General features: G+C 37.2%; 8 protein-coding genes across 21 annotated transcripts in view; 5 read left to right on the forward strand and 3 right to left on the reverse strand.

Annotated features, from left to right (window-relative positions):
* The first annotated feature begins 2,391 nt into the window (after positions 1 to 2,391).
* LOC117411706 (phosphatidylinositol 4-phosphate 5-kinase type-1 beta-like) lies at positions 2,392 to 57,953 on the forward strand. Of its 2 annotated transcripts, none has more exons than XM_058993311.1 (15): positions 2,392 to 2,557; positions 23,183 to 23,445; positions 24,141 to 24,210; positions 25,735 to 25,865; positions 27,934 to 28,051; positions 30,758 to 30,910; positions 31,698 to 31,997; positions 43,462 to 43,667; positions 44,217 to 44,300; positions 44,535 to 44,583; positions 44,861 to 44,945; positions 45,819 to 45,974; positions 47,771 to 47,918; positions 51,822 to 51,939; positions 56,900 to 57,953. In XM_058993311.1, the coding sequence occupies exons 3-15, from the start codon at positions 24,142 to 24,144 to the stop codon at positions 56,900 to 56,902; spliced, it is 1,620 nt and encodes a 539-aa protein (XP_058849294.1). In that variant the 5' UTR covers positions 2,392 to 2,557; positions 23,183 to 23,445; position 24,141; the 3' UTR covers positions 56,903 to 57,953. The 2 variants fall into 2 exon arrangements, with proteins under 2 accessions (XP_058849294.1, XP_058849289.1); XM_058993306.1 differs by having other exon boundaries at positions 23,368 to 23,445.
* Positions 57,954 to 61,705: 3,752 nt separating this feature from the next.
* LOC117408732 (frataxin, mitochondrial-like) lies at positions 61,706 to 68,433 on the forward strand. Its single transcript, XM_034013993.3, has 6 exons — positions 61,706 to 61,905; positions 62,674 to 62,775; positions 63,326 to 63,411; positions 63,525 to 63,645; positions 66,825 to 66,922; positions 67,740 to 68,433. Exons 1-6 carry the CDS (start codon positions 61,771 to 61,773, stop codon positions 67,894 to 67,896), a joined length of 699 nt encoding a protein of 232 aa, XP_033869884.3. The 5' UTR covers positions 61,706 to 61,770; the 3' UTR covers positions 67,897 to 68,433.
* Positions 68,434 to 69,716: 1,283 nt separating this feature from the next.
* Positions 69,717 to 115,309, forward strand: LOC131698846 (tight junction protein ZO-2-like). 11 transcript variants are annotated; one of them, XM_058993361.1, is made up of 24 exons: positions 69,718 to 69,960; positions 78,494 to 78,614; positions 93,736 to 93,789; positions 95,311 to 95,435; positions 96,737 to 96,839; positions 97,005 to 97,641; positions 98,083 to 98,186; positions 98,610 to 98,763; positions 100,843 to 100,954; positions 101,515 to 101,657; positions 102,580 to 102,643; positions 103,364 to 103,514; positions 104,018 to 104,126; positions 106,143 to 106,362; positions 106,772 to 106,956; positions 107,381 to 107,476; positions 107,567 to 107,646; positions 107,961 to 108,171; positions 108,525 to 108,625; positions 109,127 to 109,348; positions 112,842 to 112,952; positions 113,295 to 113,618; positions 114,054 to 114,139; positions 114,469 to 115,309. In XM_058993361.1, the coding sequence occupies exons 3-24, from the start codon at positions 93,745 to 93,747 to the stop codon at positions 114,632 to 114,634; spliced, it is 3,549 nt and encodes a 1,182-aa protein (XP_058849344.1). In that variant the 5' UTR covers positions 69,718 to 69,960; positions 78,494 to 78,614; positions 93,736 to 93,744; the 3' UTR covers positions 114,635 to 115,309. The 11 variants fall into 11 exon arrangements, with proteins under 11 accessions (XP_058849377.1, XP_058849344.1, XP_058849356.1 ...); XM_058993373.1 differs by having other exon boundaries at positions 78,494 to 78,559; XM_058993328.1 differs by lacking the exons at positions 69,718 to 69,960; positions 78,494 to 78,614 and adding an exon at positions 91,070 to 91,090 and having other exon boundaries at positions 97,005 to 97,175; positions 97,233 to 97,641.
* A 5,610-nt stretch (positions 115,310 to 120,919) lies between these two features.
* Positions 120,920 to 155,200, reverse strand: LOC117409355 (endoplasmic reticulum metallopeptidase 1-like). The gene is made up of 15 exons (XM_058993424.1): positions 154,640 to 155,200; positions 145,058 to 145,359; positions 143,834 to 143,961; positions 140,567 to 140,672; positions 139,094 to 139,240; positions 137,090 to 137,182; positions 134,792 to 135,004; positions 133,942 to 134,162; positions 132,393 to 132,567; positions 130,666 to 130,856; positions 129,890 to 130,042; positions 128,802 to 129,004; positions 128,374 to 128,489; positions 127,744 to 127,907; positions 120,920 to 125,554 (listed from the first exon to the last, which is right to left on the reverse strand). Exons 1-15 carry the CDS (start codon positions 154,927 to 154,929, stop codon positions 125,387 to 125,389), a joined length of 2,670 nt encoding a protein of 889 aa, XP_058849407.1. The 5' UTR covers positions 154,930 to 155,200; the 3' UTR covers positions 120,920 to 125,386.
* Positions 155,201 to 159,440: 4,240 nt separating this feature from the next.
* On the forward strand, positions 159,441 to 162,899 carry LOC117411676 (melanoma antigen recognized by T-cells 1-like). Of its 2 annotated transcripts, none has more exons than XM_034019337.3 (5): positions 159,441 to 159,649; positions 160,392 to 160,490; positions 160,928 to 161,024; positions 161,617 to 161,736; positions 162,685 to 162,899. In XM_034019337.3, the coding sequence occupies exons 2-5, from the start codon at positions 160,417 to 160,419 to the stop codon at positions 162,751 to 162,753; spliced, it is 360 nt and encodes a 119-aa protein (XP_033875228.3). In that variant the 5' UTR covers positions 159,441 to 159,649; positions 160,392 to 160,416; the 3' UTR covers positions 162,754 to 162,899. The 2 variants fall into 2 exon arrangements, with proteins under 2 accessions (XP_033875228.3, XP_058849428.1); XM_058993445.1 differs by lacking the exon at positions 159,441 to 159,649 and adding an exon at positions 160,025 to 160,112.
* A 3,326-nt stretch (positions 162,900 to 166,225) lies between these two features.
* LOC131698857 (uncharacterized protein KIAA2026-like) lies at positions 166,226 to 187,114 on the reverse strand. The gene is made up of 8 exons (XM_058993437.1): positions 184,841 to 187,114; positions 183,691 to 183,891; positions 179,284 to 180,971; positions 178,814 to 178,893; positions 177,525 to 177,614; positions 176,576 to 176,691; positions 172,874 to 173,061; positions 166,226 to 171,565 (listed from the first exon to the last, which is right to left on the reverse strand). Exons 1-8 carry the CDS (start codon positions 186,274 to 186,276, stop codon positions 167,880 to 167,882), a joined length of 7,485 nt encoding a protein of 2,494 aa, XP_058849420.1. The 5' UTR covers positions 186,277 to 187,114; the 3' UTR covers positions 166,226 to 167,879.
* A 9,661-nt stretch (positions 187,115 to 196,775) lies between these two features.
* LOC131698861 (E3 ubiquitin-protein ligase UHRF2-like) lies at positions 196,776 to 272,656 on the forward strand. Of its 2 annotated transcripts, none has more exons than XM_058993461.1 (16): positions 196,776 to 197,127; positions 219,492 to 219,728; positions 231,091 to 231,371; positions 241,638 to 241,856; positions 253,623 to 253,732; positions 255,258 to 255,444; positions 258,469 to 258,592; positions 260,418 to 260,525; positions 260,908 to 261,012; positions 261,539 to 261,645; positions 262,113 to 262,275; positions 263,954 to 264,091; positions 264,699 to 264,969; positions 266,041 to 266,195; positions 267,023 to 267,121; positions 268,058 to 272,656. In XM_058993461.1, exons 1-16 carry the CDS (start codon positions 196,975 to 196,977, stop codon positions 268,202 to 268,204), a joined length of 2,604 nt encoding a protein of 867 aa, XP_058849444.1. In that variant the 5' UTR covers positions 196,776 to 196,974; the 3' UTR covers positions 268,205 to 272,656. The 2 variants fall into 2 exon arrangements, with proteins under 2 accessions (XP_058849444.1, XP_058849449.1); XM_058993466.1 differs by lacking the exon at positions 196,776 to 197,127 and adding an exon at positions 197,290 to 197,526.
* Positions 272,657 to 273,146: 490 nt separating this feature from the next.
* Positions 273,147 to 288,358, reverse strand: part of LOC131698860 (glycine dehydrogenase (decarboxylating), mitochondrial-like) — a 34,017-nt gene continuing 18,805 nt past the window's right edge. The window contains exons 8-25 of the mRNA XM_058993456.1: positions 288,225 to 288,321; positions 287,923 to 288,028; positions 287,375 to 287,514; positions 286,806 to 286,886; positions 286,038 to 286,135; positions 285,238 to 285,322; positions 285,094 to 285,135; positions 284,616 to 284,758; positions 281,223 to 281,298; positions 280,588 to 280,713; positions 280,188 to 280,337; positions 279,215 to 279,327; positions 277,899 to 278,040; positions 277,688 to 277,799; positions 276,923 to 277,018; positions 275,432 to 275,604; positions 273,948 to 274,028; positions 273,147 to 273,778 (exon numbers count right to left, since the gene is read on the reverse strand). Coding sequence (XP_058849439.1) covers positions 273,641 to 273,778; positions 273,948 to 274,028; positions 275,432 to 275,604; positions 276,923 to 277,018; positions 277,688 to 277,799; positions 277,899 to 278,040; positions 279,215 to 279,327; positions 280,188 to 280,337; positions 280,588 to 280,713; positions 281,223 to 281,298; positions 284,616 to 284,758; positions 285,094 to 285,135; positions 285,238 to 285,322; positions 286,038 to 286,135; positions 286,806 to 286,886; positions 287,375 to 287,514; positions 287,923 to 288,028; positions 288,225 to 288,321 — 1,999 coding nt within the window. The 3' untranslated portion in view covers positions 273,147 to 273,640. The remainder of the gene's footprint in view (positions 273,779 to 273,947; positions 274,029 to 275,431; positions 275,605 to 276,922; positions 277,019 to 277,687; positions 277,800 to 277,898; positions 278,041 to 279,214; positions 279,328 to 280,187; positions 280,338 to 280,587; positions 280,714 to 281,222; positions 281,299 to 284,615; positions 284,759 to 285,093; positions 285,136 to 285,237; positions 285,323 to 286,037; positions 286,136 to 286,805; positions 286,887 to 287,374; positions 287,515 to 287,922; positions 288,029 to 288,224; positions 288,322 to 288,358) is intronic.

Consider the following 288,358-nt stretch of genomic DNA (forward strand, 5'->3'; position numbering starts at 1 on the left):
AACTGACACAAACATTCATTAAGCACTGCAGATGTTGCATGCAGTTTAAACAAAGTTCCAGTAGATGGAGACATAGCTGAATTACTTAATCAAACCCTTAATTGAACTAATAATGTGCTTAATTAGACCTTTTTAATCGTTCTCAGCTCCTAAAAAGTTGCCGATTTCAAGTTACGTATAAAATTGTATAGTTAACGTGAAATCTCCATCTATTTAAAAGCTGAAAACAATTAAAAAGGTATAATTAAGCTAATGAATAGTTCAACTGAGGGTTTGATTAAGTAATTGAGAAGTCAGTTGGAATGAAAACTAGCAGACACGGGGGTCCCCCAGCACCAGGATTGGGAAACCCTGCCTTAAGAGGTGTTCCTATACGCGGAGACTACTGTAATACTAATTATTCTTATTCATATTATTATTATTATACAATCAGAATTGTAGAATTCCATTTTAAAGGTATTCAATATCCATATGTTGAAGTCCCCTCAGAGCAGAGGGTCCTCTGTTTACAATGCACTTATTAAATTAGAAGCATAATGGTCCAATTAAGTAATTTACAAAAACCTGAAGGAACACCAGCCCTCCAGGACCAGAGTTGGGAGCCGCTGCTTTAGTATTTCCAAAGATTAACAAAAACACTGTTTAATACAGTATAAATCACATCAGGAGGTTCCGTAAAGGCTCCGTTTAAATGCATTTTAGGTTCCAGCACCTAAAAACCTACAGTTTATGATTAATACTGAAAATCCAAACATCCTTTAAAATGGATACAGGGACTGAGGAGGATAATGTTAAATGTTGAAATGTGTCTTGAATAGGTATAAATTAATTCAATTGAAATTAATGTGTTAGTTTCTACATGATTTGAATTAGAATTGTTGAATTTCACTTGAAAAGGTTTCCATTTTCTCCCTTGGAGTATAACATGTTTAAAACGGTGGAATATCACGCCATGCTTTAGGTACACCTTTTTTCTAGTGACCCTAAATCCCTGGGATTTCAATTAACCAGACAGAAGGTTACCTAATTCATCCTTCTCAAAGCCAGGCTTTTACTTTCGTTTAGCTTCTTTCTATTAATGCAGCAAGAGCAGCTGGAAGGCTAGAGTAGTGTAGACAGGCTGATTTAGCAACTGCAATGAGTGTCTCACAAAGCGTCAACAGGATGCTTTAGGACAGGTGCTGTCTTACCGTTGTAGAAGGATATTGTGCTGACTAGCCAATATCACATCTCATAATGTTAGATACCATACTGAACGCTGATCTTGTTTCAAGATGGCGCTCACATTAAAAAGAGCAAAATTCAACACATGTCAAAATACGAATGTGACAATAGACAAAGTAGTTGCTATGTGCGGATTTGTTTTTCCACAGCAGCAACGCAAAGTGTTCAAGTGACTATAAATACACATTGAAATCAGTTCATACAACTAACTGCGTCCAAGTGTTGAATAGAAGCCGGAGAGGAAGCCTGACAGGGATTTAATCCCTGAAACACCAGGCCATACACACCAGGGTTATTTACATTACAGCAGCACCCATAAGGATCCAATCATACTGGCTGTTCTCATTGTACTGTTTCCCATTGGACTCATTATCACCTGAGCAAGGGGAGCGCTGCAGAATGTCACAGTAGGGCTCCTACAACAGCTCCCCAAAGGAGCTGTTCTGACTGGCTGCGTGAGGTGATGTACTGTAGAGTACATCACAAAGAATGAAGAGAAATAAAGTGTCAGTTAAAAAAGTTATACTAACTCATGTTTAAAGCGACTCATTACGGCATACCTTTCTTTTTCATGAAGAAAACAATAATGTATAACCAGAGAAGTGATTTAGGCTGCCAGTGGTAACCTGTGTGGGGTTATTCTAAAAACCCATTACAACCTAAAGGGAACTATAAATATCTGGTTGTACAATAATGTAGCTTATTAATTTATATGGGATGTACTTTCTATAATAATAATAATAATAATAATAATAATAATAATAATAATAATAATATTATTATTATTATTATTATTATTATTATTATTATTATTATACTAAACATAGTTAACTAGCTTAATATTCTACTGCTTTATTGCACAGTATATACCACATATAGGCTAAGTCTTTACCTAGCATATATCCACATTTATAGTGTAGCTACAGTGCAACAAATAGGCTACAAAAACAAACACAAAAGGCTGACAAAGCAATATAATGCGCGGTGTCCATCATTACTGTAGATTAAACCCGTGTTTGTCAGCAGGTTTCACGCACATCCTTTTACTAGCTAAACCACCAGCAGCCTGCAGATGGCCTTCACGAAGCAGGTAAAGCGAACGCTTGAAATCTCCAGTACGCGCAGAGAGGGCGGAGTCCGACTCGCTCCTGAGAGTGTGCGATTGTCAAACGAATAGTGACTCAGTGAACTGAATGGGATGCGGACTGTGTGGTGGAGTCTTTCGACTTGCATATGTCATATATGCAACCGTTGTGGGATAATATTAACCGATTTTATTGGAAGTGACGGCACCTACTGAAAATAAGCATTGGTTTTAGAACTACCACATCAGGTAAACTTATCTGTATGTTTTCCTTTAATCATTGTAAACGTTGCCGACTGAAAATATTACAATACTTCCTCACCTACCTTCATAGATCAAGAAGTATTGAACAGACCTGTCATTACTGCCAATGCAATTGTACAAGTGAAATACAGTACGTTGCTAGTGTGACGGGTTGCTTTGAAGACAGAAGGATATAGGGATTAGCCTTGGTCTGTTGTGTGGTTTTACTCCCAGAATATTTAACATAATCACGGGACATACTTCATACTGTATTTGTGAGATGCTTAGTTACTGTCAACATTAGGAAGAAACAAATGGGGGGAAAAATTGTTTGGAGTAGGTAAGCTATCTAGTATCTGCTGCTGCTGTACCAATCTGTTTTGTCGCACATTGGCTCGCACATATTTATGTTTACGCTCAATCGTTCTTAAAGATTGAACTTTTTTGTGTTTTGTTTTGGGTTTTTTTTCTGTACAATGTATGCATCAGACTACCGTAAATTAAATAATAAAAAATACTATTTGTTGGTGTAGAATGACGTAGCACTGCGGGGTAGTGATGCCTTGAGGAGCTCTTCAATTATCCGTAGAAAACTCAAATTTGTAGTAATTTCAGGTTGTACGGTGTTATGATTTAAACATTGTATGAGTTACTTGTTGTTGTATTGGACATGTATTTGCTATGTACGTACCTATTAATAGCTATTGGGTGGTCATAATAACATGTTATTAATGATTCATACGCAGATTCAAGTGCTAGGTATTTTACCGAGGTATGGGATTTTGCCAGCCTCTGAAATTCCTCGTTGTAATATTGATTCTGGTAAATTGAACCAGGATTCACGACTACCTGTCTCCTGGGCGACAGAAAGGCGTTCTGTTGTGCAGCTGCAGTGTTATTGTTTTGTCTAAAGGTTATATATATATATATATATATATATATATATATATATATATATATATATATATATATATATACCTGTATTTATGTGGCAACAGAGGTTAAGCTGCAGGTGTACTGCGTGGTAACATAGTCATTGGGTCTTGTGGTCGGCTAAGCTTGGTTAAGTTTTAAGTGCTGTGAACTATAAACAAAAAAACAACGTTTAACCCTTAAAACGCTCACTGTAATGTGTTGTAATGTGTTTTTACGTAGCTGATTTTTATAAAAATTAGAATAACCCGTTTGTCCGGACATGCAGACAAATGTTTTACATTTTTTTTATTTTTTCTTTTGTCGCTGAAAAGAATGCACTGTGAAAATAACAGATGTCCAAACGACTTCATACAGTCCGAGTATGTTCAGCGAGTGTGGGGGAAGCATGATTTCCATTACACGAGAGTAGATGTTAAAACTTCATGCTGATTTGAACTCGGCTCTCGCCAAGATAAGCACCAACTAAGACGTAGCTTTACAGTAAACTAATGTGATCCATATGCGTCTCCATCCATTTACGTTTCCTTCCATATGATGATGTAGATATCCTTCTGTCTGGTGTTAATGGCTGAAGTGTAATGCTGGCTCCAGGGATCAGCTTATTTTGCCTCCCTGGCGCATCAGCACACACAACGGCTGCGATGCTGGCTCCAGGGATCAACCAAAGTGCGGCCTCCCCAGCGCATCAGCATGACAACCGTCTGGATTGAGCTAAGTAGGGTACATCTCTGGGGTTTTCAAGTGGGCACCTTCCATCCTCAGTGTTTCGTCGACTAGCCCACGACACCTCAAGAGGGCTCGACGGTGATTCTGGCGTCCCAGCATCACCCCCCTCCGTCCCCCACTCAACTCAGCCCAGCTTACTTACCTGTCCCCAGCCAGAATCTTTCCGTCTCAACCACAGCCAGTTGCTGCTCCTCTCTGCTGCTTCAGATAAGTTCTTCACTGTGCGACGCAACTCTTGGCCACTGAATCCGACGTCTCTGAGAAACCGGGTTGTAGAATGTGCCACAAATCCTCGACAACCCACTTCCACTGGGTAAACCCGAACTCTCCATCCTCGCTGTTCCGCTTCAGTGGCTAGTTGAGCATACCGCAGTTTCTTCCTCTCATACGCCTCATCTACAGCGTCCTCCCATGGCACTGTTAACTCTACCAGGTGAACAAGGCGTGCTGATCCAGACCACAAGACAATATCTGGTCGAAGGTTAGTGGTGGCAATCTCAGGTGGAAAAATAAGCCGTTGACCAACATCTGCCAGCATATTCCAGTCTCTAGCAGCTTCCAGTTGTCCTGGGCGAGGATTGGTTTTAACACCTTTTCTTGGTGGTTGCTCTCCTGGGCGGAGGAATGTTGTCTTTTGTGTGTAATGTTTTGATGGAACAGGTGGCAACTTATTGGTCATGTTACGCTTGTCTTCCAATGCTAAGGCCAAACATCGCAGCACCTGGTCATGGCGCCAATGTACTCTTCTAATATATTATCACCTAGTATGAGGCACATATACGGAAATGTACTTTTTAAAACATCAGCTAGCAGTAAGATGTGATGAGGAAAACACCTAGAATGATTGTATTCTTTAATACAAATGTGTATAGCATACTGGACTGAATGATTTTCCATGTAGACAGATTTTCTCGTATTGTATGCTTCCTGGGGATTAAAGTACGTTAAGCAAGCATGTTCGTGACATTTTCTGAAACATGAAAATCACCAGATCACCACGACTTATATCCTGCATATAATTACACGTCCACGTGCTGAAGAAGGTCCAAAGGGAGTTTCATCACATGTGGACACATGGTTTATATATAACTGCAGAGTACAAAATTGAAAAAAATTAAATTAAAAAATGTGTTTGGATGTACACTAAAGGTTCAAATGTTTAAAAAAGCATTTATTTTGGGACCATTGGGACAAAAGCCCTTCTTCAGCTGTGTAGAAAGAAAAGTAACACAGTGCAGTATTTTTCAAGAATTCTGTGGATTGGTTCCAAAGTTCCTAGTTTGAAGATGAATTCATGTCCCTTTGTTTCCAAGCAGCATTTGTTCCATAGCACAGACAGCTCCCACAGATGGTAATGTCTTCACTTGTGTGATTATAATTGGTAAAATGTCAAGCTACTGGAAATGTAGTGGTGTTGATTTGAATGCATCATAAATTGTTCACAAAGCGGTCTGCTAAACGTTTTTTTAGTTTCCCCAATGTTTTAGACAGCCTTTATATACCCTGATTTTATGATCAATAACTTGTGCTAAAAAAGGTCACTAAGACGTTTCAATACAATAGGACAAATGGTTCTTTAGGTATATGCAAAGTGTCACATATAATCCCCCACTAGGGGTACATATACATAATAAAGAAAGCACAGGCTTTATGAATAGACAGATACTAGTTAGAAATGTCAGCTTCACAAACGGATATAAGTCTAACTGTCAGGCAATAGTGTCTAGAAACCCTACCAAACTCACCTTAGTTTACTGTGTAAAATGAATCAATTGGCTTGACGGTAAGGTCACAGGTTGCAGAAGTGAGGGGACATTAGAATTGAGTATTTCAAATTAGATAGAAAATTGCGGCAAAATTAATGTCAAATTGTTGAACAAAAAAAGAATGTTTTAATTTGTATGCAAGTATTTGTTTTGTTCTATGCCCTATATTATAGTCTATTTCCTATTTTACATAGGAAAAGGGTTTTAAATATGTAAATAATGTGGCTTGTTTGGATTTTTTAAACCTGCATCCTGAAAACCGTGTAGTTTTATCCAAATTTATACAAACCTGGTTATTATCTTTCCTGACAAAATATAATCTATAAACAGGTTTTATGAGGCCGGAACAAGGCTAGCATACAGCTAAACAATAATAACCAAGCTGTTCAGTTGCGCTGCTCCCAAGCCAAGGCTGAATTTACCAGGAAACAGCTATACATGCAAGGGCAGAAGGATTTCATTTTGTCTCCAGGAAAGGGGAAGCAGAATGTTCCGCAGATGCTAGAACTGTTACTGTGCAAAGAGTATTTTTATCTTAACTTTCCCTTATGGCTGTGAATTAAAATAGACTAATAGCTGTAGGCCCAGTATATGTAGGTTGTCCTTCTACTGCTGTGTCTGTCCCCGACTCTTATGTTAAAGCATGACAGAATATCCAGTGAATTTTATAACTTCCTCACAACTTAAAGTTATTGATTGAATTTGTTAACCAGGACAGGAATCAGATTTATAAAGTTGTTTCGATTGTTGCCGCCCCTTGCGTACCACTGACCCTGTGACTCGGGTCATTATTCTTAATTAAGAAATGTGCATACTCATGGGAGTTCTAGTTTATATTATAATTAATATAGTATTATACTGTTAAAAACATCAGTAAAATAGTTTACTATTAACTTTATGTAAATGTGTCAGTGTACATATTATTTTCCATATATTAACAGTCTGCCACATTTTTCTCTAATTTGGATTTTCTTTAACATTGTAGTTTTCTATTAAACTGTAATATTTTGTCCCCATACTACATCATAATATTGTATTTCTTATATGGGAACCACCCTTCATGCTTCATACTTCCATTACATATCCAGTAACAATGAAGTGGGCTGTAATTTAAACATAAAACTAATATTTGGCTTCTGACTGGGATTCCATGACGTGACTACTGTAGTTCCTTTGTGAAAATGAGGCTTAATCTATGCAGATTAAACAATTGCTTATAATTGCTTATCATAGACTTGGTGTTTGTTTTAAAGTTCTTTAAATAGCAGTAGTGTTGTTCTTCTCAAAAAAAGTACAAGAAGGGTGGCTTCAAGTGTCCTCAGATATTTTGCTGAAGACACTTTTTAATGGTCTCTCTCTGGTCTACCAGGTGCACTTAGGGAAAAGACATGTTTAAGAGCTCTTGGGGAGTTTTAAACTTCTGAATTTTTCAAAGTCACCAGGATGTGATGACAACAAGAATGCATTAATTAACATACTGTAACGGGGATATTTCATTACCGTACCAAGTTTCTCTTTAGTAATTAAAAGAAAACGATAGTCACTTTTCAGGAAACAACACAACATGCAAAAACAAAGCCACCTGTGCATGAAAAAAATACACTGATAAGAGAGATACGGTATGGTGCCACAAAACTGTATTAAAATGTTATACAAGAAAAATAGTTTTGAGTGCTTCATGGCTGTCATATACAGTAAAAGATTTGGTTTGTTCTTGTCTGCATAATTGACCCACAAAAAGCATGCACTATTCCAAGAACATGACTGATTTTGGCTTCCTCAACTGTAAGGAATTGCTAGTAATAATTTTCCACATTTTATATGACACCTAGTATGTTTTGAATGCAAAAGATGAATTCCACAAAGCTTGACTTAATTTATTAATGTTTATCCCAAGGGATGAAGTCCTTTGTCAAATGAGCTCTTATCAGACTTATTAACTTGTTCAAAGATGGTGACACAGCTGGTCCTGTACTTGGTTTTCTTTACAAAAAACACCATTTTTGTTTACTGCTAAATATAGGTGAAGGTAGAAGTGTTTTGCCCATGACAGTGTGGCTTATCCTTCTTGTGACTGGTTGTAGAATTGGGTGCCACACAGACCAACAATCCTGGAATCTAAGGCACAGAGCTTTTTTTTTTTTTTCAGATGTAACATTTGAGAAACTTTATGGCAAGTTTCACATGCTGGTAATTAGCTTATTGGTCACAGTTAGAAGCTTCCTTAAAATAATATAATGCCACTATTATCGGATTTTAAATAATGTTCCCATGTAATTTGACAGTACCAAGTGTGAGCAGAAGTGGAGTATCTCGTGTTGGTGTAAACCCTTCGATTTCATTGTGTTACAGTCTGCTTGCTTCTTTGTTTGCAGAGGCACCCTTTGATTTTGTCTTCGTTGAGATGAGCTACTACCCTGGTCTTTAGAGTCCCCCTTCACTAAAACAAGCCTGCTGTTATCCAGAATGTTGGTTTCACTGTAAAGAATGTCTGAAAAACTATAACATCAGATAAATCCAAGAGAAGTACAAAGGTGGTAGGAATGCCAGACTATCTATTGGAATTTGAACACCCATTTAGTAGTTTCTTGCTGGCAAGTTAAATAAAAAAAGGTTTTGAGCAACTTGATTCAGTTAAATGTACTGTACTTTACAATCCCTTTACCAAGCAAGTCCAGGTGAAAATACAGTACAGCCAACTCCAACTAAAACCATTTAAATAATTGTAGATACTGTAAAGTACACAATACTGAACACCTTAAAACAACAAGGGTGTTGTCAGGCACGCAACCAGGGCCTGTTTGGCATGACGTAAAACTTGAGGGAACAGGCAGTAAGGAAGTTCCTGTTTCACAGATTAACTAGCAAGCCATGCAAAGATCAGGTTGGTTTGTTTGGCTAGGAAAGCAACAGATGCAAAATATCTTGACTTGGAGCGGTCACCAAGGTGACAGATAGCATTGTTGCCTATCTGTATGTAAATATTATTTCCTTCTGGTACAGGCCTTTTATGCTGAGCTGGTGTTAGCAAAGTCGGTGGCTTGTGCAAGCTGGCACCAGAGGCCTTTCTTTATTACAGTGTTTGTCATTACTGTGTATCAACCTGTGACAAAGATAGGAAGCTATGGAAATGATGGCATTGTTGTTGCTTGGCCCTGCAGTGAAAACAATGTATATGCAGAACCAATAGAAAATGTGTTTTTAAAGCATACATCAACTAGCATTTTCCTGAGGGGAAAAATATAGAGATATTTTGGACAATTCCATGTTAATGTTTGATAAGACATGATATTTAATCCTTCACTGTTGTGTGAACATTATTGAATTTGGTTTGCAAGGTACAATAAGAAATGTGCTTGTGTATTATTATTATTATTATTTTAAAATGAGAGTTAAGAAACCAAGTCAGTGTGCAGGCTTTTACACTCCTAATACATCAATATTTGATATTGATGAATTATCCAATATAAAAAAAAAACATCATGGAATTGATCAGGTTATTTGAATGTCAACCAGTGGGATCAGTCCAGGGCTTTCAGTAGTTGAAAGTCAGTGCTTTAACTATTGCTTTCCCTATTTAGCTATTTAATACAATATTGTTAAATGAACAGATTGAGCCAGTGTATTGAGTCTAGGTCAAAGGACAGCAATGACAGGAAGGAAGAAAGCTAAACCTACTACAGTAATGGATTTCTACTTGGTTGTTTTAATTACACTGTAGTTTACTTTCACAGAGGAGCTGTATGCTGCATTCTAGTAACTGATAGTTCTAATCAGCACCTGAGATTTGCCATGTCACTCTTAGCAACAGTTTTTAAAGAGACCTGTGAGTTTCACTGACTTCTTAAAACAAATGTAAGTATAATTTACTTGAACAAAACAGCTAGCAAAATTGAAAAGGTAGTGTTGGGTTTTGTTTTCTTACTGTATGCTTTTTACTTTGTTGCCAATTCAGAAGGTATCATGTGATCTTACTGGGAGCACTCCTCTGCAATAAATCAAAGGCCTCCTAGATTTACCACTTAGACTTTGATCAGTCCTACATACCTACTTGAGTGTGCAATAGTGGTAGAGGTCTAGTTCCAGAGTTTACTTTTGAAATATAAAAAAAAAAAACAGAGTTAAAAAACACAGTCTAAAAAAAAAAAGTAATTTCTATTGACAGAACATGGTGTTTTAGTAGAAAGTCTACAGGTTTAGTACAGTAGGAAGATTAATTTGTAAAATATGCACAACACAGCATGTGATTAATGTAATAAGTTCTGATGATAGCAATCTTTTACGTTGTATTATGCTTCAGAAAAGGGTAAGACTGCCAAAACATTTAAGATCTGATGCTTAACAAGCAAGTTAATAGTAAATGAGTCCACGCTTATATTCTGAACAGTTCATCCAGGCCTCTACTGGGGGTCCTGATAGATATAAACTTTGAAGCACTCTTTTTTTTACACGTGCATTCTGTTTTGCTTCCAATAGAGCTGTAGGAGACATTGATAATAAAATGCGTCAAGGGTAATAAAGCTTCCTATTGAAATTCTCCTTTTTTTCTCTTTTGTTAACTTTTTCAGGTTTGTCTTTACATTTTTCAGGTTTTAACTTAAGTAACCTTATGTAAATAATTTATTTGGACAGGTATATATATATATATGGAGGCTGAAGTAGGTGTCATTTTCAAAAAGCTCATGCCGAATTTATTTATGAATGCAAAATATGGATTCCACAAAGCTTGACTTAATTGCGCTTTATTAATGTTTAAAAAATACATAAAAGCAAGGGAAGAGGAACTGGGAGTAAAATAACAAAACCAAGCAGACTGATTCTCTTCTCATTCCGGAACACACAAACTCCCGTGTGCGAGACCCTGCTAGCACTTTCACCCTCACAAACTTCCCAGACCTTTATAGCCTCGGGCCCATCCCCACCTAAGAGCCATCCATCTACTCAGGCTTCCCAATCCACAGACACTCGCTCATGCAAACCATGACTCAGCCACTCATCTTGCACGTCCCACTTAACAACCCCCTCCCAACATAACACAACAACCTAACAACCCCCCTCCCCCCTTAATCTAACAGAACACCCACCACCCACCTAAGTAACCCCCTTCAAACCAAAATGACTCCCCACCTCCTTATACATTTGTAGTCTTTAAGTTCCTCACAATTGAGTTTTAATACACACCGGAATGTGATATTCTGTATAAAGATAAAATGTTGACATGTAATGTTTGGAGGTTCATTCACAGTTAAGATTTTAAGGGGTGGAGGGATGTGGGTTTTTGGGTGAGGGAGGGCTATGCAGTTCAGCTCTGGTGATTGGACACACCCACCTAGACGTGGTCTCTCCGTTCCCCTGACGTTGCTTCGGTCGAGCTGTTCTCAGACATGCATGTCTCTTAATGCACGAAAACAAGGGGATAGGAGGCAAACACACGGCTTAAATCTTTTCTCGCTGCTGTTGCACTGTAAGTTTCCTAGGAAAATGTATGTACTGTGTTAAATGTCCCAACTTAAAAAAAGATGAATTGCTGGATTTAATTGTAAAAGTCTTTTATAATTAATCTAATATGTTACTTGTAGAACGCTACTTCCCACACTAGTATGAAGTAGTAAAGATTAATAGTTTCTGTAGACAGAGAATAGGCTTAAACTCCCTCTACGATACGTGTTGTACATTGAACCGACCTGTGGAATAAAACAAAATTCAGATGAGTTTTGATTTCAATCAGTGCAAACCTATGCACAGGAAATATATTTACTGTAATGGACCGTAGTTCTGTCTACGGTATTCTACATTTAATAAGAACAAGAACAGCTGGATTGTGCATTCTGAAGGTTTCTGATTATATTACAGAGGAGAAAAAAAAGGAAAATCAAATGACAAGTCTAATACAAAACAAATATAGCAGACCAATTAGGGCTAATAAGCAACCTGTATTAATTTATCCAATTAGCTTTTGAGTTCATTTTAAAATGTTAAATGTCGGAGCTTCCAAGAATAAGTCATGGGACCTGCTTGAGTATCAACAGAGGCTACTGTGCTCTGCCTAGCTGTTAACAAATTAAGTCTAGTGCAGCAGCATATTGGCAAATATGCAAAACAAAGGGGCTTTTTTCTCATGCAATGTGGTTAGAGTACTATAAGAACTCTTCCTGTAATCTGTGTGTCATTAAATTACAGAAGCAAAAAAGAGTAGATAAAAAGGGTATATTTATACAGTGCCACTGATCCTTTTTTGTGGGAAATGTATTGTGATCCAGTTCTTCAATAACCACATTGTGTTTTTTTTTTTTTTTTTTTTTTGTGCGTGCGGTAGGTAAATAGTGCTTGTGTTACAGGTATAAATGACTGCTTTCTGGATTTACTTTACAGATAAAAATAATATGGCTCTAATTTATGCTCAGCACAAATGTAAGCAGGTACAGTATTTCAAGCCTGGTTTTTGAGCACTACGCACCATTAAGTTATTAAACTGAAAAGTCAGCCGGAAGCAAAGCAATGGCCTTTTTGTTAACATGGTTCTCATGTTTTCAAAGCGTTTACTCCAGTCTTCAGATTAACTCCTGTTTTTTGGGTGGAGAAAAACGCTTGTTAATAGGCAAAGCAAGACCCAAACAACTAGACAATAGTACAAAGTCTCTCAACACCCTCAAGTTGTTTGTTTCTCGTTTGGTAACATTAATATAACATTTCCTCTGTTAAAAAATAGGAGTTAATTAAAGACTAGAGTAAATTGCTTTGAAAATATGGCCCATGGTGTCATTTTGGCAGCCATTGATAACTGAGTTGCCATGTGCATCTGTCCTTTGCAGAACTATACAATATATGTTCACATTTTCAACAAGGCTTCCTATTTGGAAACATCTCTGAAGGTACACCACTCTCCTCAATGTTGGATCACAGGTATTGCCTCCCCCAGTGACCTCTGTGCTTGTTACAGGAGGGCACAACTTGTACTGAGTTCTAACCTGAAAGGGAAAAAAGCATGTGGGGCCAAAAAAGTACAAGGGCAAAGTCATGGACTTAAACAACTGCAGTGTCGTTGAATGTGCTTTATGAATGTAATACTGTATTTGTGTTGGTTTCGGTGTATCAGTCAGAGCTGTATGGCTGTTTGAACTGTTTATACAGAACTCCAAAGCTTATATTCTGTGGTTGTTTTAGCAGGGTTAACACCAACAGGACGTGTATCAGGTTAAAATGTGGCAGTATTTAGATCTGATAGCGTTGAGATCATTGAAATGTATCAGTTTTAACAAACAATGACAATAAAGGCTTCATTATTGGTAGGCTGGCACAGAACTCTTGTAGTGCCATTGACACGTGACATTGTGTAGTGACACGTGACATTGGTTCTTCTGAGATTAGTTCCTTGTCATTTTTTTTTTTTATATTCAGTTAATGTACAAGCAGCAGATTATATCCTACCTTAATTAACAAGTGAGATGTAGATTAATGGTTTTGGGGTGTGGGGTTTCAGTAGCCTAATTTAGTGGATTTTTTAAGGACCATAGGTTGCCTCTGACCTAGGCAATAAAATACAGTAAAAATATGAAACTTTGAAATCTCTTATTACAGTCTTTAAAACTGAAGAATGAGACATTTCTAATCAACATGTATAATTCTCCACACACTTTAGCTAATTAGTGGCGTTATAGCAACAATAGTTAAATACTAATACAGAGAAGAACGAGTACATAAATAGGCTTTATTATGTTAGAGCAAAATTATTGTGATGTCAGTGTTGTTGTAAACCCAGTGTTCTAACTGCAATGAGGAGTTCTTAGAACTAATGACATAATAAGAGTTTGTAGCTTGTTTACAGAAAGGCACTTTGCAGGCATTGCGTTGCTAAACATTCTAATTGGACACCAGTTTTTCAAGTTTTACCTTCTACAAAAACAGGACGTTGTCCTGACCCAAGGTGAGTGGTTTCAGGTATACATGATTATTGCTTTTGTAAAAGTTAGGCACCTTTACATGAATGGTACAGCAGAATAGGACAAACGATTCCATTTCATTTAACTCTTCTTAGCAACTAAGGTTTATTAACTAATGATAAACAAAATCAGCATATGTTTTTTCTGGGAATCCATGCCTTTTCGTCTGGTTTAAATCATGCATGGTGTTGAAAGAATTGTTCCCTGTCGTGTTCACCAGATTTTACCAGTGATTCTATTTCTAGAATGAGATATTTGTTTAAACTGTACAATAATCCTAAATCATCCTAAATCAGATTGCTACTGTATGTCTCTTATTGAAAAAAGAAACAGTGGAGTTATTCTTAATCCTCTAATGGCATGATAATTTATTTATTTTTTAAACATTTTAATCTCTGTTTGAGATAAACACCCTCTGTGACAAGCTATAGTTAGGGTATAGGGCCACCATGGGTAGCCAGGTGTGAGAAGTTTGTAAATGTTCTGGAGAGATACTTGACCTGTCCTCAATGATTCTTTCAGTCTATTCTTTAGAACTGCCACTAGAGTAAATACTATTGTTCATTGGGTAACACCAGTAATGTATTGATGTCTATACAGACATTGCATGCCCCGGAATTTACTTTTTTTTTTTTTTTTTTCTACAACATTTTTAAGATTATGAAATATACACAGGGCTGCATGTAAGCAGTCTTTTCACATCTTCTTGTTTTGCTGGTCAACGCATGCAATGCTCCAAGTTGCATCCCGTTGCCTAGGCAGCGTGACACCGCGTGCAGCTGACCTCCTTACCGGAAAAAGTAGTCAAGGGATGCAAGAGTAGAATTGAATTGTCCTTGATGGAACAGCGAGCGGCAGGTGGATCTGTGAGTGTGTGGAGACAAACAAGCTGTTCTGCTGGCCGGGTCTACTTTTCATCAATGAAAAGAATGTGCGGAATAATACAGAAATGTACTTGTTATTTCTATTCAAATTATTTACTTTCTGTATAATTGCAGATGTTAGAAATTGAGCATTGCTGCTTTAAGAAGCATCACTGTGAGCCTTTGACTTATCCAGCCTTGCTCTCAGTCTCATGGGAGTTGGCTGTATATGTTAGCCAAAGATACTCTGTAATCTCAATTTCATGGGTGTTGAAGGGAGAAAACAAACCCAAAAGGACCAGAGATGCACAGGCAGGCCGCAACAGTTTTCTGATCTGATCAAAACATATCACATGCACAAAAACAGCTAAGAAAGGATAAATTGATTAGTTTTCGATTTCAGTAGAAACGTAAGGAAATCACAAGTATATTCTCAACTATTATTATTATTATTTATTTCTTAGCCGACGCCCTTATCCAGGGCGACTTACAATTATTACAAGATATCACATTATTTTTACATACAATTACCCATTTATACAGTTGGGTTTTTTTTACTGGAGCAATCTAGGTAAAGTACCTTGCTCAAGGGTACAGCAGCAGTGTCCCCCATTGGGGATTGAACCCACGACCCTCTGGTCAAGAGTCCAGAGCCCTAACCACTACACCACACTGCTGCCCCAGTAGTATTTTGCTCAAACGAATGCATTTGGTTTATTTAACCTCTATGTTTTTATCTGTAATCTGGAACATTTTTGCATGCCTTGCTGAAAGTCACAGCACTGGAAGTGGAAACTTCCCAGAATGGGGTCTCGCCTACAAGGTTCAGTAGCTTGAAAAGGGAGGATAAATGTATGTTCTTGCATTACACTCCTCGTTCTAACATCTCTCAGAAGTTGTTTTTGCTGCCATTACAGTAACAGCTGCTTTCAGCTGCATTTCTGGAAAGAGCCATCAAAATCAGCGCCATGTCTATCAGTGGTTCTTGCTGGATTGATTCACTGGTTGTCATTAGGAGCTGAGGGCAGCTGTGGCAACAAAGCACCGTTTAGTAAGATGTGTGCTTGGGATTGCATATGAGACTGGCAAATAAAATGTAACAGGAGCTACAAATATTTGTGGAGGGGTGATCAAAAGAAGCACGCTGTATTAGGCATCAGACTTGATCCAGATAATGTTTAACAGAGACATGAGACAACAGTGAATAAGGAAAAAGATTGAAACACCAACTGAAGGAACACAAAAGTCAAGAAAAATAAACAGCTGTTTGCAATAAAGTACCCTGAGGGGAAGTTAACCTGTGCTTAAAGAACAAAAGGCTAGTGACCTACAGCGGCAGGTGGTTGTGTATATGGACTAAACATGTTTTCTCTGTATTGAGACATTTTATAAATTGTGATTTTATACTGTGTAGAGATACCTCTAAAACTTGTGAGAGCTAATAGATTTAACCACATGTGTAAGTTTTATTTTTCATGTCAGGTGAAGTCAGCTTTATAGACACAGCAAGTGGGAAATCACATGGCAAGATCATTTGTTGTTAAAAGTGTAGCATTAGGAACGGAGAGGGCAAAGTGCTAAGTTAAGATACTGAAAACAAAGCAGAGAACTGCCCAATGTCACACCCTTTTCTATAATAACTGGGCCAGTCACGAAAATGCTTACAGGCTTATTATAAAGCAGTTTTGTTTTCCATCTTTTTTTATTTAGTTGGAAGCCATTCCTATTAGAACATATATAATACAAATCGATTTTAGTGTTAAATCTTGACCTAATTTAAACTCTCATACAGCTAAACTAAACGCTGATTTTTCTATGAGTATGAATAAATATTGAAACCTTATTCTAAAACAGAATTATCTTTAACTGCAGATGCTCTTTGCAAAACGATCACTTTTAGTCTCATCCTTTGTAATGGAAACATTACTGAAGATGAATTGAGAAAAAACTCACTAAAGGGTTGAAATTCAGAAATATTTTCCCCCAGGCAGAAATGAATCCACCATTTAGCCCACATTCCACAGCTGTATAAAATGTTTTTCATTTTAGACAATGATATGTACTTAATAGTGCCTTTCTAGAAGTCCCATACAGCAGTTTAATATTTAAAGTATGACTTCATTAACAACACAGTATAAAAACTATTTTACCTTTATAACAGTTTACCCACATGATATCTAATATCAATTAAATGCTCTTAAATTTAAAGAAATGGGTATATACACCAAAGGGCCATTTAAATGCCCTTAAATATGTACTTGGAATGGGCCTAAAATATAAAGTTATCTTAACTAATGTGTTCTTGTATCATTTTCTGTTTCAGTCATCATACACTGTTAACTTTTTTAAGCACCCCTGGGGTCTTAATAAAGCTCTCAGAATCTCATACACCAGAGCGCAGCCATGAACCGCCCCCGTGCCTTTAGTGGATGTACTGGAAGACAGACAGTACATCCGTATCAAATACCACAATGAACAATTGTGATAGTTTTACCATTCACTAGGGCCAGGGTCTCGCAAGGGGACAGGTAAATATTTTGGTGTACCAAATGAAGTCAAATGGGTTAGGGTTAAACTTCTGAGTTTTAAAAAAATCACCAGGATATGTTGACTGAAACAGAAAATGAATACAACAAAACAGGAAGAAATACATTCAAATAAGAAAACAAACAAACAAAAAAGAATATGTCCTGTCAAAAAATATATGTATTAAATAGAGGTTGGTTTGCCTTGACCTTTTCAGTTCGCCCATTAAACCTCAATTGGATTGAGAAACGTTGGTGGAGTAAACCAAGGAAAGCACAGTATTCTGAAACCCTAGTTGTGCTCTCCAAAAAGGAACTTTCCACAATATATTGGGGCATTGCTTGTTGTCTTGGTAGGACTTCTAATCAAAACTGCATTCCACATTACCTCCCTTAGTACCAAATGGACAGAAACATAAAACAGACTTGAATGAACTTGAGTGATGATCACAACATACTGTAGAGTACAACGCTATGGACACTCTGTCCAAGACTGTTTGTTTTAGGTGGTGGTGCATGGTTGCTGTCAGCACACAGAAAACAAAATGGAGTTCAAGGTGCTGAACCCTAGCTCGAGAAAGAATGGAAGAACATTCATCTCTCTGTGTATCCAGTAAAGCTGATTTTAGTTGGCAAATGGTGACAGTACTTTCTTGGTGCCAACTTCCAAGCAACATGAGATTTAAAATTGCATTCATACAGCTTTTCAGTTGTCCCATATCATTGCTTTTGTGTTTTTAGTGAACATGATGTAAGCTAAGCAAATATACCAGGAAACCTGCAAAAATAACGTCTTAATTATGATTTTGACACCTTGACGGTAGGGGGTGTAGGTATATGCTGTTTCACATGAGTATATCTAAACACTTTTGTGATTCAGACATTCAGGCATTGCTGCTTTATTTTTATATTTTGATACATTTTAGATTTTGTATTGTTCTACTGGGGAAAAGTAGGGAGGTCTCAGACAGGTTATCAAGGATCAAATAAACCGATCCACTTGTCACTTTTTGGCCATTGACATGTTAAAGATATTCACAATAGAAATAGAAATGCGCAGGTACTTTAGACTTTTGGCAATAGGGTTTGTAGCTTTTCCTCATTTCCGCAGTAAATTCAAAGCAATCCTTCTGAGGCCCTGTGGTGGGGCACATTGGCTTTTATGTAAGATAATAAAAAGGATTGCACATGAGGTTTTTATCATTTCTGCACGTTGGCCACTTACAATGGGTTAACTTGACAGTTTCATGTGTTATTCCTAAACTAGATACTCTGTAGTCCTTGCTTTTTCACTTCCTCGGAAGTACCTGCTACATGGATGAATGTGCCAGAGAGGCTGGCATTCTAACGCCAACAAATTTAAATACAATCTGGGAGAATAAATAGTACATTGTACATAGGGCAGTGGATGGGGTACGAATGAGGCAGTGAACTGTAATTGTTGCTGAAAAGGTGCAAGGATGACCCTGACTTTCTTTTCCCTGGATAAAGGGATGAGAGTAGAGCCTCCATTAGGGCTTTATTGAAGGAAATCTCTTTCTGTACCTGATACGTATGAATCCAGTTCCAATTAAATATAACCCAGTGCTTTTATTGTTCATTCATCATACCTTCCATTGACCAACCTTAAAAGCAATTTTATTACTAGTGCATTTCTTTTTCAAAATAACACACAGATCACCTGACATTCATGCATTACTCTTCATTAGGCCAGATGCTCTTGATGAATTTAATTTGAAAGCATCATTACTGTGCTTAACGATGCTTAGCAACCAAACTGCTGTGGAGAGGAACATTCATTTATATCCAATACTGCATGTTTTAACTCTTAAAACCACAATAGAATACAACAAATACAATGGTGTAAAAGGGTATCCTCTGACAGACCAGAGAGACACAGTGGTTGACGTTGCCATGCCTGGCAAGCGCACAGGTTTTATTGACAGTGTTTTCAAAATTCCTATTTGCAATAGTATAAGCAATGGTAAAATCCAGTGTGGAAGGACCTACACACAAGTTATAAGCAAAATAATAAATACAAAAATGCAAAACAAAACACAGTAAAAACACAACTAACATAACAAAAGCTAGCCTACAAGTGTCCGAGCACTACCTCCCCTGAAAGGAGGAGCCCGCTCCAGGAACCTTTACCTTACAGGAACCTTACCCTTACATTAATCCCTATTCTTACAGTTGTAGTTATCCCCGTGGACGAGAGCTCCTAAGGGGAAGCGCACAATTGGCCGAGCGTCGCCCTGGGGGAGGGAGGGTTAGGTCGGCAAGGGTGTCCTCGGCTCACCGCGCACCAGCGACCCCTGTAGTCTGGCCGGGCGCCTGCGGGCTTGCCTGTAAGCTGCCCAGAGCTGCGTTGTCCTCCAACGCTGTAGCTCTGAGGCGGCTGCACGGTGAGTCTGCAGAGTGTAAAGAAGCGGGCGGCTGATGGCACACGCTTCGGAGGACAGCGTGTGTTCATCTTCTCCCCTCCCGAGTCAGCGCAGGGGTGGTAGAGGTGAGCTGAGCCTAAAAATAATTGGGCATTTCAAATTGGGGAGAAAATAATAAAAACTAATTGGCAACGACTAAATTAAAAAAAAAAAAGAAAAAAAAAAAAACACATAGTAAAGATGCTGGGTAGCATTGTGCTTGGCTGTGACAAGGAAACAACTGGCCCTTTGTTGTATATACCCATTTCTTTACATTAAAATCCCACCGTTTTACAGGTTTCTCTAAAAAGAAGCATGCTGCAGCAGAATTGTAGGAGAGCTATTATAATGATTTGCTTAGCTATAAATTGTCTGTCTCTGACATGCGCACGCGCGCACACACACACACACACACACACAAACACGCACACGCGCACGCGCGCACACACACACACACTTTCTGTCGCTCAGAGCATGTATCTAACACATTTCTAGTCCTCTTTGAGCAATGTATTATAACAGGATTATTATTACAGTAGCTTTGAGCTATATTTGATTAATTATGGAAGATCACAATATGTGATTCTTCACCAGTTCAGTGGTAATTGAATAATAAGCAGCAGCTCAGTATACATACTGATGAATAGTCTATAGAAGGGTATGTAACTCATTCCAGGTTGTTGCATTGAAATGCTGCTGGTGGTGCCTTTGCAGGTTCCGCTGGCTCTCAGCCACACTAAGCACAAATCTCACCCGATGAAAGGTTCCCCCTGTCAAAGGCAACTGATTAGTGGCGCCTTCGCACTGCTGTCTTGTGACTGGTGCTGTGTTCAGTTATTTCAACTCCTAAGTCATGGTCTCAGTCCAAGTCCAGGGTGAATTTATGTATCTCAGCAAGTGGTGGTTGTTATAGAATGTTACCTAGCTTCCCATCACATGTGTATGTTACTGTCAAGTTTCTTCTCTGCTATTTCACCTTTCCAAGAACAAAGTAATTGTAAATTGATATCTTATTTATGTATGTATGCAAGTAATGAACATGTTTTAGACATGTATGTATGTGTACACTGTAGGTAATGTAGAACAGAATAAAATATGATGCTTTTTGAAGTAGCATGAATGGATGGATGTGTGTCTGTATTTACTGTGTCCTGTTTATGTAGTCTGTGTTTTTTGTGAGCGTTAGTATCATACATTTATTATTCATTGATAGGGTTACATTTGCACTTTTGAAATCAGAAATAAAACTCATAATCTAGTGAAGAAAATTGCTTTTAAGTGATTTATAGGGTGCATCGAACATTTTGATTCCTTATGCTCTGTAACCTTCACTTTGAATTATGACCTAAGATGTCTGCCTTATTGTGGTCATATGACTTTGAGTTTATTGGACAATAAAGACCTATTTGGGATAGTGGTTTTATACATGACACACAACTGCATTTTAAAATTCCCCAGGTAAGTTTCAGCTGTGGGTGTCGTAGAAGAAAAATGTACACCTTTGTGGCAGTCGTTTTACAAAGCTTCCCCTGTCACACTGCCAAAGCCTTATACTGTATCTCACAGACCAGTATGAGTCAATGCCCATGTAGTTTTCATATTTGTATAAACAACTGTATGCTGGAAGTGTTTCTGGTGTAAAAAAATAAAACCTACTACAAATAAAAACATACATTTCCCAGCGCAGCTAGGCAATGTCCCACTTTCCTGCCTTATCTATCATTGATTTGTTCTGAATACTTTAAACCTCCCCAACTACTGATTGACAGCACATTCCTACATTTCTATTGGAGAGACTGCTTGCGGGATTTAAAACGAGATTACAATTAGGAATGGAGGGTTGTTAGCAGGATTTAAAGTTGTATTATAGTTTAACATACAGAGGATTTAAAACATAATTGTAAATTGTGGCGAAATGTAAAACGATACCTACACACAAAAACCCCAAAAGAATGTGCCCATGACCTTAAGGATTTTGTTGTGGAACATAGCAAAGGACAGAAGGTACAACTTAAGTGTGCAAGTACTGTCAAGTTACTACTATGCATATTTTGACAGAAAAAAAAATGCTCAAGCATTTTGGAAAATAACCGAAAATACTCATTTCATACAGTATATCAAAAACGAAGGCCAGAAAAAAAACAATTTACATAAAACTAAAAATAAGCACAGAAAAATAAAATGAATAAACACCGAAAAACAGAAGCCCTAGTTTTAATCCAGTGCCTGTAGTTGAAAAATGCATCTACATACAAAATGTATTATTTAGTGTAGAAAACAAAAACATTAAAATATAGTAACCAAAGTAAACATTGACGACTACATGTACTAACAGCAAAGAACTGCAGTACACTACAGTGTAATGTGCAACAATTTAATGCATTTTACAAAAACAATACTACTGTAAATTGCAGTATTTATTGTAAAATACTGCAGTAAATTGTTTCAGAGCTACATTGTTTTAACCAATAGCCATATCCATTACTGAGGTATTTTTCAATTCATCTATTTCAATTCATATGTACAAACTGTGCCATCAGAGATGCCATTACCCTTACATTAGGCCCCAGGGGATGCTTTGTTTTTGTTCGCTAATTCTCAATTTTCTACAGTATATCTAATACCCCTAACAGTGTTTGAATTGTGTTTAGTGTTACTGGTTGAGATGCATATCAAGTTTAAAGTTGTGCTCAAGTGTTATTCTGTGCAAATAATTAGAAAGAAGTGCATGTTGTGACTTTTTTTTTTTTTTATAAATCCCCCTTACTATTATGTTGCTTTAGTCGGAATCACAATGACTATGCTATTCCTCTTAACTGCAATGCGTGACATGATCTGTTTGAGCAGTGTTGAAGATGGCATTTCTCCACATTCCATTCAGAATTGCTATAACCCATTCTCTACACAGCAGAATTTTCATAGCACAACAGTTCTTATCTAGCCTAATATGGTTTTCCAGCAGACTGAAGATGTGTCAGCCTGGAGAGTGGAATATATTAAGCAGAACTCATTTTTACTGAAAAAATATATTATCGCTGTAATGGCTGCCTACAGCCATTCAAATGAATTTGAACATGGTCCCTGCTATGCATTTTTCCAGAGAAGATCTTCCAGAACATATTCAGTTTAAATATCAAAGGAGTAGTTTAAATCCCTTTTCTCTCTTCATTACCAGCTTTTACCTGAATCCCTTTTGCTTACACATTACAGATCATTTGTTCGCTAATGTTAATCTGGTGTGGAACATGGGGGAATTAGTGCTAAACCAGCTGCTTGTAACATTTAAAGCTGCAGTGCCCCACTATCACAGTTCATTTCATAATTACAATATGACGAGTACTTCTTTTCAGTTCTAATTTCAATTCCACACCCACTCGACTCAGACTTTTTTGGCTTTCCAGTTAGTTTACATTTCCACCCTCCATAAAGCTTCCATGTATTCTCTTTTTCAGTCTTCGAACAACTCAGTCAGGCTCCTGTTACTGCCCAGTGCATCAAGAGATTATGAATATCTCCTACACTCCTAATGGAAGAAACCTAAAATGTGAACAAAGGAAAGACGCTTTTGTTATACAGATAACATTTTGTAAATAAAGTATGTATGTTTCAGGAAAATCTTTTTTATGCTATTTAACAGGATGCAAGATTAGAGGTCACATGACTGAATTATGCAGCCGCCGTGATACGCAGATGACTTACACATTGTTTAAGCAAGGTATTTGAAGCATGGCTTTTTAAATAACATATTTTTCACATTTAAACTAGTAGGATGTAGTTTTACTTAGAAAATGGTCCCATTTGCATTGCATGTGATAAAGAAAGCATAATGCTCTTAGCGCATTATATACTGGGTTGCTGAATTGTTAATTGCAGATCTCCAATTACCATAATGTGCTGCTACTGGACTTTTACCATTTAAAAAACCAAACTGCTTTTCAAATTACATTCAAAATGAAACCAATATAGATGTTCCAGCTATGTACTTACATTTGTACCTTCAGTACGGTAATTTATTAATGGATAAAACCACTTATGACAATGATTTAAAAAATGAGGATACAGGGAAGGTAATGAAGCAACTGCTTCCATGCCAAAATCACAAACAGATTTGCCTTATTTATAACTATACCGTTGATAATGTATGGTATTTATGATACGTAATTCTTGTTTTAAATTGTATAGAACCTTTTTTGCATCTTTATTCAATTGAAAAAAATATATAAATACAAAAAAATAAACACTACAATTTAAAGTGTTCTGTTCCACAAAAGCCAGGTATAAATGTTCATTTTACAGAGAAGTGATTATTTTTATTTTTTTCTTAGCTTTGAATTGACTTTTGGGATGTCTTGACTTGTTCATGTTGATATCAGAAACAATTTTTTCTCATGCTAGTATTTTTTTTTTTAGGATGTCATCTGCCACTGAAAATGGAGTTGGAGTGTCAGGGAAACAAAATGGGGAGAAAACCTACAAAAAGGTAAATGTACTGTGAACGTCAACATACGCTGCACTGCAGTGGAACCCTGTACAAGAAAACCATCACAGAGCTGCCAGCCAGCTGTCTTGAAAACTTGCCATATCCCTTATCGTGATTATATCACACAGCATGTGTATGTTTGAGTCCATGCAATGCTGGGTTATCAGAATCACTTTTAAAATGAGTCCATTTTGGACAGAAATGCAAAGGCTTAATAACCCAAAGAGAGGTCAAGGTCACAAAAACAATGGTTAAAGAAAGGGACTTGTAACCAGGAGGTCCCCCCGGTTCAAATCCCGGCTCACTCATTGACTCACTGCGTGACCCTGAGCAAGTCACTTGAGCCTTGAGCCTCCTTGTGCTCCGTCCTTCGGGTGAGATGTTGTTGTAAGTGACTCTGCAGCTGATGCATAGTTCATACACCCTAGTCTCTGTAAGCCACCTTGGATAAAGGCGTCTGCTAAATAAATAAATAAATAAATAAATAAATAATAGCATCAGTAATAAAACAAACTTAAATGAGATGGTTGCAGTAATTGCATCAATTAAATATGTGAATAAAACCAAGATTAACTGAGGTTAATTTTTTTTAATCTCATTTTTTTTTATCGTTGGACAGCTCCGATTATAACATTTTGGTTTTAAAATAACAAACCAAATGTGAGGATGTTTCATAACTGACATAATTGTTTTTTTTTTCTGTTAGGCTTGGGCTTACAGTACATTGTTTTATTTTCTTCTTTGCTTTATAATTATGAGCATTTTCAGGAGATACAGGTCATTTAGCAGTCAGTATTTCAGTCCATCAGCGCCTCTCAGCCTAATAATAATAATAATAATAATAATAATAATAATAATAATTTTAAGGCCTGGTCTTCAGCTCTCCCCACAAGACTACATGGATTGACATACATACATTTCAGCAAGAAACAAACATCTACATGTGTTATTTAAAAGAAAGTCAAAGCATAATGGGGAAGTTATTTTGTGCAAACAAATGTTCATGATGAGACACTCTACTCTTGTGGTTAAAGATTGGCTCCCCACACATCCTGAGTTAAAGTTGCTGTTCAGCCACTGACTGCATGACCTTGGCAAAGACACTTAATTTGCTTGTGCTTCAGTCCCAAACACCCACATACTCAACCATGGAAAATAAATTCAATAAACTTAACATTCTAGCAAGATAGTTTTCAATTAAATATAAAATTGCATTCAATTCTATTTATTATATTGCTAATGAAAGTGGTTGTCTTGCTCAGCCCACTTCCTAATAGCTAGTCTGTTTTAATAGATAGTAGCCTTCTGTAAAATGTTAGCAAAATATATATTTTGTCAGAATTTTATAGCCCCCTCTTCATAAAGGGTCAACTGTTTTAGGAGCTTTGGAAGATCCAATGGGTGTCATCAGACAATGACATCACAGCTGAATATCTCACAGTTTCAATAAGCATTAGGGGAACATTATTAGAAATGGAGGACATTATGCTGATGTGCTTACTGTATATTGTGTTTTATTTTCAGACAACATCCTCTGCGTTGAAGGGAGCTATCCAGCTGGGAATAGGGTACGCCGTAGGGAATCTTACTTCTAAGCCAGACAGAGATGTGCTTATGCAGGATTTCTACGTAGTGGAAAGTGTGTTTTTACCAAGGTAAGTGCTGGGACAGAATGTTACCCTTTTGGGGCTCATTACTTTGCTGTGGTTTTTGCTAACTGAAAGCTTATACTGGAGTATCCAGATGGTGTAGGTTAAAAAACAAAAAAAGGCTGTCCCTTACAATAAGATACTGCAGTATTATGGCAATACATTTGCAGGGTGTTCTAAAAGTTTGCTCTTACGCTGCTCCATGTCATATTTTCTGACACCATTCCTGTGTGTGTGTGTGTGTGTGTGTGTATATATAGTATATATGTATAAAAAAAAATCATAAATGTAAGCTGTGTGTGACAGATATTTCAATCTTGCTGTAACAACATATTTGCATTGTGCTAAAAATAGTCAGTTTTGTTCTTTTTTAGGGCCCTCATTAAAAAATATGGCGACCCTTATACTCTTATCGTGTCCGTCCATCTATTGGTCTGTCTGTCCATCTGTCACACTCTACATGGTGAACACGATAAATGCCTTGATCTTGCACCATTTATCATACACTCCTAGCCCCCTACAGGCATTTCAGACTGCGTCAGCTATAACACAATTAACTTGATTTTATACACATTTTTAACTTTCACTTACTGTGCACTTATTAAGCTATTATGAGGACCTTCTGTATGTGCGTGAGCTGGTTTCTTAGAGAAAAGGTTTCATTGCTTTTGCACCTCTCCTGTGTGCAGCATGCAGCAGATTTGTCCTTGACTGAGTTTACGACACCCACACTTGACAATGAACACCTTTATTTTAGGTGAAGGAACTCTTTGGACTAAAACTGTACGCATTTTTCTTCTGAGCAGCTTGGCTTCAGCATTTTTAAAAGACAGAGAATTTCAAGCCGGCTTTTCTAACTTAGAAAATGAAAAGCCTGTAGTTTGGTGGCCCCACAGAGAAATTAAAAATACTGGTTAGCTCATTACCTTTGTATTTTTGTTCAAAGCAATTGCATTAGTTAGCATTCAGCCAGCATGTTGGTCTGTTACCCTCATTCTAAATGTCTAAAAGTTGCTGTAAAATAAATTGGGTTTGAGAACCGCTGAGGCAATTTATCTCTGGTGACAAATTGCCAGGGATGTCAGCAAGAGAAAAAAAATTCCTCCACAGGAATGACCCTTAACTCTTATCTGTGAGAGCCTTGATGAGAAATAGAGTAGTTAATACTCTTATCATGTCCTAACAGTAAATTCTTCATTTGCTTTTAAGCCGAGCGATGAAGAGGAAACTTTTTGATGAGGTGCATTTATAAAACACCAATGACTGCTCTTAAAAGAAGCAGATTATACCCAACTGTCATTCCAACCAGCTGCTGAAAATATATTTTCAGATTATTATTATAATTTTGTCTTGCATCATGAGAATATTTTACATTATTAAAACACGTTTCTAAAGGTCACTAAGTTAAGAGTAGTAGTAGGTGTGAGAAACGCTGGAACAAGTTGGGAGATGGTAGATATTCTTTAAACAGGAATGACCACAACCACAAAATCAGCTTCCAGCCTGGAGAAAGGAAAAAAAACAAAAAAAAAAAAAACATTTTATTGAGGACAACTGTACACATCTGGGTTTTACTTTAACAATGAGAGCCTTTAAAAACAGTTTTCACTTAGCAATTAATGTCCAAAAACTTCTAAAATGGGATTGTTTCGCTTTGGCATGCTATTACACTGCATGGATTACTGTAGCACGGCAATAAATACGTCTTTTGAAAACTGTAAATTTATCTAACTTGTTTTTTAGCCAATTTAATAGATTTGCATAGGTTCAACTGTACACCGAGTACACTGTTTATTATAAAATTGGAACAAGAAACCACCATTGGGCATACAGACACATCAGTCATGCACAAAAATGTTCTATGTGTTTATGTGTCTAGGATCTCTATTCAACATATATGCATGAACAACCAGTTTGTGTCTCCCATACTAATAATCTTTAACCTAATGGTCTTACTGATCAGCTTCTCTGATCAACTTATCTACAGTATTGGTTGGTTTGTATATAGTAAACTTATAATCTATTTTACCAGTATTGTTAAATCATGGCAATCTGTTTCTCCTATTTTGTATAGCGAAGGCAGCAACCTGACCCCAGCACATCACTACCCAGATTTCCGGTTCAAGACCTACGCTCCCTTAGCATTCCGCTACTTCAGAGAACTCTTTGGGATCAAGCCAGATGATTACTTGGTAAGACGCCATCTTTTGTCCAGTGTTGAGCAATACACTGAGTCAGTAACAGAAAAAGCAAGAGGCTTTAAAGCTCTCTAGGTTTGCCCTTCTTATATCTTTGAATAAAAAGGCAAATGATGATTTCCCTGAACTGTGATCTATTGCATCACACTTTCACTGCTGGTACTAAACAACACCTTTCCTGTAGCACTACAGCGCAGGGCAGCCATTGCTTTTGTGATGTGTGCTGTTGTACTGTGAAGGACTGTATGTTTCTGGATTGAACCAGACAGATATTGCTTTTCTTTATTACCCTTTACTGTACATGATATATTATTTAAATGGATATAAGTGATACTGTTTACATTATTTTAATTGTCTGTACAACAAGATAGAATTAGATGTAATTACCCACTGGAATTGTGTTCATTAAACACTAATTGAGGGCTTTCAGGTAGACATTTCAGCCAAACCTACTATTTCTGTAGATTTGTGAGTATGACCTCATTAAACTGGCTTGTAGATGAGAATCAATATTTCAGTACATCAGTATGATTTTAAAACCACTTCTGTGGAGGACAAAACAAACTGAAAAATAACACCCATCTCTGTTTATTTCCTTTATGAAACATTCAGTATGTTTCCAGTACATGCTGTGCTGTCCTGCATTATCTGTCTGAGAAATCAGCCTGCAAAATGCATTCCAAATGATATAGATGTAGGAAAACAAAGGGTTCACTTTCTGAATGCATATTTCCCGAAGCATATGTAAATCTAAAACACTCTGCATATATGTTTATCTGCAAGCTGCCATATAATATTTCTATTGGCTTATAGCAATATCACTATGGGCAACTTGGATTCTAGCATTGAACTGTGTTTTGATATGAATTTTACAGTAAAGTAAAATATTCTTTCATTTTTTCGCATGAAGTGTTTGGCTCTTTAGGTCTCTAATTATCTCTCAAAATGTTTAAATCAAAATGGTTTTATTTGAATGACCAGATACACAAGTTATGCCACAGCAACTCTCTTTCTCTCCCTCTGTCTTTGGATGCTTGTATGCTTGACTGCTTGAAAATCAATTTTCTTATTAGCTTTATTATTACTTTACCCTCATAAGAGTTGATCCTAGTAAAAGGAAAAGTGTATTAAAGTATACTGAAAGCATGGTATAGGTATTGTAAAGCCCAGGGAGTTATGGTAAAGCTTATAATAACACATTGCAAACATAAGGAGGCAGTGTGGTAAGTGGTTAAAGTCCAGGGCTTGTAACCAGAAGGCCACCGGTTCAAATCACACTCTGCCACTGACTGACTCACTGTGTGACACTGAACAAATCACTTAACCTCCTTGTGCTCCATCCTGCGGATGAGATGTTAAATCAGTGTCCTATTTTAAGTGACACTGCATATAATGCACAGTTCACAGCTTACCGCTGTAAAGCGCTTTGTGATGGTGGTCCACTATGAAAGGCGCTGTATAAAAATAAAGATATTATTATTATTATTATTATTATTATTATTATTATTATTATTATTATTATTATTGTAAACAGTAAATGCATATTATTACCATGAGAAAAGCCAGGGAACATTAGCAAATTAGCAAAATTATCAGAAGGTTGCTATGGAAGTAGTAGTTGTAATAATTAAACTCCTAATTTGGTGCTGTCAGGTTGGGTATGGACTCTGTAAGGTTACAAAAATATTCAATTTATCACTAATGAAACGAAACTATCTAACAAGTACACTGTAGACCAAATTCATCTTATTAGGTGTCCACCTTTGAACATCAACAAATGTAGACACTTCTGGCATTTAAGTATGATACTTTTTAAGGAAAAAGACCATCCTTTTAGGTATGCAAATAGCTCATTATTATTACATTGATAGTTATAATAAGAGGTAAGAAAATGGATTTTAACATTATCAAAACAGAGGGAAAATAGGAACAACTTAAGTGGGAATGTTTTTAGAATTTTTTTTGTTTTTAAGAATTACAAAACTGTGTGAAACCGTTTGTGGCTGGCAGTTCATCGTGTAGTGAATGTTGCACTTTTATGGTCTTGATTAACGCAAGATTGGACACAGTTGGGTGTTAGTCTGTATTTTAACCACATCCTGTGTCGGAGGGAAGCCATTGTGAAAGTGTTTATTCCTGATAGTCCTGTCCCTTGAGGGTTACAACTGCATTAGCTGCAAGACTTTTTTTTTTGTCTACACTGTTGCCAGACCCATATAAAAAACAGTAAACATTGTTATCTTATGTTTTAAACACATTTTACCATGTAAAATATTAAATAAATACAAATTGTAAAAAAATATATATTAATATGGCATTTATGATTTAATGTGTAAACATTTATGGCTGTTTTCACAGACCTTTCTAATGTTATCTAAGTTACCTTAGATAAGGTAGTCGAAGACTATTGCTAATCTGTCAAACCATCCAGCAAAGCAGATTTAAAACCTTAGTAGTACCATATATAAGTATGGGTATTTTGGAGCACTATTGCAATGTAACTGCATTATAATTACTGCAGTACTTTTTGTATGGTTCAGTTGTGTCTACAGTATAAATCACTGTGGTAACATCCTACCTGTAGTTATAGTTTTTCATACAGGAATATTAGAAGAGGTAGGGTCTAATCCGAATAAATTCAGAACATTGTGATTGAATACTGGTCCCGCTTTTAACACATGTTCACATTTTTCTTTCCAGTACTCCATATGTAATGAACCATTAATAGAGCTGTCCAATCCAGGTGCCAGCAGTTCCCTGTTTTATCTAACAAGTGATGATGAGTTCATTATCAAGACTGTACAGAACAAAGAAGCTGAATTTCTTCAGAAGCTGTTGCCTGGGTATTACATGGTAAGAAAAGAATCTCCCAAACATGTTGAATGCTACTTATTTGTTTTAAATGGGGGGGGGGGGAATATGCCCTCCTCTGCAGGTTATTTTTCATATCCTAGCATTCATTTGATTACAATATTTACTTCTACCATTATTATTATGCTTTTTTTTTCATTACTATTTAAAAAAGCATTTTAGTGTAGTAGACATTTCCAAAATATGATATACTCGTCCAAACAGTTATTAGTTAGACTTAGAAGTTTACCTCTCTTTCACACTACTCCTAAAGAGGAAGTGAGAAACATTAGTATGTTTAAATGCCTATATATAAATCACTTGCTTAAAACTTGGCTTACAGTCATTTTAGTTGTGGGAATACTGAATATGCCTTTATAGTTTATAAATTCATGGCCATGACATAATTGATGAGGTTTTTAATACTCACTGGCAGCTCTACACAGCAAACTTGCATGTATAATTTCACATGTGGTTTGAAATGCAAATTCTGTCAACTTACAAATACAAATATTCTCTGCTAAAAAGGGGGGGGTCTTAATACCAGCGCCATTTAAACCATCAAAATAGGCATGTTTTGAACCAAGGTTATGGAAACTGATTATGCAACAGTGTATATGATTCTCTTTAGTGTGTTTTTTAACTTTAAAAGAATGTAGAATAACAGGAAGGGACTTTTTTTATGGGCATTCAACATGACAATCCTATGTCTTTAATGTATTGCAACACTAGCAAGCATTTTGTTAATAGAAAATACACATTTTGCCATTTGTCTTTCCCTTTGTTTCAGAACTTAAATCAGAATCCGAGGACACTTTTGCCAAAGTTTTATGGCCTGTACTGTGTGCAATCTGGGGGTATAAACATTAGAATTGTTGTCATGAACAATGTGCTTCCCCGCTCAGTGAAAATGCACTACAAGTACGATTTGAAAGGTTCAACCTACAAGCGCAGAGCGTCCCGCAAGGAGAGGGAAAAGTCCAGCCCCACGTATAAGGATCTGGATTTTTTACAAGACATGCACGAAGGCTTGTATTTTGAAGCCGAAACCTATAATGCCTTAATGAAGACAGTACAGAGGGATTGCAGGGTAAGTGCCTGTAAGGATCATAATGTTTGCTGGTTTCTCACATGATGTTAGCAGGCATCGGATGTTCAAAGGCCCCCTGATTGGTCAAGTGTGTAAAATTCTATAGTAGAATTTTAAGGGGTAGATGTTATAGCATTTTTAATTTGATCTATCTATCTATATATATATATAATTACTTTGAATCAAAGGCAGCAGTGATTAGAAGTACTGTACTACGTATTGAAGTTTATTTCTGAGGATTTGTGATGCATTAAACACAGAACATAAACCATGGTAGAAATCACATAAAATAAGTGGGGCTTAGTGCCAAGTTATAAGCCCTGAATTTTCCTAATCTTCAGAAATGTCTATAGTTCATTTTTAGCGCCGTGTTGCTAAAGATCTTCTCCTTACAAATGCATTTTCCACTTTTATTGTACAAAATAGCTTATAACTGCCATTTTCTGAATTTCCTGTAAGTAATTTTCCAGCATCTTTTTGTTTGTTTTTTCCTGTCGTGATGTTTGCAGTGGTTTCGCTAATATGGAGTTGTATTAATATTCTCTGCATAGCTGTCTCTAACTGACTGGGCTTGGCCATGATACTGCACTTTCTGATTTCTCAGTGAAATCATGTGATAATTTGACTGTAACAGGGGTGTAATAGGGCTGTGGGCATCCACTGACAGACCGTAGAGATTGGTGAGACACGGAGGTTGATGTTGACACGACACTCAGGATTTATTTATAAGCAAAACAACCATGTGTGCATGGGCGAGAATACACACACAGCACTGTAAACAAAATAATTACAAAAAGGCAAAATAAAACAGCTGCCAACAAGTGCTTCCAATAAAAGAGAGGTTCCACTCAGCAATCTCCCTGACACACACTTAAATAGACTGGGTGGGTTTAAAACCCCTAACCTAATCTCTATTCTTAAATACCAAGGATCCCAATTTACACACAGTGATCCTCAGTTGCGCTTATGAACCCAGTTAAACACACAGATTAAAATCCCCTAACCTAAACCCTATTCTTAAATGCCAAGGATCCCAGTTTACACACAGTCCCCAGTTAGACACACAGAGTCACGTAGTTGGTTCAATCACCATGGATATACACACACAGCCATGCATGCTCTCCACAGATTCACAGCCCTTCACCTCTGGCTTGCAGAGAACAAAGGATTTGCTTTCTTGCTCCTATTTACAACAGGTGGCCAGGGTTAATTGACAATCAATTATCACTTGGCCACCCCCACACCTGTCTTGTTATAAAGGCATTCTCATTCCCAGCCCTCCCATATTTAGCACAAACTTACAAAATTAAACTAACTTTATTTACACAGAAACAAAAAAAACATACTATTTAAATGTATGCCCTTTAAACTGTAAACTCCATCTGTTTCTATGCTGTACTTGGGTCAAACATGTTGTGTAGGCCACACTGCGATCAGGAAGTGCAGCCATATAGTCAAACAACATGACCTGCTCCAGACAAGCTCAAAGCAACTGGCAGCTATAGAAAATAAATAAAATTCCCATGTCCAGGGGATGCTGTGTGTCATTAAGGTGTCTGAAAGGGAAAGGCACTGTGTAAGAAACTGCAAAGTAATAGAACATGTGATTACTTTATCTTGAACAACAGCTTTTTTTAAAGTAAATGCCTCTATATCCTGAAAGTATCAACATCCATCCTGTAAGTCTGCACATGAGGAAATCAAACAATGTAACTCAGACAGAAATATGAGAAATTACTTACAGGTCTGAGCAGGTTTGCTGAGTGAACCAGCAGGACTACTGTGCTGTTTTGAGACTTAAATACAAAGCAGGTTGATGTACTGTAAGATCCCTCATGAGGGGGATTTTTATGACCTGAAAAAATAATGGTGCGCTTTCCTTGGATTTAAATTTCAGTTTATGTCAGTGTTACATGCATTAAAATTAAAATACATTTTATTTGCAAGTCAATTTCTCCAGCCATTTCACAACTTTATGAGCCAAAAACAACCACATTTGTAAATATGTGTAACTTGAAAATATTGAAATGTATGGCTGTTACAAAGACTTTGTAAACTGTTGGAATGCCAGGAGGTTTCTGCAGTGAGGTTCCATTTTAATACAAAGTGATTTGTAATGTGAGCTTTAGCTAGTGGTGCAGGTGTAAGCTTTACCTCCCAAAGCAATGTATGAAATTATTATTATTATTATTATTATTCATTTCTTAGCAGACGCCCTTATCCAGGGCGACTTACAATTGTTACAAGATATCACATTATACATTATTTCACATTATACAGTTATCACATTATTTCTACATACAATTGCCCATTTATACAGTTGGGTTTTTACTGGAGCAATCTAGGTAAAGTACCTTGCTCAAGGGTACAACAGCAGTGTCCCCCACTGGGGATTGAACCCACAACCCTTCGGTCAAGAGTCCAGTGCCCTAACCACTACTTCACACTGCTGCCCATGTGTGTTTTCTCAAATAAGACGTGGAATTAGTGTTCAGTAACTAGTGTTGAAATTTCAAAACGCGCCACACAAATCACAGCATGGCAACCAATGATAAGAACAGACCTTGGTTCAAATTGGCACAAATACTGAGATTACCATTGTATTAGCTGTTATCAACCAAGAAAAGAGAATAATTTAACACTTTGAGATTACATGCTGCATGTACATCCTGAAGGATGCATGCCAAAGTTGTAATTCAAATGAAAGTCACCTTCATCGTTGGGTCTTTATGAATTTAAATAGCTGTTGATTCATAATTCATCATCAAGTGAAAATTCATCATCAAGTGAAAAAGATTGTTTTGAAAAGAGCTGTCGTAGTTCTGCACTTGTCTTCTGGGGTTTTTGGTTGAAACTACAACAGTGGAAAAGCCCAGTGAGCCACATTGGTCTTTAAACATCATTGTGTAGATGTTAGCTTGGGTAATACAGGAAATACAATGAGTTGTGGAAAACAAATGTGTGCTCTCGTTGGTTCCTGCTGCAATTAATATTTGCTGTACATATTTTATACAGTAATTCATATTTTATAAAGTGTTGCACGGAGGCCTGCTGAGTTTTGAATTTGTGCCTGTTTCAATTTGTGCCTGTTTCAATTTAACACATCACAATTTGCTGGCTTGAATACATTCAATAAATGTAAATTAGGTGCTTGCATATAGAAACTTGTCACATTGCTGTCATCGTTTTGGCTGACACATTTGGCTTAAACAATGCATGCAGAATAAGTATTGAGGATTTACTCGTGCTAGGGTGTTCTCAGAACCAAGAAGTGTACAGTGACATTTTATAAACTATGACTTTCATATGGGGGTATATGGACAGTAGTCACCCATTGTGTGGTGCAGAGTGAACATTGTAAAGATGAAATGCACATGTCCTGCACCAACTTGTAACAAATGAGGAAACATTATTACTGTGCTAGGGACTTCGATAAAACTGCCTGTGTCATTAATGATCATCGGTAGTGATAGAGAAGATGATGGGATGAATGTTAAGGCCATCGCATTAGACTCATGTTGACCTGAACAGTGTGTGCTCTGTGTCTGAATCAAGTTTCTCTGGGACCTGCCTCTAATACCTTTATGTCTCCCCGAGGTCTAGCTACAGTGTAAATAATAATAAAAAAAAATAAAGCTCCTGTCATTATAAGTGCATCAAATCCAAGCCAATTTCCATGTCAACCTTTACGTCAAGAAAGCATTCATTATTTCCATCCCATCTGCTGTTACTATATGAGCAAAGCCTGGATATACTGGCCATTCTCCAGTAAAATATCTGGCACCAGATTGTGACATTGTCAGTGTCTTGTTTTCGTGTGGATCGGATTTCTTCTGAACCAAGTCAAAAAAAAACAGATCGAGTCTCAGGTTCAGAAGTACATTTCCTCAAAAAAAAAAAAAAAAGATTGAAAGCAAATAGCTTTTTTTATTTTTATTTTAAATGACTGTCCTTTGTTTGCAATTGTTATTGTTATTGTTCTAGTTGACATATTCAAAATAGACATTTGCAACTCAGACTAGATAAGCAAAATGTCTGTATTGTTGTAAGAGCCAGCAGCACCTTAACCAGCTACTGTGTATTGACAGCAATAGAAAATGAAACTTGAATCACAGTATATGTTAATTAGATGGCAATGGCTCCTACAATACTACAGAATCTTTGCAGGTCTAGCAGGTGTCTGTGGTGAGAGCGAACCTAGAAGCAAGCTCCTTCTAGTCTCAGGTTGAGCACTACAGACTATATCAAAAATTGAATAATTTGAGAAATTGTAAGAAGAACCTCTTAAACAAATGGCGAACATGATAAAAAGGTAAAGGGGCAAGTATGAAAATGTAATTTTAAGCTCTTCTTTAAATGTATGTTCAAATAAAATGTCCAAATACATTCTAAACAATTGCTATTATAATAGCCAGGATGCGATAAAAGGCTTTAACCAAAGGGAAACCATTTCGTCTTGTGTCTGTTGTAAAAGATTCAATGAACCAGAAGGTACAAATGATCCCCTCAATCCAAATGTAATACTGCACATATTGTTTTTCCATCTGCTGCTACATTTGTTCAGAGAAAATGAACGATGACAACGATGACATCGCAGGGTTTCAAGTACCTTGAGCTAAAGGACTTGTTTTAAGGACATGTTAAATGAACGATGTTTGTGCTTGGAGGGAAATGTAAAAGCCTTCTGTTATTAAATTGTCTATTTGTAGATACAGATCTGTCCCAGTTTAGCCTCTGAAGCAATCTGTAATTAGACCTAGAAAGGAAGTAGTGTCTGAGTTACACCCAGAAAAAGCAATATGGCAAAGGCCCGATGAAAACTTTGCTAGTTTAACATGCTGTCCCTTAAAGAAAGAGAGATTGATGCAGACTGCTGATAGGTGCTGATGGACTGAAATACTGACTGTTAAATGATCTGTATCTCCTGAAAATGCTCATAATTATAAAGCAAAGAAGAAAATAAAACAAACAATGTACAGAAAAAAACAATTACGTCAGTTATGAAACATCCTCACATTTGGTTTGTTATTTTAAAACTAAAATGTTATAATCAGGGCTGTCAAGAGATAAAAAAAAAATGAGAGAAAAAAAATGAACCTCAGTTAATCTTGGTTTTATTTAATTGTTATTTAAAAGTTCATATTAAATTTGTTTTATTACTGATGCTATTATTATTATTATTGTTATTATTATTATTATTATTATTATTATTATTATTATTATCCAAAAAACAATCCAGCATATAAATTCTGTTTTCCTGTTTCTGGATCCTATTTGTTGGTCTCACTTTATAGTTTTATATTTATTTACAATCTAGCATTTGCTGTTATTGTTTGAACCAACTGATAAATCACAATGGAGTCAGTGTTACTCAACTTACTGCATTTAAAATGATAAGTTTCCTTTACAGATAAACTGATGCTTTTCATTGCCGTTTAAATAATACTCATTTTAAATTCTCTTTTATTAATAACTTGAATTTGCCTAAATAAAACAAAACATTCACTGAGTAACGATTATATCAATTGTAAATAATATCGTTTAAAATAAATGTGGTTATTGAAATAATGTTCACGGGTCTGCAGTCGGTAGCTATCCAACAGCACTGGTTATAGTATCAGACTGAGCTTGATTCATGGGTTTGCAGCGATCCTGAATTTCTAAAAGAGTGCTCTGTCGATACTGACGGGTTTCATTTGTTCTATTGTTGTTGTCTGTAACAGAACTACTAGAAAGTGTATTTTGAGAAGTGAAAGCATGTTTAGCACGCAGGTGGTACAGCAGACTAGATGCACTTCTGTGATACTGGAACTCACTTTGACAGTGGATACAAGTAACCCTCTTTCTATCCAATGAACCGTCAGAACGTTTTTTAAAAATAAACTTCAGTTGGAGTGCGTGACTAATTTTTTATTCAAACAATAATACAGTCATTCAAACCTGGCATGCACTTGAGTATATTAAAATGGTGCCACAGACAATTAATTATGAGGGACAAGACAGGGGGGTGCGATTAACGTGTGTTAAAAAAATAAATCTCCCCAAAAATGTATGCTTTAATCACAAAGTTATCTGTGATTATTTGACAGCCCTAGTTATAATACATTTGAATCTAAATCAGTTAGGAATAAGTTAAATTCTGCAGTTGTTTCCCTTAAAAAAGTAAACTGTTGCAGTGCTTTGCTTTAAAATAAAGGGGACACATTTAATTGCATAAAATCTGAAATGCAAAAATCAGCATGACTTCATTGCATTAGCATCTGTTCCCTGTGCTTCTCGTTAGCTCACCATTCCTCCTTCCATCCATCCAACCATCCAACTCTCTGCTCAGCAGTTGACTTCATCAATTATTGAAGCCTGGGCTGTTCATTAATTTCCCAGAGACATTCTAATGTGTTGAATGAATATGTATCAAAACTTCAGTTGAGTCAGTGATCCCAGCTATCATTGAGGCACTATTGAAGCCACTCAGTAGTCTGATTGTGAATGAAGTTAAAGTGTAAAAGCAAAAGTGAAATTTCACTGAGGAATAAAATAATTTTAACAGCATATATGTTGCAGGAAACTATAATTTAACAAATCCTTCCTTTAATTCTGTTGATTAATGCTAGTTTTCTACCATTGCATTATTGTATTCTTATCAGAACATTTGCCTTTGCATTTGATTTGGAATAGGGCCCAGAGTATTTTCGGGACCCATGTAAATGCTGTGTGTCGGGAGAATCTGATTTACCCCACTGCATCATTGCGGGTATTCTGCGAAATGAAAGATGTCAGAGTACTTTTTCTTTGCATGCAATGGAAATAGAGCATTTTCATCAGCAAGATAAGATATGGTATTGAAATACTTCTATATTTTAAAAACTGTGCCCAAAGCCGTAGTTTAAATAAGTGGACTTACTGCCGTTCCATGTCCTGTAAGGTGAAGAATTTATACTGTGGTGGTCATTTTAAAGTGTTTGTTGGTTGATTAATGTTAAAATTGACATTAAAATAACATCTGAAGCTGTTGTTAAATAACCAGTAATAAAGAATTTTATGTTCATTTTAAACAAACTGGTCCTGATATGGTGTGTGTGTGTGTGTATATATATATATATATATATATATATATATATATATATATATATATATATATATAATTTTTTTTTTTTTTTAATGTATTTCTAAACTCCCATCTTTACCAGCAGTAGGCTGCTTTTACTTGTCATATTTAGTAGTTTGGTTGAACTTATAACAATAACAAGTAATACATTATTTGAAGTCCTGGCTGAGAGCAAGGAAAAGCTGTTCCTGCTCTCAGTCAGCCAACTGCACTGAAGTAAGAAAAAAGGTTACAGTTAGTAAAGATACAAATATCCCATCAGAAGAGGTCTGTTTAGCTTTTTGCCCAAGTGATGACACAAGCCAGCAGTTCTGGCATGTTAGTTATCACATTGTCGTTCGGGTATCTAAAGGGTTTTTATTTCCTTTTTTTAAAGGAAATGTGGGCAGTGGTGTTAAAGCACTGTCGTTGTTTCATAATTGAACGGTTTGGGGTTCCGAAAACACCTATATTTTGTATTCTGAATTCAAGCTGTGTTAATAAATCAAGAAATTAGAATGTTAATTAGGGTGTCCACTAATGCTTAAAGGGGGTCATCACCATTACGGATTTCTTCATGTGCAGGAAGACAGTATAGTTCAATCAAGCGGAAACCTCAGTGCCAATGAATCAGCTGCTCAAGGGTCCTCAGAGACATCCCAACACAAACACATAGACACAAATACTGTACATTTTATTTTACTCTTAAAGGCTGAAGCTCTATACATTGGAGATGTGGATGGCATAGAATAGATCTTCAACCTGTGGAAGAATAACCATCTAGAGAAACCTTGACATAATGATGCATCACTAAATGTCTTCTAGTTTTACTGCATAGTTGCCTTTAGAGAAACTGAGCTATTCAGGTTATGTTTGGGCCATTGATAAAATGTGTTTACTTGACCTGATTAAAACGAATCTTGCATTTTTTTCTTGGTACAACAAAAGACCTTGTTTCTGTATTGAGGACAGCCTACCCCCCTAATACCGCCACTGTTCTCTAATTGTTCTCAATGTTCCTGGGAAGCACTGCTTATTCATTGCAATTGTGTTTTGGGAGGACTGCCAGGGACATGAAACTAGGGCGATTTGATATATTTGGATCTGTATACCAGATGGATGTAAAATGCATACCCAAGGCTTTCACAGGTAAATAAATTGTGCTCTTGTTTGCAAACATCTTTGAGGTATCCTAGGTAACATTCAGGTTGAATATTGATCTAATTTTAGATGCATGGAAATATGATGCTGGTATTTAAACTAGTCTACCCTCCAATAAGCACTATGTTCAGACAGAACAGTACTTGTTAAAGGAAAGTGCACAAATGAGTACGTCTGTGGTACTAGCTCAGATTTGTAAATTTACTAATACAGTAATGGTAAATTATCTGTTTACATGGACCGCTTGTCTATAATGCCCCCTATGATGAATCCACCATGTTAAAATACCTGTCTATAAAGAACAGTTTTAGACAGTCCCTTTAGCAGTTGTTATTAGGAGTAGGAGGTTTGCAGTACCGGACCATGTTTTATTTGTTTTGTCATTAAGAGCCTGGTGTTAATAAATATTGCACAATGTCCACCTACATTCTTATAACAAGTTAGAATCAGGTCATCATAAATTAAACCTCATTTTACTGTATTTAGTGATGTTATTAAGAGTGTCACAAAAAAAAATGACCAGCAGGAACAGTTAAAAGCATATCCTGTGCTGTTTAGATCATAAAACTACACCCTGTTGTCCCATAAAATCACCTGTGCCCATTAAATTACATTCCCTGTGAAACTGTACTGAGGATTGCAAGCTCTTCAGTGAAAAGATGTTCTGTATACTTTCAAGCAGTCTACCGTTTAAAAATGCATTTTAAAAGGTGTTTCTATCAGGATCCGCTTGTTTAGAATGAATGTATTCCGAGTTATTTAACACCATGTTTGATGACTATAAGAGTAAGTGGCATCAGATGACATTTTAATGTCATGTTAATATAATTGTGTGGTAATCATTAAGAGTGCTTCTGGGTTCAGTTGCTCTGATATTCAGTAATATCGTTTTTCTCTAAATCTATACCTTGTTTTGAGCTGCTTTGCGTTTGTCTAAAAAAAATTCTAAGAGCCGGCATTCAAATCATGTGACAATATGACTCTTCAGCTACCTCTGCTACGTAATAGGAAAGTCAGATCTGATACTCAGCAAACCTGCTTCCACCGCAATGTCTTAGCCAATGATATTAACAGGGTTGATATTGATCAGACTGGTTTAGCTTGGATTTCAAATTTGTTTGAAATGTCAGGATTAAAGCAGAAAAAAGCTACATCTACTGAATTTGTATTGAGTGTTGTTTTCTTGCTTATTTGTGTAACTAAAAAATGAACAGGAGTGTCTTCACCCAGTTAACTTGCATCAGACTCTGACAAGAATGAAAAGCCTTTCCCTTGGTTGAGTGGAGCCCTCCCAGTTTGAATTGAGCCAGGTCACAGCAGGGCAGAATGGCAGAAAAGACTCTCCCTCTGCCCTTGTGACAAACGCAAAGCAGCTCAAAACAAGGTATAGATTTAGAGAAAAACGATATTACTGAATATCAGAGCAACTGAACCCAGAAGCACTCTTAATGATTACCACACAATTATATTAACATGACATTAAAATGTCATCTGATGCCACTTACTCTTATAGTCATCAAACATGGTGTTAAATAACTCGGAATACATTCATTCTAAACAAGCGGATCCTGATAGAAACACCTTTTAAAATGCATTTTTAAACGGTAGACTGCTTGAAAGTATACAGAACATCTTTTCACTGAAGAGCTTGCAATCCTCAGTACAGTTTCACAGGGAATGTAATTTAATGGGCACAGGTGATTTGGCAAAAACTGCATTGGTTCCAGCTCAAGTCGTAGGCTAATTCAGGCCTAATTGCTCATTATCAAGACTGGCCTTTAAAATGTGGGACGGATCGCAACCCTATCTTCTAGCACCCTACTGTTGTAGCCTATTTTCATATCTTGAATTAATTTGTACAAATCTACTTAAACAATGTGACTAAAATGAGCAAAACTGGTTATTGACTGTTTATTAGATGGATCTTATAATACAACAGTTTTGTTTTGCTTCAGCTCCTAATACTTCAGATTATAATAGCCACTATTTAGAAGACGAGGTAGATTAAAAACAAAACTGTGAACTACCATGTTCAGATTGTGGATTCTGACTGGTGAATATCCATGTGTAAATACACTACAGTATAAACCACACCCTGGTATACAGTACCTGTACTTTTGTAACCTCAGTAACACGTTTCAAACAAGCTCTCAAATTACCCTGCATAGTTTATTTAGCTCTTGAACAAAAATAAAACAAAACTTTGCCTTGAGCCTCTGCCCTACATTATAATGCCAGCATTGTAAAGCTTCTGTGTCAGTATGTTGTGGTGGCGTGGCCAGTACAGGTTATGCATGTTAAAACATTAGAGTCTTTAGTACGGTTCCAAACGGACAGTGATTTGTATTATTTACACGGTGATTAGAACAAAAACAACAAACAAACAAATCCTAACTTCACTTTGCAGTACTAACACACACAAGAATGTTCCCTAACTAATACAGGACGGCTAAGCCGTTTTCCTGCAACAAAAAACAAACAGTGATACTTAGCTGTTCCTTATTTGTAGCCTAAGTGCCCCCAGAGGCTTCTGGGAAATGTCATTTTTTCAAAAGGATTTTCAGCTATCTGAGGTCCCCTACAGGTCTGCCCATTGTCATTACACTTTAAATGTGGTGCAGTGTTTTAACCAGTCTAAGGCTGACATATTTACCACTAGTGACTTTACCACAGTATGTAAGAAAATAAATCTATTTGCAATCAGTTTGCTTTGCTTAATTGCATTGTTAAAGTTGCATTCTTACTCAGTTATGATTGATATACTTATTTATTAAGATAAACAATAAAATCTCTATTATCCAAACAAATTGGTACCAAGGATAATTTGATTGTTCGTATAATCGTATTATAATTGTATAACTGTTTAAATTACTTTCCCAATCAAGAAACCTCCTAAAACGATACAATTCAACTCCTTTACCTTTAAATATATAACATACATTATTGCACTACTCTGTAAATATGAGAGATTAAGGACTAAATGGCGCATTTTCTATGACAACAGGGTAGAAGAGCAAAGCACAAAACAAGACAGGTTACCAGATAACAGAGGTGTTGGGATAATCAAGGGTCAGATTATCAAGGTTTTACTGTACTCTCAATCTGTGAAGAGAGAGCTAACAATGGTGAAACCAGAGAGTGCTGTTATGTTTTTTTGTTTTGTTTTCTAAGCTTTTTAGCCTGTTTTCCAATGATTTTCATATTTTTCCTCCTCCATAGGTCCTGGAAAGTTTTAAAATCATGGACTACAGCTTGTTACTGGGGGTTCATGTATTGGACCCTAGTCCAAAGGAGAGAGATGGGGAGAATGCGCAGGTGGCAGTGGATGGGAAGCGGCATGGGGCTCAGAGGGTCCTGTACTCCACAGCCATGGAGTCCATCCAGGGGGAAGGCAAGTCAGCAGAGGCTGTTACCACAGACGACACGTGAGTACTGCTCTCCAAGCTGAGGCAACACCAATGTATGTTACATGTACAGGGTTGTTGGAAGGAACTCACAGTTTTGGCCATAACTTTCAAAGAGAATGTTGAATAAGTTTATATTTGACACAGTGGCTACTGGGCCCATAAGGTTTTTCACTACAGGGAGCGTGTCCATAGCATATGCTAATGTTTAACTGTTAACGTTAATTCTAAATTAGCATATATACAACCGCAGCATCCATTGTGCACCCTCCCTTTCTGGTGGAAATGGATCAAAGTCTCATGAGCGCATTAAGCTGCCTGTCAAATGTGTTCATAAGCACATATTCTGTTACAGCTTATTTGTTATGAGCATGTCATTTACCAGATCTATATTATCACTGTATTAGCAATTCTGTCTCTCCTAGTCTGTTCAGTTTTTCCTTTCTTAGGACTCCCCTGGAAACTAGGTAATTCATCCCATAGTTGCCTGCTGTCCACTGGGACCCTCTCGAACAAAATGAGACAAAAGCATAATACACAAACAGTCATATTTTCTCAATTATTTTACAGAATGGGTGGTATTCCAGCCAAAACTCACAAGGATGAAAAACTTCTTATATTCCTAGGTATTATCGACATCCTACAGTCCTACAGGTACAAAGTTACTGAATTACTGACAGATGAATTATTGACAAATATTTCCATTTTCCATTTCAACCCATTTTGAACGAGGTACAAGATTTTATCTTTTGACATAAGAACAATCAATATTTCAGCACATTTCCTCCTAGACTTACACATTCTTATTTTGTATTGAATGAAGCACACTGTTTTTATTGTCAGGCCCTGGAAATAGAATTTTTAAGCAGCATGTTTTGTCTCTTTCAGATTGATTAAGAAGTTGGAGCACTCCTGGAAGGCTCTTGTGTATGATGGTGTAAGTTCTTTAAAGCTTTCCTAAAGTTATACGACAGATACTCTTCTAATAGTGTACAGTGTGTTAGGCTTTCAGACTTCTCAAGTTTAATTACTGCATGTTAAGTAAGTGTATTATTTAATAAACTGTGAACAATATCTCTGGATGTGAACAAGATAAATGTGTGCCCCATTCCCAAAAATGATAGGACTGTTTTATTCTCTAGCAGTAATCAGGTATCAACAAGGAATTGTCAGCAGACCGAGGAATCACATGTTGTATTTTTTCTTTCTTGCAGGATTCAGTATCAGTGCATAGGCCCAGTTTCTACGCAGACAGATTTTTAAAGTTTATGAATACCCGGGTTTTCAAGAAGATACACAGTAAGTGGGACATTTGTAACTGATTCTGTGTTAACACTTGACACAGTGTCAGTTCACACTAGTGTGGGTTGTAGTACGACTGTTCCTATGAATCGGTGTGGGATTCATTGCGAATTGCTGATTATTCTACTGAAAATCAATAAGAAATACTTTAGTTTTTTACCTCAAATGTTACGATAATACATTACTTATATATACCATATGTGCCATAGGGTTTGAATAAATGTGGGGTATTTATTATGTAGAGTTATACAAATGTTAACTGCCATTTTCCACCATTTTTCATTTGTATCCAGAAAAAAAAAAATACACAGCTTTTACACTGAAGTGGTCACAACAGGATGTATGAACATTTTGCTGTTAACCCACTTCCCAGTGCTTATGTTGCATTAGAAAGAGATGTCACCAAGTTGTGGCACTCTTGAGTACACAGCAGTTACAATTGTCCCTATACTAAACCAACATTCTTACTTCTTTTTCTTAAAAAATACACATTAATTTAATAGAACGATATAAATTATTAGACCTAGTTTCTCTGACTGGTGTAATAACCCATAGGGCTGCTTCAATATTATACTCTAGTTGGAAGATCCACAGTCTGATGCATTGTGGGGCTTGTTTAAAACCTCTCACAGTGTTAAATATGAAGTTAGTTAAGTGCTAGCTTCTGCTGTTAGGCCAAATAACTTAAATTACATCATGTGACCATCAACATAGATTCAAAATTGAACAAACTACAGTTACCATGCCAGTAAGAATCTACAAACATTCCTTCACTGTTTATTTTTTAACGGTGACTAAACCATACTGAACGTTGGCTCTTCTGAGAAGAATAATGTGATGGGGTTCATAATTTCTTTGTTATCTATAAAGCTTTCAGGTGCTCTCCTTCCAAGAGAGCCCGCAACTCTATCCCAGCTCTGAAGTCCTCATCACATGAGATAATATCCCCCCAGAACGAGGAGCAAACCGACGAGAGTAAGGAGCGTCTCAGTGGCGCAAAGAGCCTCGCCAGCCTGGATGGACAAGGTATTGCTTCACATACAGTTCAAACGCATAGTGCGGCACCAACAACAAGGGGTTACCTGCTAAATCATTCACCATTCTCCACTACCAAACAGAGGCTCCAGCCAAGAGATATTCAAGTTCTTCTAGCAGAAGCTAGCAACTAACCAGAGGTGACGCAAAATCATACCTAAGAACCCATACCAGTGCTGTTCAACAAAGCCTCAACATGTTAAGGTGCTAATGCTCCTTAGCCATGATCTGCTTCAAAAGATAACAAGCTCTCAACTACATGTTACCACTGTTTTAAAAAAAGTATGCAATCAATGCGTAGAGTTTCCAGATAACACACGATAGCACACATTGTGAGGGTGTTCTTGTCCCAGCGTATCCTAGTGGTGAATTGAAAATGTTAAGGTACATGTTCATGAGTAATCACAGGGAAGTAAGAGCCCATACTGTAATTAAAACGAAAATGCAGGCTTCTTGTAGATTACATTTTTTACATTATGAAAGCCTCCTTGAAATACCGGAGAAATGTAAGTGCTTAACAGTAAGTTACCTGTGGGTTGTGGCATACTGCAGGGAAACAGTGAATCATTAAACCTCTTGCTTCCTGCTAGCAACCAACAGAAGATTTGCAAATTGCAACTCAGAATAATGTGGGCTTGTAGTACCGTATCTACAGTGTCTCTGTTTCTCCTATCTGGCAGCAGTATTTTCAGACAGCAGATTGCAGGTAACATTTTATGAATAGCTAATGAATACACTGCAGGTGCATAATAAAGAATGCATTTATGACTGGTTTACAAATATTCCTGTAGATAAAAAAAACACTTCTGTTGTGATATTTTGACAACAACAAGCTCTCCCATCCTCTAGCAGAAGCTGGAATGATTAAGTTCAGTTACGCAGTATTTGAGATGTTTCCTACATGTGCTTTAAGATTTTGAGCATGGTGGCAATTACATTTATCAACACATGCGTTGAAGCGTTTGATGCGAATGCTTTTACAGATACCGCAGACCCCCACAGGTGAGACTTGTATTGTGCAGAGGGAATTGACAGTTAATACCCAGCCTCCATCTCTTAGATATGCATTCAGAACACACAGTGTTGTGTGATACACTGCTGTTACAAATACTGCTGAACCCTGCTAGCAAGACAAGGTTAGGATCCCTGAGTGGCACAAACGTGTGATGTGCAGGGTGGGTAAGTCATGCAGTCAGGGCAGGTCAGGTTGTCATTCTTGGCTGGGGATTCCACTGGGAGCATTACATTGGCCTTGATTTTTCCACAGGTTGGGGGAGTTAAATCAGGATGTTTAACCTCACTTTGCTGAAGCCACTATGAGCTTGAGTGAAGGTATCACTGAAAATTAAAAACCCTTGTTTTATGACTGGTCCCCTTATACTTGTGTGGAATATCTTTTGGTTACATAGCAGCATTTACATCAACACTACCTGATGACACATGAGTTGTTGATTTGATTATGCCTCAGAAAAATGCAAATTGGTCTTGTTTTTTTATAACCTATTGTTGTAAAGCCTTGGATAGACCTGGTTGCTTAAAGCTGTTTTGTTAAATGAGTGATGAAATGAGATGCTTTGGAAATACTGGTTCATTTCACCTTGTGTGTCTCTCTCAAACCATTGCTACCTTAAAAAAAGATACAATGAAATCCACTACTCAATGGACCATTAAAAAAAAAAAAATGCAGCCCTTCAGTAATATTAAAATCCTCATGCCATAAAATGTCCTATTGTATAAAAGGATGACATCATGACTTTTGTTGCAAACATCTTGTTTTCTGGTTTCAGTATTTGGGTCTTTCTCTCGGCCGGATCTGGTGCCAAACCCTCATTCCCTTTTTGAAGCTTCCTCCTTGGTCACCACAATCTCCTCCTCCTCCTCACTGTATGCAAATGAATGTTATGCGATGGACAACACTGGGGTCCCTGGATACAGGTACTGCTACTCAGCTGCATCTAAATGACCTACATCTAACCTATAATTAACATTTTCATAGTCAAACCGGTACTGGATAGTAAATACTGGTAGCTTTGCCATTTTCACATTTTTATAAATTGTTCTGATATTTGCAATAGTTGTATAGTGATCCTGGTATCTTTTCCTCCAATCTGTCACTCTGATCTGTAACTAGCTTTAAGGTAAGTCCACTGCTGGTCGTGGACTGCTGTCTGACTGCCCATTCTTTGAATTTCTCATTGCAGAATGACATGTGGTGCTATGACCTAGAAACTCCGTTGGCTCCACTTACTCTACTACAGAACAGAATACATTTAGCTAAAGCCCAGGACATTAGGGAGAAAGATCAATATTGCCTGTTCTATTAAAATCTAAATCTTTCTGTAAGGATTGGCTTCCATGCTGTGTTTGGAAGGCTTTGACAGGACAGTGTCAGAGCCCAAGGGGACTGCAGTACTTAAAAAAAAGAAGCATTCCAGTCTATTGTAAATCCTCAGAAGTCTTTTCTTGAATCGTATTGATTATTATGCAAGAAACATTCACTAAACAAAATAAGTTTGGATTTAAAGTAGATTATTTTATATGTACAGTTGGTTAATTCCTTTTGTATTATAAATGAATACAAGATAAATTAGCTTGTTGCACTTCCATGACGGTTTCATGTGAATGTCCAATGAGCTACTTTGTTCAAATGACCCTGCCTTAGACATACAATACCATAATCCTGAATTGCCACAATTGCATTTGCTAAGGTTAATCCAATTCTAAGGCCAATGTTAAATATTTAACAAGCCATTCAGTAGACATTTCTATTGTTATTAATATTGTTGTTAGAAGCCAATACAAAAATACCTTCCATACAATACTGGATTCACAGACCCCAATTAGCAGCATCTTGGACTACCTTACCTGATTTAGTGCTAATTGGAGTTTGTGAAACCAGCCGACGGTGTACTCTAGTTTTATAGTTGGTAACAAATGTGTAATGTACTACCAAACAGATCACATAAAAACAATATCTATTTTAAGAGGTGTGTTCTAATCTGTTCATGACAGTAGCTGCCACTATGGTGAGATACCAAATCCAGATGGGTTCAATCAGTGCATTTCTATTACTTACAGTACGCATGCAAAACAGTACACAACGTCATACTGTACTAGTGAAACCGACACTGAAGTCAGTCACTATTCAACTGAGATGACTATAGATTACCATGAGTATTCCATAGAAAGATTGGGCTCCTGTGTTATATGACTTTGGAGGCCATCTCAATAGGGTTAAAAAAAAAAGTTTCACAGAATTGGTTGCTATGATTTGTTTAGATTTTAAGGATTAGCAGATTAAAAGACTGTAGGCTGTAATTACTGAACAAATGTCTTTGCTGCAAAGGCAGCATACATTTTGAAATGTAATAATGCAGTATATACACCATTAACATGCAATTTTGCTATGTAACCTGCTTAAAGGATCACATGTAAGTCATGCATGTCATTGTGTTTATATAGGGGTAGGCCTTTCAATTTTATTATCTGTATTTGGAGTTATATATTTAGATAACTGTTAAAAATGTCCAGATAGCAGAAGTAATGGGTACTGTACATACCGTATATTTTCTAAAAAAAAGAGTGTCTGTTTTTTGGGGTTTTTATGTGTTTTAGCTTTACTTAATGATATGGTACAAAAGATATAGTAATTACAAATGAAAAATATTGTTTGAAAGAGCAGACAGTCTCCATGTTGGGGGAACTCATTATAATGTTGGAAGCAGTTCTTCTGCTTTAGAAGAGGTTATTTTAAGATGGTTGATACTGAATTTAATTACAATTCCTACAGTAAGAGTTGTGTCTCATTATGAAACCTGAAAGAGGTCATTGCGATGCATTTGTTAGATGTTAGGCTCCACCAGGACAGTAGACCGAGTCAGCCTGGTATTGAGCTGCTGTAGCTCTCATTGAAACATGATAAAACAGCCACAGATGTCAGTCCTGGACATGCAGACATGTATGGCATATGTAAACTACTACAGAGTTTGTATAACCAAACAGTCAACAAATAATTTAGACACGCACAAAGAACCAAACCTCAAGAGAAATAGATAACTACTTACAATGTCTTTTAGAACCCTTCAGCAAATCCGATTGAACTTGAATAGAATAATAATTTTGTTTACTCAGCAAAACAACAATTACCTAAAGTGTTTAAAGAATATACAGCTATGGCCAAAAGTTTTGCATCTCCCTATAGAATTTTTTTGCTTCATAAAGTCAAATTAAACCTGCTGAATAATGTTACGCTAACATATTGAATTACACACCACTTTGTAGTTTTCCAAATACTTTACAAAAGACTGTCAAAAATTGAAAAATGTGACATTTAAAAAATCTGACATGAAATACTGTTCTACTATTAAGGCTTTCGGTAGACTTTTTCAGTATCATTTTGTAGTTTCTTTGATTACATGATGTTCAATAAAATATTTAAATTATGTTCATATAGTTTTTTTTTTGTTTTTGTTTTTTTTTTATGTCTCAATCCTAAAATTCTAGGTGATGCAAAACGTTTGGCCATAGTTGGGTTTTAGAATAATGCAAATATAATGCAAATATAATGCAAACATAATGCAAAAGTCACTCGCCCACATGATGCTCTTTGCATCCAGGAAACAGCATGCATTAAGGCACGGCACATAACCTGCAGTTTGCATCCTGTTTCGTAGTACAGTGTGCAAAGGTATTTCTTTTAATGATAGTTGATAAGAATCTTCTTGCATATATATGCCTTTGCTGAGTCATTTACATTATTATTAGTAGCATTGTTATGACATTTCTTGACAATGGTGTATACTTCTGTGTGAGAACAGAATTGTTTTAGTTTATCCATGAAAAATGTTATCTTTTATCTTATATACATACATACATACATATACTGCAAGCAAGGGTATATCTAGCATAGGATATATAGAGGATACTGAATGATCGTTCATAGTATATGGTTTTTATTCGCCGCAGGAGGATGTCCCAGTAAATCTCAAGCCCCGACAGATATTTTAAAGTTGTTATAAAACACGTACTGGTGGCAATATTGTTTGAATTATGAATGTGCAGCTCCATCCTGAATTACAGGATTGAAATGTAAACAAAGACACATTCAAAACTAGTCCTGGTTAGCATGTTATCCCACTGATGTTACCCGACCTGATATTCTTAGTTTGTGCTATATAAATTGTGTTTTTTCAGACGAGATCATCACTGAAGCTAAGTCCCGTATTTCTCATATAAACAGAAAGAGTGCTTTATATAATAACAGTGAACAGCCTGGTCCTCACTTATCAACCTACCAACAGAGAAATACAGAAAATCGTGCAAAGAAACTTGAACATTTAACAGCAAGACCCATCTACAGCAAGACTCCCCCGCTGATATCATATAGAAGAGACAGGAATCTAAGAGAATATGTAGTCCACAGTGAGATTCGTCTATCTGGGGAACTTTTAAAAGACACACTTCCATGAAAAAATATATATATATATATATATATATATATATATATATATATATATATATATATATATATATATATATATATATAATGTAAGAGGCAATAAAAGCCCCACTCTCCAGTTGTTCTGTTTCAAAACAGCTGTCCCTTACTTTGCCTTGAATAGCAATGTTCTATGTTCTGCTTGCAAGGTCATGATGAATCACACATGTGTTTATATTAACTCTTAACTACTACTAGCTACATCATATCCACCACTGGAAAATATTGTATATATTGGGATTCATATTCATTCAAACTCACATTGACCCTGTAAATCCTTTTCATAGTATAGTGAATATTGTTATAATACAGCACCTGATCAAATAATTTTGTCTTGACAGGGATACGATGACCTCGAGCTCTACCTTTACTTTAGAGGACAGCGCCATCTGCCTGATATCGGAGCAAAGCACCATGGAAACGGACAGAGACGATGGCTCAGTGTTTGATGTCTATTTAGTAAGTAATTATTTCTACAATGTATATTGTTGAACTGGAGACACTGCCTACACTCTCTCAGTCTCCATGTTGGGTGGACTCATTCTCCAGCACCACCTTATCAAGTGTTTCTGGTCTTTTTAGATGAAGATTTTCATCTTTTTTGTTTTTTTCAGATTTATACTTTTTAGTATGAGAAATGTCACTATAGAGGATACCATTGGTGTCTTAGTTGTAGGGGTTGACTCGATAAACCTGTACAGCACCAGGATAACTGTCAGCTATATTCTCTTAGGGCATAAACTAATAATAATAATAATAATAATAATAATAATAATAATAATAATAATAATAATAATTGTATCAACTACCTATCAATGGTTATCCTGGGATTAGCCCTATTGGTTGATTCAACTTGGATTTATTATCATAGGGTTATATTATCATAGGGCACTTCACAGACCCTGGGAAATCATCCTAGATCAACCACCTTTTAATCAAACAAACCCGAGACTGAGAATGCTCTCAGCACACGTTCAGCATCGAATTCCAATTGAAAAGAAAGGGTCTGTCTGGCATCATTCTTTTAAAAACCTAAATAAACTGTAATATAGTGGAAAATATCATTGCACACATCTGGTAAGAAGAACTTTAAGGTGGTATTGGGTGGTTCTTTTTGTTTCTTGAAAGACACTTTCTTTGAATTTAATAACAGGGAACATTTCTCTTGTGACAATTCTTCTAGGCTGCAAGAGTTTTCATTATAGATCAATTCTATCTAAATTCTAGATGGGTTTTATTTTCCCTGACTCACATTTGGAACACAAGGCCGTATGTACAGTTTCACGTGCCTAACAGAATTTCACAGCAGGCATGGCTCACAGATGTTTTTTTCAGCATAGATTTTATATTTCATCTAAGTTTATTTCATCTAAAATCACTCCATCGATATGGAGTTAGCAGAGCTCTAGATGAGCTGTGTAGTGGGTGTTTCACGCATTGAAAACATATGAATTGTGCATGATTATTTAAATTGAATGCATAACGAATACGCACATCAGTTTTGCTGCACAGCTGGAGGTTGCATGTTATCAAGCTTCTGCACTTTGTCGATTGTGAATATGCTGCATGTGGTAGCTTGTGACAGTTAATTGTACGCAGCCTGTTAATTGCCAGAAGCCTGTGACCAATAAGTGTGGGTTTACAATACAAAAAAAACCAAACAAACAACCACAGCTTGCAATTATTATTAGTTTATTTAGCAGGCGCCTTTATCCAAGGCGATTTACAGAGACTAGGGTGTGTGAACTATGCATCAGCTGCAGAGTCACTTACAACTACGTCTCACCCGAAAGACAGAGCACAAGGAGGTTAAGTGACTTGCTCAGGGTCACACAATGAGTCAGTGGCTGAGGTGGGATTTGAACCGGGGACCTCCTGGTTACAAGCCCTTTTCTTTAACCACTGGACCACACAGCCTGCATGTTTTTGACTGGTGAATAAGCGACTGGATTCATGAAATTCAATTATGGATTTCTCTGCGCCTCAGTGCCCCTCAACCTAACTGAATTTTTGCAATATAAATCTATATAATAAATATAATATTCTGTTTTTAGAGTCAGGATGCTTTATATTGCTATACAGTAGCAAAGCGATCAGTAAGGAATATAATATTTGTTTCTTTTTAAATATATCGTATCTGCATGCAGGCCTTTTGTAAGTATATTCCATCTGCGGCGTTGAAATTAAAAAAACAAAATGTTCTGTTTCTGTGCCTGTTTGCTTCACAGCTGTATTGTTTGTGATCAATAAAGCAAATAAGAATGATTGTTGTTTTTGTTTTTATTGTAAGACAAAGTTTTTGTACAGTAGTTCAAAGTAAAATTACAATTAAAATGAAAGGTTGTAGTTAATGCATATCCCGTATGTTAGCATTAAAGTATGTACAGTATTTATTGAAAGTACTCACGACTTCAAGGTAATGTTGCATTTTACTCACCCAAAATACATTTTACTTACATAGTGTCTAAATTGGAGAGTACATTATTCAATGACTCAAACCTTTATCTTTTAATATAATATAATATAATAACCTTTATCGTTTAGTATAATCAACTTCAAAATTATTCAATGTAATTTCAAAAGATAGGATAGGTGACAGTTTGCCCTGTCTATAACAACATGAGGATTTTCCCATTTGAAGATGTCTGCCTGTGTGTGTGTGTGGTCGGAATTTGTTGAGAAGAATCATGTCAACTTGGCTTCACTTGGATTGACTGAGGCTGTGTTTTGAAGATTTTTTATTTTTTTATTTCAAGCGGAGGAGCTTTGAAAGATTTATAGCTGGAGCTGCATCATTCTTGAGGAGACAAAGCTCTGGAATCTGGACACACAGCTTTGTAACTTAGATGAATCTAGTCTGCATGCATATTTTCAACCTGTAAACCCTTGTGCCATTATTAAATCGCATGTGGAATCATACAAGAAAAAGTAGCCACACCCGTTCAGAAACCATTTGAATATGAGAATGGATTCAAGGGAATTCTGAAGGCAGTCTGTTCATGCTGTCTTTTTCAGCTGTCTGCTGCAGACAGGTTGTTATGGTGCAAGCCAGATTTTGAAGTGTGAGTGTGTGCCGATTCAACTGGAAAATTGCCTCAGAGTTTACTTGGGAATTTGTTGGAACCGAAGCATAACTGAGATACTGTATGCATTCTACGTCAGACATCCACGTTGATTCCCTATAAAATGTCTGTCTAAACCCTTATAAAAGCTTACCATGGTAAATGTCCACAGGAACTTTGCAGTTTTTGCATGATTTCCCTATGGTTGTACTATGCATTTATGTTAGATCATCATGGTTTGCTATGATTTTTAATTTGTTTTACCATACCTCTCTGGTCTTTACAGTGGTTGATTTTTCACTTTCACTATACTTTATTACATTTTGCTAGCTTCTACTGTGGAAAACTTGGGTCATTTTATGTGGCTCAGTATTACTGTATTTGCAACTTAATCCCACAGTAAATAAGTTATTTTACAGTGTTTTGTTTGTATTGACGTTTCCTAACAGCCTATTGCTTACTTCTATGTACGTTTGTTGGTATTACCCTTGCAACTCTTCTACAGTACTGTATATTTTAATATCTGTTCATTTGATCTGAGGGTTCACTGACTCTGACTGTATAAGAAAATATTTCAAGCCTGTGATTTTTTTTTAACATCAAGCTTCTATGTAAACATGTTCCTCAGACGCGTTTTGAAGTTTAAGGTCTAGATTCTCAAAGCAGTTTACTCCAGATTGTTATTAGCACTTTTTTCTGAAAGGAAAAACATCCATTACAATTCTAAAATGAACAAGAAACAGCTTAAGACATCTTACAAGCCCTTGCGTGTAATGTCTGACTAATTTATTTCTGGTTTGGTAGCTTTATTGGGTGAGTTTTTCCTTTCTGAAACAATTAGGCAAATGACAATTTGGAGTAAAAAGTTGAGAATCTAGCCTCATTTTGACCCATTACGAGAAGAACATGTAAACAAACGTTCAGCTTCCAAAATAGAAGACACATCTAATTTCAAACAGTTATCAACTCCCGATTCTAACCCCCCTAATTCCACTTAGTTCCTTTATTAAAACCAAGGCCATCAGCTAACTCACACATTTATCTCTTCAAGCTCAAATTATCAGTATTGTTATTGGGTTAAACAGGCCAGGTAGTTACACCCAATTTAAAAAGCATTGCTTTTAAACAAAAACATGCGTGCTAGCCACAATGTTTGTCATATTTGGGCTATTTTTACATTTGTTTGCCTTGAGGTTGGGGATTGGCATGTTGTTATGTTACTATGTTGTAACTGGATCAATGTTATACAATTTCAGTTCACAGTGTTTATATTATCATTTATTATACTTTATTTAGCATTAAATATTTTTAATGTAAAATTTTTATGTGTATTTTTTTTCAATGTTTAATGCCTAAGTTAGTACAGTTACAACAGGTTTTTTTTTCAAAAATTACAATTTAATACCTGCAAATTGTCTGACTCTTTAATTGTCTGACTCTTTAGAAGAATGTTTGAAATTATGTTTTTATCTGTATTCAAAGATATAGAATTAGGCAATTTGTATTAGGCAATTACATTTTTATGTTTATTATGATGTTTTAACTAACATGCACAACCAAAATTTGTGTTTAAAAAACAGGATTTAAATCTCTTGCATACCAGAATTGTAAGCTTGGTTGCTTTTCTGCAAGGAGAATCCGCCCCTAACCAACACGTCATCAGCGAGCACATAAAGGCTCTGTGTGATATTCTTCCATGTCCCTTCTTTTGTTTCTGCCTCTCAGTCACGCGCTGGGAGGCCGAAACGGGAGCTGATCGCTTAGAGCCTGGAGGAAGGGCTACCCTCAGCCACGGATTCCCTGAAGCTTCCCCCTACATCAAAAAATTAAAAATACGTGAGCAGGGAGTTTTTCCTTACCTGAGTGCTGAGCGGTTCATATTTAGTTCTGTGGGGTGAGTGGTCAGGCTGGAGAGGCTGGGCTCTCTCCCCCAGCGCAGTCATACTCTGGGGGACGGGCCGTGTCTCAGCTGCTCATTTTTCAATATTTTGGGGGGTAGGTGGCAGTGCGCCACTGTGGGGTGTGTTAATCATTATTATTATTTTTCCATTCATGGTTTGGCGGCCTTGTCTTTTGGGGGGAGGTGGCCCATAGCCACTTCCTATCTGCAACACTGGAACGCATGTAACTGTTCATGTTTTTCCAGCCGGCCTCGCACAGGTAGCCGTCGAGGACCCACGGACGAGGCCTCCGGCCAAATTTATCATTCACTCGAGCCCCGAGCACCCATCACAGTCATCAGGCCCTGAGCGCCCACCACAGTTCATTAAATCATCTGTAATTGCAATCAATAAATGATTAATTCATTGTGGATTCTCTGTGCTGAAACATTGACACTTTTTTCTTCTCATTTGCAGTAAACTGTCAGGGAGTGTGTGCCCGATGAAGACTAGCACTTTCTACACTCCAGAGCACATGAAGCACAGGAACAGATTCTACTTCAAAGACTGAGACTGAATTTAAAACACTTTAACAGACATTGCACAGGCTCCTGAAATACTGTGTCCTATTTCAACAGCTTTCCAGACTCTGCTGGGTATTCATACAGCAGCTGCTATATATGTACATGAATTATTGCCAGTTCATAGTGGATTTTTATAAAGAGACTGAAAAAAACGAATCCATGTGATGTAAATCATTTTCAGCTTCTCATGCGTTTTATTTGCATGCTTTTAAAATGAGTCAAGGGTGAATATAGTTGTTATTTTCTTATTTATATATAGTTTTTCTTTTTCCCCTCTGTAAGCATGCCAAATCAGCCTCTGGAATAATGCTTTTTAACAGAATATTTATGTTTGACTGAATGCTTGTTTTCTGCTGATCAGATTTTTTGCAAACCTGGTTACACTTGCTTTATAGAATCTTGCTTTAATAATGAAGTTTACATGTTTGTATGCAAGTGGCACTGTTTTGATTGTAAAGCTGCGCTATCCCATTCTTAACTAAAACAGCCATTATATTTATATGTTGACCAACTGTTCTAATATGATGTAAGCGCATTCTGAAGGGACTGCCAAAGCAGCATTGTGTACTGGACCCTAGTTCCAGTAGGTTGTCTATCCAAGATCTGGAATAATGATTGGATGAGATCATTGCCCACTGTGAAATGTCAATCCCCTGATTTTGATTGTGAAATTGACAGGCACTGGCTGAAGTGGCGCTTCAAGCTCAAGCCTACGTAAACGTAGATCAGTCTGGGCACTAATAGATGACGAGGGGGAATCAGAAATGAAAAAATACACTCAACCATGAAAATTCATACAGATTGCTCATTTGTGCTATGTAGATAATAGATATCTAGACAAATAGTCAACGCAGAGAAAGGTAGCTAGGCAGATTTAAAGAATTATTTATACATGGACTAAATATATATATATCTATATATATATATATATATATATAGATATATATATATATATAGAGATATATATATAGATATATATATATATATATATAGAGATATATATATAGATATATATAGATATATATATATATATATATATATATATATATATATATATATATATATATATATATATATATAAGTATAGTGTTGCAGAAGAAAGGGCTTGGTTAAGACAGGTATTTTCTATCACATCTTGGAATCATTTTTCTCAGGATATCTTCTTCTTTTTGAATGTCTCGTGTACAGCATGTTGCCAAGGCCAAGCATTTTTATCGCTGCAGCTGTTTAGTGGAGCCTTACGGTCTATGTCAAAGTGTCTTTTGAATTTCATAATCACAGCTGTGTTGCTTTGAGAAAACGAGATGTGTAATTTATTTAAGAAATAACTATCTTATTATATAGTTTGCTGAAGATGAAAATATTTTATTCTCAAAATGTAAAAATATTGTATTTTAGAAAAATGAAACTGCTGTGTGTAAAATTAAAAGTCTTTATGCTGAATAACATAATGTGTTTATGTTTCTTTCAGCACTGCTGTGTCATTTCTAATTAATTATTTATATTGCCTTTGTTTTAACAGTGTTTTATAATTGCACACACATATAGTACACTTTGTCTGAACTAGGAGGCACTTCTCAATAACAATATAAACCATACGAAACTACTGTAAAAAGCATGACATACTGTTCAATTGATCAACTTAACTAGCCAGTGCAAATGCCCTCTAGTGTTCAAATGACGCTTACATATAAAATAAGATTCAGAAACACTTACATTCACAATCCTGATCCTCTTACCTATTCATTGTGGTTAACTAAGCTAATTGTAAGACCTGCAATGGATCAATCTGCAATGGAATAGGATTCCATCCCTGCACAAGGAAGAAACATCCACGCTGAAGCATAATCACCTAGCACAGTGTCATCCCCTCCTCTGTGTCTGTTCACGAGGTGTTTATGCAGCGCAAAATAACGTCTTTTGCACTGCAATTTTCATTGTCTTTTTTTATATACTATTAATATTAATATTTATTATATAAATAAAGCATGAAATTATTTTTATACCAGTGAATTGCTCAGGTAAGTTAACACATAGATTCAGAAACATGCATATAATCACCTAGCTGTTGTGTGTGTGTATGTATGTATGTATATATATATATATATATATATATATACACACAAGATTATTCAGATCTCATAAAGGTCTACATTTAACTCACACACTCAAAAATAGAAAATGTTGCCAAATGTTTTGTCATTAAGCTTTCATATGTCATTTTAACAACAATAAAGTGAGGAAAATACAGAAATGATTAATGTATTTATGAAATATAGGTGAAAACATTACAGAGTAATATTACCTTTCCGTTCAGGCCGATGAGCGTTGGATGTAGTAGCCACTAGAGGGTGCAAAAGAAACGGTGTTGAAATAATAGTAACAGTTTGAAAGTGAGAGTTAGTTTTATGGGTTAGGTTTAGGGGTTGGGGGTAGGGGTAGAAGTTGGATTTAAGGATTAAGTTTAGGGGTTAGGTGTAAATTGCATATGATGTGGACTGAGGTTGCGCATGGACAAATAAATGGTGTTTGTAATTGTAAATGAGGTGAGGTGAATGAAGGAGTAACATGGTGTTTAGTTCAATTAGTTCTGTTGAGGAAGTTTTCAGGTTTTTGGATAAAGAATAAAAAAATAAGCTGTGCAACATGCAACGAGAGCCATAGTTGTATGTAATATAATGTTACAGCTGTAATTTGTTTTACTATATTTTTTATTTTCCTTTTTTTAATTTAATATAATAAAGGTCAAGGATGATAAATTTGGTAGAATTTTGTGTTTTTGAGCGTGCAAGTTAAGTGTTACATTATTTTGCACCCTCTAGCGGCCTATAGTGGCTACTACATCCGATGCTCACCGCTCTGAACTGAAAGGTAATACGCAGTGATCTTTTCACCTATATTTCATAAATAAATTAATATTTTTTGTATTTTCCTCATTGTATTGTTCTTAAAATTACCTATTAAAGCTTAACGACAAAAAATGTGATTGATTAATTGATTGATGTTATATAGCGCCTTTCACAGTGGATCACCATCACAAAGCGCTTTACAAGATAGTGAGGAAGAATGCATAATACATTAAATACAGTGAAATACAGGGCATAGTACATTAAATACAAACAGTAAAAATCAATGCAAATACATTAAATACAGAGATATTACATTAGATTCAAGTCTAGGATGTGAATTCTAAACATTACGGATGCGTGTGTCATACAGTAATACACTTTCTTCATGTTTTCTGTTTACTTTCATTTGTTTTTTTCTTAATTTCCTTGCTCTCGTTTTTCACTGAATCCAGAACAACATGCATATCTCATTATCTTTGTATTTCCATTTTTCATTGAAGTCTGTCGCTTGTTAAAGTTTGCTGTTTTAAGTTATGGCAATTCAAATGTTTTTGTTTCTTTTAGAGTTTTAAGATCGATGCTTTCTTGAGTGAGCCTAAAATGTTGTTCGTTATAATTTTGTTTAAATTATAAACCTTTTGTGGCTGCTACCCATAAAAATAAATACAATAGGTTCTTCATAACATACTACTCTCCAGTAAAACTACATAAAATGGGAGTAATTTCTAATAATTTGTGTCATAGATGTAACCTAACACCTGGAACTCTTCTTCATATGCTGTGGTTCTGTCCAGTTATAATTTTTTGTAGTAGTGCTGCACTATTGAGATGTACCTGTGCAGGCCCTGTGGACACAAAGTGAGTAAACTAAACTAAACTAAACTGTTAATTAACAACATTTTCTCGGGTAATAACATTTAAATATATATTTAAAACATAACAAAACATATCCTACGTGATAAATTATTGTATAGTTGTTTTCTTCAAATGTGGTAATGTCATATTTCATGCTGTGTGTTTTTTTACCTGTACATTTTATAAACTGATAATTATTTTATGATTCCTGAAATAGAGGAACATATTAGTGAGAAAAACATACTTTGTTTAAATTATTATTACAAGCTAGAAATTTTAAATATTGCGGTTTCAATGTTTAAATTAATAAATAATATTTCTAAAAATAAATTATTTTATCTAACTACTTTAGTAATAAAAAATATTCTGTTTTAATTGCTTTATGTTCACTTTTTGTTCCAAATATATATATATATATATATATATATATATATATATATATATATATATATATATATATATATATATATAAGCACTATCTTGAATAAAAACAAAAATAATGTTATGTTTTTAGTTATTTAGATTAATAGAGACTACGGATAAAATATATAAGCATACCATTTTTAAAAAAAACCAGTATTTGCATTTGACTGATGCACTTCAATTGTGTAAGAGTGTTACAGGAAACAATAACCGACTAAAAGTTTGTTTATTTAGCAGCCGCCTTTATCCATGGCGACTTACAGAGACTAGGATGTGTGAACTATGCATCAGGTACAGAGTCACTTACAATTACATCTCACCCGAAAGACAGAGCACAAGGAGGTTAAGTGATTTGCTCGGGGTCACACAATGAGTCAGTGGCTAAGATAGGTTTGGACAATACAAGCCATGTGTACTAGAAATACATATGTCACAAATAAACTAACTATATGAATGTAGCACCGCTGGATGAAATGTTATAAAACCGCATACATTAAGTCCACTGCAGTAGATCCCTGATAAGATTTCACTAACAGACATGAATAGCAGATCGTGAATAACCGGTTATTTCAGACTATACGAATCGCTTGCGTAGTCGATCGTGTGCTGGTGACAGTCTGCCATAGGTACAGGGAAGATGTTGGGAATGGCAAGTAAAGGACTCTGTATTTATAAATGTTTACAGAACACCAAACTTCAACAGACATCTGCATTTATAAATATCCAATACAGAGTTATCAGGGTGCTATCAGGAAGTTGTCAGCTATACAATGTAAGTACAGTATTACGGATCTATACAATAAGACAAAAACGAACATTGGCTTCCGTGCATATTTTTCAATGGAAGCATGAATATTTTACAGTCATATTTAGCAGGCTTACATTTAAACATATGTTTGTAAAATAGTTCATAACGCATAAACCACGATAATGTGTTGATTTATAATAATAACCAGCTTCAAGTTTGCACTTTGTGTAACAAGGTAAACGGAACACGTTAAGATTGTGTTTCCTCTAAAGTATTGATGTATGGAGAGGTGGTTAGAGTGAACTGTGTGAGCAGAGATAAACATTCCAGGTTTCTACAGCTGTGGTCAAACGTTTTGTATCACCCCATAGAATTAACTAATTTAGCTTCATAAAGTCAAATGAAACCTGCTGAATAATGTTGCGTTCACATATTGAATTACATGCCGATTTGTAGTTTTCCATATACAGTACTTAACGGGAAACTGACATTTCAAATAATGAAATAATGTGCTACTGTACTGTTATGCCCTCCAGACACTTGCGATATAATTATGTAGTTTGTTTGATTACATGTTAAATATCTATCTGCATGTTAAATATCAAACATTATCACTTAATTGTACAGATGTAAATAGTTGATCTTTCCTAGATTCCTGGGTTTGTACTTGAATTGTTAGTCGCAGTGGTTTTGGGGAGGGGCTACTTCAGTTCTCTTGACTCTTCATAACATGACCACTCTTAAGTTCTAAGTTACCCACACATTGTGTCTGGCTTCTTTTTTTTCTGTAAGAATTCCAACAGTTTTAAGCATGCATTTTCCTGGCCCCCCTCTCTGATGCGAAGTCAGCCAGGACACCCAGGAACATGCTGGAGGACTGGGGTATCAGTGAAGGTCAGCAAACATGCCAAAGACTGAGTGTTATTAACCCAGGTTATGAAAGGAAAACATTTTATAAAAACTGGAGTGGGAGTGCTTAAGAAACCTTGAGTCATATGACTTACTATATTTTATAATAGTTTTGTAAAATTAAGCAAAAGGAGTTAATCATAGACTGGAGTAAACTATTTGAAAATATGCCTCAGAGAATGTGTTAAATGTAAATGTTTTATTGGAGACTGTGGCTTTGGGCACTAGAACAGGTTTTAGCACTTACCCAGGACCAGGTTCAATTGGTCAGGGGGCTTGAGCTGAGTTTTCCCCCATAATCCTGTTCTCTAAACCATGAGGTCACTGTTCTGGCATCCCCTCACTGAATTCAGTGGCAACATACAGCAGAAGAGGTTACAGGGGGAGAGCAGCCTGTCCATCATATTAGAAGCATCTTGACCTGTAACATCACATAACATAATGTCCCTTTCCATAGGGAAGTAATTGGAGGAAAGATACAGATTAGTGAGTTTTGTTCAAATTTTTTTTTGTCTGTGTGTGTGTTTGCTTTCAGTTTATTAACCCACGGCCTGATAAAACGTGGATCCAGAGTATTCACTGCACATGTACAAGAAACATAGAAAATACAGCAAATGCAAGGTAAAGAGTTGAAGTGCTAAATTTACAGTATACCAATTTATTAATGGGACTGAGTATGGGGTAAAACCTCAAGCTTGTTTATGTTGAAAGACTTTTTTGTGTCTGTCTCACAGCTTGATAGATGAAGCTACTTATGAAGGACTTGCAGAGGAAACCCTTGATGCATTAGCAGAATACTTTGAAGATCTCACAGAGCAGCCTTTTACTTCTGCAGAGTATGATGTTACATTTGTGGTGAGCTTTTCTTTAATAAAAAAAATGTCTTCAACTTTTAAATATATACTGGTAATACACTTAAATATATACTGGTAATACATTTTCTTTCATATTTGTCTTCTCCAAAGATTCGAGTTTATGTTTTTATCAGTTAGTAAAAAAATAAATAAAATAATACATGCTGTTGTCCATTAGATGGCGCAATAACTGCAAAAAAAATACTGTAGGTATTTTATTTATTTCACAGGGAAAGGGATCAAGTCAGCGTGAATTGAGTAACCATTTCCAGTGGTTATTGGATATACACCAATTTATTTATTTTTTGTATCGGGGGGTGTTTTATGTTTTTTTTTATCAGTTAAAACGAACAGTCCGAAGCCCTAATTATAAGTTATGAAAGCTTTTAGGATTCAGCCCTTAAATATTGTTTTCCTATTCTTGTATTAATAAAAGGCAATACTCCAGTTTTCCAGTAGGTAGCGTAGTAGAGATAATAAGGGTGCAGCTCGGAAATTCACCTTTATCTAACATTATAACAAAATCACATTTCAAATACAAAGACCTGGTGCTAAAAATAAAATGAGCAGTTGCAAAGGGATTATGCAATCATGGAAATGTCCAGCCTCAAGATCTTGCATTACAAGATAAGTAGTGTAAAAAATATATAACTGAACAAATCCATGAAATACAATAGGAAGTGAGAGTTTATATCACCCATTTCACAGGTGCTCTGCCTGAACCTCAGACAGCCACAAGGTTTCATTTCACAGCAGTCAGCCCTTCAATAAATTAGCTTCAGACATAGACACGTGTTCAGTAATGAAATTGTAAGCCTCCCAACCAACAAGTTGTTTCCAGTTTGAGGGCCATGTTGCATGCTGGGCGATGGGTTTCCAAGATGGATGACAGGTTGACAGATAATTGAATTCCCCTGAACTTGCCCAGTTAAGCAGCAGTTAACTGAGCGGATCACAGTTCAGCATGTGTCCGACACAGTTATTAGTTTTGCACAGAGGATGGCATTCTTCTTAGTGACTGTGGTTGGCACATTGGGGCATGCATGGAAGGTTGGTTCACACATTCAATATTTTTCAATCATCAGGAAATTTCCCATTTAATATTGTCCTTGGCTAAAATGTACTATAGTAAACTGAACTTTTTGTAATTTTTTTAACTACACATTTTGTGCAATTATTGACGGTATAAGGTCCAGATTGTGCACATGCCCAGCAAGGTTGCTGATCAAGTTGTAATGTAAAAGAGGTGTATCGCAAATGCCATTCCACATGTTTTAGAAAAGCAACTATATTTTGTAACAAAATGTGAAGTGTAAGTGACTTATTGCAGCTGCTGTCAGAGAAGTAGCAAAAGTGACCTATATACATTATTCAAATGGCTGGGATATTATACAAAAGACAATGGCCAAATAGATCTCTCTGTCATCCTCCAAAGATCACGGAGTGGCTCATAAAGCTTCTTGTCCAGCCAATTAGCAGTGCGGGACTAAGAGGTCATTAAAATTGTAGGCAAAATTAACACTGAGCTAGGCACCAGTGGTAATGAGCAGTCAAGCGAAGGACACTTACATTTTTTGATTAATGGTGGAATCTGGTGCATTTTATTGTTTACCAATGAGGTAATACTACAAGTCAACATTTGGGCTCGATTCACAAAGCTTTTATTCAGTTGACAATGCTTTAAGAAATTAATGCAGCCCCTTTCTCAAAGCTTTAATGTTTTAAAATGTTTTTAAAGTCTGTTTTTGTAGATTCTAAAATGTTGTACCCATAAAACTATTCCAGATTGTGAACCAGATTTTGTTTTAAAAAGCTAACGTTGGATTTTGTTACAGAAGTTTACAGCAGACTTAAACGGTTTTAATGTTATTATTTTTTATTAATTTCTTAGCAGACACCCTTAACCGGGGCGACTTACAATTGTTACAAGATATCACATTCTTTTTTTACACATTATTTTTACATACAATTACCCATTTATACAGTTGGGTTTTTACTGGAGCAATCTAGGTAAAGTACCTTGCTCAAGTGTACAGCAGCAGTGTCCCCCACCTGGGATTGAACCCACGACCCTCTGGTCAAGAGTCCTAACCACTACTCCACACTGTAGAGTAAGGAACTTTATTTGACCCATTAAAACAGACTTCAAATACTTTTCAAAAAGTTAAAGTTAAAGGGCCCAAATAATTTTTTTAAGTAATGTCAACATGATCTAGTTTCTTGTAGTTTTAGTGAATTATTTAGATCCTTGGTAGGTGAGTTCCTGGCAAGCCTTTTTGTTGCCAACTATCTGCCAAACAGGAAGTTGATATTTTTTTTTTTTTTAGTATTATTACTCTAATGTTTACTCAGTCTGTGTTTGTTCCTTGTCCTCACATTGTTCATGATTGGCTAATAAAGCAGTTGTTCGGTTTGATTAAACATTGCTCCTGAGAACCTTGCAGCAGAAACTTGAGAGGGATGAATTTTTAACTCAGCAGTTAAAAAAAGATGAATGATTAATGGTTGTTCTCCAACCACCTGATCCTATGTATTTTTAAAGGGAGTGTCCTTGTTTGCTCTTGTCTTTGGGAAGGTTTGTAGGGTGCTGGCTGTACTGTATACAGACATGTTGGTTCTAGCCTTGAGGTTACACCTCTGAACCACCTACCACGCTGAGAACCCAGGCATGAGTCGCATTTCATGAGACAAGTGGTTGTTTAAAAAGGTGATTTAGTAGACCTTATTAAACAAGATAATATGACTATTTCTTCTGAGCCTCTCTCTTTTGCACAGTCGTAATTGACAACAAGTCGTTGTCTACAGTGACCAAACGAGATAATCAATAAGTTCAAGGTAGCTTAGTCCATAGTTGATATTTGACCAAAAACAGTATAGTCCACAAAAAACAAACAGCCTCGGCTGTAACATACTGTATGCTCCCTTTATTCAAAGGAAACATTGATCTTGAGACAATACTGTTGTTATTAAATGTTTTATCTGTTTATTTTTTTATTTATTAATGTGTTTTATTTTTCTAGTTAATATGGTTTCAGAATCTATATTTTTGAATATGTGTAAGCTTTGTGATGACAAGTACCCATCGCAGCTATTAAGTATGTGAAAAAAAAATAAAAAACTGTTTGCCACGTAAAACCTTCTAAGGCAATCTGACCTCATTTTATTTTTATTTTTGTCTAGAGTGGGGTACTTACAATAAAAATCGGAGGAGACCATGGAATATATGTGCTAAACAAGCAGACACCGAATAAACAAATATGGCTGTCCTCTCCAACCAGGTATGTGAACATTGTGCCAGCAAAAGAGGCATTGGGTTCATATATTGTTTTGTCAATTTTGAAAACATTGCAAATGTTCTAAGGAATGCTATACTTATAAAGTACAGACTGTATCATGGGGTCTTTATTCCCCACATACAACCATATTAGTTGGATAAACCCAAAATTCAGACATTGAACCAACATACTTAAGTCATGAGATATAGGCCCTACTAGTATTTCATACTTGGCAGTTATAATGCAAGTCAGATTTCTTGTTTTAAGCCACAGATATGGAGTGAAGTTCTGTGGATGTTAAAAATATTTGAAATATGAATCAATAATAACCACAGAAATCAGGGTTTAGCATACCAATCTTCCTCTCTTTGTTCAATATTTTCCAAGGAGATACATTGTAAAAAAATAAATAATAATAATAAAAATAATAATAATAATAATAAGTACAGAAAAATGCAAAATGTATACAGATCTTCCAGCACTAGTTGCTGCAACTCCTGCATTGGTTGTAATAGTGCTGTAAAAGAATAAAAAAAAGAATAAAAAATTCAGATTTCTAGTCGTAAACAGAATAGAAAAGTGTTACTATTGCACTGGGCTGTGCATTGAATAAGGCTTTACCTCCCACATATACTATTCATTGAATTTCCAGCAGGAATAAAGCACATTGTTGACATTCTTCGAGTAACAGGGTTTTGTTGTCCTCTTTACTGGTTGTTGCTTGCGTAAGGACATGGAATATATTATGAAGACAATACTGACATTTTCAGAATGCCTGCGCTAGGCCATGTGAAGTTAAAGTCTTCCTTCTCTATTTCAGCGGGCCGAAACGTTATGACTGGACGGGCAGGAACTGGGTGTATTCACATGATGGAAAGAGTTTACATGACCTTCTTACAAAAGAATTCTCTGTGATTTTTAATACCAAGATAGACTTGTCTAGTTTGATGCATTCTGGACTGGAAAACACCAATTGAAACTTCAACAACAAACAAAGTGTAAGTCATGGCACTTCTACAGTTAAACACGTATCTGTAATAATGTGAAGCTTGATACAAGTTTACCTAATAGAATTGTGCTGCTGATGCCATGAACACTTCTAAAGGAATTTGAAAGATTATGTATATATCTCTTTTCATTATTAGTTTATTATGTTTGTTGGTTTGTGGTCAGATAATGTTCTTGTTCTTTTCTTGTTATCCATTTAGCATTTTTAAACGATATTGTATCCCTAGTTCTGTTAATCATTGTACATACTAATATTTTCAAATAATAACTTTATTGCATAATAAATTATGCAATAAACAGGATACTAGTTGATTTCCTTTATGCAAAAAATCATTTCATTTAAGCCTCTTACCATTTAATTAAAACTGGCCCAATTTACTGGACCTTTTACAGTATGTGCTATAAATTAAACGTCCACACTGACACATAAAGGGAAGATTGAGGATTTAATAAATCAATCAGGGTTGAGGTTAACTTTGTAAATCCTTAATCCATGTTTTAAGTGATTCTGTGTCTTTTCTTATTTTATTTTATTACAATTAAACAGATTAAGGGGGAAGGATGATTTCAGGACAATCTTATAACTGGAGCTGGGTAAACATGTACAATGACTGTCTTACCTTGTATGCCATGGTGCTTTTCTGTACATTGTCCACACAAAGCAGCGCCATTTCCATTGTATAACCTTTCAAGCCAGTAAAGATTAAACAAACAAAGCTGTTTATCTTTTAATATAAAAAGGTAAAATTCTGCACCTTGCTCCCTCAATATTTCACCATTTGATAGTACATTAAGTTATGTTAGGCCATGTTGACAGTAAAAACAATTTTCAGATAGGGAAATAAGGTAACACTGTACCATATGTTCATATCATATGTAACCATTTAAAGTATTGAATCTGCTTACAGTTTAAAATAACGATTTGCTTTTTAAATTTTTTGCATTAAACCGTATTTTCCCAAACTAGCAAATCTACTGTACAGAAGATCCCTGCATATTCTTGTTACAACACTATTGTTTGGTTTCCAAAAGATAAAAAAAGTAAGCAAAACTGTATTAGGATAGGCTACTAAATGTACTGTAACGTCTACAGAGAAATCCCATTATGTGCCATGTAACTACATAATTCCAAATATTTTATTAATACAGAACCTGATACGTATTTTATTATCGTTAATTTGGTATATTGCTTTAAATGACATTGATTAAATATTAACTATTAAGCCCATATTTTGAAGATTTATAAAACAGTACTGCATAAAATCGGATTTTGATTGTTGGCTCGGTTTCTGTAAGGGTTTCCTAATGGCGTGGGAAAGGCCAATGTACTTAAGGGTTACTTATAGTTGTCTTTTTATTTTAAAAAAATGTACCTGCACTTTACCAGCTGTTTGTTAATATAAAACTTACTTTTGCATGTGGAGTAAATGTAACGTTACAAAACACGTACGTTCTGATCCAAAAAAAACGGTAGCAGTTTTTGATGAGCGTCCTCGGTGTCTGGACATGCGCAGCTGAAATTTGACGTGACACCAAAAAGATCCTAATACAACAACCGCAATACAGTAATACGTTTCCTTTTTTTAGTTTGTCAATGTTTTACTGAATAAACACGGTTCCTGTTTATGTGTATGTAAATGTTTATGACGGGTGTAGATAGAGAACATATACACCAAGCCTTTGGTACACAAAACTGTTCCGATGGTCGACGCAAAATGAAACTCGCCATACGATTGTGTAATAATGTTTACTTGTGTCAGCCTACAAGAAACTCGCCTGTCGATTTGCTACCCATTGAGGGACACACCTACGATACCTGAGTCACACAGGTAGCTGAGCAAATAGTTCCGTTTCACAGCACCATTCGGTCATATTGACACACGGTCTGTTCAGATACGTGCAAGGTGGATAATTATCTTACTAGAATCCAGTGATCATCTTGGATATTCTTTAACAAGTGGATTCAGCATAACCAATGAAAAATATACCTGATCCAGATTTGTTCTCCTGTCGATCTACCTGTTAAAAACACGGTAAGTTTGAATCCACAGATCAGGAAGTTATTTTGTTTCTTGTACCTTCAGTAAGGAAGTGAAACCCGTTGAACTGGTCGCAATTGTCTTTCTTCATCGGGTCACAATTTTGTGTTCAATAGCTGACAGCGATGGTGTAATCTCTATTCTTTCACGCCAAAATGAATTATGAGATAAAGACTATTTAAGTGTATACAGTTATTAAAAACAAATCATTTTTGTACAATATGCGTAAACTGATTAAATATGTGTTTTTGATGAATAGTGTGGCTTTTGACCAGGATAGCTTTTTAATATACTTTTTGAAAAGTAAAATGTATTTCATGTTAGCAGAACTTTGGCCCCAGATTCTAACGGAGTAATAAGTTTATATTTGTCTCTTCATTATGTATACACATAATAAAGCTACACAGGCAGGCTACATAGTAGTGGTTAAAATACAGTGTACCGCAAGCCGAGGATCTCCAATGTACACAATTTAGCAGACAGTATCGATCATAGTGGCAGTTCTCACATTAACGGATTAAGGTGTGGCTCCCATGCAAGCACACAGAAGTGTTGACTTTTCTACAAAGGTTTGTAATTTAGTCATACATTTTCTGGCTAGAAACACACCAGAAATATTAAAATATATTTCTACCCTGCCTGTTTCCTTTACTCAAATGAACACCCAGGAGAGCTGAAGGTCAGGGTCAAGCAAATAAGAGCATGTATTTTTCATGTAACATTTCCACAATCATGCTTGACAGCGCCTGCCATTGAAGCTTTTAACTCATGTCTCAGTGATCCACATAAAAGCAAGAGCACAAGAACAGGACAGGCATGAACAGGATTTCACAGGAGGAACACTTTCAGATTTAAAATGACAGTAGCCCTTTTAATGCAAACACCTTATCTATGAAAATGGTATGAGATGATCTGCCTATTAGGAAAGTTTACTGTAAATAAACTAACTTTGGGTGGAAAGGGGGGTGGAGTGGAGTTCAACCAGGCAGAGGTAGAGAAAGCTTATGCTTAGCACAATCAAATTCCTGTGTAAAGAATGTGTATTTTAGAGAAATGAGGCACTTGCAAATATTTTTTCATTGCTCTGAATGGCTGTGTTTGAACAGTACAAGGTGCAAACAGATAACAACAAAGGTACCTGAGCTGTTTTTTTTTTCTTTTAGCTTTATAACTTTATTGGGCTTCATTTTAATGTCCACTTTTTAGTTTATAAGCTGTTAACAACTAGCTTACTAATATATTTACAAATTGTGTTCATTTTTGTTAGTTAGTTAAAATGCCTAAAACAAATTAAAACCCAGTTAACTGATATGTGACCGAGTGACTGTGGAGATTCATTAAGTTAATGGTTAATAGTTATTAACAAAAATGCCCATTAAAATAAATCATTACCTTTCATCGTGCTACCATAATAATAACAATATCATTCAATCTGTATGGGGGGAAAAACATTGTGTGTGCAGTTGAGTATATTCCAGTACAAATTAATTGGAAAGTAACACCATCATTATTGTTTCAGAGGACTTTCAAAACAGTAGTGTTTTTTTTTTTTTATTTAAAACCTAGACTTGGCTTACCTCCTGCTTTACATATCCCTGAAGCTATGCCTGTTTTGACATGCCTAATATGGGTCTACAGTTTGAGTATTGGGGAGGGCAGTTACTTTGGAATTGGTGTGTATTAAAACAAACTAGCATGATTACTAAATCATCTTGAATAACTTGAGTTGCAACATCACTGATAAATTACTCTAAATTTGGGTGTTATTCGGAGATCCTCACCCATTTAATCACAGCACAAACAATGCTTTATATACTATATATTCTGCTTTTGTCCACATTGTGAATGAATATATGTAGTTATTAATAATAATATTAATCAAATGTATAAAGTATTAGCACCACTTATTTATTTCAATATTATTCCCTTGAGTAGCTTGTAATAAATGTTTTATCACTAAGGTGGAAACATCACAGTTCTTGGTACAGAACCTAGACACTCCAGTTCTAAGCAAGCATTACTGGAGTTGCAGAGGGTGGTGAAAAGAGGGCAGTCTTTGAGTATTGAGCAGTTGAAACTGAACTGTTTTGCAGTGTCAAAGAGAATCTATCCACCATACTTATGCAAAAGACTTGCATGGTACACTACATGTCATGACAAGTCGTTGAGAAGCTGTGATAAATGTAAAGAAAATCATAGAAATGTTAATGAAGATGCACTGAAACATGAGCAAGACTTTACTAAACATGCATTTTTATTTTGTTCCACCTTCTTATTGTTATCACATCTTTGGAAACTGTGGTAAGATAAATTTTAACTAGGATAAAAGGCACATTTTAAGAGGTGCCTGTTGTATGCTGCCACAGTCAAATTGGTATCACATGGAGTGCAGGATAAGTTATGAAATCAAGAGAATAGTGGTTTGAATCGCAATCGCAGTGAGTTGTTCAGCTTGTCTGGGGGACCACAGGTTGGAGGTCACCAGATGATCTTCGGACCTCCTAGATCAGTAGTGGGTTGCAGTTGCGAGGTGAGCATTTTTAAAATGGGGATAAAATAGGACTTAAACATTAAGTACCAAATACACACACAAGCATGTACATGAGCAATTCCTAAATCATTCATCTTAGGATTTGAAAGATACTAGTTCAGTAGTAGAAGTTTTTCTTTCATGTCAAATGTTTATTTTGTTAAAAAAAAATGCTGTGTATGTTGTGCAAACCATAACAAAGCTACTCACTCAGTCTCTGAGGTCTTTTCATATGTTTTATTCTCTATAGATTTCTTAATGTATTGGGATTCAGGAAAGATGATTTAGCAGGGGTTCATTGAAAATAAAAACGTGTATTGAGAATGTTTTTCAGAACACAGCTACGGTATACACAGCAGCAGTGCATGATGCTTGTATAAAGGTATTAGGAGATCACACGACATGACATTACCTTTATAAGCAAAAATGCAATGTGGCTGCTGCAAACAGTTAAACACAGCGACACTTTAATGACAGGTGCTTTATAACTGCTATTAGAGATCAATGCTATTCTTATTGTGCAAATTGGAATTGCATTTCACTGCTGGGAGGCAGATCATTTAGAATTTCAACCTAATATTGTGTTATGACACAAATATGCCTGTAGAGAAATGTGTTGAAGTTCCAGAAACTATACTTGCATTATAATGCATTTGCAACATAACTTCTTTTTGGTGTTGAAATAAAAGCCTTGAAAATAACTAGAGCTGCACTACCCCAATTACACGTTTCTTTTTTTATTTTCTAGAGGTGTGTATCTGTAGGGGGGTAAACTCTTACAGACAAAACAGGAATGATATTACTTCTCTTATGATCCCGCGCTCAGGGTGAAATCTCCTGAGAACAGGATATTGGAGGCTGATGTACAGCTATACATATGTCACGTTTTACTTTTATCCATGCACTGTGTATGATGAATATCCGATTCTGGTGTCACTACATCCATCCATCCATCTCTATCACAGTGCTGTTGCATATCTATAGAACCGCAATTCAAATTCTGATTTAACATTTCATTACCATTTCTTATTCTATACTATTGTCCCTGCTGCGGATCTATGTCTTAGTCATCAACCTGTTCATCATAATGATAGCTCTAAATTATTCAGAGTTTATAGCATGGAGGGGGGTGTATGTTACTGATGTTATTGTTTATAATAGGAATACAGTTCACAATGTGCAGTGTGTTGCTTTTATAGTAATGGAAGAGGCAGCTCATCTTATCTCTATCGCCTTTTAGTTTCTTTCTGGTGGAGAACGTTCACTAGTTTCCAAAGGTGTCAGATATGTTTTCTGTTTCAGATCACTGGAGTGGCTTTGTTAGTTAATTACTTTTTATAAGCAATACAGCTTTGTTTGGTTCATTGCACATTTTTACACTTTGAGCTTTCTACCCTGTACAAGGTTCTAATGCAGTTATCTTTTTAAATGTATTTGTTAACATGTTGTTCCTCATAACTTGCACTACTCAAATATTCCAAGCATGACACAGCGAAAAACATACCAAAGAATGTCTACTTATTTTACTACTTCTCATAGAATAAAATATATCCTGTTTAGTTATTCCTGAGCCCTGGAGAGAACTGCTTGCAATACCTACTTTGAGCGTCAGCTTTCTAATTCAGTATTGATTGTACCTTTAATGGATCAGCTAATTCTTAAAAAAAATAAAAAAATTACTTTTATATTATAAACCTCACGGATAGTCTCAGCCAATCGGCTTCCAATAAGATTAGTCATTATCCCACTGTTAGAAACCCATTGATCCAAGTGATCAACACCATAAGATACAATATTATTTCATTAAAGTACTACAAAACACATTGGCCTGTATAACATTGTCACAGGTCTAGAAAAGATAACTACTCACAACTGTAAAACGTATACCTACAACTAAATGTGTTATTTTGAAAAAAAAAGGCATCTCATTTCAAGAAGGTAGTGGAGTAGTGAGTGCATTTAAGTGATGAGATAGAAAATATTAAAACAATTGTGATTGTATTCAAAAAGAACAAACAACAATATTGTAATACACCAGAGGCAGCAATGTAAAGTAGTGGGATGCTATAAAAAGCAACATTGGGGTTAAATCAGGTATAGTCCAGAAGTTATTAAATGAATAGATTTGGTTGTTCCAGCGAAAGGAATTTATATTGTAATGCCATCATCTTAGAGCACTTCTGCCAGTTGCTAAGCTAAGGAAAGGATTTTTCAGATCTGCACTCACAGAAGTGGAGATTTTATTTAACTTATTTGTACATAACAGCGTATATATATATATAGTACTGTAAACATATATAAAAAAACAGATACTTGAGATATCTCACCATATAATATAACGATTAAAAACCTCAAAAGTATGCAGACTTTTATACTACCTACCCTTTTTTGACTAGAGGAGTGCTTGCAGAAAATAGTTGTTGACCAAATTTTCATATGAAAGATTTGCAGAGCTTATTGAGAGTACTTCCCTGGCTTTAAGCTTGCTTGGATAATCCTGCTAGCTGCTTCTACTTTCTCATTCCATTCAATTCATGCGAGAAGGTGACTTTTGTTTTGTTTTTTAAAAAAGGTCACGACACATGTTTGAATAGAACCAGGAAGTAAATAGGCAACTAAGCAACTAGAATGATCATCCTAGCAAGTGCCAAGCCAGGTAAAAACAGATCGAGAGAAAAATCTTCATTTTTGCAGACATGGTACCAGAACGATTGTAGTATATAAATCGATTAAGAAGCTATTTACCCTTTCAAATTAAATTCATACAATGAACAATAATGTGCCAAAAGCTAAGATTTTTGTTCTGTTTTATCCATGTGCTTTAATTGTGTTTAATTATTTTTATAAGGGTTTTTTTTGGCACTCATCATAGAAGTACTGGGACTCAAAATCCCTGTACTTAAAGACTATTCATAACGTCACCATATAGAGGGAGTAATCCACCACTGGAAGTTGCTAGTGTAATTTTATTTTCAAAGATGTGTATTCCCATGATGCTCAGCTCTGCTTTGGTTCCAATAGATTTTAAGTCAAAAACAGCATCCTGGGATCTCCCAGTTGGCACCAGTTTTAGTACCATGACTAGTATTTTGTTTTTTAAACAGCCAAAGTTCTGTGTGGGTTAATGTAACGGAAAGATTTAGCTTTTGCTATGGTTGAGGATTAAAGGAAATGTGGGAATGTACATTATCTGTCAGGGCTTAGTACCGCAATTATCCCCCTAGAGCATTTTCATTAGTGTAATGTTTAGGGATCTTTTGAATTATGTAAGAATGACGCTCATGAGATTCAGAAAGCAAATTCTCATTTTATTAACTAAAGCTCCCCTTTTTCAAAAGAAAAAACAGTCTAACTAAATGGGCATCTGGTAAACTCCGTAGTTATTAGATTCCTATAGCATAGCAGTGAGTCTATAGTGTGCAAGATGAAGTACAAAAAGTATATAACTATAATGCAAGCAGCTATGGGTATTGCACCCCTAAATAAAAGGGAACTTCTACCTCAGAGCCGGAATTGCAACCTTTGGAAGCAGGCAGGGTAAGTCTCGGTTTTACATTGAATTCGGATTTGACAAAGATGTCATTTGTATCAAAGTCACAGCTTTGTAGTTTAATCTTACGGGTGGGTAGCAGCGTCAAAAAGGATGAAGTTATTACAAGCAAGCAGGTGAAAATATTGCTGTCAGAAACTGGTTAGAGTACAATGACTTTAAATCATGAAACTGTTTTCAGTAATATTTAAATCAGTAGCTGTTTCTCAGGCATAAAAAACAATGCTGTCAGAACTGTTTATGCCATATCATGTAGCCGGAGCTTCGTCCACACCTCATTTGTTGTCTTTTCAGTGTTACATTAAAAATACATTGTATGGTAAAATTGGAGTAGTTTATTTGTTTCAATAACTGAGCAGTAATTTTTCCATGATTTTACCTTTTTACATAGGCTCAAAAAACAGTTTTAAAAAATGGCCTATTGACCATTCAACCTGTTTCTTTAATATAATTGTCTGCAATCATTAACTCATTGGTTTATCCAACATCCAAACTAGTAAAAACTTCATAGCTCTTAATTTAAAAACACTAAAAGAAACATAAATTCAATGACAAACGTTTTGATTAGAAGTCTTTTTAAGACATTGTAACAGACACATTTGTCATTGAATGTAAGCTTCTTTCCGTATTTCTTTATCCATTACAGCAAAAAAAAAAAAAAAAAAACGAACTGAATGTTGTGTTTCCGTGTGCTGTGGGTACGTACCATGAGTTTCATTGCGTTTCTGGTAGAGCAATCACTGTGTGACACTGAGACTGCTGATGCACACAGCAATTCACTTCTTACTGGTTTAGGGTTTTTTATTAGTTTATATTATCTTGACAATCATTTTCAGTAATTATAATTTGTATAAAGTTTTACCATGCGATGCTGTTGCATTTTATCCTAAACCCGGCTCTAACACTTATTAACCAGTATTATGAGGAATCAAATAGATTATAAATAGTGTTCCTTAATTTCACTCCATTTGTCAAAAAAGGGTACACAGCGGCAAATGTGAGTTACAGTGTGTTTGCTTGAACACCCCATCCTCAGAGCTGAAACTAGGCCATTATTTACTTTTGACTACCCTTATTGTCAGTAATGGCAGGCAGTCTGTGAGAGCTAATGTTATTGTGTTCAGTACATTTCAAGTACTGCTGATACAGCATATTAATGAAGAGAGCTGATGAAGTATAACTTAGCAAATTTTGCAGGTTGCTGGTGCTGGTATGAAGTAACTCAGTTAACATTAGACACATTACATTTTGTTTTATCTTTGATTAGTTTTATTACTGGTCACTCTTTTGGCTGTTTTTGTCTTTTTACATTAATTAAGGATATGCAAATATTTCAAATACAGTGTTAGAGATAAACTGCTGCATCCTGGTACCTCTGCCGTAGATCAGGTGATGTGATTGGAGTACAGCAGATCAGGAGATTAGTTACTACGACAGCAACTTTTCATCTATAACATTGTCTTTGAAATATCTGCATTTTCCAAACGGAAGTATTAAATACAAGCAAATAACCAAAAGGTCTTCAATAGAACAGAAGTGGGACCAGTGCTAACATTTAAAAACCTTGGCTAACTCTCTTTGAACCCTTTTTAAAATAGAACAAGGTTGTTGAGGGTATTTTACTCAGGATACAACTGTTTCTGAAGTTCTGATAACATGTTTTATTAAAGTGGAGATATGGAAGAAGAATCAGTCATACTTACAAAAAATGAGGTTACTATGACAAAAACGTTTAGTTTGAAGCAGCACAATCAAGGACAGACACCTGTTTATGTGGTCACAACATGAAAGCATGTGAATTATTATGCCTGCTTGTTTAGACTGTTAACAAGTATATAATCTCGATTTGGTGTGATTTAACCACAGAAGCACCACTTAAATATTTACAACTCGATATGCAAATAGGGAAGCTCACATAAGTATTCGATTTGATGGATCTTCATTCATTGTCACAATAAGATATACAGCTGCTAGCAACTTAGCCAATTGAGTGTCTTATGCAATTTGGTAAGTTTATATTAAAATGTAATTCCAAAGTAACCACGTAGTAGTTGTATTTGATGTAAAAAATATTTATCTCCCACTGGAACTTATACCAGCTTGATATTGATCAGCTCACTATTAAGACCACCCTGTGCCAGGTCCGTTTACATAATTTGAAGACAATCCTTCAGTTATAAATAGCACAAAATGATAACTTTGCTGAGACACACTTTTTGAGAGGCACATATTTTCAAAGCATTTACTCCAGTTTCTAACTTTTTTTTTTTTGCTAATTTTGCAGGTGTTTTGCTCCTTTTGAAGCCTATTGAATAAATATGTGGATTTCTTAGTTTTTGGAGATTTTGTTGGCAGTGGGGCTGCAATGCGCCTCCCCAGGTTGAAATGTAAAGTGACTCACGGCCAGTTAACTGTATAGTAATGCAAATTTGGTGTTTTCATTACAGAGATAATCAACCCTTGTTTACTGCCACCTGCGCCTGGGATAGGATTTACTGGACGACTGAAACAAGGTACCTCACGGATAACGCACACCTAACGCTGACGAATTTTGCTCAACCTCGCCAGGTATTATTGTTTTCAGGGAAGCCGAGTAATATCTTCCCAAATGTACACTAACTGGCAAAACATGAGAAATGGCCTTAATAGCCCACAATGTGCCTCTCCGAGCATGGCTTCCAGGGGTAGTTTTATACAGAAATTGCCATTCCTGCATTATCTGGCAAACTGTTTTTAGGCTTTGATTTTGTCAAATAAACAGGTGCTTGTCTCCTTTGAAAACGTTAAGTTGGCAGAATGAAATAGTCTGAAAACAGGTTCCTTTGTTTCTGCAGATTTAGTTCTTGCAATGTAAGCAATAAGGCAGCAAGCCAGAGGGTGTTAGGTGGTGATAACCACATGACCACACCCCTGTGTATATTATGAGGTAGGAGTAGCTGACTGCTTCTATTCTAATACCTCAAGGGTGTGGTTGTCTCTTGTTGTTCCACCCACTGGAGTGTGTAATTGCTATTATGAAACATTTTGTAACCACTGTCATTTATTTAATTACTTTTTTGTATTACCTGTACCATTTCTTATTTTACCTAGCTGTTTGCTAAAAGCATTAAGCAAACTAAGATCAAGTAGTTTTATGATATCGTAATAAACAGAGGGGTTGGCAACTGAGAGGTTGCAGCTTTAGTAAAAGATACACAGCCACAAAAGCATTTCGGTTTCAGCTCTGCACTTCCAGGTTTGGAGCATTTGTACTACCGTCAGGCCTAAACACAGCTCGAGAGAGCAAGAGGCCTAATTTTCCTTCACTTTCCCTAAGGACAGTCCTTACAGTTCTGCTTACCCGGCTCTTCTCCACAGCACTTCTCCATCGTCTCATCCTGCGCCTTCTGCGTCAGAGCTGCCGGCACGCACAGCAATCAATAAATAAATACACTGCCGTGTAAAACTGTCAAAGCAACCTCCATACAGAACTGAAATGTAGGTCCTTTTCTTTCTTAAAAAATATCAATAAGCCCTTTTCCTGTCATGTAAACAAAATAACTTATTAAAATGAAACAGAAACAAACATAAATGTACATTAGCACCACCGTAATTGCAGGTGTCTAATCTTGCCGCACTGTTCTGATACTGCAGTGCCGTTTCTATGCTTAGGTTATTAAAAAATAGTAGATGCCCGGGGCGTTGCTGAAGTAGAAGCATGGCTCCAAAACCACAAAGTTCCTGTTTTATTTAAATGCTTTAAATACAGAAATATAACCTCAACGCAGTTAATTTAGTACTGGAACTAAAGTGCTTATAGAACTAGCAAGTTTGGTTGTTAATACACAGTTTCTGGTGGAGCAATTTATGGTGTAAGGCAAAAATGGATTCAGGAGGACATAAGACGTGTTATCCAATTATTTTATTATAATATATGTGCTCTAGTTACTGGCACAATTGTAGCCAAGCTAAATATTCTGTGACAGTGCTGTTATTTTATAGAGTTTATGCAACAACTGACATCTAGGCTTCTCTAAAATCCATAGCATTGATTTGTGCCCGTCCAATTTGTGTTCACATTAGCAGAAGTATTATGGGTGACCTTCAGAGAGTGGATACAGCATACATAATATTGCATGACTGATACAAAATTAGAACCACCTTTAATATGTAGCATATATTTTGAATCAATGCTGTCCTGGTATGTAAGATACATTGTGACCATAGTCGTGAATTACATGATGTTGTGTTCAATTGCAACATGCAGTCTGTGACTATACCTTTGAAGTTGGGAGAGATAAACAGTTTGACCTAAATAACTTTCAGAAGTGTTGAGGACACTGGATAAATATACTAACAGGATTAGGCACATTTGCATTGCTTTACCAAGACAGCAATGACCACAACCTTTAACATTAATTTGTTTGGATAGTCGCATCATGCGTAAGGGAAAAGGGGTAGCAACTGACAATAGAGCATTGTTATTTTTCCTGGGGTCGGGAACGGATGCATATTTTGGTGATAGCAATGTGCATTTACAATTGTGTTGAGATATGTGACAGTGTGTTCATAAACAAAGAATAAGAACAAAGTAATTTACTATCGTATATGACAAGAACCACCATCACTGGGTTGAGACATCTGAGAATTCAGGCATGTGCTGTATTTTTTAACTACGGTTATAATGTGATAAAACTAAAAGCTGTGTCTCGGTTTATGCAGTTCATTGTCGCTTATTTCAAACCTGTAGCAGTTGACTTGTAAAAACAGCTGAAATTTCACATGGAGATGACATCTGATATAGCAATTAAAGGTGCTTCAAGCAATCCCTTAATTGAGACTGCTGTCTTTTCCTGTCGGCAGTGAAATGGTGCCACTGTTCATGTGTTTGTGTTTGTTTTGAAATATTTAAGGAGCCTGTCAAGAGAATAAATGTATTTTATAAAACCACAAAACTACAGTCAGAAACTGGGTCAATGTTGGCTTTGTGATAACTGGAGTCACAGTAGCAAAGATAAAGGGCAGATAAAGACTGTTCTAGCTCTATAATCAGGGCCCATCTTTATGGCTAATCCAGGGTAGCACCAGGCATTTTTTTTATGTTTCTAGGTGCTTAAGAGCAACTTTGTAGTAGTGTGCCGGGTCAGAGTTATTGTAACCAATGCATTGTTGTTTAGATGCGCTTTGTATCATTTTCGCTTTCCGTCATTGAATATATGATACATTTTCAAACTGTAAAGCACCCCTCAATCCTCAATGTACAGTAGCTCTCAGCATCATGACCAACCTCTTTCATAAACCAGTGTAACCATTCACCTGTCCTCCTGCAACACTGCCTCCAGTGGATGTGGGAAATACTGCACCACATAGAACAAATGTTACAGTGTTTAGACAGGATTTTGAGTTTTATAAGGATACTTTTAAACTTAAAAAGACGACTGACACATAAAAGGATCCAAAATAAACCTAAACAACAATAAGAATCTATCGGTTGAGACAGATGTTTAAAAACTGGTGTTGCTGCTGATTTTATTGCAAGGTTCATCATCCACCCGTTTCTTAGTTTTGTTAGTTTGTTTTAATATGATCTGCTACCGGCAAATATTCCCTTTTCCACCAATTGGAGAATGGCAAATAAAGTTAATGATGAAAATCTAGTAGTGCATCACGCATTTCTGGACACTGAATAAATACTGAATGCTCTGTTATAAAGGGTGGAGGGTACTGCAATTGAAATCAAATCAATGTAACAAACCCCACAGATTATAATGGATTTGCACTATATTAAATAAATATAATACCACACTACTGTAGGGAGGTTGCAGTCACTGTATAATAGTGTCAATTAATTGTTCATTTGACTGTACTACACTATCCTATCTTTACTTAAGTTTAACTTACATTTTTCTGAATCACATTTTAAAATAAGCAATTGGCAATCTGGGTTGCGTCAACTGAAATCTTAAACGTTGTTTCTAACAGTTGACGAACTGCACGACATTACGTCTTCCACTCATCGTTGTTTTCAACAGTGAATCGCCAGAAAATATTTTCTAAGGTGGTACAACAGTATTAGATAGATTCTGGTTGAAATGTACTGTTTTCAAATGTCACATTGCTTAAATATGCGTTTATATGGAAATAAACGATTAGGCAACGTTATACATGAAAATCAACAGATTTATTTTTTTTCTAACATTTTCGCCGTATGCAAATGTTGTTATTAGTTAGGCAAAACATTACATTTACAGGCTGGTGTTGACCAATTTTCTTAGATGAAAGCGAGACAATACCCCCTTGTGTTTTAGTTTATCTGTGTACACATGTCATAAAACTTTGCTACATATTTCCACTTTCGACAGTCACAGAATTGTGGTGCTAACTTAGCAGTTTATGTCCATTGGTTTATATTTTATACAAAGTGTCATTCTTTGTGGAAAGCAAATGTATCAAACTTAACACGAGGTTGTAAGTATGTATCAAATCTAATGAGATGTAGTCGGATGGACGCTCTAGTTAAACTGCTTTTTACTATAAAAAAAACATTTTATTAAAATATGTTGTGCCGCTATTTGTTTAATGTAACCGTAGTTACAACTGACATGTTTACTTAAGTGGAATATCGGAAGCTGGCAGCAATTCCGTTAGTGTTCAAGCCTTTACCCACTTTTAAAAGAAAGTCTCTGTGAAAACGACGACCGTAATTATACACTTTATTACTATAATATAATGAGACTTAGTGGAACGATTTTCGAGTTTGTTATAAAACCAGCACCGTGCTTTAAAAATACTTGCATCGCACATTTTGCGTAATTTATTTTAATTATGAGAACGATGTTGACAAAGCGCAGCACGCTATCTCGTTGTTTTAAACTGGCCCAATTACTGACTGTTTTTCTCATTCCAGAATTTTTCTGAAACGACTATATTCATGTAGGATAAGTCAGTTCAAGAATATTCTATATTAAAACAATATAAGTAGTTCAATTCACTTTGTTTGCTTAGGACATTCACAGAAAGGACACAAAGTAAATCAACGCAGAAACCCCACAACCTTGCTGGAACTTAAGAAAAAAATGTGGGAGGGGTGAACGCCAATTTTTTCCAACTTGATGTTAAAAACTTGATGTGCGAAATAAATGTACAACAGGCTGTAAAGAAATTACTTATGTATGCCTCAACTGTATTAATTATATTTTGTTATGTTGACACGTTTTAAATCTATCAATAATAAAGTGCCCCCTCTCCCCTCACCATTTCTCCCTATGGTACATTCCTAAAGAAGGTTTCCTTAGTTAAGTTTGTGCTCCCAAGAATAATGTTTACAGCTTTCTCTGGATTAGCAGAATTGTTTTGAGGAAAGACACTGTATGGGGAAAAAAGTAGACCTCAGTCAGATTTTTTGTTGTACCACCGTCAAAAATCACGAATGTTAAATTTCAACGTTTGAGGCTAGTATAAGAAAGGGCAGCCTCTTACTCAGTTGTTGTCTCCGGATTCTTTGACGATAAAAGAAAGATATTCTTTTGATCTATTCAAAGCGCAGGAGGATGCCAGTGAAAGGAGAAAGGGTGGTTTACGCAAGCAGAAGTGTATCACAATTGTTTGGTGTAAGTACATGCGATTTCTTTATTTCGTCGTAATAGGTCTGGTTTCACAAATACCTCTTAATTGCATTACAATTATTTCAGTTGGCTATAATGAAAAGTAACATGTCCGTTTTTTTTAAATTATTATTATTGTTGGGGAATTAAGTTTCGGTACATGATTACTTACGTGGCTTCTTGTTTGGAGGTTCACATAAAGTTTCGCCATGTGCCCCGTGCTGGAATGTAACTCCTTCCACCTGCTGACCTACTTCTTCAACAATCAGCGCAAGGCACAGCGAAATACTGTTTGCAAGATAATTCTGCGTGTTGAGTTCTTTATAACATTAATAACGCGACGTGTATATCGAGGTTGCACTTTTAAAATGTTGGTTGTAAAAATAACAAATGTACACTATATTTATAGAAACACATAATCCACCCCTCTCCCTTGGTTGCAGGGTCAGTTTACATCACAGTGTCAGAATTAGTCAAGGGGAGAGAATACGTATTTGGGATAAAGGACTAGGATAAGTAGTTTAGTTTTAAGTGTTTTTTAATTTTTATTTAACCACAAACATCTGATGTATCATTCATGACATGTGCTACAACATAAGTAGGTGCTTTGAAAGCGATGGGTGATAGACTCTAAAACATTCTTTTGGATCCCCCTCCTCTTCGGGCAGGAAAGGGTGGCGCTCTACAGCCAGGTAAAGACTCACGCTGTTCTAAATCGCACCTTTGGGAATGGGGCCGGGGCTGTTAATTGTTAACTACGTGAGTATTGGTCTAGTCCACCCTTTTTCTGCGGGGATAGAGTCTTGTCGTTTGCACCATGAAATGCATTTTTTTTATGTTGACTCTGCGGGTTTGCACAAACCACCCGCATCTGTCAGCTACACGAGACATGCACTCAGCTATTCCAAATGTAATTAATCCCACTATTTCACCGTTCTGCGCTCTGCGGGGATCCCTGTTGGAACATTCCAGTCTTGAAGCGCGAGGTAACGTGTGCGTCGCCACAGCAACAGGTGTTGCAGGTGTTTCTATATGCCTGTATAAAAACAACAGTAGTTAAACAGTAACAGTTGGGGTTTAAAATATGAATATAAACGTGGCTACCCTTTTAGGCGACATGAAGAAAACACAAATGCATTTGAGTGTTGTAGTCCTCTCTGTTCATCTGTTCTTTAATCTTAAAAAGTAGTGTAACTAGTGACCACAGCAGATCAGTCAGCGTGAAGTCTCTTGAGTAAAAACCTGAAGTGACCTCTTAAAATCAGAGGTACCAGTAATCTCGTTTGGCTCATCAAACCCGGTTCACTTGAAAGCTTTTGTTATTTCCAACCATGTGCTTAATTATTCATTGTGTTACAGCATGATAAAATAGGACTTTGCTATTGTTTTTTGTTGTTTTTTTTTTTTAAATCCACCTGCACTATGTCTATGCAAATCTATAATTGTCCATCTGTGTCTTTAATATGAATTTTTATTGGGTTTACTTTTAGAAAAAAAAAAACATCTTGCCTTTCTGTTCATTTTGATAGATGTGTGTGTTTTATTTATCTATCTATCTAATTCTGTATATATATATATATATATATATTTCAATGAATGTGGAAGTTCCTGATATCAAAGGGTGGGCCTGTACAAGATTTGTGTCTAACTGCGTAATTTCCTCTATAAATGTTTGAATTAAAAAAAAAAAAAAAAAGCTAAACAATACTGTTTTACATTCTCATGATTTGGCCAAAGTAGTTTCAGATATTGAATCAGCACCCCTCTGAACTAGTTTTTATTCAGGTTTATCCCCAGCGATGGGGATATAAAGGAGGAGCCGTTACAGACTTTAATGCAAGTAAGTTCCACATATTTTTAGCTGTGTGTTATGAATTCCAATTGTATTGGAATTGGGGCTTCCTCAGTTGAAATTCTAGAAGGTTCTGATTAAGGTTATATCTTGAACGGTTTGCCAGAACTTGGGGAACCTAGCATAGGGTTTGCATGATACGAGTGATGGCTGTGATTTTGGTTTTCCACTCTGAAGATTAATCATATGATAAAACCGACACAGGATAATTGCAGGAAAAGTAAAGTTTACAGTAAAATTCCTTAGATGAAAATTGTTACAGCTCGCTAAGTATAATTGGGACAAAGTAAGAACATTTTAGGAATTGGCCAACAGCTTCATAAAAAACATATGAAACCACTTAATAATTCAAGTTTAAATTAAGTTGTAACACAGCGATAAATGAGATGTTATAATAAATGAGGCCGTAACTTATTTTTGTTCAATTGCTTCACTGGAATTGTTTCTTGTTTTTTGGAATGCCTGAACTCTTTATACAAAAGTCTTGTTGCTTAGCATTTGAAACCTTGACTCTTCAGACTTGGCATGAGTTTCAGAAGGAAGTGTACTCTGCCCTGGCAGCACTTGCAGCTAATTCTCAGTCACGTCAAAGTAAAGGCCTGAATCAGGCCCATTCTACATTTTATTTTATTTTATAATTATTTGTGCCTTGTCTCTGTTTTTGTACACTGAGGTTGTCATCCTTAGAGAAAGTCAAAGTAATTTAATATGGGATTTACGGTATTCATTGGTGTGATTAGGGAATAAGTTACTATCCCATGACGAATGAGATTTCCTGTTGGTAAATTTTGTATCCTAGATGCTAATCACAAAACTGCGAGGCTCTTCCTGCTGTATGGGTTAAAATACAAATGACTGTAACTTCAGTCGAATATCAGATGCCTAGTAACCCAGGAGGGATTTTCTTTTTGTTTTGTTATTTGTTAGTGAAACTGTACCAAGTAAAGCTGTTTTGATTCTTACCAGAAGGTCCTGTCAGCATGAATACAGGTTCTGGTTTAAACAGGAAGATACTTGAATTCTGTCCTGCAAGAAACAGAGATTCCCCCCCCCCCCCCCCCCCCTTTATTATGGTTTTCTGCTTTTTATCCACCAAACAAAACTCTACTCTCCAGCTGTGGTAAAGGGATATTACTGGATTATTTATGAAGGTTTCAGAACTGATTCAGTAGCATTAGGCTGCAGGATATTGTATTATGAGTTTCCCTTTCAAAGAGTGAATCAGAAACTTCCTTTCTGGGACAGTAAGAACAATGGACAAAACAATTGACGTAGCCACTAATAAAAAGAAGGATGTTGATTTAGAACAACAAGTTAGACTAATATATAAATAAACATTGCATTCACTGCTATTTTATAGTACAGCCCCCAATATCTATGCTGAGCAATGTAAGTTACCAACATTTGGAAAGTTACATGTTATAAGTTTCAATTTCAGCTTATTTTTGTATTTTCCCTGGGCGATGAGCACAGTCATTTTATCCTAAGAGTTCTCTGGTACTCCTTGAGAGCACCAGCCAAAAAAACACTTAATAGCTTGCGTTTCTGTATGGCAGTTTAACAGTCACTCAGTTAAAATTGTTCACATTTTTAAACATGTTTTTATAAAGTAACCATTTTACAATGCTTTCGATAATTCAAAAGGGAATACATGTTTCTCCAATATAAAGACTATCAAAATAATTTAGGGTAAGGTCAGGGATGTGAGGCTGTCTTTCTTTTGAGCATGTTTTCCTAAAATATCATAAGTTGAATAAATGTTAATGCTAGTACAGTAAATCCTTTATGAAGTTTAAATATACCTATACAATTGAACCCATCCGTGCATAAGTCCCATCACTTTACTATTTTGGTATCCTTAGTATTTATCATTTATAAATTGTTACATATGGCGCCCCACACTTCTCGTTTTTGCCTCGTCATTTATTGCCCTACACTTCTTGTTTTTGTCTTGTCCTTTTATGTAGGGCTAGCTGTTTTGGAACAGGTAACTCAATTGTTTGTGTTGGGAGGAGTAGCTTTTACGAGTCCCTACTGCCATTTTAAGGAGAGAATTGAACAGGAGCTCTGGCCTTGAGCACATTTACCTATGAAAGCAACCTATATCCATGATCGTATTACCATGAAGCGAGGTACAATTGGCTGAGCTGTAGAAAAACATGGGCTTGGCTGCACCCACAAGCCACATTTAATTACTTTGCAAGGGATAGTGGGATAGGTTGAAAAATTCACTTTCTTTTTTTTTAAAACAAAAATGTAGCGATCCAGAAAAGAGTTTTTCATTGTGTTTTTCTCACAATAGTATTTACTCTAGAAAAGCTTTGAATTCTGTTGCACATTGGAAGCGACAGATATTAAAAATAGGTGAAGGGTCTTTTTGTCCAAAGCTGCTGGTGAAGGAGTCAGAATATATGCTTACCTGAATACAGAGCTCCAAAATGGCTGTCCGATTCCAAGACATGGTAAGACTTTTGTGTTTTATCCTTGGATTTAGGCAAGGCTTAAGTTGTTGTTTTAAAGCTGTTTACATGGATTACTGGCAGACGCTAGAAGGAAAAAAGTGTAAACTGATATGTTTTATATGCGGTTAAAGTGTTCTTTGGGGTGGGGAGGATGTCTTTGAATCAGCATGGAGATTACAGTAAATTCCCCACAAATCTCCCTGTTATTTGAGATATATATTTATATTAAAGAGTAGTAAAGTAAGAATTGTTACTTCCTAGACTTTTACTAAACATGGTATCCTGTATTTAAATTGTTTTCACCATAGAGGATGCAGGTTTTGTGTCCCAGTGAAACATTTTAATGTTGTCAGTAGCTGAGAGATTTAAATGTTATTCCTTGTGTAATCCCTGTTTAAAAGTAAAATAGCAAACATAAGGCACAGACAAATGACGTCTTGATTTATTTCCTTAGTACACCACAAAATAAAATAACTTCTAGGTCCGATGAGCATGGATTTACAAGCGGTGTGGACTCATTTTCAAATGCTGTTCTAAATTCTAATAATTGTTTATAAGTACAGGCTGTCATAAATGTGTCAAAAGTTACTGAAGTTAATATTGTCCATAGAAACCAGAGTCTAAATGAGGTGATTTATGAATCATTGCAAAGCTTTCAAACCATTATGTCCACTGATTTTTAGCCAGCCTCTGTGTAAGATTAGGGCATGTGTACAGTGAGTAATTGAATTTGGTAATGATTAAACTTACTGTGACTTGCATACACTCAGGAGAAATTACCTATTGAGGGCAGCAGGGAATGTTAGTACAGAGTATACTATAGTGTTTCTATAAAACACCTATTGACTAATTTTCCCTATGCAAGTGAAACACCTCTTGCTGTGTGAGGACCAGTTCATTTGTAATGGTAGTTTTGGTTTGTGCTCACACTTGTCTGCCAGTAACTCTGCTAATAGACATCTTGAACAGTAATCAGGGTTTCTATTGAGCACAATTGATCTTGGTGACTTTGCTGTAGGGGTGATGGTCTCCTGAGAAACCTAATCCTAGGCTCTCTTTTGTTGATTAAAGCTAACCATGTCACAGAATTGGATTAGACTGTAATCTAGTTGAGTTAAATGGCTTTCACTAATAGTTTCTGTAATCTTGTTTTTTTAGAGAGTTGTAAAGGCAGTAAAAGTTGCAGTTCATTAGTGTTCTTTTTATATGTGCAAGTCATTGAAAACTAGATATTTTAAACATAGCAGTAAAAGCACTCTAAATTAAACGTGGAACTAAATGCACTGTGTACTAATCAAATATTTAAGGCTTGCAGGGTTGAAATTGCACATTTCCCAGTAAGTTTTGCTCCTTTTGTTTTCCGTAAGGCTTGTTGGTACACGTCGAGTTTGTGTTAAACAGCAGCATGAATTCCTGAATTCTGTTAGTACTAGTTACTTGTTCAAGTTGGCATTACATTCTGTTTTATCAACACGTCATACCCTAAACCACGTGGCATTGACTGGGTGTTTGTTATACCTTTACTACTGCACTGTTTTTCACTATGTCTGGATTGGTTTTAAGTCCTGAAGTTATTCATTTAGTGTTGGAAATACTTCTGGAGGTGGAGGTAGATTTTATGTAAATGTGTGTTTTTTGTATTAAGAGATCAGCAGTAACCTTTGCTAGCTGTTTTTTTTTAGACTGACTGCCAGTACTAACCCAATATGCCAAGTGTAGCACAAGCTCAGGGCTGTTCCATTGTACTTTGACCCTGACCTGGAGGACCCACAGTTCAGTGGGGCGTCTAAACTTTTGGTAGTGTTAAGACAGTAAGTAGTTTATTTAGAAACAGAATATATTCTGTTTGAAGCATTATATTTGTAATCAGTCTACAAAGTTCAGATGCTTTTAAGCACTACTTGTTTCACTTGGATATTAGATTTCGTGTGTGTGTGTATACAGTATTTAATGTATATTATTTATTTATTTATTTATTTATTTGTTTACCTTATTTAAGAAAGGTTGTATAAAGCATTTTTTAATTCACCTCTTGAATAAGATACAAAGTTATGTGTGCTGCTTGATTTTAGATTTTACCCACATCCCTTAGATCATATGTGCAGGATTAAGTTGTCTAACATGCGATCTTATTCAACCCAAAGTCCCACTTGTAGATAGGAACAAACGCAATGAATAATAAAATAAACATGTTTTAGTGGTTTCAAAATATGTTTACACTTAGTTATATTTCATACTGCACTCTGTTATGCTTGAGTGCTATGACTAATAAAATAACATGCAGTTAAAGCTTTCACTGAATCTATCCAAACTTTGTAGTTCAGTACTCGTACAGCTAGGAAAGCAACCTTTCCAGTCTTGAACTCAAGCACTGCCATATATGTTGTTTAATTTTGAGCTTGGGCGTGCAAGCTCAGCTTCAGAAATCTTTCAACTGCAAAGGCAGCAGTACTGCAGCTTAGTTTGCAGTCCTAAGACCAAAATTAAATCTAATATATTGAGTGCTGAAGTTAAAGATTGGAAACCGTATAACCTTTTAAAGGTTTATAGCCGTAATAAGAAATGGATAGAAAAAATGTAGAAAAGCTTGGTAAACCACAATTAAAACCGTGTGTTAAATACTAAGAATGGTCATCTTCATAACTGCCATTTGCCATGGGATGGATTAATCTGAATTGTAGGTGAACAGTGTTTTTATTCAGTTAACCAGTTGTATAATGTATTGCTTGTTCATCTGGCAGTAATGTTTTAGTGCAGTATGCTCATTTAGTTTACTGATTGACAACAGTCATTTCTTATTATTCTGGGAGTGTAATATACTGTTTCCTGCCTCCCGCAAAAGGCTTTCTATTTAAGTGGCCACCAGTGTTGTGGGCTATATTTAGAAATGGGCTGTTGCCCTGTAATTATTGGAGGCTGTAGATCATGAGCTTTCTTTTTTTTATCCAGTTGTGGATATTGACAGCAGGATTTGTTATGTAGGCCAGCATTGTATTAGGATTACGTAAAGGCAGATGGAAATGGATGAATCGCTGGGTTGTGGACGAGTCCTGCAACCAGACGATTGTTGTGACTATGAAGACCGTGCAAGCACTGCAGAGGAAATGGACGCACACCGTGAAAACCCTCCGCATCTTCAGAGGTTATGTGAGTTATTTTTAGTCAAGGGCTTTAATCTGTTTTCAGCTCTGGCTATTTAGATTGGAAAGAAGTACTCTAGTTCAGAAAAATGTGCTTTTGATTATTTTCATGTACATTTTTTAGCAGGTTTTCCAACATTGGTAAGGTGTGGACAACACCAAGCTGTAGAAAAACACACCAGAACTGAGGAGCATTTAAAAAAAAAAAATGAACTTTTATTCTGGAATATATATATATATTATATATTATAATCACACACATGATACCATTTTTATCTTTAGTACAAGTTTGTTGTTTCTTGGCACTGCTTGGAAAGTAAATGCTCAAAAGGATGTTGTGGCTTACTTTTGCAGAATGATACAATATGTGAATATATTATTGTAATATTGGGTTTATACATTTTTATTCTACAGTTTCAAATTAATTGACTATTTTATTAAGAAAGCTATTTTTAACACAGCACTGAAGAAAGATGCCCTGTAAAAAAAAATAAAAAAATAAAAAGACATTTTATTAGAATAAAAATATAATCCTCTCATTTTTTAAAAGTTTACATTCTAGTATTTGAAACTTGTGTTCTTTTTTCTGTGTTCCTCTGTTTCAACAAGCTTGGTGGGTTGACCTGTAGCATTGTTGTTGTTGTGTTCACTCATTTATGGAAATCAGTTGAACTCCAAGAATATAGTTAGCACACATTGTACAATACCTACCATTATTTATGAAATACTTTTTGACTGAACTTATTAGCATTAAATAAATGGGCATTGTAGTTGGAGTAGTTGTTATTTTCTCTATTGCAGAATGAAGAACAATATGCTTTTCAATGTGTACTGTTATTGCACTGCGCTGGTATTTAGTGTGTGTGTGTGTGTGTGTGTGTGTGTGTGCGCACCCCCACATGGGACATACTGTTTCTGAACCACTGCTGATAGTTTTCTTTTTTTTTTTTTAATATCCAGTCAGTTGACGGGACCTTGGTGTTCTTCCAAAAATGTAATACCTGTAATCCCAGTTGAAAGATTCATGCATTTTACATCTGCTGTCTTAAAGGGTAGTTTTTACATAGCAGTTGTTTTCTTTAGTATGGTAGTGTTAAGTTCCAGTACCTCTTCATAAAGGAGAGCGTTGACTGTGAATGCTGAAGGACTTTGCACAAAGTGTTTCCTGATCACACTTAATAGAAATGCAGACATTTAAATTTCTGTGTTCTCCATGTTGAGGAGTCATGATACGCTTTTCAAATGTCAACATTTTACTGTGTGACTGGCAGTCACATTTACATGTTTGCATATATCTAGAGAAGAGCTTGTCCAGTTGTGATGATGATGCTGTTTTTACAAGAAACGCGCTCATTCATTCATGGAGAAACCTGGTTACATTGGGTAGCTATAGTAAGCTAGTTCATAGTCTTCAGTTACTTAACTCTGTGTGTGTGTGTGTGTATAGTAAAAAAAATAGTGACAATGAATGTGGAAATTACCAAACCGAAATGGATGATGAAAATGAAAAGAAGCAACCCGATATCGTCAACTTAGAGCAACTTGTAGAAAGTGAATTGGAAGAACCGCAAGAGGGGCCAGTGTGTGGGAAAAAAAAAAAAATTGTGATAGTGGGTATGATGTTATGTGAAAAAATGGAAATGGCTTTTTACAGCAAGGAATTTGGTGGTATGATATGCAATCTCTGCCAGAAACACAAGAAAGATTGCAAAGGATCAGGGGGTAAATGGAGCAGTGCAGCCTGGGTACGAATTAGAGTAAATTATTATTCAATTTCATATTATTATTCAAATTCTTTGTCTTGTTATATATTTAAGTTAAGGCAATTTTATTTTTCCATTTAAAAGTGCTTCTGGCTATAATGCTGTGCCACCCAGCTATACAGAATTCCTGTATGCATGTCTATACCAATTTGTAAAGGGGTGCATGTAAATCCATCACACTTTTATCATGTGCAACAGAAACCACTTGAGACACAGACATCATTATTGCAGTGTAGTATAAACTCCTCCAGCACAATTTAGCAGAGAAGTAGAATGACTAACATTAGTCATGTGACTTTTGTTTATCGCTCACAGAGACCAAACATTTTGTGAGGGGGGAGGTGCATTTTTGTTTAGCTGCCCAGCAAACTTAAAGTGCCCAACCCTTATTTACTTTAAGTACCGGTACCTTGTTCCTTAATTGGGGGGTGGGGGGTGGGGGGGGGGGCACGGGCACTTGACACCCTTGTGCTACATGATTCATCACTGTAATTCATAATGTCTAATTATATTGGAAGCTGTACCCTATTCGAAAGGATATGTAATATTTCTCAGTTGAACAAACCTGAGAAACCAAATGTACAAAGCTCCATACAATTAAGGGTTATTCAGATGTGCATATGAAGTATTATAAATGTCCAAATCCTGTGTTGAAATCATGTCCAACACCCCTTCTAGAGTAATTAAAAATGTCTGGGTCAGGTCATGATTTATAATGCTTAATGTGCACATCTCTGAAAGTACTTTTTTATTGTTTGGAGCAGTGTATATAAAATGTGTATACAAGCGTGGTAAATGTAGCTGGTAATATATGATATCAAGATTTAATACTTTTTTTTAAATGTTCTTTATTTTGCTTTATATTAATATGCTTTTCTATTATTCACAGACCTCAGGAATGGAGGAGACAATATGGGAGCAGTACAGTGTGACACTGCAGCGGGTAAGAACATTCATATAGCAGTGACTGGCCAGTGTTATAAAACTGTACTGCACATTGCTTTGCCAATGAAGGACCCTTGACCTCTCCTTCCTTTCAAAGGAAAAAACAAGACCCACTGCAAGGATGTACTCCAGTAATTGTAGTGTATTGTTAAGGCATCTGGATTTTAGTGTCAATAGTTCAGGGATAAAAAAAATAATAATAATCTGTGTGATGTACTTTCTTATGGTGCAGATGAATGAGAGAAAAATCTGTTCATGTTTTTTCCCCACATGTAATAGCCGTAATCCTATTTGAGACACATCCAGAAGTCTTGCTGACTGGCAGAAGCAGGCTGAGATAGCTACAGGCACCCCCTGGTACTGGTACCTGCCACTCCAGTTTAAGCTCAGGCAGGCAGGCAGGGTTCTGGTGTCTCTCCTCAGGGGATGCTCATTGAGAGCCAGCAGTTGAGGTCACTATCTATCTGACTACATCAAGGCTGCAGTCCCACAATTTGAAACCTCTGTGGAAGTTAACACATGCAGAATAAACTGTACAGTACACAGGAGGCCAGCTAGTATGACTAAAGTTGTCTTCATGTTAACAGTACATATACATTCTTGTATATTGTAGCGTGTCACACTAGGTTTACATTTATTGCACCCTGAATACATGCATATATACTGTAACAAACCTTATGAGATATTTTCACATGTGATCTGGCACAAGAGCTGGATGTAGCTCACAGCATGTTTTTTGCACATTTCTAACCACAATTGTACAACGTGTGATCTGTTTATGGTAGATTGCTTCTCCACATTCACAGCAGGAGCAGTGATCCTACTATTGAACTATATGGAGATAACTAAATTGTATATTTCACAGGAAATGCCTCTTTGAGGAGATGGTTTTATAATTGCACTAATTGCCAATGTGTTATTAGCCAAATGGGTTTAAAGTGGTTATTTCAGAAATGTTTGAGATTTTAGTGACTGCATATTTATGTAAAACATCTGAAGATAAGTTTGGTCTAAAAAAAAAAAAAAAAAAGTAGTGCATTCTTCACTGGGAGCCTTGTTTCCATCACGTGTTTGTGCCTGTGTACCTGAAGCAGACAAACATTTAGAAATATTAAAATAAACTTTGTAAAATTCAACAACCTGTTTTTCACAGTCTTAATTTTTGGTTTACATTCTTATATCCCTAGGTGATAATGTGAACCAAAAATGTCTTCTAGTCAATGTTAGTCTTTGTTTGTTTATTTTAATATTTTTAAATGTACCACTGACTGTGTCTGCAGTTATGAATTGCATCATCCACCTAGCACTGAAGTTGGCACCAACAGAAAATGTTTGCCATTTGACAGTGTATCTTTAACCTGGCTATAAATCATTTAAAACCAGTTTAAAACAATGAAATACAGAACTGTCAGATTGGGGTGGAATGTTGATGGATACTTTCTGACATTAGCAGACTTGGAAACAGGGGAATCTAGCTCAGTTTTTATTTATTTTATTATTATGATTTTCTTAATACAAGGATTCCAAAATGGGCTTTGGAATTGCAGTTTCTGGAGGAAGAGACAACCCCAATATGGAAAATGGCGAAACTTCCATTATAGTTTCGGATGTTCTCCAGGGAGGTCCAGCAGATGGATTACTTTAGTAAGTGTAGCCTGGTGAATCACTCTCAAATAATACTGTCTATTAGCACAAATGTTACTACTAGGATGAAAGATGTAACTGCAAAAAAAAATGTAAAAAAATTACTAGGGCTGTGTTCGAAGGTTCGTTCGCTAGCCAGGGATTCGAAGATTGATTTAAACCTTTGAAGGTTCGTCAGACACCATTGACGCACTTTTTTTTTTTTAACAAATGTTTTAACTTTGACATTATAGGAATACTATAAATCACACATTAAATGTCACTCAAATGCAAAATTTATCCTTTTGATTTGTATAATGCATATTACATAAACAGAAGTTGTTGTATTAAAATCCAACCAAATCATAGCAATGTAGCAACTCTATATGGTGCCACTGCCATGTATGGAGCAGGGTACAGTATCCAAAGCACTGGGGCTGTACGGCTGTAGGTAAATATGTACTGAATATCTAGTGTACAAGACAGTGTAAGAGAAGTGATATGGTAGAATATGTTTGAAACATACAAAATATAAGATAACACTTTTAATTTCGAAAACTGAGCACCGCCCGTCTCTCCCCCCTCCAGCTCGTGTTATACAGAAGCAAACCTTTCATTTCTTAATTATCTGTCTCGACAGCAAAGCGTCGTATAACATAAGCTGTATTGAAAGAAATGTCTCGAAACCCCTCTGCTGTTTGGGATTTTTTTTGTTAAATGCCCAGACGACCAAAAAAAAAAGTTGAATGCAAACTTTGCAAGTGACTCTTATCATGGAGGTATAACCAATCTCTTGGGTCACTTGACGAGCGTATGTTCATATTATTATTAGTAGTATTAGTATTTTTAGTAGTAGTAAAATGTGACTGATAACCTGCTTGGAACGGAGACTGTTAAATAAAGCTTTGTTTTGCCTAAGTCTGCTGCAATTGTGTAATGCAAGCTTTGTATCGCAACATCTTCAAATACATGTAAATAAAAATGTATTTTCATTTAAATTTATAAAAACATTGTTACTGTTAAATTTATAAAAACATGATTACTGTTCTATATAACGTATTTTTTAAACTACATGTGAATGTTTGTTTTATTCCATTCATATGGATCACCCATAAAATAATAGAATTTTCAATCAAATATAAACAAGTAGCTATGGTGACCTCACCAGTAAATTATGCAAATGAGTACCACCAAGGGTTCGAACCTTCCTTCGGTAATGTGTTCCGAACCATCGAAGGTCAAAATGTACACTTCGTTGCAACCCTAACAATTACAAATATTGTCAATATGCAATCTGTAATTTTTGTTTTATCTTCACACAGCGAAAATGATAGGGTTGTGTTGGTCAACGCAATTCCTATGGAAAATGTGCCTCATTCATTTGCTGTCCAGCAGTTAAGAAAATGTGGGAAAGTAGCTAAGATTGTAAGTAATGCTTGTTTGACTTTATTCTTTGTTTTATACTTGCTAATTGTTCTGAACAAAAAAAAAAAGCAACAAAACGAGCTTGCTTGAAATGAGATGGTGTACCGGTTTGGTAATAAGGTCAATAAGCAACGTCATTCTCTTTATTTTGTTGTGCTTGTGTAGACGGTGAAGAGGCCCAGGAAGGTTCCTGTGCAGCCCCTGAAGCACGGCCCCTCTCCGGGTTTGGAGGACCGGATGTTTGACCCTGATGAGGAGGAGTATGACCGCAGGAGTGTACACAGTGGACGGAGCGGGCGCACTGACCCTGGCTGGCAGGGAGGCAGAGAACACAGCCTGGAGCGTGAACTTGGTGGATACAGAGAGCCGGAGTACCGTGGGCGTGACTACGACCTGGAGCGTGATCGTGGTGGATACAGGGACCCAGAGCCTCGGGGGCGCGATTATGACAGGGGCCGTGACATTGACAGAGACCGTGGCAATGCCAGGGCGCACAGCCGGGGCAGGAGCATCGACAGGCTGAGCCCCGAGCGGGAGCACAAGAGAGAGCACAGCAGAGGCAGAAGCATTGACCGCGACCTGAGCCCGGCACGCAGCTACAGCAGGGACCCCAGCTATGAGAAGGAGTACAATCGCAAGCCTCAGCCCATCAACAGACAGGAGAAAGAGCTGATAAGAAGCAAGAGCCGGGACAGGCTGCAGGACCGGAGTCCCTCCCCACCCGTCTCTCGAGACAACCGATATGGCGACCAACTTGAAAAACCTGTCAGCGTGCTTTTGGTGAAGAACAAGCCAAACGAAGGTAAGAAGTTTACATTTTAGTGGGGTGGGGGGTAGTAATTCAGTTTGATAAATGCACACGTCCTGCAGATTTTAAAATATGACATTTGAATAGTGTGTATAGAAAAGAAAAAAAAAGTTTTATGTGTGGGTCTTGCTTTAAAAAAATAAATAAATAAAACGTCACATTTTTATAACAACTTTATGACTAAGTTGGTGGTTTTTACATCTTTTTCCCAGACAAATATAATCCACATTATTGTATCCTAAGACACTTTGGGAGTCATTAGGAATTAGTTTAAAATCACGTTCTCTCAATGAGATTTTACTGAGGAATAGTGTGTTATGATCATTCGTGTATTGGAGATGTATTAAACACACATGGAAATACAGTACCAATATCTGCATTCACTAGAATGTGTACAGTTCTTCAAGGGTTAAGTTTTTTTTTTTCCTATTGTAGAATATGGTCTCAGACTGGGCAGTCAGATATTCATCAAAGAGATGACCAGTACAGGTCTAGCAGCAAAAGACGGACATCTTCAAGAAGGAGATATCATTCTCAAGGTAAAAATACTGTGTAATCATTCCATTTGTATTCCAGCATCAGAAACCAACAACTTGCTTGTCTGGCCATTAGATTTAAGAAAACCGTTTTTTATTACTGGATGTTTTGAATGGATAAAATCAGCTTCTACACACCTTCACTGCATCATAAGCCACTTTGGAAAGAGCAATCCAATATTAAACAAAAAAGTTACTAGATAGTAGTTAACTAGTTGCTGAATATATGAACATTGCTATGCAGAATTTCACTGTCCACACACAGCCCCCCCCCCCCTTCTTTAATTTCAGATTTATCACATATTTAATCACATCATCTAGTTGTGGTGGAATCCAGTTAACATGTAAAGCAGTGCAAGTAATAGATTATATCTATTGAACTGTGCAGCTTCTCCTATTTATATGTGCTTTGTTTCCTCACTGCAGATTAACGGGACAGTAACAGAGAACTTGTCCCTGACAGATGCAAGTAAACTGATTGAGAAATCCAGAGGGAAACTGCAGCTGGTGGTGCAGAGAGACAACAGGCAGACTCTTATCAAGATTCCACCAATGGACGACAGTGACTCTGAACCAGACGGTGAGTAGCAACAGGAACTCTCTGTGTGTGTGTGTGTGTGTGTGTGTGTGTGTGTTATTGACGTCGAACTAATGTATGGCTTATATATGTCAGCAATTACCCTTCCTATGGTATCACACCCGTGTTGGTTTTGTCTGTACTGGTTATTTCCAGATAGCGTTATGTAAAAAGAAATCATGGAAAAATCAAGGAAAAAAACAAGTGGAAATGAAATCATTGGTGGTATATCTGATCTTGATACCATAGGAAGGTTAAAAAACAGCTTTTGTAAAAGTAAGTCATATATTTTTATTGCATAAACAGACTGAGAAACCAAGAAAATAAAAACCTTAAATCGGATGTTAAAATCCTGGCTGTAGTTTTAAACGATAAATGAATAATCGCATATTTGGAGAACAGTATTCTTCAGTCCCAACAAAATAAAAACGTTTAAGTATTAAATAATATTTTTTTCTCTAGAAAAAAAATTGCATTGCAATTTTCTTTAAAATAAATAAATAAATAAATAAATAAAAAATACATCCTATTTTTGTGTTTTTTTTTTTCACAGATAATATGAAATTCTTTTAACTGAAGGATCCCAAGACGCAACATAAGTTTGGTTGCAATAACTAAAATGTGCAAGCCAGAACAGTCAAGCTGCTGTGTTTTACACTTTACAATTTTTCCCTTTCATACAAAAAAAAATATATATATTAATAAAATTGTTTTAATCAGTAGATATTTGTTGTTGTTTTGATTTTGTTTTTTAGAGAACAATATTATGCAATCGGCATTAAAAAATACATTTGAAATACTAGTAAAGGGTGTGGTTGTGAAAGACTCTGAACGCATCCTCATGATGTACAAGGTGGTGCTTTTTTATTGTTAGAAAAATATACAGCCGATCAAAACACTGAAAACTAACATGGTACAATAAACAGATTTATGTTCAGAGCTCCTGGTTATTTTCATATGACATTATTTTGCACATTAAATATTGAAAACCTTAAATAAGTAAAGAGTAGTACATGTTGAACATGGCGGTAGTAACGAGGGAGCACGGTTACAGGAAGTACAGCATATATTGTGTTTTCTGACCAGCAAAGGGAATTATGTGTTGACCTGAAAGACATTCCACATTGACTGCTTTCAATAATGCTGCTACACTAAGTTTGAGTAGAAAAAATACAACCAAAATAAAATGGTTTTATATACTGTTGACTGCTGCTAAATGAAATTAGAAACCAGTTTAATTCACTTTTTTAACTTGGCAGGGGGTGAGGGTTTTAAATCCATTATATCATGCAGTTATCAGAGTAGATCAATATTTATTTGATTCAATAAATATTTCTGCACATTTGAACAAAACACTCTATCCTTGCAGCCTGTAGTTTTATTTCTTTGTTTTTAATTGACACTGTCACAACTATGTAAATACATCTATTTTTATTTTATAGGGTTTAAAGGGCGCCTTCCAAACTCTTTTACTGCAGTAATTTGAAGTAAAAGCAGCTGCAAACAAAGTTCAGTGGCTGAACTGTCTCATAAAGCAAATTGCAAATGTGTATATTTTATGCTGATTTAATTAATTGACTAAGGAGAATAATTATACTTGTTACACCAGCAATTAATATATACATACATACATTAATTAAAGTTTGCAAATCTGTTTGTTTATGGTATTCTTTTGCTATATCTCACATAAGCAGTGGACAAAATGTTATCCATTTTTTAGAAATGATGAACGACTGGGGGTAGAGAAATTATTACAATCCATTACAACCCATTGTTAACTAAATATCATGGTATCCATGAATAGGTAATCGGTAATTTTAAAAAATAGGCAAACATATTTAATTAGCAGGACATTCCACAAATGCAGTGGCCCTCAAGTACTCCTCACTGCTAACGTAGAATAATAAGGTGGGGTATTTGTGCTACATTTTCTCAGATGGGTTTCTGAAATGGTAACGGACATCACTTTGAATTTCTAATGTGGTGAAAGTACTGTCATTCTTATTTTGCTTCAAACACTTATTTAAATACGGGTGTGGTTACCTCTATTCTAATGTTTTCAAATACTTTCTTTTTTCACAGATATCTCTGAAATTGAGTCATACCACTCTTATTCTCCTCAAGAAGAAAGAAGATCACACCATTCTGACCTCTCTTCACATTCCTCCAATGAAAGACTCAAAGAAAAGCCCAGGTAGTTAAAAATACCATCAAGGAATGTTCTTGAACATTGTACATTTGTCCCTGCATTATACTGTAGCGTGCCCGGGGGAAGGCAGCAGCAGGGCTGGTAGGTGACATGATCACACACGAAGACATATGCCCGATATACGCTCCTTGCAAAGGAACCGGCTCTTTTGTACAGCTGTATTGGCGCTATGCTTTAGTGTGAGAGGTCCCGGGTTCGTGCCCACCCTCAGCCTGTCTGTGGATTGCCTTGCCCTGTGTGATGCGCCTGCCTGCGGGAACAGCCAATACAGCCAATGTTTTTTTTTGTTTGTTTGTTTTAAATACTAAAAGAAACTGAATACCTTCAATGACAGTCTTTTTTTCAGTGTTTATTTATATATGTATGTCACTAGGTGATTTGGACTCCACCCCCAAATGGTAAAAGTGTGAAGGATCTCTTCATGTTACCATTAGGAGTACCTAATTTAACATATGTTGTTTTTTGCATGTTTATTTCAGTATTTCCCAATTCAGCCAATGACATTTGAAGAAATTGAGTTCTTAGTGTTTTCAATGTTCTTTTAGGGATGATCCACCCAGCAGACTGGCTAGAATGGGAGCAATGCCCACGCCTTTCAGGTCGACTGGTGATCTTACAGCTGCTGTGGATGATTTAAGCAGAGAGGAGAAACCTAGAGAAGAGAAGCCTAGAGCACAGGAACCCCCAGGTTAGACCAATATTAAATCTTGATTTCCATTAATACATCTGGATGGGCTTCCTCACAGCCAGTGCAGGGACACTTTCCCCAAGGCTCCACTTCTGATGTCTTAAATCATTGGCTGCTTTTATTTCAACAATTTACTATTTCCTATGGACTTTGTTAAAGCTAGATAATATATTTGAATGCCCCTTTGTAATTAATGCTTATTAGAAAATAGATCAGAGATTTTCTTTAACTTGATTAGTCAATACAAGCGCTTTAATCTCTGGTAAAGGACCTTGAATGTTATCCTTCAAACTATGTTTTAATTACTGTTCCAAATCAATCTGCACAAAAATACCTAATACAGTGTGTTTTTACCTTTTTTCCTGCTTGGTGAAAGAAAATCTCTGTTCTTGAACACACCCTCTGAATGTTGTCTGTCAGTGTAGATTAACTAGTTCTGTATAAAATCACAAAAAAAAAAAAAACATTTTAAATGTTTTAGTTAACGCATACATTTTCTGATAGCAGTACAACCCTTTTTAAGAGGGCATTACCCTCTGGTAAGGCCCTTCTTGTTATGTTAAATGCCCAAGCCTTCAGCGCGAGACATTTACCTGCATGAGGCGGTCTTGCCAGATGGTAAATATTTATTTTTTAATTTAAGTTTAGTTTCCTTTTATGAGGCCACCCTTAAAATAAAATAAATCTGAACTATACCAAGCACTCCGTGTTGTTATACATACTTACTCTGATTTTAGAAATATACAGGCAATCATCTGCATAACACTAACTGGAAATATAAAGAATATAAAGAAATTACTATTTTGGAAAGTGATACTAACTAATCCTAACATTTTGAAAGTCAGTTTGATAGAAGATAAAGTTCTAAAGCAATGGCATCAGTAATTGTCTATTTCTAATTAAAAATGTAATTGTTTTTCAGCTGTGGTAAATGTTGCTCCGAAAATATATCTCCGTCCTAGCCTTGAAGATGAAGAGATATATGGGTACGTTTCTTAGCCATTCGGGCTGGGGTTTTTTTTTTAAACATGATTTGAGAGGTAGGCATCAACACCTCTTTTGTCAACGTCCTAGAGCACACATACTATAATCTGTAATATGTACTGTAAGTATTGGCAGTTTAGGGTTCATATCCATAATTAAGTAGGTCATCTAATTGTCATATTTTACATGACTGGCAAAAACTAGTTCATGAAGTTATTGCACCGAGGCATTGTAAGGTTTTAGACGTTATTTGGAATTGTCACAACCATGCTTGAAGGCAGAAATTGGCTTCAAAGAAAAGTTTTCATTCCCTCTGACCGCTGACTCGCACTTCACTGGAGAAAAAAATTAAGACACACTAGTGACTACCTCCCCATAAACGAGATACGTTTCAATTGTGTCGAAGCAACAAAACAAAATGGAGAAAATAATCGGATGTGTCACTTCAAAGCTAATTTCATGAAATGCGAGACAGTAACACTGCTCCTAGTCAAAGGGAAACTTATCGATCCGTATTGCAGAGAAACAAAAGTTACATGCAGATTGTGTTAAATTCACTTTCGATGTATCGCAGCACTAGCCAGCGCTAGCGTTCAAGCAGGCTTCAGAATTGTAATGAATTCGTTTTAGAGTTGTTAAACTTAAAGGGAGCTTTTTATGCAAAGAAGTGATCATTTTAAATTATAGTGTTAATGCCTCTATTGTATTGTATCACCATTTAGTTCTAACACAGTGATGGTGCAGTTCAGAAAAGGTGACAGTGTGGGTTTGCGCCTGGCCGGTGGGAACGATGTGGGAATCTTCATCGCTGGAGTTCAAGAAGGCAGTCCTGCTGAAGAGGAGGGGCTAAAGACAGGAGATCAGATTCTAAAGGTAAAGGGAGAAGAATTCCTCTCCAGAGCAATGCAGGGTTCATTTCAGCCTCTCATCATGATAATCACAGTAAAAAAACAGTTGAAATACTTTAAAGGATGGCATTCACACATAATGTAGACAGCTTTTCAGTTAACTTTAATACACTTGTGATTAAGACTTGAAAAACTATAAAGTAAACTTATTATACATGCCATGGCACTTCCCCAATGCCAAAAAAACAGCTCAAGTTCCTAGACTTTACAATACAAAAGTCCAGGAGAATAAGTGAGTACATTTTCATCATAAATGCCTTTTTTTGATGGTGTTCCTCAGGCTTGAGTTAAGCAGCGACCATCCAAATACTTGGTCCCTGGTGAAACCAGTTAATTATCTGTTGGTAAAAATCATTTGAACCAGTTGTCCAAGCAGCGCTTGAACAGCAGATGTTGTGTATAAACTTAAATAATTGAATCTTTCCTCAGATGTAATTCACACTTTTTTATTTTTTATAAATCCACAAGGTAAATAATGTTGACTTCAGATGTATGATTCGAGAAGAAGCTGTGCTCTTTCTACTAGAGATACCTAAAGGTGAAGATGTGACCATATTGGCTCAAAACAAATCAGATGGTACGTAATTTGCCACATTACATCATGTCATCCTGTTATTGATTTGACAACACCATTGGTTCCTGTACTATTAATGCATAATCATATCTGTAAATGATTGTAAGTTGAACTGTGGTAATACATTTGTTTCACGTGTTCAGTAAAAATCCTACTTTCCTGTATTTGAAATTATAAATCTATAATTACATCATCCTTTGCTATTTTTGGCCCAAGCACACAAGAGCCTCCCTACTGAGCACTTCATACCCTACGTTAATGGCTTTTTTCTCAGAGCAAATTCAGTTTGGAAAGCTGAGCACTAATATCTTAAAGCAAGACTGTTCTGAGCTGGATGTGCAGTTTTGTGCTCTCAAATGGAACAGATTCAGTGAAAAGAACTCTCAATTTAGGGCATCAGCAACTTAATCTAATTAATTTAAAGCCTTTGGTTAGTTGCATTCTGTATAATTAGCAGAAGTTTGTCAATTATGTAATTTTGTATTGAATTTGGAGGCTTCCCATCTTCCAGCCAATATGTGAATTATAAGGTGCCATAGACTTCTCTTGACCTGTGCTGTCAGTGCCGCCCTGTAACCATCCAGCAGACAGAGCCTTCGGGAGGGCATAATATAACCCACCCGTCCCACGTTAAGCGAATCAGAAACCATCAAATTGAATCATCTTTGCATCTCCGCTTAATGAAAAACTGTGTGATTTGCATCACAACAGAACATGAGGAAGCCAGATGCTTAAATGCAGTGGTAGTCCTGACAGTAAAATACTGTACTCTAATGTCATTTTAATTCAAAGGCCATCACAACACCGCACGGCAGTTAAACTAGGCACCCTCACGAGACGATCGCTTCTAAGTATACTGTACTAAAATAGGATTCTGCAGCCTTGAGTAAACATAATCGTGATCATATAACAAGCTGCTTACCCACGAGGACTTGTTTTGTCCTCCGTGACTGAGCACCATTGACATCTGTATACTGTATTTAAACTGCTGATGGCACGCTTTTGCTAATTGTAATGTGACAATGTGGTCGAGGACAGTGTAAAGTCAGGCTGGAGTCTTGATTTTACAGTTTTATTTTTCTTGCACTGCAGTGGCGAAACAACCGCTAATAAAGCAAACAAAATAAACCTAGCCCTCAGCTGGAACATGAAGTAAACAATACAGTACTTCATGTGGAACAAACACTAGATCACGTTTCCGTTTCGGTTTCTTTCTTTCTTCTCTATACCCCCATCACAAAGCTGCCAGCTAAGCCCTTTTTATCAAGGTGCCATTAACTTTAATAAGCAGACAGTTAACCAATTGACCATTATCATTAATTAGTTAAGGAAAAGAAGCAGTGAATTTGTCGTGGGTGTGCCTACATGTGGGAACTTGTGACATCTAGTGGTCAACCCATTAACTACAGGGAACAAGCTCTTATCTTATACTAACATACTGATTCTGCAGCACTGTTATCATATCGGTTCTGCTTTTAAGAATCAAATCACCCAGGACGGATGTGATTCTTATAAACGGAGTCCACTGTACCAAAAGTATGCATTGAGTAAGTAGTTGAAAATATATTCTGTACCCATTATATAAAAAGTAAACCAAACAGATTTTTTTGTGGTTATGAAGTCTGTAGGATACTTTTTGTGGGGGGTACTGGCAGATTTTGAAAGATGTCATCTGTCTTGAGGTGCATGTCCCTGTAAAGACTGCATTGCCTTTTCTTTTTTTGTTGTTGTTTAGCAATTCAATTGGTGCCTCCACCTGCTAATTTCCATTGCTCTCCAGTAAAAAAAAAAAAAAAAAAACACAGCATATTGTATCTGACGGGTGTAACAACTTTACACCAAGATCCAATAAATAAGAGCACTAATTAATAGGATTCAGAGCTACTCCCTACTAGTATTTGTTTCCCCAGTTGAAGAAATTGATCAAAAGAATTGCATGCTAGGTTTTAATACACAATTCTAATGTGTTCCCTTGATTTCTTTTTTTTTTTTTTTAATTTTTATTATTATTTTTTACAGTTTACAAGGACATAGTTTCCTCTGGCCGGGGTGATTCGTTCTTTATTAGGACCCACTTTGAGTTTGAAAAGGAGTCCACACAGAGCCTGTCGTTCACACGAGGAGAGATCTTTAAAGTGCTCGACTCCCTGTACGATGGAAAATTGGGAAACTGGCTGGCAGTGAGAACTGGACGTGACAACAAACTGCTGGACAAAGGCATTATTCCAAACAAAAGCAGGTAGCTTAACATGTGTGAGGTTGTTGGAACAGTGGTTATCATGGTGGGACATTTGGCAGAGCTACTGTGTGGTGCAATGAGTCAATAGGAGATCAGTTGCTTTTAAGGAAGCCTGTGATATATTATACAGTTGTTTGATTTATAGTGAGCTGCATCTTTAGTGGTTTCTCTGCTGAAATGAATATCATATCCATTAAAAAGTGACAGTTTGCTTAGCAATTAGTTTAGGGGAGCAAAAAATCATTACACATACCCAAGAAAAGGTTTAAATCAAGCTTAAATTTATGTAGACTTTTCAAATTATTGATTTCATACCTTATAGTCTTCTGTCATGCAAGCACCTAGTACCAAATACACGCACATGATAGAACGCTACAACATTTGGCCAATGATTTGTCCTTTGTTTCAGAGCTGATCAGATGGCCAGTGTTCAAAATGCCCAGAAAGGTGCTGGCAATGGCAGAGGGGACTTCTGGAGGTCGCGTGGACAGAGGGCAGGCATGAAGAAGAACTTGAAGAAGAGCCGTGAGGATCTTACAGCCATTCCTGTCACCACCAAGTTCCCTGCTTATGAGAGAGTTGTGTTAAGAGAAGGTACTTTAGGCCCTGGAGCTCCAGAACAGTATCTACTCCTGCTTTTATATACAGCTATGGACAACATTTTTGCATCCCCTAGAAATAGCAGTAGTAGCAGTATTTCATGTTAGATTTCAAAATGTCACATTTTTCAATTTCTGTCATTTTTTCGTTAAGTATATGGAAAACAACACATGGGTATATAATTCAATATGTTAATGTAACATTATTCAGCAGGTTTCATTTGACTTTATGAAGCAAAATTAGTTCTATGGGGGATGCAAAAACTTTTGCCCATAGCTGTAGATTTTTTAATAACAGTAAGTGGATCGTTTTTATAAGCAAGACGTGAACACAAATATAGTTGTGTGTGTGTATTGCTTTCCTTGTCTTGTACATACCCACTAAGATTTATTTCCTTGTCTTTCTTTTCTTTTTGTAGCTGGTTTTAGAAGACCCGTAGTTTTGTTTGGTCCCATTGCAGATGCAGCAAATGAGAAGCTGGGCGCAGACTTACCAGATGAGTTTGTAGTTGCCAGTAAGTATTCAATTCAGAGATATAGATTTGAATGAAGTGGTATTTTGTGTATTGCTTCATATTGGTGATGTTGACTGTTTTTCCTTGCAGCAACTGAACCAAAGGATGCAGGTTCTGAGAAATCCTCAGGAGTGGTCCGTCTAAACACTATCAGACAGATTATTGAACAGGTGAACTGAATTTTATGCATTTTATGAGAACATACAGCTTGTACAAGTGTGTGGCCAGCATGCAATAAGGTTGCTCCTATATATAAAAAAAAGTATTGCAGTATCTCAGAAACACACAATATATTTTGCATGTTATTTATTTTGAGAAGATATATATTGTTTGTGTTCAAAAAACACTTGAGATTTGTAATTTTTGTTTTGCGTATAAAAATCTATTCAGAGCAACACTATACTGTACAGGTTTTATTTTTCTTTAAAAGCTAGAAAATGTAATTAAACTTCCTCTAACTACTGTATCTCAATTGAATTACCAGGAAAGGCACGCATTGCTGGACGTGACTCCCAAGGCTGTAGATTTGCTCAACTACACACAGTGGTATCCGATTGTGATTTTATTCAACCCCGACAGCAAGCAGGGAGTAAAAACCCTGAGACAGAGAGTGTGTCCAGCCTCTTCCAAGAGCTCGCGCAAGCTTTACGAGCAAGCTGTGAAACTCAAGAAAACCTGCTCTCATCTTTTCACAGGTAAAATATGCATGTTACTGTATATATATATATTTTTTTCAAATGTTGTGTTTTTTTTATATATAAAAACTTACAAAAGTTACAAATGCACTCCCAATTCTTAATACTGTAGCTAATTGTTTCCTGGAGTGCTTTCAGACAGCTTCTTTAAGGGTTCCAGTGAGTGTGCTGCAGCCCACATTCTTGTGGACATTATAATCTAGGTCATGGTGACCTACTTATGCAAGAGGTGATTGGTGCTTGGGCATTTGTTACATTGTAAATGCTGCTGTGTTGGTACTGATATTTTATTTATTTTCTTGACAAAAATGTGTGCTACTAAACATATGTTTATATACTTTTTATTTTTACAGCAATTATTGATTTAAATTCTGCTAATGATGGCTGGTATGGCAGTGTGAAGGATACAATAAGAGAGCAGCAGGCTCAGGCAGTCTGGGTATCTGAAGGAAAGGTAGTTTATGTTTTAAGTACACTCTTCTATCTTATTACTGTACCCAAAGGGGGTTCTGGAAAATGCTGTATTTTGCTACCATTTTGTTCCAGAGTAAATACATTATTCTTCTAAATCGGTGATTGATGACTAGTAGCAAACAAATACTTCAATTGCACTCCTTATAAAAAACGATTCACTACTCTGTGCTGCAAGTCCGTATGAAAGATTAATAACCTGAATGTTTTTTATTAAAGGAATGTCAAAATGAACAAATACTGGCAATTCTGTTGTTATGCAGTTTGATGTCAACAGTATATGTAGTAATATATATTTTAAGTTTCTTACAAAAATACACAGATTCTCCAATATTAAAAAATATGTAAATTCAGCTTAAGGAAATTTGGAGGAAAACTGATGCGCAAATGTTTGGGACAGAAATTGTTAGCACATACTTTGGTTGTAGTTTTATAGCTTGGTTTTGTTTTATTTGTTTTTTTTCTCATAATGTGTTTCTTGCAGCTTGAAGGGATTGAGGAAGATCTGGACCTTCACGATGACCGCATGTCCTACCTGTCTGCCATGGGTGCCGATTACCTGAGCTGTGACAGCCGCCTGACTAGCGACTATGAGGACACCGCTGACGAGGGAGGAGCCTACACTGACAATGAGCTGGATGAGCTGCCAGATGAGCCTCCGGTTTCAGCCATCGGTCGATCATCAGAGCCTGTAGTTACAGATGAGGTGAGGGCGATGCCCTGTCAGCAGTGTTTCTAGACTATAACTGGGTTGAGCAGTGTCTCAAGAGTTACTCTTTGGATCATTTGAAAAGTAGATAGTGTTGTGGCTCATTGCTTGAAATTACTTTTTTTTTTTTTTTTTTACTTCATTCGTGAGATCTATCTTTTCTCCTTTTTAGGTTATATTGCTTCTTATTATAAAATAGCTTGAAGCTTCTCTTGTGCTCCTGCTGTCTCGTTGTGGTACTATGTCATTCCACAGTTTATAAAGATTAATATTTTATATTTTACAGTAAATAGGAAACTATAAAGGGGGTCCTGGTTATGTCAATACTTTAAATTCAGTAATGTCAAACAAATCCTCTTCACAGGTGCAGCCCATGCTTCTATTATTTATGTGCAAGTCTCTAAGGCCTCGTGTACACACACACACACACTGCTGTTAGCATGACAGCCATATTAACAAACTGCACTCGCTGCGGTTGTTTGTTGTGCACACACGCCTTTCATTACTGAAGTGAGCGACTCCCTGTTTAAACTAACAACTGTACCACCATTACACGACATTCACTAGGTTTGTGTGGCGGCAGCATGGAGGCTGTGTTTTTGAATATTATACAGAATATTATACAACTGTACTTTGATTAAATACAAAAAGTATATTATATGTAAGCACTATTTACTATCAGTTGCTGCGCATTAAGTAACCAAACCTGAATTAATAACAGAACTCTCTACTTGTTCTGAACCGGATTAACTAGTGCGGTTGTCGCAGCCTTTTGCAACCAAACTCTGTGTGTACTTAAACCGTATTAAGAGCAAAAGGTGAACTCGCACGCATTTAGGCTGTGTGTGTACAAGGCCTAAGTGTCTTCTTTTTAGTCCAAAAGTTGTGGCCACAGCTTGTTTCGGTTTTGGTTCAGTCAGTTCAAGTACCATAAAAAATAAAATAATAATAATACAAACAGGCTGCCTTTATATACTTGCTTTCAAAATGGATTCACAGCATTTGTTCAAAAAAGAGAAATAAACAGATTATTAGAGCATTTGTATAATTCGAGAGACAGTCCTTATCACTGTTTGCCAAGTCATCATTTGAAACCAAACATTTTAGATGCAAACTTGTACTGCTGTTTTGCAGGTAGACATTGAAGAGTCTCTGCTTAGTCAGTCGGCTGCTCCTTTTGGTATTTTCATTCTTCTTCATTTCGTCGGTGGTGTAAGAATGCATTAAGCTGCAGCCTGATCTCTCCTTTTGAGGCTTTTAGTCAGGTTTCTAACAACTTGGCCAAATCGAGAAAGGTCTGTCGGCATCAACTGAATGTGGCAGAATGGATAAATATCTTATTGCAAGTTTGGCTAAAGCTGGCCATCTTTCTGTAGAAACCAGTACTTTGCAGCATCTACATCATGATTTGCTTCTGCACCAACCGAGCTGTAACTCAGAAATGTGTGATATTCCTCTTCGACGTTCTTCATCAAATTTGAGTGAGACCACTCCGAGAAAAACGTGGTCTGCATCTTCCGATTGCAGTAACCTGATTAGGCTCGTAGTATCCTTTCAACTTTTGTGCCGTATCAAAACAGATTGAAACAAAGTGTTAAAATATTTCAGTGCTCGGGTTGTTATTCTGTGCCTTACTCTCAAAACCTTTGATTGCAGACAGCAACAAATTCAAATTAATTCTTCAAGTTTTAATTTTGCAACGCTTGAGACAATTCATTAAGCATTCGCTGAAGTTGCTGGCTCTTCTTCGGCCTCAATGAAACGTTCATACTAGTGAATTTGATCACTGTGGTACAATACTGTTGCAAACCACGAGTTCTAAATTCTGGTCAGTGCTGGTACTGGGTCAAGAGCTTCAGTTTGAAATGGACTGCTTTCAAGTATTTCTTGTACTGCGTCTTTCTTTCTGGGGAGCAATACTTGCTCCCATACTAAGACAAATCGGTTCATATCTGATCTTGTGCCGCAACTTGCTAGGCTAACGAAGTGGCCATTGCAAGTGATGTGAACTGTATTTGAAAACAAGCCTTCCAGAAACTGCCCACACTTTTGTAATGTACAGAACGTTATCTGTTAGAAACACAGATAACCGACCTTGCTCACAGGAGCAATTCACAAAGTTGGGTTTTGTGCATTTCGTAAACTTTTGGCAAATAATTCTTCCACAATGTAACACAATCCTTTTTATTGTTGTAACCATGCATAGCATAAGCCTATCAACGAGTAAGACTCACTGATTGGCTGTGGAGGATGAGGTGGCATGCTAGCAACAGAGAATGTGAGGATGACATTTCCATTCCTGTTTCAGTTCTCCCTTTTTTAAATTTTTTTTATAGATATCTTTTGTAACGAATATACAAAATCAATAAAAAGTCACTGCAGTCATTAACCCTTTTCGGTCCTATGTCGGACCTGGTCCAACATTGCAGTTATTCCTATCCGGTCCAATGTCGGACCCTGTCCGACATCATCAAAAAAACGCAAAAAACAGGTTTCTAGTCGTTTTTTCTCCGGAAAAAGCCGAGAAAACAATTCAATGGCCGAGTGGGAGCGACAGGAGCCGAGACCGGTTGAAAAAAATAAAAATAAAAAGGGCGTATCTCATGAATAGTCATACTTGCCCCTGGCATCAGATAACGGCGGTCATAAGGAAACAAGCTGGCTGTTACTGCGTCAGCGCTCAGAGAACATCACGGACATTTGCAGAGCTTTTTTCAGATGTTATAGTAATAAAATAATGACTTGGATCGCATTATTGAGGCGTTTGGTGATAAAATGAGTGATCAGGAGATGATAATCGGTATGTATGACTTATTATTATTATTATTATTATTATTATTATTATTATTATTTTTATTTATTTATTTATTTATTTCTTTCTTAGCATATGTGAAAGCTATAGCGAACGAAAGGGTGGGGCGGGGCTGGAGATGCCTAGTGAGTGCTTTGTTGATATGCAGGGCCTTTTAAACCCGTTTGACTGTGGGGGAAAAAAAATACTTTTAAATGGCGCGTCTAAAATTAACTGCGCGTGTGAAAATAAATTGGACCTGAAGTGCCTGACACGCACTTAATAAATGGACTGCAAAGGGTTAAAAGTTGAAGCAACTGTAATAAGTTGTGGTGTATGTTAAAACTTGCGGTTTCCACAACAAAATAGCGGTGCATGATTTTCTTACGACTTCATGTGTATATGGATATGGATGTATTTTTCGAAATGTAAGTAATATGGAAACAGCAGCATATAATATACTATAAATGATGACTGGGGAAATACAAAAAAATACAAAAAAAATCATGACCAGCAGAATATTATCTCCTGTTTTCAAGGTATTCAAGGTTTCAAGGTTTTCAAGGTATTCTAAGGTGAATATCATGAATCTCATAAATTGAGAAAAACAGAAAATAATTTGTAAAAAATATGGAACCCTGAAAAGCAGTCCATACTTGTATCAAGCACTGCTAACGGACAGCTCTACTTTCCTTTTAGAACTTGAAGAGGCACAGTCCAGAGCCCAGATCTAATATGAGAAGAGCAGCCAGCAGGGAGATGCTGAGAGAACCCAGTCCCCCTCCGTCATTCAGACCAGAACCACCAAAGGTAAGCAAGCATTGCTGAAAGCAGTCCATGTCCACAAAGTTGTAAATTGGTTTGTACTAAATAATGTTCTTGGTGTGTTGCAAATGTACAGCTTAGGTTTATTCAGTGTAAGCTTCCAAACTGCTGTGGATAATGGAATAAATAAAACTACATGTTACGACCTGAATTGTTAGGTGTGCCATTGAATAGGGCTAAAATTTTGAATTTGCAAATATTCATTTCACGAGTAAAAATGAATGGCATGTAATTGGACAAAAAGCACAAGCTTTTCCATGACCACATAGTCCCTTCATGAGATACTCAGAATTAATATTTACAGTATTACTGTATTTCCTTATTCAGGCAAAAGTCAGAGAAGACGTGCCCAGGCAGCAGTACGATTCTCACTCCAGCAGCCAGAGCCCTGCCAGCAGTGACCACCCCAGAAGCCAGGACTCCCAAGGAGGGAAGACCCAGCCTCCTCCCGTTGCACTAAAACCTTCCTTCACAAGAGCTGCCAAACCACCACCTCCGAGCAGCCAGCCTCCAGAAGAGGATGCCCCCGAGGACAGTGTCCATGATCCGACAGTGAAGTCTGTGCTGGGAAAGGTGAAAGCCTTTGAGAAGATGGACCATAAAGCCAGGGCACAAAGGATACAAGAACTGCAGGAAGCCCAGAATGCAAGGGTCAGTGAACTGTTCATTAGTTTTATGTGCCAGGTGCAATTAAACATCTATAAAATTTAACTGAGAAAAAAACGCTTATTTTTATGTATTTGTCTGCTGAAACTGTGCCCTTTTTGTTGGACAAATCCTTATTAATTAAACAGTAACATATATGCTGATCAGTGTTTTGGTGTGTGAGCTTTGCATTCATTCTCTTATACCTGAAATCAGTATTGCTATGTGTTAAAGGACAGTTTGAATTAGTTTGAAACACAGGAGGTTAAGTATTTGTTTTTGTTGAATGCTGAAATTCCTTGCATTCCGTGTTGCATGGAGAGAGACCATTCTTCACTGTGTAATAAAGGCAGATTAGAACTACCTGTGTGTTACTTTTGCATATAGCCTAATTGTTACTAATGTTAAAATGGAAATGTTATTTTTTTCATTATTTTGTAGCTTGAAATAGCCCAGAAGCATCCTGACCTATATGCTGTCCCAATCAAATTGCAAAACCCAGATCAGAATCGACCACAGCCAATAGGGTAAGAGAGAGTCAATTTTTATCAAATTGCGAAAAACATGGTTAGGGAATTTTAAGATTGTCTGTCTGTATGCAATACCTGCATGTTCTCTTACAGAATATGTCTAGAGTTCAATTGTGATAAACCTTGCAGCATCTAATTCATTTAAAAGACAATCAATTCAAACCTAATAGGGCAATCTCTTCCCCATTACCAAAGTGAAGTAGTTACCACTTTGAATAAGAAAAAAACATTTTTACACACATGCATTTACAAATATTCTGTCAATTTAGGAGGGTCACTACCACTTTGACAGCGCTTTTCCAATTAACAAATAAATATCTTTTCAGTTCCAGCTCCAGGCCAGAGCCACAGAAACCTCCTAAGCCCCATGCTGCTGATGGAACATACTACCACAGTGATGAGGAGGAAGAAGAGTACCGCAGACAGCTGGCACACCAGACAAAGCAAGGCTATTATGTAAATCCACAAAAATATAGGGACACTGAGCTGTAGAAGGACTATCCCAGTCTAACTCCAGAAAGTGCATGTGGACACCATTCCAAAGATGCTTCCTGCACAAAAATACACTCGGAGGCCTCTTGCTTTTAAGTCATATCTTTTGCTGTTGCTTCAAAGAAGTGAAATTATCTGTCCAAATGGATGGGATCTCATTTAATCAGGAATCACTTGCTACTGTTTTGTTTGTTTTTGTCTATGCAAATATTGTATTCAAAGCAAGTTAATGTTGTAGCTTTTTCTTGTTTAAATATAAACTGACTAAATTATTCCTCTGGTCTAGAGTTTTGTTTAAGTGCCTTTTTCTTTCTGGACAAACATCATTATGTGCACACTGGAGAATAAAAGTAGTTAATTCCATATATTAACAAAGTAAGCTGAGAATTGTAGAAAGTTCTAAAAGATCACGTATGTGTTTATCTGGTATATCCTTGGTTGACCAATGTATTTTTATAGCACCTGAATGATTTACATTTGCTTGATTTTGTAACCTTATTTACTCTCACAAGTCTGTATATAAGTGCTTCATATTAATTCCTGGATGACCAGTGTTTTTTGTATAATACATCCTGCTTAAAACTAAGACTAAACTGTTTTCAGTACTTTTTATGTGTGACACTTCACCCAAAAAAAATGAATAAAAACAAACCTGATGCTATACATATGTATAAAGTGTGTATTTGCCCTCAATGTGTTGGCACAGTTGAATCTTGTCTGCTGTAATTGCATGTTCCCATGGTTGAGGCACAAAGTACAGATAGGCTGAAACAATAGAAAAAATCATATCAGATTGTGGTAAGGGCACTTGTGTGCAGATATTTAACACTTATATTTATGTTCCTTGCAGCAGAAATGACTCGTGAGATTTGGATAGTTTATTAAACACAGATAGGAACAGTGGGAACACCTTCATTTAGTAGTTGCTTGCTAACTCACTCATCTTGACTCAGCAGTATCTTGTCTCCAATTACTTCAGGAGTGTTTGTTTGCTAAATCTCTCTATTTTAACTTCCAAATGATGAATGAGATATTCACAGCAAAGGTTAGCACAACCACAGTGTGCAATCCCAGAAGTGCATGCCCCTTGAACTGGATATTTTATATAAGCTGTCCCTATGCAGAAAGCTGAGGGAGGGTTGACTGTTGCTTGATTTGTTACCAAGTAACCATGAAGTGTAGTCAGCTTGGGATTTTTTTTTTTTGTGTGACATTTTTTAGTGTATATTATATACACACTTTTTAAACCTACTGTATTGTTTTCTTGAGAATGTTACAAATAGTGAATAGGTTACTATGGTAATGTGGCGTGGCAGCTTGCATTTCCCTCCAATGAGACCGGGACAGCCAGTACAGATGCTGAGTTTATTCACAATTTCTTCAGGCTGCTTCAACTTCTCTGTGAAAGGTGTATGTGTCTACCCAGAGAGGCTGAAACATCTATCTCACCAGTAAATGCAATTGAAAGGTCTTCAGTGTTTTTATGTTGCCTTCTAAACAGCACCTTTTTACAATCTCATACTGGATCATTTCATGATGGACCTTTTTTACAGGCACTGCATATCTGCTCCATACATTACTAGTCAGGATTTTGTTCTATGGTAATATTGTAAATAGCATGAGTAGCTTTGATAGTAGGAAGCGTGTTCTTTTATTGACTTTGTATATGCTTCCCTTTTTCTATTTCAACTTTTGTTTGTTTTAAAATTGCAAAAAGTAAAATGGTTCTGAGTAGGACCTGTCCCTCCAATACATATTTCAGACAAGTTCAAATCTGATCAGGATCCATAAACCTTATTGCTTAATGTACGAGATGCTATTCAGAAATACTAGAAATTCAGGATGACACAACATTTTTTTTTTTCATTGCAGGCACATAACTGCGTGTGTGTAACCAACATAAGTTGAAGATAAACTAATGTATGTAAATTGATGGTCATTTAGGCATGGTTGCTGAGTAATGGTTAAGGTATGTACATTTGTCATTGGAGGCTACATTTGTTAACACTATATCTGAAAGTTTAATGACAGGATTGTAAAACAGTGATGAGTTGTTCTCATTTTTTCACAGCCACACAAGTAATTCTGGTCAATGTGTATTAAAAAATGCAACAGTAACATTAATTTACTTTTAATAGGACACTCCCCGTCTGAAAACTGCAAGGTCAGGGTCAGCTTGGCTGGGTGAAGGGCATGAAAAATATTGCCCCATAGAGCCGACAGATACTGGTTTACTGCTACAACAATATACCATGTACTACATAGACTACACAACAGAGAATCTCATATAAGGCTGAAGAATGAATCCAGACATGAGGGAAACATAGTAGTATATGATATTTACCTCGTATCACTTAATATAAAAGACAACGGGTTACAGTTAGGGTTAGGTTTAGGGATAGAGTTAGGGTTAGGGAAAGCAGCTTACAAACTTGGTTTAAATCTTGACAGTTATGTTTTAAACAATTTAATCAGAACAAAGTCCCAGATTGTACAGAATTATAATCTAGCCAAAAAACATTATTAAATAAAAAATAACGTGTAAATGAAGTTTTAAACTAACAGAATGATGTGTTTCAGTAAATGCATTCATAAATGTTTGAGGAATAGTTTATTATATTCGATTGAAATTAGAATCATATGAAAAACAAATGTACAACTATAGATAACTGAATTTAAATAAGGCATATGAAGCCTGTCTCATGATTGCCTATCCCCTGGAGCGCCACGTTGCTTATGTAATAATCACATGGCGATGAGAGCTACAAGGCTGGATTGCAAGAGATTATATGTAGTCTTGAAATATTCACATTTGTGAATCTGGGAAAAATGTTGCACTCATTTCAAAGAACCCAGCTTTAAAAGAAGACCTGTGTTTTAACTGATGCTGATGTTTTGTGAAAGGTTTTTTTTTTCTGCAGTAACCGGTGATAATCCTTTTTAAGGAAATTGTTTCATCTGTTGCCCGTTGGTATTGAAACACAGACACCTGAGCGGTTCATTACCTCGGATTGCTCTGCTGTCACTAATCTGTGTTGTGTCTCTCAGGGACACTATTAACACAGCTGTCAACTGTTTGTTTTTCTTACTGCCTAGGCTGTGTCATCACAGTTCTCTTTCATTATTGTATTGTGCCAACTAAAGAAAATACGTTATTCCTGATAGATTTCGACTCATTTGGACCATTTTTCCAAGTAGATAAACCAACCCATGCAGTTTTGAGTGGATGATTGTAAAGCTGCTTCTGATCAGTTACAACAGCAGCATCTCAGAGGCCATCTGAATCATCCTGGGAATCCTAAAATAAGGCATGGTTCCACAGTTCAAACCCCCTGAAACCTTTCCTCTGATACACATTGGCATTTAAAAGAAATAATACAAATTATTGGAAAACACACTGTTCTCCAGGTGAACTTCCTGAACATAAAGGAAGTTCCTCTTTAAGTTCACCCTTAGAAAACAAAAGACAACACATAACATGGAAAATGACATTATTTTGTTTAAGAGGTGGTGTAAAACAAATTATTCTGTTATGGTGAAAAAGGAATTCAAATTGTGTCAGAAATATTGAATTCGGCTTTTTAATTAAACCATGTAAATATGTCTGAATACAAGGGTGATCTATAAATTAACTGAAATTAGGCATAATGTATCAATATTGAGTCCAAGGGTTACAGAAACAACAACAGAATAAATAAAAATAACAATAAAATAACTGAACTGACCTGTCAGATGAACTTTCTTTACCTTCCATTTTGAAGATGAGACCTTGGTGTCTTGAAAGCTAATGGATTTGATCAATATTCAGCTGATACTATTACAAATCTTCTGTTGTTTACTTCATTAAAATAGACCCTGACATCTCAGCAGTTTCCAGGGAAGGGAAGGGTTATTGATTTCCAAACTCAGTATCTGCAGGTCTTTGAATTACCTGGATTACAGTGTGCAGGTGTGTTAAACCATTAAGTACCAAAAATCAGAAAACGCTGTATTTATGTAATTTGATACATTACATTTTGACAACTTTTGTGGTTAACAACATTAGAGTAAGTTATCATTACAATATAGTTAAAGAGAACATTAAAATAACAGGTAGATGCCAGTGAAAAAAATGTTCCAAAAAGTAAAAAGTAGCCTGTCTTCAAATGAGGAAAATGGCACAAACAGGTTTTTCCTTGTTGAACAAATTGTCGTTTCCATGAAATTAGGATAGCAATCAGGCCTTGCAAATCTGTCTGGTCTGCAGTGAAGTAACGCCTGTCTGTGACACAGATAAACATTCAGGTTAAATGCTGAATTCAATGCAGTGTATAGTTTTTGTCTCTGTACTATTAATTTTTTTAACGGTTTTCTGTTCATTATGAGTAAGAATAAATTATTGAAAACTAAAACCTTACTTTATGTGTTTGTGTTTTAGCATAGAGGCCATTTGAATAAATCGAATGCTTTTAAACTGTGTTGATGTCAACTACCTCCCAATGTGAAAAGTGAACTAACATGAACATTTCTTGTGACACTAACACTAATCTGTTTTTGTGTGGTGGAATTGTGTTATTTAGATATTCACATAATGCAGGCGATTGGAAGACATAACTGTTAATGTGTTGGTTAAAACCTTTTTAGATTGTAGCTGCATTATCCACTCATTTTTCCATATGCTAGATTTCAGTTGGTGTTTGTCTGTTTGCCTGTAAATCCATTACGCTTGCTCTGTGCCATTAGTTTGGGTGAGGCTCTATCATTTCCTGTAGTGTAGCCCCCCACAAAAATGACTGGAAATGTAAGGACTGTGATGGTGCGCTTTCTTAGAAATCCTTCTGTCAGATGATGTCGGATGAGAGTTAGATTCTCCCACTTCAGATCACACTGCTCCTTCTATAACTATTCACCAGAATCCAAGGTAGCACTGTCCCCTGCATTCCAGTGGTGTTAGGCAGTTCTCTAGCCAGAGGCAAGTCTCTCATAGACACTGTGGACAACTGCTTTTCATAAACATGGTTATGCTGTATCTTCTGGTACTATGCGAGAGTCCCCTATATTAGTACACGGATCTATTCATGTGGTACTAACTAGTTCTGACAGTGTTGGGTCTTCCCTTATCAGATGCTTGCTTGTGAGCAAGCCAGCTTTAACTAAACCTGGCTCGAGTGTTGTTATTTTCTATATGGCAGATTCAGCCTTTTGTTAACTGTGATGCTGGAGTGTACTCATCTTCTCATTCTAATGTACACGATTGTGGTCTGTGAGAATCTATGCTGGTCGAGATATCCATGTTAAAACAATTGATTTGCCTGTTACAGCTTTATCTACTTTTAGGACATTCATTCCACAAAGAATAGTTGTTCCTCTAATCACAGGGGTAGTAGTCAAAACTTGCAGTCAGTTTTGTCTGGCTGATGCAGACTGCATGGCAGATGTTCTAATGAAAATGATAGCTCTGCTATAAAAAAATATTTTTGCTTCTGGGGTAAGACATGGATAAAGCCAGTGCTGTGTAAATTCATAAAATCGTTGTCTAGGTAGCCACTGAATACAGACTAATCCATTCATAGAGAATACCAGCCCTTTCGTGCAAATCAGTTACACAACTGAAACTAATCAACAAAACCCCTTGGCCTGCTCAAGCCCACAGATATGTCAGGGATTGCAAGCTGTCATCTGCAAGGCAGGCCTCTGGGTTGCATATGTCTTTATAGGTGTTTCTATTACAAGGTCCCAAATTGTGAACAAAGAGGATTTTAAGCATTGTAGTTGAAGAGAAAGTTATTCAATTTTAGTTTGTCCTTTTTGGCCTACCTTGTGGCTCTGGTGGCCTACATGAGACAGACTCTTGCTATCTCAGAAAATTGAAACAGTACTGCAACAATATTAAACACGCTTCACTTCCCAGATATTACTGTCAATATCAATCAATCAATACAATCATTTTTATATAGCTCCTTTCATGGCAAAGCGCTTCACGATCAAAAACCGAAAAAAGTTAAATAAAATACAAAAATGTAAAATGTGTTCACACTCCAAAGGGTTGAGATACCAAATTGGCCTTTAGCCATGACTTAAACTTTGCCAGGTAATCAGCATTTCTGATGATCCCTGGTGAAGCATTTCAGAGAGCTGGAGCATGGTGGGAAAAACTATTCATAAGTGTCTACTCTTGCCATCTATTCAAAGGGAGATGGTTCCAACTAAAGCGTGTGTTGAAATAATACAAAAAATATATACAAATGATGTAATTCTTATAATTATATGAAATTAAACAAGACAGGTAATAACACAAAATGAAAATCTTTTTACAAAACCATCCATTTATTTGAACAGCCATTTTTACATGTTTTTTTTTTTTTCAGTAACCAAAATTATTTACTCTAAGAGTGCAAGTCAAAATTTAGAATTTTCTTCTTAATGCTGTATAAATAAAAAACATTGTCCCCTGCTTTTGGAAACGTTGCCTTGTGTGTGTGTGTGTATATATATATATATATATATATATACATACACACACACACACACACACCGTGTAGCAGACTAGCTTTGGCATGCATAAGCAATCCAAATTTAGAGCTATAACAACCCTGCAATTATTCACTTCACTTCACAGACCAGGCAGTCGTTTAGTCCATCTTTTTTTTTAATTGATACCCACTGGACTGTACTTTGCTAAATGGTAGAGCCCACAGTGCCCAGCAAAGTGGACAGAAGGCCTTGAGCAAAGTGACTGGCTGGCTGGCTGGCTGGCTGATGCTTTGACAGCAACCCCACCCAATGGTGGTGGGAAAAGGTTCATTCTGCCAACATATAAGAGGCAAAGGGTTCTGCATAGCAGCGGAGGTACAGCACCACTGGGGAATAGTGCAGCAGCTATTAGCCTGATTCTTCACCTCCCGTGATGCAAGTTTACATTGGGCCACAATTGGCATCATGTTTACGCCATCTCCAATCTTTAAGGAAAAAGCCATGTAACAATGTAAAGAGCGAAACAAAAAAGTGACAAGTTCTGTAGTAAAGAAATGTGCTACTTTATCCACTTTACTTAATGATTATGTGCTGCTTTAATTCTTTTACATTTAATTTTATGGTTAACCTCTCCACTGCAACCCAAAACAATTGTATATAGTAGAGAACTATGCGAGAGTCCCCTATACCAAGTACAAGGATCTATTCATGTAGTATAGACTAGTTCTGACAGTGTTGTCTCTTCCCTTATCAGATGCTTTCAAGGCAACTTGTGAGCAAGCCAACTTTAACTAAACCTGGCCCGAGTGTTGTTATTTTCTATATGGCAGATTCAGCCTTTTGTTGATCTATTTTAATCTTCAATGTATCTGGAACATGAAGGCACGTTGTGATAGATTCACTAAGCATTTTTGCCCTTAGTGCTAAGTTTTCTTTGCAAGAAATACCTAAGGTGGTGCTTGGTGGAAAAGCAGGTTTTGAATCTCACAAATTAAACTAGCTCCTAACTCATTTGGAATTAGTCCACACCCTCAAAATGGATGTCAATAGGGAAATGAATGACAAATGAATCTGGATGTAGCTGTCCCTTTCTCTTTGAACTCCCCCGTGAGATCACATGACTGTGTTTGGAAGGGCAACAGCGCTTTTGTGGGGGGGGGGGGGAGGGGGGGGGGGGGGGGGAAGAGAAAAAGAAAAAGCCATTTTGGGTAAAACTGTGAAACTGTGCAGGTTAGGACTGAGGTGTGGTCTTGTGTAGCCAACACTGCGCCTGTACCGAGCCAGGGAAATTATCTTCCACCTTACACACGCAAAGCTAAATGAGAACATTACTTAAATGTTGTTACATAAAGCTTTTATTTTTTGCCATTTAGTAAAACAAAACCGGGTAAACTTGCTTAGTGAATCAGGTCCATTAAATTTGCCCCTTGATGTTGTAGGTGCATTTCTTTTGCACAGAACAATGGATTCCCACCGCAGTAAGACTATCAGCTAGAAGCAAGATCCATTACTTTTGTCAGTAGATTTACAACAAACATTTTTACATTGTTTACTATGAATTACCATACACAAATTCAAAATCTTAAAGGAAGAAAAATAAATGATAATTTTATAATAAAAAAAAGCAACAAACACATTGATTTGCAAAAAAGCTAAATCTAAAACAAGACACTTAAAATAAGTTATCCTGAGAAATGTAAAATGGCTCACAGTGTCAAATTTTTAAATAAGATTAGCAGTTTTAAATAAGCCGTTCATAAGCCGACGAAATAACAAACAGCCACACCTGCGTGAAGGTTTCACTTCCGCAATGAATGTCTCTGTTTAGCCATATTTGTGAGACACACAATGAGCCAGATTGCAGCAGGGATGAAGAAACATTTGCTCTAATCAACATTTGCTCAATGCAAAGACGCTTGGATGTAAGCGTCAGTAACAAGCTGCTTCCGGGGCATTGATACGCATATTGTGTACATTTGTCTGTCACCCAGGTCGACCCTGCTTTATCAAAAGCAGTGTGAACTCACGTACCCAACCCGCATGACACCAGGTCCTGACCCGGGTAGGTTCCAACCCAGGTAAAGCATGCCAGTGTGAAAAGGGCTCCATATCCAGGTCTACAGGAGCTGTCGTTTTGATCAGACTCAGTTCAGTCACCATGTTAAAACACTCATGCTACCTACACTGATCTCTTTTTATAGAATTGACATCAACAATCACCACATTTTCAAAAAGTGTTGGTTAGGAACTATATAAAAGCTAGTATTGGCTAGTTGATATCCATTGAACATTCTTTTCCACCTTTTTAGTACATTAACTTATCCTTTTATGTTTAGTCTAACCTGCCTATTTATTTTTTTGTCGGCTTGTCTTGTTTAATCATCATCTTAAGAATCCATGTAGGAGTTTAATTTTAGCCATGGACCAATAAGACATTCCCTCATTCTTTGATTTAATAAAACCACAGTGACTACATTTAAATTAGTAAAAACACAATAAAATCAGACAGCTTTTTGTTCACAGCTTAGTTTTTAGGACTTAGAATTAGTCAGCTTTGCCTCTCTTACTACTTAAACAGAGTCTATGCAGGTTAATTCATTCCTGGAATACAAATACTGGAGGGAAACTAATGTGATATGCATTTTAAAGCTTTTCTGTTATCACCAGCAATGGCATTAAATATATGGTAGTGTACCCACAAGAACTAGTTGGACTAAAAGCTGATTTAGAATATTAAACTTATTTGTGGGCAGTAATCAATTTTCTATAGATATGGAAACAGCTCTCTAACCACATCCTAGCAGGCTATATTTGGCTTTAGAGCACCAACAGCACATTATAATTCCCCAGTTTCCTCCCAGCCAAAATATCGGCAATATATCTTATTATTTTAAGTATTGGGGTCAAAATAATTAAAATATATCATGATTTTACTCTAGACTTGCTCCCGTCTTTTGTGGTTTTTCACCAGAACCAGAAGCTGAACTCATGTCATTATTCAAGACTATGGGGGGAAACTCAAAAGCCATACTCCAAAGTGTTATTTGTGCAACTTTTTAAAAACTAGAAAACCACCATAAAATATATAAAACTTGACAAAAACAACCAAAAAATGCAATCCAAGGAGTCGGAGGTATTCTTAATTTTTTTTTTTCTAACCAACAGTGTTTCTCTTGGTGCTAATGGCACTTTGCAGTAAAGTGTTTTGTGAATTCGCTCCATACAGTTTGGCAGCTAAGATGTATTAACATTGCACTATAAGCAAACATTTTGCACTGAAGAAATCTTAACACCAGGCCTGTATGTGAAACAGGAACTGTTTTCAGGCTCAAGTCTCCAACAGACATACTGCAAGGTTTTCCAGATGTTCAACATGTCAAAAAGTCTGACAATAAAAATGTGTTTTATTAGTGTCCCAGTCCAATAGCATAACACAGCCCTCCCAAAACAGTAACCATTAAACTACAATGTTTCCTGTACCATGCTCCTTTACTTTCACAAATTTACAAAATAAAAAAATAAAAGCATTTATCTTTTTTTAAAACAAGAATTTTAGGTATAGACCGTTTCCATGGCCACGTGTCCAAATGAATAAGACAGTAGAGTCCCCTGAACTACACTTGTCAAAGACACAAACATGAACAAAACTGTTTTAAATGGTGACTGAGCAAAAGTCTAATTTTGCATAAAATTATGTTTTTTACTTGTTTCAAACTTCAAACTATATCAGCACTGGAAAAATGCTGTTCTTTGTCTTGTATGAACACAACGTATCTAAGCTAACAGCATTCAGTGCTTTGCAAAGTTTATGTACGGAAAGCTCTAGCGACTGAAGTCCCTTTTTATCCACAGGTATGACACTGTCTATGTGCCTCACAATAGTACAGGCTCTATGCTCATTAAATAGCCTCCCTGCAGCTGCTAACAACTCAATCAGTTTACTGTATGCAGCCTCTTCATCTGGAACTGGATTGAGACTGCCAGATCTCATTACACGTAGTCTCCCAAAAAAAGGCTGATTTTGCTATTTGAGATCATAGCAGCTGTCAAAAGGCAAGAATGGCTTCACATCCATCTCTAATCCTCTGAACCATGGTATAAAAGAAAAATGGGGGATAGAGAGAAAAAAAAATCCTAACACTAACCCATAACTGTTTTAGTACAGCGTTTTACAGTCTTTAGTAAATAAGTATGTTTGGGGGTTAATTAAATAAAAACAAAATAATCAAACTGTGGAATTGTTGCATTTCCCGTTCAAGCTTCAGCAGTCTGTCTGAGTCGGTAGGTGTGGTGTTGACTCTAGTATTGGTAGAGGTTGTAAGTGCTGACCCAGTGGGAAGGGAAGGACCAGTCAGGAAACCTGTGGAGTAGCTCCATCAGCTGAGGAGTCTTCTGATCCTCCCCAAAGAAGTAGTGAGACGCAATGCCAATAGAGATCATCTCCTCCCCTGAGTTGGACTTAGGGGCCTGGAACATAGAAAACACAGCACTGTACTAATGTGTCGGGCCGTATCCTTGAAACATTCTTAAGACATCTTCTCAAATCCAACATTTTCCTTAAGTTTGTACTGCTGTTCACTACCATTTTTCTTAATTTTGTTCTTAACTTTTTTTGTAAGACACACAAAGAAAAATACTTTGCAGAATGACCATTTTTTATAAAATTGTTCTTCTATTTAAGATAGCAAAGTCCTTGCTTTAAATGAATAGCTATTATAACTAAATAACTATTAAGAATAACTATTTTCATTAACTGAAAAGGTGATAAAGGGTTCGACAAAAATGTAATCCCTGATACATTATGTGTAGTGGGCTGAACCTCACATGATCAATTTGTTATGCAAGCTGGTGTAAAGCTGCATCCACACTGGACGTGAGCGAATCATTTAGAAGTCACTGCAGTCAAATGGGAGGATCCACACCAGCAGCGAGCGACGCCGCTTTGAGAAAAGGTTGCAACGTTAAAATAGAACTTGTTTCTATTTTTTTTTCGTCGCGTGAAATGAAATTGACCAGTCGGAAGCAAGGTTAACACCCTTGACACACACCAAACACGTGCCTCAAAACACGTCACGCCTGAAAACAAGTTCATCATTTTATGCAGTCCCAGCAGTCGTGGCTTGCAGGTGGTGTATTTAACACCTAGACATTTACTTTCCGATTATGCAAATTGCATTAAAATAGGTTTATTAATAAGCAAAAATAAACTGGAGCATACATGCAGTCTATATATCCAGCATTTAAATGAAAAATGTGCACTTTTAATGCTTTTAAAAATGACACAAAAAGGTCCATCATTCACACAGCTTGAACATGTGACCTAATTTTAAGCAAAGTTTTTTTTTTTGTTTGTTTGCTTTTGATAAATAACATTTTGTTCACTAAATTGTTCTGTGGCACAAATCCGTGACAAGAAGAATGCCTGCATAAAGAGATTCACCAAACAAACAAAAATATTATCAAGGTCTTATTATTCTATACATTGTAAAACAAAGCCAGCAACACGTTTGTATTCTATGTGACACATCCCAACATTACCAAGCTCAGAGTTTTAAAGATTATGACTATGAGCCATATCTGTTTACCGGACTGTTTTAAAAGTAAAAACTAAATAAAAGTCTTGCCATGGCACATGACCTTGTTCTGTTTATAATTATTCATAAGTAAATTAAGTCAGAGACGGCTCAAACATTCGCCCATGATCTTATATGTCACAGTCTTCAATAGCATTTACGGTAAAGTAGAAAAATAGATTTGTAGAACAGCATCAGTAGTAATACAAGGTAAGTGGTGACTTGCGCATAATAACACGGATAATAATAATAATAATAATAATAATGTTGCACTTCAAAATACTTAAAAGAAGTTAATAAAAAGAATCAATGAAGGAATTTGTAAAGAAACACAATTGAGATTGCATTAAGTTGTGTATATAAATGTATAATAATAAAATAATTTTGTTGAAAATATCAGTTCAGCTATACTACTATTGTCCAGCTGTCTATTGAAATAACACAGTGCTGCTATAATTGTGGGTAGGTCCCTTCATTAGTTGAAAAGGAGAACAATTCTGTCTTGGGTTTTCTTTTCCCCGCAACTACTTATACAGCACAGACATTTTTGTTTATTGAATGCAACATTAATCATAATAATACATCAATGATACATCAGTCATAATAATGTACAATGTGAAAGATGTCTACTACACAAAATGAAAGCAGATACAAGTTCATTCCTTATGGAAAAGTAGACACACCATGTTTGTCACAGACTAGTGTGTTTCCACACGGAGGTAATATAGCTTATACAACGCTTCAATGGGCATGCGCCGGTACGTTTCAGAGCACATGTGAGGGTACATGCGGAAGTCATGTTTTTTGGCTCAGAAGAGGTGCTCGAGAACATTGATTTTGGACATAGCATTGGACAGGCATTATTGTGCAGATGTTTGAGCGCATACGGATTATTATATAATGACCAAATACATTCGGAACAGCAAGGTGGGATAGTTTATGTTTTAACTTTCACATAGTGCTGATGTACCCTTTAAACCACAACAACTGGTGATGTTAAAACACATTAACATGATACTTGAAGTTCTACAACCAACATCCTTTATAACACTTAAGGAATATATATCGTCTTGTTTTACTCACCTGCACTTCGAACCAGAAGCGCCAGGCTGGGGCGTCCAGCCCGTGGGAGTAGAAAATGAAATACTCCCCACCGAGGTCAAACTGCGGAGTGCCATCACCGAAGGACCAGCTGGTGAGTGCTGCTCCATGGCGGGGCAGAAGATACAGGGACATGTGGCTGGGTCCTTAAAGAGGAGACAGTAACACATGTATTGTCCATGAACAAAGAAGCAAGGCAGGAGAAAGCAAGCCATTCCAGATTAAAAGATGTGTTGAGCAATATAGTTGTGCTCCAAAACGATGGGAGCCAAGGTAATGGGAATCCTATTGTCCCTGCTGTCCTTATGCTTGTGCAGTTAATCTTTTTATTTTCTATATGTTTCCGATATAGGAAACTGATATGCTTGCCCACATTTTGGATTCATGTTCCACATGAATTGCACCAGAATAACTGGAACTTGAATCGTAGACTTTTCAGTTTCATGAAAATGTATTTAGCCACACAAGGGCTAATACAAACATTCGGGAATAAATACCGAGGTAAAGCTGTGAGAAACAAAGTCAAGCAGACAAATACATTCGCTGGCGATGATGCTCCATTAGGGGAGCAGTGAACTAATGAGCAGTAGGGTAATGAATTGTCTTTCCTACCTTTGACTTCAAATGATAGCTTGGTGGTCCCCCAGTCTGTTTGTTGCTTTGACAGCAGTGCGAACTCAATAGGGGTCTTTGGAAACACCTCTGGGGCAGGCAAGTACCAATTTTTCCTGGTGAACAAGGCACAGGCATAAATGAACCCACATATTTAAATGATTAAGGTAATTCTGTTAAGCCAGCTGTCCCTTAGCCTAAACTGTTAACCTACACCTACCTACATTTCCTAATTAGCATTTTAAAAATCAAGCATGTAAGATTTAAATGTTAAAAAACAAAAATAATAAATACTGTATCCAGAGTAATAATCTTATTATCAAAATGGCACCTGGGACAAGATTTGGAGATTCAAGAAAAATTCACATACTGAACACTGTTGAATTAAAACTTCAACTTTCCCATAGTATCCCATCTCTATTACTCACTTAACAAGAAACTCAACAGGCAGGAACCAGGGAAAGCCACAGAAGGGAACCTGTTTGTCACATGGGGCTCGAATGGTGTCATTTATTTCAGGGATGTGTGGAGTCACATATTTCATTCCTGTGTAGTCAAACCCATTGATCCAGATCCCAGAGTCCTTCTTGACGACTTCTCCACTGAGGTCATGGAAGGTCCTGGTGGTATGCTACAACAATATGGTGGCACAGTGACCAAGTTACTTTACAATACATTGCTGGAGACCTTTTTCTGTGTTCTTGACAGTTACCATTCAGTGTATTTTAAGTGGGTTAAAAAAGGAACTGAATGTTACATCTAGTCATTTTGCAATGGTGATAAATGGTGATAAACTATTTGGTGTACCCGATACACTTGTGAACTAGCTTGTTCACTATTACTTTGTATATATTTGAAGAAGAGACAAGTATGCAGTGATTCATATGCAGCCAGCAAGGGGTCCGATTAGGGTAAAAAAAGGGCAGTCTACATCAATGCACGTTAGTCCAACAGCAATATAGAGCCTACAGTACTGCATGTACTCACTTGCATGCTTGTAATGCAGGGACATAGTGAAAAGAAGAAAACAATACCTAGTATTCATAACAGGATACATTTTCCTTACAAAAAGACCAAGGTCCTGTCTACAAGGTGGATATTAAAGAGCAGCAGTGTTATCTGGGTATGACTAAATTCACCCCTAAACCGATACATTTTCAGATCTATTCAAGTCAGTTACCTAGCACTGTTGCCCAGGTCACCACTGAAAATGAGAATCTGCAAACATGGATGTATGGTGAAGAGGACCTCTGTGAAATGAGCAAGGCTTTGTTTGTTTCCTTTATTTTATTTTGGTGCCAGGGCTCATGAGGTGATGGGCGATGGCACTGATTACACTTAGGCAGGGTACATTCAGTTCTGTATCTCAAGCAGAGACTGAAAATAATGCCAAATTATGTAGTGGATTTGAGATAGGGACCAATATAAACTTGGGGGGGGAAGTTGAGCTCATCAAACTCATGCGTGACTTAACCCATAAGGAATGACCACAACGTTCTCTCCAAGCTCTTCTCACCTGGAGGACGATGCGTTTGGGCCGTGGGCTAGCTGAATCGCAGCTGTAGGGGAAGAACATGCCACAGGAAACCAGCACTGCCACCACACCAAAAATGGAAGCCAGCACCACTAGTGTCCGCTTCGTGCTTTTGGAAAGGTAAATTAAGTGTATCTAAAAATTGTAAAAGGAAATTCATATCAGCATTCTATATTTTATTTATTTATTATTTCACTACTATGAACATTTAACCCTTTCACCAAGTGCTCTATGCAGAAGCCGTCATTTTTTGGTAATAATTATTTTGGTCAACTTATTTTTCGGTTTTACTTTTTCAAATAACCGGAACATGCTAAATTTGTTTACAACACTCTGGTATTCCTAGTCCCAATGAGTTTTAGCTGGCATGTAATGTAGATACGTTGACTGAATACATATTTAAATGTACAGTAAAACCTCCATTATTCAATCAGCCCAGTGGAAATGTCCATGTGGTTCCAGACACATTGTACAGTATGTGAAAATGTAAGCTTGCTGCATATATAAGCACAAACAAAACAGGCACATCAGTAGCATCTCTCATGCCTAGATATACTAAGCAAGCTTCAGCACAATAGGAAAAGCGGCTCTACAAAAGGTATCCCTGTTGTTTTGGGCAGTGAATTTAAACTTTTCCAAGACTCATTTTTTTTTATTCAATAGTGGGCCTAAAACAGGCCTTATGTATCATCCTTTTGTGCTGACGTTAGTCAGTTCGAGCTCGGAGCATGTTTGGGATTCATTGCAAACATACTTACAAAGTAGGAGGACAGAATAATGATGCATCCTGCAGTAATGGAAGCCAGAACCACATCTGGAGGAATCTCCGTGCCACTGCGCCCAAGAATTGGAGTGAAGATCTCAAACACCACCCACATGAGAAACATGAAGTGTACGTAGGGTAGAGACAGCCCCAGCAGGTACAGGGCAGTGTACTTGACTGTGGCTCCTGTGGGAACAAACATGGACTATTAACAGAACATTACACCCTCAATTACACCCTGAACCAACATATTCTGCACAGCACATAAACAAAGTATTGGTCTATTTTAATGATCTAACCACCAGTGAATCTTAATCTTGCAGTCCTAAAATTTGTGATCTCGCGCTATAACAGACTTTCCAACACATTTCGGTAAAGTGAAAACACTTTTTTTTTTTCTTGATATTTTATTTCTTACATGTTTAATATCATTGTGTGTGCTCAGTGTGATTTACTATTGCTTTTCTAGTTAAATGGCTATTCCAGCAAAAATTGCTTCTAAAACAACACTGCAAGGCTAATTATGGGGAAGCATATCAATGTTGCACAGGCTTCAGTGCACAGTGCAATACTGATTTGCTTCCCCACCATCAGTCTTGAGGAGTGGTTTTAGAAGAAATGAATCTGGAATAGACAGAAGATGAGGTTTGTAAGATATAGGCATATAATCATCTTATAAGAAACAACAATAGAAGACCATGCAAGATAATAAACAGGTACAAAATAAACCTAAGAAATATGTAGATGACAAATCGTTCATTCATCTGCGTTTTTTCCGATCCCACCAAACTTGTTTAACTCAACAGGTGCCCTTCACAGTCCAGAAACAGAAGTTTCAGCATTGGAAATACTGTATAGCTGCCTGCAGAATCTACAGGGGGGTTATAGAAAGAAAGGCAAGTAAAAAATCAGGGGACTGATGCTCAGCTGTCAAGAAGTGCCCAGCAAAAGCATATTAAAGTAAATATTAAGTAAGAACACGGTACATTTAGGAAGGATGCTTGGAAAGATTTCACTAAAATAGTTCAGCATAACTTTGTTTTGTTACTCATAGCATTAAATTGCTGTTATTAGTGATGATATTCATTCCATTCATGTATTTAATGAATTAAAGTTTTTCTTTAGTAATTTAATTATTTAACTGCCAATGCTAATCAATGCGTAATTCTGTGCTGGTAGCCAAGGCAACAGGGTACTGCTACCACCAAACTGTTGTTTTAAACCATCAATATCGGTGCTTCTGCCTACCCAGTTTCATCCCATCTGTGAATAAAACAACATGTCCATCCCTTTAATAAGCTTGTGTCCTAGAGTTTAAAGACGGCAGCATTCAGATGCACCACTGTTCAGTTCATTAAAAGACCCTAAAATTCTTCACTAAAATCTTTATGTAATTAAAATAGAATAGTTATATCAATAGTTCTTTAAGTGCCTGACTATAGGGCAAAGTAATGTATTTTATTTATTTATTTTTTTTTTTACACAGGATTTTTGAACATGACTTAACATCAAGGCAACAGCAGTCTAACAGGACTGGCTTTCTCGTTCTGTGAAAACAGCCTTCATCATCCAGACGGGTCTACTAACGAGTCCAGTTTGGGAAAATACAAGGAATGATTATGGGGTAATAAACATTTGTTCTCAAAGACAGTACGCAGCTGGTAAAGCTACCAGTATTACAATGTTCACTGCTGCTTGTTACAAATTCATGAAATAAGCCACCTCTTTGCTTGATTTCCTGGCGGAGCAGCAGCTTTGTGATCAGAGGGAAGACCACTGTGATCATGGGGACATAGGCCGAGCAGAGCCCTTGCTGGGTGAGGTAGACCAGTGCACAGCACCACAGCGTCAGTGTGGCGTCAAAGTACATCTCTCCCACCTGGAGCTGGTTCATGTTCTGTAGAGTACATACACAGACTGGCTGAGCAACCTGGCTTAAATAGGTTACTTTTATAGTGCCTTTCATTAAAAGAAATTCCACAGTGCTTTACATTTAAAAAATAAATAAATAAATAAATATACATATAACAATACAATAAAAACTACAGTGCAGTAAGCCAGTGTATAAAAATGGGTCTTGAGGAGTGATTTAAACATAAACAGATTGAGTCGCTGATAGACCCTGGAAGGGAGTTCCAGAGACGAGGGGCCACAGAGCAAAAGGCACAATCTCCCATTTTTAGCTGAGCGCAAGCTGTGCTGGGGAATGTAGCAGGAAAGCAGATCCTTGATTTAAGATGGACCCAGGCTATTCAAGCAGTAAGATCTTAAAGTCAATTCTATATTTAACTGGTAACCAGTGAAGAGATGCTAAAACTGGTGTCATGTGGTCATGCTTTCTTTTTCTTGTTAAATTTTGAATGTATTGCAACCCATTAAGAACATTAGTGGAAACACCCGCAAACAAGGCATTACAATAGTCAATTCTCAATGAAATGAAGGCATGTATCAGTTTCTCCGCATCAAACATTGACAAAGATGATCGAAGGTGAGCAATATTTCGTAGATGAAAAAAAAGATCCTCTACAGATATTTCTAATGTGGGCCTCAAAAGACAACGCAGAGTTAAATTTAACACCTAGATTTTAACCCTCAGACATAGGACTACTCTCAAGCCCATCAATGACTGAACTAAAATTACCAGCTTTACCAAGCTGAGGTTTGAAAATGTTGCATTTGGCCCTATGAAAACCCTTGCATAGAGACTTCAGCAACATTATCAGTAAGTGGTAGATGTGGGAAATATTTTGTGGTACAATGTTTTTGTGATTTTATTCTGAACAGGCTAGTCGTCATTAGTGGTGATATCAAATATTGCTCCCTTTGCAGCACTGTTTTGGTAGAATATAGATCTGATGTTGCCGCTTCGGAACATTTCATTCTATAATACTATATTTATCCTTCTGTACCTTATGCTGTTGTTTTTATTTATACAGTCAAACCTACTCATTTGGTGGCTGTATATATATGAATGTGCAAGAACACATAACCTTTAAAAACAGATCCTATCTGTGGCAGGCACTAGCGCTGAAAAAACAAAGGTCACCTGCACTAGAAATATTAGTATCTGCAGATCGTTACATAGAGGCTGTAACGATAGTAAAACACTCAGCAACCTGCCGACACACAAATACTTAATCTGCAGCTGTATTTTATCTCGCACTGTGTGCTTGATAAGATGACCCAGGAAAACTTGAACGCAATGACCGTAACTTATTTCATCAGACCCATAAATATTCCCTTAAAAACAGTAAAATAGACGTGTACTTACTCCATAATAGTGCTTCTTTGCTAATGTATGAATGAGCATTAGCATTGCTATGCCTGCAGTTCCATAGAGGCAGACTGACACGTAGTAATGGGTGTACCAGAACATGGACTGTCCAGTGAGAGAAATTAACACAGCTATAATGAGGACGGACACTAAGGTGATGAACCAGCTCATCAGTGTGACACCAATGGCATACACCAGGCTTCTCATGTACACGACGCCTGCAACAGAAACGGAAAAGGGCTCCCCATCACACACAATTACATTTTTGCCACCACTGTACATCATGAAATGTACCACTCACAAAACAATAACAGGGATGCAGGTATCTTCTCATTTATACCGTCAAGATATTTAGATACTTGATATTTATAATTCACATACAGGCTTTAATTTGATTGTGCAGTTGTAACAGTACCCTGCACATGTGATGTGTTCAGACCAAAACACGTTGAGGTAAGAACCATGTTTTAACATGTTCGTGACTTGACAAAAACGTAAAAAGGAAGATGCAAAAAATATTATAATCACACCCCCTTTTTAAGGCCTGTTTCATACAAGTAAAATCACATTTAACTTAATATCATCTGTCCCTTAAACTAGGCAATTTAGCTTAAATTAAGTGCCATTTTGAACAAAGGAAAGTATATAGATATGGACTAGTTGGTAATCAAAATCAATAAGGTCTACCCAATACCATTCAAATATTCCACAGTGGATAGTGAGGTTTTAGGTTTTTTCCTATCAACGCCCCCAATGCTCTGAATATTAAAACAAGGTGCCCTAGATAGAAAGAAACCCTTCTAGAGTGTAGAAGCATGCAAGTGGAATTTTGAAATCTTTAACTTACCAACATTGTTAGGAAGGGAACATTTCTTTCCCAGATAGATGAAAGCAGCAACAGTGACCATATAATTGATAATGGTACCGACCCGGGCTGGATAGGCCACCATAAACACTCCCAGCACATCAAAGAACACCATGTTGCCATGCCGATACTCTGATGAGTCTGCCAGCTCCTCCGACGAGGCGAGAAGCTTTAGAACAGCCAGAATATTGTCACCTGAGAAGAAAAAGCTTGTTTAAATAGCAAGGTTGGTAGTAGGGATGTGACAATCACTTTAAGAGGTATTTGTCAGCAGGTAATAAAAAATCCATTCATTAAAATGTGTTTATTTCAAAACAAGGTACGCTGACATTTCATTACCTTTACAACTGAGCACCAATCAGTAGCAAATAAATGAATTCATCCTGGGAGCTGACATTTTTACCACCGTACTGCCTTACCGAGGCCATAAAAACTGACAATAAAATATGTTGCAAAACTAGCAAATGCAAGTGATTCATCACGTAAATGGGACGTTTCCTTAAACTCAAGAGCTACCGCTGTGGAAACTGTGTGTATTTCTTTGTCGAGCTTAAATCAGAGATTACATCTTCCCCAGGATTACAATCCCAACAATTCTAAAGTATAAAAAAAGGCAGTTTCAAGACAGGTTCTATATGGAATAACACTGTCAGACTGTTACGGATTGATACTCAGTAATTGTATAAACAAGTGAAACCGTACTTATCGGCACACGGCTAGTTGGTAGCTTTAAGCTCAAACTAGGAATGAGCAACTTGAGCTTACCCAAGGGCACACATGTTCATTCCTCAAACACCCTTGATGTCTGCATAAACCCCTTATGACATGACAAGGTTCTAAGTGGAACTTAATAACACATTTGCAATTTAAATAATAATAATAATACTACCAGCATTTTTTTTATTACTTTGAGACCAAAATACCTTTAAATCACTTCTGTTTATAAGCAGTTGGCCAAACCAAGCCAAAAATATAATATGCGGGTGACTTAAGTATGCCAAATATTCATGAGTTCAGAAACAGTAATGAATGATAAATAATGGCACTTGTGATGTGCCATAACAAATTAATATAATTAAATAGTAGATGATAGTCTATTATGTATAATTTTAAAAACTGCACGAGAGTGCCACAGCTAATGCAACACACTCAGGAATCCTCAGTAGAGACTGCTGGCTTCGCACATTCAGGACTCGAACCTGCAATCCCCTGACTGTATGACACATCCTGCACACCACGCAGCCCTGCTTTTACTGCTCAGGAACCCAAACACTTATTCTTTACACAAAAACAAAACTGGAACAACCTTTGTTTCCTTGCATTATCTAATTAGCATCATTTTAAAGTGGGCTTAGATGTATCCCACGGACCTCAGGTTGCGCAGCCCTGGTTTAAACAAGTGTCTCATCCTATCAACCAAGCATAGAGAAGCTAGTCCCCGTCCTTCAAACAGAAGCATCAGCTCTCCAATTTGCTGGCTGTACATTAAGGTCGGACGTACATTCAGGATACACATGCTACTGTTCTTTTGGCTTAAATTGTAATTGCACACTGATATGTAATAATTGTACTGATATGTGCTATGGTCAAACTGTCCTCTGTATTCAGCAGCACATGCCGGCAAACACTAATTTAAACACTAGCACTGCTCCACGGAGCAACACTGTGTAGGTTATTTTCAGTACTAAAACCAGGAAGGAAGTAAATGGCCCTGAACTAACCTTAAATTAATTTTGAAAAACAAAAACATTGTCCTTCTACACCCTTGCTGTGTGTAAACCAGACTTGCTGTAAACAACATCACTGACCCTGAATAGAAAAAACAACATTAGAAATTAATCACTTCCCAATTAGAACCTAGTAGTAACAACAACACATCATTTCCCTGAGAACGGTGTCTCGCCATCAGAACACTTAACACATTGAACCTTCAGTATAAGCAGCTGCCTCTTATCACATTAGTGGTTTCTCTTGTACTTTTTGTATGACAGACGAAAGGTAGCCACAGAACACTTATAAGCATGAACCGTATAACATTGCAGCACGGTAACTGTTTGTGAGGAAATGTGGAAAATGCTTTTCATAAAAGTTACAAACAAATAGAGATACATAACCAAAATATACCTTACAGTGGTTTTCCATATCCCGTTTCCATTCAGGGGTAAACAATGACATCACAGGCCAATGCATTTCCTCAAAATGTTCCCCTTCTTGACAACTCATTCAATTGGAATCTGTGACTTCCTAGGTAAGTGTTATTACTCAGTAATACTCACTAACCTGCTCTTTGTATGGTGTCTGTTAAAATCCTGTCCGCCGTGTCATACTTGGTGTGGTAAAGGTAGCCGTTTTCAATGAAAGCCAAGTCTATACCTGCAAGCAAATGGTAGTTGATTTCCAAAGCTTTCACTTGTAATAACCAAAACAAATACAGTGCCTTGCGAAAGTATTCGGCCCCCTTGAACTTTGCGACCTTTTGCCACATTTCAGGCTTCAAACATAAAGATATGAAACTGTAATTTTTTGTGAAGAATCAACAAGTGGGACACAATCATGAAGTGGAACGAAATTTATTGGATATTTCAAACTTTTTTAACAAATAAAAAACTGAAAAATTGGGCGTGCAAAATTATTCAGCCACCTTAAGTTAATACTTTGTAGCGCCACCTTTTGCTGCGATTACAGCTGTAAGTCGCTTGGGGTATGTCTCTATCAGTTTTGCACATCGAGAGACTGAAATTTTTGCCCATTCCTCCTTGCAAAACAGCTCGAGCTCAGTGAGGTTGGATGGAGAGCATTTGTGAACAGCAGTTTTCAGTTCTTTCCACAGATTCTCGATTGGATTCAGGTCTGGACTTTGACTTGGCCATTCTAACACCTGGATATGTTTATTTGTGAACCATTCCATTGTAGATTTTGCTTTATGTTTTGGATCATTGTCTTGTTGGAAGACAAATCTCCGTCCCAGTCTCAGGTCTTTTGCAGACTCCATCAGGTTTTCTTCCAGAATGGTCCTGTATTTGGCTCCATCCATCTCCCCATCAATTTTAACCATCTTCCCTGTCCCTGCTGAAGAAAAGCAGGCCCAAACCATGATGCTGCCACCACCATGTTTGACAGTGGGGATGGTGTGTTCAGGGTGATGAGCTGTGTTGCTTTTACGCCAAACATAACGTTTTGCATTGTTGCCAAAAAGTTCGATTTTGGTTTCATCTGACCAGAGCACCTTCTTCCACATGTTTGGTGTGTCTCCCAGGTGGCTTGTGGCAAACTGTAAACGACACTTTTTATGGATATCTTTAAGAAATGGCTTCCTTCTTGCCACTCTTCCATAAAGGCCAGATTTGTGCAGTATACGACTGATTGTTGTCCTATGGACAGAGTCTCCCACCTCAGCTGTAGATCTCTGCAGTTCATCCAGAGTGATCATGGGCCTCTTGGCTGCATCTCTGATCAGTCTTCTCCTTGTATGAGCTGAAAGTTTAGAGGGACCGCCAGGTCTTGGTAGATTTGCAGTGGTCTGATACTCCTTCCATTTCAATATTATCGCTTGCACAGTGCTCCTTGGGATGTTTAAAGCTTGGGAAATCTTTTTGTATCCAAATCCGGCTTTAAACTTCTCCACAACAGTATCTCGGACCTGCCTGGTGTGTTCCTTGTTCTTCATGATGCTCTCTGCGCTTTAAACGGACCTCTGAGACTATCACAGTGCAGGTGCATTTATACGGCGACTTGATTACACACAGGTGGATTCTATTTATCATCATTAGTCATTTAGGTCAACATTGGATCATTCAGAGATCCTCACTGAACTTCTGGAGAGAGTTTGCTGCACTGAAAGTAAAGGGGCTGAATAATTTTGCACGCCCAATTTTTCAGTTTTTTTATTTGTTAAAAAAGTTTGAAATATCCAATAAATTTCATTCCACTTCATGATTGTGTCCCACTTGTTGTTGATTCTTCACACAAAATTACAGTTTCATATCTTTATGTTTGAAGCCTGAAATGTGGCAAAAGGTCGCAAAGTTCAAGGGGGCCGAATACTTTCGCAAGACACTGTATGTATGCATTCTGTATGATCTATCAGCTGTGCAACATTATGGCAGGCATAGAAAAGTCTTAGCTGTTGTCTCTTGCACAGAGATCAGACCGTTCTTTATGGATCTAAGAAAATGTATCAGCTATATAAAATTAACTTGGAATCGGCACCCAGTTGCATGACTCACCCTCTACTGAAGTTTTGTGACTAGAGCCCATATGTAAGCCCATAAAAAAAGATTATACCTGGAATATTGCCAAAGTCCCTGTAAATGCGAAAGTCAGTGTCTGACGGGATGATACCACTCTGAAACACCTCTTGGCCAACCACAGACGCGAATGGGTGCTTCACTGCGCGGACATACGCCTGCACTAGCCATGGGTTTTCAGGACCTGAAAAGACAAAACAGAACAAGCTGGTTGGCCTGACCAGATATGTAAACTAGATCTGCTGGAAAACACAAAGGGTATTCTAAAAGCCAGCAAACCATACATTTATCCGAGTGCTGTTCCATGGATTATTATCTTCTAGCGGTTAATATGCAGTAGTTATTTTGCACAGTTGGAAACTATTTGTCCCCCAACGGTTTTATCACAGTACAATGCCTACATCTCTGATGCTGTTACATTGTTTATAACTCAATACACTACGAGTTTCACAAAATATTAACTAAACCACAAATTAATTTTTTTCAGGAATTGCTTTTGTACATTAACAGGGAAAGCAATGTTTTTTGTTTTTTTTTTTTTTTAAATCAAGTTTATTTTTGTTCTTCAACATACTTTATTCATTGAAATACATGCAGACAGTTAAAATTGATTTGAAGCAAAAGTGGAGGCTCCATTGTACTGTGTATTTTTAGTTTTGTTGCATGGAATGACAAACAATTTTGAAACTACACCCACCCCTCGTTATATCGCCCCTCGCTATACTGCGGATTCGGTACTGCACGTTACTAACAAAAATATACAAAACAAATAAAAACAAAGCATTAATATCGTACTATTATCATATACGCATGTACTGCACAATAACACAAAGCAAAGTAAATATCTGCTTGCTAATGCGTTTTTTTTTGTAGCCAACGAGGTGCTCACTTGTGCCAGCAATCACTAGCAAAAGTCACAGGGCAGCGACGGCAGCTCCCTAGCAACAAGCCTCCTATGTTTGGAGTGGGGTTCCTTCAATGCAGCGGGTATGTGCATTTTAGAAAGGGAGAGGAAGAGTCATGAAATTAACTGCAGACTTAAGTTGATGAGAAGCAATTACCATTCATAGTATGAATTAAAATGGTGTGCTGCTTTTTATACGAAACATGAGAAAAAGCGGGTTGCGTAGAGGATTTATATTGGACCCTGACACCCCCGATAAAAAAGAGGGAGTGGTTGTACAGTAATTGTTAGCCTATTTGTTTTTCTATGGGTCTCTTGTTATATCGCGGCCCTCAATATATATCGGATTTGTATTGGACCCCGACACCCGCGACATATCGAGTGGGTGGTGTATTTGTGATTTATGTTGTTGATTATTTTCATTATTTCACTAAAAGCACAATGATGGGTAGAAACAAATGGCATTAGTCAATTTATTTAATGTATATTAGCTTGTTCATACAATAAGAATAATGCATTCTGGTAATACTACTCAACAGCTGATACTTCTCCTTGTTTGCAGCACAAACAGCCCCCTTATCCCCCTGATATTAACTCCTTGGGCACCTGTTTGGAAAACAATCTCCTTCCCTCCCACTCCAGCGGCTTCCAGGTTGATGAACGCACGAACTAGCTTTGCCCAGGGGTGCTGTGTGATAAAACCGTGACTCGCCTGCAAACACACAAAAACAAAAAAAGACTCCAATCTGTTCATTATTCTACCTGAATGCCCTAAAACAAGTATACAGTAACATTCGGAACATGCAAGTATGTATATGCAAGTACGTACTTGCATATAATAGTAAACAGCAACAAAAATAAAATTTCTAAATGGCATAATGTATATGTGTGTGTGTGTGTATATATATATAGCCATCCTTATATGAGTTGTCAAGAAATAAATTAGCTATACGTATAGGTCAAGACAATAGTAAGTTCTCAATTACAGTTGCCGAGTCCCTCCACATCTGTATGGTAGCAGCCTGTTGTAGCTCTTAGGCTGAAGACATCTCCAGAATAATAATATCTACAAACGCTTGAAGCCAGTGTCGCATAGAGAGCTGATGAGGAGGGAGCCAGCACTGAACAATCATTTTCTTTGCAGCAGTCATGCCAGCCAACCACAGCCTACGATCCTTCTCAGAGAGAGGAAATTTAGAGACCTCACCCAGAAGGAGGGCAGGATCCTGTGGGAGGCGCCTCCCGATAACATAAGAAAGGTTACAAACAAGAGGAGGCCATTCATCCCATCTTGCTCGTTTGGTTGTTAGTAGCTTATTGATCCCAGAATCTCATCAAGCAGCTTCTTGAAGGATCCCAGGATGTCAACTTCAGCAACATTAAATGGTGTTGGCTACCTGTCACCAAAATTGCTTAACATCTGGGCAGTGCCACAGTATATGCATTAAAGTGCCTGGTACCCCAAGGTTGCACAAAGTACAACAGGGATAAGGAGTTAGATCTGTATAATGCCTTTTGCGAGGGGTCATATAAGTTCTGTGGCATCTTTTAAAAGTGAATAAATTGGTGATTTGGATTTTTAGATGCTCCAAAAGTATTCCCCCACACTGCTTCCCAATCAACAGGCCCTCCCCACTGTGCAAAATCCTTCTCCCATAACTTTAAACATGAAAAAGGAGAGTGGGAATGTTCAGTGAGATGTTATATATATATATATATATATATATATATATATATATATATATATATATGAGACCATACCCTTAGGCTTTTCCCCCAGGACCCAATCCACCACCAGGTGAGAGATTAAGTTGGGACCTCAGGGAACCCCACATGTTTTTAAAAGCAGATCTCAGTTTAAAATAAAAAAAAAACAAAGAAGTACTTTGGATACTATAGCGAGACACTAGGTCCTGGAAGTCTAGGACAGACTCATGGCCTCCTACACGTATATGCCCCTCAGGGCCCACGTGTCAAAGGAAAAGGGTCTACCTGATGTTAGCGTTATTCCAAATGGGTGAATGTCTGTGCCACTTAGTTTTGATACCCAAGAATCTTTCCACTGCAATAAAAGTTTGCAAAGTATATGCCATTATGGAGCCATAGCACAGGGAGCACTTTTTATATGTAACACCAGAGAACAGTGTGTCTTGTGGTCTAATTGGTGATAATATTTTCTGCTCTATCTCTTTCCAAGAAGATTGCAAAGCTGGGTTAATTCAATGGTTTAATGTAAGTAATAGAAAAGACCAGTGGTATAATTTAATATTTGGGCAAGCCCAGCCGCCTAGTGCTTTATTGCATTGCATTTCATTCTAGGACGTTTACCATTCCAGACAAACTTTAACAAGGAATTGAGTTTTGACCAACAGTATACCGGTGGAGGCAATGCTATCACTCTATTAATAAAATTAATACGCGGGAGAATATTCATTTTAATCGAGGCAATGCAGGCAGGAACTGATGCTGGTAATAACGTCCATCTGTTCAAATCACCCTCAATATTTTTTAAAACAATTACTCAAATCTCAATGCCTAAATTTGTTACTTGTTGTGCGACCGGAATGATGGGAGGGATATTAATTCTGCCTGCCTCCATGTTGAGAAGTCATGATTTTGACCAGTTAATTTTATAACCAGCTATTAAACCAAAATCTTCAAAAATCTTAAGTATATTCAGAAGAGAGCGCTCTAAATCACTTATAAAAGTGTATCATCGGCGTTAAATGAAACTGAGTGGCGGGACGATCCAATTTTTATTGGTGAAAAATAAGAGGGGAGAGAGGACACCCTTGTCTGGAGGCACTGAAAAATACTGAACAAGTCTGAAAAGATTCCACCAGTGGAAACTTTCACAGAAGGGCTAGAGTACAAGGCTTGTATCATTTTAATACAGTTTGGACTGAAAGCAAATCTCTTTAAAACGCACCACAAATACTGCCATTCTAAACGGCCAAAAGCTTTTTCAGCATCGAGAAATAATAGTTCACTGGGTGTAAATGGCACAGTATTTTAAAATGCTTAACCGAACATTGTTTGGGAGGTTAATGCATTGACTGTTTTTTTTTTTTTTTTTAATACCTGTCATTATTTAATATTTTGGTATGTTGTACATTAATTACATGTGAAATCGACTGTAAAATTGATACAAACGTAACTGAAGATGATGTAGGATTTACAGAAAAACACTTTTTTCTTTTTTTAAACCTTGGGTCATAAATCAGTTTGGACCAGTTATTTGCTTTTCACATCAATGTCTTGCCATAAAATGTCTACCACACAATATCATATTTTTTATTTAAAATGTGCATCAAACATCTTTTAACCAATGTGTTGTGCTGTAAACCCTACAGCCGGTTTGTTTAAATATGCTCTTATATAATTCAATATAATTCAAGTGTATTATTCCTTGAAAATGTAGATCATGATCGTTTAAATGATTAAAAAAAAAAGTTTTAACAAAAGGTTTTCAGCTGGTTTCGCAGACCTCGTTTAGCACTTGTCTTGGACTACTTTGCGTACAATAATATTAGTTAGTCCAAGATTAGTGATAATCGGGATCTGTGAAACCAGCCATTAGTCTATTATTGGCAAATGTGTTACCCTTATTATTTAGGATAGATTTAGGGCATGTCATTGAAGATTGGTAATTATTGCTGGATTATTGTGTTTTATGCCAAAGCTCAGCTTTGTTTAATTATGAGTTGACAGCTTGTTAGGCTAGTAATTCCCTAAACAATCTTTTTCTTGTATAATTATTTGCAGCCAAAAAATAGCACACCTAATTTGAGCCAGTGCTTGAACCCAAATCTCTATCAATGTTACACCCAGTAAACTAAGGCGGCTTTCAAGTGTTGCCTGTAAAGCTCTCACCTGCAAGATATTCTCTTCTGCTCCATTAAAAAGGAATATAACAGCATGTTGTAGTGGAGTTGATAAATTGGACATCGAATGAAGTGCTTCCAGCAAGACAGAGCAGCTGACAGCATCGTCACTGGCACCTATACATAACATCAGCAAAATTAAGAGAGATGAATTTATCACATAATCATCTAACATCAATCCCAAGCTCTACACTAAAAAGATTTATATATAAAAAAAAAAAATAAAAAAAAACACATTTCAAATATCCACAAATTAGAGACTTGAGCCTGATTTAGACGTGTTAAGCTCTGTAAAAGTAGACATGTCCGCAACTTCTAAAGTCAAGCTGGAACAAGACTATGTCTTTCCAATATCCTAAAACCTCATTAAAACACAAAATATGGTAGTGGCAGAAGCCTGATACAGTTAATAAAACTACATAAACTCAAATGTGTGTCTGTCATTTGTGCTTCACAAAGATTTTTAAAAATCACAGATTTTGTTTATATCAATACAGGTTTTTTGGCTAGGTAAAGGTTGTACGAAACCCTCGAAACTCACTTTCACATTAGTCAACACCATGAAATAATAAGATTAAGAACTTGCATATAACAATTACTGTTTACTGTATGTTGTAAATGCCTTTGTGTACAATGTTACAGTACCATTGTTATTTGAATTATGCATATCCATCACGTGAAACCTGAAATTGTAATCCTTCTAAAGATAGAGGATGACAGAGAAACTTGACTAGACAAGGAGCTACAGTATAGGATTCCTTTGAAGAAGGTCTGCTTACAGTTGGGTTCATACATTTTGCATACGTGATTTTCAAAGCAGCAGAACAATGGTCAGAATTAGCATTGCAGAATTCTACATTTCACTTGCAAATAAAACTCTGAAGAAATCAGCTCAGCTTCACTGGAAGATGTTTTCAGAAACAACTGATTTGTTGTTAGTTCATCAACTTCAAATTTATACATTTTTAAAAATGGTTTTATGGAGCAGAATCTGTTGTTTCTACACGATAAAGCAACCAAGACTTTCAATCTAAATTACATTCTTTAGGCTCCGAGATAAAAGTTGTCTATGGCCATATAAAATCCAAATGAGACTGAATGCAGAGGTTAAGTTACAGCTTTTTTCAAAGGAGATTTAACACAGCATTCAATTGTCTGCCGTTATTCAAAAAGCACCAAATAACATTATTCAAAGCTGAACAATAAGGCCTACCTGGGCTGTTTGCCACAGAGTCAAAGTGACAGTTGGCAAGCATGGCGTGTTTGGCCCCTCTCTTTGGCTCCAGCTTGACAACAACATTGGAGACTCTATCATAGTAACTGGTGAAACCCCCTAGAAAGTCAATGGTAAAAGACCCTGTAGGTTTTTGGACATCCACTGAAATAGTGTGAGCTTTGTTGCTTCCTGCTTTAATTTTCTCAATTTCCTCCAGAAGGTAGTTAACAGTCAAAATTTCATTTTCTGGACTTCCCACGGTTCTGGGGCCAACTGCTGTGATGTGTTCAAGATGCTTCCTGTGTAAACAAACAGAAAAATGTGTGAAAGATAAGTGAAGAATTGCATGATCCTATATCACCATTAAAAGTGAAGAATTGCATGATCCTATATCACCATTAAAAGTGAAGAATTGCATGATCCCATATCAATATTAAAAGTGAAGAATTGCATGATCCTATATCACCATTAAAAGTGAAGAATTGCATGATCCTATATCAACATTAAAAGTGAAGAATTGCATGATCCTATATCACCATTAAAAGTGAAGAATTGCATGATCCTATATCACCATTAAAAGTGAAGAATTGCATGATCCTATATCAACATTAAAAGTGAAGAATTGCATGATCCTATATCACCATTAAAAGTGAAGAATTGCATGATCCTATATCACCATTAAAAGTGAAGAATTGCATGATCCTATATCACCATTAAAAGTTTGTTTTGTTGTTGTTGCAAAATGTATCTGTAGCAAGAAGTATGTCTACTACTACCTGCAGCTAAATCCATGCATTGATTTAGAATGGCGGGATTGGAATGGAAAAGATATGCTGCTGAACAATAAAAGCAATCACTAAAAATATTATTTACATACTATAGCAGATAATGTTGAACTTTTGTATGGGGAGGTTGGATGGAGTGGGAAGAATTCTTCATTAATCAGTCAGTCACTGATTAGCTCAAACTTAAAGTGTAAATATACTGATGCATGAAATAAAAGTGTTCATGCTGCCAGCATTAATAGATCTAGCTTGAAGAAAATAATAACACAGGTTCAACATTTTCATAGTCACGTGCAGGTAAGGTTCTCTTGTGTGAAATTGCCTTAAATCTATGAGAGGTAAAAGTAACAAAAAGTAAATATAATGCAAACTCATCTATTAACAAAAAACAGCATACCTTAGATTGAAATTCAATTTACTCAAGGCCAAAAAACAGAATAACTCAGATTGAAATTCAATTTACTCAAGGACAAAAAACAGCATACCTTAAATTGAAAATTCAATTTACCCTAGGTGCAGAAGTTCTTTATTTGAGCTGTGTACAAAAAAACAATTGCAAAATGGAAAATATCAAACAAGCAAAGAACAAAACAGTAAAGAAGAGACAGCACAGACAGAGACAAATGTAAAACAGCAGAAGTGCATTTGCTCAAAAAAGCACATTTCGCAATTTGATTATATCGCTTTACTCAAAGACCGAAGAAGCTGTCTCTTTTCTGTTTCGTTCTCTGCTTGTTTGATATTTTCCGTTTGACCAAAATAATTTGCTCAAAGACCGAAATAACCTTTAATTTCATTCTTGATCATTTGTAAATACTCAAATAGTGAAATGATTGGTTTTTTTTGGTGATTGACCGACTCCTGACTCTGAGTGTAACACACACACATACATATATGCAATAGAAACTAACAATATTGTGCTACTAGTCCAAAGGACTAGTACCTTTTGAAACTTGCTAAGTTGGAATCAACAACAAGAGTTGGGGACCCTAAAAATAGGCTTAGATTTTATTTTGCTAAAAAATACAGTTATAAATTTAGATTTACCTTTTTGTAAACGCTCATACAGATCGATCAATCAATCACCTGTTTGCACCTTGTTACTGAGCAATTACTGTACTGTGTGCCGAGAAACGGACACTGACACTGACAGCACCAGACAGGATGACAGAGGAAAAAATTCTCTCAGCTGTGTTACCTTGCCGACCATGAAGCTCAGACACCGATGACACAAATAAAATGTTTATTTTACTGTACATTACATGTGTTGCTATTTACAAAAAATAATGGCTGGCTATGAATTACTATCTACAATAACTAATGTACTCACATACACATGCATTCTTCACTAAAGTCCCAATTTAAAGACAGTAATTTTCACTGTAGCCCTCGGGATGAAATTGTTAGCTAGGTGGCTTTTTTTTTTTTTTTTTTTTCATTAGCAGTGGGAGAAAACCACTTCAGCAAGTACAGTAGAATCTGCCAGAACTGATGGACGCTGAATCTACTAGGTTTAGATACTGAGAGAATAACAAATAAAAATAAAAAATGAGGGAAACGCAGATCTTTAAGAAAGCTGGGAGACTTTGTATAAATGGATTTTGTATTTTTAAACTCTGCAATAATAGTTCTACTCGTGAAGCATCCACAGTATAATTTGACAGGGGATTTAGTTGCACTATGCAAGACCTCATTTTCCCCCCACTGGTGCTTGAGCCCTGGAACGCTCATGGAATCACTGCCTGTGCACCAATTATCAGTGATTAAAGCCTGGTTTCAAACAAACTGATTATCGTTCACCAATGCTGTATTTGTATAAGAAAAGTGTGTTTTAAAAAAAGTAATTTCAGCTTCCAATCACTTAAAACATGCTGACGATAATGTAAACAACACCAAGCTACATACAGCGAATGCCAAGCTTTAAAACGTGTTACTGTTTATAGATAAGAACTCAACTTTATTATGAATATATTGTGTTATTATATTTTAAGCAACATACTATGATAATGTTCACTGTGGTAATTATTTATTAGTTTTAAAATGTTTAGTAAAACGTGACATATTGTTTGACCTTGTTAGTACAACCAAGTACTAGGAGGCTGTGTGGTCCAGTGGTTAAAGAAAAGGGCTTGTAACCAGGAGATCCCCGGTTCAAATCCCACCTCAACCTCTGACTCATTGTGTGACCGTCAGGAAGTCACTTAACCTCCATGTGCTCCATCTTTCGGGTGAGACGTAGTTGTAAGTGACTCTGTAGCCGATGCATAGTTCACACACCCTAGTCTCTGTAAGTTGCCTTGGATAAAGGCGCCTGCTAAATAAACAAATAATAATAACCGGCCCCCTTTGCTAATGACATCTTCAGTCAGGGTCGTAACACAGTATAAATCAACACATTTTTGTAAAATGATGTTACACTTACTTCAAAAGATGCAACGTGTTTCAGTAAATTCAAACAATAAACTTCACATCCTGCACAGAGGGAGAACACAAACGTAAAACGCCATTAAGTGGGGTTGGCATTGCTGGGAAGATGAAGGGAGGTTTCAGTTCCAAGTGACTGTTTTCTAAAAATGATTTATGAATGCTTATTCACCACCGCTTATTCACTACACCCTGTTAGAAAATTGACTTCCCTGCATTTTTTAAATGCAAGACTACACGTGAGAGTATATGTGTACATTTGTTTTAAGTACTCGCCCAGAGGACTACTGAGACACAGCCATCAACTAGTCCTCATCTGATTTAATTTGATGCGAGCGAGAGTTTCCAACCCTGGGTGTATACATATGACACACACACACTACATTAAGGTCAGTATACACTAATGTGGACTTCTCCGGCTCATATGAGAGGTTGTTTGGGCAGTAAATATTTAATAAATACAGAAATAATCATTTTGGAATCTCACTGCATCATACTATAAAAGGACTTTTGACTAAACTGTTTATGTTATGTTATTTATGTTTATTATTTTTCTGTGCTAGGATCAATAACAGTAATACTTTGAAACAAAATTAAATTAAAGACCGACATAAGATCCTTGAAACATTGATTTATGAATAGATTGTGCTATCTGAACTTTCATTTATGATTGGTAATTTTTTCCCCACTAGTTTTCTTTTTAATCTTTGTACAAATGTTTGTTTCATTTCTTCTACTCTCCATTAACGTGGATTAAAGTCTACAAAATATATCTTTGAATGTACTTCACACATACACAAACAATATGATTTATTTTAGGTACACACTTTTTGGAGCAACAGTCAACAGTGGAAAACACTATCTCTATGATACAAAGAAAGAGTAATTGGATTTTATATAATGGCCTTAAGGAAGACTTCCAGTTAATTGGGGGGATCACAAAATAAAAGCTGCAGTGTGTAATGTAATTTACGTATGGGTGTGAATACTGAATACTTTATAGTAACATCAGAGAAATTTAATTTAGTTTATTATAAATGAGTATATTTCACATACTGTATTTGTTGCTCAGTTCAAAACAACATTTAATTAAATATCTGCTATCAAACAAGGCCTTTTTATCTTACAATTCATAACACATGCTCTAATTTTCATACTAAATAGTACTTAATAGTACTATACATGCCATTATGCACCATACTCTATTCGCAAGACAATTGCTTAACTTTCAACATCACACCCAGCTTGAGGTGGCAAAGCCCTCACAATGAGTGCTAATACGCAGGAAAAGAAGGGTGTTTGTGTGTTTCACGACATAGCCAGTAAATGCCTACTTGTGCCACTCTGCAATCTAGTTTATGTTGAAGAGAAATGCTCAAGCTTTAAAATGATACCCTACTTGAGTGTGGCACATCCAGACTATCTATGTTATTTCCCTATTAGAATGTAGGGCTGTGTCCGAAGGTTTGAAGGTTCGTAGGTTCGTTCACTAGCCAGGGATTCGAAGATTGTTTTAAACCTTCGAAGGTTCGTCAGACAGGTTCACACACTGTTCATTTATTTTTTTTCTTCCTGTTAACAGAAACAGGTTTGACAATGTGTGAATATTATAAATCACACGTTAAATGTCAATCACATGCAAAAATGTTTGTATCATGCATATTACATAAACAAATGTGGTTATTAAAATCCGCTACCAAATCGTTATACGTAGCAACTGTAGTGCCGCTTGCGTGTATGAGCAGGGTATAATCCAAAGCAGTGGGCTCATACCTCTAGAGGCTGCATTGCTTCAGTAAAATAAGTACTGAATGCCTAGTGTACGGTAGAAAAATATTCGCAAACACTAATAATTTTAATTTCGAAAACTGAGCACCATCCGTCCCTCCCCGCTCCAGCTTGTGTTATCCAGAGGCAAACATTTAATTTCTTCATTCGCCATCTCAACAGCAAAGCGTTGTATAGCGTAAGCTGTACTGAAAGAAATGTCTTGAAACCCCCTGCTGTTTGGGATTTTTTTGTTAAATGCCCAGACGACCAAAAAAAAAAAGTTTAATGAAAACTGTGCAAGCGACTCGTATCATGGAGGCATAACCAATCTCTGGGGTCACTTGACGAGCGTAAGTTCATATTATTATTAGTATTATTAATATTTTTAGTAGTAGTAAAATGTGACTGATAACCTGCTTGGAAACAGTGACTGTTAAATAAAGCTTTGCAGTTGGTGCTGCTGCAATGCGAGCCTCGAATCGGGAATAAGTAACTAGAGGTATGAGAGAGGACCGATTTTTGGGATGGAACCGCATAACAGTCTCACGTTTTGATTGGTCCTTGTCTGTCATAGGAATATGACCTCAACAGGAGTGGGGAAAGCTTGGAGTCATTGTGATCGGAGAAAGAGATAGATATATGCTTTCCAGAACCTTTCAATTAAAATATAATATGGTATTTTGCTGTATTAATATAACAGACTATGGGTGACTTATTTTATATAAATTGTCATGCAAGAGTAACCCTTAGTACAGGAATCAAAGTTAATGTATTTTTTTACTCTCCAAGAAATAAAATTATTTTTTTATGAAGAAAGAGAAATAACAGTGATTTCCATTACATGAGAGTAGATGTTAAAACTTCATGCTGATTTGAACTCAGATCTCGCCAAGATAAGCACCAACTAAGACTATACGTAGCTTTACAGTAAACTAATGTGATCCATCTGCATTATTATTATTATTATTATTATTATTATTATTATTATTATTTGTTTATTTAGCAGCCGCCTTTATCCAAAGCGACTTACAGAGGCTAGGGTGTGTGAACTATGCATCTGCTGCACAGTCACTTACAATTACATCTCACCCGAAAGACGGAGCACAAGGAGGTTAAGTGACTTGCTCAGGGTTACACTGAGCCAGTGGCTGAGGTGGGATTTGAAACCGGGGACCTCTTGGTTACAAGCCCTTTTCTTTAACCACTGGACCACACAGTCTCCATCTGCATCTCCATCCAATTGCGTTTCTTTCTGATGTAGATATCATAGATGGCTGAAGTGTAATGCTGGCTCCAGGGATCTGTTTATTTTGCCTCCCCAGCGCATCAGCACACACAATGGTTGTGATGCTGGCTCCGAGTATCAACAACACTGTGGTCTCCCCAGCGCATCAGCATGACAACCGTCTGGATTGAGCTAAGTAGGATACATCTCTGGGGTCTTCAAGTGGAAGACCCCTGAGATAGAAATGCAAAAAAAAACAAAACAAAAAACAAAAAAAAACTTTTCTTTATTACAATGAAGAAATTACATTGCACTAGGAGATAGATTAATGAAAATTCATTAAAGCTGTCGTTTTCCTTTATTAAAGGCTAATACTAAAACAAATTTTTGAGCAGGAACATGGTATTCCAAAAACAGGACATCTCATTTGCTTATGTAATGTCCATCAATATATTGTAGCGTAGCATATGCAACCCCTGCATGCATACACCCATCATGCAACCCCTGCACACATACACCGACCATGCAACCCCTGCACACATACACCCACCATGCAACCCCTACACACACACCCACCATGCAACCCCTGCACACACACACCAAAGCAGTCATTTTCCTTTATTAAAGGCTAATATTAAAACACATTTTTGAGAAGGAACACGGTATCCCAAAAAAAAAAAAAAAAGGACATCTCATTTTCTTATGTAATGTCCACCAATATATAGTCATGCGTAGGAGTTTATCAGACCTTCTGGGTTTTAAGAGACCAGTGCCCTTACTGTATTGTATTAGTCAACATTTTCCTTATCTATTCCTTATAGTTTATACTGTAGGCTACAGATACTGTTTAAAAAGCTGGACTGTGCAAATATAATGGAAACAATGAAATACATTGTATAACAGTAATGATTACGTCTAGTGAGAGATTACAGACATTCTTATGCAAAGTACAAGTAACGTGTAAAAATGTGCCCCTCAACCATTTACTGTTTAGTCCTTCCCACTTGGAAACATTTACACTGGCCATAAAAGGGTTAACTTCAAAAGTGATAGAATGACACAAGTTAATTGTATCAATCTGTGTGACCTACTTAATGCCTGGATTGATACTTTGTTGTAGTTCATACCTCTAACAGTCCATAGGCATTCCTGATATTGATAGAAAGCCACAGGCTAAGTGTATCAACCTGTGCTATCCAATAACTGTCTAGATCAGGGGTCCCCAATCCTGGTCCTGGAGGGCTGGTGTCCCTCCTGGTTTTTGTTCGACCGTACCCTAAATTACTTAATTGGTCCAATTAAGCTTCCAAAAAACACTTAATTGGTCCAATTAAGTAATTTAGGGTACAGTTGGAACAAAAACCAGGCGGGACACCGGCCCTCCACGACCAGGATTGAAGACCCCTGCTAGCAGGTTCATTGTTCCATATCACCAGATTTATATTGCACCCTTTTTAATTCAAACACCTAATGAATTCCCCTATTGTTTCTTGCTAATTCTGCATAATCCAGGCAGAATGTATTTATTTTATGAATCAAGCGGTGTGTAGTGTAGTGACTACAGCTTCCTTTCAGTGATGTATAGCTAGAAACATGTTTTTAGCTTGTTTCATCATTGTCAGATATCCGTGATGTAATTAAGAAATTGAAATGGTTTAACAATGCTAATTACAGCTTTAAAAGGTAGGGGTTGCATAAACTATGCTACAATAATTGATGTACATTACATAAGAAAATGAGTAGTCATTTTTATGGAATACCATATTCCTTCTCACAAATGTGTTTTAATATTTTAGTATAAGCCTTTAATAAAGGAAAACGACTGCTTTAATGAATGTTCATGTATCTATTTCAGTGCAATGGAGTTTCTTCATTGTAATAAAGAAATACGTTTTTTTTTTCATTTAAATTGTATTTGTTTCTTAATAATAAAAAAATATATATATGTCTTCTGGGGAGAGTAAAAAAACAAACAAACATTAACTTTGATTCCTGTGCTAAGGGTTACTCAAATGAATTCACGATCCAGTTATCGTGTACTTTTTTTATGGTAAACGGAGCATGCATGACTTAAAAACTCGGCTGTCAGTTGAGCAGAATATCCCAAAAACGGGCTGAATTCAGAAAAGCAAAGCTGCACAGAATTTGGGACGTTATCAATACACTAAATCGGCCCAGAATTTTGGGCGTTATCTGAAAACCAGAGCGGACCAGAATGTGGGACGTTAACTGAGACATTATAAACGCAAAAGCGGCCCAGAACCCTGAGAACGTGCAGTCTATATGTAAAACTGTGATTACATTACAGATAAACTAATGAATCATATAACAAAACTAATAGTGGGCAGGATATATATTTGCAATTAAAATAAATCACGCAAACGATTATAAGTATATGTTATTTGAAAGAAAAAAAAAGTAGATCACCACAGTAAGCCAGTTCTTACATTCGTGCATAACATGACAATTTATATAAAATAAGTCACCCATAGTTTGTTACATTAGTACAGCAAAATACCATATTATATTTTAATTGAAAGGTTCTGGAAAGCATATCTATCTCTATCTCTCTCTGATCACAATGGGTGCGTTCACGACACGCAGACTTTCGTCATTCTGCGCAGAATCTGCACAGAATCGGAGCAAGTAGCCAATGAATTTTCAGAATATTTGCAGAATCTGCGCAGACATAGCAAAGTCTGCCTCTCGTGAACGCAGCCAATGCCTAGCTTTTCGTGTTGACGTCATATTCCTGTGACAGACAAGGGCCAATTAAAACGCGAGACTTATGCGGAACTTGAAACTTTGTGCTTGCACAGTTCAAATAAAACATATTTAAATAAACTGTGGAGCAGAAGTACACAGCTCAAATAAAGATCTTGCGCACCCTAGCGTAAACTGAATTTCAATCTAAGGGAAGCTGTTTTTTTGGTACACAGCTCAAATAAAGAACTTCCGCAACTCGGGTAAATTGAATTTCAGTTTAAGGTATGCTGTTTTGTTGTTAATAGAAGAGGAGTTTGTATTATATTATTTACTTTTTGTTACTTTTACCTCTCATATAAATCTCACTTTCTTTAAATTTTAGGTCGTTCCTGTTGAGTTGTTAATTTTTACTTTCAGTCCATGACATATGGTCTGACCAAGTTTAGTAGCACGGACGTTTATTTAAACAAAAACCTTACTGACAAAATCAAAGACATTTCTCTTTTAGGCATACGGATAAGTTTGATTCATTAAAGGAATATAATTCTGCGTAACAATGATTTAATGCAGCGGTCAGAACGCGACTGTTTCCATCAATTTTAAATATATACTGTCATGTAACGGTTATAATACTCAAAATCATAATGATGCAACAAAAAAGTGCCTTACCTAGCCCTGACTGCATTAAATTCACCGGTCGAGGCTCCGACGACCAGCTGCCGCAGTGATAAATGGACTAGTCCCCATAATGCAAGTAGGAAAAAACCAAGCAAGACAGCCCCATTGCTCTCCTCCAGCAAAGACAGACTAACGGGTTTCTTTTTGATCTCATCTGAGCCGCTGCTGTCGGTCTTTTGTTCAGAATCCAAGCTCTTGGCCCCGCTGTTCTCGTCCCGGTCCGACGGGTTATTCGCAGCCCTATACCCTCTGTTTCTCCTGACTGCTGTGTCGCTCTCCATTTTTACCGCTGGCAAAGCTCTACTAGATACACAAAATGGTCAACTCCGCTGACTTAACATTGGAACTGCCGTCCGTGCCTAAGCGGTGCATCATGGGAATCCAAAGCGTTCCGGCAGCGACTTTTCCCCTCATTTGTTTCATTTCCTATGCCAAGCCTTCTCATTTTAAAACGATTGCATTTTTAAACACGATTCACATAGATTTATTTAGAGACACCCCTCCCCCTCCCTCTTACCACAGACGTCTTATTATTTCTACGATCGATGTTTTCACCTGGCCTGACAATAGCTCTTTATCGCAAAGTGCTGTCAGAAATTGCCACTGTCATGCATATTTAAATAACATGAGCAGCCACGACTGGGGCGTGGTTTGTTTTGGTTTAGTAGCGGGTAGATTATTATTATTATTATTATTATTATTATTATTATTATTATTGCAATACTACAAATAGTACTAATACATTGAAGGTGTTCGGCATTTAACTCCCTTTTCAATTGCTGCTTAGAAGCCTTCAAAAAGTTGTCTTCTGAAAGTTGTTAATAAGTGAAAAAAAAAACATACCATAATAGGATTGGTTCCTTTAAAAATGTTAATAACCAAAAGTTGTCTTTATCAGGGTTGCTAATAAGCGGCATCTATTGTATAAATTATATATCTGTTTTTAATGTTTATCTGTACAAATTGACATACTGTCTGATGATTTCAATTGTGATAAATATAAATTATTTCGGACAAAATAGAGCAATACATAAAATGCAAATTAACATGGATACTAAATTTGCAAGTATGCCTTATTATTAAAAATGCATTTTCTATTTATTGTCGGTATCTGTTAATTAATAGCAACTGCTTATTTAAAAATATGTATTCCTTTAAGAAGCTTGTCATAGGTTGGTCTTATCCTTTCTCCTTATATGTATTGTTTACGCATTATTAAAAGTGTCTATTAAAAAATACAATGTCTGTTATTGAAAATAGTGTCTATTATTACAAATACTGTGTATATGTATGTCTTATTAATTAAAGCAACTGCGTCATTAAAAAAATATGTAAATTGACGTCTCTTTCTTATCAGCTTGTATTTTATTCTTAACTCAGAAAGAAAGCTGCAAGTTAAATGCGCCAATGCGCAGTTTTAATAAACAAATAATACGGAGAAAACACACAAGGGCCTAATTTAAACGGTTTACAAAAACTAACGAAAGTAAACAAGACGGAACACACAACACAGACACAACATTATAACATTAATTCTCTCTAACACCCATGAACACCTATTTTATACACCTGTGCTCATTTATTCAGTTGTTGGCTTCAGCCACATTCCCACGTGTTTTGACAGGGAGAAATTTAACCCCTTCCCTGCCAGCCTAATAGTCCCCACACAAACACACACCCATGCACCGGCAGGGCTTTCACGCTGCCACACTGGTGCTAAAGAACAGCTCGGAAATGCCCAAACCAAAAGTTACCTTGTGAACTTGCGGATGTTTGTTCTTTACAAACTACTCTCAAAAAAAGCTTCTTAACCCTGAAACATTGGTCTCTATTCACAAAGCTGTTTCTTTTGTTCTTTCCTATCCAAAACACTTAAGAATTTAATTTTTTTTTCATAAAAACAGACTTTGAAAAAAATATATTATTTTAATAACTCGTAAGCAAAATGTAAGCTTTGTGGGACATATTCCCTGAATATGATAATACATGAACGTGTATTAGAAATGTAGGATTTATTAATGAAACTGTGTGTCTTGAGAAACAGTGCAAATTGCTGTGTCTTGAGAAGGCCCCCCCCCTTGGTTCCTGGCAGGAATACTGAATTATGTGACCTACTGATTAGAGGACCTGGGCCTGAACTGGATTAGGCTGAGCGGACAGCTGAATTGTGCAACAACAATCGTTTTGACGCAAGGAAGACATAAACTAGCGATGTCACAGTGGAAAGGGACATTACAACATCAAAGAACTGTGAGTTTAAAAAAAGGCAAGATACACAAATGATCTCATGAAAGTGGCTATTTAGCAGAGTGAAAAAGACTAAATAGCCAAGCAAAACTGAACATTTTGCGCTCCACATCGAATGCTAAACAAAGTTTGATCTAACGTGGGATTGAAGACTTCGTTGTGAGAGGAGAGTTTTTTGTACTGGACCTTCAACAGACTGAGTTTCCAAAACAGCGGACCAAAAGTCTCAGCTTCATTGGAACTAAATTAATTAATTGTAACACATTCACATAGAATTGTACTGTTAGTTATTTAGTTTGCACACTTTGCGTATGAAATAACTTTTAGTGAAACTTGATGAAGTATAAGTAATCTACCTCATATTGTTGTTTGAAGAATTTAGTTAAAAGTAAACTTGCTATACTTAATCTATATACCATTAATAAGCGTAATGTAATATATTCTAAGAGTGTGCATTATCTCAGATTTGCTCTGTGCTTGGATGCGGGCGTGTGTGTGTGAGCGTGCGACTAGCTACGTCACAGCCTCCTCGCGCTGCAGTTTGTGTGTGAGGAGACAGGCGGTGTCATCTTTCAATGGCCTGATAGTCAAGTTAAGGCAGTGAGAGTTTTGAATTGTGTTTTGCTCTTAGAGACTAAGATATTTACTTTCTAATATTTCTGATTTCTGTTTATTATTTGTGTACTTAATAAAATACTACTATTGATTAAACATTCCTTGTGTCTGCGCGTGAATGTGTGTTCATAGTAAATCCTCGATCTTTGTAACATGTCAATTAACCATTGTTAGTAAGAGAACTAATCAACCCAGATAAACATTACATTTTCAATTACTGAATTGTTCCTACACCTTAATACATTCTCTACAGGATTAAGGAAAGGCCAGTGAAGATTGCCTGCAACCAGAATGAACACCCCAAATGGAGGCTACAGTTGGGTGCTGGTGGCCTCTGTCTTAATGATGATGGCCTTCACAGCCTCTGTGTTGCAGAGTTTGGGCCTGTTCTTAGTAGAAATCCAGAAACACTATGGGGAGCTTGCAAGTACTATCTCATGGATTACCTCAATTACCGTTGTAATGTTTCACCTGGGAGGTTAGTGGAAGATTATTCCTCGTGTTTGTGGGCTTTTTTCAGTTCTGTTGTTTGTAGGAGATGACATTCTGCATAAAGTATTAATTATGTATTTGATTATAAGTTTCTTTACTTCTGTGTTATTTTAATTTTTTGATATAGCTTAAAGCACATGTAACTAGCTAAGCAAGACATTTTCAGTCTCTCGTATCTAGGTGTCTGGGCAGAGAGCCAATGTTAGCAGGTGTCTAATCAAGATGTGTGGACACTGTGTGAAAACAGAACACCACAAACAAAGAACAGATTAGGTTGACAGTCTGTAAAATGCTTAAATGTGACACACTATAGAATGTTATAGATTTGGGCGAGTTTCCCCCCCTTGCCAGATCTGTTGAAGGTGTGTGATAGTAGGGTGGAGCCATACTGATTGGAAGAAATGGGGGTGGAAATGCTAATATTCATAATGTAATGTTTTTGTTTGAATTGTCAGTCACTTCCTTGAATTGACGTCTGTGTTGTGATACAAGCGTGTGCATCGGTTCGTGCTGTGACCTGTGCATCTCTGCTTGCTTGTATCCAATGTTTATACGTGTGATCCCCTGGTCCTCCTGTGACATGAGACCGGGAGTAAATTCCTCAGTCTCTTTCACAACGCACAAATCAGCAGTAATTTACAGACAATGTTGTTGCCGCTCACTCATTTTATAAACTCTAACTTACAACACCGAAGTACTGTATCTGTAAACAATATCCATTCACATTGCAAACATGTCAAGCTGAGTTGTTTGAATTTAAATTCCAGAGCTGTACCATCCAGCTGTACATTAATTCACTAGACCTGTGTACCCATTCCAGGGTTTGGGTCAATTTCTTTTTTTCAAATTCCTTTTTTTTTTTTTGGAATTAGGAATTGTTTTTAAAATGGAATTGGAATTGGAAAAAAGGAACTGACGCCAACCCTGACTACTTGAATACCGGATTATAATGCAGCCCGACTGAGTATAGTTCAGCATCACCAGAATCATATCTGATTAGGTAATAAGAAATGACTAATTGTCTTCTCTGAAGCGACAGTCTGTAAGGTACTGTACATGGACCTTCTGCTGAGCTGGGCTGAGGGGAACCTCTCCTTAGTCGACTTGTACCATAACTGTCTTCTACAGACTGAAGAACTGCTAGTTCGGACCAGCATTTTTTTTTATTTTTTACTTAAATAGTAAACAGCCAATAAATAAAGAGATACATAAACAAATAAGTACATTAAAAAAGGATTGCTAAGCTTACATAACTTACTAATGTAATTGGTCAGCCCAAGATGTGTCTCATTTTAGACGTCTTTACTGTAAAAAATAAACTGCAATTTCTTTTGAGAAGTTTTTTAAATCATCACATGTCTGGTTTGTACCCCCACCCTACACACATGCTCTTGGGGTTTATGAAAACATGACTGAGGCAGTCAGGAGACTGGCTTAGGAATCTGGTTGGAAAGGAGTTGCGGGTGCTGATGTTTTCACGGTAATTAGACCTAATCAGTGGTTACTAAGTCAGAGATACAAACCCGTGACAGTCATGAGAAATGTCCTTGTTCAAATAAAATGTTAAGTGAATGAAAGGGAACGAACAAACTTTAAGGAATTTCATTCTGTTGTTTCCAGTCACCGTTGACGCACATATATTCTTGGGTGAGTTTCTTTTTAAATAAATTATGTTTTCTTTAACAGTGAATTTATATTTACGGTAGTCCTACTTGCATAAAGTTAGCTGTTTGTCTACTAAATAGAGGCATTGAAAATGATAATTGGTTAATTGAGTTTATTTTAATGTAGTTAGATACTGTTGCTGAGCTATGCGCTCCTTAATTACATTTTGTAAGAATGTCCGTATGTCCTTTGTTTTCGGATTTTCACATCAGTTGTTTTTTATAAAGTTATTTCCTCCATTCTGAAGAAATAATAATAATAATAATAATAATAATAATAATAATAATAATAATAATAATAATAATAATAATAATGTTTTTGTTAATCTGCTTTTATTGGTTAATTGACTTACTTGGAGTTAACCCTTTAAGTATAAAGTCTTGCTCAATTAACACGTTTAAAGTTGTTCACCTGATTTTGTGTCTGCAAAAGGGAGAGGAAACATGTACGTAATACAACATTTTACAAAATTAAAGTTGTGTCTTACTGTGGTGTCACTTGAACTGCGACTCTGGTATCTCATGTGCACAACAAACTTTTGTATCATTCGTTTCCAAACAGTTTTAATTGCAGCCTGGATTATTGGGCATGCCTACAAACCTTATTGGGACAGGCTGTTGCGCACCGCAGTAAACAGTGACACGACATTTTAAGATTAAGGTTATGGTTTTATGGACTTGCTCTTTACAAAGATGCAGGAGTTACGTGCATATTGTTTTTCTAGGTGTGACCATTTTTATCGACACGATATGCCCGGAGGTGACTTCACTGTGAATGTGTCCAGTAGAGGGAGCGGAGGTGCATTCTACATCCGAGCTGAAGAGTCAGTGTCGCAAACAAACCTTTTCCTCATTTCATTGTAGATACTTTAAAATAACTAACCTAATAAGAATTCAGTACAGTATTCTATGTATTGGTTATGAAAGTCTCATACATGTTTCTGAAACCTATAATAGGGATAGGCCATACTAACTTGGATATAATTTATTTTATTAAACACATTTTAAATTTAAAATGTTTTAAATATTATAAATCTAATTTTGTTTTGACATATAGCCTATTGCTAATTTAATGAGACGGTAGATCTGTTGTACACATCATGTGTAAAACATACCCCTTGTTGGCTTATTATATAACATTACATATGAAAAGAAATGGCTTCTTTGTAATTTTACATGTATGTAAAGCATTTCGTTTTGTTAAACGTAAGGTTTTGAGTTTGTACGGAAATGAGGATGGAAATTTGCTTTTGTCTTTTAGGGCTGCGGGCATTGCCCTTCTCGTTATCATTCTCACAATTCTGCTGATCATTGGGTGCTGGTACTACAAAAGAAGGAATGGATACACAATGATTCGGGTAATAATTCAGTCCCCAAATGTATTCTATAAGTCTGCGGAAGTATTAGGATGGCTTGGATGGTTGAGGGCGCACTGGAGCTCACAAGCTGTTCTGAAATAATTCACCATCTCCATACTGCTAGGTAATCCTCATCAGCTATTTAAGGTAACCACAGGTAACACAAAAGTCAGATATTGCCTGGTACAATAGACCGCTCACCAGCAATCCAATTAAGTCTCAATTTGATTTGATCTCTGTTTGTTAATTAGTTAAACCAAATGACTACATAATCTAGTGGTTTAACAAATCATTTTTAAAAAAAAATTAACTTTTAATTTTGACAAGGAGTTTTCACTATACTGAAAATTTTAACTCAAAGAAGAAACAGTTTTTTTTTCTGATATTTGCAGTTGAAATGGTAGCAGCGGTGAATTGACACGTGCACACAGGGGTCACTCGCTGGTATGCTTGCTGTACATGTCCAGTATTAGACCGTTTACATCACCTTCAGTTGTGCTGTTGTATTCTTCCCCCAGGGCAGACTGTAGTCGCAGAAGTCATAACATTTTGACTGAGCTACCAGATGGAATTTTCCCTTTTTTTAACACAGAGCCGAGGTACAGCCAGCAGCATTGGAAGAGTCTTGATGAGATCTGGACACTGCAGTGAAGAAGGAGCCACTCCAGAACACAAATTCCCCTTGAATGACTACAGCAGTCTGAACCCAGTGGTAAGAAATCATGGCACAATCCTGCTGTTTTCACACTGGCTCTTCAGAGAGGTGTTGAGGGCACACTGGAGCTCACAAGCTGTTTTGTTCACACTTTGACTGTGACAACTGGAATAACTAACCCAGCTCCTAATTTTACCCTGCATTTGTGTGTGTAAATAAACTAAGCCACATTAAAAAATAATACACTATGCTTTTTTTTTTTTTTTTTTTTTTTTTTTACTGATTATGTGTCATGCACGTAAAGCACGCACATACAAGGAACTGCATTCCAGCTTTAGTGTGTCTACGCTGAAGAAAAACTAGATGCATGAAATTGGGTTTCTTAAGTTTCAGTTTTATAATCACTCAAAGTTAAACGGCTAATGCGTGTTTCGTAATTTCTTCATGCAAGCAAAACATTTCACATATAGTATAATAAAATATGTGATTTTATAGAAAGCACATTTTTATATGGCTGATCCATTATTGCATCATCGTTGGCTGGCGCTTAATTTTATATTTGGCAATTAAGTCAATAATTACAGTGTATATATACACTTTGGACTGTAATGAATAAATATATACTTTTGTAGCTTTATTGAGATTCGAACTCTTAAAGTCATTTTATCTAATACTTTAATCATGCCTGTTTTGCACTTTCATTAGCAGGTCTCAAATGTGCTGTTTTGAAAGATCTAGCAAACGTGTCTTCTGGGTGAAAACATGTTACTGACTGAACTATAACTGAAAGCATGGCTTTCAAACACATTTATGTAACCAAAGTTTAAATTGCTTTTTTGTTTTCTTTACCATTGTGGGTGTGTTTCATTTTTTTTTTTTTAAGCTAGACATTTGAGACCTATATAGCAAACAGAAGTACACAAGAAGTAAACTTTTATGGAGTTTATTTTGTTAGCTACAATCACTTTAACCTCTTCTTTTCGTCTTGCTGTTGTTTCATTTTAGGTTGCCGATGCCCCTCCAGTTTATGAGAAGATATCTGCAGGGCCTTTACCACCTCCATATTCTCCCTGAAGTCTCCAGTGGTGTCTGCCCATAGTACCAAACCTGAAGGTCTAAATGTGGTCTCTGTGGTGGTTTGTGTTCAGAAGAGTGCACCCATTTACATGTTCAAGTGATACTACTGTATATTAAACTGTCCTTGTTTCCTTTCATCATAATCTATGTTTTTCTCTATTAAACCACATATTAGCACCAGGAACATGATCAGCAACCTTTAAGTTATTCATTAAAAAATGTAAGTTCCTGGTCCAGATACAGTATGATGGCACTGTCTGATATATATTTTTTATATAGCGCCTTTCATAGTGGACCAATGGACCACACTGCCAGTGCGAAATGCATAATACACGTTCACTGGGGTTCAGGTTGGGAGAAAATGGTCACTGTACCTTTCCAATACATAACTGGTATGTTAAGAAACCAACATCATTTCCAGTCAAAATGATCAATTTAAGCATACTTCCAGATTTCAATCTAGACCTGTTTTTCTTCTCTTATTGGCTGGTAAAAGGTTGCTCGAGATTATATATTATCCAGTTAACATAATTGCTGTCTTTGTGTAAGATATGATCAAGGTGAGTTAAATGATAGTGTTTAACCATACTGTGATATTGACATTTTCTAAAACTTTTACATGCAACAAAAAACATGACAAATACAAATACACAATCCCCCAAAACAAAGGTAACATTTTAAAAAACAATGACAAACTCAGGAAGCACTAAACAAAAAGCTGAAAGGGTTTACAGAAGTCTTACTTTGAAACAGAAATTACGTAATGGAAGCTACATGTTTAGCCGTGTTGCTGTTTGAAGCGAACAGCTAGGATATATTAATGGAAATTGGGTGGTAACTATATGGTAAGATAATAATTTAATTGAAACGGGCCAAAAATAAAATGAGGGTATGTACTGTAGCCTGTTACAAATATACTGTTTTACAACTGTTGCATCAACTGAAATTTTAATTAGGATATATTCACCTACCCACAATGGAAATTTAAAGGAATCATAGAATACAGCAGTGTACTTAATATAAATACACTATCTGAAAATAAATATGACCAGAAGTTGCAAGAATGTGGCACTGAAACAGTTAATGCTCAATGGACGCAACCTGTAATGAATTCAGCTTTGTACCAGCCAAGAAGACACGTTGTTTTGTTCTCGTTCTCTTTTTGTAGCTGCACTGCCTGTGCAGAAGCCTCCTCAATAGTTTGGGCTCTCTGCACTCTATCACAGATGTTTAAGTACACTTGCCTCTCCCACCCACCCCTTTATTTAAAGTTATTTTTCCTGCATATTCCTCTTGTAATGCACTTTCAGCTGTTGTAGTTTTTGAATGTTGTGCAAAAATAAAACCTGGAGATTATATGTGTATCATTTGTCAGTATATTTGATATACTAACAAAGAAATAGACTTTCATAATTGTAAAAGTGGCTTCACAAGGTTTTATTCTTTATTGTCCATTGAAAATACTGCTAAAAACTTACCAGTAAACTTTACAAATTACTGGTCCATCTTATTCAACAATTATCTTTAGTTCTAACATTTTAGTTTGAAACCATTTTCGAACACAGAAAGAAATACTGCAACAAGGTTTTTCATGGATAGCTGCCACTTTATATTTTTTGCTGTATTGTAAACCAAACATGGTTTAAATTATGGAAACTTCACATTTACTACTAAGCACTGCAGAATAGTTTTCTAGGAAAAAGTTAGTATGACACGAATGCTTCATTGCTGGAATACAGAGCAGCTGGAAAACTTGTTAATTACATAAGAGCACAAACTGCAGCTTTCACTTTCATCTTAAGCCCCTTTCACACTGGTACTCCACCCGGGTCACAATCCCACGTAGTGTGAAACCACGTATCTAGGTTGTACCCAAGTTGACCTCAGCGTGTGGATCGACATGCTTTGATCCGGGTTGAGCGAGACAAAATGGATGACGGCCGTTCGTAAGCCGACGAAATAACAAACAGCCATGCCTGCGTGAAGGTTTTACTTCTGCAAGAAACTATTCTGTTTAGCCATATTTTTTTTTGATTGAGACACAGCATGAGCCAGATTGCAACAATCTGCTTCCGGGGTATTTGTGCGCGCATTGTGTACTTGCATCTGTCACCCAGGTCAACCCTGCTTTATCAAAAGCAGTGTGAAATCACATAGTCCTGGGTCCTGACCTGGGTACAGCATGCCAGTGTGAAAAGGGTTTTACATTCTCTGTAAATCTCCAAGTAACTTGCAAACTAAAACATGTACATGGATGGAAGGTATCTGAAGCTTTCGATTTACAAAAAAATTGGCTTAATTTTTTTATTTGCTATGGAAGTTAGATATATTATAAATCCTCATTTGAAACAACAACTCTTAATTGAACTTCACATACCTTTTTTTCCTATAGCATCTCCTCTTTCAACTAATTACTGAGATAAGAAGCTTTGTTGTGGTGTGGTGATGGCTGCTTTATAAAATAACTGTTCACATTTTTTTCTTACATAATACCCAAGATCAAACTTGACTAAGAATAGTTTTGTAGTGAGTATGAAGCCAACATCTCAGAATGAAGAATATCACAACCTCTAGATGGCACAGTTCTTAAGTGATAGGTCAAAATGAGGGGTGCTGTTCAATAACAATGAAAATATGAAATTGCAAGCTGGAATGGTTTATTCTATATTAGAACATGACAAAGTTGGTCAACTACCTGGGAGATTGCTGTAGAGATGTCATGCAAATACAGTATTTAGAAAATGATCTATGACAGTGTAAAGATAGCGAGTGATCTAATTACATTTTTCTTGGTACAGCCTTTGACAAAAACAACAAGTCTCATTTTTACAAAGCATGTTCTTTTTATTACATTCAGAGTATTCTGCATTTCTTTCTAAAGATTGCAATGGTCCAAAATAACTAGTAAAATATTTAGAAATCTATACATTATGTAAACAGAAACCATAAATATAACCTTAAAAAATCCATACATATTTTGAACCTGGTGAGTTAAAACAATTATTTACAACTTTTACATCTCCTAGCTGTGTTCCAATCATTTACAAATACCGTATTTTTTAAAGAAACACAAAATGGAACACAGAAGAAATCTTTATGTACTAAATCTTTAGTATAAATTATGGAGAACATAAAGAAAATGTTTAAAGGCAATGATTAAATCACTGCTCAATGTGCAAATACAAAATGGCCAAAAGTGATGAACAGGCTTTAAAAGCTTTCACTACTTTGTTCACTATAACAGTTCAAAATATACAATGCTGCCAGGAACTTTATATCCTGTTATTTTTAATACTTACAACAGGCAACCCAATACGGTTACTCATTCTCTATTGAAAAGAGCAGTCCTGTTTATATTTATTTGGCTGCACTATAACCAACTAGGGTTTATACATATTCTGATCATTCAGTGTAAAAAGAACCTCTGATGTACCGACGTACTATATTGTCATAGCCCCCCCCCCCCCCCCCCCCACCCCCAATATTGATGTAGAGAACACTCAATGTAAAAGATGCAACCAATGGTACTATATTATTTTAGTTTAGATTACACTAAGGAATTCTTCTTTATGGTAGGGAATAAATTACCACTAAGTTGATCCTTTCTTGATTTATTTGTATTCATAGTTGTCTCATTACAAGCACAGCCACAGCATTTAAATATGTGCAAGAACATACAGGAACTGTTGATATTGTTTTATACACAGTACAAGTCATTACTCTCCAGATTTGTACCCTCCACGATCAATCACCTACTATGATCAAACTGCTTGGAAGAAACCAAGATAATCATTATTATTATGAGTACTAAAATGCCTAATAAACCAAACTACAGAACTGGGAATAAATGTCTTGCTTCTGCTTTCAAAAGGAATTCTTGTAGGATTGGCAGGTTCGAGAACAGCTTTGGGCTTTTCTATAACAAGCCTCTGCCAACTGCTACTCTGATGAGACTACAAATGATAAAATGTTTGACATTTGCAATAATTCTAACCAGTTCAGATATACTGTTTCAATATTTATTCTCTACCAATCTTTTTTTAAACCTTAAATGCAAATACGACTGTTTTCTTCCTTGTGTTCATTTAAAAATGAAAATTAGGTGAAAACCAACCATTCAAATTAGAATATGAACTCACAAGAAACACGCTCTTTCAATGCTTTATAAATGCAGAACAAAAATACCTCTTATGTGTTTGTGCACAATTCCTCAGTCACCTGTTTCTACAAACTTGTATATGACTTACATGTACCAAAACTAAGGTTGGTATCAGGATTTCATCAATGATCTTTCACTGTCAATGTGTATACCTGGCCACACTGCAAAACTGGGCAAAATAGGGTGAAAAGTAAGAGATGTACACAATATAGTGTAGTTATCAGATGATGAACTTGGGCTAGTGGATTTGTGAACATAAACCGGTAGATGAATATCAGACAGTGAATGAATGAGAATGTAGCGGAGGTCACATACACAAGTGTGCCAATAATGCACTGTGCTACATTTGTTATTTATTCATTCTCCAGTATGAAGGTTTTGCTTTCTTTTCCCCCATGCACACATGGGGTTTATTTGCAATGACACATTAGGTATGTCAATATGTATTCTCAGTTGGAGAGGCAGCCAAAATGACTATATAGTCCAGTGCTTGTTCTAGTGAGCATTCTGTGCACCCTAAACCTTAAAATAACCCTTACATACAAACTGGCAGCTTTAATTAATGTAATATCTTCCTTAAGTGCTTTAGAAAGTGGGGCTTCCTAAAAAAAGCAGGACAAAGAAAACAAAACAAATGAAGACAGTCAGTCCGTGTCAGTCCAAAAAGAAACAGAAAATATTATTCACAGATCAATTTGAAATCAGCTACCTGTAAGAATGAACTGCACTATGCTTACAGTACTGTATATAGTGAATGAATGTAAAAGCTACCGTATTTCTTTGAAAAACTTTGTCAGGGTAAGAAGAAGTGCAGACCAGGTCTGTCTATATCTAGTATCATGGTCGGCTTGCGGTCCTTACCAGAAAGAAACCGTTCCATTTGTTGCTGCCCAGATCTCATATTGAGTCAAAATACAAGAAGTGTGTACTGATTTTCTCCTGCCTCCTCTCAGTAATTGGCCTCTCATGTTAAGCCTGATTTATCGGGGTCTCCTGAATGAGGACTGGGATCCTCTACCTTGAAGACAGGAAGCATCCTCCCTGCGCTGGAACTTGGAGTCACCACCACAGTGGCCACTGGCTTGGACAGCTTCACGAAGCTGGGAACAGGAGTACTGATGGCATTTAAAATGGCTCCTTCTGGACTGACTATTAATTTGCTGGAGGAGCTGTTGGTTAGAAGTGAAAGGCAGCTCGCAGGCTGCAACTGCTTGCTTAACATTATCGCTGGATTTGTAAATGGCACTGGCGTTCTTATTGGGTTTAGAGTTGTAGCTGTGAGAGGCTGAGCAGGTGCCATAATAACGGGATGGTCCGATGGTGTTACTGATGCTATGGGGGAAGCCTGTGTCTGAGTAATTGCGCTCCCTATTGGTGGTACAGTTGCTATCGGTAATGTCTGTATCCTAGAAATTGTACTACCTATTGGGGGCACTGTTGCTGTGGGTAAAGTCTGTGGTCTAGAAACCCCAATTGGTTGCAATGTTGGTGTTAATGGTGAAAGCTGTGCCTTGGTAATCATATTTGCCAATGTTCCATGTGCAAGGGCTGTCTTTGTGCTGTTGACAGAGCTTGCTACAGATGGTGCTGTTGCTATAACTGGCCCTTTAATAAAGTTACCAACTGCTTGCACTGCAGCAATGGGCAAGCCTTTCCCTTCTGCCAAAGTTGTCACAGTTTGAGCTCTTTCTCTCAGACTTTGTTGTGTGGCTGGAGTGGCTATTTTTTTAGCTGCCATTAAGTGAGAAACCTGTGCTGCAGATATAGCATTCCCTGTTGGCAAAGGGTTTATTCCAATGGGCAAAGTAAGTGGCTTCCCAACAGCCATGACGAGATTAGATGAAGCTGTTGCCAAGGGCAGAGCATGTGTCTTTGCACTGTGCAAAGTCAATTTCACTGTTGAGGGAGGCTGTGATTTGTTAAGAGCATTTGAGGTCTGTGCAGAAGTAGTAGGTAAACTTCTTGGGTTCTGATTTCCAGTTAAGCATACTTGCCCACTGGGTACAGGGATAGCCTTCTGGTTCAGTGGCCCACCAGTGACACTACCAGTGGGTGACATGCCTGGACTAGAAATAAGGAGTACATGACTGCCAGGCCCAAGGCCTTGAGGAGGGACAATTAACCTACTGTTATTTATCATAATTTGGGTTCCAGGAGCCAGGGGTGTGCTGGTATTGATTACAATCTTCTGCTGCACTGAGGATTCACTTAAGAGATTAACAGTAGTCGACTGAGCCACAGCTCTGGGAGCTGGAACGGGAGTATTGAATATCTGAGTGGGTTTGGATACGTTTCGGGGCACTTGGGACTGGCTTTGAGAAAAGGGCGTAGAGATGGCACACACTGGAAAAGATGCTGTGCACAGTGTGGCAAGGGATATTGGGTGGCCAACAGCTTGACTTGAGACTGAGGTCCTCAGTAACTGGATGTTTCCATCTGTCACATCTTTCTGAGGCAGACTGCTTGTATAAGGGACCGGAGAAGTCTTTAGATGACTGCTTCTGCCCTGTACAGCTTTTGGGCTTCCCATTGTTGGAACTGGTGAAGATACAGATGAGACACACTGCTGAGGGGAAGCTGCTACAAGGACTGAAGATGCCAAATGCCCAGCTTTCACAGTTGAGACAGACACTGTTTTTCTGTTATTGATTGGGCCTGGGTTCACTGAAGAAGAAAAATCATTGGGGGTAGCATTTGCTGTGGTTGAACTTACAGCTGTCCTAACACCTGCGTCTGCTCCTGGAGCTGAGATATTGGTCTGCCTTCCATGATTGGGGGGATCCTCAGTTATCCTAGCAGCCAAACTGGGCACCAAGTTGATCGCCTGTACCTTCTGCAAGTTGTTGGCAGCAGCATTAACAATGGCTTGGCCTATGTTAAGGCCGATCTTCACATCTCTTATCTGAGAAAAAGTGGGCACGGCAGCATGGAGGTTCGTGGAAGAGTCCATGGCAGTGACCTTCTCTGGAGTTTTTGGAGCACCAATCAAGGATTGGGTTGCAGTAGCAGAAGTTGGGCTAATAAACATCAATTTCTGGGTGTGGAAAGGAGCAGCAAGAGCAGGAGGGCTGAACTTGGATGCTGAGCCACAAGGGGTAACAATAGAAGGAGATGTGACAAGGATAACTTTCTGTATGGGTGCTCTGTCTGCCGAACTGGCCTCGGACTGAGGTAGAGCCCGTTTGGTTAGAAGCTTGGTGGCATACTGTGCCAGTGGAGCCTGGGTGACCACCATACTAGTTTTCCCAAAGCTTTCTGTAGACACTGCTCCCACAGAGCCTGCCGCCATATTGATAACACTATGCAGAGTGCCAGACAATGCTTGGGTTGTGGTTGCCAATGTGGCAGAGGACATTGTGCTTTTGCTTAGAGTTACTTGCCCAGAGCCCATATTCTTTTGGGGTTGGGTTTGACAGACACTGTTCCCCATGGCCCGAGTGAAGGGAATGGAAGGTAGCTGGGATAAGCTAGAAATGGAGGATCCCGCAAAATGTGTTGACCCTGGTGACGTAGTTGCTGAACAAGTTGTTGCTGAAGCAGTCGCAGAGGAGGTGGCAGACTTGGACACCAAAAAGGCTTTGAATCCAGGTGGGAAAGTAAAGATTGGGCTGGGAGGTAAGGAGCCAGGTGTGCTGTGGTCAGGGTTGGTCTGCACCTTGACTATCCCAGTGTTCCCTCCTCTAGTGGTAACAAGGATAGACTGAGAGTCTCGGATGCACACTGTCTTGAGTTCCTGCATGGAGTCGGACGATTTGCTGGTCTCTGCAGCACTCACACTGGCAGTCACAGCTCTGCTGGAACTTGGCGTCTGGGCTGAAGACTGGCCCGGGGCAAATTTGGAAGAGGAGGCACCCAGGTAGTTTGGTTTTGGAGAAATTCCTGCTGGCTCGGTCCGTGGCACCTCACTCAATGGCGCCACTTGCTGCACAGGGATCTTGCTCAGATCATCAAGCTGAACTGTACCAAAGGAATCGAAAAAAGAGCCAGGACTGGCTTTTTTAGGAGTTGTGGAAGGCTGGTTCTGCTTGGTTTCCATCTCCAGATGTTTGTGATGGAGAAGGAGGTTCCTGGGCAGAATGACCACTTTCTGCAAGACCTTCTCTCCAGTCTTCTGGTCTAGGACAGGCTGCATTGCAATCTTTACTGAGCCACTGTCCCTATCACCGAGCAGGTCAAAAGGCACACAGGAGTTGTCTGGCATCTTGTAAAGCATCTGCAGGGGGTTCTTGGCTGGGGCTTGGCCAGCTGTTAAGGTTTTTTCCCGAGGCACAACAGCCACCTTATTTGATGTCTGGCTACTTGTGACTGGCAGCTGACTGATTAAGGTCACTTTGTTGCCGACATTCTTTGCTAGCAAGGCTTGGATGGGCTTATCCCCCTTTGTGAAAACAGGTAAAACCTTGAAAGTTTCTGTAGCTGGAGGCTCCGTTGCTGGTTTCAAGTTGCTTAATGGGGTTTCTGCTAATGCTGCAACATGATCCTCATTTGTGCCGAGTTTGGTTCTCTTTTTGGGTGTTAATTCATCATCTGTGCTACTGCTCTGCCTGCGTTTGGGATTCTTAGGCTGCAGCTTTAAACCTTCTTGGCACACACTTCTCAACAGTCGGTTCCTGCACGCAGGAAGTTCCAAGCCTTGCTGCCTGGAGTCCTCTGAAACACAGAAATGTTAAAAATGAAAAAATATAATAAAATAAAAAAAGAAGGCAGATCTAAAAAACCTGTATTCATCAGAAACTAAAAATGTGAGTTTTCTAACTGCAGACAGATGAGCAGTTGAAATATAAGATGCAGACTGACAAGTACATATGCTCTCTTCACAGGGATGCTTCATTACATACTGTAAAATCTGGTCCATAAGTCAACTTTATGGGAGTCTTGGAAAAAGGAGGAATGATGTATATATACACCAGCACAGCTCATACAGCGGATGCAGTTTAAGGAGAGTATATTGGATTTAATCATATGAACCAATTTTTTTCTACTTAAAAGTTCTACGAAGAGCATATTTCACTTTATTTTAATCTCCTGCTATTACATTCAAAATATTTTTTTTGTCAATTTTTAAAATATTGCGTGGCCTTTTGTATATTTCTATACCCATAAATGAAACATAAAATCACTATAAAGGAAACAGAATACTGCAGATCTTTGAACAGTCATGTCCAATTATTTAAAAAAAAATCTTTTTATTACTCTATCCGGCTGTATTTAAAAAAAATCAGAAAACAATTAATTCCGTGCTCCTGTTTGTAGAGACGTCAGACTCTTAAAACGGGGCAGATTTGATGAACATGCACAGGGGTGGAACTCCAAAACTACTGGTTTCTAACTTTCTAGCATGATTAGAGTGGATTGGAGCAAATCACTTTTATGATTTTTTTTTGTTTATTTTAACTTTGTAACTGAAAACATACAATTTTATTATGGCATCCTACAATAAAATACGCTGTGCAGCGTATTGTTTTATTCAGGAGAATGTCCTTAATGAATTATTTGTTTCGAGACATTTTTTGAAAGCAGATTTCTGCCACCAGAACATCACCAGAATAACTCAGAGTGCCTCAGGCGACAAACATGAACTAGTTTTGCAGTCCGAGTCATGAAAATTAGACACTCTGCTAAATCTAAAATACTAATCTTAAATTGAGAAGCTGCTTAAGGGTCAAAGCATGATGCAGTAAAACATTATTTCATTGCTGGAAATAAACTAAATTGTGTAAGTATAAATATATCACTACATATACATGAAATATTATGCAATGTAAACAGATGCACATTAAATACAAACCAGAGTTAGCAGCTGCTAACAGATGGCCATTCCGGTAATTCTGACACTTTTAGAAACGTTTGATAGAACACCTTTTCCATACTGTTTTGGACCTTGGTTTTGTCTAACTTTCTACCACGTACTCTGAAAAGCTTTGTTCCCAAACTCACCCGCCTGTATGAATAACTCACCCATTCCTTTTAACTCTTTCTTTAAGACTTCCTGTTTTTCAGCACCATCAAATGGTCTGTTGGTCTCTGTGGAAGAAGTATCCTTGCCCAAATTTCCATCCCCCTCTTCCCCAGTCCAGACCTCTCGAACAAAGTTGTCATGGTCAGGATGCCTTTTAAAATCGTCAAAGTCTTTCTTCAGTCGAGCTCTGAAATAAGATATGATACTTCTTTTAAAACATGCAAATAGGAACAGGTGCCAAGTTCCAAGTTCAAATCCAGCCCAATATCCTAGTGTCTATTTTGCTTTAGCGGGGATCTCAGTTTAATTATATGAGAAACAAGCTTGGACACCGGTGAAACCAGAGATCCAGCTTTAGATGACCTTGTTAATGTCTGGGGATGTAATGAACTAGTTGATCAGATAGGTAGTTTGAACCAAAACCCTGGAATAATATCTTAATTGTAAGCCAATGCCAATAAATCAGAACACAAGAAATGTGCCGGTCAAGATTCAAAGTATCATCAGTGGCATTCTGTAAAAGAAACTGAATGGTTTGTAAAAATGAACTAAAATGAATTGTGTGACATAAGCACACTGCACATGCATACTAGAAGGAAAATATTCATCACCAGTTGGATCAAGAAGAGATGCATAAAAGAATTGCTGTCAATTCAATTTGATTTGAAATATCTGCATATCCTTAATTAACTTAAATAACCCAATGATACTCTGCACAATAAAAGAGGGACCAGTAATACTTTCAATATACAGTACGATATATCTGATATAAACACAGCCTATAATCTGCTGTTCTTCACTAGGGATTCCACAGAGTGCCACATTGGCTCTGGCCCTCGAGTTAGGGAGGCAACATTGTCAGGAATTTTCAGGGGCCCACAGTCTGCTGACATCTGCTCTCAAGCTCCTGGGTATAAACGGGCAATTGGCTTGGCCGTGGGATCCGAGTATGCACATTGACCTTCCATTCTCCTAAGCTGTTGTGGGGAATTTCTGCGGTGAGGGAGGCGATTGACAATGTTTGAATATCACATACTGCATCTTTAAAAACTAGTCCTATATGTAATTATTACGTAAAGTAAAAGTGCACCATCTAGTGGAATAAGGTAGTATTGCATGATAAAATAACAGTCTAGTCCTTTGAGGTCTTAGGAATTGAAAAATGATAACTACAATGATGTTTTATCCATAACTCCAAAACACTCAATCATAAAATCTTCAGCAAAACTGTAAAAGTTGATAAATAATGTATTGTCCAATTCATGTAGGTATACAAATTGTAGATTTTAACTTGTTTTTGATGGTACCAGAATGCACAGATGTTTTAAGTAGCACTGTAAGGAGCACGGTAAGTCTGATTTTGGGACCGTTCATTATAAAGCTTCCAGAGGTTGGTAGAACTTTATTTAAACTACAATTTTCTAATGCATATAAGCGGATTACATATTTCATATGCTTTTAAACTGGTACAAGAAATAAATTAAGATGATAGCATAGCACACTGTGATAGTAGCACTGTTATTCCTGAAAAAAATTCACTTGACCCTGTCCTTTTTTAACTGACATTGGTTTACAACAAACTTCTAGTGCCACACATGTGGGTGTCATTTTATGGTAATTTTAGAGGGGGTATGCTAATATTTCAGATGTCACACAATGCGGTCCAGTGGTTAGAGAAAGGGGCTTTGTACCAGGATGTTCTGGGTTCAATCCAAGCTCAGCCACTGACTGGCTCACTGTGTGTGATCCTGAGCAAGTCAGTTAACCTCCTTGTGCTCCGTCCTTCGAATGAGACGTAAAACCACGATCCTATTGTAAGTGACTGCAGCAGTAGTTGTTGACCATTGTTCACCCCCTAGTCTGTAAGTCGCTTTGGGACAGCAGTGTGGAGTAGTGGTTAGGGCTCTGGACTCTTGACCGGAGGGTTGTGGGTTCAATCCCCAGTGTGGGACACTGCTGTTGTACCCTTGAGCAAGGTACTTTATCTAGATTGCTCCAGTAAAAACCCAACTGTATAAATGGGTAATTGTATGTAAAAATAATGTGATATCTGTATAATGTGAAATAACGTATAATGTGATATGTTGTAACAATTGTAAGTCGCCCTGGATAAGGGCGTCTGCCAAGAAATAAATTAATAATAAAAGCATCTGCTAAATTACTAAATAATGTAAGAAGAATACTGTGAATTAAAAAGTTAATTGCATTAAAATGGTGTTTAATACAACTTTGTAAAATTTTAGCCCTGATATGTTGTGCTATTGAAAGAATACCATAGGTCTGTAAACAAAGACTTACAATGTCAGTCTAAATTGATTTTTTCATCTTAAAAACTAAGCATCCTGGTGGTTTAAATGAAGAAATAGGGTTGTCTTGTTTCCTGTGCGCATGCTTGCATGCAAGACACAATATCTCATTCTGATAATTGATAGAGATTATTATATGTCTGCAGGTAGTATTGGCTGTGATATGTAGAATTTACTTTTTTCCCCTCATTCTGACTATTTCAAAATTTCAAATGTCTTAATACATGATGTAACCAGTATTTAAATCATTAATTAATTTGGTCCGATTTCAGGTGTATTAAATTGTCTGAACCCAATCACTATTTATTACCTGCTTTCACATTAATTACCTGCTTTCTATCTATTTATTTAGACTAAAGCCCCTTTCACACTGGCATGATCTAGCCGGGTCAGAACCTACCCAGCAGAACCCTGTGTCATGCGGGCCGGCTACGTGATTTCACACTGCTTTATCAAAAGCAGTGTTGACCTGGGTGACAGACGCAAGTAAACAATGCACGCATCAATGCCCTGGAAGCAGCTTGTTACAGATGCTTCCATCCAAGTGTCTCTGGGTTGAACCGTCGGCCCAAATGTTGAAGTGAAACCTGCAAGCAGGAATGCCTGTCTGTTATTGCGTCGACTCACGAACGGCTGTCAAGCATTTTGTCTCGCTCAACACGGGTCAAAGCGTGTAGACCCACATCCTGAGGTGGGTCGTTGGGACCCGGGTACAACCCAGGAATGCGATTTCACACTATACAGGATTGTGACCCGGGTAGCCAGGACCTGGGTAGGCGTGCCAGTGTGAAAGGGGCTCTAGACACCTGTACCTGCCAGCCATAAATTAGTCAATGCCGGGGAATGGTGTCAAAACTTATGGGGGTTATCAAATAGTAATGCCTGTAAGTCGCCTTGGATAAAGGCCAAATAAATTAATAATAAAAATAGGTTGAAATTACTGAGTCAGGTCAAATTTGGTAAGAGGCTGCTAGAGGGCGTTGAGAGTAGGATTTTATATATTCAGCATAAAATATTCTATTGGTATTTTTACATTGCAAATTGAACACATTCATATTTTCATAAATACATACTTAAATGTTTTTTTTTTTTCATATACATGCTCCATAACAATGATGTTAGTTGGGTAAAAAAAAATACTAAAAGTAACCATTTATTCTAGTTTATTTCCAGCCCATACTTCTCTATTTAACGGTTTTGCTAACAGTCTCTAATTTGTCTTCCTTTAAGTATCCAAATACTAAAAAACTAAAATAAATATTAATCTACATAAGCCAAACCTACCCTGTAGCCTAAATTCAGAATGGAAACAGTACTTTAATTAAAGATCATAATAGCTAACATGCAACACAACCTGCCCACAGTGTATATTTCAAAACCACAGGCCCCATTTACCTGTTTCTTTGGAAGGCCTTTATCAGCTTTGGTTCCCACGGCAACAGCTCATTAAGCAGTCTCACCAGTGTGCAGTGTAATTCCTTCACAGCCTGCCTCCTGAAGTACCATTTCCCCTACAAAACATCATATGTTCTTGTCAGGGTAACATGGGGGCTCACTGTAAACGAAAAGGCCTCTTTTCTCCATTCCCTTTCTGAGGCCTCAGATGCAACAATAAAGCATGTGGAGTGCAAATTGTCTAACACTGCAGTCGTAGTGTTTCCTTTTCTGCCCTTTTTTAAAAGATCAGTATAAACTTCTAACCCACACATCAGCAGCAGTGTGAGCTTCCTCACACTGCTCAGCTAGAGTGTCTCAGCCCTCAAAGAAACACTACAAGGGGTGGAAGGGTTGCTTTGACGTCATACTTAACCACCCCCAGCCTCCCTTTGCTACTATTAACAAAGATGCTCATGATTTATTAATTGTTATTTAGCTGTGGTACCTCCTGCTAAGTATGAAACAGAGATTGCAAAAGAATACTTCTATACTACAATATGGTTTAGAGTTTAATAAGTAGTAATTAAAAAATGCATTTTCCAGTTTTCTAAATTTACACTAAACATCTGGCATATAAAAAAGTTAAATGGTGAAACCAAAAAGATAATAGAAATTATAGTAAACTCTAAAGTAAAAAAAAATGAATTACCGGTACTTATTGTAACTTCTTTGTTAGAATTTTGTAGTAGTACCCCCGTGTTTCTGTTTATAAAAAGGTAGGGAACAATGGCAATAATTTCCTCATAGCTCCAAGAGTTCAAATCAATCCTCACCTGAAAACCTCAGCCATTCAGTTCTGGGTCTTCAAACTGGGTTGAGAGAACACCAACTTGTTTAACCTGAGCCAGGTTAACAAGGTCTAAGTCATTTAACTGAGGCTTTAGAGGCAACATGTTGCCTTACTTACAGATTTCTTCCGCATATTCTCGAACTCCTTCAGTTCTTCCTCAGTTTTGCGGATTAGCGCCCGGAGTTCCTCAACATTCGTGCAAACTAGCTGTTAACAACAAAAAAATATATACAAAAAATAAGCAAATGATGTGTAACAATTATGCTAATAACATACAGCCCCCTTCACGAATTTAAATACAACACCAGAGCAATCAGTTTCATGACAAAGTAAAATGTGTACTTCCATTACGTTGAAGTGTAGTGGCTTTGTGATGTTGGCTGCTGTCCAGTCAGTGTCTACCTTTTTTTTCACCAGAGCCAGATTCAAACCCAGAAGCAAATATCATTTATCCACTATGCTACTTACTTTCTCAATATATTAACATTTTAGTATATACTTTATAGCTTTGAAGATGCAGACTGAGACACATATGCAACAACTACTCAAGCACCCACTATCATGCCCCATATTAAAAGTTGATTTGCTTCAATCCAATTTAGAGCCAAATAACTACTTCTGCTCTTGGTACTGAAAACCACCTGGTCCAGCTCTTGCATAGCACTGCCAAATGATGTGCTTATTAATAAAGTAGCCACTTCCTGTAAAATGAATTTATAAATAACTAATATGTTGTGCATTTTACAATTGCAATTATTATTTACAGGGAAATGCCTGAGTTCTGTACCTGACTTCTATGGAAGCAGCATAAAGCCCCCCCCCCCCCCCCCCCCCACCACATATCTGGCACTGTTTTGTCTGTTTTTTATTTTGTTAGATTGAATGCTTTCTAGTAATGTATGTTTATAAGTGATCAATGGCTAATTCTAATTAAGTTTGGTGTGTATTTCTTGCACACTCTCAGTTTGACTAGAGGCAGCCACCATCCACTTATAAACGTACACTAGAAATCTTTAAATCCAATTAAAAAACAGACAAAACATGATATTAACATACTTAATCTGTTTTTATAGAACATGCTGTGGTCTAAATGTTTAGAATGCTTTGTCAATGACATTCTGATTGGGACATTCTACACACTCAGTGAAATTATAACTGTAGTTGCTGCTAATAGGTTCCAAAGGGGACTTTTAATTCTTACAATGAGCGCACTTCAGTGACATAAGCAGTATCTGCCCCTGCAAAAACAGGCGCAGATACTGCTTTTTGTTATGCTAGCTTGTATTCATATTGTTTTGTACCGATATCACTGATAGTGTATTGATTAAATTAAACTTTTAGAGTCTATACCGGTGAATTGCACAGACCAGTGAATCGCTGCACTTATACCATAAGACTGAGCATACCTGAAACCCGGGCTCGAAGGGGAGCTGAAGGCAAGGCTTTCTTTTCTTCACAGTAGTCTTCTTGGACTCAGATTTCTTTCCTAATGATGTCAAAAGTACTGTTATTACAAGTGCTGCAATTTAAGATATGTGATATTCATTTAAAACGTAGCTAGGCTGTAATTTCATTCAACAGAGAACAGGTGCAATGTAATATGCTTATTTGAGTATTACAGTAATTTATAGTTCTCTTTTGCAATATTTTACAGGAAATGATAGTGAATATCTTTTTTTTTTAATTTATAGCACACAGTAGAAGAATGACAAAATATAAGGCAGCCCTTAACTGCAGAAAGAAAACTGTCCTGTCAATCTCATTACAATGTCTGATTTTTTATTTTTAAACTTAAATTTGAAATTGGAGTCCCTCTGCTTAGACACGATTAATTTGGAGTTTGGCTCTAGTTTCACCCAATGAGACGTGTGCTCACCTGACTTGTGTTTCTTGTGTTTCGCCTTCTTAGCAACAACTGTCTGCTGGAGGTCAGGCCTAGAACACTGGGCCAGGTTCTGCCGCAGCCGTCCTGGTCTTGCTTTCCCTTCATTACTCACCGCCTCCTTGACTTTCTTTTTCTTTTTCTTCTTCTTCTTTGTCCGCATTCGGCCCGCCTTGCCTTCTGTCTGGCTCTCTGGTGCAGAGTGCTCGGGAGATGCCCGCTTCATGGCTGAAGGAGCTGGACAGCTGTGGGGCTTGTTTTCATGGCTCTCATTGGCTGGGAGAGTTCCACATGCTCGGCAGGGCCCATGGGTTGAGGGGGGTATCCCATTGTCCTGGATGCGTATTTCCCCTGGGCTCAGGGGTGCCCCGAAGCCCACAATCTTCCCAGGACTTGAGGGTTTCTCCTGGTTTTCCCAACAAGGAGGAAGCGATTCCCTGCACTTTGCTTCACAGTTTCTTTCAGCCTCTCCTACTGCTACTCCCCATTTAGTACAGAGATTGGAATCAGGTACTTGAGCTTTCACAGAACCTTCCCTTTTAGGGCTCATATTGCATCCCCTTTCCTCCTTTATTGCTGTAATATCACCACCCTCCATTTTAATCCTCTTAAGAGAATCCTCTCCTGTGAAAATAGTGTCCCTGTCACCTGAAAGACTACCCTCATCAGAAGCAGAGCCTTTTCTGTCACCCCATTCAGTTATTATCCTTCTGACACCTTCAGATACTCCATTCCCACATCCCTCTCCCTCTGAGCTGCCACCGTATTGCTTATCTGTTACCTCTCTAGTTTGCGTGACACCAGTGTGACCCAAGTGGTTCTGTCTGGTATCATTTTCCCCTCCTTTTCCACTATCACTACCACAGCCGGGATCTTCCTGAACCATGCGCTTATTCCGTTTGACATTTGATTCAGGGGACGGGCCCCCAAAGACAGCTTGCTGTTCCTGTCTGGTATGCTCACTCTGTAGCCTCTTGACACGAATAGGCAGCGGGAATTCTGGGGAGGCTGAGGGGCTCTGGCAGTAGATGCGAAGGTCCGCTCCGCAGAAGTGCGGGAAATGGATGTAGGCGTTCTCCTGGCCATCATAGCCCAGGATGGACTCCCGGCACTCATGGATTGGCTGGCTCAGCACGGCATCCTGCACCTCCTTCTGAGTCTCGTACACCCAGTCACACAGGCCCTTAAGCAGCCACACCCGCTGGTAGAAGGGCAGCAAGTGGAAGGGCTTCTCCTCCAGGGGGCTGACCTCTCCTAACACCCGGAAGAACTGAGGGCAGAGTCCCAGCTGCTCAGCGCAGGCACGCTGGTCCTCTGCCTGCCCCACCGCTACATACCACCGCTGCACACTCTGCCGCAGTGCCGCCTCCCAGCTGCGGTAGGACAGGGCCGGCCGTCGGTGTAGGGTGGGCCTCTGCTGTGGATGGCTCAGCAGGGAGGTCATGACCTTGGCCAGGAAGACACTGCAACGTGGCAGAAGGAGGAAGCGCTCCAGCTCGTAGAAGATAATCTCAGGCAGCTTGAGGGCCTGCTGGGCCAGGCAGAGGAAGTGGCCAATAGCTGGCACTTCCCATAGGGCATCCATGGGCTGCGGATATGCCTGAGCCAGCAGACTACGCTCCCACTCCTCCAGCTCCTTGGCCGTTGCCTCCTCTGTCTCCTTGCGCTCCTGTTCTCGCTGCCTAGGAGAGAAATAGGAAGTGTCACAAGTGATGCTCCCTCTGGACAAATAAGCTCAAAGAACCATTGGAACATTTACCAGTAAATCTTAAAATGTGCCAATATACAGACTTTTACCATAACACACACATATATTTATATATTTGCATCACTTAAAATAAATGCAGCAAACGTTTGCCTTGGCAGCCAGTTTAGTTAGTTTGCTTTTGGTAAATGATTGAACACACTGCATAGAGCTGCACGCATTCTTTAAAATGTCTTCAACTAAAAAAGACACCAGCTGCATCAAAGATAGAATATTTCTGCTGAAGATCGCTCTGTCCAGTACATTTCACGTGTTTATTTATGCTTTTAGAGTATTTTGTGTGTTTGATAATTCACATGGTGAAAATAGATGGCTTTAAAAGGTGGACATAAAAAGAAATTCTACAATTTAGCTTTTACTGTTTTTCAGTATTTAGGAACATTTGTTGTAACTCAAGAGACAACACTGAAATATAATAGAAACATTATTTCAATTTACAGTGAAAAATATTTGCCATTAAGTTATACAGCCCTGTGTGGTTTATAATTTTTTGTTTTACATATTAAATTGATATTGCTTTAAAGCCCATTTCAGTTCTACGGTTTCCTATAAAATGTTTCCTGCTGTAACAAGTTTGTAATAACTTTATTATTTATATTTTCGGGAAATGTGCTTTTGTTAGAGAGTTATTCGATCAGTAGTTTGAAATCATTATTATTTTTAGTATTTTAAATAGCAGGGTTGTGGGGTTTTAAACAGTAATATTACATAAACCACATGGAAGTTAGAATAGGGGAATATGGAAAGGAAGTCAGAATAGTAATTTTCAAAACCGGGGAATAGGAACTTTAATGAAAATGCCAACATGCAGAGGCGTAATTTACCCTCTTTTTTTAACTACATTGCAGCAGTACTAAAACCTGTACTTCAATAATTTATTTGTATTTGTATAAATCACTAGTCAGTATAGTAGTCTCCACTAGGACCCTGTAGAAACGCCAATCAACCAGTGCAGCGAAACATAGTGAAATTTTAAACCGTGTTACCATTTCCAATGTCTATGGTCTCAATACTATAAAATATTTTCAATTTGAACATTGGGATCTTACTGTTGTAGAGAGGCTGTGAAATACCTCCTTCTGCAGTAAAGGGTCTCAGGTGATTTTATAGATTAAGCACAGTTAAGGGTTACCGTATCACCTCCCAGTGCATCAAACAATCGATTTACTTGAGAAGCACTCAATTTTCCCACCCACCGAACTTAAAAATAGGGTTTGAAGTTAAACTGTTAAAACCACAAACACTGTTTTTTTTTTTTTTAGCACATTTTCAAAGAACGTAGTACTTTGCTCATTTTACTGAGCAAACCCTGATGTTGAAAATTGTTATAGACAACCTGTAGCATATTTTTCAATAAAACAAACACATATCCTTTCTCATATCTGTGTTCTATTGTTATTTTTATTGTTTATTGTTATGTAATCTTCAACAGTGCATTATCTATAATTAATTCCAGCACACAAATAAGACAAATCATATTTTACTGGTTCAGAAGCTAAGTAACAGTTATGTGAAAGTGGTTTACTCTCACGTAATATTAATTGATATGTAAATATGTAATTCATGTTATAACTAACAATAGTTGCAACCTGGTCATACACCTTTACAAAATACCAGGATGTGAACTGAGCGACTGTTTTAGAAGAGGTCAGAGGCAGTGTTCACTCCGACTGTAAAAACGTCCCTTATTTACTCCTAAAACATGTATTGAATCCCTTGCAGTTTTCAATTGTTGCAGTCAATGTATATAAATTGGCCTAATGTGTGGTAGAAACGATTTTTGGAATTGCAAAAAACAGCAGCTTTTTTAATGAAATGATGTCACAGCAATCCTTAGTGTACAATTTTGGAACCAACACTGATGAATAGAGAGGACTGTGTCTCAGATAATAATTAGACATACTGTAGTTGAAATACAATGTTTCCATTCAAACCAGATACACCATTTTAATACAATACACAAAAGAACAAACTTGTATGCAAATTTGTATTGTGTAATTACCAATGCAGTACTTTTTAACCCCCATCATTTGTACTCATGCATGCAAGTCCCGAAAAACCATATTGATTTTTTATTTTTTTTTATCGAGTGTAAACTGTGATGAAGTTATTGGTAGTGATGTACCTTAAGTAAAATCATTAGTACAGAATAAAATACCTCATTCAATGGGCCTTTTAATAAACTATAAACTCATAAGCAGATTGTGTGGCCATTTTTACTTTGACTCAAACACATTATTAATAACAAATCAAAAATGGATCTACATGCACTGTGTTGTAGCTATTTTCTTAAAACCCATCTTACAGTTATTTGAATTGGGCCCCAAGTCCCTCTAAGTCAGGGAGGGTCAATTCCAGTCCTGGAGGGCCAGTCCACTCCAGGTTTAATGAAAGAATGAACTACAGTAGTTCAGCACCTGGAAGGCGCTTTATTGGATCTGGAGTGGCTAGGATGGGAGGATTTTTTTTTTTTTTCTCTACCCTGCTCTAAGTGTTCATATAAATGTTCCATATGGAAAAAAAAACAACTTTGACTCAACTGGACTTAGCATGCCTTGAATACACTTCTGTCAGCTGTTAGATATTATATAACTTAGGCTGTGCCAGCTTCTTGGGAGTGAAAAGTAAGGTCCAACCTCCTCTCGTCCTTGGCCCTCTGCTGCTCTTCCAACCTCAAGGCCTGCACCATGATGGACTCGCTGGCCCCCGTCGCTATGGCTCCCAGGTTCCGGGGAGTGGTGCGCCTCCTGGTGGATGTGCTCACCAATCCCTTCTCGTCTTCTGATCCATAGCGGCCTTTTGATGTCATGGCTAGTGTTGTCTTCCCCCTCAGAGGCCTTGAAGGAAAAACAAACATCGGTGACAAACCCAACACCACAGATTAAAACTGGGATTTTGATTGGGGCGGTGGATTTATAAATAAATAAATAAATAAATAAATAATAAATAAATACCCTATTTATATAGTGCATTATCTGACTTGAGAGGGAAAAAAAGACATAATTATGGTTTATGGGTTGTTTTCAAAAGAGGTCTGTGAGCCATAAAAAAACTGGAATAGCTCAAGCTGCAAAAGGGGATATCTTCTTTACATTCCTGTTTAGTTATGGCCAATGTAGACATTACCTACAATATTAGTGTTAAAAATGCTGATTGTGTATACTGCAGCTGTGCATATTATGCCTTTATTACAAAAATATGCATGGATACATTTTCTGCCCCTGAAAATATTTCAAGTAGTGTTCAGTACCTCAGCAATAGAAAACTACAATATGCAATTTTTCTTTATTCTTAATCTAATTCCTGTTTATGCAATTAAAATTACCCACCCTCGAATTAGATGCTTGCATTTTTGTTAAAACAATGGTCCTTATTCACAAAACTTTAAGGATTGTTTAAAAAAAAAAAAAAAACAAACAAACATTGGATTAATTCAATCAAGTTTGCAGTTCATTAACCTTTTTCATCTGTTTTAGAGCGGGATTAACGATGTGTTTATTGTAAAACATTCCTTCATACAGAGTTGAGAGAACTCTGGTATGTGGTCGCTAAAAAGAGTTAACTTACAGAATACAGCCTAATGCAAACCAGGGGTATTAAATCACCAATTAACTCAGATGCAGAATATAATTCTTCGTTTCTGTAGTTTGGCTTTGGAGTAACTTTACAGGTCGTAAACAAACCAATTTTGTTTAACTGCACCTTTCATCAACCTGCATAGCAGTGTCCTAAATACTAAAGTATTTTGTATGTGTAAATTGATAATAGTGATAATGACTAACTTACCTTGACAGCAAGGTAAGCTTCTGCTCCAGCATCATTTCCAATTTCTGTGCTTGCTTTGAAAGCCAGTGGTCGACCCCGTGATACCTGTAACAGTTTTCCAGCATCAACCTGAAATCACCCACGAAGTCTGTGATGGTCTCGTATTCCCTGTTGACAAACTTTTGCTCCATTCTCCTAAACCACATTGGTTCCTGGATGCGACTGGTATAATCCCCAAAGTCCTTTTTACTAACGGGGTTCATGAAAGGAGTCGTTAAACTCCGGTGTTTTTCTAAAAGAAATCCATTCAGAATCCGATAACCCTGCTGCAGCTCATAGTTTAGGTCGTCCTGGGCGTTAACAGCTCCACTGCTTGCATGAAAAATCTCTAGCAAAGACTGGCTATCCTCCGAAATTTCAACCATCTCTTCTTCCACGTTCAAGCTGTTGCTCGACTCTGTCCTAGGCTCGGAAATGGCATCTTCCACGGATACTGCCTTTGTACCATTAATGATAACCTCCGCGTTCAAATTACATTCGGTACTATGTGCCTCTCCCGGTAATGTGAGTCCTATTTGAGATTCTTCGCATGCTGACTCCTGTGAGGAAACTCTATCCAAACCCACCCTTTTCACATTGTTAGTGTTCTCTTTGTAATCCCCAACTCTGAATAATTCAGCGCGATATTCACAATTTTGGATTATATCGGTAGCGTTAACCATGGTCATGTCGGCACTGCTGGCAGATAGCGTGCCCGGTTTACTAGCAGTGATACAAGAGTAGCATGTGTTATTGTTTTTCTTAGTGAAGGAAGCCTGTGATACGTCGAGCCCATCCAGAACATGACAGCTTGTCAAGAAACCCGCATCCTCAGTGGTCTTGCTTACAGAGTTATGATGCTCAGATAGTGTGTTTAAAACGTTGTGTTGACCATCACAGTTTGTTTGAGGAGAAACTGATAAATGATCTATGCTAGCATTATGCTGAAAAGATCTAGTAAGACCTTTACTTTTAAAACACAATTTACGTGATTGGTGTAGTGTATCCCGTAGAGTATCGGGATCTTTATTTTTCAAATCAGTTTTATTTCCACCTGCAGCAGTGTCCATCACTGCTTGTTGCTCCTCGGTGTTTGTTAAAGGCAAAAAATGTTGCTTTTCAACATCAGCATTTAAATCTGTGGAGCTACTATTTCCAGTCTCATCGGTCAACGCTGCAAGATTGATCGGCTTTAAATCCACGGGCAAAATTGTGATGTTAATCCGGGCCAAATTCGTTAGAGTCCGATCCCCACATCCAGAAGTGTCGGGGCCTTCTTTCAGACCTCTTAGAGCAGCGCTGTCGATTTTCATCCCGAAGCCGCCTGTATCCCCTCTGTCACTGCAGCTCTGCCCTCTTTTGTCCGCCTCTTCATGCGGCTCATTGTTCGCAGGGCCTGCGCCGTCCGCTTCCTCCATATCATTCGGGGAAAGAAATCCCTAATTCCTGGGAAAACTGCTTCGTAAGAGCAAAACTACTGTTAACCGTACCAACACCTACAAAACCTTAGATCAGTCTCTTCCATGGGACTGTGAAAGCAATCCGAAGCCGGTTAAATATGACTTGTCCGTCAGTTCTACAGTTTATTCTCAATCACAATGTGGAATTGCAATAAACAATAATCGGACTCTCTAAATACCTTTATGCGACTGTATTCAATATTCTGTATCATGCAGGCAGCGCTTGTCAGCTCATTCTACAGTCCTAGAGTTAGCAAAGCTGTATTTTGAACGTTGCCCCCGTAGCTGCAGGTTGAGTGCGGAGACCTCTGTTTCTCCTGTCGTGCCGACGTCAGCGCCCTGTGACACAGGTCCCTGTGCCAGGCTGTGTAATGGTGTCCTATAAGCTAATCGTATCTAGTAATAATAATAATACCGGTTTGTGTGATTTTTGAGCTTTTTAATTTACCGTACTATTAAAATGCTAATCTTTTAGCTTAAGTACAGTTAAATATTTTGACGATCACATAAGTTATTAATGGGTCAACAGCAAAGGGGATGCATTTTTTTTTTTTTTTTAATTAAAATACGCAATAGGTTAAACTAAGCAGTTATATTCTCTGGCGTTTTTATTGTATATTCAGTACATTGAGTCGAGACCATTTTACTGCAAAATCTGTTCTCTAAATAATAATTTTAAAAATAATAATGAAGGCATAGCCTTTTTATATACCTGTTAAGTTTTTCACCATACGTTAAACAAACAAACAACAAAAAATTAAAAAAAATAATGTTCAACACTGTCAGTAATATGCAGGACAGCCAAGGGTAGGGGGGTAGAGTAGATGTTCCCGACCTGAAATTGGAGGCGTTAGGACCCTGGGGGTTGGGAGACATCTACTCCATCTTGGTGAGGGCGGCTGCAAGATGTAGCCATCTTGGGAAGGTAATTGGGGTAGTTGTTGATTAGCTAAGGGGTAAATTATTAGCTAATTGAAATACCTGTGCACACCCTGCATAAAAGGAAGGGAAACCCTGTAGACAGAAGGAGCCGCATGATGAGGACTGCAAACAATACCTGTGTGGTATAGTTTTGTGTTTGGGGTAAACGGGTTTAGCCTGTCCCTGTTTAGTTAGTGCGCCAGTGGGAGTTAGGTTTTTGTTTGTTAGGTTTTTGTTTTATTTAAAATATACTTGGTGACTAGGACTTGTTTATTGGTGCACCCACATAAAACAATGGCAAAGTCCCGGACCTAACCAGACATGAAGGGGCTTTGCCATATATATAAATTACTTTATCATAGAATATTTTATTTCAAAAGCTTTGCATTGTTGAATGCTTGGATAACTGAGTAAAGATAAGACTTATCCACATTCAGTTATCAAATGTATTAAATGTGGAGGGTGTGGTTTGTCATTGAATGCGAATATCATACCTTCAGCCAAGTTAAAAGCCAGCCACACATGTGGTTTGGGAAATCAGCAGAGAAATGAATGACAAGCACTAAATTTTATGTTGTTGATACTATAATTGTTTTCACTGAAAAAACTCTCCCTGACCATCCCACTGCTACTGAAATCACCAGTCTTACCACAAAAATGTCCCCACACCACAAGACAAGACCACCTCTGTGCTCGACAGAATGAATTATACACTACTGTAGCAGTGTTTCATGTTCCAGAATCATTGGATACCATTCTATGCTGTGGAGGCATTCTTTAATCCAACAGTAATAACAACTAACTAAAAACATGGTTAAAGTATGCAGTACCTGGTTGTAAAGGACAATAAGCAGATATTATGCTTTATAGTGATCAATGCCAAAAGTGTCAATTGTCATCATACCAGATTGCATTCACTATTCAGAAGAAGTTATGTATTTAGTGCCAGATTTAAAATATTTCTTATTTTCCTTAAACCTTGACATTGTAAAATTGGATTATTTTTAACCTCCACCCCCAATTATGTTTGAGATGCCAGATGTCAGGAATTTGACAAGGTACTATACATGCCAACCCTTCATATGCCAAAGAGCTGAGCCTCACCAAGTAGTGTTTTCAAAGATTAGCTGGTTTTCTTAACCTGGCACCTGCATGGTCTGGAAACTTATGCCAATGGTGTCTGAGTGAAAGTAAATCCTGTAAAACTAACTTTTAGCTGGGGGGGAAAAACTTTAGGAAAATATGGCTTCACTTACTAAAGAGAGAACAGGCACATTTATTCACAGGCACATGAATCAATAAAAAATATAATTTATGAGGCATCAAAGTAAGTTTATTGCCTGAATATTTGGTAAAATGCTTTCTAAGTTTTAATAGGGATTTTTTTTTGGCAAAGTGACGGTTGGTTTGTACCATAAAAAGCCATAAAAACACTGATAATGTATGTTTAATGTTTATTTGTTGTCTGACATAGAACATGGAGACATTATTACCCCGCTGGGAACCATTGCTATTGAATTTACCTCCACCTCCCCAAACGTCACATCATTTTCAGCTTCACAAGTCGAACTGACCCCTCTGCCTCTGCAAGGAAGAGCGCCAGAACCAAGCAAGTCAAAAGTGCTGTGATACATGCTTAGGTCAACAGTTTTTATGCTCTATTTAAAATAGTTTTAAATTGCGAGAGTTGCTGACTAAATAGATAATCATCTCATCCGCAAATATATGCAAAATATTTTAAAGCAATGTGCCCCATAAGTGAACCAATGGTACTACCAATTTAGAACGGTTGGTTGGATGTGGGTTCTACAGGAGGAACCAGTAGGCATTTTTCTTTAGTTCAGGAAGCGATATGTGACACTGGCCTGGATTTTTAACTTTCCTCTAATCAATATGTAAAAAAGGCCCTAGTGACATTTTAAAAGTAGTTTTAATTTAACAAATGACCAAGCAAACCTATTTAACCAACCGCTGTATCAACTTACAGAACTGCCAAGATGTAGGGCAAACTAATGACTACCTTTGGGGGAAAAAGTTGCATACTGTAATTGCAGAAGTAGCCAGCAACAAAGCTGGCCAAAATATGGCCTGAAAAAAGGCTCAATTTACATATTGCCACTTAAGTGATAGGAAGTAAGAGTAATTGTAGCTAATAAAATTGTTCCATAAATGTTCTTCACCAAGGACATCCATTTATTATGTAGGTCTTAAATGTGCAGTTTTGAAAGAAACACATGTTTTAGCAAACATCTATTTTCATTTTAAAATCTATCTAATCCTACTGTAGGTTAAATAAATCCATGCTTTTAGAAACTGTGTAGCCCACTGGCTTCTTTCCTGTCAATAACCAATTGGATGCTTCTCCTTTTTGTTAGAACATTTCTTTAATTAGAATGGATTGTATAGTGGTGCATATTTCAGTCCTCTGCAATTGTTGTATTGGCAACATTACCTCAAATTCAGATTTATTGCATACTACATGAAAAGGAAAATTAAATTGTGGCCAGTACCTATGGACACCACTGTCTGGATGTAACATTTTGGCTGCATGTGGATTTACATCAAACCTCCCTTCAAATCCTTTTCCATTCTGGAAGTAATAACTATGCTGTTGCAATGACCCACCATGTCAAATTAAGCAAATTCATTCTTTAAGGCTGTCAGGAACAGTTCATATTTGATTTAAAAGCGACTGGTGACCATAGAAATTGCAAACATCCGTGATTGCATTTATATATTCTCCACATTGATCCTTACAGTCTGGTACATGTTGTAATGTAAGTTATTTTGATGCTGTTTAATACAACAGGGGGCTTATGTTGCAAACAGACTGGTGTGGGTTTTTGTAACAGACTATGGAGTATGTGCACTTATTTATGAACATATTATTTATTCTTATTTGAATATATTGTTTTCAGCATAGAACTTTTGAGATAAACCATATTGTAATACAAAAATGACAATCCTGATCTTGTTACTATTCATCCACTTTACCGAATAAATATAAAACCTGTGTTGTGACCAACATATGATTCTCCTTGTGTGTATTTCCTTGAAGTGCACCCTATGTTAACAAGCATATACTGATGCACAATGAAAATGCAGAAGTCTGTGTTTTACAGCAATAGCTCATTGGGTACATACATAATGTTATTTACATTTTAAATAGTGAGCAGATAGGTTTGTTGATTGTTTGAGTAGTATTGTTGCTTGGGATAACAAAATACTGAGCTCAAGACATGTGATTTCATAAAAATACCAGGTGCTCAGTGTTTTTTATCTAAGTTGAGTTAAAATTGCCAAAATGAGTTGATTAAAAATCTGTATGAATAGCCATTCGAAAATAATTAAAATTAACGTAAGAACAGCGAAATATATGACCATGCCCCATTTGAGTAATGAAGATCGCCTGGTTGCTATCGGCATGATTGAAGGCGGCCTGTCTGTGAGAGAAGTTGCCCGGAGAATAAGATGTTCCACTTAAACAATCAGCTGACTAGTCCAGAGAAACCAGGAAACCGTCTCTGTGAGGGACAGGCCACGTCCTGGAAGGCAGAGGGACACCACACTGGCCCACCACATCGTGGGGAGCGTTATGCTGACTGTTGCGTTGTTCAAGCCAACCAGTGGAGTGGTGGAAGTCTGATGATGTGGGGAGGAATCTCCTTTAACACAAGAATGCCTTTGGTGCAGATTAAGGGCAACCTTACTGTTCAGTGATACATTGACGAAGTCCTTGAGGCAACAGTGTTTCTGTTCCTGCAAACCAATCCGGAAGTGTCAATTTTCCAGCAGGACAATGCAAGACAACATAGTGCTAGGATTACAATTGCACAACTTCAAGAAAATAATGTTGCGGTCTTGCCATGGCCAGCTTTTTCTCCTGACCTGAGTCCAATAAAACAGGGTTTCCCAATCCTGGCCTAGGGGGGCCCTGTTTCTGCTGGTTTTCATTCCAGCTGAATTCTCAATTACTTAATTGAACCCTTAATTGAACTAATAATGTGCTTAACTAGACCTTTTTAATTGTTTTTAACTTTTAAACTGTTGGAGAAATTAACTGTACAATTTTATAAGTAACTTGAAATTGGCAACTTTTTAGAAGCTGAGAACAATTAAAAGGATAAGCAGCAAACAATATTCAATATAAATATGAAACTGTTTACAGCTTCATTTGGATAACCTGAAGTGCTGCTGTATATAAAAGAAATGATACATTATATAAAACATTATTATCCTTGTGGCGTGCGGTCAAGGCTGGGCAATGGCAGGAATAGCAAAACACAAACTGGGTAAACTGTAATTCAGAGCTTTGCACACTTTTATTATACACAAAATCCAAACCAAAACACTTCAAACCAGCACCCACACTTTGGCTATCTCACTGCATAACAAGTACTACCTGTTGTTCTCATTGTTCAGGCTGTGCAGCACCTTCACTGTACTATCTCTCAACAAACAAACAGCCCTTTGTTCCTTTTTATAGCATGTGGCCAGGGCTTAATTGGCAATCAATTACCACCTGGCCACATTCTACACTTTTCTAATAAACCATTACACTAACCAATTGCAACTTAATTAAAGGCTGTTTGTCCACTCTTGAGCCAAGATGACTGCCAGCCACAAAAACCCATATTTTACTTGAGCAGATATATAGAAACAATCTTTCTCTTCTGTTCTGGTACCACAAAGGTAAAACACACATTGCATCACAGTTAACAGCATCCCTTTCATGCTAAAGTATTTTAAACCACCATTGTCTCCTCTAATTAGTGATGGATTAATTGATTTTACACTATAGACACTGGTGCAGCAGTTAAAAAGGGTCCACTAACTTATGGCTTCTGATCCAGCTTCCTTGTGAAAAAAAATTTAAAATGAAATCTAGTGCTCGTCATTCATTTAATTACCTTTACTGGGAATAGATCATGTTAAAAGAAAGAGCCAACAACATGGGTGTGAAGATCTGATTGCCTGAAGAACACGTACTGTTAAACAGATTAGTAGGATCAAAGAGAGAATACTTGAGTAGCTTCAACTAAACGCGTCATTGATTTATAAGGATCGCTGTATCTTCAGTGACTGGATTCTCAAGATTGCTCTATCAGTGGACACTTCTCACTTACACTGTCAAAAGGAAATCCGTAGAATTATGAAAGAAATGCAACAGGGTACTGCTACCAGACTATTATCTTTTTATTAAATGTCTGTACAATATTAGATAGAAGTGCATTAAACTTAAAGAAGAAATAACTAGATTGATGTGATTACAACACATTAGCACACAAGAAAGTATCTGTGAAAACATATTTTTTGTAAAAGGAATTCATAAACACAGTTAAAAAAAAAAACAATATTTGAGTGACTGACCGATTGCAAACATCACAAAAAGGTTAGTGTGCAAGTTAAAGCTTTGTGATGTAGGAACAATTGCTAAAAACACTGCTGACTTAATAGAAAAGGAAAGGGCCAGTATCCAAGTCCCAATTGAAGTGTGATTCCCTACTATTTCAATCACAAATCGACAAGTTCAGACACAGTATGTGCTACAATATACAAAACCCAAATTTGGCTCGGACTAAGAATAGTCTTTTATGTGTTTTCTTAGGAGCAAATATAATAAAAGATGGTTAGATGAATTAGATGAACAAATCTGAAAATATAACAAAAAGGAAATCATGTCTTTTACAGAAAGTCCACAAGTGTCCTGTAGATCCTCCTCTTTACTGACAGGTGGTTTCCAACAAACAAGTAGTAATCCTTGAAGTGAAATCAACACAGTCACTGTTTCCTTCTTGTACCTTAATCGTTGGTCTTTAGCTTCTCGTCCGAGAAACCCAAAGCTATTAGCTTAGCAAAGGAAGTGTGCAGAGATGTTTCCAATACTCACAAAGTCTCTTTACATTGTGCGGGTTGTTACCAAAACTTCTGATAGGATTTATTCATTAAGTCTCGCTCAAATATGCCTTATAGGAATTAACAGGTAGGATAACTTTCCCACCTTTGTATCTGCATTTAGTTACAGCAACAGGCTCAATGGGATCCAATGCCTGAACATAAAACAAGTAGCAGAGACTAAGTCCTTATCAGGAACAAATGAGAGTCCACAGCAACTCAGCTTCCAGATGAAAAGTGACAGAAAAGGCAGAAGATGGTGAAACACACAGCTCACATATGAAAAAGGGTTTTATACCTTTTAAAAGAGACCAACACTTTCTTGTTCTTTCCAGTAGTTTTCCACAAAAACATGACATGAATACACCTGCTCACCAGACATTACACCATGGGTCCTATCGCCTCATATGTCCCATAAACAGTTATTTTCAAAGAAGAGTTACTACTTCGTACCTTGCTATCCTTTGTATTCTACTGAGAACCTTTGTAATCCAAGGCCATACATTCTTGGAACACTAACTCCCTAAAAGTTCTCAGATTCCAATATGACAGGTTAGTTTCATAAAGCAACATTAATTTATCTTAATGACATCTTACTTAGGGCCTATGTTACTACAGTGACTAGCACCTGTATGCCTCTATACATAGTAGTTATTGAAACAGAAGGAGTATAGCAACACTGACAACAGTGTACTCCAACACACCAGGCTGGGGTGTTTGTAGGTGCAGTGTTTTATGATTATCCCCTAAAGGTCTTGGAATAATCTAATTAGCTCTTTAGCCCCAAGGTTCAGATGTGATTGTACACCTGCATCATCAACATGATCATGCCACAGAGTTCACTGACCTCTGCTCAAGCAGTCATTACCGGAGATGTTTTCCAAAGGATGGCTACAGCTCTGACACTGAAACAATTATGCTCTCAATCTGCATGTAACGTGTTGCCTATATTTGACATCCTCTACTTATTTCAATATTATTTCTCATAGTAGCATTCAATAACTGTTGATTTTGATGAAATGCTTTGATACAGGGATGTAAACACCAATTTTTTTTTTTTTGGTTCAACGGCACTGTCAATCTCCAGTTGGAGTACTGCTGGATTGAGTTGTAGAGGTGAAAATAAAGCAGCCTTTAAGTAGTGTGCAGTCAAGAATCTGTTGAGATTCATGGAAATATATATTCCCCCAGACTGCAAAAGGCTTGTACGTGCATGTAATTTAGAAACTGTAAAGAAACCAAAGGAGGCCATGCAAAATAATAATAAAGATACATTGAATAGGTGTCTTGACTAACCTTTTAAATGTTATTTTGTGCTGGAGCTATATTGAACATTGTTTCGTCCTCCCTATTCTTGGGGTTCTTGGGCCAGTGCCCCCACCACCTTTCAAAATCATACATTTTCTTGTCTCTTTGTACTTTCGAAATAATCTGACCAAAACGTGTTGCTTGGTGGACTATGCTACTAGACACTGTTAACCTTGAGCTCTGGGTAAAATTGATACTTTTAAACAAACATGGGACTTCACAATTAAATATTTAACATCCCATGACTATTCTTGTGATTGACAGGAAGTAAGTGCCATATAAATCTACTTCATTTTCATATAGTAAATGAAGACGGATTTATGAAGAAAGGTTGTCATGTTATGAAGAAAGGGTATCAGAAAATGTGTTTAAAATGTTTATTGTTTAGTGACCCCAGGCATGAAATAGAGGAGTGAGGAGGGGGAAATAAATGTGAACTGTGATATGTCATTTTTAATTGATAACACGATTCATTATCTAGAATTTCATATTCTGTAATAGTGTTTTTCATATGTTTAGTTTTGGTGGGAAAAAGAATAAAGTGCTCAGTTGTATAAATATGGGATAGCTATAAAAAAAAGGACCAAGCATTCTTGTTCACATTGGTAGTCATTGTAGTTACTCAGGCCAAGTCAGAACACAGGACAGAATCTAGGGTATTGCCACAGCTATCTCAGTTGTTTCAGCGCCATTCAAATAATTGTTCTAGATAGCTCTAAACACTCTTGACATTTTTAATAGAAAACCATTTTAATATCCATGGATATATTAAGAGAGATGGGCAGTCGAATGTGGAAAAATCTTGTTGTTCTTGTTCTTCCTCTTCCTGTTCTTCTTAAAGTTATATATATATATATATATATATATATATATATATATATATATATATATATATATATATAGTATTACTTTTCCATACTTTTTTAAACTTATCTACAAAATGGGCTACATTGTATACAGTATATACATATTTTTTAAATAACCCATGAGTTAAAGCATTTTGAATAGGTGCCAAAGTGTCACAAATAAGTTTTTTAAAAACTGGCGTCTTTTTGCTTACCCGGCATCACATTGCACTGACTTTAATTTGACTTTAATGATATCTTACGTTTGACTGTAATATACATTTATACCCCCATCTGTCTATTCTGGGCTGTATCATAGGAGTACAGCAGAGTTTTTCATGCTGATATTCTATTGGCAGTCATGGTTGTCTGAGTCAAGATGAGTTAGAATGGATGGAGACTACATTCTTTGGCTATATATGCACCAATTTTCAATCTTTTTGCCATAACGTAATGATGGCATGCCATTATGTTTTTGAACAGATCTAGACACTCTAACATTGCATTGCAAAACAATATTTTGGTATCTGAAATAAGCAGTCAGAAAGGTGGGAGATAATGTTGTTGTCAGAGGACAGTTTCCTTATGTTTTCTTAATGTTTAATTACCTCATGGCCACTTGGGGGCGCATGGAATGAACATGACCTAGTTAGTCTAACGCTAAGTCTACAGTTGAATACCTCCCCTGACAAGCTTTTTTTTACATTTGAAAACATTGTAAACAACAACAACAGCAAAGAAGTGATATCTGACCAAAACGTTTCTGGACAGCCTGTTTAGAAAAAGGTAAAAGGGTAGGGAGTCAAAGCATTTCACACTGTCACCTTTAAAGGTTTAGTTTATGGAAACTAAAAAAAAGAAAATGAAAAAAAAACGACATAAAAAAATAAGTAGTGCTAATTGTTTATTAGTGCTTTTTAAAAAAAAAATTTGATTGTACATTTTACCAAAGACAGGCCTTTAGTCTTGCAGTCTTTTTAAACCCCTGCAGGAACCTGGTATACCTCTTTACATCTAAATTAGAAGAGACATACTTTGGAGCTCAATAAATGATATGTATGGCTCAAACACTGCAGTTACAGATTAACTACAGCCCCACTAAAGTTAAAGATGGTGCAGTTACAATGTAATCATAATTAAGTTAAGCACAGTAAACAGTTAGTATGAATTGCAACTGAATAGGAATGTATTAAACTTTTACAATTAAATTGCAATTAGTTATAATACAGAGTCAGTTTAATTTTAATATGCAAGGGTGCAGTTGTTGTCACTTGAGGCATGGCTGAAAAGTGTAGCTATTTTATTTCAGGTTTACCCTACACTACTTTAATTATTAGCTAGAATCCAGAAGTCTCCGAGCAACTGAACGCGCTGCTTGCAATCTTTTTTCACATTTGGGCGCGTCTGTAATATTTCGTTGTGTTGGTCACATCAATTTAAACCCAAAATGTAAAAGCGAGGCTGTCTCTTTAAAAGTACATTTGTGCTGGCGTTTATTTCGCGAGATTTAGCTTGGCGCCGTGACCCCCTTGTGAGAGCAGTTCCTAGCAATAAACACACTCCCCTGCAGATCAGAACTGCCATGGAGCTGTAATCTTTTTCGTATTATTTCATTTTTTCACACCCTCTAATTTTTTTGCAAATTGGTTTCAGCGACATTGTTAGCAGTTGCATAGTAGTGGAAAACATGTGGATCCAGGTTCGGACCATAGACGGTAAAGAGACCCGAACCATAGACGATCTATCTAGATTAACGAAAATTGAATGTTTAAGATTGAAAATCCACGAGAGCTTCAACGTGAGCCCTGACCAACAGAGATTGTTTTACAGGGGGAAACAGGTAAGCGTCTATGTTTTGATTTGTATGTTGTTGTTGTTTTGTTTTTTTAAACACAATTATCCAGATGAAACGTGCCATGCAGCGACTTCGCTTCCTGTTTTGATACAGATGTGCTAAGCTTCTTGCACAAAAAAAAGAGGGAGATGCGGTATGTGCCAGCAGTTTGCCTGAGCATTCGCTTTAATCCACACATTCTGGCAATTGTGAACATTACATCTTTTGGTTTTATCGCAGGCCTACCTACAAATACGAATGACAAAAGACAGCATTGTTTTGTTGTAGGAAATATTAATTGGAAGAAAAAAAAAAAAGTTGGCTCCAGGATACATAAACAGTAATTTGCACGTTTTGGTAGGCAACATTAATAGCCGACGTGTTAATCAAGTTTTTGGGTGATACGTGAGTAACATTTTCTAACGGTGTGTTTGTTTTCAAATCTGTATATATATATATATATATATATATATATATATATATATATATATATATATATATATATATATATATATATAATATACACTTTTTGCATATTTGTTATTGCTACATTTTAAAATATTTGTAGAATTTTACATGCAGTTTATATTTTAGTAAGTACAAAGAAGGTGGAACAATTTTAAAGTTTTGCAGTACTTATGGGCATATATAAACAGACAAACTTTGGACACAAGCGGTGAGCTGCCAAACCATCAATCACACTGCAAAAAAAAAAAGTTAAACTGTATCCTATGTTTTCTTTAAAAAAAAAAAAACGTGGGGTGGGGCGAGGGTATACATTTAGACCATTTGACAATGCAAGTTGCACGTGTATCGGTTGTCAATCGATTACGTTGTGCAAAGTGTGTACAAAACAACATGATGATCGGTTTCCACTTGGACTGCCCCCGACCTGTGCATAGCACATTGCAAGGGTTTAACAGACACGGGTAAGGCCCTTTTTGAAAAGCTTGTTGTAAAATCAGACTAGAATGTACTTAAGCTAAGAAAGCATGCCAATTGGTGCAAAAGTGAAATGTGACAGTTTAGCCACTGAAATCGTATAAGTCACGTTCCAGTAACATTTAACTACAGTGTGTTATGACCAGACATGTTAATTACAGTATAGTGGGTGGGTGGTGGTCGGATTTTTTCTTTCAATAGGCCCGAATACCCGAATGTACCAAACGTGTATCAGTGAGTGCTAGTTCAAGTACTTTGTTTCCAAAGTAGTGCGTTAACCTCGGCATTATCTGGAAGTGATTTCAACATTTCGAAGGGGCAATAAGTTTTATTCTCATGCCATGTACTGGAGCAGATTACAGTAGACAGGTACACACTGCCCTAAGACGGTCAACACAAGAAATATTGTTTTTTGAGTGAAGAATTTTAGTTGGATTACTGTGTCAGTTGGTTACAGTCCCTAAATATTCTAACCTACAATTTTGAACACGGAGAGGGCTAATAAAAGGTGTTAAATAGAATAACATATTTGTGGAACATGTATTGAATCATTGGCAAATTGCATTAATAAATGAGTCATGTATTATAGTAACCATTTATATTGCAGAAAGTACTTTAGTAGACATGCCTTTTTTACTGTCAATTTTAGGTGATAAGATTCAGTAGAATGGGCAGTAGTAACAAAACAAACGGATAAAAGGAATTTCTTCAGTGTTTCATAGTTTTGTTGATAACAAAAATACCATATCCGGAGGAAAAGTTACCTTTTTTTGTTGTTTACTGTTTGTTCGTATTTTGCATCTTGAGCTACAACAGAGCATGTATATAATTACCTGTCGCTGCTGCAGGTAATTGCAAGAGCATGTCTAATTGCTAGGGCTGTGCTGATACTGCTGTTTACCGAGTAATTGCCCTGAAGTATTTGTAGGCAAGTATTAAATAAATCAAAACACCAACAAATATTTATTAATGTGCTGATTTCAAAAGAAGACGCGTCTGTAATATTTTACAATTTACAATTCAGTACCAATTATATTCTGCATTGAGTGTTTTAAAAGCTGATTGAGAGCGAATTTCTCTCTCAATGGGCAGCTGACATTTTTACTGCCATACCTAGGCCTTAAACTGACAATGAAACTGTGTTGCAAAACTAGCAAATGCAACTGATTTGTCATGTAAATGTGACCTTTCATTTCCTTGAACTTGAGCTACCTCTGCGGAAAACTGGGATATGGCGCATTTCTATGGAAACTAAAAAGTGAAAAAAAAGTTTCATATCGAAAGGATAAAAGAAAGGTCAGACAACAACTTTGGATTTCTTAAAGGCTCTCAGAAAATACCAGTATAGACACACCCCTACTGATTGGTTCACAGAGGGAGGCAAGAAAGAGGAAGGGAAATATCATTAATGAATGTAAACAAACTGGAATACCATCAAGGTCTGCTTTTGATGAAGTATAGTGGAGAGACCTGTAAATGGTTGAATAATTTAGTCACCCAGGAATTATTTTATTTTAAAATTGCAACACTTCAGCTTAAAAACAGAGGTAAGAGACAAAAGCATAAGACCCTTATTTATTTAATGTCTATTTAGGGTTTTTCATTTGCTGTGAACCACAACCTAGGTTTGTGTATGAAGACATTGTTTAATTGTTATTTTTAAACATATGTAGAATTAATTAATTAACTTTATGGATTTTAAACAAGGGGTGTTTGATATTGAACTGTTACTTTCCTTACAGTACGTCTGCTATTATGAAGTACAGTTGACATTTTTGAATGTGTAGGAGTTGTTATGGTCTATTTTGAACATGGTATTCCGAGAACATAAATAATGAAACACCGTAGTACATGGACGTTGAGTGAATCATTTATTCGTTTGAAGTCCGTTTAACACTTTTGTTATGGTTTTGTTTTTCCTCTAGTAAAATGTCTTTGTGATGGTCTTTGGCAAAAAGCAAGGCTTTGAGATGCTGGCTTTACACTTGGTGCACAGCAGATTCCCTCAGTCAGGTTTGATTATATAAGTCACTTTCTGTTAACATGATCTGAACCCCACTTTTGTTTTTCTGGTAATAGAGACTTAATGCTTTGGTGTTCTATCCAGGCACTTGCTGTACTAAATCCATGCCAGGACAATGTCAAGTTGTAAAAATGTAACCGGTTTGAAGAAAAATATTTTGTGCCTGGAAATGTAATTTGCTGTGTAGTAAAAAGATCAAACAAACTATAATGTCTCGTCACAAACAAGCACAGTAATTTTTTTTTTTCTAAACATATTTTTGGTGTATTTGTCATGGCTTTAACTGTACAGTAGTTTGGTGGCGGTGATGGAAATAAGTCTCCCATTGCATAGGGGAAGTGGAGCCATTCCGTGTTCAACAGAGAGCATAATGAGACTTAAATTTGAGCTTAATACCAATGTACGATATTATGGCTAATGGTGAAGTCAGGAATGGAAACGGCAAACCAATGAGTCTTTCCTAAAGAATGGGGTTTATGCAGCAGCAAAACCTATTTTAAAAAAAAACATTTACATTCGATCCAGTTTACACAATCAGTACTGCTAGCACAAAAACACAAATTGCAGGCCATCTTGCGATAGAGAGGGTCTGACTTGGGAGCAACAATGCTGTCAACTGCCTGCAATTTTTATCCTCGTTTCAGACTCGTTTGAAGATTAGCAACTGTTATTGTGACTGTGTGTGTGTAGCTATATATATATATATATATATAATTAATATTAAATCAAGAAGGTTATTTTATACAAATTGCAACAAATCAAACCTTTTTTTTTTAATTATAGATGTGGATCTTCAAATTCTCAGTACTGGTTTTCATTTCACGCCACTGAAACAATACAGTAGACCAGCAATGCTAGAGCAGCAGCACTTTGAATTTACATGACAATGCTGGTTATGTTTTGATGGAGTGCATTTTATCTCTTCCCCCTTTTGTGGTAAACAAGCTTATATTAACATATAAAACTATGACTTTAATGGCCATTTGTTTAAAAGTGTTGCTTTTCGGCCAATGGGAAAAAAAAAAAAATACGAGCAGGATTTTACTTAAGATTTGATCTTTAGCTATATGCAAATGAGCTGTGCCCTTATTTTTTGGCGTCTGTTTACATTGTGACGTTATGACTTCTGACAAAGTCTGTGAAAGCCTCTGTTTAGTCCCCAGGACCCAACCGTTTTAGAAGATGAAGTAATTGGCACTGCAGCTCAATTGTTTGGAACGAGAATGGTATCCGAGGCAATCCAGAAAACATGTGGCAGGATATTACCGACAAAGTCATTGCAGTTGCTTCTGTGAAAATGGAGCCCATCAACTGAGAGCTCAAGCTCTTGATAGAACCACATCTATAACTCCAGGGGTTCAAACTCCTGAGGAGGAGGCAGGGCTCGTGCCATTCCATCTCAATGTGACCCTGCATCTGTGCCACCTTCATTCTCCCATTCTGAAGACTCGCCCACATTTATTAGATAATGGGATGATCCACCAACAGGGTCTTGATCACTAAAATAATCTAAAAACAAGGGCTAAATAACGAGTCCGTTCACAACCAAAACAAAAATGGAGTAGTCGATGGGAGAAATTTGTAGAGGAAGAGCAGTGCTCAATATAGTGGCAAACGCTGCTGCTAATATTGCCACCTCTGCCAATCGCATAACTATAGCCTAACGACAGCATGGTTACAGTAATTAATAACTTGGATAATAGTTTCTGTACTGGTAACAGCAATCATGCAATAGCAACTAATAATTGCCCTAGTAGAGGAAATTAATAAATGTAGGAGAACATGTAGTTATGTTGTAGTTTGGTAGAGAAGTTAAATGAAGTGTAATCAATTCTAGTAATTATCAGTGTAATAACTGGGTTAAAAACATGAGTAAACTAGGAAGCTAGACTGAACAAGACACACATTATTCCCTGTGTGGTCAGAGGTACGTGGTAATTATGCTACTGATAAATGCTAAAATATGAGAAAATTGGTCTCCAATGGCTTGTTATTCTAACATCACGATCATATATGAATCGCTGGATAAAATATTGTCATGTGAACACAATTACTGCCACGATAAAGCAGATGGAAAGTTTTATAAATATGGCTCTGTCATCGAAGGAACAGTCTAGTGAAGCTGAAGCAGATTGTTTATGTTGATACATAAAGGAACATCTGAATAAGTCAATGATGGCGTATTGTACTGTACATGTGTATTTCATGTATTGAAATGGTTTTATGATATTCCCACTCAGAATATTCTTTCAGGTATTTTAATATTGTGCTGTATTTAATATTGCAGATAACTAATGGAAAATCCTGCTTAGCACAAGTTACTTTATGTAAAAGCTGAAACATTAAGGGAAAAACACAAGTTTGCTTTTATGAGGAAGACAATACTTTTGTGCACCACATACCTTCAAGCAAAAGGAAATATTTTTTTTTCTTAACATTTTTGGCATTGATTACTATAAAGCATAATATCTGCTTATTGTCTGTTTACCAATAGGTACTGCATACTTTAACCATGTTTTGGTTAGTTGTTATTGCTGTTGGATAAAAGAATGCCTCCATATAATCGTGATATCCAATGCTAACACCATGGCTGCACTGCTGCCCTCATGGGAACCCGATTAGAAGCAGCTGTTGCAAACATGGCGCAGCAATATGAACACTTAACTTCTGTAAAAAAAACAACAAACCTATACCCAGAGGCCCCCAGTGTTGTGAATGTCAAGGATATGGTCATATAGCTCATGAATGTCCAAATTGCCTTTGTCACTCTCTACACTGTGCTGAAATGTGGTATATAATTAGGGCTTCTATTTTTCGGTGTTTATTTTTAGCTATTTTCAAGTTTTATGTAAATTTAGTTTTTTTCCCGGGGCTTTTGCTTTTTATGTACTGTATGAAATTAGTGTGTTCGGTTACTTTCCAAAATGCTTGAGCGTTTGTTTTTTTTTTTTTACATTTTTGTAATGAGATGTTTAAGAGCTACTGTAGTCCTTAATTGTTTGTTTTTTCTTTATTCTTCCGTTATTTAATCCTTTAGTTTTTCACTCCTATGTTACATGCCACTCATTTTTAAAACTTCGTAAAATGCTCGGCCAGTGTTTTAGTCTGCTTACAGACCACCAGCTTCAACAATGGTTAAGTCACAGAAAATGGGAGGAATGTTACGACAATGGTCTGTGGCAGTTCAAGAGTTTCATTTTACCAACAAGTACAAGAAAGGGGTGTGAAAATATAAATGCAGACATGTCCAGGCAGCTACAAACCTGTGTGTAGGTAGACCGTATTGCAGCGACAATGATGGAATTGGAAATGACATTAGAGCCATTAAACACTCCAGAAGGATGACCCAGTTATCTGCAAGATCATTGAAGCTGTTGAAAGTGGAAAGAAACCTACTGATTGGAAGTATTTTCTCTTACGCTGATATGCCCAACTATGGCCTCGACTCAGGGTCATTGTTGGCAAGCAACACAGATGCTACTATCTGAACCCAGAGGGCCTAGTTGTTGCAACAATAGTGATACTGGAGCCACTCCAACACAACCTCTTATGTGGCTTCCATGATGCTGCCCCTGCAGGCCACCAAGCGGTCAAGAAATCATTGGAACCGTCTACTACACTTCCAGATGTGTGAAGCTTGTCAACGAGCTAAAGCCACAATGTCATCTACTGCTCCATTGGTCAGCCTGCCAGTTGTCAAGCCCTGGGAAATGATAGCAGTTACTATAGTAGAAGTTCCAATATCAGCCAGTGTAACAGGTATTTGTTAGTGTTGCAGGACTATTGCACTAAATGGCTGTAGAGGCAGTACCTATTCCAGACCAACACAACCTCTTATGCCCCCCCCCCCCCTTTATAACACCACCCTCGCATACCGCCAGCTATTCTCTCTGAACAAATGTCACAAATATAAAACAGTGCTATTTTTATCCATTATATCGCCACCCCCCAGTCTGCCACACACCAGTCTGCCACCCACCCAACTTCCCAAGCCAAGCAAACGTAAATATAAGCATTGTAGTTTCCCTCATTTTAGCACCAGCAAAATAATCATGGCCAATTTAAAACAACAAAGTTATGCAGTTAACCTTTCCTAATTCGTTGGTAGAACTAGTACTGTAGTTTAAAAAAAAAAATAATGTTTTATTAAAATGGCCTGGAGATACTGTAATTGTTTAACTAAAAAAAATAAAACGTTTGTATTTATTGCAAACATAGAAGGTTGTGTGTGTAGGTTGTTTTTTTTTGTTGACTCTCACTATAACGCCACCCTCGCTTATTGCCCGTTTTTGCCCATGGCCTTTAGCTGGCGGTATAAAGAGGGTTGACTGTACTTGGGTTAATAACTTTTAAGATTGTATCATTTTCAGTTAATGTGCTTCAGTTTTTTAAAACTGAAAATACTTATTTGTCCAGACGTCATAGTGTAAGTAATAGCTATACCCTTCGTCTGGTATGTGCTTTGAGGCTGTAGTGGTGAGCGTGTAATGCTGTACAGCTGGATGGGTGTTCAGTTCTGACTCGAGCCATCGAGCTCTCGCTGTCATAGTTGTTTTTGGACTGCTGGGGAAACTGAATGGATTCATTAACTGATCCACTGTTGCCCGAGTGTTGTAAACCTGATAGTCACGCTGTTGTCTGGTAGCGAGAAATTAGGTTATTCTGTTTCAGGGAGTTTTATTTTGTGTCTGTAACTGTGTGCCTGTGTTGCTTAGCAACTTGGTGAGCTTTAGAAAAAACTAAAACCAAAAAACTGCTGATTTTCACCAGAGAAAGGAGAATTTAGCTGAGATGAGGCTAGTTCTGCCAGAACAAGGATTCAGTCAGAGATTTGTGACCTTTATTTTACCTCGTCTTACAAAATGTGAATACTTGCAAAAGCAAGGCTTCAGTTGGCGCACTAGTGACATTTTGGAGAAGAGCCAGTACTGACGCAGTGTTTTGCTTTGCAGTGCGTTTTCTGAAGGCGCAGGCTTCTAAGTGCGTAAGCTGGCTGTTCCATTCTGCTCCCCTGCTCTCTTAGCTCCCTGAAAAAAAAGGTCTTCTGATGTAGGGAGATGAGTGACGGCACTTCCAGAAAGAAAGGTCTCATGACTCGGCCTGGTAATGCTCCTTGAGGAGATGTCACCCTCGGCTGGTCCTTCACGTTTTTTTAGCATATTTTGGTCTAAAATTGTGTTTACCTCTGTATCTGTTCACAATACTCCACTTCCTCTAAAACCACTGCAAATACAAACTGTCAGTAATTTGTAAACTTAATGCGGAATGCAGGAGGCTTTGCAGAATAAAAACAAAATCATGTATTCCACTAGTTAAAATGATAAGGTAAAGGAAGCTTGCAGTGGCAGGGATACAGGCACTAGAATAGTGACCTATTTTTGGATTCTGGTAGGGTGGCGCCGTTGGATACTTCCTACGATAGCATTTTGTTTCGTGTCTGTTTGTGTTAAAAGGGCACATACCAGGGCAGTAAAACCAATTACGTTTTTTCTTATCATTTTGAACAACCAATAACACTGCCAGGTGTAAAATATTTTGTCTCTTTGCTAGTTTTATTATATTTATTTTTTATTTATTTATTTATAATTTTTGGGGGGGATTTTTAATTTTTTTTTTTCTAAATTAAAAAAAACACAAAACTTCCTGTTCTGTTGGTCACATGGTCTGGTTAAAGCAAGACCATTGGAGTGAAACTAACCTACAGCACAGAAATGTATCAGTTTACATAGGTAGCATTTAATTTGAAACCTCATTTAAAAAAAAAAGGCAACATTCATAGAACTGGTATGTTTAAAACTGTACATACGTGCTAACCATTGCTTTAAAATCAATTTTCTGACCTCATTAGCTTAATACATTGTTACTAGTCACTCTCTTTTTTATTGTGGTAATAATCTTTTGGTTCTTGGTTAATTTATGCCTGCATTTAGCTTGTTGGAAACTGGCACATTAAAGGCGTTTGGAGGACACAGAGCTATTGGTTTACACACAGCAGCCAGCCGGTCAGTGAGAGCGAGTTACACTCCTGAAGCTTATTTACAAATGCTAGCGTGGTATTTCTTTTTGTGATGTTAATGAATTGGCAGAACTTTGGAACAGATACAGGTGTCCCATATTCAAAGAGACCTGATCCAGTTATTTTTCTCTCTCTAAAGCCCTGGACTTGTCCAATGTGATCAATAACGACATGATTTTTCAGTCGCATCGGGTTTGCGATGGGATTCCCTCGCATCGGTTAGTGCAGACTGCATCTACTATTTTGGAGGTTCTGCTACGTTGAAGGGGTATAATACTACACTTTTTATTACATAAATAAATGGTGGCTACTCCCTGAACATTTATGAAGTAGTATTTCAGTACCATGTGTGTTTTCCTGTTAATTTTTTTAATCAATTAATAGTTCTTAAATAATACTGTGTTTCACTCACAGTTTATTGTGGCATTTTAACTGAAATCATAAAAGCTCTGAGCCGGGTTGCTTAGTAACCAGTTTAAGGGTCCTTCAGAAACTGCTGCGCAAATGTCACATCGCACGTTTACTTGGTTGCTTATCAGTAAGGCTGGGATTAAGTTATGGTGGTCACGGATTCCGTGATTTTAATAGAGAACATTGAACTTTACCAACACAACCTGAAATTCCACCTTAACCAAAAAAACCCACCTTATTCACGGTTTAATTAGCTTGGTTGTCTTACTTTGCAATGTAGCCATTCACACTTTAAATCAATTGACAGCGCTGAAAAAATTGAAATGCAGTGCAACTCTACTGCCTGATTTTGTCAACCTGCATTTTTCAATGCCTGTCGGGTCTTTGACCCAAATCCAGCGAAGTATCTCGGCATAGCTAATAAGTGTTTGAGGCCATTCTACTGTTTGAAGACAACTGTGTAGCACAGAGTGAATACCGTGCTTACTACGAAATTGTCAGTGAAATGCAGGGCATGAAGTTAAGGTCATGAAGGGCAAGACAATGTTGCCTTCGTTGGGCATGAAGATTCACGGGCACCAAGACTATTTCATATTCATGAAACAAAAAAGAAACACAGAGAGCCTATTATGTTGATGAAATTAATTCAGACAAACTCACTGTTTAATTCAAACAAGTGGTATAAAAAATAAAATTTAAAAACAAGCTTTCATAAAGAAATACAAAGGGTAATTTTGGCAAAAACAAAAAAATATATATATTCAGGGTATTGTGATTAATACACACCACTGACTAATACATAGACTAGAGGCTTAGATACAGCCTTAGTGATACAACAGCACAAGTAAGCGATGTCAGTGAAGAGAAAGATTTTCAGGCAAACTGGCTGAAGATTTACCCATGGCTGGAGTTTAATAACGATAGTGGTCAATTTAATTGTTCAGTCTGCGTAACTGTAGTTTGCTAACCGCTGTTACAAAACCTGTACAAACAACGCGGCTTTGAAATAAAAAATCGAAATAGAAACTTTGTCAGGCAGTGGAGAGTGCTCTGCATCACAATGATGAACAGCTGCATGTACATAATGTTAGAGACAATATATAGTTTCACAGTTCTTGAAATTTACAGTTGCAAAGGATTTACAGTTTTATTATGGTGCATTGCTGGACACTCGATTCAGGAAACACATGGCATGCTGTTTTTAAGCATACACATTCTAACCCCCTTTTGTGAAAGCACACGTTTTACTAGTTAAAACTCAGAAGTACGTAAGGTAGTGAGAATGTATTACACAAAAATAAATGAAAACAGAAATTGATGCACTTCTCAAGATTGTGTTTTGTTCACTATCTCTGCTACTTGAACCATGTCATAGCTACTTGCACTTTTTTTTTTTTTTTTCAGCAAAACAATAATTATCCAATATATATAATTTCAATATACTTCGGTTTGTATATGGTGGTGGTGGTGTTGTTGTTTGTGTGGACAAATGCTGGTTCTCATGTTCAGATATCCGCTCATAATTTAAATATTCGTTAGGATATTTGTTTGTTTTCAAAAAGTAATAAGCCATTATATTGTTCAGAACGAAAGGCAGAGACAGCATAGCAGGGGGGCATGGCCTGTGTTTTACAGCAAGACGTTACAGTAACTTGTCAAAGTAGAGAAATATCCTAGGAGTAAAGAATACGTTGTGTAGGCCTTACTTTACCCCAGTGATTTAACTACAAAACAGCGGATGCCAAATAGCAGTTCAAGTTAAATGTTGTTTTGTTAATTCCAGAAATAAATAGTACATAAAGTTGACACAACATTTCACAGATCACGTTTATGCAGAATTCTCTGTTGTTATATACGCAGGACATTTTAATAAAATGCAAAAAAATAACAGCAGTGCGTTTCTAAAACACAGATGTAAAATGCAACAGATCCCCTTTTCATCCCTATCCAGTAATTTTGTTTATATTACGAAGTAGTTTTATGCAGTGCAACATGTAAAAATTGTTCCACTGCATCCTTTTTAAAAAAAAAAAAAAAAAAGCAGCAGAGGTCTCGGTATCCCATGTAGCACTGTGCACGTCCCTGGTATTAGAGCAAATCAGTAATCTGTATCAGACCATCTTACCTGTTGACACTCAGCCAAGAATTTGGACAAATAAAACGCATTCTCAAAAATCATGGTTTTAAGACCATGGGTGAGGCCTGCAGGGTTTTAATTGAGAACTATTCTGATATCTTTCCTGCTTTTGCAAAACTTGCAGCAATTGCAATTACGATACCTGTATCTTGTGTACCAGCAGAACTGGGTTTTAGCTGTCAGAACAGAGTGCAGACCAGCAAACGCTCTCGTTTACATGAGGATCATCTAAAACATGACAATTTCAGTGGAAGCTCCTGAGAATTAAGGATTTGGATTTGGAAAGAACACGAGTCATTTTTTGACTTGTGTGCTAAAAGGAAAATTTAAACTGCAAAACTGTAAATAGTTGTGATGTTGACAGCCACCCGCAGAGACACTGGTACATGTTCTACAACACTGATTTTTATGTCGTGAATGGGGGGGATTTTCAAAAGAAAACATTTCATGGTAAGCTTGTCTTTGTCTATTTCTACTACCATTATTTATACTGTGTACTGTTTTGCATGTTAACCTTTGTTAATCTGAAATACTTACATTAGAAAATAATATAACTATGTTGATGCAATATGCAGATGTTATGGTTGAAAACACAGATTTTGAGATGGTTTGCTTTTTACAAATGCACATTTTTAAAGGCTAGCGTGACCATTATTATTATTATTTTTTTTAATTTCTTGCCATTGCCGTTTCTTCACAGTAAACAGTGGCCATAGACCTGTTTTCATAAAGTAATAACATGAGGTTTACTTGTGCCTTATTGTAGCTGAACGAAACCAAACAAAAACTGAAATTTAACTTTAAACACTTCAAATAAAACAAATGTGGAAATGGTGTCGTAAAATGAAAGGGAAAAAGACTCGCCGTTTTTGGTTCTCTTATTACATTCCACACAGTCGCAACAAAAAATATATACTATATACAAACTATATAAAAATCACTACACAACATTTACAGCAAGTTGGGCACTGTTTAAGCGAGGCATTTCAGAATGATGTGCTTGCCTTTTTTTCTCTCATAAAAAGGGCTTAGGTCGGTCAGGGTGTCCTCGGTTCACCGCACACCAGCGACCCTTGTCTGGACGGGCACCTGAGGGCTTGCCTGTAAGCTGCCCAGTGCTGTGTTGTCCTGGCATCACACGCTTCGGAGGACAGCGTGTGTTCGTCTTCGCCGCTTCTGAGTCAGCACAGGGGTGGTAGCGGTGAGCTGAGCCTAAAAATAATTGGCTATTCCATATTGGGGAGAAAAATGATAAAAACAATTGGCGACTACTAAATTAAAAAAAAAAAAAAAACATTGTGCATCCCTTCCTGTGATTTCATTGGGCAGTGTGTGGAAAGATATATATATATTTTTTTTTTGTGACGCAACCTCTTCCATTGAGATGCGGGCAGTGTGTTCTGGGCTTTTATAAGCTAGCAGACTTTGGTTTAGTAAGAATTCAGGCTTTGCTTTTGTACTTCCTTTGTTTGCTTAAAGTTCGCATCCAAATGATGCCCACAGTGAATGTATAGCTTAATCCTTCTCATAAGCTGGCAAACTTCCATCATCTGAACAGTTTTGGCAAATTGACACAGCTACTGTATTGGCACATTTATCCTATGCTCAGGGTATTATAAAAATTACAATAATGTAAAATACTGCCTTCCATATATTCTATTAGGCATGATGCTAATTACAGAAAACGCTGCGAGTTTGATTCTAGCTGGCCTATCGTATGACAAGAGCGCACATTCTTTTTTTGTCATTATATTTTCAACAATAGTACGTAATACAATAAGTCAAGCAACAGAAAACAAAGCTGACATGAGACTGATGCGACTCAAAGCACGACTATACAAGTACATGTTTTTCACCAAGTGAGTTTCCCATGTGTTTGTATTTGTGATTTACAATTGGACAAAAATAACTAAATGACTTGCAAGGTTCTGTGGTAAAGTTACCAATGCTTCTATGAGAGTCTTAATATAAAGACATTGCTGGCTAAAAGTACTGTTTACAACTTGAAATGTCATTGCAGTCAGCTTGCATGATACTGAGACGGTTCCTTTGCTGCAGCTAATATCAGTTAAGGCTGTAAATGACAATATAACATTTTGCTCTCCGAGTAATAGCATAGATAACTGCCTGAGCGTAATTTGCCCAGAGTTGCGGCATCACTCGATTCTAAACCATAGACTTAATATTGCAGTTTTGAGTGCCTCGCTATTAGAATTGTAACACTGATGTGACAAAGGAAATACTGGACTAGGCTTATAAATTATATACAGGGCATGGAACATAGACAATACTGGATACTTGGCGTCACAAACAACAGATCTGAAGGTGATATTTTACTGTATGCAAGCATTAACAGCTGGTTTCACAGACCCCGACGAACACAAATAAGTACTATAGGTAACATTCCTGTCTAAGATTATGGAAAATCAGGGTATGTGAAACCAATCTATTTATTTAATTATTATTATTATTTTATTTTTTTAAGTGTTTTTAATACTGGAAAGTGAATATGTGTTTTTACATATAGGCTGTATATATTTTTCTCTGAATTGCAGAAACGAAAGCACTTGCATAAATCGTGTTTTTTTGAAGGTCTTCGAAAAACGGCCACTGTGAGAGAATTATACTGTACTCGTCTCCATAGCAACCCCTTTTCAAGAATGTTTTTTGAGGACACTGCAGTATTTTTTGTTTCTGGGTAAAGGGTGGATCGTCAAAGAAGAGAAATAACCACTAAGATTTGCTTTAAAAATTTTGGAATAAATGGATTCAGTTTTAACATTAGTAGGCATGGTCCATTTTAATCGGTTATGCCTTCATGCTTAAAAACTGCCAGGGATTATAAGAAAGTGGGGGAGCACTTCACTAATTAATTAATATGTTTATTGAATGCCTACAGTAGGAGAATAATGCAGTTTACGCAATTACTCTATTAACTTGCTGAGCACATTGATACAGTTTCTGTTCAGGTGGACTCGGTACGGTTTGTTTCCCAAGCAGACTTTGTTGTTCACACTTCACACCAAATGTACCGTGTGTGAACCAAATCCCCTAAGCGGACCCAGTGTGAACACACCCTTGGGTACATTTGGAAGAAAACAAAAGGAAGTCACACCTTGCACAGTTTTTGACCTTTGACCACGGGGTGAAGCCACAAAAATAAAAATCTCAAATTATCAAGAAAAGGTCAAGGTCTCGGGTTTGTCTGTGCAAAATTTCAGGAAGGTCATATTTTTTGTTTGCTTTGAAACAAAATGAAACCTTAACCTAACCTAACCTCCTCTCCCCCCAACTCACATTTCTAAGAAACCTGAATAATCTTCAGGTAACACACATTTAATTTTAAATCAGATGACATGAGTAAATTAATAACACATCATCAGTTAGAAAATAAGTCACCACCCTTTCTCCCCACACCAAGGTCACACCAGTCTGACCTCTCTCTTTTTATATATTGTATTCTTCCACCAGTGCAAAATTAGTTAATATACTTTGTCTTTTAGAAGCTGTATATTTGCTGGAAAAAACATATTGTTGAGTAAATGCATTTATTTTTTTGATATACAGGTTTTTTTTGTTTTGTTTTTTTAAAAAGTGCAGTTTGTAAAACTAAAAATATAACTGCTTATTTACACGTTTTGATACACTTTGATAAGTAGTTTCTTTAGTACAATAATCAGCTCTGCACCTTTTATTTTGTATTCCGCCAAACGTGCTGCTTACATCTCTTCTCAACACTAGTTTAACTCCCCTGGTTTCCCAGTCAGTCAGTGAGGCAGGCATGCAGAATGTCACATCAGTCAACCTGAATAAAACTACGCACTGCATTACAATATACACTGATCTCTGCAATTACTGTAATGTGTTTAACTTTGTGTACCATATTCTTCCAAATATGAACCCACAGAAGTTGTTGTTGTGGTGGTGTGTGTGTGTGTGTGTGTGTGTGTGTGTGTGTGTGTGTGTTTTTTGTTTTTTTATAAATATACTCATTCCCTTTTGTTAATAAGATCCAACTCAACCGATCTCCACCCTTTTGAGATCCTGCAGTCCGGTTAAATTTGGTACTTGAGCCCGGGGCTTTACAGGATCTATTGCCGTGGCCGAGGAGATGAAGATACTGAGATTGTAAAAAAAAAATATATATATATATAAATTCACTGCAAATGATTTATTTTTGTTAACAATTATATTTAATTTCTGATAGTGTTTGACTATAAAATTTTGATTATCTATTTGGCCTCAAGTCAGTCAGTATGGCTGCAAAGTGTTTTTTGTTTTGTTTTTCAAAGCTGTTGACCCTGCACAGTCATGTGAACTTGTTTAGTCAGTCACAGCATTTAATTTATCCAAGCCATTTTCCAAAATAACATACCTGAAACCTTCACAGGCTTAACTAAAACTTTGTGAAAATATCTAGAATCTAGAAAGTAAAAATATCAGACACAATGACTAATTTCTTCATTGTATCCTACCCTGTATCAATGTTTTGCAACCGAGGGGCTAAAAAGCAAGCATTTTAGAATGGCCCTGTACTGACTTAAATGTTGGAATGTTGATACATTTAACCGTTTCATGATAGTCCGGTGTATGCTTACCATGCACTGAATCAAGAGAAGAAAGGAAACATCATCAATGGTCAATACAATGGCACAATTTAAACTGGTTCAGGTAACAGAAACATGTTTGTAGCCTTTCTGTTCCAAAACCTCAACAGGAAGCAAGTGGTAGCGTTTAATTATTTGTAGTTCATTGCTCTCAGCGTCCAAGCCTGAAGGTTACTATCGTTGTATTATGGTGTGTTTTTTTTTTTTTTTTTTTAATCTGCCTGGGAGATTCCTGGCAACGGTGCTCTAGCAGTAGTGCCAAGCAACTACTGCTTGTTTGGTATCGCATGCAAGTGTGCTATTTTGTTATTTAATGGAAAGTTATCAGATTTAGTAAAACAGTACAGTGTTGGCCAAATACCTTTAGTTTTCTCCAGCAGTTCTCATTCTGCGCAGCATGATGCATAATGTAAGTAGTGCCACGCCCCCCCCCCCCTTTCAATCTTGATTTCCACTACGTCATTGTGTGAGCCAAACAGGAATGCTTCTGCTAGGATGTGACCTCTTTAAACACTGTTATATCTCTCAGGAAGCAATTAGGAGCATTGTCATATTTTCCAGATTGCGTTTTGTCATAAACTAATAAAGAGCTGATATTTTCAATATCAGCTATGGAGCACTGCATTCACGGACAAATGTGATTTTGAATATTTATCTCGGTATTTATGGTTGTGTGATTTTGAAGTTACAGATATACCACACTCGGACCACTTGTTTGTGACATGAAGTGTTTTAAAGAACCAGTATTGGCTGTCGCCTTCACTGCAGAAAAGCATTTTCTTTCCTGTGGAAGAATTAACCCAGTTTGTTGTCCGACCCAGTTTGTTCTGCATCCGTCCCAGTTGGAGGGTAGTGTGTGTATGTATGTGGAATAATCAAGTAGCAGCACCTAGCTACTAACAATATTTACATCTGTCCAGCATTGATTCAGAAAGTGTGTAATCATTCTTGAAGTTATCCGGTAATGCTGCTCAATTATTTCATTTATGCAGTGATTTGGATATTCAAGTTTATGGTTCTTTGTCACAGATGTGCTGTGTGTAACACAAGTTCTGTGTAATTCAGTTGCGATGCAAGATTCATCTGGGGTAGTATGACTTCATGGCTGTAATTACACGTTTAACAGTATATCTGCATGGTCAAGGCTACATTTACCATGTTTGGGTAGGATTTGTGCTGTTTCTACATAACACATTAATGGATATCTCTGCTCCAATTGGCTGAAACACCCTTGAGCATTGTAATAATTTTAAACTATGCCACATACCTGTACTTAATAATGTACAGCCTAATTTCAGAGTAACCTGTTTATATTATTTTGCCTCCACTTCAATATGGATTTATTGTGTTGTCGCAATTTACTAGCATTTGTAAATGTGTCTATTAAAGGTTGTATAATTTCAAGCAAGAATAGTTTGCCTCCATTTCTCCTGTCTATATGTTAGCATTTCTAGGAGACCACACATGAGAGGCAGTTGTTACAGTTGTTTTAGAAATACAAACACCTGTTTACAAGGAAGTGGGTTGAGACCACAAAATCTCATTGTACTGTATGTTTCCACATAGCGTGTGGTTGAGAATTGCTTTTGGTCACAGTTGAAGGTGAACTTGTGACTCGGAGTTGATGCTGTTGACGACTAGTGAATAGAAGCGACTGAGTCTGGACCACACTGAAAATGAGGCACCAGTGTATTCTCTCAGTCGCTAGAGCAGGGACACCACGTGCAGAGGCAACGTGATGCTTCTCGCATTGCCCTATGAATAATCCCCAGCAAAGCTGCAGTGTTGCACAATCCTGTTCAGTTTTAAACTACAAGGTGTCCCATAAGTCAGGCATCATGGGAAATATATCCTATATTATTCTACATGTTAATACAATGAGTACAATATGATGGCTCTCACATGCATACGTTCACATCAAAATGATCTGAATTTGTTCCTCTTTGCTTAGACATGCTTTTGATACCTACTATGAAAATCGGATGCTAAAAACCTCAACATTTTTAAATATGTAGCACATGTGGTTATGCTTTTGAAACATTGCTAACTCATTATTGCAAATATAAGCTCATGAGGAACAATACGTGCCTGCATGTATGTATGTATGTGTGGGAGAATTGTTACACAGCAGAGTATGAAGCCAATATCTGAAAGCTTTCCTGATCTGAACCCAGACACTCGACTGTGCTGCATCACAAATGTCAGTGCTTTCATTGAGCGCAGTGCTAAAGGCAGTAGAACTGGGCAGACAAAGTTTAAGCAAACCCAGCACATTTGACCCTGCACGTGGCTGTGTTACAGTTGAGCTATAAATTGCTTCGGCTTATCAGCTGTAAGAATCTTCGTGGATTGGAGAATGCAATCTCTCACTAATTCAACATCAGAAAATTGTAGTTTTTTCTTTGCAAATGGCCAAGCGACCTAAAAGCTAGCCAATGTAATCATTTCGGTTTCAATCATGGATGTCTCTAGGGTTGCTTGCCGAGTGATCAGCTGTTTCAAGCTGGCAATTATAACATCCTGTTCAGGAGACTGCAGTGGAAATGTATCTGCAAAACCAGTATGATTTGTGGAGATAAGGTGCTTCCGTTTACCAGTACGAGGAATACTCAAACTTGTGTTTGCACAGTAAACAGAAAGGTTTGTCTTTCAGTTCCATAACCGTGTATTTTTGCTCCTATCTTTTGCTTATGATTCTGTTTGGTGCCAGCTTTCCCTTCAATGAAACTGTCTGGATATTTTCATCTGATTTTTGGTACTACTGGAAGGCACAGAAAGCTCTCCTCCATCTTTGGAAACTCTCGCCACAAAGCGATATATTGAAACCTCACAACTGTACACTACAAACAAGGAAACGCTGGTAGAGCCTGTGCTTCTGTTACTAAGATTGTAAGCCAAAGTACAGTATACATAAAGAATTGGTGCCATTTACTGTTTGGAGTTAATGTAACTGTAGGGGTTGGTATACTGTTTGAGCTTTCCCACGGTTTAAGTACATTACGGTATTGGCACCGTTCCTGTTCCGCTGTACTACCGCAAACATCGTAATGAAGCTATGTAATGGTTAATGCTATGTTTGTGTTCTTATGAACAACAATGAAAGTCATGGCCATTTTCATTTGAACTTCTTTTTATTCAACATCCTGTACAAAATAGGTCTCGAGTACTACGCTCTTTTCTCACCTAACTTCACCAGTAAAGACAAAAATAGCTTTGGATGCAGGTGGTTTATTGCAGTTAAAACATAAACATCATACACCTCATCAGACACATCAGGAACAAATAGGAAAAGCACTGCAAAGAGCTCAAGAAAAGTTAGTAAAGATATAACTTGTATTAAGGCTATCTTCACTGCCTAATCATGGATCTTAGTTTTCTGCAATAAAAATAAAAACAATTCTCAGACAAAAAAATTAAAATTAAAATCTGTGTTCCGCAAAGAGGCTAAAATTGAGTTTCCCCTGCCACATTCTACAAGATACCCAAACAGTACTGTTGAATAACGGTTATTACAGGAATTATTTATTGGTACACTTTCAAATTCTAAGGAAGTTACAAGCTCACCAGAGTGCCATCAATAAATGAAAATAAACACAACTTGTCATTTTACTTCAATTATATAGTTTAGTTTTCCTCTCAAGAAGTCGCATACAGTGCAACAATGATAATTATAAAAAGGATGATGTTGCAGCCAGTAGGGTTTTATTTTTTATAACTACCCTTTTCTCTTTCTCTAAACCTTAAGGCCAATAAACTATAAATATTTGATGTTAAATACTGCAGCCGTCTTTTGGATTTTTTACTGGCAGTAGATTTTTTTTTTTTTTTTTTTTACTAGTAATAAGAAACCCCAGCAAGCCTGCCAGTAACCCCCACCCAATCACACACACAATGGTGATGGTAATTGTAACCGCAATGCAACTGTCGTTCTTCCCAAGAAATGTAGCAAGATGTCAACTGTGCTTCAGTGTTGAGGTTCAGTCTATTATCGTTTCTATTACCTATTTTGTGTTCTGGAGAGAGGCCATTTTGTGTCGGTTTTAAAATGACTGCAAAGCGGTTGGCTTAACAGTGACTTGGGGGGGCTGGGGAAAGGTCTCTTAAGTTAATAAATACATGCCTGTAAGCAATAACAATCAAATCTGATTTAGACGTCGCCTGAACAAAGCTATAACATGTTTGTACCAGCAGCCCTGATTCTTTTTGTTTTTTTCAATTCAAGGTACAGCCTGCCACCAATTTACAGTCTCTTAGATAACCAGTTAAATTAAGTTTAATGCTACAGAATGATTTCATGTCAGTAAAATGCTGTTTTCATGTTTTGTTGGTTCCATGTGAGAAAAGGTTGCTTCTTACTTCAAACCGTTTTGTGAGAATACATATTTTAGTGTGTGCTGGAAATGCTGCATTCTCCATCCTCTAAATGATATAGTACAATGGGAAATCTCCAGGGGTTGACGGGGAGCATTGTCGCTCCAGAGCACTGAGAATTATACTTGGAAATATGCAGTTTCCTGAGGTTTAAGAACATTCTTTAGCCTCTCGCAGGTAGGAAATCTGTCTCGGAAACCAGGAATACATTTCCATTACATTTTGTATTTGAGCAAACCAATATGCATTTGGCAGTGCTGCTCAGTTACACAAATATTCCTCCAAGATGGCCGACATCCTGTTTCCGCTCACCGTCGAGTCAACCCATCTATGGGGAAGTGTACTACCAACCTTACACTGTGGCCTTTCTGGTCGGGAGGGACATTTTACAGCTTTGATTTCTTTCTCTCCATCACAAACACACATTGAAGTTTTTTTTTTTAAATGCTGTTGGGGATGTTCAATAGAAATGCATTGTTTGACTCCTGCTTATAACACACGGCCACACTGTTGGTGGAATGTATCATAACGAGATAATGCATGTTGCCTTAAACAGTGGTGCATGCTTCTGTTTTACAGTTGAGGAATAAAATTAATGATTTTGATAATTCTCATATTTTGTCACACTTAGGAAAAGTGTATAGTAACTTGTACATGTAGTACAATACTGTGCAAGTGTCTTACACAAATTCATTACCTTCAGTATTTCAGGTGGCAAAATAAGTAGGGACCACTATATTTTTATAACCCCTCCTTTTGTATTGTATGCTCATGGCCTGTTGTTGTTCATTAAGATGGGGTTTGTGTCCAGACCATGATTCATTGGATAGGATATCTGATTTTAATAAAGCAGAGTGTTCATTTGCAAGGTCAGAAGCGAGTGGCGTTTGCGTCTTTATTTCTGTACGAGAGAAGGGGTAGAATTCACTGGCCAGGATTAGTAGTCTTGTAGGAGCTGTTCCTAAATTAAACTAAGAATAATAGAGTATTGGTTTGTCAAGACCGCCAAACATGTACAGTAGTATTTAGTGAGTAGTATTGGTGTCTGCTGGACTTCTCGTTTTAGGGGGATAGCGCTGCTTTTATTTTTTGTGGAAAAGGCAACGTTCTATTTTGAGAGGTCTTTTCAAAGTGTTTCATTTTGTTTTGAAAGTCTGTGTAACCTGTTTGAAGCACCAGCATGCTGTGGTATCGTGTTGTCCTCTTTTGAAGCAATGATTTTCTCTTTTGGTTTATTTTAATGAGTGTGTAATAAACCCGTTGCCTGATCCTTATTGCACAGAAAAACCTCCATGTGATTCAACGTGGATGCTAACCCCCTTTTACAAACACCCTATGCACCACAAAGACTGTGTGGGACGTTGCTATTACTAGAAGGATCTTAAAAGGACAAATGTAATACATTTAGTCAATGCATTGCTATTTGCCATTCTTGTTAACATCCTTGATTTTCTAACAGCCTTTGAAACTGTCTTCTACAAGTCCTTCTGTTGTGTTATTCCATTAATCCTACAACCAGATAATCTGTCCCTCTTATAGGTCATGTAACGAGGACGTTGGAGGAAAGACCAGGGCAGTCTGGAAAATAATCCTTGCATGAAAAAAATATATACATTTTTGTAACATAATAAATAAGCCACCCCCGCCCCCTATTGAAGTATAGTTATTTAATAACCAATAAATTGAAACAACCATTGCAGTTATGACTGCATTCTAGATGATATTTATTATAGTTCATTTACTGGCATTTTTAAACCGGTTGTTGTATTTCTTTTAACTGCAACAAAATTGGGAAAGGGTTGAGACACTTCAGTTTGGATTTCCTTCATACTGAGTAAGTGGTGTTGTTTTCTTGTTTTTAAGATGGAAGATGGGCAGACTCTGTTTGACTACAATGTGGGACTCAACGACATTGTGCAGCTTCTGATCCGCTCGCAGGCAGACGCTCCCGACTCTAAAGGCAAGAAGAAAGACGAAGACAGCGTCGGCGGCTCCAGCTCCGGCAACAATGGCAAGAAATCCTTGAATCCGCTCTCAGACAATCAGCCCTCCACGTCCACTCGCACGTTCCTCATCGACCCCGGCATCGGCATGTACAAGGCAAGTGTCTGCTGTCACTGTCGCCTCAATGCTCTGCTTCACATTTCAGCATAGGGCAACTTAACAATGGGGGGGGGGGGGGGGGGCTATTGCTGAAAACCACTGACTGCAAGGCTTCCAGACGGGACAATGTGTGCAACACTACATAAACCTGAGAGCACTGCAGCACACAGTGCACACAGTTCATTAGCAAATGGTTGAGCTCCTTCAGTCTGAAAAAATAACCATAGATGATGTTTGGTTGTTTTTTTTTATAGCAGCCCAAAAAACAAAACAAGCAAACTGTGATGAGAAATATTGATTTTTGAGGGAAATGCCTTCAAACCTAAATGAGGGTTGGGGTACCCTGAATAAATGAACCCCGCTCTATGCATTTTAGAGAGACACATCAAACAGGTCACTGTTATACAGTACCAATCACTGCACTCGTTCAACTATATATTGCTGTTTCCAGAGATGATTTTTTATTTATTTTTAATTTTTTTTTGTAAGCAGTGCCCCTAGTATTTTGCAGATACGGCAGTAATTGACAGATTGTTTTTGGAGTAATTTTACATTTTTGCATACAGTGGATGCAGGTCTTGGTGATCTACTTTTTCATAATATTGAAGAAACAAATTTTGTACTGCCGTGGTGGGGGATGCATGTTATTTGTTAATGACAAGTTTACTGTGTCTGAATTATTAGTTACTGCAGTAAATAATAATAATTATTATTATTATTATTATTATTATTATTATTATTATTATTATTATTATTATTATTTATTTCTCAGCAGACGCCCTTATCCAGGGCAACTTAGAATTGTTACAATATATCACATTATTTTTACATACAATTACACATTATTTTTACATACAATTACCCATTATACAGTTGGGTTTTTACTGGAGCAATCTAGGTAAAGTACCTTGCTCAAGGGTACAGCAGCAGTGTCCCCCACCTGGGATTGAACCCACGACCCTCCGGTCGAGAGTCCAGAGCCCTAACCACTACTCCACACTGCTGCCCGAAATGGCTTCTTCAACTAATACAGGGGTGGCCACACCGTGGCTGGTGAGCCGCATGTGGCTCTTTTGCAGTTCAAGTGCGGCTCCCGGTGAAACGCTGGGTGACGCACGCTTTGCGGCTCGAATGAACTGAAGAAAAAATAAAACGAGATCCCTAAGATAGGCAGGGCCTTGAGAATGTTAGGATTTATAAGTTAGTAATAAAACCTTAAAATCAATCCTGTATTTGACTGGCAGCCAGTGGAGAGAAGCAAGGACAGGAGATACATGCTCATGTTTCTTGGTCTTAGTGAGAATACAGGCAGCACTATTTTGAACATATTGTAACCTGTTGATAACCTTAGAGGAGATACCTGCAAAAAGAGCATTACAGTAATGTTCACTCAAGGATATTTCGTCACTTGTTGACTTTCGACACCACTTGCTGGCGCATGCGTATTTCGAAGCCGGATGTGCAGTTGAAAGCTAATTTCATAATTTTGAATTAAATGCTTGTTCGTTTCATGGAGACAATGGCATTGAGTAAACCCTCCATGACTAAAACGAAAGTATGAGGCTTTAAACCAGACTGGGGGAAAAAGAGTTTGCTTTCACTGAAAACCTTGGTAAACCTGTGTCTCATCTGCAACAAATCGTACACTGTAGCCTGTACAACTCAAGGCAAGCAACACATTTTCATCTGAATATCCTCCTGGATCCGGCTTAAGGCAGATGCTGCTTTCGGCGTTCAGTAAAGAAGCAGTTTTAACGACTCAAGCGAGTTTTGCACGGCAAGCGTGGAATGTCGCTCGTGGCAAACCTCCTTATTCAGATGAATGAATCTTTTATGAAATTGGAGTGTTGGCACTAGACTAGAGAATGCATGTTTTAAATGTTATATTGCAGGTCTAAAGTTAATATTATATTTACATATCTTACGTCTCGTCATGAGCAGGTACTGTAATACCTTTCAAATTAAATGCATCTGTCATCCACAAAGCTCAACAGTATTTAATACATGCAGCAGACTAACCAAAAAAAAACAAAACTGTTTTTATGGGGTTGTTTTTTCTGTGAAATCAGGTCAGTTATTGTATTTTGCTTCATAACAATATATTTTATTTAAAGCGTGTTATACATACAGTATAAACAGAAATAATGGAAAAACACTGTAGTGTTACATTTAAAGTTTAATACGCTGTAGATCTACAGTACAATACCAATTACACAGAAACTGTAGGCAGTGTTCTATCCCTTGCTCTTTTGTATTTTGCTGCCATCAAGAGAGAGCCTAAAAATTTACAAAATGTGCGGTTTTTCAACATGTTTTTAAAATACAATGAGCTAGATGGTGTTATGTACACAATGTCTGAGATTCCTGTGTCCTGTCAGCTACTGATCCATCTGGTTGAAGAAAGGGGACTGACTGAAACAGAATTTGCCCCTCCTTGATTTGGTAGACACAACAAGCAAACATCTTTATTACATTTTTGAAAATAAAACCTATACTAGTTATTGTAATTCGTGTCAATTCAGTGTCTCCTTAACAGACCTTGAAGTACATTTTGTCTAATACCTCTTTAATGAGACTGGATTATAGACTAAAACATGAATCGGTGCCCAATCGTAACATTGTCAGCTAGAGGTAAGGGTTTGCAGCTGTCTTTGAAACTGCGTAAGGCCGGCCCTTATTTGTAAGACTGTGTGCTGCGTCTGGCCAAAGGGCCATTATCTACTTTGACCTACTTTCCAGATTTGACTTGGTCGGTGCACATCTGAAGCAGTGTTGTCACTGGTGTGTGGAAGCATTCTGATCAGAGTGAAATGCAATGCAGTGAGACCTTGTTACTCTGATGAAGAGGGATGCCCTGCACATAAAAACTCGTATGGTTCAGCAGTAATGGTTGTTCTTCTGAAAAAAGAACTGGGCAACACGATGAAAGTTAAATTGGGTACTACCGTATTACCAAGTTTACAAGAAACACATTATTACCGTTTGCTGTGTACCGAGTTGTTTGTATTGTAGTGTTACATTTTTAAACATTATTGCTGACTCTTGAAATTTTTAATCACACATCAGAAACTGGGCAATACATTTCTGAACATTTACTCTGGTGCATTTGCCAGGAGAGAAAAAAATCTCTTCCAAGGCTCACAGTATATCCAGATCACGCTCCCTCCTGCAACAATGCTGGTTTGCAATCGGAGCACCAGCATTGTTGCAGGAGGGAGTGTTATGTGGATACACTGCCCTGTTTTAGAAGATACATTTTTTTTTCTCCTGGTAAGCATTTGTGAGTAAATGCTGAAAGATTCCTATAATAGGAGAATAAAGAAATATGGAGAATATGTTGAAAAAAACCACTAATGTTTATTTTATACTATTCTCTGTTATGTCATGGTCATCAACTGTTTTGATCATACTGATGGCTCTAATTTAGAATTTACAGTTGTGGTGTGGATGTATGTTTCTGACATACTAATTGAAAAGTGAATTAGCCCATTCTTTAGCAAAAGCTTTTCAGAATCTGGGGATATATGGAAGCATCTCTCCGTCTGTTACATGTGCAAACATTGGATGTAGGTCAACGTGATTTACTTGTTCACGATACTGGTCGCTCTGATTTTTTGTAGTGAAGATAGCAAATCTCAAATCTGCTTACCAGGTATCTTCACATAAAGTATTCATGAAGAATTACAGTTGACTCAAAAGTAATCATTACAGAATAAGAGAAAATAAATACTCTTGCTGGAATTATATGGGTGTAGCGTATGTAGTGAATACACTACATACGCTGTATTTTACTGTGGCTCATGTTGCAGCAGCACGTAGTAACGCCGGACTGTGACGCTGGGTGGGCGTATCTCCTAATGTTTGCCCTGGCAGAATTCTGTAGCTGGAGGGTGTTTTCATCATGGAGTCTGTCAGACTGCCATATGGACCTCTGCCTGATGGGATGGAAGGGAAACCTAGACTGGGAGGAGGATAAGCTTTTCTATAGACAGTCGGGAAGCTCCAAGAGACACAGCAACAAGAGAGTGAAATACTGATTGTCGCTGTATGCTATTGGGGATGCTTTCATTTTTGGTTTGCAAAATCTCTCATTTATAGTTTATTATATATGTCGATGGCCTGAAAGCTCACAACCTAAACCATGGTATTTAGTTATTTAGTGTACTTCACACACTGATATTTGTGTACAGTATTGGGAAAATTAGTGATAGTTACATCAGGATCTAATTAAATACAAACAAAAAAAATGAAAATCTAATGGACAGAATATTTATCATCACCATAGACATACTCTCAAACTAATGTTGTTAACACATTGAAATAAACAACATATCTGGCTGAATTTTTTTTTTTTTGCTGCTATGCTCATCCAAAGAGTGTGATTTTCTGTAGATGTGTTGACAAAATTGAAAAAGATACATTGCATACAATCCATTTAGAATGAGCCGGACTGATTTTGTCCATAATGTCATTAAAAGGGAGAAATGGGAACATGGGGTTCACCTATGGTAGAAATATTTAAAAGTAGACCCAATTTTAATTAACAGTGGCAAAATGTATATTTTAGATCATTCAAATTATAAGCTGTTGTCCTAATGGAAGCATCCACAGGGCAGGAATTCAGACAGCTTGTCTCAACATGGTGGCTCTGTCCAGCCAAGTAATGTTGTTCTAAATGGTCTTTGATCTCATCCAAATAGAGCACGGTGTTAAACTGTGCGTGATGATTGACTTACTACTTTGTGAAATATCTTATTTGTCCCTCTAAATGAGTTATAGCTCAAAGATGTAAAGGAGCAAAGTACTGTATGTTCACCATATGCAAGATGTCAAGGACTTACTTGGATAAAACAAACCTCTCTGGTTTCTCTTATTATCCACCCACTTTCTCCATCTCGGAAGAAAATAAAGCCTGCCTGCCTGCCTGCGTGGTTAAATTATAAAATGTTTCTTTTATCCATTAAGATCCAGGAATTTAAAGGACATGTCCTTACAGTTTCGAGATGTCGTTTATTTAGGCTAGTTGTTGTCATTTATTTAGGCAAGTTGTTGTTTCAAAAGTACAGTAAGCTCAGAAAGAAGATACTTCAAGGTTATACTGCAATGGCGTTGGCTATGAAGCTGTGAATTACAAATGTTCAGCATGGAATATGTCTTTGGGTTTTTCGGGATGGGAGCAGTGGTAGATCTAAACACTGGACTTTTAACTTTTAATGTTGTGTGGGTCCCCAGAGGCTCCCGGGAAAAAATAAATAAATAAATAAAAATCTGCAGAAGCAGTATAACATTCTTTATATTCCCTGCTATTAGATACAATTTATTTATTAAAAAATCAGTGTTAACTTGCTGTTTTTTTTTTTTTTTTTTTTTAATCCTTTTAATCATTTATATTTTAAATAGTTTTATATTAAATCTAATACAGAATGACAGTTTTGTCTGCCTGTTTTTCATCAGGCACAAACTAATGTAGCAGGCCTCCATTGCTATTTTAACCACAACATTAAACAGACCTGTCATTATATACAAGTTTACTGAAAACTGTGTAGCCTGGACCTGGCCCAACACAATGCTCTACCTGTGATTGGTCGTCTGGTGTTTTTGCTCATTCTGAAACCCTGAAATGCAATAGCATCAGGGGTCCACCTTTCACAGGCTTCAGGACCCCACTGGTTAAAGTGTGCTGTAGCGGTTGCCATGGATTTTTCTGTGCCATTTTAACGGGTGATGTGTTCACTATTTCATTTCTTGGTAACCATGTGTAAACAGCATGAGTCTGAAACATGGTCTAGAGCCTAAATACAACACGTGTAATGAGAAAATTGGGTTTAGAACATTTCTATTGATTTTAAAATAATGGGAGCTTTTGTAAGCCTTGCCAACGCATAACAAGAATGAAAACAACATGCTTTTAATTTCTTTCCTTTTTTAATAAGAATGTTCTTTTAACTAAGCGAGTGGGGAGTCTCAAACATCTGCGCCATCTTTTATTCAGCTCGGAAAATCGCATTTTCTTCTCTTTCGAAATATTTCACTTGGGCGTCGTGTTGTGGTTTTTTTTTTTTTTTAAACATGCTCATATGGTAACAATGATTTGTTAATGCTGGAAGCAGCACAGTAGTTGAAATGTGCAGGCCACTCTTAGTTAAAATGATTCCTGCAGTAGACCCTGCCTGCAGCCAATTAGAAACACATTGACCATGGGAGCCTGCTACCCAGCCATGCTGCAGTCCTCCCTCCTGGGAAACAGACAACGCCTGCTATCTTCAGGTTACTGCGCCACTGAATTTTTGGTTTTTTAATTTTAATTATGTTCACAATACAGAAAATGCATCACCTGTTTAATGTGTTTTCTTGAATGGACAGTGTAGAAATATTGAAGTGCAGGATTTTGGTTTTGTTATCCCCAGCAATCACCGAGACAGGGATATACAGTATCCTAGGTGCTTGTGTGGATAGTAAAAATGCCCTGGAACAATTTAATACATGAAGAGCCATCAGTGGCAATAAGGTAAGCAGTAATGCACACAAAGAATACAGTAGTTGCTCAAAAGGAATGGTATGAATCTAAATTGTTGTTGAATTAAAGTTATGAAAAAGACGGTTTTGATTTATGATTTTATAAATAAATCATACATCCTTTGAATACATTATGCAGTGGTTGAGGCTATTTTTTAAATAAATCCTGAAGGTCACCTTCACTAACTGCGTGATGTGGCAAGAACCATTATATCAGGCATTTTCCACTCTGGTATCTTTTGGCAGAGAATATGTGTATTGGACACACTTCAGCTGACTGTTAATAGAAAACCTGCTTGTTATATGAATACAAGTATATGTTAGTCACCCATTTCCATTTTTATTAAGCAAAATGTTTTAGTTTTTTTGCCCCAAAGATTTTTATTTTAGAGTTGATAAACATGTTTTTAAATGGATATGTTTCAGAAATGATAATTTGAAATGCTGCTTCTGATTAAACACTTAAGGCACCCTTCCTGGGATTTCACTTTTTTTTTTAACAAACAACTTGCTTGAACACTCGTTGTTGTTTTTGCGTAGAACAGGCCCTGTTTTAGTTCCATTTAAGTTTACCAGCTTTGTAAACCCCATTTACTTCAAGGGATGCTCTATCTCATCTACCTTTTTTCCTAATGTTCAATTCTTGCCTGTTTAATATCCTATTGTTCTGTGTGATTCTCTCTTGTTTCCGCTTCGATTGTTGCTCGAGGCTGATTGTGGGGCGTGAGGTGCAGATGCATTTCAGTGTTGCACAGGTTTCAGAGCAATGCTGGTTTTGATACATAATGTAGGTTATTCACCCATAGTTGAATTTATAGAGGGTGAGATCCCAGATCAGATTTTATATTGAGACTGAAGAGTTTAGCAACATCTTGTGAGATTGCTTTCCAGAAAGTTGCAGGTTTGCATCTCAACATATTATTATTATTATTATTATTATTATTATTATTATTATTATTATTATTATTATTATTATACATTGTGAATGTTCATTTTCCTATAAAGTTCTGAGTTTTTATAGGTAAGAAATTAAATCTTAGTCAAGTGTAGATGATGAAAAGCACCCCTTTCATGACTCGGAAATTATAGCAAGGTCGGTTTTGATTGAGGTCCTTTTATGATTTTCCCTTCACATGAAATCCAGAGAGCACCATTTCATTAACACAAATACCCCAAATGCACATGGAAATCTTTCCAAATACAAACACAGTGATTTAAAAGTCAAGGAAGAAAAATCCATGTTTTCGCCTTAGATATTGCAAGGTAGTGGAACCCAGGGTTCTACTGTACATCTGATGGCTTGTGAAGTATCTGTTAAAGGTTTTGAGTGACATTTAAAGCATCTTGAGTTCTGCGATAATTAAAACCCAGTAAAGAACCATTGGCTGCAGCCAACATAGCGGGTTTGTGTAAAGTATCAGAAGAGGACAGAACAACAAATTAAACCACACTCCTAAATTCATACAAAGTCTTCTCTTTGTATGCTGGAAACGGTTCTGCTGCATGGCTTTTTAGTTTCTGTTTCCAGTATAGGACTGGCCTTGAATGTTTTGCAGAAGTTGACGTTACGGTCCAGATCCTTATGGCAGTTTGATTTGGCAGTGTGCTCTCGCAGCCATTTCACACCCCTCATTTCGTATGCAGTTTCTACGGCAACCTGCTGACACAGCACCGCAAAGTGTTCAGCCACTGTAGCAACTGTGTTGTGGATGCCAGGGCCTGGCAGCTTAGCTTGAAAAATCAAGTCTGATTCTCCAGGCCTGCTCTACACAGTAAATAGCTGCTGCTGTGTAGTAGTCTGTGATGACCTGGCTTTGGCTCTTATGCCCATCAATTGTCATCTTCCTTCTATGTGAACACTTATTTTCTAGTTCACAGGTTCCTATGCCTTTCCATTTACTTGTTGAAGCCATTAACCAGCAGTAAATATTTTAGCTTGGTTAGATGAGGACTTTTTATTAATGTTCTCATTTGGGGGTGGGGGTTGGCGGGGATTGGCGATGTAAATCACTACCAGCTACATATGCAACAATTAATAGATTCATTAGTTTGCCACGGCTTTTAGTTGGCAAGTCTCAATTTAAACATTAATTGATCGATATAATCTCCCTGGTGGCTTATTTGGAGCATTATGTCTCCGTAGCTCGTAAGGTTGCTAGACTAAAGCTCTTTCATATGTATTTGTTTTGTTATGATAAATGTATAATTTCATGAAAAAAATCGGATGTCTTTTTGCTTTTAAGTCATATCTCAATGCATGTTTTATATTATGTATAGTGAAAGGCACATGCATGTATCCATTTGTATTTTCCTAACCACAACGTAACATTAGGTAGTCCTAAAATGAGTTCTAATCTGAGTCTGTGAAACCAGCAGTACTGTAAAGTCATGCTCTGAAAAAGCTCACAGGTTATTGTTCTCTTTTAATCAAGTTTATGTCCGGTTGCAGTTTCACTGTGATCTGCTGTGTTGTACCGGCAGACTCTGCTTTAGTGATGAATTAGGTCCTCAATGTTAATTGGACTTTTCTGTTGAGAAACAATATGCTCACATGGGGATTGTTGAATGCTGAACATAATACCACAAAATATGTATATAATATATAACCCCATAAGCAACTAAATGGTGTAATGTAGGTTTGTACAGTAAGTCACGTGGCTACCTCTGTTCAATTCCTTGCACGCTGTTTGCTGTCAGTCCCACAAGAGAAGCAAAAACATATTAAGTCATTAAAGCTAAATAAAAACTGATATTAACGTCATTAATCTGTTTTTATAGAACCTGATGTAGGTTTAAATATTTAAAATGCTTTGTCAATGAGTGTGAGAGCTACACTCAAACTAATTAGTTCCAATGGGGGTGTAACTTTAAATAGTTAGCACAACTGCTGTTTTATTTGAGTTGACCGAGATGAAGTGCAGCACTCTGATACTGTAGACGGCTCAGAAGATTTTCTGCAGGAAGGTACAGTGATACAAATTAGATTGAGAAAATGGTTGTGATGGGAAAGTGTCTGCAGTAAAGCTAAATGGTGTGCTAGCAACTGAATAATAAAATCTGCCTCCGTCGCAGCCACGCTATCACCACCTGTTACCTTAAACTCTTTGAGATACACACTGCACATTTGCACAGTTTATGTAAGTTCTCACCTCTGGCTACATTTGCTAGGGACCTTGACTTGTAGCCGAATATAGAAGCCTTATTGTCATTTACTTTTGGCTTGTCAATGTTTGAGACCAGCTGCTTTTAAGATATTTAAACACAATTAAACATGCTGTCCATATTGCAACCATGTCACTGTTTGGTATAAATATTCCTCTTGCGTGTAGACAGTATTCAGAAGTCACATTCGCTTCAAGGCGGTGCTTTGCTTTTGTTGATAGCTGTGTGGAAAAAGAGAAGTAGATGTAACCAATGTGCAGCTGCAAAGATAACCAGAATGAGCAGTTCATTTCATATGTCACAATTCCCAAGCTGTTCCTTTAGAAACATGAACACCCAGCACAGGGTGTACTTCTATACAAATGTTGCCATTCCTGGAACATTTTGGTCAATGAAGCCATTACGCTGAGGGAGAAGCCAGTTACACGGGCCCTCACTATCATACCCTTTGTAATATCCCTTAGATTTTATTCTGCTTTCCATATTTGTTCACGATTACTCTCTGTCAAGTTTTGTGACCGGTCCTCTGAGATTATTCAGATTTCAAAGTGATGAATAAAAAAAATTAGGGTTGGTTTTTGTTCATAAAACCACATTTTGTTTTTTGTTTATTCACCCCAGTGATTTGGGAGCATTGAATTGCATTGAAGCTGTCTGAACTATCCCATCAAGCAGTGTGAATGTGTGTTGTGTTCCACATCCGTCTGTTTGTGCCCGCTTCTGGTTCGTTAGGGTGTGTTGGTTTAATCGGTGTGGGCAGCTTACAGGCAAGTCCTCAGGCACCTGGCCAGACCACAGGGGTCGCTGGTGCGCGGTGAGCCGAGGACACCCTGGCTGACCTAACCCTCCCTCCCCCCGGGCGGCGCTCGGCCAATTGAGCACTGCCCTCTGGGAGATCCCGTCCTCGGTCAGCAAAAGAATAGCCTGGATTCCAACCGACGACGTCCAGACTGTAGCAGATTTAGCTGACTTAGCAGACGCCTTTATCCAAGGCTACTTACAGAGACTAGGGGGTGTGAACTACGCATCAGCTGCAGAGTCACTTACAACTACGTCCCACCCGAAAGACGGAGCACAAGGAGGTTAAGTGACTTGCTCAGGGTCACACAGGGTCACAGACTGTAGGGCGCATCCTGCACTCTATGCAAGTTATTTTACTGGATGTGCCTCTCAGGAGCCACCTATTGAATACATTATTACCATTTCTAATTCCTTTCTGGAAATGTTTGGTGGAAATGTTGCACTTTGAACAGACACCTGATTTTAAGAATTGAAATGGTCAGTATTTCTTGCTTATTGTCCCGAATTTAGTGGAGGCATTCTCTTAAGCTTTACTCTTCTAATGCATTATTTATCTAGAGCTTGTGTTTGGAAATATTAATGCTGGCTATGTCTGTTTTGATCAACCTTTTAACATGAATATTTCTTTCAGAGTTCTTCAATATCCTGTCCCTAAATAGCACACAACAGGAGAAAAGCATTTGAGGGTCAGTTATTTATATGAGGTCTTAACCACAAGGTTTTGAGAGGTACCTGTACATACATGTGTCACAATTTAATTTTGACTTGTACATACATGTTCATGTTTCCAGGGGGAAAGTGTGACATAAATGTGGTGTTTTTGACTGTGTTTACATTTTACATTCCGAGTCTCATTGGGTGTTTTTTCATTTTCTTGCAGATAAACGAGCTGGTGGACTGTCGGGATGTGAGCATTGGGGCCTGGTTTGAAGCCAGCATAGAAAACGTGACTAGAGCCACAAAGGGACATAATGGCAAGGCTTCGGCTAAAAGTTCAAAAATGAGCAAAAGGACTAACGGAAAGTTGGAAATAGACCAAAACCATTCATCCCAGGACAGTAATGGGAATTCCTCATTTAACTTGGACAGTGCACCTTCCACCTCTTACACAGACTGCTCGGACAATGAGGAGGATGTTATTTATCATATCAAATATGACGAGTAAGTGCAGCTCACAGCGCTGTTACGGTTCCATCTTTAAACACCTGTTTGCGGTACAGTAAGTCGAATATACCCTTTTGGAGTTTTCCCTTTTTCCCCTCTTTATTTCTAAATAGCATGGATTTTTTCCCCCTTAGTGTGTTTTGGATTATTGGAATAGTACATGATTGAGGAATTTATTTAGGGAACCGGCAGCATTCAGTGTGCATACAACACAGGCAGGTAGTCACTCCATCTCAAGTGGAACAAAGGCTGGTAACCATGTAAATGTCTTCAGGTTTTGAGGACATTTGCCAATCATTGTACTTTTAAGTGTAGTTTCTGAGACTTGTTTATAATTGAAGCCATTATTATATCACACTTAGTAACTTTGCAAAAACAAAAGCCTGCTGTAACTGCTAAAAATTAGTTCAGTGTCCTTTTTATAGATATGTCCTACAACAATTATAAAGTTGGAATTGAAGGTAACATGTTGTATACTTTGTCTAGCATGCAAAAACTATGATAGTTGAGTGCAATTATTGCATAAAATGGCAGTTCCATCAGTTCCAGAATCTCATCAAGCAGCTTCTTGAAGTATCCCAGGGAGTCAACATAAACTCCTAGGTCTTTTTCATAGATTCCTTCTTCAATTTCAGTATCTCCCATATGATATTTATAATGCACATTTTTATTGCCTGCATGCAGTACCTTACACTTTTCTCTATTAAATGTCATTTAACATGTGTCTGAATGCTGTCTAGATCATTTTGGATGACCTTTGCTGCTGCATCAGTGTTTGCCATTCCTCCTATTTTTGTGTCGTTTGCAAATTTTACTATAGCAGAATCTAAGTCGTTAATGTAATTAGCAAGAGCAGAGGACCTAATACTCGATCCATTTTGAGGTTTGTCCTCTAATCTGTACTTTCTGTTTTCTACATGTTAACTACTCCCTGATCCATGTGCATGAATTTCCTTGAATCCCTACTGCATTCATTTTGAGATTTAATCTTTTATGCTGGACTTTGTCAAAAGCTTTCTGGAAATCTAAATAAACCATGTCCTATGCTTTGCAGTTATCCATTGTCGATGTTGCATCCCCAAAAAAACATTTTTGGTTGCGACGTGGTATGTAGATTGATTAGGCCTATACATGTATGAGAGAGATATTCTACATATCTTGGTTGCGATGTGGGCAGCAAGTCAATTAATAATAAATCCACATGCATGTATGAAAGAGATATTCTACATATTAAAGTATGGAGACGCAAAAAAAAAAAAAATTCAACTGCCGCTATCAAGTTCTGTTGCAGGAAAGAGTAGGCTACCTCTAATGTACTGTTTGGAAAAATGACAATACAGTTGTATTCACTGAAGATAATGCAAATCTAAGTGGCTATGCAAAGTCATGTTTTTGTGTATTCATTTGCTATTTGTTTTAGCATGTACTGTAATGACTTTGAAAACAGCCCTATAAAAAAAAAAAAAAAAAATGAACAAAGAATCAGGTTGGTTTTAACTTTTAAAAGGCTACCGCAGAATTCAAGAATTTCTGTTGCCGAAATCATGGACCCTTGCTGCAGAATTTGGAAAAATTTGCCGTGCTTTTCACGGGGGATAGATAGAACGCTATGGGATAGGCCCTTACACTTCAATTCAATCAATATGCCAATAGAATTCAGCAACCAAGTAATCGGGCAAACAAAACTAATTTCAATACATGCATAGGAAATGAAGCTACCTTAATAAAAATAAACTGACCTGCTCACCACAAGCATTTAATAAAGAAGCTTCCAGATATTTGTCCGCAGCATTGCTTTCGTTTTGCAGCTTTGCCCGGTTCATCTCAACTAACATTTAATTTTCTTTCAATACTTTTAGCATTTGGCTGTTTGTCATTTTAGCAGCATTACTTAGTTTTTTAAGAGGTCTACATAGAGTAATTTAACAGATGCGACACTCAACTTTTATTTTTAATTTGTTTCCTCAAACCTCCAGCTTTGTCATTTCACTGATGATGCATTTTTTTCAACAAAAGGTTTAAGTTAGGGTATGGAGGCTGAGTGTTTGCATATGAAAACAGTCCTAGACATCTGCACACCGAGACCAAGTATGAAGGCACGGTTATCCCTATTGAGGGCTGTCAGAATCAATCAGTAAGTCTTGTTATAACCATATATAACCATATTCAAATTAAGGGATGTTAATATGCAGCAAAGTGTGTGATGAGCTCCCAAAAATGCCGCCAGCTTAGTGCTGAAACTACCACGGCTTTTTCATTGTACAAGAAATTCGGTTTTGGTTTATTTAAATCTATATCGTAACTTTTTAAATCTGAGATGACATCCCCTTTACATTACGCTCCCCTTGAGATGCGGGGACAGATTATTACATCCTGTCAGTGTATCGACAAGAAAGGCATCTCATTCTTGGTACCCAAGAATGTTAATCCTGAACAAGTGGTGGTGGGGTATTTTCCATTTTAGTTTTCAGAACGCTGTCCTGTGTAAAAGGGGTCTTTCTGTATTTCTGGCACACACTACCTCGGCATCACCAATCTGCAGTTAATGGCTTCCGGCTGTTGATGTCTCAGGATGGTAAATGGCCAGTCTGTACGCAACCCGTCAGACCTGCCCCTGTGCTTCAGCTCTCCTGTTGGCATCTTTCTGGGGACATTTGATTTAATGAAATCAAGATTTCATATTTCTAGTCCTGTGTTTTATATACTGAATTTAATGGCTGGCATTCATAAATCCAACCTGTGTAGAAGCAGCCTGATCCCCCCCCTGTGGTTTATGGCATAAAATTTGGGTATAAAATTCCCTAAACCCAACATGAACGCAGACGTCTCATAAGCTGCACTTTTATTTGAATGTAGTCTGGGGAGAGAATATTCATAATGAAAAATGTCAGACTACCTCATCATTTTAAGAGAGCTGTCTCTGTCCTCAAGGCCCTCCACACTGAAGGCAGAGAAGAATACTGTCTAGAAAATAATTTACCTCTACGTAACAAAACAAAAATATGCCCTTTCTGTTTCAGTTTCTGAAAGATAAATAAGGGACATAGATATATTGGTTACTGGTCTGCTGTTTATGAGTGAGGTTATTTGTCCTCTTTCCTGTTGGGATCATTCTGTAGTTTTAGTGGAGTTAAACTCCATTTGCTGAATCATTTTTTTCCAATTGGGTTTTATATAGCCAGTAAAAAAAAAAATATATATATATATATTTTACTTTGTTCAAGTATTTGTCTTGCCGATAGATAAACCAAAGGCTTAGAATAAAAAAAAAAAAACAACATAACGTAATTTGTCTTGAAATAAGGCTATGTTGTATATATTGTGAAATTACAAATAAACTTGAGCATTTTTGAGAAATACGCTGTTCCATTTTTTTCATCATCATGTTAAAATACAAAATAAATAAAGGCAAATATGCAGGTCACGCAACAACTAACAATAGCATAGACTGACTACTATCTGAGAGTGTAAAATGGCTTCCAGTGGTTCTACTCGGCTGCACAGCATTATGACTCCTCAGACCGAATTCTCCATCTTTCCAGAAAACACACTCTGCATTCGAACACAGTAAAAGCAGCCAAATGGTAGTATAATACCAAAAGATTATGAAATGCTGCCTGCAGTGTACAAATTATATTCTGTAAACTTGAATACTGATATTCTTTGGAGGAATATAAATGATTCTGTGGCATATCCCTCATTGCTTAAACATGCAGACCCTTTTCTAAAGGTCAGAAATATCCTCTCCAGTGTCAGTTGAGATGCAAGGAACATGATCCCAGGGCTAATCAGATGTGAGAGATTTGTTTTTAGGTAGCCCCCGCATGTTGGGGGGAATGTTGTACACTAAAATCCTGGGTTGTATGAACTGAATACTGTAAAATGCCATTTACAGTGTCTCCAGGCCAGGTTGATGTCAACCTGTGATAACCCCAAATGTTGCTAGTTTAAGGTATAGGTAATGGTATTGACAGACATTTGATTGTCTTGGTGTTTCTTCCTTGCCATGACAAATATATTCAGGGTGAGTTTAGAGTATTTACATACTGAATTACTCAAAATTAAATCATTATTTTATTTATTTGGTAAATTTCTTACTCCTAACAAAAAAAAAAATCTTTTTACTGCGCAGCACTTCAGTTAATTTGTAAAGCAATTTGAATGGGTGCCATCTTAGTTGCCATTGGTGCCCAAAGACGTTGAGTAGCTGATTTGCATTGTGTATTAGTTTAGAATTATACTCAGAAGTTCATGCTGCCCTTATCAGAATACAGTGTACCTTTTTGCAGAAAGGTTTGAACTGTGCCATTTAATCAGAAGCATATATATCAATGTTTTTAAATTGCCTACACCAATGCAAATGTTAGAAGCCATTCTGAAACTGATTCTATGTAAATAAATATGTTTTAGAAGCTACGTGAAAAATGTTGCTCCTTGAATTTGTGTCTGGTTCCTAAACTAAACTTTCAAGTTCAAACTCTACCAAATAGGGCACAGGTTTAGGATTCTTGCCAGTGTAGGGCTGGGAATGTGATTTACAAAAAAGCCTCATTGTTACTGGGAAAGTCCTGGGGTTTGGCAAATGATTCAGGTAGATATCATAGATCATCTGTGCAACCAGTAGAGACTGTATCGTTTTATTTATTTTTGTTGTTGTTTATTTTAAATATTTGTACAAGATTTCCCAGTAAGGTTGTCATTAAAATGCATTTTTCCGTATTGTTTCATTGTACTTCATACAATGCAACGTTACTGTGTTAAAATTAGGGCTTCTTATTGTCTGTTTTCCTCCAACTTTTCCACTCTCCTTTAAAAATTAAATTGATACCGGTTAAGTCATTCGTTTTTCTCAATCACAGCTGGGAAACGTGTTGAGTAAAATTGATTAATCCATTAATCCATATGCCTAGGTATTTATAAAAATTAACCTTTTCTCTGGTACCAACAACCAAAGTCAGATTTCTAATCTCTCTCGTATTAGAACAGAACAGCATTGTTTTTATCTTGTATACAAATCTGTGCTGTACAATATTAAATGCAGCCTGCAAATCCCTCTGTACTGCCTGTAAGGATTAGCCTGTGGTATACAAAATAGTATCGTCGGCATACAAATCTACATTAATATTACCCATATTAGATCCCAGGTCATTTGCATAGAGGGTAAAGAAGATTGGTCCAAGAAGATTGGTCTTATTGCTTTTGTTTGATCTTTTAGGTACTGTAGTACTACAAAGAGGCTTGAGATGAACATCATTATTTCAGACAAACATTAGAAAGAATGCTCAGAGAAGTTTTTGTCTAAATGGCTACAAAGGGGTTGATTTCATAAATGGCAGGAATTGCATTGGATTATTTATTTTTTTGCCAGTTCTAATGTGGACCAACAGCAACCCGTGCCCAGCCCCAATTCAAAACTCTGATAGACTAATAAGTAATTTGAGAGAGACCATTACCCAACCAGCTCATTTCTCCAGTGGGTGGTGCAAAGTCTCGGCATATATTTGCGGCCTACTTTTTGTTCCAACCCTAGCTTAGAACCAAAAAATATCTGTGTGAACCACAGGTTTGAAAATCCTTTAGAAAATAAGGATTCATTGTTGAACAGCGGAGCAGCATGAAAGTGGCGCCTTGGACAAGGAAGGGTTAATGCTTCAGTTCTAAATCACAACATAAGCATGCACACATTTCGCCTGCGGCTAGGGGAGGAATTTGGAATCTTCCTTTCCTTGGCAAATGAAATCAGAGAGGTTTCCATGGTAACTGAGACGGGAGTATTCCGGCTTGCCAGTTATTAATTCTTTAAAATGTCCATGAAGTTCAAGGGTCTGAAATTGGGTAACATTTTGTAATCCCAAATGTACAATTTTTAAGGTTCCTTTCTCTGGTTTAAATTCAAAATAAAATTAAGTAATTGGACCATTCTTTCAGGTTGCGATTGTTTGTTTGGCGAGAGAGGATTGGTTCATTTTGCTGTTTTAGGTTGGCTAGTCAGTCTGCAGATTCTAAATGTGAAAAAGAAAAGAGGAAACAAATGCCTTAGTTAGAAATAGGGTCTTTCTTCAGTCGAGCATTGAGATGCTGGGAAAAACTGCAGCTGTATTTAAACTGAGAGGAGGGGGTGGGGGTAAGGTGGCCTCATCTCAAAAAGAAGTTTAGGTGGTCTCAATAGTCCCTCCAAGGAACATTTAAAAGCACTGTTTTTCACTGTGTAGAAGAGGAACCATTTCAGTATTCTCATTCTTCAATGCAAAATGCCACTTTTGCAATTAGGTTCTTGTTTTGAACAGTGTATTTATGGAGGTTGACACAACCTTTGTTTTTAATTTTTGCAGGATGTCTGGTGTAATAAAATGCTGATGAAAACAACAGCTGCATATGATTATGTGAGAAAACACACAATGCCAAAAGCACAACTGTATGTATATGTTTTTATTTTTGTTTAGGGACATTTCTTCCCCTGTATTCTCTTGAAACAAACCTGCCTGTCTGAATGGAACGCACTGGGTCAGACCAATGGCCAGCATTCAGGGTGGGCCAATACTGCATGACTTGGAAAAAGTGGGACCAGAGTTTGGAACTTGCTTCCCTTGTCCCTCCCTGTCTTTTGCAGAGGAGATGGGCTGCACTGCTAGCAGCATAAGCCCAAAGAAACTTTCCAAGTGCTGTGGGATTAAGCCGTGATGGGTATTGAGTCTCCAATTAGGCATGGGCACTTAAAATGGCGTACAAGAGGAGGAGATTACATGGATTTACTTAGAACACAAAGTAACTATTTTGTGTATGTAAAATTTTAAAACCGACAATAAAACAACCTCAATTTGAAGTGCTCTACCCCCCTCCCCCCCCCCCCTTTTTTTAAATAGAAAAGTAAAGAAGGGTATTATTCAGGTATCAGAACCTGAGATATATGGAGGTCTTACATCTCACACTTACATATCTTCAGAATATATTCTATATTATTATTTATTTCTTAGCAGACGCCCTTATCCAGGGCGACTTACAATTGTTACAAGATATCACATTATTTCACATTATACAGATATCACATTATTTTACATACAATTACCAATTTATACAGTTGGGTTTTTTACCGGAGCAATCTAGGTAAAGTACCTTGCTCAAGGGTACAACAGCAGTGTCCCCCACTGGGGATTGAACCCACAACCCTTCGGTCAAGAGTCCAGAGCCCTAACCACTACTCCACACTACAGAGGTGGTGATCTGTTTGTGTGCATGTAACATGTGTGGGTTCCAGGGGAATCTGATTGATGTCACTGAAAAGATAATCGAATATATGCAAATAATTTCAATGAGCAAGCTGCATCACAGAGCAGTGGTACCCCAAAAGGATATCCATTTTCTAGGAATGACTAGTGACTGACCCCTAGTTTACTAAACATTCTGATTTCCTTCAATAGATAATCATTCTCTTATCAACAATAGGCTTTAATAAAGATGTCCCACAAGTGCAGTGGCACCCCAAATGCATACCCCAACCCCCAAAATAAAGGAGTTTGAATGAGGTTGTATTTATTTATTGTTGCAGTCAGCGAGGAGTCTTGTTTATCACTCTAGTAAATGAAATACTGGCCGAGGCAGTCTTGATTGCTAGCAAATGAAAAATGGCTGTGCTTCATTATGTGATGCACAGCAGATCACAGCTAAAGGCAGCACCGGTGGAGGTTTCTATTACAAAGCAATGCTCGACAATGTATCTCATCAAGTGCTGGTTGTGCGTTGATTTGTTTTGCCTATTGAAACGGGTGGAACTAAGCTTGGCTAGACGGGTACAATTTTCTTCTACTGAAAATTTATAGAAAATGTGTAGTGTGTGTACATATATATCTGTGTATATATATTTGTGTATATAATATATAAATATAATATATTTATATTAATGTGTCAGGGTATTTCTGTATCACAAATGTTCAACACGAATTTCTTTAGCTGGGAGTGGTCACGCACTTACTGTACCTTGCTCTGAAACATTTCTATAGCAACGTGGCAACACGGTCTTGGTAATATTCTACAGTCCAGAAATTATAATTTTAGCTTCAGAATGAATACTGTATTTTGTAAGACTTTTTTTTTTATTGTACACCATAAAAAAGTGTATTCATTTTTTTTGTATCCCTCCCCCCTCCCCCTCGTATTAAATGCTGCAGAGTGTTCAACTGTTGTACTTTTAAATATACTTCATTTTCTAAACACTATACTTGTTATATGACATCTCTGAATTGTGTTGTGCATCAAACTACTGCTTTGATCAACAAGCAAATTTTTTCAGCCACTTCTTCCACAGCTTGTTGCTTTCTAACACTTCCAGTCAAGGTACTGTCCTGTTTAAGTCAGGACTCTGCAATACACGATAGTCTCTGACATTCAGACAGCTGGATGAAAGTTACAAATGAACAAATAACAATACATGCCCTTTTATTTCCTGTTAAAATTTCTCGGTGTTTTACTGCACACAAAATGGAAATTACACGTATGCATGCAACACATTTAAAATAAATCTTTGGGAATATACTTGCCAACAAGATATTAGAAGAGGGGATGCACTGTATAATCTTAACGGGAGGTTTGTAATAAAATAGCGGTTAGTAAATGATAATACACTATACCTTTTTAAGATTCATAATTTTTCTTTACTCAAAAGCAGTTTAAGATTCCATTCAGCCTTCAGTTTTTCTTGTATATAATATATATCATTTTCAATATAAATTGACATGCTTTTTTTTCACTTGTGAAAATCTCACACTATCTGGGCAGGTTTGATCTAATTACCCTATTTCCAGATCATACATATTGTATAGCCACCTTTAATCATTCATAGCCAATTTATAAGCATTATAATACTCAAGGCTGTATGGCTGTTTGTGTGATACAGTAGAATCCATTATATCCGATTCTGTAAGATACAATACCCTCTATTAACCGATGGACCTCTGGCACGTGTCAATTGAGTGGTACAGTTGGGAACTGGCAAATGCACATTTTATTATGTGTCTAAAATAGTACATTAGAAGGACAGAATAGACCTTTGCATATAGAAACCAGGTGCACCTTTTACATGCCACACACATTGGCAACCTCACTAATAGTTTGAGGTGTGTTTTTTTTTTTTTTTTTTTATTTTTGGCATGGACTGAGAAAAACCAGTAACTATTTTTGGAATGCTGTTTTGTAAATTGCAAAATTATAGTGCTTTGATTTTAATACTGCATTTTTTTGCAGTTATTTTTACTTGTTTTTGGTGTTTTAGAAACACTGATACACCTGAATTTAGTGTCAGTCCCAGGCAGTCTTATAATATTGGGCCAACTAAGGCTGTAACCGTGGATGAAGGTCATTTTTCTTATTGGAATGACATTGGTCCAATAACATTGATCCAACAGTGACAAAACAGCCATGGTTCAACGTCACCAGTTCAGTTGGACCAACATCTTTTTGCTAACTAAAGGGGAAGTCTCATTCAAATTGTATTTAACTGAATTCTGCTTCCCTGATTGACTGCAATTATTCTATCTTGCCACACCCCTCAAATTTTCAGATGTGTAAATGCATGTACTACCCCTAATGTGTCCCTGCTCGCTGCCATGTGTATAAGAATTCCAGAATTCTACTGGAAAATTACACTGCAGTGCGGTCGAGAGTCCATCACAAAATATGTGCATAATACAATCAGTATCACAAACCCTGAAAGTCCACCAGCCCAATTAGAGAGAGGGATATTAGACAAACTGGATTCCTGATTGCTATCGCACCGAAACGTCATTTTGTGTACAACGTGCAGCTGTCCAACTGTGAACTAGCAGCTCAACAGTCTGACCATTCGGATTGCTGTAACAAGTAAAGGCAAGCATGCATATCAGGTATTTTATTTGCGATTGCACATTTATAATTAATCTTACAAAGCCACAATGAGACTACCCCTGTAAGCATCTCTCTGAGAGTTTGTCAACCTGACGACACTCCTGCGTCTACAAATATCTGATAAATCATTTAAACTGGCAAATTTTCAGTGTAGTTGAAACTCTGCAGGCAAAACCCTTCACTTTGACCTTTGACCTATGATGGGTGCCATATTGGGGGCTTCATGGGATTTTTTACTTTCAATATGATAAAGTATGATGTTAGAACCACCTTGCAACTAAACAAGCAAATGTTTAGTTTTATACAGGAAAAAGGCTTAATATGGCTGTTTGGGGCTTATACCCTTTAATACTAATCTAATGTCTGTCTCCCCCTTTTTTTTTGCAGCTATCCTGAAAATGGTGTTGTTGAAATGTGTGCTGATGACGTTCGGGCCCGTGCGCGGACCGTGTTCAAATGGGATCACCTTCGGGTTGGCCAGATGGTAATGGTGAACTACAACATTGAGGTTCCAGAAGAGCGAGGCTTCTGGTTTGATGCAGAAATCACCTCTTTGAAAGAGATCTCAAGAACAAATAAGGAAGTCAGAGTGAAAATCCTTTTAGGGTAAGAAATTGTCTTTGGTTGTATGTTAGGAGGGCCTATTTCCATAAACATTCCTTGTTAGAACTTAAAAGCAGAAAGTGTTCTAAGGACTCTAATACAATTTTGTGCATTCTCTCAATCAGCCAAAATACTAAATTACTTAGGGCCCAAGTGCAAAATCCAAGACCCATTCTCAGAGAGAAACCAATCAACACAGTTAGTTTCTAACCTATATTTCCTAAACATAATTATGAATATTTATAAATAAGACCCCTAAATATAAGAATTGGAACCTTAAACTTTGAAAAAATAGGGTACACAAAATAATTCTTACCCACGTATCATTCATGGTATTTAGTTTCCAATTCTTATTTTGTTTCCATTTGACATCATATCCTTGAAAGTTTTTCAAAATTAGTTTTCAATGACTTTAATAAATGCGTACACCTGCAATCTACACCCATAACCTGGCAAATACAAGGATACAGCACAGTGGTTTGAAAGGCTTTAAAATCACACTATACATGGGAAAATGCTAAATTTAACGTATTATTCAAATTGCATCTGCAGCAAAAACATAGATTTAAATGCCCAGATAAACCTTGGGTAATGTAATGCTTGTTTTTATTTTAAACAAAACAAAGTACATATGTGCAGCTTGCTCAGTCATTCAGACCCATTTGGCTTGAAAAACAAACACTTTGTTATGTTTAAAACTTAAATGTTCCTAGTAAAATTGCCTGTACTTGCTTTTGAAATCTGCCTCACTTCTGTCTGGATACATTTGCCTGTACAGTAGTTTTGCCTTCTCGTGACCGGCATGTCGCGTATGGAGTGCTTTCTCAAAATCATCAGCAGGTTTTTACCTATGATGCATCTGTTTTTACTGCTCTGCTGTCGTTCATCGCCTTTACAAATTGTTTGATTTTTTAAATTTATTTATTTTTTCTTGGCCGTTTTTAATATCCCCAACAATTTCCAGATACCGTATTCCCATCGCTGAGGATCATACCGCTGTCAAGTTTAAAATATTTTCAATGTTTTCTTTCAATTGAAAATGCAACATGTTGTGCATTTCCCAGTTCTTACCATTTCAGTAGGTTAAGCTTGCACTTTTTAAAACTGGATTCTGGTTGCAGGGTAGACATGGATGAGTGATTTCATACTTCTATTTCAAAGGGTGGGGTTGTTCGGTTGACCGGTCAGTTTGTAGGTTTGTAACTCTGAGTTTCTACTGTAATTTGATTTATTAATCTAACCACCTACACCTGTGCGAGCTTCCTTACGGACAATGAGATGCAAACAAGATTCACAGAGTCTGATGTTTGTTTTTTTAGTACAGGGAAGCTTGCACAGGTGTTGAAACTGATAATCAAATTAGTTTCACTCTCTTACCTTTAGTCTCATACTCGCCAGTATGATGCAGAAAACATGGGAACTAAACATCTTATAATGGATTTTAGTAGAGAAAATATTGCTATTAACCATGCTGAGTATAATAAACATGGAAACAAACAGGAAACCATATAATTGATGATGTGTGAGAGAGTTTTTGAAGTTTGTAGACCCTATTTATTCTGTCTTTATTCTTATTGAACTGGACCCATTATTACAACACATAGGTACTGAATTTTGAATCTGGTCAGTTTAACTGATCTCTTGGCGATGGGCCTGGCCTACAGTAGTTTAAAGAAACTTACCACTTTTATGTGACTTCTTCTCCAAATGTCGCTCCTGTAAAGTAAATTGCGAAAAGACTGCATCTGGTCCCCAGAGTATATACCAGTTAGTAGTCCTATTTGCTGGAGTCACTGGCTGCACATCCTAATCTGATGTCATCACACACTGAATATGAATTGATCTGGTTTGTTAGCTAGTGTCCTGCTACAGTGCCTACGTGTTCAGCTAGGGTGACAATGGTTCATATTCACTAGACTTTCAAAGGCCATTAATTGGTCTTTTCTTTGAGACAGATTACAGCTTGTTCAGAAATACAGCTAGTAGTATTCAAAGCACTTGGCAAGCTGAGCACATAAACCCATTATCTAGGTTTATGTTGCACATTAACTTTAACATTTTCACTGCCATGGTAAATGAGCGATTTACATTTTAAAAACAAAAATAATTACAGTTCAGAACAGAGAAAATAGTGAAGATTTCAGACTGGCAGAAATAGTGTCTTCTATAGAGTTTATCATAACTTTTGTCAGAGTTTGTATCTTCAGTTTCAGAAACAACTTAAAATTATGTTTGCTTACAAAAAGGTACAGCTATAACAAATCACAATATAGTTAAGTGTTCCAGATCTGTTTTTTTTTTGTTAATTACACACACCACTTTAACTATTATTTATTATAAATATAAGGCACGTAGTGACCACTTTTCATTGATACACTGGGGCAGACTATAAAACAACATGGTTGCTAGTTATGGACACTGAAAAGCCTGTCTTAATTGCATTGCTCCAAACGCATGAGATACAGTATTCAGAGATGTGTAAATTGTTGCATCTGCAGTATCAACACCATGGAGTTATTAAAATAACTACAAGGTGGGGATTCTCCAGACGAGAGACATTGAATGTGTTAGTACCTAGTGACATGAAAAGCTGTTGAAGGAAAAAGATTAATAATCCAGCTCAGGCCCTTAAATCTGACATTTTCAGTCTAAAGCTTTAAATTCTGCTTGGATGTTTTTAAACAGGGACAGTTTTGTTCATAATACATGAAAGTGGTCTGTTTGCTGTCAATTAATAAAACAGCGAAGCCACAGTCACATGGTCCTCATTATCGGACAGTCCATGAAACATTATAACTGCTATATTGTTCTATTAAATCATTTATTAAGGCAGTTGGGCAGAAAAACTACATGTATTATTACTAAGAATGAGAGTAGAAAATGCATTTGTCTTTTTTGGTGGGTGGAGTTGGATGATGTCACTGAGGGGCCTCTGCTTTCTGAGGGCCATCAGTCTACTCTGCCTAACATCTCACAGAGAACGTGTGGCTGAGATCATTTCTTACTAAATGTATGTCGCTTATTATTTTTCAAAGAGTACTTGCTTTATTGTGCTCTTCCACAAATGTATCCCTGTCTTCTGTGGATAAAACTTTTAATCTGTAGGCCTTTGTTGTTTGTTTTGGTATTGACCGTGTTTCATTGTGTTCATGTACTGGCAGTAAATTCATTTATTTAATTGAGGTTAGCAGTTTTGCCATACATGGGCAATCTTATTAAACACGGATCTCGCGCCTCCACCTAATCTTATTATACAGGGGACTTGCGCTACCACCATGTATAATAAGTGTAAAAACTCTGAAGTTTATAGGACAATTGTTGTTCACCATGTATAATAATAATAATAATAATAATAATAATAATAATGTATTCATATTATTATTATTATTATTATTATTATTATTATTATTATTATTATTATTTAATAATAATAATAATAATAATAATAATAATAATAATAATAATAATAAAAGTTACAAAATATGCAAAATATTATTAGCAATCCATGTAATTCTCAGGTAAACAAAGTTTGAATTCATAATCCTATTTAAACATAATTCCTCTCCCCCCCCCCCCCCGAAAAAATCACCTACCATGAAGAGCAAGCTAAAACAAGATTTTCAACGAAGCAGACAGTCCATTCAAATCCCACAATGAGTGATGAGTAAATCGACATGTTCGCCTAGAATACCCGTTTTACTTTAGCACCATCAATAATATTTTTTACGTAATTTTAAATGTGATCATAACAGTTGCTTTAGGCTAAATATGGATGATTTATTTTTCACACTCAGCGTTGTAGTGCTGTTATTATCAGAGTTGTAGTGCTGTTGGATATTCTCAGATTATAAAAATGCGTGGTATTTTGGCTTTGGAAAAGACAAACAAGTGGCCCCTACTTTCCCTGATTTTCAATTTGGGAAGTAGTATGTGGCTATGTAATAAACAATACAGTTTACTGAAACCCTTCCCCAAGTTCACTAACTTCTGTCCGCTCTACCCATCTGTATTTCATGCACGTGCATTACACGACTATGGTTTAAATTGATGATGTATTGCTTTTGGACGGCTAAAGGTAAGAATATGAAAGAGTGACTGTACAGGTAAAATATATTTAACCACGAAGTGCACATTTTAATATGAATCAACAATTTTTTAAGAGTTTGATATTCAATGCTAATAATCAAATTGGTCTCACTCTCTAACCTTCAGTCTCACATTGATGATGCAAAAAGCCCTTGTGTGAGACTGAACTAGTCTTCTTGAAATGGTCTTTTGCAGCTAAGCTTGTGGCTATGAACTTTGCTGAGTTTAAACTTTTTTTTTTTTTTGATAAATGTTGTGATGAGCAAGAGAAACAAGATTAGAACTGCAAACCAAATAACACGATTACTTTTTTAAAACCTTTCCGTTCTACATTTTTAGATTAACAGTATCCGTCCAGCAATCGGAAAATATTAATTAGTGCTGAAGTCATCTCCACACTGATGCTGATGGATTCTTTCAGCTGAAGATGTGCAGTGAGCCAGTGATGGGAGAATATATTTTCAGTGGAGCAGTTTGTAATGAATATATTGGCAGAGGTTTTTAGTATAAGTAATCGAGCTTTAACGCTGTAGCTACTGGATTATTCTGTTAAGAAACTGTGCCTTCATAATGCAAAGGGACATTTATCAGAGAGAAATGCACAAGGAACTACTCCCCCATGTTTGATTTAGCATGCCGATCCAGTGGTACTCCTCCCCTCCCTACACTCAAGATCAAAAAATGTTTCTCAAGTATTCTCGGTGCAGGTTGATTGAAAGCACAGGGCTTCATATGGAAAAGACGTCATTGTCTGGGGTGGGGGTGTAGCTCCTGACTCATTGACGTTGCATTTATTTCTCATTTTGAGCACACATATCAACACCATAAAACTTACTGCGGGTGGAAATGATTACTTTTAATTTAACTCGCGCAGTGCCCAACAAGAACTCCTGTGGGCAATGCAACACTATGGAAATATTTACATGCTTCTCTTGGTCAATTAATCAGACGCCATGGCATTCATTATCATTGCTATGCTGAGGACACACACATTTATCTACAGACTAAACCTGATGTTTCTTTGGCTGTTTCTGTACGCAATAACTAGCTGATATAAAAACTTGGATGCAGCAAAATGTTTTGCAATTTAAATTGTAATAAAGCAGAGGTTATGTTATTGGGTTCTCCCCATCAGGTTAGCACAGCGGGTAATTTTAAATTGGTTATTGATGGGTATGAGATCAGCCCAACCTCTGAAGTTACTAACCTAGGTGTGAGGCTGGATTCTACCCTTTCTTTTGAGGCTCAAGTGTCCTTTTAATTTACAAAACATTGCTCACCTTAGATCATCTTTATGTGTGCCTGATGTCGAGAAACTAATACATGCCTTTATTTCATCAAGGTTGGACTGTTGTAATGCTTTGCTTTCTGGTGTCTCTTCAGAACTAATTCATAGGCTGCAGTATGTGCAAAATAGTGCTGCACGGGTTTTGACGAGAACAAGAAAGCGTGATCACATATCTCCAATCTTAGCATCTCCATCATTGGTTGCCAGTAAAATTTAGAATCTTATTACAAGGTCTTGCTGCTGACTTTTAAAACCTTAGTCCAATCTATTTTAAGGACATGCTCTGTCATTATGTGCTGCAGCAAAGTTTGCGGTCTGCTAGTTAGTGTTCCGCGGTATATCGATACCTACGGTATATCATGATATCAAAACCCTATGATATCTAATATTGGGGTAAAATAGAAATATCGAAGTATCACGGGTTTTTTTATTATTTTTTTTTTTTAGCTTTTAAAACCAAGCATTCCACCATGCTGTAGCATTATTAACTGTGTATTAGCCTCTTATCCAAAAAAAGGAATTTGCCAGCAATTTATTGTGTAATGGACATTAGATCCAAAGTAACGCGATGGTATCGAATATCATGATACTGTGCATGGTATTGTATCAGCGACACAGCGAAAGAAACGGAGATCTTCGCAACCCTTCGCAACCCCCTGCAGGCGAGGCAGGACGAGTCATGCACATGCTTACGCTTTGTGGTAGTAGTCAGCATATATAATGTTCTATATCTATGGTTGTCAGTAGGTAGATGCAGAGTCTGCGTCATAGGATGACGTACTCCCTAGCAACGAATGGACGCCATTCCACGGAGGGGAAACTAGATTTTTGCCATAGTGTTATCGTTTCTGTCCGACTGAGAACTGTTTTTACCTTTCAAAACATTAAGAATGACCTACGATTATGGGGATATATTAAGTGCTGTTTTTATTCTTTCAATCGTAGCCTACTGCATGGTAGTATTTTCTGTATTTGAGTTGTATTGTATTATTTGTAGTTAAAATAATATAGGCTACTTATTGATTACTAAAAAAAGCTATACTAATAACGTGCATCATCTCCCATTTTAAATATTCTAATAAACTTTACTGTGATCATGTGATTGTGGAGTTTTACTTTTGTTGTCGTATATGGTTGTTGCACCATTAAAAGGCGTAACTTACACTTGATCACACGTGTGCTTGCAAGAATAAGTGGAAAACCCGTTTGTCACGGTTGTTCCATAGTTAAGGAATATACAACATAAATGTTTTTTTTCCAGTTATCGCAAGTAAAACATGTACTTTGTCCCACATTTTATATTTTAAAACCTACATACTATATGAAAATCTATCTATGAGAAACTGAAGTGATAAAAAAGCATTATTGTAAAATTGTGGAACTTTGGATTTTTTTTTTCTAAAGACCTTGAAATAAAAAAGATGGAGTATCTCAAAACTGTTTGGAATACACATTATTTATTTAACCCAGCTTATTATGCTACGTTCCCGCTAGCCGCTCGCCACGTCACCACAAGCAAAACGTTTTCCCTTGTGGCGCAATTATTTTTCCCCAGGTTTGCCACGGTGGCGAAGGCTTTGAAAAATGTACTTATGTAAGACTGCCAGCACATTCAACGTGTGCTGGTTGATGAATCAATACAGACTGTTAAGTTTGATTTCATTTTGCCCAATTAAAGCGCTTTAGCTTGATCACGTAACATGTGCATGGCAGAAACGTGTTTGGCGGGAGGACAGAGGCTCTAATTAGAAACAGTCAGCGGACGACGCTACTTATAAAAAATAAAAAAAAATACATGGCATCCAAACGGAAAAAATGTTATAAAACACATTTTACAGACCAATTACCAGAATCATGTTCCCAAAGATGTAGCCCAAGGAATACCAGTCACCCATGTACAAAAAACTCAAACACACCCTCTGGACCCGAAAGAACATTTTCACAGACTGCAAGCCAGAAACACGCAGCTACAAAAGATCAAAAGGTTTTTGGTGTCCCCGTTGCTTGCTATCTCTTTAAAATGTGTTGAAATATATTTTGGAAATAGTAACAGAGTGGATTCGAAAGAGGAAAACACATTTATTATTTTAAAAAGAAGGATTCGTCTCAATGATTTATTGAGTTTTAATGTCAGAATTATTATTTTTTTTTTAAACACAGTAGTTAGTGTCTGTACAATCCTATTAACATTATTAATCACATTAGTACATTCTTGTGTAACATGAGCTGGGTTTGGTCAGGGAGGCATTAATATTTGCATACACTAATGGCACTGTCTATTGCTGGCACAATTTGCTTTACCGTTCTTTAGTGGAAAGAAAACCGCGTCACAATCAAAATAATGTAAAGGATTATGCAGTAATGAATATCTCTGCAAACCTATTCAGAATTTAGGAAATCTGTAATGATGTTTTGTCACATGGGACTAAGTTTGGCATTTATTAAATGGGAATCGGAGTTATAGTGCAATTTAAATATAATATTTATGTGTTGTAAATGGTAGGCTCTGGTATTTAAATATGTATGTGTTTTCAAATAAAATACATGTATTTTTGCCTTGCTGAAACAGTATGTTTATGTTTATAGTATTAAGTGGCTAAAGTTTTTCCAATGTGGTTAAAAAATTAAGTTACTTTAGCCACAGTGGCTAACTAAATGAAAGTCTTAGAGGGAACGTCTTTATGGTAATAGTAATAAAGATCTGCAACGGTGTTGGTTGTTACAGAGCTGTGTATCAGGGGCGCACAGCGGGGAACGTGCTAATAAAGTTCAGGGAAGTTCAATCTCGTCTCTGTGTCGCATACATTGTACGCACCAAACTACAGTCGAACATGCTGTCATAACCAACCCATTGAAGAGTATTGAGAGCTGAAACAAGTATTTTAAGTAAACCCATTTCTCATATAAAAGAATGGTCAACAATGTTTCACAGGATTATTATTATTTTTTGGCCGTTGCGCAAACTGAAAACACAGCGTAACGGCCAGAATACAGCGTCATTTTCCAGGTAACAACGTAACGGCCCGTTACGGTCAACAGCGCTGTCGAGCACCCATAGTATTTAAAATATGCTCATATGCATAGAGACAGACTTATTGAAAAGCCCGTTTGGCATTGCAACTTCCATAAGTAATTTTATGCCACATTCAATGCAGACTATGTGCTAGACTATGTGGTAAGACTGAATGCTCGCAAGACTCACACCCCAGTTGTCCAGGCTCCGTCTGCAGGTGACCTCAAATGTACACATCCCATTTCTACCTTGAATGTTCATCAGTTTTGATAATTAAAAATAGTGTTAGCTGCTCATTCAGAGTGAAGCTTCAGCTGCTCATTCAGAGTGAAGCTTCAGCTGACCACAACATTCTTCAGTTTGTGCAGTGATAGAATTCCATGGTGCGTGTTCTGTTTGATTAACTGCAGAGATGCAGGTTTATACCCGAAACTTGCTTGCCACTAGGGCAAGAATGCAGCGTGTGGGTTATTTTTGGGCGGATGACCTTTCTGTTGCTTTTTAAAACTTAGATTTAAAACAATCTTAAAAACTGCGTCCATGTAACTGCTTTTAGCCCAGGTTCAATGTGAATGAGGCCTGATCACGAATCTTCAGTGTAGAGCAGATTAATACTCCCAGTGTTTACGTGAAAAATGCTTCCCCACTGACCCTAATGGACCGATTCTGATCAAAGGGAAAGGCATTAACACTAAGGCAAAGGTCGTTAGCGTCTGATTATGGGGCTGTAGGGGGTGCAAATGGGCGCATTCATACGCATCCCTTGTAAAGTGATTTTGGCACCGTGTTTTGTTCTTAGTTTTTACACCAGAGATACCAGACAGAATTTTGGGGAGTGGCTTCATTATCATGTTCACCTAAGCTTGTGAGGGATACGAAGGAGAAAATGTAGAGAAAACTAACACATAACTTATGTTCAAACTATTTATTATTTTAATCTGTGTTTGTCAATATCTTCTTTGTTAAATATATATGTGTAAAATAATAATATAATATTTCACTGCAATAGCGACATGATATTTCTGACACAGATTTCAGTTTGCAGATATTTACATTACAAATGCTTTGTAAAAGCATAAATGCATCAAAAATATGTAACACAGATACATTCAGATACGTTATAAACAGGTTTTACGTACCTGGAAATAACATAAACTGAAAATGAATGTGTCTTTTCTATTTGTAGCAATAAAATGATAACTCACATGCACCACCTAGTGGTTTACTTTAAATGTTACCGCTAGGTCCACAGCTAATTGAATATAATATAGTACTTTATTAAATAGAAAAAGATACTCTGGTTTTCTACCTGTTTGTATTATGCTTATAGTTTTCACATATATTTATATAGCATTGACCATCTTGTAACTGTCATCAGATTACAGTAGGCTAGTTAGAGTGCATTAGGCAAGGTTAGAGTTTAATCAGAAATTAAGCTTGGCAAGGCTTTTACTTCGTAAAAATGTGACCAAAAAAAAAAGATATTTAGAGAAAGGGAAGGGGGTAATGCAATTGCACATGGACTCGTCCCATTCTGTAATGTGAGAAACTGTCTCACCTACCCGCATTTCTTCTTAATTTATTTATTATATGCTAAAGCTCAAGATATACCGATTCATTTAAATTTAATAGAAATTCATATTCAGAATGAAAGTATCACCTATTAAAGTAAGCTCATGAAACTCAAGTGATCATTTCATGCCATCAGTACAGCAGATCATACAGCAAACATCCTAGCTTGTTTAAAAGCAGGCTGACCTGCTCGCAGAAGAAAGCACAGTAGGTCAGCCTGCGTTCCAAAACAAGCAACACAAAGTACAGCCAAAATAACCTTCCGCTTTGTCTTACATGTTCACAGTGTCGTAGTAGGTATAGGCTTGTCTGCAATACAGCTGTTGATGCACCCCGCATCTGCAGGCTTGTAGCCGTTACTGTACATACAAGACTGTGTTTCAAGTCATCTTGATAAACTTAGTCCTGCTCAGGAAATGATTTTAATTAGGAGGTGTGCTGATACTCCAAGTAATTACCTTTAAAAAGTATTTGTTGGCAGGTATTCAATAATCAAAACACACCTATTTATTAATGTGTTGATTTCAAAACAAGAAAAGCTGTCCTTCCCTCACCTTCACAATTGAGTACAAATCAATGGGAGTTAAGTTCCGCATTGAGTGTTTTAAAAGCTGATTGGAAAACAAACTTGCAAAAGCAACTGATTCATCACGTAACCCTGACCTTTCATTAAACTCGAGCTACCGCTGTGGAAACTGGGATGTGTATTTCTTTGTCGAGTTTAATCCGAGGTATCAGCTTGCCCAGGACTATAATCCCACAATCCACTGCAGAGATGCCACAATTATAAAAAACGAAGGAAAGTGAAAATTGTAATTTCATATCAAAAGGATAAGAGAAAAGTAAGGTAAGTAGTCGCTTATAAAATATAAATGAGTTTTAAGTTTCACGCCAGGTTTCATATTAAATAACACTGCCAGATTGTTATTGGTTAGTAATCATTAATTGTGTAAACTAGGGAAACCCAGGGATTGCATTGTTTATTATCGAGCAATTAAAACTTTTTATTCCATTTAATTAATACCGAACAACTTCACATTTCTCAAAGGTAATTACTCGGAAAATACGAGTTTTGGCACCTGTGTGAAGCGTTAAAGAAAATGAAAACGCTCACCATTCTGGTAATTTATGAAGTACTGTCTTTATTTTCTTTTGAAATGTTTTTGTTTTATACAAATTTCATGTTTCATATTATAAAGATACAGTTTCTGTTGCCTACTTCCCATTGTAAGCTCCCATAGTGGGATGTTTACTATAAAGGAAATAATGAATGCTTATTATTATTGAAAATGCACAGAAAATGGATGCAGAGTAAGAAGTATTCTATATTAAAGGGCAAGTCAGTTTCTCTTGATTTGCAAACCCTTTCTGTCTTCCATTTTCCACGAGTAGGCCAGCACTTGCCGCATCATGCCAGTGTCCAGCATTTACTCTGTTCAAAAGAGATAAGGCCCGACACAAGCACTCTTGAGTTTGCACATTCTGTTTTTGGAGTGTTTATTAAAATTGGGCCTTACACTTACCACATACATTAGTTCAAAATGGTTATTTTTAAAGACTGTTTTACATATTCTATGAAAAATTATTTAATAATTGGCTCCAATAAAGAATTTCCGTTTTCTTTTCTACAGTTGTGGCAGGATAATGCAATCGCATGACCAGAGACACTAACAAGTATTATGCAAAGATTATTTTAATGTTTTTAGGGCCCCTGATGAATTAGCCACCCTGTAGGACTGATTGAGTGAGTGAATGAATATGTATTTCTAATTCATTGAAATATTTCAGCAGCTGTCTTGTATGTTTGCAGGGGCCCAGAGGACGTGATTAATGACTGCAAACTCATCTTTTTGGAGGAGATCTACAAGATAGAGAAACCAGGGGCACCTCCACTGACTTCTGCAGACGGGCAGTTTAAACGTATGCCTTCAGAGTGTTACAAAGTAATAAGAACTTCAATAGTTAGTGTTCAGGAAACTAATATGGGGCTTATGTTCAGAAGCAGTGACGGCCAGGTTTGTAATCTCTGATAACTGCAAGTCACTTTAAACTGTTGCAAACCAAGTCTCTGAGTGCTGTCTTTAAAATGATGTAGGCTAAAGGCTGTTAACTCTGTGTCCTATTGAGTTTGTTCAATCTGTCAGTTTTGATCTAAGCAAATACAGTTACAATTAATTTGAATTTCAAAGAAACATAATAAGGTAACCACAAGAGCAATAACAAATTAAATCTTTGGTTGCAGACTAATTACTTTTAGCAACTTTTACGGAACATCACAATGGCTGTGGATATTTAGCTGCATGGGAGGCGATCCTTAAACAGACGGTAACTCTTCTTCGGGTGCTGTTGCTTAAAAAGATTATTCAGGGTCCCAGTGGCCTAGTAAATACACTACTGCATTAAGTGCAGGGTAAGTCATGCAATCAAGAGTCTGCTGATCTGAATCTCGTTAGCTGGGGGTTCTTTGAGAATTCTACCTTTTGTATGCCAGCTTGTTAGGGAGTGAACTCAACTGAGGATCAAAGTGCTACAGACTATCCAGCCTAGGCCTCGCCTCCAGGGTTACTTGGCTGCATCCACTGTTTAGGTTTATTGGATGTAAAGAGATGACTGTCTTGACTGCGGGAACAGAGGAACGCTCATCGATCTTCAATAGTTTGTGGGTTGCAACGATGAAGCATTATTCAAATTGAACATTTTAAACTGGGGAGAAAAACAAAAGGTGAAATAATTGAACACTTCAAATAAAAAAAGACTTGAAATAATACAAGTTGTTTTCACACAACTTTCTTTCTTTCTTTCTTTCTTTCTTTCTTTCTTTCTTTCTTTCCTGCTTTCACATCTTTTAGTTAACCCGTTTTAAATGTGAAGGAATTAACTGAAACAGCTATCATTAAGCTTAATCTGTTTCTATGCAAATTAGGTAAAATATATGCTTGATTGATCATTGTCATTATTCAATTAAAAACGCTACAATGATTATGCATTGTAAATGTGTTATCTAATTTTATGGCTGTCATTTTACTCTGCCTGTTTTGTGCAGTGCTTTAGAAGCAAAACACTGCCTTGACTAGGAATTTCTATGATCATTGCAGGCTTTATAATTCTCAGCACAAGTTATACACATATTTAGTTTCACATTATTCAAATCAGTTTGGATGGTGTTCCACAACTGTAGATTTCAGTAATAAATGATGCAACAGAAAAAAAAATCAATCTTTATCTTATTTAGTTGATTCTTTTAAAAGCTGCAACACCTCGATATTTGTTTAAGCCCTTATATGTTTTCTTAGTGCCATTCTTGCAAAAATAGAACTATATCTATAATTGAATGTCTGTAGAGGAAAACCATGAAGTTGATGTATCAGTTTGAGCAGTTACTACAAGCTACCAAGGCCTCGTGTTGAGGGAGGTACGCCACATATTTTCCTTTGTTTTCACGCAGGGAAAAGCGGGCCGGAGTGCAAGCACTGTAAGGCAGACCCTGACTCAGAGTGCCGGTTCTGCTCGTGCTGTGTGTGCGGCGGGAAGCAGGACGCCCACATGCAGCTGCTGTGTGACGAGTGCAACATGGCTTTTCACATCTACTGTCTCAACCCACCGCTCAGCAGGATCCCTGAGGATGAGGACTGGTAAATATTACAACACATTACAGCTGGAGGACGAGAGTTTACATTGTCACTGCCAAACTAAATAGAACACTACCTCTTCTGCTGTGCTGCGCTGTGCTCAACATGGCAATTTTACATGATTCTGTTTAGAAGTGTGTTTAGGCATTTTACAACCATGAAGCATTAAAAAAGTTATTGATATAACATAAGAGAAAACCCTTCAAAGCAGTAATAAAACATAGCTTTAGGACAGTAAGGTGAGGTTTCCCTCCCGAGACGTGGTCTCCCCTACCAACATTTCTAGCAAAGGAATTATTTTCATGCTTTGAAATGATTGCAGTTTCCTTTTAAAGTTGTATTTTAAACTTGACTTTTAAGTAGATGTGCTGCCACTTTACAAGATTACAACTTGCCAAAACATCACAACAGGACCTCATGTGACCAGAAAGAGACTATTCATGTTGTTATGAGAAACACTACTTTAAGGAAGAGACTGTGCCAAGAGAATGCCATGGAAACGGCAGCAATGCACAATGTCTCAGGAGAGCAAGTATACTGTTTTATGTGGTTGTTCTTTTTCTCCTTTATTAGATACAGTTTTAGTTAATAAGTTATCAAGGAACAGGTATAATGAAGAACTGAGTAAACCAACACATTTTGTTTAGTGTAAAAGTGAACTGCAACATTAATAGAGAAGAAAAAATGCAGCATTAATTCTGAACATTCTTAAAACATTTTGAGCACTATATTCCCAACTCTGCTTGGCTGTGGCCATTTAGCTGTATGTGGTTTAAATTTCAGAGTTTATCAGCCTGGTATTTTGATATTAGAGTCATCATCATTCTTAAACCCATGTAAATATACAGTGTTCACCCTTTATAACGCTACAGTGGGGAACCATAGTTACAAGACCATGCTATTTGTGTTCTGCCTTATAATGAGTATAAAAGGGCTACTGTAATGGCATTATGGAGCAAATGGGAGCCACGACTGTACCGTGTTATAACCGATTCCACACTATAACTAGACGTGTTATAACGGGTGATCACTGTATCTGATGGCCATTTGACAGAATGAATTCTATACCTCTTTACGTGTCTACTTTCCATATAATTTTAATTTAATTTAATATCCAAGGAAATTAAATAAAATGTTGCTTGCAATAAATCACATAAACCCAAAGACCCAATGAATATTCTTATATTCTGGTAGATCCATTATTGGAATCTAAAGTCTAAACTTTCCATTGATCAGTTGTTATGAGGTTATTGTTAGACATGAAAACATGTATGCAAAACTTGTATTTATTGTAACCAGATTTCACAGTCACAACATTTGTTATAGAACTGGGAAATCATCCTGGATTGCATCAGTCACCTATCACTGTCCTTGAATAAACAGCCATTTGTCTTAAGGAGCCACAAAAGTTCAGTCAATTTGGTGTTAGATCAATCAGGTTTCACTGTATTTGTTTGTTACCTTTGTAAACTCCTGTTGCATATACAGACATGCAGTGCACCTTGCACTGTTCTCAGGTATACAGCATGTAAACATATGAAATCCTGGAGACACTAAACTGTCAGAAATATTTAAATTAGTTAGAAATGGCGACGCAGAACCTTTAACCCAGCAAGATTCACAGTATTGAGAATGTGCCATTGATACCCTCTTGATTGAGTTGCAAACTGATTTCATGCTGGATTAGTTTGGAGTTCGTACAGTCTGAAGAAGAAGATATTATTCTTAGTGGCTGTGTGACACTCATGCATGGACTGAATATCTAGATAGAGTAAGTCTGATTGTGGGGGGACACCATTTTGAGCATTCGTGAATGACTTGCGAACCGCAGACTGGTTTTCTTTTCTTTTTTTATCCATGATTTAAGTCACTGTTTATCCATCAAATTAAATTGCCCATTTGAATATCACTTCACTGCTACAACATACTCACCGATCAGGGGGGCTGAAGATCAACTGGAAACCTTTGTTCTTTTCATCTGCCGAACCTAAGCAATAATTGCTGCCAAGCAACTGAACTTGATTAACTTCAATTTAGAAATAATGGTGTATAGTATTTGCTGAATAGTTGAGAGTACTGTATTTGAAGAAATCATTTTAATAGCGCATGTATTCTCTCTTATTTTTCACAGAGATCTTTTAGTTTTTTCCAGACTTTTTTCACTTTCACTCTGGTTTATCGTCCCTTGTATTCTTTTCCAACACTGTGAGTTTAATAGTAATACAGTGAAGCTCACTTAGGTCATCTCAGTCAAGATCAAAGAAACATTTTGTTATGTACCAGATTTTTAAACTCTGTCCCCAAACAATAACAGCTGTTCACTTAGAAAGAGAAAGAAAAAAGTCACAGCATGATGAGTTATGCCATCATGTACGCGTATCTGAACAGGACAGAAAGGCTAGGCGGCTAATTTGTATTTTGGCTTGCTTGCTGGCATTTGTGTAGCAAAGTTTGGCTTCTGTCCGGTATCAGGATGTGTAAAATATAAAGGTTTCAGTGGGTTGGATTACATATTAATGGTCATGTTAGTCATCCATTACAGCCAGCATATTAACTTGAAAGTAATATCTCTTCATGGACTGCACACCACAGGCATATTGCACATACATACATTATATATGTATACATAGCTTGCTACTGTTCTTTAAAACGGCTGCTATACAGCAGACACATGAAATGAAACATAGATCACTTTAGCACTACTTTAGCACTGTAACCCAGATTAGAGGGTATTGCCATCTGTATGGGCAAGGTCAACTGCCAAGGTAATGCCTTTTCAGTTTTTTGGTTTTTGTTTGGTGTATTTTGGTTTTTTAAAGCTAGGCAGTGTATCTAAATGTTCCAGGATCAAATACTGTAGTGCCCTCCTCCAACACTTTACAATCTAAGGGCCTTTCAGAAATTCACTGTTCAGTAGTTTATAATTTTTTTTTGGGCAGATATAAAAAAAAAACACTGTATTTGCTGAGAAGTTGTTATCAATGTTACACTTTAACATACACATATAACTGATGCTATCGTTTTTAGGTACTGCCCCACTTGCAAAAATGATACCAGTGAGGTTGTGAAAGCAGGAGAGAAATTAAAGCAGAGTAAAAAGAAGGCCAAGATGCCGTCTGCACACACTGAAAGCCAGCGAGACTGGGGCAAGGTGAGTAGATATGTGCAGTGTAATCTGTGACCTTTTAGCTTGTTTTCCTCTAAACTGCTATTGGTTAATCTCAGTCCAGTGAAATGAGTAAGATTAGCCGCAGTAGACAATGCACATCATAGAATCACAACACAGTTTGACAGAACTAGAAGTCTCTACTCAAAGGAGGCCCTGGATTGAATGGCAGGGTCACTGTTTGTTCAGGTGAACATTGAGGTGCCATTGTCCCTCCTTGAACACTACATTTACAGGAACAAAAAAAAAAAAAAAAGATTTAAGATTGTGTGAAATGTGGGTGGGGTTTGCTATCATGTATAGAGAAGAGACAAACAATACAGGTAAGTGACACAGAGTCAGCTTTGGGAATGTGGGGACTTATTTCCTTGAACAGAAGCAGAGCAGTGGTAATGGAATTAATGAAAACATGCTTTTAAAACTGATTTTGGATCAAACTTGCAAAACGATTTATTCAAGTTTCTCCATGATGTTTTATTTTATTATTATTTTTTTATTTCTAAAGGCTTCAAAGACAAATGAGGAAGGATCTTGTGTGTGCAGCCCTTTTTAATATATATATATATATATATATATATATATATATATATATAGCTACAGTGCATGACACATTCACATGCAGCAGCGTTAAAAGTGCAAATCCATATTGCATGACTGGATTTTCAAAAGTATTCAAGATGGCCGGATTTAACTTCTATTATATATATATATATTTTCTAAATCAAATGCGTAAATGAGCTGCTGATGCATTACATTGCAGTTAGTGAATTATACTTGTCATGTTAGTGAGGTCATTTAACAGAGGTTTGATTTGCTGAGACTTCAAATGGTGGCTGTAATAGTGGGGTACCTCTAAGTCTTTAAAGCCTTAAACAATAAATGAAAATGCAATTCCTAAATGGCATGTTCATGGGGATAATTGATTTTCAATTTGTTTTATTAAAAAAAAATAAAAAAAAGTTTAGTTGATAGTATCTTGCTGCAATGCGAATTGACTTTTTCTTTGCAAAAGGTATACATTTAGTTTTTTTCAGAAGCCCAGAATCTGGTGGTTTGCCTACTCCAGTATGACTAGACTGTTGCTTTTGAATGCTTGTTTTTCTAAGCACAATAGCTGTCGGATGTTGGGCTGCTGTCCCATGTCCCCTTAAAATCACAGCTGACAGTAATTATTGTACTTGCCTCTTGAGTTTTTATCTGTTGCATATAGACTTTGTTGTACTTGAAAAAAAGGTCATGATAGTTCTGTGTAATTTGGACTCATTCATCCAGAACCAAAGAGATAACTGTAAACAACTGAAGCAAATGGGGAATGGTTCGGTGACAGGGTGAAAATTATTCTATGTATGTATGTATGTATGTATGCATTCATTCATTCCAGACACTAAAGTCCTAGCACACACTTCAACAATCTCTTAAGAGATTGCAAGGGGTAAAAGCTGGGCAAACTCTGAATTGTTTTCTAATGTCTGTATTTCCAGTTTTTTTAAATGGAAATCTGAATTGAGTAAATCATGTCTGCCGTTTTTGGCTACTTTTTTATTATCTGTTATGTTATTTTAATGCCCTGTAACAACTGTAAGTTGCCATGGATAAAAGCGCCTGCCAAATAAATAAATAATAATCATTTAATTTTCCAGTTCTTGGGATATGCTTTGACCAAAGTAGAATACCAAACACACACAAGGCATCTGTAGATTCTCACTTTTTAGATGTCATGATCACTTATCTCCAATGAAAGAGTTGTCATAACACTCTGTGCTCTGTGTGAGCCAGGATCGCATGACTGCCCTGCTGGTTTGTGTTGTAGGGAATGGCCTGTGTGGGTCGTACGAAGGAATGTACAATCGTACCTTCTAACCACTATGGACCTATCCCTGGCATCCCAGTCGGAACAACATGGAAGTTCAGAGTACAGGTACAAGTTTATTCAATTATTATACAATAGAATAAGTAGATTTTTACTTGATTAAAACCATTTTTGATTGTGATGTCAGATTCAGATTACGGATGTAAGTGTGGACCAGAATAAATCTTTATTTTGTTAACATTATGCATACCAAACCAGGTATTATGCATAACCCCAGTATTGTGTGCATCTCTACAAGAGTACAGGATCAGCAAAATATGCATTCCCTCTTTGACCTCTAGAGGCTCTATATCACAATACAATTTGGAAACTTTTGGAACATTGACAGTTTCTGTTAGGGGATGTTTTGAGATTAGTCCAGAGGAGAAGCTACAGAGCCGTGTGTGGAAGTTCACATGGCCCTTTCACAATTGTCCTTTCTTTCTGTCAGGTGAGTGAAGTGGGAGTCCACAGACCACATGTGGGAGGAATCCATGGTCGCAGTAATGACGGATCCTATTCACTGGTGTTGGCTGGAGGGTTTGAAGATGAAGTGGTGGGTGTCTTTATCCGGGCTCGCCAGAGACTTGTGTTTTTATCCCTGATGGCTAATTATAGTCTGACTTCTTACCTGTGCAAAAACACATTTAAAATAAAACCAACATTGTGAGGTATTCAATTTGAGAACCCCAAAATCAGACAGTTATCCAAAGTTACCGTATATAGAGAACATTCTTTTGCACAAGATATTAGTTTCATAACCCAGGGATGTAGGGCGGGACCTGTCTGTACGTGTGCTGGTTGTTGTTATCTACTTTGTCAGGACGCTCACTCATAATTTGTATTTACAGCTGTGGTGGGGGGTGTATCTGTTAAACGCATACCTGTTTCCGATGTTAGTTGTACAGATTCCTGACAGAACCATCAGAAGCTTTTAATGCTAAAACAGGGTGAATAAATATGTATTGTCTTGAAGGCCTTCAGAAACAGCAAAACAGTAGACATTGTGTTGTTGTATTACGTCAGCATTAGGATTCGCATCTGTGTTTCTTTAACAAGGCTGTTTCCTATATTTCTCTTAGGACAGGGGAGATGAGTTTACCTACACTGGGAGTGGAGGTCGAGATCTCTCTGGTAACAAACGCATTGGGGAGCATTCCTTTGACCAAACACTGACCCACATGAACAGGTACATTTCTCTTTAGGTATATGGATTGTTCATTTATCTGCCGTTAAATGAATTGCTCACGTCTCTGAGACTGCAGCTCCCATTCAAAGATCGCTCAGTGAGTGGGTACATGGGGGATGCTGTGTTTCTGTTCACAAATGCACACATTTCTAGATACTGAGGAAAGGTTGTCAGACAATAAGGAAACAGTAAGGCACCAGGAATGTGAAGTAATTGAATACTGGCAGTAAAATTAATAACCACAAAATAAAACTGATCATTTGAAGATTTGAAGAAGCCCTTTATAGAACCAGCCTTAAAGACAGGTTGCCTCGCCAAGTTTCAAGTACAAAGCTTCAGAAAATAGTTGTAGACAAGCTTCAAGCCAGCCGTGGGCTGAAAAAAAGGCTCTATCGACACTCCTCCTTTGGATGTACAGCACTGAGCAAGAAATAAAACAAAAAGTTAAATTGCTGTGTTTGTTTCAGGGCGCTGGCACTCAATTGTGACGCACCTCTGAATGACAAGGACGGAGCGGAGTCCAAGAACTGGCGGGCTGGGAAGCCTGTCCGCGTGATCAGGAGCTCCAAGGGGCGCCGCATCAGCAAGTATGCTCCCGAAGAGGGCAATCGATACGATGGGATTTACAAGGTGTGGTCGTTCTCCAGTCCACAAAGGCAGCTTTGGCTTAATGCTTCCTGAAAAATTGCATTACAAGTTTACATTAGTCTGTTAACTTTTCCTTTGTCAGACAAGGCGGTTTCCTTAGTTTGTAGCAGGGTCACCTCACCTCAACATTTTAAAACATTCCCCTTCAACCTATGGAAATATTGCTCAGTTTTCATGCCAGTAGGCATCTGAGCAGCAGCTACGGTTCATTAAGAGAAACCAGTAGTATTTTGTTCAAGGACATTAATCACAAAGATGCATGAAATATGTACAGTTATTATGTACAATTGGCCCTGTCTCGGTACGCCTACTGCTCTAGGTATTTGTTTCAATCAGTTCTCTTTTTAAACATCCCCATGTGGGGAGCATATACATGTCAATCCATCACCGCTACTGTTATTAAACATTGCACTGCCTCATTTAACCTCTGTCCATATCAGTGATTTAGACAGTATACTGACAGTTGGTACACAACTATTTTCTTTGATTCCTTCTGTCAAGTTCCATTACCAAGGGTTGTCAAGTAAAAATTTCACTGCCACAGTGTTTTGGCCATATGATGATACAGATCTTTTTCACATATCTGTTTTATTTCATGAGCGCTAACTATTCCATCTAGATACCATTCCCTTTATACCATGCCCTTCAGTTACATATTTTATGGAGGCTTTAGATTAATCACTGTAGATACACCCTGTTCAAAGTCTCATTGGATGTCCCTTAGGCCCGTCTATAAAAAAAAACCTGGACATGTTAGTGGTTTTGAACCCTTGCTTGTAAACTCTTTGGGTGGGAAAGAGGATTGCCGACATATATATTTTGGTTTTTGCCGCTGATAAAATCGTTTCCCAGAAGAATTAGGCAGAAAGAAACTTTCTGGAAGGTATTTACTAATTTATGACCTGAAATATAAGAACCTCAACTACTTATAATACAACTACGTCCTCTTGGAGTAGCAAAGAGTAGAAACAATGTAAATGTCGCCAAATCACTGTGCATATCGTAGTTGTGGATATTGTAGTTATTGTCAGTGTTTGCACTTGAAGTTTAAGTGTATTCATATTTTCACAGCTTGCTGTTTTATCAGGGAAAGTGGCTTTTAAAAAGTAGCTTTTTGATGGGCCTTTTTCTACTAATTGTTTTTCTTTATAATTGTGCCTTGATTAGTACAGGACTGTGTATATCAGGTAAGTCAACAAAGTTTGTCTTCAAATAGCTTTTGCTGTTCTTGATCAGGAGAATGTGGTGGCTTCAATGGTGTAAACTTTCTTTATTTCTCTATATATCACCAGTAGACACCACAGTAGTCAATCATAAAGTGCAGTGCAGTGCACTGAATGCTACATTATGGAAGAATTAATTAAACAGAAGCCAAGTATTTACAATTAACAGTAGTAATTGATCATAAAATGCTGAACAAAACAATGTTTATACATGACGATTCTCTAAGAATCTTTACTGCCCATTCTTAAAAGGTACTTGTCATTTAAGTGCCCAAAAGAGCGACCGATTCAAACCCAGGTTTCCAGAAAAAGGCTGGTTGGTCAGCCTGCTACAACAAAGTCCCCCAAAGTAGTTTTCATTCTAATATCAGTAAGATTGCATGAAATTAATGTTGTGATAAAAACTCCTAAACTGGTAATAAACTCCTATGATTTAGGTGGTGAAATACTGGCCAGAAATTGGGAAGTGTGGTTTCTTGGTTTGGCGTTACTTGCTGAGACGTGATGATTTGGAGCCGGCACCTTGGACGCCAGAAGGGCTGGAGAGGACAAATAAACTTGGCCTGTCAGTGCAGGTGGGAAATGGCCAAACATTTTTGAGTAGGCACACATCTGTAATCACCTGTCACATGACTTGCAGTCACTCTTCATTTAAGAAATGTGTACAGACACTGAGGTAGGTTCAATCTGCAGTGGCAATTCATAGTACCAAACCTGTCATTTTACTTACTTTTGAACTATAAGAATATTCTTTTGTTATTTTAATGATTTAAACAGTGGTGGTATTTTAGATTCCCATTGTTCAGATCAAATATCCAGTGGAGGATATATTTGTAAAGTTTCCATCATTTTCCATCAGAATATGCTAGCTTTTGTTTTTAACAAGTGCATTATTTTTACTCCCAGCTTCATGATTATACCATTATCTTTACCATATGTTTTAAGATGTCATACCTGCAATAAATAGATTGAGTACTATCTAACAAGGAATGTTGCTGCTTGTGTGACATTTTGATCTGCGGTTCTTGTATAGAAGAACCAAAGGCAGAAGTCTTGTATCAGTGAAACCACAGAGGGACTAAGGTATACACGAAGTTGCCCCTGTGGGCTAAGTATAGTAGTTTTATGGTTCATTATGTAAAATAATGTCTTAATGAAAAAATATATTTATTTATTCAACAGTATCCAGAGGGATATCTGGAAGCAATGGCTAATAAGGTGAAAAAAGACAGGACCAAGAGGAATTCTGGGAAACAAGAGAAGAAGGAGAAAGGAGAGAAACAAGTGGAGGAGAAGATGAAAAAGAAGGAAGAGGAGGAGGAGAAGGAGAAGGAGGAGGAGGAGATGGAGAAGGAGGAGGATGACGAAGAGGAGGAGGAGGAAGAGGAGGAAGTAGTGAAACCAGAACCTGAGGCCCAGAGCAACGGCAGCCGGAAGAGACCACAGGAAAAAGGTACACAGTGCTTTCACACATGGGCTGAGTGCCTGCCCTGAGAGAGCTTATTTCAAGCTGCCTGTTTTTCAATAGTATGGGGGGGAAAAAATGCATTTCCGGCTACAAAACAACATTTAATTTTAAACAGAAACCTGTACTTTTAATGGCAATTTTCTCAATTCCAAGTGAAAGGAATTCCAAGAGAAATCATCAATGCTGATGCTGGTAAATTCTGGTAAAGTACAAAATACTCCTTATTTTTTTCTGTTGGTTTGCTTTGTAGCATAGATTTGGAGGTTGAATAGGAAATACCAAGCAGTCATATAAATACTGCCAGCTATAGCTTGAAACCCACCCCCCCCCCCCCAAAAAAAAAAAATATATATATATAATCATACAGCTTGTCTGTCTGCCTCCCCTAAAACTTCCACTAACAACTACATTTCCCAGAATAAAATGTTTTCAGTTACTTGGAAACTGTACATAAAAAAACCAACCAAACAACATTATCACATTATCCAATCTCTGGCTAGCCCTGTTGTCTTTGCAGCCAATCACAGTAAGAATAAGAAAAATTCGAAGCTACACAGGTTGAAGCATAAGCACCCCAGTCCAGCTACAAATCCAGATGGAACCATTGTCAGAGGCAACCACTAAAAAAAAAAGCCTATTATATTAAACAAACTGTTTTATAACTTATTAATGCATTTCCTTATTTTATTGATCTGTATGGCTTTATATTGAAGTTTTAACAGTTTCACAGAATTTAATTTAATGTTAAAATATAACGTAATTAATTTGCAGAGTCGAAAAAAATTTGCTGCGCCGATAAAGAACCTTGTAGAACACATGCGTGGTTGTATAGTAGTTCAAAGTAAGATTGCAGTTAAAATGAAAAGATCTTTGTTAATGCCTACCCCATTACCATTAAAGATTGTACAGTGTTTATCGAGATTATGTTGCATTTTACCCCCTGAAAATACATTTTACTCTCTCAGTGTTAAAATTAGCAGACCATACATTATAACAAGGTTACAGTTTGTACCTGATGCTTTTTGGTTTATCTGTTGTTTCTCTTGTTTCTTTCAGTTATACAGGAAGATGAAATCCCAGCTAAGACCACAAAGCTGGCAGACAAGGGAGAAGCCTTCCAGCTGTCTCCACAGCAGCAGTGGCTCATCAAAGAGGACTGTCTCAACAAGAAGCTGTGGGACGAGGCACTCAGTTGTCTCATTGAGGGACCGGTAAGCTTGGGACATAATCAACTTCTCACACACTAATGGTTTTAGAAATCACCCGGTGAAGACATAAAAAAAGAATTGCTTGTCTCTCTTGGGGACTACAAGAATAATGTCATACCTCACTTGTATCTATGAGAAAAAGAGATTACCTTCAAACTGAACAGTGCTATCGCCATACATATTAAACATGTCATTTTTTAAATACATTTTTTTGGTGAAATGATTTTCAGTAAACACTGGAAGGAATGACAATTATTTGCCTGTGATGTACAGGAATACTGGAGTTGTAATTTCTTTAATTCTAATGAGTGGGCATTATATAGTATATCATTATGAGGATGACTGCATTCGAAAGAAATTACTGCCTATGATTTGTGGCCACATTTCTTAACCACCCTCCATACTTTACAACAACTGCTCTCTTGTCAGTTTTCAAACCATCACAAATACAATTCCCTTTACATTATGCCCCCAGAGATACTTATAATACAGATTATAAATATTTTCTTAATACAAAGGCTACGGTACAGTAAAATGGTTTGCACTACCCACTCCAATATCTTCTACACCTAGAGAAAGTGGAATCCTAGATAATCACAACTGTAGGCTTCAGTGGAGTGGTTGGTAGAGAAGTGACCTGTTTCATTAAGGTGAGCACATTTCGTCTGGTAAGCAGGTGGTAATGAGCATTAATATGGTTAACACAAATGAAAAACTGGAGAAAGAAACAAATAAAAATGCTATATTACAAAAAACCTAAATGATGTGACACTTGAGGTCTGTTGATTGTGAATTTGGTTGTTTAATGTTTTTGTCCCCTTAAAAAACAGAGCTTCCTGAGGAAGGTGGAAGAGATCTTCATGTGCGTGTGTTGCCAGGAGTTGGTTTTCCAGCCTGTCACAACAGAGTGTCTTCACAATGTTTGCAAGGTACAGAATGGCCTTGGTGACAAAGCGTGCTTAACCCATGATGCAATACTCTTCCATACAATTCAGCATCTAAAACCAACTTTCATATGCATTACATTACAGAATGGGTCATCAGCCAGATATTTAATTTTGGGTTTGCTTCAAGGTGCATAAATAAAGTAGTTTTTTCCCATACAAAAAATACTATGGTATTAGAAGGTGATTTAGATGGTACTCTCTTGTTCTGTTCCACATGTCATCTTAAGTATTATTTGTTTAATTAGCAGCAGCATTAGCTGCAGAGTCACTTACAACAACATCTCACCCGAAAGATGGAACACAAGGAGGTTAAGTGACTTGCTCAAGGTCACAAAGTGAGTCAGTGGCTGAGCTGGGATTTGAACCGGGGACCTCCTGGTTACAAGCTCTTTTCTTTAACCACCGGACCACACAGCCTCCTCTAGTAGTATGTCTTGTAGTTTCCCATGCTTATAGCATTTATCATAGTTTACCATACTTAGCTGTTCTTTACCAAACTTGCCTGCGCTTTACTACACTTTAAAGTATACCACAGTTACATTGATCATCCATCACTATTTAAAAAACATAGATGACCAGGAATAAAAAAAGAAAAAGCCAGCACTATATATTGTTACAGGTACTTATAGTTCTGCTTGTCTGTGACTTAATAGTTGATTGTTGATTTGATCAACTTATATCACACTGGATTCTTTTTTAAATTTTATTTTTTAACAGCACTGGGGAATCACCCAGGATTGCATCAGCCATTTATCTGTTGTTATCCCAGAAAATAAGCAGTTGATGCCATCCAGGTGGATTCCATGGTACTGTAAAATGTTCAATTAAAAATCCAGCTGTGATTAATCCCGGTGAGTATTGGTTGATCAAATCGATCCCTAAATCCTGTGATGTTTCCTCTCTGTCTCCCTCAACCAGACTTGCTTGCAGAGGTCTTTTCGTGCAGAGGTGTACACCTGCCCAGCCTGCCGCCATGACCTGGGCAAGGATTACATCATGGTCCTCAACAAGATCCTCCAGTCCCTGCTGGACCAGTTCTTCCCTGGCTACAGCAAAGGGCGATGAGACAAACAATCACAAGAGACCACCGTGCTCAACCAGAACCTTGTAGAAGCTGCCAGTTTTCCTCTGCCACCTCCTAACCAGGCAGATTCGTCAGCAGCCTGGCAGGACATTCGCACACCTGTATCTTCTACACCCAAGAGGAAACTGGATTCCCATACCTAGCAAATCCATCATCTTTATCTCTCTCTGTCTTTGACCTGTATCCAAGGTAGTTGCTGCCAATTGAACTGTATAGTCTAGGAGCCAGTTTCAAAAAGAGCCTTGTTTGAGTTGGTTGTACCCCAGTTACAGAAAAGGTTTGTCAATTGTATCTGAACCTATGATGGGTGATGATCATTTTTAGCTTGGGTGTCATTCTGTATTCAGTCGCCAAATGTTATTTTTTAGCTGGGGAACTTGTATATTTTTATAAATGAGCTGCTGCGGCCGTTTCTTCAATAGCTCACAAAATATAACCAATTTGTGATGCTATCTTTGTATTTTTTTCTGTTTATGGTACTCACCTTTCACTTTGACCTGTGACCTAATATGGCTTCCATATTGGGGCCATGAGATTCCTTTGTTTCCAGATAATATGACCAAATTCTTTGAGATATTGGCTTCATATTTGGTACATATCTTTATTCCAAGCTCAGTCGTTGGTGTCACTTTGTAAAACAGCAAGCGAGAAAGACAGTCAGGTGGACTTCTGTTTGTTTGGCCCACTTCAATTAGCTATGAGCTGGAAAAAGTATTTTTTTAAATATATAAATTCATGCAGTTGATGGTGCTAATGTGCAGATGTTGATTTGTTGTGGTTTCTGAATCCATGACTGCTAAAAAGATCTTAAGGCATGTCTGGTCCTTTCTGTTTTCAGTTGTAGAGTACACTATATATTTAACTGTTGTTTTCAAACGCACAATATTCCGTAAAGCCAGGAGTGTTCACAGGAATTTTGTACATTTTGTGGGAGCAAAATCCAAGCTTTAAAAACAAATCAAACAAGAAATGGATGCATATGCCCTAATTTTTATTGTGTGAATTTTAGTAGAGCCTTCTTAATATCAGTTTGTGTCCTGTAGGACAAATATCCAAACAATTTTTATGTATTTGAAGGCAAAAAACAAATGTCGGTTTCTAAATTAGCAATAGAAAAAATAGCTCTCTGGGATTGATATATATATATACACACACACACACACAGAAGATGAACACAGCCACTCTTGGTCCCCCAATTACTTCTGGCTGTCAAAAAACGTTGGCATTTTAAAAGCGAGTCCAGATTAGGCTTCACACGCAACACTAGCTGCCAAAGAGTGATCTCTACATACATGTGACGTTGCCAGTGCTGCTTCAGATTTGGGAAGTGAGTCAGTCAGGGTTCGTTTTTCTCGCAAAATGATACAGGTCACTCCAACGTGCAACAGAAATGACTCGTATAGTGACCAACGCTTTATTTTTCTTTCATAATGCAATCCCAGTTTTTGTTATGTGGAATGAAATAAGAGAAATAAAATGTTGAGTTTTTTTTTTTTTTTTCATTGTATAACACCCCCTTTTCCACATTTATTTTATTTTGAAGTGTTCACTCAAGTTATTACTTTAAGAAAATGTGTCTATGGCCACTTTGTTTGTTTTTACCTGTATGGCATCCATTGTTTTGAAGTTAATTCACAAGGGTAAAGTAAGGCCTTTGATATTTTTCAACTTGAATACAGTGTTGCATATAATGGCTTTGATGATGTTTTGCAAATGAATGAATATTCGCATACTTATCTGACTATGAATGGATATTTAAAAATTTAATAGCATGTTCGTCCCAGTGTTAGTGCTGTCTTATCCATAATCACACCAAATGCATGACATAAAGAGGCCAGCTTCTTTGTTATGAACACATTTCAGTTCTTAGTCCTCCATGAAGTGAACTACAGTGTTGCAACCCAGTTGGGCATAATGTATATTCCACAAATATCTGGTTAAAATCATTGTGCTGTGCAGGGCGCAGATGTGTCACATGTAATGTACCAGCTCATCCCACTGATCTGGGGTCTGTGTGGGCTGTGACAGGCATTGTCATCTTGAAACACACCTTCGCAATCGATAGAAGTATTGCAGGGATATTCTTATAATAGATTCATATAACATTGAATCTACACTCCAAATTAATATCTGATCGTGCCAGTAAAAGCATACCCAAATAATTACAGAAGGATGGGCTTCTTCTGGTGGCCACAATACTCCTATCCAAAGTCCAATGATGACATTCACATGAAAGTGAACTTCTATGCACTTTGAATCTGTGAAGAGATTTCCCATGACAGCTCAGCTCGAGGTTTTAATTGGCCTTTATTGAACTCTGATTTTAATAAGTTGTTGTCCCTAGCTTTACTTGATCTAAATGCTGCATTGATACTATTGACACTAATGTTGTTTTGTTTGTGATTTTAAATGTGGGGTTTAGCCTTGGTCCAATTTTATTGAGCATTTATATACTAACTTTGGGTGATGTGCATCTTTTCCCATTACATGACTACAAGTAGTAATACTTGGACTAGCCTGCAACTCAGTTTTGCACTACATCCTATGCCCACAGTTGATCACATTTGTGTTTCTTGATTCTGGCTTTCGTTATGTCAAATAAAACAAAAGCAGCTTTATTATTTACATAACATAGCTAGACTTCAAAGCTATTCTAGTTTTTCTAATATTAAAACACTGATTTTGGCACTTATATACTATAGGATAATAATTGCACAATTGTCTTTTATTCTAGTCTTCCAAATAAGTCCTTTGCCAAATTTCAGCATTTACAAAATGTTGCAGCAAGACCCGTCTTGCATTCTCTAAATTGGCTCCACATAACATTTTATATAGATTTTTAAATCCTTATTTAGCCTTCAGAAACTTGGCGTCACCCCCTCGTACACTGTATCTCTAATCTTCTGGTACCTTATGAACCCACCCGCGCTCTTTGGTCCTCCAGCTAAAGCTTACTATTTGTTCTCTTCATGGTTGATGTCGCAGGTTTTCAGACATTATACGCCCAATGGAATGCGCTTTCAGGGTATCAGAGACATGTCAAAATGTCAAATTGTTTGCATGCAAATGGTGATTTACTTTTTTTTTTTTAAAGGTTGTTTTTTAGCTTTTTAAAAACCATTTCTACGAGACATTTTTTAAAAACATTTCCACGAGACAACCCGAAGTGTCGGTTAAACACTTCGGGATGTCTCGACAAATGAAATGATGTTGATGAGGGTGATATATAGCTATGACTCTTTAGTCTATTCTCGGTGCACCATTCTGCTGGATATGGAGTTGCTCATTCCTTTCCTGTAATTCATGGAATGTGTGATGCCTATCACACCTTACCATTTGCTTTAGTTTTCCCCTGGTGGTCTATAGCTGCTTCTGACTGCATAGCAGTTGTATTTTAGGTGGTGTGCCAGAAAGGATATAGTAATCCCAATTGCAGTCAGACACCAGGGCACACAGTACTAGCATGCCCATTACAAGCACACAAGTATTTAATTCTGCAAACAATTAAATAATCACTCAGGGTCTTGTATATGCCACCTGGCCTATTAAGAGATGAAGCAACTTGGGATTCTTTCCAAATAGACAATTTGGGATGTCTTCCTAAGACCTGTAGGTGAAAGGCTGTATCATCACCTAATGGTGATATCAGAAAAGTTGACACCTATGCTAAACTTCATCTTTATGGTATACCAATTATAAAAAAAATAGGTCTTTTCTGTAGAGGGGGTGCAATGGAAACTCTAATTTCACCTCTGGGCTCCTAGATGAGTAGATGAAACCCAATAAAAAAGAGAAGGTAGCTCAGCACAAATACATTGAAATTTGGCAGGTGCTTGAATTAAGTGCATAATTACCTCAGGAAACCGGAGAAGGTATTGGTGAGGGATTTCTTTGTTAATTGTTCCCCCTGTTTTTGGTCTATTTGAAATCCAGTTTCACACAGGCTTGTTTGTGCCTGGTCCATCAAAGCTTGTTTTTGCAATAGGTAACACTGAAAGAAAAAAAAAAAAAAAAAAAAAAAAGTGTGCAGAAATGTCTCTTATTTCATAACCTATAGTCATTTTCCAAGAAGAATGGCAAGCTGATAGTCAACCTTTTGTGTGCTTCACTGTGCTTTTTCCTTTCCTGTGCTCGACATTTGAAAACTATTTTAGAGGACATGTGGAAGCTTTGCTCTTGCATTAGTGTTGTGTTTTTGTTGCACTTGTTGGGGAAAAAAAATCATTTTACTAAATATGCCACTTATGTTTTAGTTGCATATTATATTTTAATCATTAGTTCCTTTGTATGTGGCAATCTTAATTGCACATTGTTTAAGCAGATGGCAGTGTTAGCTTCGAAAGGGTTACATTGCTTCATACTGTGATCTGAAATTTTATACATGGTATATTACTTGATCTGTACCTATTAAATATTCTGATTTCAAAAAGAAAGTTTTGTTTATTTTTATTTTTTTTAATGTATGCTCTTTCTTTCACTGGAAGGGGTGGGCAGTGCTTTACTGGGTTGAGTTAGATAGTGGGGGAAGAAATAACTAGGTTAGGAGCAGTGTGTTAATTTTATATGGTTGTAAAAAAATGCCTTGCTTCAATTGCCATTAACCTGTGTTCATTCTTAATGTTCCATAACCTTTTGGCCCTAGGGCTGCATTAAAAGTGTTTTTGGTAATACAGATCAGTCTGAATGTTAGACCTTAGGTACAATGAAATTCCACAAATAATCAGAACTCTCGATAGAGGAATTGCATAGAAACTGGATCTGACAGTATAAATACACAAAACTTAAATTCACCACTAGCATGTTTTGCCTCACCCATGAATTTGTTCATATAACCCCTCAGAGCAGTTACCAGGTAACCGAACGTTTAAAATCCTGCAAATCATTCAGTTTTACGTATTTAAAAATAAACAGAATGATAAAACATTTCAAAAGTATATTCTTTATTGGAATGCTGCAACAGTTTAAAATTCCATTTAAAACATGATATTAGGAAAGGCTGGTTGTTCAATTAAAAGCAATCAGTTTGCTCTTACAAATTAAACGCTACATTTTTAAAAACCCATCACATTCCAAGAGACACACACACATCAAGGACATCCCATAATATATATTTTAATAAGACCATATAATACTGGGGAAAAAAAAACACTATTTAGTACAGTACGTTCAAATAGTAAATAACAAACAGTACAGTTATTAGTTTAGCAAGGTGCGAAGGTTGTCAAGGCAACTATTTAGGTTGTAGTCAGTGCTGTAGTTTTTTGAAGCACCAAAATACGTTGGACAAGAAGCTGGCACCAAGAAATTGGTTTGTAAAAAGTTATTAGTAGCAGCTGAACAAAATTATGATACCCTTCTCATTGACAGGTTTGCTCAGTTTCTGATCTTTTGTCAGCTTGAGTGCCTTGCATAAAGCTTCATGAAGCCATTTTTTGTTCAAATGGAGATTCGTAAACTTCCATTGGCGGGCAAGTGCAGACCAAGTGCTGATCTCCGTAGATGTCATCTATCCGGGCAATGGTGGGCCAAAACTTGCTCTCTGGTCTCACAAAGGGCTGAAAAACACAAAAAAAACCCACAACAGTGCTAGTAAACAAGTCTTTAAAATGTAAAAGATATTGCTATAACTTGCACTTGACAGCAAGGTCACTGAAATAATTTTCACATATTTGAAGAGAGAACTATTATTTATTTGGGGATGCCAAGATATTTACTAACACTTACCAGTGGAAAAGCTGCAGCTTCTCTGGAGTAGGGGCGATCCCAGTTGGAAGATGAAATGCAAGCCAATGTGTGAGGGGACATCTGTAAGCAAAATCTTCATTATTGCCACACACTAGCTACTGAAATATTCAATATTTATGTATGCACCAACATCTTTATAGATTTGCTGTTTAAGTCTAAAGCCCCTTTCACACTGGCACTCCTACCTGGGTCTGGGCCTGGGTTCTGGCTACGCGGGTCACAACCCAATCAGGATGTGGGTCTAGACGCTTTGATCCGGGTTGAGTGAGACAAAATGCTTGATGGCCTTTTGTGAGCCGACGCAATAACAAACAGCCACGCCTGCGTGAAGGTTTCACTTCCATATTTCACTAGTCATATTTTTGTTCCTTGAGACACAGCATGAGCCAGATTGCATTTGCTCAAATCAACATTTGGGTCAACGGTTCAATCCAGAGAAGCTTGGATGGAAGCGTCAGTAACAAGCTGCTTCCGGAGCATTGATATGTGTATTGTTTACTTGAATCTGTCACCCAGGTCAACCCTGCTTTATCAAAAGCAGCGTGAAATCGTGTACCCGACCCACATGACACCGGGTCCTGACCCGGGTAGAGCATGCCAGTGTGAAAGGGGCTTACCTCTCCTGCTGGAAAAACTGTATTGTTCTATAAACTACTTTACAGCCACATAACATTCAATTGTTGATGTCATCTAAGAGAAAACAAAACACCAGTGCAGTGACATGGCATTTCAGTGTATAGAAATCTAAGAAAATCGCTTACAAGTACCAGTATGTAACACATTCTATTGTAAGAAAGTGTGTCTAGAAAAAAGGGTTATACTTCCTCCTGTCAATGTTTTATTGAGACAGACAGCTGAAGCAGCATTTTAAACATGCCTCGGCTTAACTCTTATTTGCTACCACAGGTTAGATGCTTATAACAAAAAAAAAAAAAAAAAAAAAAAAAAAAAAAATCAATGTGTCTTTTAAGCATAACTAAGTTTGCAGTATCAAAACTATTGATGAAACTACACCTTTAATTCAGTCATTCTTAACTTGAATACAGTGCTATTCACCATGTAGGACTCAATGAGTTATGCTTTAGGGGCAGGATAGTCTTGTAACAAGCAGATTAGTAACATGCACCCCCCACCACAGCGGTATTGACATACAAGAGATAACTATGAACTACATCTACCATTTGCACATTTAAAAGCATTTCATACAAATGAATGGACAGGCTCCACTATTGATCCCTATATTCAGATTCTCTCAGTAACTGGATATTCAGAATCTTGATCAGAACTGGCCTGCACATAAATGGAATCAGAGTGACAGTTTCCTGTTACTATAAAACACAAGAAGTGTGTCTTAAAATATTGTCATAAAATAACCAGTCGTAGCTAAAAGCACTACATTCAAAAGGTAAGATTTAGTTTACCAACTTTTAGTAAATACAAAAAGGAAGTGTCCTTTCACTGACCTTTAGCGGGTTAATCCTGGAGTCCATTCTGCCCTCCTCAATGTCAGCGATTTCCTGTCGGATGCTGACCAAGGCGTCACAGAATCTGTCCAGCTCAGCCTTGTCCTCAGACTCTGTGGGCTCGATCATCAGTGTACCACTGACTGGCCAGGACATTGTCGGGGCGTGAAACCCTGTAGACCAGTGACAATTTGATATAGATAATAGCAGAGTTGATAATTTACTAGTCTTTCATATCCAGAGCCAATAATTCTTTTTTTAATCTTCACTGTGTAGATAGATTTAACCTCTCCCGATTTGTGTAATCTCTCTTTAAAAATAGCTTGGACAGTGGTCCTCAAAGCTCTGCCCGTTGTGTCTGTGACATCAGGTGACATAAGTAGTTGTAGAAGAGGAAGCAAATTCATTACTACATACTAATCCACGCATTCCAAAATGTTAAATAATTCTCCATTAAAGTGCCATTTCATAAGTAGTCAAAATTGTATTACTCATAAGGCTGAAAATTATGTGCCCGGGGACCACTGAATAATATATACCACTTCATTCAACTTCTCAATCACAACCACATGTATTACCAGAAAAGCACGGCAAAATGTAGTACAAATAATTCGGTACAAATGACAATGGGGGTGCAATTATTTACAAGGGTTACCAAACTGTAGTGTATAAAACTGCCATGGTTTGCTTATTTAGCAGACGCCTTTATCCAAGGCGACTTAGAGACTAGGGTGTGAACTATGCATCAGCTACAGAGTCACTTACAATTACGTCTCACCTGAAAGACGGAGCACAAGGAGGTTAAGTGACTTGCTCAGGGTCACACAATGAGTCAGTGGCTAAGGTAGGATTTGAACCGGGGACCTCCTGGTTACAAGCCCTTTTCTTTAACCACTGGACCACACAGCCTCCTTTTTTGATGCTGTATATCTTAGGTCATAAAAACCAGGCTGTGGTCAAAGCCAAACAGATTGTAGGAGGACTTTCTAGATCACCGAGACGTTTCTAATTGAAGCAGTACTGTGAACAGCATGGGCGTCGTTTATTTGGATGCAAAACTGCAGCTGCTGCGACAGTCACAGAAGTCCACAGGCTAAAGCAATGTCTGTTATCTGATCTGTTTTTCACTCAGCTGATTTTACAAATGAATACAAATACTGAAAATTGTGATGCCAACAGTTAATGGAATATACAGCCATCAAAGCAAAAGCCTGGTTACCTTCTTTTCACTGATAAGCCACATGGCTCCCATAGGGCTGAAGCACAGCAGTAGCTTAACGGCTGACCTTTTACAAATTCTGCTCTATGCCTAACAATTTATGTAATTTAGCTTGTCTGAATGATTCACATTCAAACTAAATTTGCAAATGTGCTAAAGCATTTCTATACAACATTTCTAGTTGAATAGCACACCCACACCACTCACTAAGTGAAAATGCAAGATTGACCATTTTGATGAATGCAGATGTGATAGAATAAAACCTCACTTACCATAGTCTTGCAGTCTCTTAGCAACATCTACAGCCTCAATGTTGGCAGATTTCTTGAATGGTCTCACATCAAGGATAAATTCATGAGCAACATATCCTGCAAGAAAATGAGAAGGTATACATGACAATCCAATGGGTCAATTGCATTAGACTTGAGAAATTAGACTTATAAACCCCATAAAGTCAAATCTCCATGACAATATAAATGTAATTCCTGTAAAGTAATGATGTTAATTCTCCCACAGTTAATACTTAAAAGTTAAGTCAATACATAACTTAATATATGCACAACATAAATTTACCATATATATATATATAAATATTAATAGGTTATTCTAGATCCTTCCATCACTTGAGAGGATAAGATAGATATCAATTAAATTAAATCCACGTGATAACGTAGGGCAGCAGTGTGGAGTAGTGGTTAGGGCTCTGGATTCTTGACCGGAGGGTTGTGGGTTCAATCCCTAGTAGGGGACACTGCTGCTGTACCCTTGAGCAAGGTACTTTACCAAGATTGCTCCAGTAAAAACCCAACTGTAAATGGGTAATTGTATGTAAAAAAATAATGTGATATGTTTTAACAATTGTAAGTCGCCCTGGATAATGGCGTCTGCTAAGAAATAAATAATAATAATAACGTTGAATGAAGATATTTAGTAGTGCTAAAACTAGTTAAAATAAGACCAGTTACAAAGATTTATTGTTGAAACATTCTTGGCCCTCCAAATACATTTTGCACAAAAACCAGAACACAAAATGTCACCTCTTGCACCCCTGAAAAGGATTTTGTATTTGCTTTCTAGCCTCTTTGCCATGTAGTTTGCATTCAGTATGGCGATTTCAGTTGCATGTTTCAGACCTCTGGCTCCCATCATCTGTATTCAGAAACAAAGAAGATTCATATTGCCATTTAAAAGTACTGTATAAAAGGGGAGGATGATTAAAACAAGATGTTGTCAAAATAGCAGCTTTACCTTAATATACACCCAGGAGACAGGTAAAATTGCACTTGAGCCCCATGGTGCGGCACTAATGGTGCCCAGGGATCGGGCCATGTCGTCAGACGACAGAGGAATAACTGGATGACTAGGCAAGTATGGGGCAAGGTGTTGTTTTCTGTAAGAAAAAACAGAATGAGTACATTATTGCCATTAGTCCTTGAAGACAGCTTAACTTATTTTATGTTAACCATATACAGTCAACTTATGACAAACTACTTGCAATTTGCTAAGGAGCCCCATTCATCCAAAAATGTAAGTCTATAAATATAAATATTACATAATATTAGCAATGACGTATTGTCTTTGATGTACACATTCAGAATTGTTTTGCAATGTTTTTTTTTTTAAATAGAAAAACCAACTGTTTACTGTAAAAGGTTAAAAATACACATTAGGAGGGTCCCTGAGTGGCTCATCCAGTTAAAGCGCTGCCGCTGGGAGTGCAGGATGAGTCACACAGCTTGGACGGTGCCAGCTCGCGTCCGGGCTGTGCAAAGAGGCTGAACTTTGCTGGGGACTCCAAAGGGGGCGTCACATTGGCTCTGATGCTCCTGGGGTGGGGGATGGTTAAACCAGCAAGTATTGCTTCTCCTCATTGTGCAACAGTGAACCCTACTGGCCAGACACCGAGCACATTCAGAGTGGATAAAGCGGGGCTGATCTCTGTTCTCCAGGATCGGGGATCGGTAGCCCGCCCACCTGTGCTCTGGGTTGCTTGCCATAAAAGCGATTCTAGCTTTAGGTTTGTGAGATTGGAGGACGCTAGCACGCCGTCAGAATGTCTGTGCTGTGTGGGGACTCGCTGCGGTGAGGAGAAAAAACATAAGTGGACATTCCAAATTGGGGGAAAATAAATAAAAATAATAATTGGTCACTCCAAATAAATAAAGAAATAAATAACACATTCAAAGAATGCTATTTATACAAAGTAATACAAACAATCACATTCAACTTTCACTTGTTTTGGATGCATTTTATTTATTTATTTATTTTTATTAAACAAAAAGAAAACACTTTTTTGTCTGCTTGCTGAAATGTTTTCAACCAAGCCAGGAATTAAACGAGGAAGTGTGGGCAGTGTGTTTATAATCTTACTTTTAAAATAACCCAAGCTTCCCTTCAGGAAAAGGAACTTGGCAGGACTTGTTCAGGAGCTGTATTCTTAATATTTAAAACACACAGACAGTTATCAATGCATTTAGTGTCTCTGTCACCAGTGTTGTCTTATTCCTGCTTCTCTGATGTGCCCGGCACCCACATTAGGAAATTCTGGGTAAGCGGGTACTCACACTCCAATGGGTCCCATTCCAGGGCCACCACCTCCGTGGGGAATGCAGAATGTTTTGTGCAGGTTTAGGTGAGAGACATCAGATCCGTAGTCACCAGGACGACACAGTCCCACCTGCACGAACACAAAAACAAGTACCACTTCAGAGCCTTAAGTAATTAGGAAAACCTAATTACTTAAGTATCTGTTTCTTGCAATCTTTCTCATCTGATTGAACAAACAGTATGGGCCCTATTTTGAAGCAAACTCAAAAGGCAAGAGAACATTTTCATAAAGGAATAAAACAATTGGAACAGTGTAAAACTAGCAAGGAACTACATAGTTGTAAGTAGGAGCATTAAGTAACTTTCAATACTTTATTTGCAAGTTAGTTGATGTCAAAACAGTTGTCCTTGCTTTTGCACTTGCTTTAAAATAGGACCACACATACACACACGTCTGATATCCGGTTCAGCCTTGTAACGCGGTAAGTACCGTACCGCCATTGGCGACTCAAAAAAATCGGATTGGACTTCAACATCAGTGGTCCATACCAGTTTTTCTCAACTGAAGTGGTCAGCACGGCCATAAATACCAGATCGGGCTCCCAAAGCTGATTAACGCCACATTTATATTTCATTGTGTGGGGCAGTCTGGGTAGAGCGAGGTATGACTATTGCAGCCTTATATATATATTTCATCTTTGATCTTGCAGGCTTTGAATTTTTGTTGCATTCTAGAAGGACATCTTGGAAGTCAAACCCACACAAGTAATGAAGTTGTTGACTTCAGCTATACATGAAATAGTAACAGGTTTGGAAAGTAGAGTAGCCAGTAAAAACTTTTATAGAAAAAAAAAAAAAAAAGGTTAACACACATAATCTTGTTAGTGGTCATTTACAGGTTTAACACAGGTTCAGCTATGATGCCGACTTGTTATAAACCCAAGCTAATAATTCCATTGCATTTGCTGCACTTCATTACGTCTTACTCACTTGAGCGTTCATGTTGGCGCCATCAAGGTAAACCTGGCCTCCATGATGATGAATCAGGTCGCAAACATCACTAACATTCTCCTCAAACACACCATTTGTCGATGGGTAGGTGATCATGATAGCAGCCAGGTTTTCTTTGTGCTTGTCCACCTAAAAGAAAAAGCAGCACAGTAAAACGCTTCTGTCAAATGAGTGTGAGATTTTAACTTCACTAGCTCCTGCTACAGTATGCAACAGCACAAAGCCTGTTCAATAATAATGTAGAATAGCTAGGCACAAATGCAGTGCTCCCCTTTAGAACGCTATCATCCCAGTTAAACAGACCATGATATTTGTGTTCCCCCTTGCCTCAATGCCAATAGCACATGCATTATCACTGTAGTAAACCGGAGGCACATACCATGGCTTTTAAGTGCGCAACATCAATGCTTCCGTTTTTGTCCACTTCGACCGACTGGATCTTCATCCCTGCCATCTGGGCACTGGCTGGGTTTGTGCCATGAGCAGATTTCGGAATGAGACAAACCTTTGAGAGAGAGAGAGAGAGAGAGAGAGAGAGAGAGAGAGAGAGAAAGAAAGAAGATGGATGAAATTCCACCAATTTACCAAATTAAGAAAGCACTCTTTTTCCAGTCATCTTGCCAGGATGTAACAAGCATGTACCATACAGCAAAATGCCTTAAACAGGTGCAGCTTACTTACAGCCATGACTCCATAATTGAGGAGGACTGACAATAGTTTCAGGCAAACAATCCAACAAAGTGAGGTTTACTGGAGCCTTCAGAACATAAAAAACTTTATGTACCTCAATTTAAGTAGGAATGCACCATCCAGCATATTCTTCATAACAAACACAAAAGGATGCCCACCACCAGGTGGCGCCTCACTTGTACTTAATAAACAGACTATATACATAGTAAGAATAGTAAGATTCTATAATATATTACATATTACGCAGTAGTGAGCGGGCTGATAAACAAGACAAATTCACACAAACATAAGAGACCAGTTGAAATATATACGTGCCACACTTACTGTCCTGTGTGCTTCTCCTTTTGCGTTTAAAAAGGCCTTAATGGCAGCCAGGCCAGCATATTCTCCTTGTGCTCCACTAGAAAACAAAACAAAAATACTGGAAGTTAATGGAGAAGGTAGAAATAAAATGATGGCATATTTATAAGACATGGGTCAACACTACCCTCTAAAAACACAATGCAGTAACACCAAAATATCTGCAAAACAAGAGATATAACAGGACTTTTGGAACAGCACAAGCCCACCTGTTTGTTTTTTTGTTTGTTTTTTTGGTTAACTATTAATTGGGGCTTTTTAAAAAGGTCTTCAAATCAAATAACTGAATCGCATGATTCTGATTACATAATTTAGCCACTGTAATTAACCTGGTTATACTTCTTTGAACAGTTTAACCACTCTTGATTATTTGAGGTTTTATGCAAACTGTTCCAATTCTTTCTCTTTGTGGCAGTGGGTTGGTTTTAGTAGTAATAATAACAATAATAATAATAATAATAATAATAATAATAATAATAATAATAATAATAATGTAATTTCTACAGCATGTTGGGTCTTTTAGAGCGGTAAGTAAACAGGTTCACACATTTGGGACTGCAGATGGTGGCCTTAAGACTGAGTAGAGGGATGGCCCTAATATTGTGGGTGGCTTTACATTGCTGTCAATAGGAAAGAATCTTGTCTGTAGAACAGTGGCCTTAATTGTGATGTAATATTTATGCTGATATGACCAAACAGCAAGGTGTTATTGCGAACGGTATAATACAACTGATCATTGCAGTATGCAGCTTTGGGAGTTCAAAAGTGAGAAACGAGTTTGTTTGTTTTCTAGTTTTTGCCACATTATCACTTTGACTTTACACCAAGGTGCAACGTGCTACATTTCTCTGGGAAAGACCTTGCTAAATTTGCCTCTGTCTATGTATTTTATTGTAACATTAAACTTTATGAAACAGTAGATCACAGAAACCTGGGACGCTTGCTGATTATGAAACAGTCCATTGGCAATTTAATTGAAAGCTTACCAAGAACGTTTATTTGAATTGATTCATTTAAAATGGGTACACCTCACAAGTTAATGACGAGATCACAGGTAACTCGTCGGTGGACATATGAAGAATTGGTTATGTTTTGTAATGCATGGGTACAAGGTCTTTACTCCGAAGGGCATGTTTTTTGGTAAAAAAAATAAACAACAAAAGCAAAACTATTTAAAAACTCACAAGGTTAATTTAAGCATACATAAATGGTTATTTGTAACAGTTCGAACATTTTAATTCAACAAAACATGGGTCAAATTGCAATGGGAAGTCCTACTGTACCAATCATAATTCTAGATAAATGTATCAGTGACTTTATATTTATATTTAGTAATAATCCAAGGCCAACAGCATGTACAGCTTATCAAAGTCTTGTTTGCAAGTTACTAAAGGTTAAACCTGCAACACGTGCTTACATTTCCACCTCTATTAACAATCGTGTACATTATTTACACAAGATATGAATGGAATTTATAAGAGAGACACAGATAAGTATAGTATTGCTGTATAGTCCAGTGTCCCACTATCGCTGTACACATTGCAATAAATGCCTTTTCAGTTTGTATATGTATGGAAGACTATAGTTAAACATGGGACCTTTAGTTCAGAGCCATTACATTAAAATGGTGTGGCAGCTAAAGTTTAACAATCCATTTCACAACCTTCAGTACCATTTTCACGTTCCACTTCATGCTTCTCTGAAACTATGGGACAGTAAAACGACCCAACATTAAATATTTCCTATGAAAAAGGACACTGTCCGGCACGCTGTCTGACTCCTGAGGAACTGCAGGCCTCCTTGAAGGTTTTACTTTCAAAGTTAATAAAACAAAAGCTATAAACCTACTTTTGCATGTCACAATGAGGGTGGATATAGTTTGTCAAGGATTAGATGTACAATTTACAAAAACAATGGAAAACTCAAATCAGCACCACATGTTAAAGTCATGAGGCTCAATGTGAAAAACAGGTCTTGCCTAATATCTAGTCTAAGCTGTTCCTTGGCTTGGAAAAGTACTAGACAATAATAAAGCCAGTAAAACTTTTGACGGGTGAAATGCTGAGGTCATCACTTGCTAGACATATAGAAATGCGAACTCATAACATGTCTCCACAGGTTCAACATCATACATAACAGTGGTAACCTCCTTCACAGAAAGAGTGCCATCTTTTCATAACATTTCACAATGGAAAAGACCCATTACCTTTATTTAACACTACATAATAAATTTGAAAGAAGAACAAATCCTGGTATAACTATCAATTCTAAATTTTGTTTCTGTTACACAACACCTCTCCTTTTCAAGATACCACACTCAGCTTGTATTTTTTTGCATAAACAAAAAGGCAAGGTCCATGCATGGCCTTACCCTACCATACCACAGCGCAATGTGAATGTCATTGTGGGTCTGGTCAAAACCACAACTCTGGACATTCTGTAACCTCTGAACTTGCTGGTCTAGTGAAGATGCAAGTTGACATTTTGAGTTTTCAAAAAGCCCCCCAGCACTGAATACTGCATTTCTGCATGCGATAACATTTGTGATATCTTGAAATCATACATCTGATAAGGGCTGGACAATAAATAAATTAACACAAGTTGTCATTTTATTAGTAGGTCAAAGGAGGATTACCGACAGGGGTGAATGACAGTTTGACCTAGTCTTTATTATTATTAGTTTATTTAGCAGACGCCTTTATCCAAGGCGACTTACAGAGACTAGGGTGTGTGAACTATGCATCAGCTGCAGAGTCAATTACAATTACGTCTCACCCGAAAGACAGAGCACAAGGAGGTTAAGTGACTTGCTCAGGGTCACACAATGAGTCAGTGGTTGAGGTGGGATTTGAACCGGGGACTTCATTACTTTTATGCCAGAAATGTTTCCTTTATTTAACCCTAAATGCAATGGGAGTACACCAACTTGTACCAAAAGATTCCCCTGAATAAATTGAAAAGACTAATTTATAATTCATTTTAAGCCTCGTCCGTGCTTAACTTCAAAAACTGCTCATGTGCAAATTGGCAAATAGTATTGCTTACTGCATATGACATAATTAGGTTTTTGTGGAAAACTCTCCTTATTCTGTGCAATTTTATTGTGACCAAATAAAATATAAAATTGGAATTGCCCTAAGAAGCAGGTGAGGACAGCATCTCCCAGGGAAAAAAGTACAGATTAAAGATACATGGACAGTGGCAGTATTTTGTTGTTCTTGTTATCTCATAGCCTTTACAGCCAGCACCATGTGAAAAAATTTGATAAACTTCACAGGTCTCACATTCCCTATATAATAATGCTGCTCAGCTTATGTTACTGCTAAGCAACGTTGGTCCACCAAAGTAAACACTGACCTGTTTGGTTGGAAGGAGATTTTGTCGTATCCAGTGATTTCACACAAGTCCCGCTCCAGTTCCCTGAAAAGCTGCTGGTAGCCCTGAGCCTGATCTAGAGGCACGAAAGGATGGACGTTCGCAAACTCCTTCCAAGTGATTGGCTGGGAAGAGAAAGAGCCAGCTTTAAGCAACAAGTGGCCATGTGGTCAACTTAGACCAACACAGAGAATACTAGTGCTACCCAAGTATTAGTAGAATTATTTTACTTTTGATAGAAAAGTTCAGATACTGTCAGGAGGGCCTGGCCTTTGAGACAGAAGGACAGGATACAACACTTAGGGCTATGTGCAACAAACCAGAAACCAGTACACTTTGATCCAAGGGTACATTAGGTTATATTCAGCAGAAACCACCAAACATGACTCCCTAAAATCTTCCATATTACAAGTATAAATTATTTACTTAAACGCAACGCTAAAAAACTCCTGAAACTTACTGAAAGTTCAGAAGAACTGTTGAGTTTCATGGTGCAAGAACCCTGTATTCAAAAAAAAAAAAAAAAGTTAGCACTATATACAAAATAAAATAATGAATTTGTCAATATGCCAATGGCTACATGTCAAAGTAATTCAAGACCTACCAATGGTATCATGCTGTGTACAAGGGAAATGTCTTTGTTCTCCAGTCTTTTCATGTAGCGAACAATATTAGTTTCAGAGCGATAACTGTTAGAGAGAACATGGATTGAATTATATTACGAAGTATAAGATTACCCAATATTTATCCAGAAGTGGTTCGCTGTAGTTAAGTGAGGGCAACAAGTTATCTTTGAAAAAGAGCTCGTCGTGTTTTTGTCTAGTGATCACTGGCCTAAATGAACCCAAAAGCCTCTGATAATGAATATATATTTAAACTTGATTACCAATGTACTCATTTCACAACAAGTTTATGTTTATTAAATATAGCAGCATTTCTATTTGCTTTAAAAGACAATTCTGTTTGTATTCTTTTAATGATTGTGGTTCTTCTTAGTATATTGTTTGTTCACAAAAGACAATGAATGTGGAAGGTATCACATTCAAAACAGGTGCCAAGGACATCCACATATCCAAAAAGAGCTAGCTGAAGTTCAGTAGAGCTCATAGCAACAGGGGCAGAATTGTATTTTTTCTTCATTAAAAATGTTCTCAAAGTATACCAGTGCACCTTTTACCTTTAAGGCAGGCAAACATTTACCAATCACACTCAAAAAGCAAGAATTCAGAAATTTCAATTAACACCTCCAACATTTACTTATGGGGTTTTCGCTAGTTCTGCAACACTAGAAGTTTGATTTACAAAACCACATTGGAAATGCTTTGTCAATATAGCCCAATACCTCTTCTGACTGATGGAGTGTATCGAGTTACGGGTAAACATTTGATTTATTCATAAACCTGCCTGTTAAAAACTGTATGCGAGAGGAAACTGCTTGTCCTTTTGAAAGGGGTTCCGAAGATGCCTCTTTTTTCATCCCCCATTTTTTCAGCAATCAATTCCTGCGAGGACAGTAACATTGAATTAAGAATTTGAGAAAATAAAATACATCTCACAATTATAATAAGCACAGGTCAAACATACTGCACATCGTCATCGAAACATACATCAGGAACCACAACTGCTCTCCAGTATTTAAACCAGTAAATAATTTGCCAAGTACACTATCGTTGTATCCTTGGGAGAGGAATGCAAATTGATCAAATGCAACAGAGGGGTAAGTTAACAGTATTTATATTGCTCCAATAGGCCACAATTGGATGATGTAACGTGGCAGTCGTTCCTCCCAAGCCTGAGTTTATTATTATTATTATTATTTATTTCTTAGCCGACGCCCTTATCCAGGGCGACTTACAATTGTTACAAGATATCACATTATTTTTTACATAAAATTACCCATTTATACATTTGGGTTTTTATTGGAGCAATCTAGGTAAAGTACCTTGCTCAAGGGTACAGCAGCAGTGTCCCCCAGCTGGGATTGAACCCACGACCCTCCGGTCAAGAGTCCAGAGCCCTAACCACTACTCCTCACTGCTGCCCTTAGTGAAGTTTATAAACTTCACTAAGCCCTTGTGCTATTGGGACCCAGCATTACTAATCTTTTCCCAAGCGGCAACACTTCACCTTTGGGTGCCATGCTGGTGATCACACCTCTACTAGTCTACTTACCGCAGAGGATTCACATCCAAACACCCAAAGAAGGTCGTCTAAATCTCTCTCAGTCACCGTCTCATCCAGGGACACTCCCAGCTTCCCATGCAAAAAGACAATATATAGGATTAGGTTTTTCTCTCACTTATAAATTAGACATTAATTTAAAATACTGTAGGATATGAAAAACTATACTGTGCAACATAAAATTAATAGATGGTCTGCTGAATGCCTTTTAAAAATCAGTAAGTTCACAAATAAACATTCACTTTCAGGAATCACTGTAAAAGAAATGTCCTCACTCCTCAAAACTGTTTCACTACCACTCAAGTTTGCATCAATACCCAGTACCACTCCACATGGTGGGTAATGCTCTCTGGGTCAGGTCTTATTGCTTAATTATAGAGAGATGGTCTTCAGTTCAAGTTTGACACAGAATTACAACCTTATTGCTATTGAGAAATGTGGAGCTTCCTCTAGGTCTGGATTTGATATGTTGTACGAGGTCACACAGCAGGAAGCGGTTAAGAATATCATCATCATCACCACCATTTGGGAGAGTTCATTCCACTTCATGACTTGCTTACCACATCATCACTGTAGAGCCGGAGGTTCATCTGACGCTGAGCAGCCCTGTCTCGGATCTCCTTGGCTGCCACTCCACACTGAATCTTCAAGGTGTCAAAGAACATCTCATGTTCCAGCTTGTGTCCAGCACGCTTAAGGCCTGCAAGGAAAAAATCAGAACAAAACAAGTGTTTATCACTACAAACTAAACCCCAGTATGAAGAATCTGAACACACACACCCCCCCCGCCCAAAATACAACGTTAAATGTTACTGGTTGTATAAACTCTGTATTTATCAGTTCAGAGAAGATTAATCATAACATTAAAAACTAACAAACGCTTAATAAATATATAAACTAGTAGCCAAATGTTGTGTTCTTCATTGTCTTCAATGTCAAATCAAACTTTATCTAATTGACTTCTTGTATTTGTATTATGGATCATTATTTTAGCTACATCTTTCAGCCACACCGAGTTCAGGTCAAGTGGACTTATCCAGCTCTTGTCAAGGCAAGTCAACAGTAATTCTATTCAACTTTATTAGGGGGGCAGGGGGTTGAAATATACCTTCAGACAAGATTAGAGTAGCATTGTGCACTCTCTTTGCAATGTGCTTCAGCCCCTGTGATCCATGGTAGATGGCATACATAGCTGCCATGTTCGCCAGCAGTGCCTGAAAAACAGAAGATCAGACATGAATACAGCTTGGCTTTTGATAGAGAAGCTTTCCGCATTGAAGAACAAGCAATATAGTTTCATACAAGTTGAAAATGTAAACATTAAGATTCCGTATGTCTACTAATAGTTTCTTCTAGTTTTACCTGATGAAAAAGGTGTATGAAGTTACAGAAGTATTGGTTTCTGCTTACCTGAGCAGTGCAGATGTTGCTGGTGGCTTTATCTCTCCGGATGTGCTGCTCTCGTGTCTGAAGAGCAAGGCGATACACCTCCTTCCCAGCTGCATCTCTGCAATACAACAGAAACTGTTATGCTGGGAATATAT

This window comes from Acipenser ruthenus, chromosome 2 (genome assembly GCF_902713425.1).
Source record: "Acipenser ruthenus chromosome 2, fAciRut3.2 maternal haplotype, whole genome shotgun sequence".
In the NCBI taxonomy this organism is placed as follows: Eukaryota; Metazoa; Chordata; class Actinopteri; order Acipenseriformes; family Acipenseridae; genus Acipenser; species Acipenser ruthenus.

Coding starts and splice junctions, on each gene's coding strand:
- LOC117411706 (XM_058993311.1), top strand. CDS start 24,142: ATGTCATCTGCCACTGAAAATGGAGTTGGAGTGTCAGGGAAACAAAAT. Junction 24,211..25,734: donor GGGAGAAAACCTACAAAAAG/GTAAATGTACTG, acceptor TTTTATTTTCAG/ACAACATCCTCTGCGTTGAA. Junction 30,911..31,697: donor TGTTGCCTGGGTATTACATG/GTAAGAAAAGAA, acceptor CCTTTGTTTCAG/AACTTAAATCAGAATCCGAG.
- LOC117408732 (XM_034013993.3), top strand. CDS start 61,771: ATGTTGGGAATGGCAAGTAAAGGACTCTGTATTTATAAATGTTTACAG. Junction 61,906..62,673: donor GAAGTTGTCAGCTATACAAT/GTAAGTACAGTA, acceptor TTTTTCTGTAAG/AATTCCAACAGTTTTAAGCA. Junction 63,646..66,824: donor AGTATGATGTTACATTTGTG/GTGAGCTTTTCT, acceptor ATTTTTGTCTAG/AGTGGGGTACTTACAATAAA.
- LOC131698846 (XM_058993337.1), top strand. CDS start 83,576: ATGCCAGTGAAAGGAGAAAGGGTGGTTTACGCAAGCAGAAGTGTATCA. Junction 97,642..98,082: donor GAAGAACAAGCCAAACGAAG/GTAAGAAGTTTA, acceptor TTCCTATTGTAG/AATATGGTCTCAGACTGGGC. Junction 100,955..101,514: donor AGACTCAAAGAAAAGCCCAG/GTAGTTAAAAAT, acceptor ATGTTCTTTTAG/GGATGATCCACCCAGCAGAC.
- LOC117409355 (XM_058993424.1), bottom strand. CDS start 154,929: ATGGAGAGCGACACAGCAGTCAGGAGAAACAGAGGGTATAGGGCTGCG. Junction 143,962..145,057: donor CTCTGTGGCAAACAGCCCAG/GTAGGCCTTATT, acceptor TGTTATGTATAG/GTGCCAGTGACGATGCTGTC. Junction 134,163..134,791: donor TTCCCTTCCTAACAATGTTG/GTAAGTTAAAGA, acceptor TTTCTGTTGCAG/GCGTCGTGTACATGAGAAGC.
- LOC117411676 (XM_058993445.1), top strand. Junction 160,491..160,927: donor TTCTACATCCGAGCTGAAGA/GTCAGTGTCGCA, acceptor TTTGTCTTTTAG/GGCTGCGGGCATTGCCCTTC. Junction 161,025..161,616: donor ATGGATACACAATGATTCGG/GTAATAATTCAG, acceptor TTTTTAACACAG/AGCCGAGGTACAGCCAGCAG.
- LOC131698857 (XM_058993437.1), bottom strand. CDS start 186,276: ATGGAGGAAGCGGACGGCGCAGGCCCTGCGAACAATGAGCCGCATGAA. Junction 177,615..178,813: donor CCTTCGAGCCCGGGTTTCAG/GTATGCTCAGTC, acceptor TGTTGTTAACAG/CTAGTTTGCACGAATGTTGA. Junction 171,566..172,873: donor GAAAGAGTTAAAAGGAATGG/GTGAGTTATTCA, acceptor TCTGTGTTTCAG/AGGACTCCAGGCAGCAAGGC.
- LOC131698861 (XM_058993461.1), top strand. CDS start 196,975: ATGTGGATCCAGGTTCGGACCATAGACGGTAAAGAGACCCGAACCATA. Junction 255,445..258,468: donor ATCCCTGAGGATGAGGACTG/GTAAATATTACA, acceptor TATCGTTTTTAG/GTACTGCCCCACTTGCAAAA. Junction 258,593..260,417: donor GCCAGCGAGACTGGGGCAAG/GTGAGTAGATAT, acceptor TTTGTGTTGTAG/GGAATGGCCTGTGTGGGTCG.